Below are 284963 nucleotides of genomic sequence, written 5' to 3'. Positions count from 1 at the left end.
GAAAACATCCACTCAAGGTGCAGTGGCAGTCAAAAAGTGACCAATGTTAGGAATCATTAAGAAATGGAGAGAAAAATATATTTGACAGGTTTGGTCACAGACCCCCTTGGGATTGTCACCTGATGTACTGGAACTACCTCTGAGCCTGTTTTCCCTGATGGCAGGGTTCCTGAGTCCCAAGCCTTCTTGAGCCACACATGCCAGCTTGCTGCAACACAGACCCAGATCTGGTCTGTGCCCCCAAAGCTGCAGGCTTTAACTGAAAACCACACAGCAGCTATTCTTGTCTCTAGCACCCAGACACCCATCTCCCACTGGGATCTGAACGGCCAGTCAATCCATTTTACTCTGTATAAAGCTTATACCAGGTAGACTCAAATTATCTGCCTTCTATAACTCAGATATGCACAGCTGTTTAGTATCTGGGTGAGCACTCACTTACTCTAGGTTTATTAATAAACAAGTATAAAAAGTAATAGAACAAAGTTACCAAGCAAAATAAAATACACAAGTCTAAGCCTAATACATTTAGGCAACTGAATGTGTAAATCTCACCCTGAAATGTTCCACTAAGCTTCTTTCACAGACTAGATGCCTTAGTCTACATCTTGTTGGTTCCAGCTCAGGTGGTAACTAGGGGATTTCTCATGTCTGCAGCCACCCCCTTTTTATAGCTTTGGCACAATGTGGGAATCCTGTGCCTCTCTGGGTTCCCACCCTTCCTTCTAAATGGTAAAGGGCCAGGTTTAAGATGGATTCCAGAACCAGGTGACATCACATGTCACTATAAGACCTCATTCTCCATTCTTTCAGTGTTGGCCTGCACATACCCAGGAAGGTTTGCAGGTAAACAGCACCATTTACAACCACTTGTCCTGGTTCATAGACTATCGGGGTTGGAAGGGACCTCAGGAGGTCATCTAGTCCAACCCCCTGCTCAAAGCAGGGCCTTAAAAATATCTAAGGAAGGAGATTCCACCACCTCCCTAGGTGTAACGCATTCCAGTCCTTCACCACCCTCCTAGTGAAAAAGTTTCCTAATATCCAACCTAAGCCTCCTACACTGCAACTTAAGACCATTACTCCTTGTTGTGTCATCAGCTACCACTGAGACCAGTCTAGATCCATCCTCTTTGGAACCCCCTTTCAGGTAGTTGAAAGCAGCTATCAAATCCTCCCTCATTCTTCTCTTCTGCAGAATGAACAATCCCAGTTCTCTCAGCCTCTCCTCATAAGTCATGTGTTCCAGTCCCCTAATCATTTTTGTTGCCCTCTGCTGGATGTTTTCCAATTTTTCCACATCCTTCTTGTAGTGTGGGGCCCAGAACTGGACACAGTACTCCAGATGAGGCCTCACCAATGTCACAGAGAGGGGAACGATCATGTCCCTCAATCTGCTAGCAATGCCCCTACGTATACATCCCAAAATGCCATTGCCTTCTTGGACTGAATGCACCTGATGAAGTGAGCTGTAGCTCGCAAAAGCTTATGCTCAAATAAATTTATTAGTCTCTAAGGTGCCACATGTACTCCTTTTCTTTTTGCGGATACAGACTAACATAGCTGCTACTCTGAACTCTGTAGATTATTAGCTTTGTAATGATACCTTAGACGACTTGCATAAAGCATATTCTAGTTACATTATATTTACACTGTCATATTTCCATAAAACATATGGAGTTCAACACCACACTATTGCTGCTACATAAATCCATGGTACACCCACATCTTGAATACTGGGTGCAAGTATGGTTGCCTCCATCTCAAAAAGAGATTTGGAAAAAAGGTAAGGAAAAGGGCAACAAATGATTAAGGATATGGAATGACTGCCATGTGAGGAGAGAGAGAGATTAATAAGACTGGTTTCAGAGTAACAGCCGTGTTAGTCTGTATTCGCAAAAAGAAAAGGAGTACTTGTGGCACCTTAGAGACTAACCAATTTATTTGAGCATGAGCTTTCATGAGCTACAGCTCACTTCATCGGATGCATGCTGTGGAAACTGCAGCAGACTTTATTTATACACAGAGAATATGAAAAAATACCTCCTCCCACCCCACTATCCTGCTGGTAATAGCTTATCTAAAGTGATCATCAGGTGGGCCATTTCCAGCACAAATCCAGGTTTTCTCACCCTCCACCCCCCCACACACAAATTCACTCTCCTGCTGGTGATAGCCCATCCAAAGTGACAACTCTTTACACAATGTGCATGATAATAAAGTTGGGCCATTTCCTGCACAAATCCAGGTTCTCTCACCCCCTCACCCCCCTCCCAAAAACCACACACACAAACTCACTATCCTGCTGGTAATAGCTCATCCAAAGTGACCATTCTCCCTACAATGTGCATAATTAAGGTGGGCCATTTCCAGCACAAATCCAGGTTTTCTCACATCCCCCCCACCCCCATACACACACAAACTCACTCTCCTGCTGGTAATAGCTCATCCAAACTGACCACTCTCCAAGTTTAAATCCAAGTTAAACCAGAACATCTGGGGGGGGGGGGGTAGGAAAAAACAAGAGGAAATAGGCTACCTTGCATAATGACTTAGCCACTCCCAGTCTCTATTTAAGCCTAAATTAATAGTATCCAATTTGCAAATGAATTCCAATTCAGCAGTTTCTCGCTGGAGTCTGGATTTGAAGTTTTTTTGTTTTAAGATAGCAACCTTCATGTCTGTGATTGCGTGACCAGAGAGATTGAAGTGTTCTCCGACTGGTTTATGAATATTATAATTCTTGACATCTGATTTGTGTCCATTTATTCTTTTACATAGAGACTGTCCAGTTTGACCAATGTACATGGCAGAGGGGCATTGCTGGCACATGATGGCATATATCACATTGGTGGATGTGCAGGTATATGAGCCTCTGATAGTGTGGCTGATGTTATTAGGCCCTGTGATGGTGTCCCCTGAATAGATATGTGGGCACAATTGGCAACGGGCTTTGTTGCAAGGATAAGACTGGGGCTTTTCAGCTTGGAAAAGAGATGACTAAAGGGGGATATGATCTAGGTCTATAAAAATGATTGGTGTGGAGAAAGTGCTATTTATGCCTTCTCATAACACATGAGCTGGGGTCACCAAATGCAATAGGCAGCAGGTTTAAAAACCCACACAAAAGGAAGTATTTCCCCCCCCCCACAAAATGCAGTCAACCTGTAGAATTCCTTGCCAGAGGCTGTTGGGAAGGTCAAAACTAACAGGGTCTTAAAAAACCCAGCAAACTAGATAAGTTCATGGAGGATAGGTCCATCAATGGCTATTAGCCAGGATGGGCAGGGATGGTGGCCTTAGCCTCAGTTTGCCAGAAGTTGGGAATGGATCACTTGATTACCTGTTCTGTTCATTCCCTCTGGGGCACCTGACATTCGCACTTCTCGAAAGACAGGATACCTAGCTAATCTGGTTTTCAGCAGTCCTTGTTCCATGGAAAAGTTCATTTCTTGGAGATAAGTGAGTGGATGGCTTCTGCCACACCCCTTATTCTGAGCTACTCCCTCAGCAAAATACAAGTAGAGCTGAGGAGTAAGTGTCTTTCAAAGGAATGAGTTGGTCCCAAGTCAGCTATCTAGCCAATTCTCCATGGCTTGACAGTTCTGTGGAGTCTTTCCCCCTTTAAGTTGCATACATTTTACATTGTCATTAACATTATAGTATTGTCCCCCCATATAGAAGGGAGCCATCTTGTGTTTAGCAGGGAAGAGTGTTTTCTCATCCCCTTTCTGTCAGCACATAGGCCCAGAGAACAACTGTCAAACTGCATGTTGGCATTTCTACAATAGCAGGATGTAGGTGATCTTTTTTAAAGAGATCTTTTTTAAATACTCCTGCAGAGTTTTCCTATCAAAGGAAGCTTCAGTTTCCCTTGCTCTAGATTCCTGTTCTGCCCTCACTGCTTTGAGATCTTTTGTATCCTACTAACTCCTGTGAAGTGGTAGCACCAGACTCCTCTGATGTCCTTACAACTCCAGGGGAGCTTTGTGGCTTACACCCACTGAGATTCTGGACTACTGAAACCGCAACCTAAGTAATCCAATTTTAAGCTAAGATCACTGAAGATAATCAGGCTATTTTACAGTTCTTAAGAGCAAGCCACAAAGAGAGGGTGGCACCTTTGGCCCTAGGTGCAGCTGAGCTCTTACAGCTCAGCAGCATTAAGACAGCCAGTACTCTTGTTGAAAGTCTAACTGGTCATTAACTGCTCAGGAAGTGTTTGCAAGTAGTATGCCACTCCTTTGAGGCAGGGAGGAGGACTCATTTGGCTGATAGCTTGCTGTGACCTTCAGCCCCAGGCCGTCTCCACAGAGAAGTATTCCTCATTCTGCAGCAATGGTTGCTCATTCTAGGGTACAGGTTGACCTTAGTTCAAATGTGAGTGTAGCACTCCACCTCTTGAGCTTCAGGCTCATGTGTAGTGATTGTACAACCACCACTGCCTGCCTTTCACCCTGCCAGGAGAAAGCTGACAGTTAACACTGATCTCTGTGCTGAGAGAAGGACTGGGAAAGGTTACTGCTACTTAATGACTGACTCTTCACAATTCCCCAGGGCTCCCACATGGCCTTTCAGGCTGCCCTGAAAGGCTCTGCTTCAGGGAGCTGTGCAATAGCAACCTGAGGGCACTATAACTGAAGCAGTGTCCCTTGTAGCAGGAGGGGAGAATTGGCGGTTTCATTCTTTAGTGGAGATGGATCCTGTGAATTAAAGAGTTTCTGGGGCAGAAAGTTTTGTTTTTAAAGCCCAAAGCAAATGGAGCCCTTGCCCACACAAGCAGGGGCATCTGTACCCCCTTGTGTATGCTAAGTATATTAGCAATCAAGGCAGGCATTATTCCAGAGGCAGAAGGCTACAGCCAGGTGAATCTTGTCAGCATTCTGAACAGATCACCTTGTCAAGGCAGCAGGTGTTCCACCACTTTATGTAGTTGGATGCTACTAGTAGCCTTCGTCATGCACTTGAATGGAGACCATTCTAATGTGCATTGAGAGGGAAATTTCCAGGCACCAGGAAGGAGAGAAACTTACCAAGTCAAAGGCTATGCATTGGGATCTCAATTCAATTGAGTACTAAACCTTGCCTGTCCCACCCCAGGAGCAGTAGCCTCCCAACTGATCAGAAAGACCCAGAAATGGCAAATAAGTCTGAAGTGTTTATTGCAATGTAATTTCAGGCTGCATTGCTTTGTACTCACTACATTGCAGAGACAAGTATCATGAACAGGGCTCCCACAAGTGCCACACCAGCAACAGCTAGCACCCTGGGTGCTCCAGCAGTCATGGGCAGTCCTGTTAGAGAGAGATGAAGAGTATAACTACACAGGCAAACAGGGGCATGGGAGCCCCTTTGTTGCTTCAAATTAGGCCCCACCTATATTGAGGTAAGGAGCTCTATATAGATCATGATTTTAGGTGTAGGAGAGTTTCACACCAAAATATTAATCTAGTGGACATTAAGTCATTTCACACCTCCCTCTTGCAGATTCCCTTGGTTGGAAGTCCAGAGCCTTCAGCCTGTGCTTACATCTGAAAGGGTTCTCCCCAATGGTTTGTTAGCTGGAACATCTCTGGAAAATTTGGCCTCCCTCCCCACTGGTGACGGGTCTTTCATTTTCCCAAGTCTAATGTATTGAGGCAAACATCAGTATGTGGAAGCCTGTTGACTTCTGCTTTAGAACCACTAAGTCAGGAGAGTACACTAGATCAGATCTTTGTGTCCAATTTAAGAAGGGACAGGGGATAAACTAGTTTGGCATTAAAAAGGAAATGTTTAGAGATTGGAGCTGGTGTTATTCCTAACTAAGTGTCTTTAAGTAATAGGCAAAAAGTTGCTATTTAAAGTGGTTTGGTACTAGAACTATAGTTTAAAAAAAGACAGACCATAGACAAAATTAAATAACCTACATCTAAACAGAGGGAGCATGAGAGCTAGATACTTGATTAGTAGGAACCCCTCTCACTGCCATAAGAACTGGAATACTTGTGGCACCTTAGAGACTAACAAATTTGCGCAAAAGCTTTTGTGAGCTACAGAAGTGAGCTGTATAAGGGGTGAATGGGGTAAGATCAATCCCCCACCTTGGTATTGGTCCAAGTTCACCAGACACCTAGGGATAGAGGTTCTAGACTCAGATGCTTACAACTGGCAGGTTGGACAGTGCAAGGACATCAGTGCCAGGCAGGGAGTAGTGCATCTTTGTGCTCATCTGAGCCCAAGGGGACATCACATCCCTACAACTGATGGAGCTCTGGCAGTGTCATTTATGGCTGCATCCAAGCTCCCTTGTAGGGAGAATACTAAGTGCCAGGAGTGGTCAGGTCAGTGGTACTCACGAAAGCTCTGCACAGCATCATTTCTTTCTGCACCACCCTGGAGAAGAAACACAGGCCCCCTGCTGGTGATGGAGGAAAGGCCAGTCTCTGGGTGATGCTCAGAGCTCCTTCTACCCCCTGAGAGACACATGAGGAACATGTTTTAGATTCAAAGCAGCATTGCCCCAGAGTGACCTGGTAGCCTGTTCCCATCATCCCAGAGGAGACTGCCAGACAGTACGAGTAAGTTAGCATCCCCTGCAGCAAAGGTTGCAATGTACAGCCTAATCCCCAATTTTTCTCCAATAAAGATCAAAGCTTGGACACAAGTTGAAGAGGCAGCTGCATTGATCCGATCTTAAGAATGCAGCACCTAGCAAGAGAAGTGACACGTTTGCACTGCATGGAAGTCTCATCTGCTGCACCCTCAGAGGGTACTAGCCACAATCACTGCCATTTGAAAGGCTTGGTGACACTTCAGCTTAACAGTCGTAGAGTCATGCTGGGTCCAAATCACAACTGATCTAAAAATATAATTTTGGCGGGTCTGTGCAACTCCTCCTCCCTAGTGGCAATGCCTTGTGTACAGGCCAACGGCCACTTGCCTCCTGAAAGGGCAGCCTTGTTTTTCAGCTAGGCATCATCAGGCCCCAGTGGTTGTTACAGATCCACCATTGATTACAGGAGTCCTGGCAGCGGCCCTTATCCCCACCCCCTAGAGATCAGAACTTGGGCACTTACTGGCTCCAGCAGGGCAGGAGATGGTGCAGGACTCCAGCCTGGAGGGCCAGCACATGGAGGCACTGCAGTGCAGGTACACCTAGAGGAAGAACAGGTGTTAGGAATCAGGCTCTTGCAGTTAGCTATAGGAGCAGTGCTGCAGGGGATTCTCTAAACAGACTAGGGGCTGCTGTTGTACCCCAGCACTTTACTTCCCAAGGCTTCTGGGAGCCCAGCCAGTAGGTGAGGACCCCCTGAGAGGGAGCCCAGCAGTGTGGCCCCCTGCTATCCCACACTAAGGGAAGGAGATTCAGTGTCAAGTCACAGACAAGCCTGGATTGTGTTTAGATGGTCAGCCACCCACTCTGGACAGGAAAAAGAACCAAGGGTTTAGAAATATAGATAGTGTACATCCCAATGAGAATGTGAGCAGCTAATGCACTTGGAAGAGCTCCCTGAAAGGCAGCTATTGACAGATCAGGTGGTTAGAGAGATTACAGGAGAGTTTCTCCCTGACATGTCACATCTACAGATCAAAGCAGTAGTCAGAGGTCTCAGTGGGAGCTAAGAGGTGGGGACAGCACCACATACTTCAAGTAGTGAGACAACAGCACCCAAGTCCAATTTACAAGTCAGTCCTTAAGCTCGTTCAGTCCATTTGATACTGAAGAGTCAAGGCAGTTTGGTCAAGACTCCTGCTACTATAAAGCATCTGCTAGTATATCAAGTGCTGGTGACATTTTCCCTCCATATACTAGTTTAAAGCTCTAGAAAGATGGTTCTCAACCTGTGACCCATGGCCCAGTCAGCACAGAGCTGTGGCCCATGTGACAGCCGCGGGGCCAAACAGGTATCAGATGCAGCTCAGTGGTAAATAGGTTGAAAGCCACTGCTCTAGAATGAGCAGCATCTGACATTGCTTCCCCACTCACTGTGGGAAGCCTGCTCTAGCACTGCTTTCTTCCTCAGTCAGTAAATACTTCACATTTGTGATGCCTCGAGACCAGAGGCAGGTCAGTCTTTAGCATGGGGATAAGTGACTGCCCCAGGTCCCAGTGAGGAACTTAAAGTGGGTTTAGAAACTATGTGACCAGTCCCATAACTCCAAGTCCTGTGATCTCACTAGGCAGCTGGCCTCAAGACAAGGCTATAGGGCAAGTGTATTTGTACACCCAATCTGGGATAAAGGTTAGTTTTAAAGGCTTTTCCACGTGGCCTGCCATTTACAAAGAGTGGCCAAGGCTCTGTTTTTGAGCTGCTTCTTCCCAGACTCTAGGAAGAGTGTCCCAGGCTAGCTGCAACATCACTTCTCCCTAGTTGCCAGCTACAGAACCACAGTTGGCCATTAGCTGGTTATGATTCAGCTGAGGTGTTGGTTTGCTTCAGCATGAACAGTCAAAGCCCCTTCTGCTTGTTTGAGGTCCCTGTAGGCCAGGTCTCATGTCCACTCTGAGCAGCTCACGAGAGGCTAGGCTGCTGTTCCAATGGAGTGGAGCTACAGCAGCTGACAAGAGCATCAAAGAGAAGCCATACCGGCCCTGTGAGCGCCTGCTGGGAGGCAGACTCCACGAACGTGAAGGTGCTGACGATGAAGCGCTGGTGGTGAGATGGGAACTGCAGCCCCGAGGTGGCTCCCACAGGCACCAGCTGGGTGCGGTAGTTGTCTCCTGCATATGGGCACCTGGGAATCAGGGGGGAGGGGGAGGAGAAGCAGCTGTGAGAAGGTACCCTGCACTCCCCAGGCCCAAATAGAGACGCCTCACCCTGGACCCTGTCACTCACCCATCCACCAGGATCGGCCACTGTGGTTGCTGCTGGGGGTTGGCACTGGGAGTGGCCCAGCAGTGGTGCAGGACCAGAACCAGATCTGGGTCAGTTCTCTGCAGGATCCGGACCTCCACGTAGATGGGGTCCTGCAGAACCTTCACCACAGGGTAATCTCTGTCTGTGTAGTAGGAGCCGTAATTCTGCTCTGGAACAGAGAGGTCACTGCAGATCAGCATTAGATGCGTGTAGAGAATCTTAGTGCATTATACAGGGTCAACACCCACAGTTCAGGCAGCGCCTGGACTCCCAGCTTGGGGTAAGCATTCCCACTGTGCTAGATCTAGCCCACAATGCAGGAGCAGGGCTGCCTTTCTATACACTGAGGACAGAACCTCTCTCTCAGCCAGAAGTGAGCTGTAATTGAATCCTAAAATCAAAGTGCAAAGGACAGTCAAGTCACAGCCTTATCTCCCCCATCCTCCCTAGATCCATTCCACAGGGTCTTAAGGCCTCATCTGGCCTGGAGGGGCAGCTAAGCCAGAGACCAGATTCCTGCACCAAGAGGTAAGAATGAGCCCTTGCTCCACCACGTCACTCTCCAAGGAGCTCTCCTACCTGTGGCAATGCGCAGCTCCAGCATCAGGGGGCCAGGCTGGGACACAGCAGGGGGCGGGGGCAGGGTGAAGACCTGGACACTCAAGGGGAGGAAGTTCCCACTGATGGAGTAGCTGCAGCGGACGTGTAACCTGGTGGTGAGAGTGCCAAGAAGATGAGATATGATCAAGGCCAGGCATGCATTGCAGAGACGGCATTGAGGGGAAGGGCACTAGAGGGTGGTTATGAACCCCCACAGTGGGAGGGACAGCGTTCAGGGGAGCTGAGTTGCCCCATATGGGGTACCTGGAGGCGAGGCAATTAAGAATTAGTCCCATCTAGGGAGAACCCAGTGGGTGGTTCCTATAGATGAGGGACTGCAGGGCAATAGGGAAGGACTGAGGAGAGCTGCCATAGGGAGTTCTACTTTAGGATTGGCCCCAAAGGGACAGAGCAGCCAGGGTTCCAGGCAGGTGCCAGGGGGATGGCCAGAAACTGCCAAAAGGAGGCTTCCAGCAGGAAGCCTCACAAGGAATCAGACTTCCAAAGAGGAGTGGACGATGAAGTCCTGGGAAAGGCACCTGTGGTCAGGCAGAGGTAGGAAGTGGAAGATCTTGTAAGGAGAGACAGTGATAACTGCTTGATCCCAGAGTTCCTGGCTGGAAGCCAGAGCAGAGGGTGGACCTGGTTCCCCTCCCATCCCCAGGAGGGGGAATAGGAAAACCTCCCACAGAGAGCAGTCAATGACTACAGAACCTAGGCTGGGGCAAGTGACCCAACACAGGGTCAGATACTTTAGCATATTGGATTCCTACACGAGAATGAGTGAATAGGATGGACCCGACCAGAGGGCGGGAGTCCTGAGCAGAGGCTGAATGTGGAGTTGCTATAGTGCCAGGCCTGGCTGCAGAGGGACATGCTGGCTGGTGAGTTCACTTCATTTCCTCCCCACACTCCAGCCCAGGAAAGGGTTACAAACCAATATCCCCTTTATTGACTTGCTTCATGCTCAGCCCCATTCACCTCACTCCTCATGGCCAGTCTTCCCAATGAGCTGAGAGAGCCCAGGGTTCTGGGGAAGAGAGTCACTGCAGTGTCTGGCACCTGCCATGGCACAGCTGACTGGAGGAACAGCTGGCCCTGAACCACTCCCATGCTATTGCCTGACATGACAGAGGCAGCTCTAGAGATTCAAGGTAGAGATACCAGCCCCAGGAGTTACCTGAAGGTGCTATCCCTGGTGATGGAGCCCAGAGTCCAGGTGTTCACATCCCTGTCTGCCACCAGCTCAGTCTCATATACACCCTGGTCTCCAACCATCTGGAAGGAGAGAGCAATCACTTATTTTATTTGGCATGTGCATGGTCATCTAGCCAAAAATTGGCATCTTCAGTGGCATGATGCAGTTCTTCTAGGCCACCACTGAACCTAGTCAGGTGGCATTCACCGACAACATGCAGCTGTTATGGTGCCCCCAAAAGGCTTTATAGAAATATGCTTCTATATATATAACTGGAATATGTTTTATGCTACATATGCCATGTAATGAGTTATAAATTTAACTCAAAGCAGCTTAAAAGTGTTTTTAACACTCAAATCTCCAGCTTTCAATGGGGTTTAAACCCCAAATAAATTCATTTTTTACCTGTATAAAGCTTATACAGAGTACTTATAAATTGTTTGCCCTCTAACACTAATAAAAAATATGCACAGCTGCTATTAACACATATTCTGGGTTAAGTAAAAAGTGAACCCCCTTCTATTGCTGAGTGACCCCATCCTGGCCTCCCCCAGCTCAACTCTTACCTGGAAAGTGGTGCCACAGGCGGAGAGTGGGAACCGGAACAGGACAAAGGCGTTGTTCTGCCCCACAGGGACACAGCCAGCACCGTGCCCATTGGCCAGATGCACCGAGTCCAGGATCAGGGGGGGCAGAGTCACAGCCCGAGAGACCACGAGGAAGAAGTGGCCATCTGGAGTGCACTGCGCTGTCACTGGAAGGGAGCCGGGGACAAGTCAGGGCCACCTTCCTACCTGGGTTAGCCAGTCTCAGGACACTAGAGCCGAAGCCAGCAGCTTGTCCCGGAGCTGGATAAGAACCCACCATGTTCTACTGCACCCCTCCAGGGCACAGGCTGGCACTGCAAGGGACCCTGGCACATATAGCTCATGGTGGAGCTGTAATGGCCACGAGGCATGTGCTGTGGATTCCAGAGCAAGGGGCTGGGACTGTTATTGGTCACAGCTGAAGCACTCAGCCTGAGGCTGGATGGAAAGCGTTGCACGTGGCCTTGATATCACACTAACTAGCCCAGCACCCAGCTGTCTCCAGGACTGGGTACGTGGAAACCCCACTCAGCTTTGATGCCAGGTATCTCAGCCACTGCCCCCCCCCCCCACGTGGGACCATTACAGTCAGCTCTGGACAATTCATGTGCACAGAAACTCACCTGTGTTGCCATAGTAACAAGGCTTCACCCTATCACTGGGGTTGTAACAACAGCCTTGTTCTTCACAGACTCCCCGGTCGATGGGTGAGGAGCCACAGGGCAGCCTATCCTGGCTCTGGATGGCAGCACAGACATCGGGGCTTGGAGCATCCAGGGCTGGGGTGAGACAGGTGGGAAGCAGTAAGGAACAGAGACTAGGTGGGGCAAGAGACTTGGCTACAGAGCATGCTCCCTCCTGGCCTGGCTAGGAGCTTTGAGGCTCCCTCAGGACCCCAGGCATTCTGCAGGACAGACATCCTGCCTCCAGCTCACTCTGCTATGGGGCTTCAATCTGAAGCATCCCGGGGGTACCTGGTCTGTGCACTCTCAGCCCAGAGACTCACCATTTAATCCAGGAACAGTTTGGGTAATGGGGTAGTGGAGACATGGCCTCTAGGGAAGCCTCCAGCACCTGTCACCATCCACAGGCTCTGCCTGGAGCTCTTAGGGGCTAATGCAATACAAAGACCATGAACACCAGGCTCTCCTATGTGAGAAGAGCAGCCAAGCAGCAGGCAGTGCTCTCTGCCCAGGGCATTGTTTTGCTCAGCCTGCAAAGAAGGGCTGTCACTGGCTCCACAGTCACCACCTGACCCCAGGGAGGAGAAGAGGGAGACCAAGGCCTCCCTTTGTGTAACTGGAGGAGAGCAGCCATCTCCACAAGATCGTTCACAGCCACAGGCTGGGGCATTCAACATAAGACACTAGGCCCTCACCTGGCAGGCTCCTGGGGCACCTGAGCACCTTCTCCTCATGCAGGGCCCTGCGCCCACCAGCAGCCATCCCGTCAACACCAACCACCATCAGATAACCGCCATCCTGGGGAGAGAGACCCACAGACATCAGGGCTGGCAGAGCAGCAAGCACAGAACCCAAGGCAGGTGCCAGAAGGTCACTCACCCATTCAGAGACATAACAGCCGGCATAGGAGGCACCAACTGTCCTGGAGCCATCTGCAGCCTGGGAGACCCAGATCCCACAGCTGGAGTCATTCTGCAGAGCATGCAGCTTCCCAGCCACATCTAGGGAGGAACGAAGAGATCAGCAGCCAGTGCAGGGGAAGAGGGCACAAGAGTATTCTAAGGAGCTACTGCCCCCCTGCACAGAGGGGACAGGCTCCTGGCTGTGGGGGGGCAGGAGGGCTGCCCAGCTCAGGCGCCCTGCCCAGCTCAGTTCAGCCATTGCTCAGGCTCCCTAGGACTCAGCCAGCTGCTGGGCAGGGCTTGGACAAGCAGAAGGATCCCTGGGACAGAATCAGTCCCTTCCCCTCTCCCTGAAACCACACACTGGGCTCCCTCCAGACACCCAGGGAGGGGCACACAGGTCTAGCCTCACTTACCCCAAGCAGTCAGTGCCAGGGAGTCCACCCCAGCCTGGCCAGGATGCAGCATGAACTGCAAGCTTCTCTGGCCACAGACCAGCTCCCTAGGATCCCCCAGGGCTCCCAGAGCAAAGGAGCAGTACAGCAACCAGAAGCACACCACTCCCCCATAGAGCCCACACCACACCCCAGCCATGTTGCTCTCCTGCCAGTGACCCATAAGGCATCTGCCCCCAGTCTGCCTCCTTTGTACTCTGCAGGCAGCTGGGATTGGCCAGAGCCCAGGTGGCCATTCCTGCAGGGCCAAGGGAGAAGAGCCCAGCCCCTCCCCTGAGGTCTGGCCATACCCTGCCCCTGGAAGGAGAAACCTTGGGGGTGGGATGGAGCTTCCTGGCCCTTCTCAGAAGGAAGCAGAAGATGGGTCTGTGTTCATGGCATGTTACTGAGGGGAGGTCAGTTTATTCCTTCCCATTGGAACCCTGGGAGGGTTCAGACCTTCCTTCCTCTCCAAACGCTGGTGCTGGGCCTCGCTCTGCTGAGGGATCAGCCTGGCCCCTTGCCAAGGTCCCCCTGCTGCATGATGGGGGCATCCCCCGCTTCTAGGCCATCTGCCACCAAGCCAGCTCTGGACTCATTCTCTAAAGCTGCTGTGGCACCAGACTCCCCCTGGAGCAGGAAGGCTCCTCGGGGACAGCCCCAGCCAGCCCTCGCTCAGTTCACACACTGGGCTGGCTTTGCCTGGAGGACGGCCAGGTTCCCTGCATCAGGCCCTTGCAGAGGGACCGGTGAGAGGGGGAGGGCCTGAATCTCCATTGCCATAGTTACCAAAGGAGAAGGGAAGTGTTTTACCCCCTCTGCTGTTAATGAGGCACAGGCCAGTGGAGAGTCAGGCCCAGAGAATCCAGTTCTTGTGGGAAGCTAGGTTTGGTTTCTCTTTGCACCGTTGCTTCCCAGCCCAGCAGGGACCCAGGGCTATCCAAGTCTATTGAGTCTTGGGGACCCCAAACTCATCTCTGTTTCCTTTGAACAAATGCAGGAACTGGACCTGCCATAGCAGCTTGGGTCGAGGGATGGGTGCATGGGATGTGCCTAAAGCTTGTGCTTTCCTGACAGTTTCAAAATACAAATGGAAAACAATTTTCATCCCATGGAGCTGTATGGATCCCAACTTCATTCATCAGGAGCGGGGGACCTTTAGAGTTACAGCACAGCCCTCTACCATTGAACTAGAGGAATAACTGGTAGGAGTACTAGGCTGTTAGCCTCTATGGCAGGGGCGGGCAAACTTTTTGGCCCGAGAGCCACATCTGGGTATGGAAATTGTATGGCAGGCCATGAATGCTCACGAAATTGGGGTTGGGGTACAGGAGAGGGTGAAGGCTCCGGCTGGGGGTGCAGGCTCTGGGGTGGGGCTGAGGATGAAGGGTTTGGGGTACAGGAGGGTGCTCCAGGCTGGGACCAAAGGGTTCAGAGTGTGGGAGGGGGCTCTGGGCTTGGGCAGGGGATTGGAGCACAGGGGGGTGAGGGCTCCGGCTGGGGGTGCAGGCTCTGGGGTGGGGCTGGGGATGAGGGGTTTGGATTGCGGGAGGGGAATCAGGGCTGGGGCAGGGGGTTGGGGCGTGGGAGAGACTCAGGGTGCAGGCTCCAGGTGGCATGTCTCCCCTCCAGCTCCTATGCGGAGCCGCAGCCAGGCACTGCCCCATCCACAGGCGCCGCCCCTGCAGCTCCCATTGGCCGCAGTTCCCAGCCAAAGGAAGCTGCGGGGGCAGTGCTTGGGGCAGGGGCAGTGTGCAGAGTCCCCTGGCTGCCCCTACACGTAGAAGCCAGAAGGGTGACATGCTGCTGCTTCCAGGAGCTGCGCGGAGCTGCAGCTAGTGCTCATGGAGTGGCCTCCCCCCAACCCCGATCCCCAGATGGCGCTCAGGAGTGGGGCAAGCCCCAGACCCCGCTCCCCAGTGGGAGCTCAAGGGCCAGATTAAATTGGCTGGTGGGCCGTAGTTTGCCCACCTCTGCTCTATGGGTATGTCTGCACAGCCCGCAGCAGCAAGCCTGTGAGCCCATATCAACAGACTTGGGCTACTGCACTAAACATAGCTGGGTAGACATTGCCAGAGCTCTGAGCTCTAAACAGAGCTGGCTCGAGCTCTGAAGCCTAGGGAGTGGGGTATGTTTCAGGGCATGAGCTCCAGCCAAGCCCCCACTTAAAAGTGCTCTTGACACAACTGTTTTTGCTGTGGTAGCATGAGCCCAAATCTTTCAGCCTGGGCTTGGAGACTCAGTGCCATGGGTTGCCGCTGTCTGCATGGATGTACTCTACATGGCTGAAACGGAGGAGAGATGCATGCTTTGCCAGCAGGTTTCAGAGCTATTTGCTGACAGCCAAGGACTGGTGTGGCGCAGGACTCCTGGGTTCTCTTCCAGGATCTGTTAGGGAGTGATTCTAGTAGTCATTTTTCTTTCTGCCATTGGGCTCCCTCCTAGTCTCTACCCCCTCAACTGCTCTTATTTATATTACCATAGCATTTGGGGCCCTGTAGTCACCCACACTAGCTCCTGCCCCTCCTCCTATCCCACCCCGACCATGGATTCTGCCCTCCCAGCTCTGTGTCTATCTTGTCCCTTTCCATTTTCCCCCCATCCTCTGTGTGTGGGTCAGGCCCTTTACTCCTCCTCGGTGCAGCCTGGCCCAAGCAGGGGGCATTGAGATCACAGGAGAGACAGGTGCCTTGCTCTCAGTTTTGGTGCTCAACACCACAATGTCCCCTCCTGACCAGCAGAAAAAATTTAAGGGAAAGTGCTGCTCAGTGGAGATGAAAACTGGAGAATTTAGCTCCAAACAAACCTCCACTGAGCCTGAGCAAACTGATTTTTTCAAAGGCTCGTGACTTGGCTCCATGTGGGAGAAGCTTCTCAGGACCAGCAAGAGGTACAGCCCAAACATCAAAACAGCCACTCTGGGATGTTTCAGCTCCCAGCTCCCCACCAGGAGGGTTCTAGAACTTCTCAATGAAGCAGCTATTTTCTCTCTAATGGGGCAAAACCTATTCTCTTCTCCCCCCCCGCACCATTAATTCTTGCAAACAGCTGCTCTGTTTTAGGTGAAACTTTCCTTTAAAAAAAATTCAGCCTGAGGCAGACACCTGAGCTGGAAAACTTCAGCCCAAATGGCTCAGAGCAACTGAAAACAGAGCCCTAGAATGGAAAACATCAGGCCAGCATTCACTAAAGGCTGAGCTGGTCACAACTGACTTGTCTGTTTTAAACTGTCTCAGCTATGCACACATGCCGCTATTCCAGCGGACCTAGGTTGCATTAAGGCAAAACAGATCTTCCTAAAGTTTTCAGTAAAGACAAAGCACTACAGATTGCACCAGCCCAGAGGTTGGGGCACTCAGGAGGGATGGGGGAGACCCAGGGTCAAGGCTCTGACTCCAGCAGAACAGGGACTTGAACATAGTTCTCCCTCATCCCAAAATACCCTAACACCAGCTATGGGTTATACTGGGACTGGTCTCTGTGTGAACAGGCATTCCACCCTGGACTCCAGAAAGTGGGTAGTGGAGATCACAGCAGGGCTGCTGGAGTTCTGCTGACTAATTCTGCACATCTCTCCTGCTTTGCTGGGGAAGCTGTAGCTCAGCCAGGATCTCCCCCAAGACCGGTACAGAAGATGTTATTGACCTTTGTACAAACACAAGATTCCCTTGCTCTTTGGGCTCTCTGTCCCCCTTGCCAATTCTATAGCCTTCCCCTCACTCTGGAGTATGTCACTTCCCCAGGGCAGCTATTAATTCTCTCACCAGCCACTGCCTTCCTGCTGGTCAGCCAGGATCCAGTAGCAAACATGAGAGAGGAGCGCTGGGATTAGTTAACAGTTTCCTCAACCAGCAGTTGGTTTTATACAGTTCCTGCCTGTATTTTGCTTTAGTATCCTCCACTGGTTGAGTTGGCCAAGCACAGGAGAAGCATGGAGGGAGTCCTGAGCTTTGCAGGGTGGTGGCATTTGGATCATACAGAGGTACTAGTTGACCAAGCTAACTAGCCCCATTCAAGCCTGCCTAGCAAGAAGACTAGTGATCACACTGAGATGAGGTACAGCACTGGTGCTCCATATGCTGTAAGACTCAAAATAAGCTAAGTTCCTTGGTGCTGCTGCCAGATGAGCAAAGCATCTGGTTTCTGGCTGGGAGGTCACAATTGTCCATTCCTGCACAGCTGGTCGGACAAGGAGTAGGCAGGGTTGGGCCCACCTCCATTAAGGCAACAGGCAGGAGTGGCAAGCCCTTTCCCTGGTGCTATCACTGAGGCAGGAGCAGACACATGGTGCTTCACTAGGCGTCCCTCCACAGGCTGAGCAGGCTTGAGTTCAAACCCATAACCGCTCTGTGACATTGCACCCCATAATGCTTTATAGAAATATGCTTCTGAGTGTAAATATGACATAACTGGAATGTTTTATGCTAGATATGCCATGTAGCATATCTCTGCAAAGGTTATGATCTACTGGATATATTCATCCTATTTGTATGCATGTATCATGTTTGTATTCGAACTTATGAATATTGGCTGTGTACTTGTTTGATTTTAAGTAGCCTCAGTGAAGCATTTGGTCAGCTTCTTGAGAAAGGACTATTCTCAGGAAATGCCCAATCAAGTTGACAATGGACTTTGAGATCCACATCTGAGCTTTCCTGGGAACAGTCAAACTAACATGTAAGCAATGGCATTGGCCTGTAAACAACTGAGTCATGCATGGACATGTGACTTGCCCATGTGACTCCAAAACTCCATCTTGTAGCTGTGATTCTGCATAGGAAAACACAAGGGGTTTCCACCCATAAGAGAGACTAAGTCCCTGGGGAAACCCCTCCATTTTGTCTTCAGGTGGCTCAAGAGATAGCCTTTCCACCCCAAAGAGATGCCTGAAAGAAACTGGAACAAAGGACAGTAACTACAAGGGTGTGAGTGATTGCTGGACCCAGACTAGGAGGAAGCCTAGTCTGTAAAAGAAGCTCATTGGAACATCTCTGAAGGTGAGATTTACCTGCATTTAGTTTCTTACCGTTAGGCTTAGATGTGTGAGTTTTATTTTGCTTGGTAATTCACTTTGTTCTCTCTATTACTTAGAACCACTTAAATCCTACCTTTTATATTTAATAAAATCACTTTTTTACTTATTAACCCAGAGCAAGTAATTAATTCCTGGGGGAGCAAACCGCTGTGCATATCTCAGTCAGTGTTACAGAAAGCGAACAATTTATGAGGTTACCCTGTATAAGCTTTATACAGGGTAAAACAGATGTATTTGGGGTTTAGATCCCATTGGGAACTGGGTAGCAGGGGCAGGAGCACTTCTTAAGCTGTTTTCAGTTAAGCCTGCAACTTTTGGGGGACCTGGTTCAGACCTGGGTCTGTGTTTGTAGCAGGCTAGCATGTCTGGCACAACCAGGCAAGTCCCAAGTCCCAAGCTGCCAGGAAAAACTGGCTTGGAGGTAGTCCCAGCACATCAGGTGGCAGTCCTAAAGGGGTTTCTGTGACCCAACCTGTCACATGCTCACCATGACAAACAGCTTCCACTTAGCCATAGCCAGTAATCGAGGTGAAGAGACAGGGTAGACTATGCCAAGGGAACCAGGAGTTGTGGCAGAGGCCAGGGGAGTAGAGGGAAAGCTTCCATAAACGTGTCTAGCAGGGATTTTGCCCGTTGCTCCACCCACACTCATCTCAGGTTCGTTCTCCCCTTCTCACGGGGAGACTGCAGAGCTGAGCCAGAGAAACAGTATGTCTGGAATGGTTTTAATTCAAGATTCTGGTTTCACAAGCTGCATTTCTCCTCCATCTCCACCATGCAGTTACCAGGAGTGACATGGACATGGACCCCCACCCCCGCGACTGCTGTGCTGGCCCAAGCTGCAGTCCAGGGTGCTCCGAGACAAGCGTGCAGGATGGAGACAAAGCAGTTATTAGCCATACACCCAGTCTGCACGGCCCAGGGAGGGGTAGAAGGAACAGGAATCCTCTCTCCCGCACTGCCAGCCCTTTCCTGCTCATGGCAGATTCCCACCCTGCCCAGGGGCTGGAGAATGTGGCAGCTGTAGATGAGGCAGCAGATGCTATTTCAGATGTGACCACAACACCCAGAACACAGCCTGAAATGCAAAGTCACCCAGTACACAAGTTGTTGCCCTGGCTTAGTGCCCTTGTTCAATTGCCCAGCAGCATGTACGGTTCCCTTGAAGGGAATTTCTACCACTGGGCAGCTCACGCAAGGCTCAGGGACAAGGTCAGCTTCAGACTACAGTTACACCAGGGCTCAGATAACCACCCTCTCCATCCACAGCAGCTTCTCCTCATCCAGTCCTGGAGGAATATATCAGCCCCCTGGCTGGTGATGAGGGAGAGCCCATCCTGAGGGTGCTGCTTGGAGTTCCTCCTACCCCCCATGAGGTCAGCAAGAGATTAATTGCAAGGCACAGACAAGAAACCTGTACTCCCACACCACCAGGTCTCTGCTTCAGGAGACCCACATTGCCTAGCACTCCCCACCTTCCATAGCCAGGACACTCCACATTGTTCAGGGATTGAGGAGTACATGTCCTTTTCCCTTGGGATGAGGCTGAATTTGGACTTCTCGAAGAGGCTCTGGGAGATGGAGCTGCTCACTGCAAGAACGATGTTACCCCCAGTATTAGAGGAAGTCTGTGCCCAGAAGCCTCAGTTTCATGGCAGGAGGGAGAAGAGGAGGACCCCACTCCCAGGTTTCTCAGACCCAGTTCCAGAGAGACAACTGATTCCTGCCAGGCCCTCTTATCCCATCCCATCCCACCCCACAGAGAGAAGGGGAGGCAGAGGGGCCAGGACACTCACAGGCTCCAGACTGGAGGGCCAGCACATGGAAGTGGTGCAGTGCAGGTACACCTAGAGGAGAGGGCATGGGTTAGGGCCTGAGGCTCTTGAAGTTCAGAAGCAACCACCTTGGGGCAAGTGTAGCAGGGTTGGAGGTTGCCTTTGTATCCATGCACCAGGAGCCCCAAAAGGTGTAGGCACTCATGTGTGCATTCAGGAGTTGGAGGAAGCCCTATTACGGCTATGCTGAGTGCCTTGCGGGGGTCAGAGCAGCAAGGTCAATGCATTGCAGGGTCCCCATCCCCTCCCCCCCTTGTAGGCAAGGAAGCAGCACAGAGTTGGGGTCTCACCCAAGCAGGACTTGGCCTCATGGCAGAACTGGAGGATTCTCACCCTGCAGAAAAATGAGACCTAAACCCATTCAAAGGGATGGAGACACTGGACACAAGCAATACCAGGGGCTGGGCTGAAACAGCAGGTTAGGCTGGAAGTATCAGAGCTGGCCCGGAGCAGCACTGGGGACAAGAAGGGCAATTCCTGCAAAATTGGAGATTTGTGCTGGAAAAGTGAATCAGGAGATTGCTTCGATTCAAACAGAAGCTGTGTTTTCCTGTGGTGCTGCATTGCCTCATGGGAGTCGTAGCTCAAACACCTTCCTCCTGTGGGCTGAGCTCTCCTGACTCTCCCATGATGCACTGCAGTCTCCCCTCTGTCCAAGTGGGATGGTGCATCATGGGACTCCCACGGCATGCCGTGTGCCTGAGGTCTTAGAACAGAGACAGGCACAATGCTCGATGTGCAGGGCTATCTCCAAAGTAGGGCCCATCCTACGGATTTCTGGGAGTTACCCAGGTATCCACTGCGGCAAGCAAGAGAATGGTTCTTCCTCTAGTTGCTGGCAGTCAAGCTTGGCTTTTTAGAGCCAGTTTCCCTCCCTAGCTCAGGGGCTGGAGGGGATAGGTGGAAGGACCCTGTATTGCTCAGAAGCCATACTGGCCCTGTGAGCACCCGCTGGAAGGCAGACTCCATGAAGGTGAAGTTGCTGACAACGAAGCGCTGGTGGTGAGAGGAGAACTGCAGCCCTGAGGTGGATCCCACAGGCACCAGCTGGGTGCAGTAGTTGTCTCCTGTGTACAGGCGCCTGGGAATGGGGAGGAGCAGCTGTAAGAAGGTGCCCTGCATGCCCCAGGCCCAAATTGAGACCCTCACCTGGACCACTAGTCACTTACCTATCCACCAGGATCGGCCACTGCAGCTGCTGCTGGGGGTTGGCACTGGGAGTGGCCCATCAGTGGTGCAGAACCAGATCTGGGTCAGTTCTCTGCAGGATCCAGACCTCCACCAGGTTACCTGAAGGTGCTGTCCAAAGTGACAGAGCCCTGACTCCAGGTTCTCGCATCCCTGTCTATGAGAATGAGCTGGTGGCACACACCCTGGTCTCCAGCCATCTGCAAGAAGTCAGATACCGGCAGATTGACCAAACCAATCAGGGTCAGTTTTGACTCAGGTCCGAAAGCCTGTTAAGCATTCATCCCACAAAGCAGCTGGGCACTGACAAGCAGGTGCCTTGGCTCCCATCCTGGAACCCAGACTGCTAAGTAGCACGTGCAACTTCCCTGGAAAGTGGTGCCACAGGCGGAGAGTGGGAACCGGAACAGGACAAAGGCGTTGTTCTGCCCCACAGGGACACAGCCAGCACCGTGTCCACTGGCCAGATGCACCAAGTCCAGGATCGGGGGGGCAGAGTCACAGCTCAAGAGACTGCAATGACGAACCGGCCATCTGGAGTGCACTGCGCTGTCATTGCAAGGGAGTAAAGGGGAAGGTGATCCTGACCTGTCATCTGAGCTAGCCAGTCTCAGGACACTGGAGAAGAGACTCAAGTTCTAGTCCCCATTTGAATGGGATAGTACTCCCTCTCCACTGCCCAAGGATGAGACCTCCTCACTGGAGAGGGACACCTTCCAGTCTCTGCACCTCATCTGGAGTCCCCTCATTTCCAGCCAGGTCACTGGGAGAGCCAGGCTGAGCCCCTAGCTGGATCAGGCTCCCCAGATAGGAACCCCATTGCATTAGGAACCCAGACCAGAGGCTAAGGAGCCAGGATCTCTCATTCTTCCAACCCTGAGGATTCAGGAGAGGGACAGAGTCCCAGGTAGGCCAACACGGTAGTTGTCCATGTAGCTGGGAAAGGGTCATGGCCTCTGCATTGAGTGGCAGTCAGCCCTTGCCATTTCGGGCCGAGTGGAGTGTGAAGTTGGTTTTGCAGTCACCCAGCCCTTACGAGTGAAGTGGTAAGCCCCATGCACCCCTCTGAGCACCCAAGTGCCAGCAAGCTCTTCAAAGCCACCGTCTGTATAAGGGCTTGCACACCAGCTCACCTGTGTTGCCATAGTAATAGGGATTCATCCTGTCACTGGGGTTGTAGCAGCAGCCTAGCCCTTAGCCGTCTCTTTGGTTGATGGGTGGAGAAGCACAGGCTAGCCTGTCTGGGCTCTGGACAGCACTGCGGAGATTGGGGCTTGGAGCAGCCAGAGCTGGATGGAGACAAGCTGGCGTTAGTGAAGAGTCACAGAGAGAATGAGGCCGAGACCCGCGTCTGATTCTGCTGACCCCTCTGAGAAAGCGTAAAGTGCCTGCAGCACCAACTTCTGCTCCAGACCTCCCTGCTCAATTCCAGCCCTGATCTATGTATTTAAAGAAAGAGACTGCAGACTTTAACCCAGGGACATTAAGTGCTATAGAAACACACAAGTGGCTTCCCTCTCTAGCTATAGATTTGCACATCTCCTCCCAGTTGGCCTGGTGGTTTTCTGGGCACTCCTCAGGCCCAGCCCGAGTTGAAGAGGAAGGTGTTTCTCCAGTCAGGGTCTCAGCTGGTGTGTGCAGAAGCCACAAATCAATCAACTTGGCCAAGTCTATTTGATGTGTCCAGTCACCCTATGGAAAGGCAGAGACCCAGACCAGAGAGTAGATGGAGAAAGGAGGAGAACATCAGATCCCGGTTCAGTGCACTAAGGGTCTGTCTGGAGCCACTGCTAGCATTTGACTCTTACCATCATGGCACCTGAGCACCTTCCCTTCCCACAGAGTCTTCTGCCCTGCGGCATTCACTCCCGACCTCCATCATGTAATTGCTGTTCTGAGGAAGAGTCAGCACATTCAGGCCTGTTAGAACAGCATCAGGAGAGGTTACAGGCTCTCAGCATTACCCACGGCTACCAAGGACATCCCAGCAGCTGTCCCCATTATGCTATTTGTAGAGTTGCAGGAGAAGTGACTGAAAAAGAACCAATTTCTTCCCTGCAGTTGAAACAGAGTCCAGCTCTGCTCTTGCACACCTGAGACAGCTTTTTGGGCTCTTAGTAGCTGAACTCTGGGGAGGCTGCATGGAGTCCCTAGTACTACCAGACTTAGACATCCCAGAGGTGGGCATGTTTGATGGACTAGGACTTGTGAACTCTCACCTTCTTCGAAATTGGGAAGAGAACTCCACTCCCCGTTCTGGGCTGGGGGAACCCTGGAAGAGAGAGCAAGTCACTCAAGCCATGCTCTGCATTGCAGCTCTGCAGGTGGTACCACTAGGACCAGCACCGTCGCCACCCTCTCACTGAAGCCTGTGAGAGGATCTCACTGCTCAGAGCAGGGACACCATTGGCCACCTGCACTGTCTACACTAGAGCGCCCCCTGTTGGGGCTGCACCAGTTGGCAGTGGGGTTTCATTAGCAGGGAATATGCCTCGCATAGCTCAGCCCTCGAAAACAAACAGCCTTAGTGAAGATCTCTGTACATTGTAGAGCATCCTGTCTATTACAGGAGTGGCAGTGGGAACTGGTGTATTTCAATGAGAGCACACTGAAGACAGTTTTCTACCTTCTCCCCTCCCCCATAAGAAAAAGTGAGTTTCCCTTGCTATTGGAAAGCCACTCACCTGATGGGGAAGCGCCAAAAGAGGTACCAGCATCACATGAGGTGATGAGCCACTCAGAGATCAGGAGGATCAATGCAGAGCACTGCATCACACAGGACCCACTGTTGGGTGAAAAGAAAAGGCGTACTTGTGGCACCTTAGAGACTGTTGGGTGAGTGGCAATTAGGACAAAGGTCTAGCTGGTTTTGATACCAAGCATTAGTGCCCCAATCTAGTGACGACCCTTTGGTTCAGACACTGCTACCCCAGGCCTTTCGAACAAGGGAGGGAAGCAGCAGCCAGTGCCATCCTGGTGACCAGCTGGGATTCACTGACAGTTCCAGGAGACCAACAGGACAAAAGCCATGCCAGTCCCAGCACACTCACCCACTCTACGACATACCAGCCAGCAGAGGAGACATTAACTCTCACAGAGCCACCAGGGGCACAGGAGACCCAGGTCTTACAGGCAGAGTCATTCTGTAGAGGATGCAGCTTCCCCTGGGTATCTGGTGAGAAAGCAAAGGAAAGACTGGAGGAGGCAAATGTCCAGTGCTAGAGAAGTTAGGGTCTGGAGCCTTTCCTGGGACTCCTCCAGCCACCCACTGCCAGACCTCCCACAGGAGACAGAGGCAGCACCAGCATTTAGCTCAGGAAGTCTCAGACTGGGAGTTGAGACCCCTCAGGGCGTTAAAAGGTTATTAAATGTGGGGGGATCATGAGCTGTCAGCCTCCACCCCAAACCCCACTTTGCATCCAGCATTTCTAATGGTGTTAAATATATAAAAAAGTGTTTGTAATTTATAAGGGGAGGTCACACTCAGAGGCTTGCTGTGTGACGGGGTCACCAGTACAAAAGTTTGAGAACCACTGGTTTAGGTGGACCCCTCCCTGCTCAGTGCAGGCCTTTAACCCTCCTGTAAACATCCCAGCCCTTAAAGTCACATCGCTGATCAGACTGGCTCTCCTGCTATCACTGGGACACAGACAGACAAGGGCTCAAGAGCAGCATAACTGAGTCAGTCCATCTCATTCAGCCCTTCCTGCTATGAACAGCCAGGCCAGACAGTCAGTGCAAGGAGACTCCTCCCCTCAGCTCAGCAGCAGGGCAACCTGCAGGCTTCTCTAGCCACACACCAGCCAATAGCTCCCTTCTCTCCCAGCCCCCTGAACCCCTACAATCAGCCAGCCACACAACTCCAAGGTCAACACCAATAACAGCCCCCATTCTGCTTCTCTCCTGGGGAGCCCTAAAGCCCCTGCCCAGCAGAGAGAAGGGACTGGCCCAAACCCAGCTGGAAGCTCTGGTGAGAGGCAGGTGCCAATCACTCAGTCCCTCCCCTGATCTCCAAGGGCCCCACCATCAGCTGACGCTCTTCAGGCTCATTACCAGTCCCTCTGCTGCCCTGTGTTTTTGGAGCACTGGGACATTCGAGAGGGCTCTTCCTCCGCACCTCAAGTCGTGGGTCACAGGAGGTTTCCCTGTATTGGTTTCCCTGAGCCCAAATGGATTTTTCTGCATATTCCCAGGGGGCTCTCTCTGTCCCCTCCCCACCCCCTGGGCTGTCGGGCTGGGGCTCCTGAACCCCCACTTTGTAAACAGACACCTAGAGAAGCTTCTGCTGCCTGTGCTGTCCTTGTGCTAGGGACTGAGAAAGAGCAGCAGCTGCTGGGGCTGTGTCAATCCAGGACCTCTCCCCAGATAAAAACTTCCCATGGCTGGAGCCAGCAGGTCACCTCCTAGCACACACACCAGGGTGGGATCCAGCAGACAGGACTGACAGATGGAGTCCAGTTCCACTGAGGATGTGGGGTATATTCCAGTTCTGCTCTGTGCTGCCAGTCCCCACAGCCCCATGAGCTCAGAGAAAGTACAGAGCAAGGGGAGAGCTGGGTATTGGAATCGGCACTCCTCCTTGAGCCCTTGTTTGCATTTCCTTCCAGTGCAATTGCTGCTGTGGGAAAGTGCTAAGTTGGCACAGCCTGGGGCTGAAATTCTCTGTCCATGCAGCAAGGATGCTATGGGTTGGCAGCAGCATCCCCATCACCAATGGCCTCCCTCTGGAGCTGGAGGGCCTCTGAGTGAGTGGGTACCGGCAGTTCCAGTTCATGCCCAGTCTGCCCTTCCCCCTTCTGCCACGTCCACCAATAAGGCACACCTGGGGTGGGGGCAGGTTTTGTGCTATGGTCATGGACCATCATATGACCTGGCTGAGACCCCGCAGCTCATGTCAGATCACACTTGTTGGCATCTGTCCTTCGGGAGGCTATTGAGCAGTGATATCGGAACGACACCGAATCTGGCTCTCCCTAGTGCCCAAAACCAGCAGGTGACCAACAGGAGTGATACTGGCTGAAGCACCAGGGACTGGCCACTGCCTTGGTGAACGTGACCAACATTCTGCCCCCATTCGTCTATCCTTAGAGCATATGCTGGCCTGGGGCTGAGCACTGCCACCATTCCACTCATGCCAGCCGGGAGGAGAAACAAAGCCAAGGAAGAGCTCAGGGGCAGAGAACGGAGACAATCTCCTTCAGCAAAAGAGATTCCCTGAAACGGAGTTGGCAGCAATGGCATTAGTGACCTGCCTTAACTGCAGAGCTCTTCAGAGGAACCATTGCTACACACTGGCACCTTTATCTAAAGGGCCCCACTGCCCAGTGGAAACAATGACAGGGTCACGTCCTCTCCTCACTGACGTGAGGGCATTGCATTCACACAGGGTCTGTCTGATCCTCCCAGCTGCTCTGTGATTCCCAGCGTGGGGAGACTTTCCCGTGCTTGCTCTGCTCCAGCTAGTGGCCTCAGCAGCATAGGCGGCTCAGCGTAGCAGCCTGATGACATCCCCGGAAGGTGGGTGGGACTGCACTCTTTAATCAAAACTAATCCAGCTCTGTGTTTAAACTGAACTGTTTGGTAACCCAATTAACATTTGCACATTAGCCCCGCACAGGGGCAACAGACAGCTACTATCTGAACTCCCCAGGAGAGGGCTGGACAGCACAAAACACATGTTTTGGGGAAAATCCAGGACTGGGAATGTGTGGGGGGGGTCACCCTGCAGGTAGTAGCCAAGGCTGGTGGAAGCCAGAGTGTGACTGGAGTGTTGCTGACAGGTTGCTGGGGGTCAGAGCTAGCTATACACAGACATGCAGGGTGTGACCTGCCTCCTGGCAGGCTGACTGTGAGTGACCCAAGTTGGGAGCTACAACAGCAAAGCATGGTGAGGCACCCCCAGTTGCAGGACAGGGGTGACACAGCCCTTCACTAGTCTGGATTGCACCCTGAAAGGTGATAGGAGCAAAATGCAGAGTGTGTTCATCAAAGAGTTCAGCTCTCATTTCAGGTGTGCACCTAATGATCATGGTTATACTGAGCAGGTGTGGACAGAGGAGCCATGAGGGTTTGTATCCAGCACTGTTTCACTACAGCTGGACTGGCCAGGGGGATAAGCAGTAGCTTTTGAAGAAAGGCAGACTGGGTGGACTTGGGGCATGGCTGGGAAAACCTGGCTGAAGCAGGGGGAGGGAGTCCAGCTGGGGTAGGTAGTGGGGGTGAGGGCTCAGCTCAGTGTGCAGCTTGCGTACCATTATATGGGCCTTCAGTAAGCCACTGCCTGTGATATGTGCAGACAGGAGCAGAGGGCGTGAGCCAGCAAGGAGCAACTTCCTTGTGTGTTAATGGCTTCTGTAGTGCTAACTAAGCTTAATGGGAGGGGAACTGGAAATGTTGGCAAGGGGGTGTTGGTGCAGGGAATGGTGGGAAAGGGCTGGAGAAGGAGGGAGGCACACCAGTCTATTCTTACACACTTCAAGTTACTGTAACCACCGGGTAATAAAATTGCTGAGATTTTGGGATATAGACCATGGATGAGGTTTCTCTCACTAGCCCAGTTAGGCACCACAATTGCAGACATTGCAAAACATGACCATTATCCCACATCCACTACAGCAAAATGTACAGGAGTGGGGATGCACACTGAGGTATCACATAGCAACCGTGTGACCTAATGGAAAGACCACTGGCCTGGGACTATTCCTAGCTCTGCCACTGGCTGGCTGGGTGACCTTGGGAGAGTCACATCACCTCTCTGTGCATCAGTTTCTCATCTGTAAAATGAGGATAATGTTGCAAAGGATCTACTGATGCAAACACTACATAAACACTAGGTCTTATCTGGTATTACTTAATCATAGTGTATCTGCTGCAACCCTAAGAGAGAACTACAACTGCCTAAACAACTACTAACTCCTTCAACAAACTATTCTCTTTCTTTTTTAAAAATAAGGAAACTCACTGACTAAAAATCTTTATTAACATAGACTTAAGGTTGCCTGGAGGTATCTCATGCCCTTCCAGAACAATGAGTTCAGTAAAACTCAAAAATCTGAAAACCAGGAAAAACATAGTTAAGGTACATACCAGTGCAACCAGATCCACCTAGAGGTCTGAGGATAACAGCCAACTGCTTCTTCCAGTTACTCTGTTAGCTTAAGAATGTAGTGCACCAAGCTGTGGCTCTAAAGGTTCCCACCCTGCTGATGATCCAAGTTCAATGCAATATGGTCTCATGTGATTATTTTTTTAAACATTTGGACTATGTGAATTCGAGGCACATCCCATATCCCAAGCACCCCTCCCTCAGCCCAAGCTGTCATAGCAGGTCCAGGCCCTGCATTTGTTAAGGAAATAGAGATGAGCTTGGGATCCCCAAGACGCAATAGACTCAGGTAGTCCTGGGTCCCTGCTGGGCTGGGAAGCAACGGTCCAAACAGGAACCAAACCTAGCTTCCCACTAGAACTGGATTCTCTGGGCCTGACTCTCCACTGGCCTGTGCCTCATTAACAGCAGAGGGGGTAAAACACTTCCCTTCTGCTTTGGTAACTATGGCAATGGAGACTCAGGCCCTCCCCCTCTCACCGATCCCTCTGTAGGGGCATGATGTAGGGAACCTGGCCGTCCTCCAGCCCAAGCCAGCCCAGTGTGTGAACTGAGCGGAGGCCAGCTGGGGCTGTGCCTGAGGAACCTCCCTGTTCCAGCGGGAGTCTGGTGCTATGGCAGCCCCAAAGAGTGAGTCCAGAGCTGGCCTGGTGGCAGATGCCCTGGCAGCTGCAGATGCCCCCATTATGCAGCAGAGAGCCCTTGGCAAGGGCCCAAGCTGATCCCTCAGCAGAGCGAGGCCCAGCACCAGCATTTGGAGAGGAAGGAAGGTCTGAACCCTCCCGGGGTTCCAACAGGAAGGAATAAACTGACCTCCCCTCAGTAACATGCCATGAACACAGACCCATCTTCTGCTTCCTCCTGAGAAGGGCTAGGAAGCTCCGTCCCACCCACAAGGTTTCTCCTTCCTAGGGCAGGGTATGACCAGACCTCAGGGGAGGGGCTGGGCTCTTCTCCCTTGGCCCTGCAGGAATGGCCACCTGGGCTCTGGCCAATCCCAGCTGCCTGCAGAGTACAAAGGAGGCAGACTGGGTGCAGATGCCTTATGGGTCACTGGTAGGAGAGCAGCATGGCTGGGGTGTGGTGTGAGTGCTATGGGGGAGTGGTGTGCTTCTGGTTGCTGTACTGCTCCTTTGCTCTGGGGGATCCTAGGGAGCTGGTCTGTGGCCAGAGAAGCCTGCAGTTCATGCTGCATCCTGGCCAGGCTGGGGTGGACTCCCTGGCACTGACTGCTTGGGGTAAGTGAGGCCAGCCCTGTGTGCCCCTCCCTGGGTGTCTGTAGGGAGCCCAGTGTGTCTCTCCAGAGAGAGGGGAAGGGACTGACTCTGTCCCAGGGATCCCTCTATTTGTTCCTGCCCAGCAGCTGGCTGAGTCCTGGAGAGCCTGAGCAATGGCTAACCTGAGCTGGAGTTTGTGCTGCTGGGGCTTAAGAGCCTGGCCAGGGCTCTTAGGCAGTCCCCACCAGCCAAGAGCCTGTCTCCTCTGCAAGGAGGCAGTAACTCCTTGGAATACTCTTGTGCCCTCTTCCCCTGCACTGGCTGCTGATCTCCTTGTTCCTCTGTAGATGTGGCTGGGAAGCTGCATGCTCTGCAGAATGACTCCAGCTGTGGGGTCTGGGTCTCCCAGGCTGCAGATGGCTCCAGGACAGTTGGTGCCTCCTATGCTGGCTGTTATGTCTCTGAATGGGTGAGTGACCTTCTGGCACCTGCCTTGGGTTCTGGACTGGCTCCTCTGCCAGCCCTGATGTCTGTGGGTCTCTCTCCCCAGGATGGCGGTTACCTGATGGTGGTTAGTGTTGAGGGGATGGCTGCTGGTGAGCGCAGGGCCCTGCATGAGGAGAAGGTGCTCAGGTGCCCCAGGAGCCTGCCAGGTGAGGGCCTAGTGTCTTAGGCTGAATGCCCCAGCCTGTGGCTGTGAACCATCTTGTGGAGATGGCTGCTCTCCTCCAGTTACACAAAGGGAGGCCTTGGTCTCCCTCTTCTCCTCCCTGGGGTCAGGTGGTGACTGTGGGGCCAGTGACAGCCCTTCTTTGCAGGCTGAGCAAGACAATACCCCTGGCAGAGAGCACTCCATGCTGCTTGGCTGCTCTCCTCACATAGGAGAGCCTGGCGTTCATGGTCTTTGTATTGCATTAGCCCCTAAGGGCTCCAGGCAGAGCCTGGGGATGGTGACAGGTGCTGGAGGCTTCCCTAGAGGCCATGTCTCCACTACCCCATTACCCAAACTGGTTATGGATTAAATGGTGAGTCTCTGGGCTGAAACTGCACAGACCAGGGTCCCCCTGGTGCTGGATGGCTTCAGATTGAAGCCCCGCAGCAGAGTGTGAGCTGGAGGCAAGATGTCTGCCCTGCAGAACTCCTGGGGTCCTGAGGGAGCCTCATAGCTCCTAGCCAGGCCAGGAGGGAGCATGCTCTGTAGCCCAGTCTCTTGCCCCACCTAGTCTCTGTTCCTTACTGCTTCCCACCTGTCTCACCCCAGCCCTGGATGCTCCAAGCCCCGATGTCTGTGCTGCCATCCAGAGCCAGGATAGGCTGCCCTGTGGCTCCTCACCCATCGACCGGGGAGTCTGTGAAGAACAAGGCTGTTGTTACAACCCCAGTGATAGGGTGAAGCCTTGTTACTATGGCAACACAGGTGAGTTTCTGTGCACATGAATTGTCCAGAGCTGACTGTAATGGTCCCACATGTGGGGGGGGGGAGTGGCTGAGATACCTGGCATCAAAGCTGAGTGGGGTTTCCACGTACCCAGTCCTGGAGACAGCTGGGTGCTGGGCTAGTTAGTGTGATATCAAGGCCACGTGCAACGCTTTCCATCCAGCCTCAGGCTGAGTGCTTCAGCTGTGACCAATAACAGTCCCAGCCCCTTGCTCTGGAATCCACAGCACATGCCTCGTGGCCATTACAGCTCCACCATGAGCTATATGTGCCAGGGTCCCTTGCAGTGCCAGCCTGTGCCCTGGAGGGGTGCAGTAGAACATGGTGGGTTCTTATCCAGCTCCGGGACAAGCTGCTGGCTTCGGCTCTAGTGTCCTGAGACTGGCTAACCCAGGTAGGAAGGTGGCCCTGACTTGTCCCCGGCTCCCTTCCAGTGACAGCGCAGTGCACTCCAGATGGCCACTTCTTCCTCGTGGTCTCTCGGGCTGTGACTCTGCCCCCCCGATCCTGGACTCGGTGCATCTGGCCAATGGGCACGGTGCTGGCTGTGTCCCTGTGGGGCAGAACAACGCCTTTGTCCTGTTCCGGTTCCCACTCTCCGCCTGTGGCACCACTTTCCAGGTAAGAGTTGAGCTGGGGGAGGCCAGGATGGGGTCACTCAGCTGGAATAGAAGGGGGGTTAGGTCAGAACAAGGTGCACTGGCAAGTCCCTTTCTGAGGTTGATGCAGCGACAAACAGTGGCTCCTCTGGGGCAAATCTCTGGCTTCCCCTCATCTGAAGCCTGGCCCTGCAAGAGTCAAAGCTGGGGGTCAGTGACTGATCTCTCCTTCCAGATGGCTGGAGACCAGGGTGTGTATGAGAATGAGCTGGTGGCATCCAGGGATGTGAGAACCTGGAGTCTGGGCTCCATCACCCGGGACAGCACTTTCAGGTAACTCCTGGGGCTGGTACCTATGCCATCTTCTGCTGTACATCTGCAGAGCTGCCTCTGTCATGTGAGCTCTGCTCAGCTCATGGCAATAGCATGGGAGTGGTTCAGGGCCAGCTGTTCCTCCAACCAGCTGTTACATGGCAGGTGCCAGGTGCTGCACAGTGACTCTCCCCAGAACCCTGGGTTCTGTCTCATCATGAAGTCTAACAGATGATTAAAACACAGCAAGTCAATAGAAGGGCAATACTGGGGTGTCCCTCTTTACTTATGGTCTCGGGCTTCTGGGCAGCTGGAATTCACAGGCTCTGTCTGATTCCCACTTCTGCCCCTCAACTGAATCTCTGCAGTGCATGTCTGGCCAAGCCCCACTCAGGCTTGTTGACTTTCTACTAGGTTACATGTCCGCTGCAGCTACTCCATCAGTGGAAACTTCCTCCCCCTGAGTGTCCAGGTCTTCACCCTGCCCCCGCCCCCTGGTGTGTCCCAGCCTGGCCCCCTGGTGCTGGAGCTGCGCATTGCCACAGGTAGGAGAGCTCTGAAGGCTCATGCAGATCTCTTGGAAGGATTTGGGCCTCAGTTGGAGGGGAGCTAAATACTGTGTGGGATGGGAGGGTTCGGGACATGAGATTCTAGCCTGGCAGTGGAGACATGGGACAAGGCTCTGGCCTGTTCAGGCTGATCAGTGATGTGTTTAGATTTACACTAACCTCTCTCTCAGCCAGAAGTGAGCTGTATCTGTCCTCCATGTTCAGAAAGGCAGCCCTGCTCCCGCATTGTGGGCTAGATCTAGCACAGTGGGAACACTGCCCCCTGAACTGGGAGTCCAGGACCCCCTGAACAGCTTGTGGGTATTGGCCCCATATGATGCGCTAAGCTTCTCTACCTGCATCTCATGCTGACCTGCAGGGACCCCTCTGTGCTTATCTGTTCCAGAGCAGAGTTATGGCTCCTTCTATGCAGACCGAGATTACCCTGTGGTGAAGGTTCTGCAGGATCCCATCTACGTGGAGGTCCAGATCTTGCAGAGAACTGACCCAGATCTGGTTCTGGTCCTGCACCAGTGCTGGGCCACCCCCAGCACCAACCCCCAGCAGCAGCCGCAGTGGCCTATCCTGGTGGATGGGTGAGTGACTGGGGGTCCAGGGTAAGGGGTCTCTATTTTTGCCTGGGGAGTACAGGGCACCTTCTGACAACTGCTCCCCTCATTCCCAGGTGCCCATACACAGGAGACAACTACCACACCCAGCTGGTGCCTGTGGGAGCCACCTCAGGGCTGCAGTTCCCATCTCACCACCAGCGCTTCATCATCAGAACCTTCACCTTCATGGAATCTGCCTCCCAGCGGGTGCTCACAGGGCCAGTATGACCTCCCTTCTATTCCAGTAGGGCCAATCAGTCTTTGTGATCAATACTCTCTAGCATTTGGCATGTTTGCACCATGTCTGTCATGTGGTCTTGCTCCACAAGTCTTTCCCCCTTCCATGTTGCTCATCTCATTCCCTAATGAGACAAGAACATCATGAGACAAAGTGTAGGGCAAACCTTAGGCTGGTTAAGATTCTTCATCTCCATGATGGTCCTAACTGCCCAGCCTCTCCAGTGCTCCTACACTAACAGGCCACCCACCCCACAGGTTCAGGACCCTATAAGATGGAGTGTAGCTTCACTCCCCTGTAAGCAAAGGCAGGGACATGTCAAGAAGGGCCTGTCCAACCTGAGCCATCTCTCTCCCCGCTCCTAGGTGTACCTGCATTGCAGCGCCTCAGTGTGTCGCTCCTCCAGGCTAGAGCCCTGCACCCACTCCTGCCCTGCTGGAGCCCGTGAGTTTCTTCCCATCCTTGCTTGGGCTGTGTGAAGAGGGAGCAGGTGGGGTGGCTGCCAGGAGTCATGGATGTATCTGATCAGCCATGAGCACAAACCCATCAGGCCTGGTGACAGCTGGGCTTCCTGCTCATCAAAAGGGAGTAGTTTCCAACTCGCCCTACTGCTGCTTGCACAGCAAGGTCACCTCTCTGAACAAACCAATGAGGAGTTCTCCACTCCATTTGGAAAGGGAGCTCACTTCCCCTCCTGCTCCAGTGGGTGTGGCTGACAATGCAGCTATCTTTCTCTAGTGCCATGTCAGGGCAGCGCCAGATGCTGCAGGGAGCTGGGCTGATGCTTTGCTGCAGCAGATGCCCCACTGACTGGCTTTCCTCAGACATGGGGTGATGGAAGCATAGATGCTTGTTGGTTAACAGGACTTCCAGACTTGTCTGCTCTGCAGCTAAACAGCTGTTGTCTGTCATAGGGGGCAGGAGGAGCTCTGAGCAGCACCTTCAAGATGGGCTCTCCCACATCACCAGCCAGGGGCCTGTGTTCCTCCTCCAGGCCAAGCTGAAGAGGGAAGTGTCTCCTGAACTTGGTGAGTCTGGCCTAGTATCCTTCTTTGTAGAAGCCTTAAAGCCTAACCTGTTGCCTGAAACTAACTTCTCCACTGTGGGGGAGCTCACTATGGCAGGGACCTCTTGTTCAAAGACCATTCAGTCAAGGCCACCCTGGGGTGACCCTACAGTGGTAGGGCACCAAGCCAGTGAGGCTAATTCAGTCATTGACCTGCCCATGGCCAGTTGTAAGGATGACCAGAGAATTCACTCCTGTCTCCTTGACTAAATCTCCAACCTGACTGGCTTACCTGGGTTTACAGCCCAATGGCATGGGGTAGTCCTATTTAACTGCTGATCCTCATCCCACTGTGTCCAAATGGACTTGGAGGGAGGGCAGCCTCAACTCATCGCTGGGCATGCATCCCTCTGACTGCCCTAACCTGAATAACTTCTAGAGGCATCCTGCTTAAAGCCTGCAGGGAACTCCCAACCCTGTGTTCTGAGCACACTGGCATCACATTGTCACCAGAGAAGGCTGGGGCCCATGACAGCATGGCCTAGAGAGACAGGACTGCAGAGGCATACAGAGCTGCTACTGACTCTCCTACTGAAGGAACCACTGGCTGCACTAACCCATCCAATCTGCAGCAAACATGGCCTGTTGGCAAGGGGCTAAGACAATAGCCCATTCTGCCCTCAAGATGGGAAGGACTCTGGATTTATGAGAGAACTGGTCTAGGTACAGCATAGTGCTGGTAACTACTGTATAATAGGCTGAGCCTATGACTAGGAAAGCTGGAGGAGGAAATAGTGGTTGGACCAAATAGTGGAGCAGGATGGGGGTCTGATCAGGACTCTAAAGGCATGCTTGCTCCAGACTGAACTGCCTTTCTTTGAATAGGATCTTCAAGGAACACTGGAGCAGCCTGGATCTTGGCCTTAGCTGGGGTGATGCTGATGGGGGCACTGTGTGTGATGCTCATGGCCATCATGCAGGGCAGATGGAGAAACACAGCCTGTGAGATCCATGTGATACAATAAACACTATTGCAAGCATGCTTTCTCTGTGCTTCTTGGGCTGGGGCAGTGTGGCCTGGCCCTGGGGGAGGCAGGGGAAACCACTTGCAGGTTTGGTACAAGTGGAGTGATGGTAGTAGAATGCAGAGTCCATCTACATCCCCTAGGCAGAGCTACCATCCTGTCCTTCTACCACCTGTGTCTGTAGTGGGTGCTAACTGGGAGCAGGACACTGATTAGCAAGACAGCTGTTGGGGGGGGGGGGGTGTGGAAGCTAGCTAGTGTTATGGGCTTCTCTTCAGCTGCCCCCTCTGAGCACACAGTAGGTGTGACCTGGAAGTCTCAAAGCCAAACAGCAGCTGAGCACCAATAGACTCAAGATAGCTGAGGGGGGAAAAGCCTTCTAACTTTGCTCAGCTAACTGATTTTAATGATGGGTAGCAGTACTCATCCAATGTCTTTTTGCTTCATGGGGGTAGTGCATAAGAACACCTGTACTAGGTCAGACCAAAGTTCATCTAGCCCAATATCCTGTCTTCCAACCAGGGCCAATGCCAGGTGCCCCAGAGGGAATGAACAGAGCAGGCAATCAAGCGATCCATCCCCTGTTGCCCATTCCTAGCTTCTGGCAAACAGGTTAGGGACACAATCTTGGCTATTGTCCATTTGATGGACATAGCAGTGTGTGATCTTCCTTTTTGTTTTTAAATCTGCTGCCTAGTCATTTAGTGACCACTAGCTCTTGTGTTATGAGAAGGAGTAAATAACATTTCCTTATGTACTTTCTCCACACTGGTCATGATTTTATAGACCTCTATCATATTCTTCCCAGCTTGGAAAAAGACAAGAGGGGGGGAAAGGGAAGTCCCAGTCTTATTTTTCTCCTCACCTGAAAGCTGTTCCATACCCCAATCATTTTTGTTGCCCTTCTCTGAATCTCTTCCAATTCTAAGCTTTTTTTTTGTGGGGGGGGGGGGCGGAGAGGGTAGGGCAACCACATCTGTGCACTCTAATCATAGAAGATTAGGGTTGGAAGGGATCTCAGGAGGTCATCCAGTCCAACCCCCTGCTCAAAGCAGGACCAACCCCAACTAAATCATCCCAGACAGAGCTTTGTCAAGCAGGGCCTGCCATAAATATAAGGGAAGGGTAAACACCTTTAAAATCCCTCCTGGCCAAAGGAAAGCCCTTTTACCTGTTAAGGAGCTAGGATAACCTTGCTGGCACCTGACCAAAATGACCAATGAGGAGACAAGATACTTTCAAAGCTGGGGGGGGAGAAACAAAGGGTCTGGGTCTGTCTGTATGATGCTTTGGCTGGGCACAGAACAGGAATGGAGTCTTAGAACTTAGTAACATAGAATATGAGGGTTGGAAGGGACCACAGAAGGTCATCTAATCCAACGCCCTGCTCAAAGCAGGGCAAATCCCTAAATGGCCCCCTCAAGGATTGAACTCACAGGCCAATGCTCAAACCACTGAGCTATTATTTCTTTAAATAGCTGAGAAAATAAGCTGTGCTGAATGGAATGGATATTCCTGGTTTCAGAGTAACAGCCGTGTTAGTCTGTATTCGCAAAAAGAAAAGGAGTACTTGTGGCACCTTAGAGACTAACCAATTTATTTAAGCTGTAGCTCACAAAAGCTTATGCTCAAATAAATTGGTTGGTCTCTAAGGTGCCACAAGTACTGCTTTTCTTTTTATGGATATTCCTGTTTGTCTTTTTGTAACTTAAGGTTTTGCCTAGAGGGATTCTCTGTTTTGAATCTATTTACCATCCTGATTTTACAGAGGTGATTCTTTTTACTTTTTCTTCTATTAAAATTTTTCTTTTTAAGAAACTGAATGCTTTTTCATGAAGATCCAAGGGTGTGGGTCTGTGGTCACCTATGCAAATTGAGGATTTTGATCAAACCTTCCCCAGAAAGGGGGGTGCAAGGTTTTGGTGAGGATTTTGGGGGGGAAAGACATTTCCAAACAACTTTCCCAATAACCAGTTAAACATTTGGGGATGGTAGCAAAAGTCCAAGGGCAAAGGGTAAAATAGTTTATACCTTGGGGAAGTTTTAACCTAAGCTGCTAAAAGTAAGCTTAGGAGGTTTTCATGCAGGTCCCCACATCTGTACCCTAGAGTTCAGAGTGGGGAAGGAACCTTGACAGGGCTGTAAAAACCTCTACAGATAAAGATTCCACCACATCCCTAGGTAACCCATTCTAGTGCTTCACCATTCTCCTGGTGAAATAGTTTTTCCTGATATCCAACCTAGACCTCCCCCGCTGCAACTTGAGACCACTGCTCCTTGTTCTGTCATCTGCTACCACTAGCCTGAGTTTCCAGATGTGGGGATTTTTTGTTTTTTAAATAAAATCTATCTTTAAGAACAGGATGGGATTTTTGTGTCTTAAGAGGCTTGTGCACATATTTAATTAGCTAGTGGCAACAGTTGATCTCCTTTTGTGTGTGTGGTTTTTTTTTCCTTCGCTCTTCCCTGGAGAGGGGGTGAAAGGGCGTGAGGGTACCACACAGAAGGAATTCCCAAGTGTGCCTTCCTGGATCCTCAAGAGATTTTGTATTTGAGTGGTGGCAACATCTACCCATCCAAGGTCAGAGAAAAGCTGTAACCTTGGGAGTTAATACAAGCCTGGAGTGGCCAGGTGTTTTTTTGGTTTTTTGTTTTTTGTTTTTTAGAATCCTTAAGGGCCCCTACGTTCTTCACTCAAAGTGCCAGAGTAGGGAATCTACCTTAACAGCATGGGATTCTTCCATCCTAAGCGCAGGACTCTGCACTTGTCCTTTATTGAACCACCTCTGATTTCTTTTGGCCTAATCCGCCAATTTTGTCTCTTACTCTGGACCCTATCCCTACCCTCCAGCATATCTCTCTCTCCCCCAGCTTAGTGTCATCTGTGAACTTGCTCAGGGTGCAATCCATCTCCTCATCCAGATCATTAATCAGTGACTGTACCAAGATGTGTGTACCATAGATTTATATAGAGGCAAAGATATTTTCCTTATGGACCCTTTCTTGAGGATTCCTAACATTGTGTGTTTTTGGGTTTTTTTTTTTTGGACTACTGCTGCACATTGAGTGGAAGTTTTCAGAGACCTATCCACAATGACTCCGTTTTGAAAATAGACCAGTTAGTCCTACATCAGAAGCAGGAAGCCTGCTACACAATCAGTGGGGCCACTAAACAATCAAGATCCTAAAGGAGCACTCAAGGACAATAAGGCCCTTGCAGAGAAACTGAATTCTTTGCATCAATCTTCATGGCTGAGGATGTGAGGGAGATTCCCAAACCTGAGCCAGTCTTTTTAGGTGACAAATCCAAGGTCCCAGGTTGAGGTTATTAACTCTAGTTCGTTGGTCAATTTGTTCCTCAAACCTCCTCTAATCAGCCATAGTAGAAGGAGTAACGAAACATAGGCTTCTTCCTGCTTATCTCAGAATGTGAGCTACTTACTTAGCCTGCAAACAGGGCCTGGATAGCAGTGCCAACAGAGAACAGGCACAGGGATCCAGTTACAGGGAGAACAGGCAATCTTGCGGGAGGGAGCCACAGAGCTGCTTGGCAGTAGCTGATATTTTCTAAGAAGAATGCTTTTGTTAGGTTTTTAAAAAAACAAAACAAATGTTCTGTCCAAGTACTCTAAAAGAGAGTGAGGGCTTAACAGGGGAAGCTTCCTGCACCTCATGCCTCCAGACCTGGGGAATTGCATGGAAAAGCAGGAGTGGGGGCACTAGGCTGGGTATCAGCTGGTATTAGTTGGCACAGTGCCACTGCAGTCAATGTAGCTAGGTGGGCTAATACCAGCTTGGTTGTGAGCCACTGTGTCTAATGGGCCCCACCTCATCTGCCTGCTGCATCATGAACTTGCATTTTCAAAATGATTTAAGCACTTGTGCTCCTATGTCATGACACTCTTGAGAAGCCTACTCCAGCTTACAATGCCAGGCAGCCATCCCTCAACTGCAGGAGCGGAGATCTCATCAACACTTTGCAGAGTGGGCAAGGATGGATGCTGGGCCACTCACCGGTGGGTAAGATGAGTTAGTTCATCCCTTAAAGTATTGGCAAACTAGCCAAATGGTTTGTCTAATTAGCAATGTGAGTGACTGGATGAATGAGATGCCCACCCTCCCCACCTACTGTGTTGCAAAACCGCAGCCAAGGGAACAGGCTTGGCAGAATCAGTGGGGAAAGGAAACTCAGTTGAGCTTGGCTCTAGTGTGGCACAGTGAAGAGCCATGAGGGGTGGAGGGAAAGAACCTCTCCTGATTTTTCTTTTCCATTTTCCCAACAAGGGGATGTTGGGGGGGGGGAAGGGTCAGATGGGGGCGGTACACCTGTCAAACCATAACGCAGGTGCCCTGAGGGAAGCTCAGGGAGGACAGAAACCTCCCGTGGAGCAGAAGGGCAAAATTCAGACCATGAGGGTGGGCCCTTCTGACTTTTAGAGGGTTTAAGCCAGAGGTGTTAGAAAAGTTACCACAGGGATATCCGGCTTGCAACAGCTAAGCATTCAGCGTGACATCGCTTTCTGATCCTTTGTCAGCTCTTCCTATCGGCGTGAAGTGGAATTTACCAAATGGTGGATTGTTCACCCCCACGTGAACATGAGCTGGGTTTAGACAGACACAGGTTAGTATGACCCTACTGATGTGGTGTTGCAATAGTAATCCTGCTCTGTGTGAAGGACATTGCGAACTCAGGCACTTGGTGTACGTGCTTGGCAGGAGAGTCAAGGGGGCGATGCTACCATCTGGGGGATTATAGAATCATAGAATCATAGAATATCAGGGTTGGAAGGGACCCCAGAAGGTCATCTAGTCCAACCCCCTGCTCAAAGCAGGACCAATTCCCAGTTAAATCATCCCAGCCAGGGCTTTGTCAAGCCTGACCTTAAAAACCTCTAAGGAAGGAGATTCTACCACCTCCCTAGGTAACGCATTCCAGTGTTTCACCACCCTCTTAGTGAAAAAGTTTTTCCTAATATCCAATCTAAACCTCCCCCACTAAGGGACTAATGACTAAGGGCCTCTGTCAGAATCCTCCTTAAATGTAACAATACAGCAGCAGGGTCTCGATTGGCCCTGGTTAGCCAGCTGCCTCCTCTGGGGAGTAGAGCCCAGTGCAAAGAGTGGTGTCAGGATTGGGGCATAGATAGAAGGAAGCTGCCTCTCTCCTGTAGCACACCATGTGTTCATGGGGAACCTGGTGCTAAATCACTCACAGGCATTGTGGTTCTGGGCCAGGGCTTCCTATGTAGCAGCAGCTACCTCACTGACCTCTCTTGAAATTCAGCCCTTGACCCAAGCTTTGGTCTTCTTTCCCAGCACCTTGAGCAGAGGAGCGGGGGCTGCAGGGAGGTGGGGAAAGGTCCACTCACAGCAGTTCTCACCATGGGCTCCTAGAGCAGGTGGACAGGGCAACCCCACAGGTAGGGTGACCAGACAGAAGGTGGGGTGTAATAGGAGCCTATATAAGAGAGCCCTAAATATCGGGACTGTCCCTATAAAATCAGGACATTTGGTCACCCTACTCACAGGGCACATGTATTCTTTCTCCCCCCACATCTACAGAACACCTGTTGAAAATGAAGTCTCTAAGGCAGGAGGAAATCAAGGCATGCAAGCCCTTCCCTGTTGCCTTGTGGGGGAGGGGGGAAGGGAGGGTGGTGCTGGTGGAGATTACATCCAGTGATTATTTTGAGGGATTTGCTTTGTTTCTTCCTCCTCTTTATCCCTTTCCATTTATCTTCCAGGAAGCTTGGGTGTTCCATTGATCAGCTCAATCTCTCTGGCACTAGTCCTGACTGGTTGAAGGATTTAGGGAAATCTTTAATCTCTTTTTAGGCAATCCTGTGGCTTCATTCACCGCCCACTGTGGGAATTGCAGCTTCTTATCCACTGGGAGCAAAATAACTCCCCTCCCTAATTCTGTCATTGTTTTGATAGCCTAGTGACAGTTCTTTTAAAATCCCCTTTGTATGGATCCCGCTACCAGTGCTGTCTGCATATACACAGTTAAAGAGCCAGCAGGTGACTCTCAAGACGAGGTAGCATAGCTTCTCCTTTAGCAGGACCCATGAAACTTGTTGCACGCTTCAAGGCAGAGCTGTGCAAATTAGGTTTGGGGTATTTTGGTTCAGTGGCTGAACGGAAGAATCAGGGCAGGGCGTCATTGTGGGCTGACCCAAAATGAGAATTTTTTCAGCAAAACAAAAACGTAAAATTCTGTTCCAGGTTCAACAGTGTTTTGTTTGACTGGAAATGGAACCCCTTTATTTAGCTGTTGAGGCTTCTTATCTTTTGGGGAGGAGGGGCAGTCAATTGAAAGTGAAAGGTGTCATTTAAAAATATGTAACCCAAACCTTGTACTTCTAGGAATTGCTTTTTTTCTGGCCAACCCCACTCGAGGAATTTGCGAGATATTTCAGCCAACCTACATATGCCATTTTGGAGGGGAGGGGGGGAACTTTGTCCAGCTCTACAGCCGAGAGCTGCTAGAGGAAGCTATTCACAGTGGCTCTGTGGGTGCGGGTGAAAGTAGGATCAACCCTGCAGTGAAGGGCAGAGGCCCATACATAAAGCATAGGGCCAAGGCAGAAGTACAGGGACAGCTCTGTGCTGCAACAGTCCTTCAGCAGCCAAGGACCAACTGTCCTTAAGGGATGCCCACATGAGTTCTAGCAGGGGCATTCCTCTATCTGCATGCTCTACTTATCTTGTGTGCCCCCAGCTATGGGGATTGCTAAACATAGACTGGGTTACACAGAAAGAGGGGAATAATGGAATATCTAGCTGTGTTCCTGCTCCCCTGTAAGCATCCCTGCTAGTGCCCTCCCCATCCGTCCCTCTGCTACCCTACCCTTGCTCATTTCAGAAAGGGCTGAGCTCCTACAGCTCCTGCTGGCACCAACATGATCACTGCTGAAAATCCACCCTGGGCGGGCATCCAGAATCAGCAGCACTGCTGCAAAGTTGCGGGTGTAGCTTCCCTGTGCCCATCTGTGCTGTGGAGTATGGTGTGTGAAGTGCTGGGGGGCACATTGGCTGAAAGGTGCTACCCCTGTGCAAGTTTACTCTAATCTGTCCTTCCATTGCCAATCTCTGGGACACTGGCTCTTTCGCAATCACTTCAAGTATCCCTTTAAAGGCCTGTGCCTGAGGTATGGTGCAAGTACCTAAGCACAGGCCAGGAACCCCTACGGTGTAATGGTGGCTCTGATAGCGATTTTCCCTACAGTCCTGGGCAAGTCACTTTGCTGCTTTCCACCTCATTCACGCCCTGTACAAAATGGAGAAGATAATCCTGAGCTCACTCCCAGGTACTGGGGATGATTCATGAGGGAATGCGTGGAGAGCTATAAAACACCATGCAGAACACTGCTGAGAGCATGGGATTGTGTTGGGTTACAGGGAAATCCCATAGCCAACAGCTCTCTAGCTAAGTAATGATCTGCACAGAGACCCTCAGGGGCTGAAAAATCTTAGTAGTGTCTGCAGAACGGCTTCCCTGAAGAACTACAACGAACCCAGCATATCTCCAAGATCTAACTGCCTACGCACTCAGCCCAGCAGAATTTGTAAACTCCTCTGGAACAGCTCTAAGCAGCGACTCTGGATAAATTATACTTTGTAAGTGGTCATTCCCTCTGAGCTCACGTCTTCCCTTCCCACTTGCCACCTATGCCGTGCTGGGACTTGTTCTCCCAGGAGCTCTTCTCAAGGGCGCTGGAGGGAGGTGTGGATGCCTGACACTGAACACGTCTAGTCAGACTGGAGTTAGAAACACCTCAATTCCCCCACGGTGGCTCTGTAGCCCTGGGACGGCATGGCAGGTTGTGTGGTTTGGTGTCAGCCAGGGCTGCTGCTTCAGCAAGCCCTAGATGCAGCATCTCTAGGGCCAGGGAAGGCCCCTCTCTCTTCTTCTCTACCAGCCTCTTTCTCTCTTCCCCCACCGGGGCAGATCCCTCACTTCCGCCTCTCCCCATGACTCCAGCTGGGATGGGTGTACGGCATTGCTTTACCAGAACGGAAGAGAGAATCCGAGTACAATTGCAGAAGAGCATAACCTGTGAAATAGACCCGTCAGATTAATTTCATGCTCCCCTCTCCTGCACCCAACTGGTGCAGGAGGCAGCTTCATGGGCACCGCCCTGGCAGTTTGCAGGCGATCCGGACAGCCTGGGGACTGTGACTCACTGCGGGGAGGATGTGCTGATGCTGCAAGTGCAAATGCAATGGTGGCCAAAAGCGCCTTTGCAAGTTGACCCCCTGTGAGACCCAACCCGTCCCAAGGGGCTTCAACCAATGCTCCCCCACAGCCCTGCGCACCGTCACTGGGCTGTCAGGGGAAAGGCCGCTCCGATCTCAGAGTGGAGAGAGAACCAGGGGCTGGTGGAAATGTGCTTAGGCGCCATCGCTGGGAGCAGATTGCCCCTTCCTTTAGAGCAGCTGGCACCGGCCTTTAAAGGGATACTTGAAGTGATTGCGTGGTGGCAGGACACTGGACGGACTGGACCCAGGCTCTGATCCACCTGGGCAGTTCATGTGCTCCTAGTCGCATGGAGCCCCCTTCTGACTACCCCCTCCTGGAGTTCTGTTTAGACCCCTTGAAATCTATGGGCTCACATGGAGGGAGGTGCTGCTCAGCCAGACTGCAGGGGCAGCCCCCGCCCTAAGAGATAGTCTGGGCGTGTGTTTGGCTGCTCCCTTCCCTTCCTGCCCAGCCCCTGGCTTGGGGGGGCGGCTCTCCGCCCTGTGAGCATCTTCCCGGAGCTGCAGGCCCCTGCCCGGGAGCAGTCCATGCAATGCTGGTTTCCAGTGAAAGCTGGAGGCAGCTGCTGGTGGTTGCCCAGGCAGAGCTGGGCCCTTGGCAGCATCCTGATGTGTGTGCTGGGGGTAGAAAGTCACCGGACAGATGGACAGAGCCAGGCTCTACAATGAGCGCACTGTTCCCCCTCGGATTCATGTGCCCAAGTCAAAAGACAGCCTCACTGCTCTGCAGAGCCGGGCGAAGCGGCCAAGGGTGGGCTGTGAGGTCATCCTTAACGAGAGCAGAACTGCAGTGTCAACAATGCCACCCATTGTACAGCTCTGTTTGTCCACCATGGCTGGGTTATTTCTGCTCCCAGAACGGGGCTGGGAGCGGGGCCAGTGGGGGCAGGGGGGCTTGGAAGTGAGTCAGGCAGCAGGGACTGGAGTGAGCCAGGGGAAAGCAGAGTTAGCTCTGCACTTTATAGACGCTGAAAAGATAACAGGGTAGATTGTGGGGACTTTAGCCACATCGAGCATGTTGGCTAGGTACAGCCTGGCACCTGGGTCAGAGCTACTCCCCCAGGGCCCTGCAATGTGGGACTGATGATTTCGTCCGCTCAGAGTCATCCCTTATCTAGCTGCAAACCTGGCAGCTCTCCGCCAGAGAACTGTAGAGCCTTGGCTGCATCCCAAGCCAGTCTGCGGCCTTGGGATCCTGCAGAGGAGTGGGGAGGCTGGGGAAGACGGGAACCAGCTCCTGCCCCCCGCACCGGCCCTGCAAAGCCCCTCACAGGCAGCCTCTCCTCGGGGAGCTTCCATTAAGGGGGGGTCCCTGGAGACGGTGTCCGCTGGGGAAGCCCTGGTAACACAACTCCAGTGCTGCCACGCTGCCAGAGAGAAGCTAGCTCGTGGGAGCCCAGTGGATCTATGGGACTCAGGGCATTAATAGGGCAGCTGTTTGTTCTGTCTAGTGGGGAAGTATGGGAGAGAGGGGCAAAAGCCGTGTTGCCAACTCCTGCGATTTGATAGGATATCTCATGATATTTGGTGTTTCTCCTAAAGGCCCAGCCCCTGGAGTCAGGAGATCCCGGAGAATCTCGGCTCTCATTAAAAAGTCAGTTTCTAGCTCTCACGGTGGCAGAGAAAATCTGGAAAATGGGACCCGAGTCCACCCCAAAGACTCAAAACCCAGAAAGCCCATGAAAAGCCCCCAGCATTGTATTGTGTTTAATAAGCTCATGATATTGTGGGATCTGGCTCATGATGTGTGAATGGGTGGGTTGGCCATACTAGTGGATGTGCATCTATGTCCCTGGAGATACATTCATGGTGTGTGCATAGGTATCTATTGCTCGTGGAATGGACATTTTATTGAGTGACAGTACTGAGCAGTGCATGAAACATCCGACAGGGAGCCAGGAACTTCTGGGTTCTGAGGCCAGTTCTGTCACTGACTGACTGTGCAGCCTTGGGCAAATCACTTCACCGCTCAGTTTCCCCACCTATGTAACAAGGCACTAGGAATAGGCTGTATACAGTGAATAACTGTGCAAAGAAATCAACCCCTAAAAACCAGATAGCCAATAAACTCTAAACTGCCTGTAAGTGGCAATGGTGAGAGACCCAAAGCGCATTCAAATGCTGTGGAAATGGCTGGGCATAGCATGGATAGATAGGATACAACAGAAGGTGTTTCCTTCTTATTTTTACCTTAAAAATACCAGAAAGGTCAAGTCAGATCTCCTTGCTTTTCCAGGAGGACTTCTGAGAGTTTTTAGATGTTGTGAGCATTGACACCTCACGAGGGGTGAGGCTGTTGAATCTTTAACCAGGACTTTTCTTCCCAGTGTTCATTAGCCATCAAAGTTATTAACAAAGAGCTTTAAACACCCTGATTAAAAGTCTCTTCCCATACCTCTCCCCTCCCCACCCCCCAGCTCAGCTTTCACTCTCTTGCCTCCTGGGATGTCACAACTTCACTAGTTCTCCCTGCACCACAGAGTGTTCCAGGCTAGATGAGATCAGAAATTCTCATTAAAAAAACAATACACTCTTCTCTCTGGTCTTGTCCCCCATCACAATGAAAGGAAAAAGGACACAGGCCCAATTCTTTCCCCCTTTGCTGGTCACTTTTCAATGTAAAACCAGAGGAACAAATAAGTGTCTGCTTTCTGAGGACAAGTATGAGATTTCTTTGAAAAAAAATGAAAAGTTTTCAGCCAAAAAATTTCAAAAGTTTGGTTTTTTTTGGGGTGGGGTGGGGGGGAGGGCCAGGGGTTGACAAAAAGTTGACATTTTTCAGTAGAAGCCCCCTCCTCCCAAGTTTTCCGACTCTTTCTATTCTGCACCCAACATCTCCCCCCTCCCCTCCCCAAGTAGGGAGAGCCCCCTGAGAAGTGAGGTAGCTGCTGGATGCTGAGCACATTTGAAAATCTGGTACTGTGAGCCCCAGCACCCTGGAGAGTTAGCAGGAATGCCATCACATTACAGTGACCACTGTTTCCTCCTCATAACACTAGGAGATCACACGGGGCAGGGAGAGGCCCGTCCCCCCCCGTTTCCCCCCCAGCCGGTGTTGGCAACATGGCTGAGATGGAAGCTGCAGCCGCAGGCAGATCTGCACTACTGAATCTAGGACAAGCCAAGAATCAATGGCACAGAGGGGATTAAGTGGCACTACATGTCCTCCAGTCAGAAGGATGCCTCTGCGCTTTTTATAATTTCATGTGACTAAGAGAAAGAATTTCAACTTTTGTCCATGTTAAGCAAATAATCCAGGTTTAATATCTTATTGCTCAACCATTTATCATGAACTCATATGGAACTCCTGACCCCAAATTCACCTCAGCTATGACGGAATTAATAGGGCTGTGGTACTGATTTACACTTTGCTCAATCACCTGCAGCCTTACAATAATTATCTTGGTCCTGCTCTTACATACTGTTCTGAAAACCCCTCCTATATACAGTAGACCAGTGGTTCTCAAACTTCTTTTTTCCACAGACCACTTGAAAATTGCTGAGAGTCTCGGCAGACCACTTAACGATCTTTCCAAATGTTGTTTGTACCATTAGCTAACTATTGTAAAGTGCTTTGGATAAAAGTGCTATATAAAAAAAACGTAATAATAATGAACTTTTTTTGTTCTACAAATAAAAGCACACAACTCATATTTTCATATCAGTAGTTTTACCTTTCTAATGCGATGGATGTGTCCTCTCTCCCACACCACAGCAGTCTCCAAGCTGGGGCTGGGAAGGAAGGGGGGTCTCTCCCCTGCCCCAGCAGCCAGAGAGCTGAGTCTGGGAAGAAGGGCCGTCCCTGGAGCTGGGAAAAGTCACCTTTCTCTGGCCGCCGCAGCCCTGTACATCCTAAATTCCCCCCACCCCGTCTTCTCACCCACCTATCCCCTAGTCCCCCCCAAGGCCACCACCTCACTTTACATGTGCATCTTCTCCAGGGTCCCAGCACCTAATTAGTGGAGCCACGTCTGCGCAGTTCCACTAATTAGGTGGGTGGCCCTTCATTGTTTTGTGGACGGCTGCCCAGGTGCACACCTTAGAGCAGGGGTGGGCAAACTTTTTGGCCTGAGGGCCACATCTGGGTAGGGAAATTCAATACAGGGCCATGCATGTAGGGCTGGGGGTTGGGGTGTGGGAGGGAGTGTGGGGTGTGGGAGAGGTTGCGGTGGGCAGGAAGGGGCTCAGGGCAAGGGGTTGGGGTGGAGGAGGGGTGTGGGGTGTATGAGGGGGCTCAGGGCAGGGGGTTGGGGGGTGGCAGGCTTCTCAGGGCAGAGGGTTGGGGGCTCAGGGCAGGGGGTTGGGGGGTGGGGTGCAGGAGGTTTTGGGACACAGGCTCCGGCCCAGCACCACTTACCTGGAGTGGCTCCAGGGTGGCAGCGGTACGCACCGGGGTCAGGGCAGGCTCCCTGCCTGCCCTGGCCCCACGCTGCTCCCGGAAGCAGCCGGCACCACGTCCCTGTGGCCCCTGTGGGGGATGGGGGCAGAGGGCTCTGTGCACTGCCCTCACCTGTGGGTACCTCCTTCAAAGCTCCCATTGGCTGCGGTTTCCCCTTCCCGGCCAATGGGAGCTACGCAGGGCTGCAGGGACTGGTGCTGGCCGCTTCCCAGAGCGGTGCGGGGCCCACGGCGCCATAGGGGTGGCAATCCCGCAGGCCGGATCCAAAGCCATAGTTTGCCCACCCCTGCCTTAGAGGGAACTAATCGCGGACCACCTGAATGGAGCTTGTGGACTACTGGTGGTCCACAGACCACAGTTTGAGAACCTCTGCAGTAGACTAATCCGGTTTGTTTAAAATAAAGATAGTTATGGGGCCAGATTCTGAACTGGTGTAATCAACATAGTTCAGCTGAAGTCAATGGAGCCACATCAGTTTATATCAGCTGAAGAGTTGGCCTATGATCTGCAGTGTTGTTTCTCGGCTCGGGAAACCAAACCAGACTCAAAATTTCATTGACTTCATTGTAAATCTCTTCAATGCCCACAGAAGTCAATTAAAATATTTGTACTGACAGCTTTCTTTTGGAGAGGTCATATACTTTTACTAATGTAACCTTGATACCTCATCATAAGCTATCAGTGCTGAAACAACATTTCTAAAACATATCGCCTTCTGAATGATTCAGAGACCAGAAAACCTAGACAATCCAATGACAGAGTTCTTTCTTTTCAGATAATGTACAGAAAGAGGAGGAGTGCTGCATTATGGACCTGATCCAATGACCATTCAAGTCAACGGAAAGAAACCCATTAACTTCAGTGAGCATCAAGTTGGGTCCCAAATGGGTAGACAACATAGCATTAGCCATAGTACTGACACAGGGGTGACCCTTTGCAATTCCCTACACCAGGGGTTCTCAAACTGGGGGTTGGGACCCCTTGTGGGCTTGCGAGGTTATTACAGGGAGGGGTCGCGAGCTGTCAGCCTCCACTCCAAACCCCACTTTGCCTCCAGCATTTCTAATGGTGTTAAAAATATAAAAAAGTTTTTTTAATTTGTAAGGGGGGGTTGCACTCAGAGGCTTGCTGTGTGAAAGGGGTCACCAGTCCAAAAGTTTGAAAGCACCACTGGTCTACACAATTACCCGGTGAGCACCCTTTACTTAGACATTAATTACATCATCTTTTTAGACAAGACCATGGTAATTGTCAGGAGTGAGCTCTTCCACCTATTGAGATCCGGGAGGTGGGCGGGCAGCTGAAGACCCCTCCCCCAGCCTAAGGCGAGGAGCGACTCTGCAGGTGCGAAGGCATCACGAGCAATTCTCCAGCCGCCTCCTTAGGAGCCAGCTGCAGGGCTGGACACTGATCTGTTAACGTCATAGGGAAACAACAGCCCTAAGACACGCTGCGGGCGTGGCTGCAAGCCCAGGGCACAGAGAGCTGAAATATCTCAGGCTGGGGAGCTGCAGCCTGCCGAGCCAAGGCGGGGAGACCCCGCCCGGATCCCGTGTCAGCCGCGGGGGCGGCGCGGCTCCTGCAGGGGCGGTCCCAGCGCGCTGCGGGCAAACCCAGACAGGGCTGCGGATGGCTGCGCGTTTGGCTCGAGAGGAGGGAAGCTCGGCTCTGGCGTCTCCCCGCAGCCCCGGGCAGGTCCGCTCAGTAAGCGAGGCGTGCGCAACCGCGGGTGTGCGGGGGGCCTGATGGGCTGGGGGCGCCGCCCGGCAAAGCGGGTGCTGCTCAGACCCTGTTTTCAATGGCTTTGGACGTTGCCGGGCGGTGGCCGCTTGGGCTGGAATCTCCCGTGCCAGGGGCTGGCTCGGGCTGAACTCTTTGGGAAAACGTCCCAGCTGTTTGTGAGAACGAGCCTCGGGCAAGGCGGGCTGTTTCGCCCGGGGAACAGCTCACAGGCTGAGCCCCTCTCTTTGAGCCAGGTGCCCGAGCACCCCCGGGCCGGGAGCAGCGATTGGCATGGGGGCGCCGCTGTGTCGGGGACAGGCCTCTTCTCCGGCGCCCTGAAAATCCCCCCCCCCCCCGATCTGACCCCGTGAGGAGGAAGCGCTGGAAAAACCTGCAGTTACAATATACCGGGGAGCGACTACGCAGCTCTGTTTCCGGGAGATGCCTGCACTGGGCGTCCTCCGACCGGGGCAGAGTCAGGCTTCTGCTATTGCCGTTTCCGGCTCGGGGCCAGGAGCCGGGGGTCTGGCTCTCCCGTGCTCTCGGGGACCCTTCTGCTGGGCCCAGCCCCGGGCAGCGCGGCGGAGGCAGCTGCCTGATTCCGAAGCAGAGAGCACACGAGCTGGGGCTGGGACTGGCTGGGCAAGGAGCCGGGAGCTGGAAGCAGAGGAGATTGGGACTGTTTCAGCAAAAGGACTGAGACTGGGGGGCCGGCTGGCCGGGGAGGGGGAGGTGGGAGACTGAGATCCGATGAGGAACCGGGGGAGACCGGGGCTGGCTGGGCAAGGAGGCTGGAACTGGGAGCCACTGGGGTGCGGAGAATGAGGGAGAGGCCTGATAAGGAGCCAGGGTGCGCAAGGAGAACTGGGCCTGACCAAGGAGCTGATGTGGGGAGGGGAAGTGGTGCACTGAGATTAGACATGGAGCCCAGGGAAGGAGACTGTAAAACCGAGGGGACAGGAGCGTGGGCATGAGGTGACTGGAGCCCTAGGTGGGGGCGGGAGAGACAGATCAGACAAGGATCTGGGAAGGGGGAATTGGAACTGGCTGGCTAAAGAGATGGGGACAGGGAGTCTAGGACTGCATGGACAAGTATACTGGGATGAGAAGCCTGTGGAGTGGAGATTAGGACTGGTGAGTGTTGAGGGGCGGGGCACAAAACTGGGACAGGGATAAATTGGAGGGTATGCAGAGGTGAAAGTAAGCTGGTATGCCCCAGTATGGCGTACCAGTAAGAGCCAGTGCGCCGTACCAGAACCAGCTTTCCGAGAGGGCAATTTAAAGCCCTGGGGTAGTGGCGGCGGGGCTGCGGCGGGGATTTAAAGGGCCCCGGAGCTCCAGCTGCTGCTACACCCCCCCCCCCCCGGGGCCCTTTAAATCCCAGCCTGAGCCCTGCTGCCACTACCCCGGGGCTCGGGCAGCAGGGCTCAGGTGGGATTTAAAGGGCCCTGGAGCTCCAGCTGCCGCTACCGCTCCGGGGTCCTTTAAATCCCCGCCAGAGCCACACCGCTACCCCAGGGCTCAGGCAGCAGGGCTCAGGTTGGCATTTAAAGGGCCCTGGAGCTCCAGCTGCCGCTACCCTCCCTGGGCCCTTTAAATCCCCACCTGAACCCTGCTGCCCGAGCCCTGGGGTAGGGGTGGGGGGGCTCTGGCGGAGATTTAAAGAGCCCTGGAGCCCCAGCCACCGCTACTGTCCTGGCCCTTTAAATCCCCGCCGGAGCCCTGCTGCCAAAGCCCTGGGGTAGGGGGGCTCTGGTGGGCATTTTAAAGGGCTGGGACGGTAGCAGCGGCTGGAGCCCTGGGGCCCTTTAAATCCCCGATGGAGCCTGGCCACCGATACCCAGGGCTTGGGCAGCAGGGCTCAGGCGGGGATTTAAAGGGCTTGGGGCTCTGGCAGCTGCTACCACAGCGGAGCCCCAGGCCCTTTAAAGCTCTGCCAGAGTCCAAAGCCCCGGGGTAGTGGTGGCAGCCAGGAGCCCCCAGGGCTCCACAGTCATTTAAAGGGCCCAGGGCTCTGCTGCGGTAGCGGCAGCTGGAGCCCTGGGCCCTTTAAATCGCCCCCGAGCCTCCCAGCTGTCTCTGCAGCTGGTAGCTTGGGGGTAATTTAAAGGGCCCCGGGCTCCCAGCCGCCACTACCGCAGCTGGAGCTCTGGCCCTTTAAATCTTGATTTCAAGGGCCTGGGGATTTGAGGCCACGCCCCTTGCTCAGGACTCCAGCATACCGGTAAGTCCTCTAACTTACTTTCACCCCTGAAGGTATGGGACAGAAGGGGTTAAGTATGGAGGAAAGAGGCAGTGGGGTCTGCTCATTAGAGCACACACCTCTCCAGAGCCTGGAATGGAACCTAGGGTCCCTGAGTCTCACGATTCTTCTGCGGTCAGCAAATATCTCTGGAAGCCACTGGCAATGGGTGTGTCCCATTCTGTCCTCTAGTGCTGGTCCTCGTAGAGCATGACAACCTACTACTGCTATCGGCTCATTAGCTCAGGTGACAGAGGGCTGTGTGGTGGATCTAAAGATTCCAATGTTGCTGATGTGAGTGTCAATAGGATGCCACATGATGGAAATTCTGATTTTTTTTTTCCAGTTTGCTTTTTAAAAAACCTATGAAATTGCAACCTTAATGCTGTTCTTTTAATGTAGTCATTGTGTGTAAAATCAAGCATGCAAAAGTTAGGAAATACCAGGACGAAGGTTGCCTGTGCTTAATTCCAAATGGCCGTGGGAGTCGGCAGGGTTTGTAGGATATGTCCAAGTGAGGTTCTCAGCCGCTAGTCATTGCGGGAAGGTATTCCTGAGCCTCTGGATTCTGCCCCGGGAAAGGAGGAGTTGGTGGTCATGTAAGTTGCATGGTCTGATTTTAATGCTTCCCTCAAGAAATTGCATCACAGTGGCCCCAGCGGGCCAGCTTCTATTGCCCTGCCACCAAAGATACAAAATAGCCTTCTCAGCTGCAGCACTCAGGCGTCCTTGGTATCTCCAAAGATATTGGGCTGGAACCTGCCATTGTGATTGGGTAGTGGCCTTAAACCTAGTTTGTACGGGTAGAAATAATTGCACTTGGTGGAGGGCAACGGAGGCCCATTGGGGCTGATTCTCAGGAGCGTTGAGCACCCACAACTCAAGTTGGCAGTGGTCACACCTGGCTGAGAGGAGGATCGGTTACTACAGATTTAATGAAAGGATCCTGCCTAGTGAGGTCACTCATGCATGATCCTTTCATCATGCATGTGTGATCTGGCACTTTTGCTAGTACAGAGGGGTAGAGCATGTGAAGAATGAATGTTGTGTCATGGTTGCATCAGGGGAACTGGGAGCCAGGACTCCGAAGATCTATTATTAACTGTGCCACTGACTCAGTGTGTGACCTCAGGCAAGTCGCTTTGTCTCTCTGTGCCTTGATTTCCCTTCTCTGAATGTGGAGGATAATGATTCTGACCAGCAGCCATGAAGTGTGAACTCCAAAGTTCTAACTGGGAGCACCCAACACTGTCCTTATCCTCCGCACTCCTCACCCAGCGATCTCCAAGCACTTATTCAAAGATTCTAGGTCCAGAAGGTTTAGGTTGGACATTAGGAAAAACTTCCTAACTGTCAGAGTGGTTAGGCACTGGAATGAATTGCCTAGGGAGGTTGTGGAATCTCCATCACTAGTGATTTTTAAGAGCAGGTTAGACAAACACCTATCAGGGATGGTCTAGATAATACTTAATTCTGTCATGAGTGCAGGGGCCTGGACTAGATGGCCTCTCGAGGTCCCTTCCAGTCCTGTGATTCTATGAGTTTGTGATTGTAATCCTCTAGTCTAACCACCTGTTTAACGCAGGCCAGAGAACTTTCCCAAAACAGTTCCTAGAGCAAAGCTTTTAGAAAAACAGCCAGTCTTGATTTAAAAATTGTCGGTGATGTAGAATCCACCACAAACCTAGGTAAATTGTTCTAATGGTTGATTATCCTCACTGTTAAATAGTTACACCTTATTTCTAATCTGAATTTGTCTAGTTTCAATTTCCAGTCACTGGATCATGTTCTTCCTTTCTTTGCTAGACTGAAGAGCCCATTATCAAATACCTATTCCCCATATAGGTAAGCTAAATAGATTGGGCTTCTTGAGGAATGTTTTCTAATCCTTTACTCATTTTCGTGGCTCTTTAATTTATCAACATCCTTTTTGAATTGTTGGCACCAGAACTGGACACGGTATTCCAGCAGTGGTCCCACCAAGGCCAAATACAAAGGTAAAATAACCTTTCTGCTCCCACTCAAAATTCCCCTGTTTACGTGTCCCAGGATTACATTGGCTCTCTTGGCCACAGCGTCCCACTGGAAGCTCATGTTCAGCTGACTCTCCACCATGCCCCCAAATCTTTTTCAGAGTCGCTGCTTCCCAGGCTAGTGTCTCCCATCCTGTAATTATGGCCTCTATTCTTTATTCCCAGATGTATACATTTACATTTAGCCATATTAAAATGCATATTATTTGCTTACGCCCAGTTTACCAAGTGACCCAGATTGCTCTGAGTCAGTGACCTTTTCTCTTCATTATTTACCACTCCCCCAATTTTTATCATCTGCAGACTTTCAGTTATGATTTTGTTTTCTTCTAGGTGACTGATAAAAATGTTAAATAGCATAGGGTCAAGAACCGATCCGTGCAGGACCCCACTGAAAACAGGCAGGCAGAATGATAGATCTCAAAATGTAGCGGTAAATGGGGAATAATCAGATGGCACGTATTAAATGGATTAAAAACTGGCTATGTTAATTTTGTATGGTTTTTAATCAAAATGGTGTGCCGTACCAAATCAAACACCTTACAGAAGTCTAAGTGTATTACATCAACACTATTAACTTTATAAATCAAACTTGTAGTCTCATCAAAAAAAGATATCAAGTTAGTTTGACTGGCTCTGTTTTCCATAAACCTATGGTGTTTTGCATTAATAACATTACCCTCCTTTAATTCTTTATTAATCAAGTTCCATGTCAGCTGCTCCATTATCTTACCCAGTATTGATGTCAGGCTGACAGACCTCTAATCACCTGGGTCATCCCGTTTACCGTTTTTAAAAATTGGCATATTAGCTTTCTTCCAGTCTTTTGGAACTTCACCAGTGTTCCAAGACTTATTAAAAATCAATAATAATGGTTCAGCAAGTTCGTAAAATTCTTGGATGAAAGTATCTGGACTTGCTGATTTAATGGAGGGTACTAAAGTTACACATTTTTTAACATCTTCCAGGGGTACTAGAGGAATGGAAAGAATGTTATCACCATATGATGAGACTCTATCATCTGTGTTTTTCTCAAATACAGAAGAGAAATATTTATTGAAGACTTCTGCCTTTTCGGCGTTATTATTGATAATTCTACCATTTCCATCTAGTAATCGACCAATACTATTCTCAGGATTCTTTTTGTTCCTACTGTATTTTAAAAACTCCTTTTTATTGTCCCCACTCTGTTAGCCATAGATGTCTCCTTGTGTCCTTTTGCTTCCCTTATGAATTTTCTACAATTCCTAATTTCTGATTTATACTCTTTAGTACCAACTTTCACTCTATATATAAATACACACTCACACACTAACTCCTCTCTTAACGTCATCCTGGTTAACGTTGTTTGTTCCGTTGCTGATCAGTTAGAGACTGCCTGCTTTGTCCACTGCTTGCAGGAAGAGCAGTTCATTGGAGCTAGCTGGTGGGGGCTTGAAACCAGGGTGGACCGGCAGCCCCCCACCCCCATCAGGTCCCCTAAGTTTCCCTGTGCAGCAGCCGCCCAGCAATTGCCAGGCAGTTCAGCTGTCCCTCCCCTCAGTGATGTATGCTGCTCCTGCCCTCTGCCTTGGAGCTGCTCCTGGGAGCCTCCCGCTTGCTGTGCAGTGTGGGGGATACTAATGTCAGACTGTCCTCCTCCCCCCGCTCCTGTACCCCACCTCCACAGAGCGTGGAGGGACAGGACAGGGTTCAGGATGGAGGGAGCTTGCTGGCAGCAGCTGCTGTCTCAACTTGCTGATCTACTTAGAGGCAGTGTACTTAGAGTGGGGTCAGCGTACTTAAAGGGGCAATGCGCATCTCTCTCGCGCGCGCGCACACACGGTGTGTGTCTGTCTCTCTCCGCCATGCTGTGTCTCTTCCCTCCATTCGTACTGCCTTGTAGAGTACGAGGCTACACTAACAACAATGTGTTAACCCTTGAGGGCTCAACTGAGTGCTAGTTCATCATTTAGCAGTAAGGCATCCCCTGGGAAATATCCCACCCTCTGATTTCACCACCTCAATCAAGCTTCACAATCACCATTGCTGTGTACAGTATTAAATTGCTTGTTTATAACCTAACCCCCCCCTCCCCCATTTATATTAATTCTTATGGGGAAATTGGATTTTCTTAACATCTTTTTGCTTAAAGTAGTATTTTTCAGGAACATAACTACAACGTTAAGCAAGGAGTTAGTGTGTATGTGTATACATAGTTGCCTTTACGTTCTCTCTAAACCAAGTTGGTTTAGTAATGTCAGCCAGCATCAGTCTCCCCACTCAACAGACAAGGAAAGTAAGGCCGAGAGAGGTGAAAAGGCATCACAAATGGGTTGTGAGGCTTAACCCAGTAATGTCTGAACTGCCCTGAGATCCTCCATTGGAAGGGGCTGTAGAAAGGCAACAGATTGGTATTAGGAGCAGCCCCAGGAACAAAGTGCAAATCTCATTCCTTCTGTTGCTGGTTTGCACGATGTAACTTATCAGTGGCTGAAAGAAACAAGCCCAGCCCAAGCTCTTCGGGACCCTTGAGTGATGAATATAAAACACCCATTGACAAAGCCAAATGAGAGCGATGATTCCCTGCACCCCGCAAATGACCCTGCAGCTGCTCGAACACCAGCCTCAAGGGGATCTCTACTGATGGTGGTGGGGGGTGTCTTTAAACACCTTCACTCCCACTCTCCATGCCCCCCAAAGCTCCAGGGCTGAGATCCCCCCTGTGCAGGGTGCCAGAGATCCTGAGCAGGGCTTAGGGGTGAAATGGTTTCTGTGCCTCGCCCTGACCCGGTGAGTGGGGTGGGTTTGCACCACAGGAGAACAACATGCAATTGGCTGGGTGCTGCTGGCCCTGTCCAGAGAACCCCAGACTAAGTCCTGCTACCACTCAGAGGCAGCTTTCTTTAGTGACCTTCTCTTCTCCCCCTACACCCTGCTCACAATATGATGCAGGGAGGGTGGCGGGGGGGCTGTGATGGAGAGGCAGTGTCTGAGAGAGACTGCCAGCCCTGGCTGGGGGAGCCTGCTCCTAATGCCCCTCCCCCTTAGGCGATGGGTGTGATGGTGGATCAGCAGAGCCAGCCCCTTCTGATCCTTGTGGTGGGGACCAGATTGTAACCATCACAATGTTGTTTGTTTTTAATGTCCCCTCCCAACTCCAGCTCTCCAAGGATCTCCCCTCCTTCACCACTACTGCTACCGCCAGGGTGACGAGGAATGGGGGAGCAGGCATGGAGAAAGCCCTGTCCAACCAAGAGGACTTGGGAGGAGACCGGGGCATGATGGACGATATCTTTGATGAGAGCTACTGTGAGAAGGAGGGCCCCAAGCCTGCCAGGAGATACGTCTGGAGGAACATCATCCTCATGAGCCTGCTGCATTTAGGGGCCTTGTACGGGTTGTGGCTGATACCTGCAGCAAAGCCTGTCACCTTGGTGTGGGGTAAGCAGAGGCTGTGACAGATTAGGGAATAAGTGTGTGTTAATTATTGATTCCATTCGTGTGTAATTGTAACTATCACTGTGGATTTGATTATAGAATCATAAAATGTAGGGCTGGAAGGAATCCCCAGATGTCATCTAGTCCAGTCCTGTCCCCAATCCCCCTGCTGAGGCAGAAGCAAGTAACCCTAGACCAGCTCTGACAAGTGTTTGTCAAGCCTGCTCTTAAAAACCTGCAATGACTGGGATTCCACAATCTCCACTTATGATTTTATTGCAGTATTTAACTATCCTTACAGTTTTTTCTAACCTAAATCTCCCTTGCTGCAGATTCAGCCCATTACTTCTTGCCCTGCCTTCAGTGGACAGGGAGAACATTGATCACGCTCCTCTTTTATACAAGTCCTTAACATATTGGAAGACTTATCAGGTCCTCTCAAGTCTCTCTCTTTTTTTAAGACTGAACATTCCCAGTTTTTTTAACCTTTCCTTATAGGTCATTTTTTCTAAAACTTATTATTTTTGTTGCTCTTCTCTGGTCTCTCTGAAATTTGTCTACATCTTTTCTAAAGTGTGGTGCCAAAAACTGGCCACAATACTCCAGCTGAGGCCTCACCAGAGCCAAGTAGAGTGAGACAGTTCCCTCCTGTGTCCTACATACCACACTCCTGTTAATACGCCCCAGAAAGACATTTACTTTTTTTGTGTTGTTGGCTTATTCAGCTTGTGATGCACAAGAAGCCCCAGTTTGAGCAGTATGACCACCACGCCAGTTATTCTCCATGTTGTAGCTGATTTTTTCCATCCTAGGTGTAGTACTTTGCACTTGTCTATTGAATTTCATCTTGTTGATTTCAGACCAATTTATCAAGGCCATTTTGAATTCTAATTCTGTCCTCCAAAGTGCTGCAACTTGACCCAAAGCTGGGAGATCTGCAGATTTTATAAGCAGACTCTCCACTCCATTATCCAAGTCATTAATGAAAATATTGAATGGTATCAGACCCAAGACTGACCCCTGTGGGACCCCATTAGATGTGAATTCTAGTTTGACAGTAAATCATTGATAACTGCTCTTGGAGTATGTGTGGTTGGTTTTTTTTTGTCTTTTTTGTTTTTTTAACCAGTTATGGACCCACCATGTAGTACATTCATCTAGACCACGTTTCCCTAGTTGGGACTGTGTCTGAAGCCTTACTAAAATAAAGATATCATATCTATTGCTTTCCCCCATCCATTAGGCCAACCACCCTGTCAAAGAAGGAAATTAGGTTGGTTTGGCATGATCTGTTCTTGAAAAATCCACGTTGGTTATTACTTATCACCCTGTTATCTTGTAGGTGCTTGCATGTTGAATAATTTATTCCATTATCTTTCCAGATATCCAAGTTAGGCTGACTGGTCTATAATTCCCTGGGTTCTCTTTGTTCTCCATTTTATAGATAGGTACTCTGGGTGCCCGTCTCCATTCCTCTGGGACCTCACCCATCCTCCGGGAGTTCTTAAGGAACTAGTTGAACCAATCTCAGAGCCATTAAGTGCCCTAGTTCAACATGTTAAGTGCCCTGCCAACATGACTACATCTAGTTTATCCAAATATTCTTTAACCCGTTCTTTCCCTAGTCTGGCTTGTGTTCCTTTTTCTTCATTATTAATATTAATTGTGTTAAGCATCTGGTCCCAATTAACCTTTTTACTGAACACTGAGGCAGAACAGGTATTAAACACCTTGGCCGCCTTGGTGCTGTCCATTTTAACTGTCCTTCCGCACTAACAGTGGACATACACTTGCCACCTTCTCTCTTGTTACTCATGTATTTGTAGAACCTCTTCTTGCTGCCTTTTATGTCCCTTGCTAGCTGTAGCAGTGATTTTTGTTCCGACATGCTGGTGCTGTCCTTTTGTGCCCCTGCTGAGCAATTTGTCAGTGTTTCTCCTTTTTGTAGGATTCTATCTTGATTTTTCAGGTCATTGAAGAGCTCCCGATGCAGCCATCTTGGCCTCTTAGTATTCTTCCTCTCTTTTCCACTGGTAACAAGCTCCTGAAGGGAAGAACTACTGGTGCAGAACCAAGTCGGATCTGTTGCATGGCCGATGGACAGGGTGCTGTAACCCCAGGCCCAGTCTAAGAGTGGGGGAATTGTATGATTCCACCCCAGGAAAGGTGAAGGCCTGAGGTGGTGCTCTCAGGCCAGGAAGAGGTCAGAGCATGCCGCCAGTCCGGTAAATGTAACTTATTGGGGGAAGCCTGCTGGGATGATTGTGACAGTGGTGAATTTCCAATAAGTGACAACAGCGGTAAAAACAAGTATTGTAGAAGGAAAAAGCAAGAGAAAAAGGGGCTTGTGTTTGGGTTGGGAAGAGATTAGGGAAGGTCAGAAGGGAAAAATGAGTTCTGAATGGCTTGGGGCAGATCAGTTAATCAAGTTGAGCAGAGAGGACCCTAAACTCAAGAGCTAGGAAGGTCAGAGCTGGTGTCTTCGCTGTATGATGATGACTGGAGGCAGAATGGGGCACCAGCACCGGCCCAGGACCTAGACGAGGGTTCCTGTTCTCTTGCAGCCCAGAATGGCCCAACTCTCAGACCAACAGCGGCGGGGGTGGAGGAGGTGCAGCTGGAGGAGGAGAAGCTGCAGCTTGAAAGAGACAAGCTGCCCTTGGAGGCCAAGCAACTTGCTGACTGATATCAGGCCAGAGCAGAGCAGGAGAAGCAGCACCAGCATGAGGAGGCGGAACAAGAACCACAGAGAGAGCACGAATTGGACCTTGCACAAGTGAGGAGCCAGGGACCAAGGGATCCAGTAAGTGGGGCTAGAACCAGGAATGCCAGCTCTGCAGGGGGCATAGCTGCTGAACTGTTTCCCCAGTTTAAGGGGGTGGGGATATCCATGCCTGTCTCTTGTGATTTGAATCTAGGCCCCCCTGAAGACTGGCGTAGAGGCCTCCAGCAAAAGGGATGCTGCAGTCTCTGGGGATCATGACCAAATTATAGGGGCCTTGCTCCTTACACTTCAGCTGGCTCCCAGGCTTATGGGTGGGGCCCTACCAAATTCATAGCCATGGAAAAACGCATCATAGACTGTGAAATCTGGTCTCTTTGTGTGCTTTTACCCTATACTATACAGATGTCATGGCGGGACGCTAGCGTTTCTCAAACTGGGAGTCCTGACCCAAGAGAGGGTTGGCAGGGGGGTGAGATTTGCAAGGTTAATTTAGGGGGGTCATGGTATTGCCACTCTTATTTCTGCACTGCCTTCAGAGCTGGGTGGCTGAAGAGCAGCAGCTGCTGGCCAGGTGCCAAGTTCTGGAGGCAGTGCCCTGCCAGCAGCAGCGTAGAAGTGGGGGTGGAAATACCACACCTTTCTACCCTTACTTCTGCGCTGCTGCTGGCGGCGGCTTTGCCTTCAGAACTGGGCTCCCGGCCAGCAGCTGCCACTCTGCAGGCAGCGCCACCGCCAGCAGCAGCGCAGAAGCGAGGGTGGCAGTACCACCCCTCCCCCAATAACCTTGTGACAAACACCCCCACAACTCCTTTTTGGGTCAGGACCCCGACAATTACAACACCCTGACATTTCAGATTTACATTTCTGAAATCATGAAATGTACTATTTTTAAAATCCTAGGACTATGAAATTGACCAAAATGGGCTGTGAATTTGGTAGGGCCCTACTTATGGGAGAATATTGTGGAAGGAAAAAGGGGATAATTTATATGGAGGTGGCAGCTAGCCAGGGGAACCTCTGCAAGTGGGCAAAGGCTGGGACCTTGCTGCCTTAGAAGAGCTGTATGAGAGACGTAGGTTGGAACGGTTTTATGATCTGTGTCCTCGTGACCTTAGAATGTGCTTATGGATCAGAAGCCATGAAGACGTGCTTCGACTTCTTGTTGCTTTTAAAGTCCTTTTTCTCTCATGTTGTGCTTTGTTCCTGCTGCTAAGATTAAACCACACACAGGTTAAACAACACTTCGGTTTAAGAAGGCTGTCTGGTCACTGTGTTCACCACTGGACACAGCTCCCGAAGGAAAGAACCGCAGGTCTGCCCGGTCAGACCTGCTGGGTAGGCATGGTTAATCCACAGAGTGCTGTAGTCCAGAGTCTGGTCTGAGGGTGGGGGAATCACAGGATTCCATCCCAGAAAAGGTAAGGACACAAGGCCTAGTGTCCGAGGGGGTGAACTCTGACTTCTGTCTGAGGTGCAGTTGTGACACCCCCTCTTCTTGTGTCCAGGGTCCCTGTGTTTCCTGCTGAGTGCTCTGGGGATAACAGCGGGAGCGCATCGCATCTGGAGCCATCGGTCCTACAAAGCCAGTTTGCCCCTCAGGATCTTTCTGGCCATAGCCAACTCCATGGCTTTTCAGGTAGGAACCCCTTTTGCCTCTTCCCAGGTTCCTCAGTCTTGGAGGGAAGCAGCGAGACCCCAGCTGCAGCCACACATGCAACAGAGAAGCAGGGGAAAGTCACGTTCCCTTATTCTACCATGTCTCCTACAGAAACATTTCCCTCTGAGAACTGCATCTCCTAAGCTATGTTTGAGTCTACATCTTCCATCGGAGGGGGAGACTCGCTGCTGCTGGGATAGGGGAGGGTTATTGGGAGTGCACCCATGCAACTCTGCATACGGCCCCTGTGTATGCTGACTGCAGGAGGCACTGAGGATGCTTGGCACCTCCCAGTGGTGGGCTGTAAAGGAGTCAGGGTACCCCAGTGGTTGGAACTGAGGCCTGGCACCCATATCCTTCTCTACCACTAACCTGTTGTGTGTCCTGCAGGTAAATCACTTCCTCTCACTGCAAGAAGGATGGTCTAGTGGTTAAGGCACTAGACAGGGATGCAGGAGACTTGGGTTCAATTTTTGTCTCTGCCACAGATTCCCCGTGTGACCTTGGCAAGTCTCTATGGGCCTCACTCTTCCCATCTGTAAAACAGGAATGATAACATTACTTGCCTGCCGCAGAGTGGTGGTCAGGAGAAATCCCCCATATTATTGAGATTAAGTTGGTACTCAGACTCTGCAGTGACAGGTGCAATAAGTGTGCCTGGATAATGCCTCTGTTTCCTGGCTACAGGATGGGATGAAATCAAACCAGCTTTTCAAAAGTGCATTGGGATCTCTGTATGAGAGAGGCAATGTACATGGGAACCGTTTTCACTAGTGGTGTTGGTCAAAACAAACATTTTGAATGAAATCATGAACATTTCACCATTTTCAAAGCTGGTTTAGAAATGGACCAATCTTTTGGCTTAAACATAATCTCCTGAGAGAGGTTTATAAATAAAGGGTTTTTTTCTGTTTTTGAACATTTTCAAAACTGAAATTTTTCCATTTCGAAAGGAAAAACTGCTGTTTTGATTTTAAAAAACAAATCCCACCCTGATGTTAAGCTGACCAATCGGAGTGATTTGCAGTGGTGGTATAGCTGTGTTAGTCCCAGGATATTGGCGAGACAAGGTTGGTGAGGTAATATCTTTTACTGTACCAACTTCTGCTGGTGAGAGAGAGAGAAGCTTTTGAGCTACACAAAGCAGAAGGTCTGAAGAAGAGCTCTGGGTAGCGTGAAAGCTTGTCTCTTTCACCAGCAAAAGTTGGTCCAATAAAGATTGCGTATTGGATATTACTTCACCCACCTTGTCTCTCCAGTCTGTTAGCAGTGCAGCTGAGGAGGGGCAAACCAAATTCTGAAAACTATCAGTTCAAAAAAAAAAAAATTTCAATAAAGGTGGAAGGTTCTGAGGAAAATCAAAATGTTCTGGTGAAAAATGCCAAATACTGTTAAAACAAAACCAAATTTAAATTGAAAAATGTGGTCTAGCTCTAATCTTTGCTGACCCAGTGAGTCATCCAGCCATGTTCATTCCAGAATGACATCTACGAGTGGGCCCGAGATCACCGCGTCCACCACAAGTTCTCTGAGACCGACGCGGACCCTCATAACGCCACACGGGGCTTCTTCTTTTCCCACGTTGGCTGGCTGCTGGTGCGCAAACACCCCGACGTCATCGAGAAGGGCCGGAAGCTGGACCTGTCTGACCTGAAAGCCGACAAGGTGGTGATGTTCCAAAGGAGGTGAGCCGGGTGTGGCCAAGCTGGGGAAGAAAATAGGATGATTGTGGCACAAGGTGAGGGGCAGGTGTTGTGACCAGTGTATCACTGGGGAACCAAAGGGGCTCTGAGGCATGGCGTCCGGATACAGGAATCTCTCGCAGGGGTAGTCAATAGGTGGCCAAATCCGGACTGCCAGACATGTTTGAATCCGCCTCAAAATCTTTTATTTACTTATCATTATTTTTGTATTTTCTCTGGAATCTGGACCTTGACTAGACCTTGACCAAGACATTTGGACCTTGACAAAAAATAATTGACTACCCCTGCTCCAGAGCAAAACTAACCCTCTTGTGAGTCACCCTGGATCCTTTCTGCAGGTGACCAGCCCCAAATGAAGTCAATGGGATGGTTCAGGTGTGTTTGGAGCATTGGGGCCGTTGTTCCTCATGGATTTCTTCCCAGGTTCGCAAACAAGTTCCATCCAGCACAGCAGTGGGATATATTACGCATTTTCCTTTTTTTCTTCTATTTCTATGGGAGAGGAGGAATGAGGTCAGAAAAGGCAGGGCTGCTGCCTCGCTGGGAACATCGCTGGCACAGGGGGCCCAGTGCCAACCTCTTGTATAAAACGTGTCCCACTGCTGCGACCTTAGCAGGGGTAAAGAGGATCTCTCTCTCTCTCACCCCCCCCCCATGTGCAATCTCTCACTTGCTGGGATTGGGTTTCCCTCCTTCTATCCCTTCTCCTCCCGTGCACACACAGCCTGGTTCCCTAGGGCAGCCGAGCACCAGGCCTCCCCCAGTGTGAGTGACAGGTCCCCTGACGGAGAGAGGAGAGGAGTCTGCGGCCCCCAGGGAGAGAGCCAAAGCTCCAGCTGCAGCAGCATATGCCCTGAGAGCTGGAGGTCCCTGGTTTAATCCCAGGTGTGTCAGCCAAGATGGCAGCTGTCGCGCTCCCCCCAGTACAAATGTGACCTGGCAGCAATAATGATAAATGGAGCCCCAGGAAGCCTGGCAGCTCTGCTTCATAGCACCTGTACTCCATTTCCAGCTCATCTGGTGAGTCCTTCTTACCCCCTGCCAGCAGGTGTGTGGCTCTTACTGTGTGCCCAGCCGATCCCCTTTATTCTTCTGTGCCCACTTTGTCACTACCCTTGTTTTCCTTTTTCTCCAGGGGGAAAACCAGCAGAGGTGGGCTGGTTCTGCGCTATTTTCTTTGGATAGTTAAAACTAGCACCTCTCCCCCGCCCCGGAGACTCAGCCCTGGTAGATGACCTGAACTGCCCTCGTCCCTCAACGCCCCTCCATGGGATGCACCCACCCACTAACTCTCTCTCCCCATTTATCTTTCCTGGCAGGTTTTACAAGCTTTCTGTGGTGGTCATGTGCTTCCTGTTCCCCACCCTAGTGCCCTGGTGCTTCTGGGGGGAATCTCTTCGCAACAGCTTCTTCCTCCCCGCCATCCTGCGCTACGTGCTGGTGCTCAACGCCACCTGGCTCGTGAACAGCGCTGCACATATGTTTGGCAACCGGCCCTACGATCGAAACATCAACCCCCGGGAGAACCGCTTGGTCACGTTTGGAGCCTTAGGTACGTTGGTGGCGCCCTTTAATTCCAAACCGCTCCACAAACTGACTGTGAGTGAGACAGGCAGAGATCACTGCACCCGCCACTAAAACACAGCTGTGTCTGGGGAGGAACACAGCAGCTGTTCAGTAGTGCATAGCAACAGGGCACGAGAGTCTGGGAGAGAAGGGAAGAGGAATAACGTCCATTTATAAAACTGGGATGGGGGAGATTTTAGGTACATAATATAAAATGGACCAGATCCTCAGCTGGTGTAAATCTGCATTGCTTTGAAGTCCATACAGTTATCCTGATTTACATCAGGATCTGACCCTATGAATTTAGGCAGGCCACTGAGGTTAACACCCGAATGTTTCTGCACTCACATACGGGAAAGCCAGAAGCATGTAGACTCCAGCTGGGTGATCTCGCCCATGCACCTGCAGACCTGCACGTTTACTGGAGTGTCTCATGCTCTAGTCAATAGGTACATAGGGCAGTGGGGTTATCTTCTCCAGTTTGTTGCATGTAGCACCTTCTTATCTCAGCAATGAGATTTATTTGCCCTTCCTGAAGCTCTCACTGCCTGTTTGTTATGACAGTTGCCCCCCGCTCTCTCTCTCCACCTCTGGGAAATGATGCTTCTGAAATAGCTGGACACAGGGGAGGCCCAGGCACAAGCAGAAGTGCCGGAAATACCCTGCGTTTTCTCACCCAATTTGGGAGCCTCAAATGGCCAACTGAGCCCTGGCTGGACCCGTGCTGAGGTTCACCACTGGTCACGTGTTCTCCCCTCCAGCCTGCCATGGCCTCTGCACATGCCCTGTACTAACCTTAGCACCATCCTGGTCCTCCTCTGGTGTTGGACTCAGTGCAGAGGAGACGGGGCTGGTGGGCGATGTTACACATGGGCAAGTGGAGCAGAGGGAGTCCAAGCTGGTGTAACTTGTACACCAAATGTTGGAAGAGGGGAGAGCAGCAGGACAGCCAGCCACCAGGGGCTGCTCAGCCTCTACTCCCCCCCACCTTTCTCTGCTCTCTCAGGGTGCTGTGTGCCTGGTTCCTAGTGTTGTCCCTTTGTGACTGGCCATTTGTAGACGGGTCCCATTGACAGGGCTGGTATTTTCTGACATTCTCCCCGCCTTGGCCTCTCACCGGTGCATCGTCACCAGCCTGTCGATGGGGGAGTGCGCACGTGGCCAGAGCTTCCACCACTGCCTTGTTGCACCCTGCTCAGAGCAGGGTCGATGGCCCAGTGGTGGCAGGGCTCAGGCTCACCCCACGCTGGCACTTCCACTGGTGGAGCTGGGCCAGGGATAGACCAACGCTGGGAGACTTTCTAGAAACCCTCCATGTAGACACGGCCTCTGCATGCAGAGCCTGAGCAGCTCCCAGCAAAGTCAATGGGCTGCAAGTGGAGGAGGACGGGGGCTGTCCCTGCCCCAAGGGGAGCACAGTCTGCATTCGGCACAGGTGGCCCATTCTGGGGACATGGTGCCCGAGCCTGGGGACGGGGGTTCTAGAGCGTGACCGTTTCAAACCCAGGTTCAGGTGTATTTACAGTGTCTTGTCCCTGCTCTTCCGTTCCAGGCGAAGGCTTCCACAATTACCACCACACCTTCCCCTACGATTACTCCACCAGCGAGTTCGGCTGGCACTACAACTTCACCACGGCCTTCATCGATCTCATGTGCCTCCTGGGGCTGGCCAGCGATCGCAAGAAGGTCTCCAAGGAGACCATCCTGGCTCGGAAAACTCGGACTGGCGATGGGAGCCACAATGGCTGAGGGTGCATTTTATTCCCCCCCCCCCCCGAGTGAGCTGGTCACAGGGTTTTATGTTCTATTTACTAACCATTGAATAATGCTACCAGGTTGCTGCTGCTGCTGATGATGATGATTTTAACCTGTTCCTGCACAGTGTATTTTAAATGTATTTAAAACCTATAACTTGTCTTTCTAGTGCTCAGCAGCTCCCTCCCTCTCTTCTCTCTCTCCCTTCTTTTTGTTCTTCGTTTGTTTCTCTCTGGCAGGATCTCTCCCTTTCCCTCTAACTCTTCCATCCTGCAATCTCTCCTTGTCTCTGACTCTCTCCTTGGCAGGGAGCTGGTCAAAAGCCCGTCCGGGGCAGATTGTGCTGCTGGCTGGACTGAGGGAGTGGAGGGGGGTCTGTACCAGCTGGCTGAAGAGTTGAGCCAAAGTCAGGGACTCTTTCCCTTGAAATGCCCCTTTCTTGCCTCTGGTTCTCCTGCCCTCCCAGAGCTACTGATTCAGGGCAGATGAACAGACTGCTGATGTGGCCACATCCAAGCAAATTGATCCTGTGCATGACCAGCTAGAAAGCAGGGATGATGCTATGTCAAAGACCCAGGGGAGCCTTGTTTCTGTCAGATGGGTTTCCTGCAGCCAATTAACAAATACCTGGTAGAAACAGACACCAAAGCAGGGGACACTGAGAGGGTTAAAGCCTGAGAAAGTTGCAGGATCCCAGCCCAGTGTCTGTGAGACCCCTTCTCAGAAGAGCCCCCCTGCAGCCGGGGGTGGAGCCACATCTACTGGGCAGATCCAGGCTGGAGATGAGACTGAATTGCCCCACTGTGCTGGGGCCAGGAAAGCCTGTTAGGGGGCTCATGACCAGCTCCCCAGCCTCTCCCAAAGCAAATCAGAGTTGCCCTGGGGACAATGGCTGCCTGATGCACACGCTGCCGTGGGAAGCGCTGATGCAGCCGCTGCTGCTGGCGGCCGTTCCCATAACTCCCCCAGACACACAGTGCTAGAGCAGGGTGCTGGCTGCTGGGCTGTACGTAATTCATCCCCTGCAGACAGGGCCTTCCCTCTGGCGAGGGGGGGATCCACTGCACAGTGCCTGGGCACAGAAGGTGCCTGTTTCACTCCTTGGCAGCACTGGCAGCAGAGGCTAATGGGGGGGAGGGTTAAAACCCTTCTGTGTTTCACCCCATAGCACTTGCAGATGCTGCAGACAGGCTTGGCAGGGTGAGGCCCCATTCCCATCATCCACTCACCAGATAGTGCTGAGGTGCTGGGTGAAAGCTCATGAGGTGCCCAGGCTGGTGGATCCTGGGGCAGAGCTGGGAAAGACTGAGCCAGGGTGGAGGAATGATGCTGAGATGCTCCTTCCCCGGCCCCAGCTGTGCTGCATATCCTCAAGGGCAGGCTCCAGCCTTCCCACACAGGCCAAGGTGAGCACAGCACTGCTGATGTCGCAAAACTCTTGCTGTCGGCCAAGAATCATAGAATATCAGAGTTGGCAGGGACCTCGGGAGGTCATCTAGGTCTAACCCCCTGCTCAAAGCAGGACCACTCCCCAACTAAAGAAGTCGTTCCTGGCCTTGTTCCTGTGCATTGCCGTGGCCAGAACTGTCCAGCTTTGCAACCCAATGGAGCAGCCTGCCCTCTGACTGGGCTAGTGATCTGCTTGTTCCACCAGCAGATAAGCCCATCGGGAAGCTTTTAATTCCTGGGCTCTAAACCCGGGAGGTGGATGGGTGGGTGGGGATTCCCCACGGCTGAGATTTATAACTGCCCAGGGGGTGGCTGTGGATAGTTTTATCCAACTGGATGCAAAGATACCTGCATATCATAATCCTGGGCCAGATCCATTCCTGGTCCAAACCCCACTGACTGGAGTCTACACCCTGGGTGAATTTGGCCTCCCCTAATAGTTCTTCCCTTACCTCATGATCTGGACGTGTTGTGTGATGCAACCTACCATTCAGATACATGACACAACATGGTATTGCATCCACCATCCTCTCGGGAGAAAATCAAGAGGTTGATTCGGGCGTTGCCTCTAGATCCCAAGAGTACTGATCAGAGCCAAAAATCCTGACACCCTGGGGAAGTGGAGTGGAAGTAACCAAACAGCACTGGTGTTTGCCCAGTCACTTTGTCAGTAGATTGGCGTACGTCTCTGGGTGCCTTAAGTTTTTTTTCTTTAATACGCATAAAAGTATTGACAGCTATTTGCAGGATGTTTTCCGTTCTATGATTTATAGAAATTTGATTTAATTATTTAATTGCTGTCATTAAATTGTGGGTACAGGTGATTTTGAATGTATTGAGTTAGAATTTGTTAGATTAAGGAACAGATGCATCATTTTAAAGGTAACCTTGTTTGCTTTGTATTTCTTTCTTTGGTGGCATGTTTGTATCCAAGTGTGTTCTCTGTGAGTTTAGTTAGTGAGTCAGAGTGAGAGGTGGATGTAGACAAAGCACCAGCATGTCTAGTGGCTAGAGCAGCAGGCCTCCTGAGCTCGATTCCCAGCTTTGCCAGTGACTCACTGTGAGATCTAGGGCCAGTCAGTTAACTTCTCCATGCCTCAGTTTCCCTCTCTGTAAAATAGGGATAGCACCCTACCTCACAGGGGTGTTGAGGTGTAATTAATACTTCTAAAGCACTGAGAGATCAGGGTGTGGAAGGCCCAATATACCCACTAGTGGTGGCGGTGGTAGTAAATGACTGGATTGCAAACAGTGTTCCCAGCCCCTCTGGTATCCTGGAGACGGGACGTGCGAGTGTTGGATAAGTAGTGAAAGATTGGAAGGTTGAATCTGTACATTGTCTAAGCTCTGTTGCTATTGAAATGTGAGAGAGAACTTTCCAGGTCAGTTTCTGCATTCTAAGATCTCCATGTTTTGTCTACTGAAAAACTTTTTGAAATTTCTACTAATTTGGAATCAGACTGCTGGTTGTACTGATCTGAACTGGTATTTATTCATAATAAAAGTTTACTTTAAAACTCGACTGCCTGACTACAAAGGGCTGGGCGGGCTGGAGCCTTCAGAAGCTGCTGTTCCTCCAGATATTTATTTCCTCCTATGCGGGGTACAGGGAAAGGGAACCTCTTTTTAAATGTGGTGATTTGAGCTGGTTTTAGTGGTGCTCACTCTGGCTTTGCCAGAATTAAATTCCCTTCCTTTATCAGAGGCACACCCTTCCATTTTGAGGGACACTTTTCCAACCATTTCTGTATTAGCTCACTCTTTGCTTGCATGTTCTGTAATACTTGCAATCCTTTCTGGTTATTTTTATCAATTGTTTTTTTTCTAGTTTTACTTGTGCCGGGCTGGTTACTACCACAGGCATAAATTCCCATAATGTTCCAGTAAGTGCTGCTGCTTTGGCAAATTTGTCGGTCTGTTCATTTCCCCTTTGTAATGGGTCTTTTATTTTGACCATCCTGACCTTGCTAAATTCTACTACCAATTTTTCTATCTGCTGCCAAAGGATTCTGTGTTTAATTTCAAATCCATCAGATCCTTCTGATGCCCATGGATACTAAATCCTTAGTCTTTTTGGGGGCTCACTAACTTTTGCCAAGAATTTATGGTGGGATATGAAGAGAAGGCAGGTATCTCGTATGAGGTGCTTAAAAGACCACAATGAACCTGAACAGAAGAAGTAGCTACTATGGGGGTAGGCAACCTATGGCACGCCAGCTGATTTTCAGCGGCACTCACGCTGCCCAGGTCCTGGCTGCTGGCCTGGGGTACCGGCTGCCGGCAAGGGTTCCATTCTCTGGCCCTGCTCAGCCCGCTGCCAGCCCTGGGTCCCGGCCACCAGACCAGGGGGCTCTGCTGCCGGCCTGGGGTCCTGGCCGTCGGCACGGGGCTCTGCAACCACCCCCCACCTATGGCCCGCTGGCCCCAGCCTGGGGTAGTGCAGGGTGCAGACAGGGGCAAGAGGGGGCAGAGCTCAGCACCCCCACCTTAAAAATTGTTCCAGCACCACTGTACTGGGATATTTAAGTCCTGATTTGCTGCTTACATCACTATCACGCCATGTGGAACAGCACGCTGCGTTTGACGTTGAGATTAGAATATACATGCAAGAAGTGGAATCAGGATTTTCTGACAGATTTCCAGCAATTTGGGCCAATGATTTCTTTTCTAATTAAACCTGAAAAGTTCAACGAAAGCGACTTGGATCGGTCTGTATTTCAGTGGATGTGTGCCGAAGATTTCGAAATGCAGCTTATTCAGTTAAAAAGCTCAGAATTGTGGGCATCAAAGTTTGGAGATCTGCAGAGTGCACTTGAAGCTACCGAGAGAGCTCATGGGCCCTCTATTCTGACCTGCTGGATGTCCCTGCCAGTGAAATTTAACTGTTTGAAGAAAATTGTATTTGCAATGCTTTCAGCATTTGGATCCACATACCTGTGTGAACCAGTATTTTCACACATGAAATCTGTCCTCTCTCCCTCTCAGAGCCAGTTAACTGATCGATCAGAAGCCTGTGTGCAGCTCAAAGTATCCAAATACATGCCAGACATTGGAAAATTCAGCAAGGAAAAGCAAGGGCAAGGATCATACTAAACTGATGAGCTCCATTTAAAATTAAATTAAAATGCAGATCTTATTAAACATTTTAAAAACCTTTATTTACTTTACATACGACAATAGTTATATCATAGACTTACAGAAAGATCTTCTAAAAACTTTAAAATGTATTACTGGCATGCAAAACCTTAAATTAGAGTGAATAAATGAAGACTTGGCACACCACTTTTGAAAGGTTGCCGACCCCTCAGCTAGTACATGAGGAAAGGCCTTCTTTGACTGCCCCCAACAATGAGTTCCCCTTTATGTTGTATTCTAGTGTTAAATTTCTGTATTGTTAGTGTGATCACTCAAGATACTGATGCTGAGGAAAGACCTGTCACATACCTGTGTGTGTAATGCCCATACTGAGGCATAATATTTTCCCTTTTTTCAGGATCACGATGGAGCCCTGGCCCTTTCAAGTTGTTTTCTAATTTGAGTTTTGTGGGGGGTTTTTAATAGTTCCAATCCACTTTTGAGTTATTTGTGGAGTGACATTCAGGGTGAATCGAGGAATTGGTGAGGTGCTATGCTCCATTTCCAATTCTGGGCTCCCCCTCTTTACTCAGTGTTCCTTTTTTAACAGGAATTGATTTAGGTTTTGGTGAAGGGTTTGTTGGTTTGGTTTTAAACCTGGTTCTTATTATAAGGTGCTGGTTGCAGAATAGTAGCCCCTGCCCATGAGCTATTGGATGGTGGCAAATATGGATCATTCCACATGGCCCTAGTGCAGAATCCATTCCAATTATTCCATGTGCCATCTTTTAATTGGGCTAGGTCCACCTGTTTCCATTTTTGTCCCCATCCTTCAGGCACTATAAAAGCATTTGAAGTCTGGTGGTAGGTAATGGGGGATGGCACCTCTTTCTTTTGCAGGTTTTCCACAGCTGATTCCAATTTTTTATTCTCCTGCTTTATCTGTTCGAGCATATCATGTATCTGGACTGCCTGCTGCCCTGCTCAAAGAGCTTGGGCTTTCTAGTTCTCAACAGCCTGGGATGCTTCTTCCAAAGCCTGGGTTACCACTTCTACTTCCCTGGGTTTTTTTATTATTTGCCTGGCCAGTATTGGGGCATGTTTAAGACATCTTACTGCTATGGCCATTAATTGCAAGATTCTACACTATTTACTTTTTGTTACTGTTTTTCAAAGTTTCAGTTTCTGCCATTGCTTTACATATTCCAGTCCATATTCCCACACTGGATTCAGTGCTGGCAATGGGTCTGGAGCTGGTTGTTCTGCCAGTTCCGGTTCTGGAACTGACTCTGTCTGGGTCTCTGGGACTGGATCCACTACTGCTGTTGCAAACATGGACCCGGACCCCAGGCCAATCACCTCTGACCGGGTCCTGGTAGAAGTTTCCAGAGCAGAGCTAGGCATGACGGCTTGCTTAGTCCGGCTGCGGGTGACCATTCTCACTCTCTTGGCTAGCTTCACATGATTGGCCAAGTCTTCCCCCCAACAGCATGGGGATAGGATAATCATCATAATCGTAGACTGAAAAAGTCCACATTCCTGACCAGCCCTTGTACGGGACAGGCAACTTGGCTGTAGGCAAATTGAAAGAGTTGGACCTGAAGGGTTGAAGTGTCACTCGGAGCTCTGGGCCGATTAAATTGGGGTCCACTAAGAAAGCATGGATAGCCAACACTTGTGCTCTGGTGTCCCTCCATGTGGTGACCATCTTCCCGCTCACACTGTTTCCCTCTGCTCCGAGGATATCTGGGAGGTATCTGGGCCTGAGGACCTCTGGTGTGATTTTTGGTGCAATGAACTGTAATCTGTTGGAGTTCTTGAGGCAGTGGGCCTTCACATGCCCCGGCTCGTTTCATTTAAAACATCGTCCAGCTGACTGATCACTGAGGCGAGGTGGGTTGCTGGAGAACGGTGTGGCGGGACGATAAAGTGTCTGGACTATTCCTTGGTGTGTAGTTGGGGCCTTGGGCTGCCCCCGTAGTAGGGTGTGGTCTGAGGGTGTCCCTTCTGGTATCCACTCCAACTGCAACCAGGGTTGTTCCTCCCTCCACCCATTTTGTTCTGGCTTGCCCCGCCTCTCTGGCAGTCTGGGACTGCTCATTTTGATCAGCATAAGAAGGAAGACTTTCTGCTGAGTCAATTTCCTTAAACACTGTTTTATTTCCTTCTTGGATGCATTCAGGAATTGCTCCTGAGCTATCAAATCACACATTCCGTTAAAGCTAGTGACACCCCTTCCTTGGACCCATTTATCTAACAGATCCTTCATCTGGTTTAGATAAGCCACATTACTGAGGCCAGGCCCTCTCTTAACTTTACTCTGTATGTTTCAGATGTAATTTGAAATTGCTTTAAAACCAAATCCTTGAAATTATTATAGTCAGAAGCCTCATCAATAGGCATCTTATTGACTATGTCCAGAGCTCTTCCAGTCAATTTTGTGACCAATGTGGTCATCTTTTGAGCTTCAGGAATTTTATGGAGAGTGCACAGTCTCTCAAAGGTGAGAAAATATTCAGCAATATCACTGGATTCATCATACTATGGACATAATTGCTTCCATTTGTGGATTGTTGGGGAAGGATTGTTAGGATTATCCAGTAGATTCCACTCAGCCCTTACCTTCATCTCCAGTTCATGCTTCCTCTCATTTTCCTTTTCCTCCATGTCTTTTTCCTTTGCCTTCATAGCTCTCCTGTAAGCAGCCTCTTGGTTCTTTTCTGCTGCTATAGCTCTCTTGTGGGCAGCCTCTTGGTTTTTTTCTGCCTCCATTTCTTTGTCTTTTGCCTCCATAGCTCTTCTGTGGGCAGCCTCTAGGGCTTTTTCTGCCTCTTTCATTGCCTCCAGTCTGGTTAACTCCAATTTGTGTTGTGCCTTGGTTTCTATTATGTTTGCCTCTCTGTTTTTAACTAACTTTACACCCAAGGCTTAGAAATAAAATAAACAAACTTGGCTTGTCAAACAAAATAGATTGTGCTGTAACCGGATACCTATGTTCTCTGATAGTGGTTGTCAGCCTACAGAAAAATCCTTAAACAAAAAAAAAAACCTAATGCCTTTGTCTCCAGGCAAATAGAAAACCCCTCTAGTTGCTCTTAAGTAAAAAAAAAAAAAATAGTAGTCTTCAGGTCTGTGAAGACTTGAGAATTTCCCTGCAGGAGGTTAACTACCCTGCCTTTAGGTAGAGAAAACTCCAGCTCACAAAAGACAATTCCCTTTTGTCTCTGCTCTGGCCCCCAAGCCAAGACAAAAAAAACCAACTAACTGCTTTCAGCTGAAAACCTGCTTTCCAGCAGCCCAAAGGGGGGGTGGGGGAAGGAATTCCTTTTTAAAATCTGTGCTTCTTGTTCAAAAATCTCAAAATGATTTCAAGTTAATCCCACCACTCTGCCACCATGTCAAGGTTCCTTCCCCACTCTGAACTCTAGGATACAGATGTGGGGACCTGCATGAAAACCCCCAAGCTTATTTTTACCAGCTTAGGTTAAAACTTCCCCAAGGTACAAACTATTTTACCTTTTGCTCTTGGACTTTATTACTACCACCACCAAGCATCTAACACATATATAACAGGGAAAGAGCCCGCTTGGAAACATCTTTCCCCAAAAAATCCTCCCCAAACTCTACACCCCCTTTCCTGGGGAAGTCTTGATAAAAATCCTCATCAATTTGCATAGGTGAACACAGACCCAAACCCTTGGATCTTAAAAACAATGAAAAAGCAATCAGGTTCTTAAAAGAAGAATTTTAATTGAAGAAAAAGTAAAAGAATCACCTCTGTAAAATCAGGATGGTAAATACCTTACAGGGTAATCAGATTCAAAACATAGAGAATCCCTCTAGGCAAAACCTTAAGTTACAAAAACAGGAATATACATTCCATTCAGCACAACTTATTTTATCAGCCATTTAAACAAAACAGAATCTAACGCATATCTAACTAGATTACTTCCTAAGGCTCCCTTCCTTCTCTGTTCCTGGCAAAAACAAACAAACAAACAAAAAAAAAACAGCCAGAGAGAACCCTTTGTCCCCGCCCCTGAATGTATCTTGTCTCCTCATTGGTCATTTTGGTCAGGTGCCAGCAAGGTTGTCTTAGCTTCTTAACCCTTTACAGGTGAAAGGGTTTTTCCTCTGGCCAGGAGGGATTTAAAGGTGTTTACCCTTCCCTTCATATTTATGACAAGCCTGTATCATCCAACCCATTAACTCAGGCTGATTATTAACACCAGGGCTATCCTACTTAGCTAACTTGTTGTTTGTTGCTCATATCTAAGTGCTTTGCTCCATAATTAGGACAATTGAGTTCAAAAAAATCTAAATGCCAGCATGAAATGCTGAAACTCTGTAACCATGATAGGTTTGGGAGGGTGGGAACTCTAGTAGTTAGAGCAGGTGGCTGGGAGTCAAAACTCCTGGGTTCTTTTCTCATCGCAGCTACTCACTCTCTGAGTATATCACTTAAGCCAAAATTTTCAAAAATGGCCTGGGATTTTAGGTCCCTCCCTTTTGGCTTTCCCAGCCTGAGCCCCCCAAATGCCCAATGCTGGACATTTTCTAAACAATCAGGCCCAATGTGTCTCAAATTGGGAACTCAGAAATCAGAGACTGCTCTTGAAAAGTTTGGCTTTAACTCCTGGTGCCTTGGTTTCCCCATCTGAATCCTGGGGAGGTAGCTTTGAAATGGTTCATGTTTGAGCTCCCCAGAGAGAAAGTGGTAAATTTGGCCTAAGTGTTATTTGAAAACATCACCCACTTCTTGAGTAGCTGCAGCAGCCTGATGAACCATTGCCCAATGTCACAGAATAGACAATAGAACCCTAGTCCCATCGCATTGCAGTAATGGGGCCTCTCTAGTCTTAGTTGTAATCACAGGCCAAGGAATATATGTTGGACTAGCCCAAAATCCTGTTGGTTTGAAGATACCACTTTCCTCTGACCACATCACCCACTCTAGGCTCACCACTCCATCTGTGAGAGGGTCTACAGAGCCCACACCAGTAGGAAAGGGTTCCTCGGGAGGGGCCAATCAGGCCCACCCTGCAACACCTGAAGCAGGTATTAGGCTTAGAGGAAGGGGTTAAAAAGGGACAGCCCAGCTCACCTGGGGCATGGCTAGGCTAGGAAGTGGCAGAGGCTGCTGTCTAGCAGAGCCGCCTTGCATAAAGGTAGGCCTGGTAGCTACTTGCTTGTGTGGCTGCCAGTGACTGACCCAGGCTTGTAGGAACCCAACCTAGGCAGAAGCATTTGTTTTCTTGGTGCTCTGCTCAGCCTAGGGTTATGTGGGGGGAGAGTCTCTGGAGGATTGAGGCCAGGAGGGGTGGAATTGTTATGACTGAGCAGAAGGCTATGTCCCCTCAATGTAGAATGCATTGGAGACTGGGCAAATCAGCTGAAGGGAAACTGAGGCAGAGCCACTGCCAATTTGCACCATGCCATGCGGAGGGCATGACCATCTCTCCTTGTTCATTCTAAAACTCCAAGCTACTAAGCAGCTCCAGACACCAAGTAATCAAGCTGTCTGGTGTGGTGTGGAATAAAGATTTGATCAGCCATCCTGTGGAGTGCTTCATGTAAGTCATCCCTGGCCACTTATGCCTAATGAGGCCACCTCATTTTATATATTTATGAGATCCTTCTAGCCTCCCCTATTCCAATCTAGCAGATCCATGTGCAGGAGGGGGGATTCCTGTGAAGAAAAGAGATGGGTTTGTGGCTGAGGTGCCAGCCTGCATCTCAGATCTGCTCAATTCGTGGCTCCGCCACAGACTGACTGCATGACTTCAGGCAAGTCACTGAATCTCGCTGTGCCTCAGTCCCCCCGCTGTAACGTGAGGATAATGCTTCCCTTCTCCCACACTATTGCCTAGTTGGCTTATCAGCTTGTTTGGGCAGGGACTGCCTCTCTCTACGTGTATGTTCAGCACGTACTGTCACACTGCCAGGAGCTGCTCATGCTGGAGTGTGCCAACCTCTGGGTAGAATAGACTGTCAAAAAACAGGGCAGACTCTACGAGCTGGTGGTGTGTTCTATAATTAGATTTCACCAACCCTGTAACAAATGTGAACTCCTGAAGCACTGTAACAGTCTTACCATGAGTCAATCTGTCCACTTGGGCACTCCAGTCTATCTTGCCACCCACACAAGATGGACTGATTGATACAGTAGTTGGTTGCCATGCACCAAAGATCACAAAAGATGTAGGTTTGTTCTTAGTCCCAAGAGTCCAGTCACTCACCTCAGGTCAACTTGTACCTCAGATCTCTCACCAAAGACAACCGCTTGTAACCAGTCCTGTAATAAACTAACTACACGTTTATTAATTAGGAAAAAGAAATGTTATGTTACCTGCTGTAACCTGTAAATATATACACAAATGAGTTACAGTCTGTGGTTCCCAAATGTGACAGAGTTATAGTAATCTGTCAGTAATGGATGTCTTCTAGGGCTAATCCAGGTTAACCCTGGGATCTCTGCTTCTGTTCCCTAGTTCCAGCACTGAGAGAGTCCAAACAGCGAAGACATGATAGATCTTCATGTCAGCTACCTTTATTTCCTTCTTCCAGAATTCAAACTGATGGGACAAGACCTTCTGCACATAGCCTGTGCAGGGGCAATTAGCAAAGCCTTTGTATCATGATGTTCCACAATGGCCCACTTAATTTTGATAGTCCTTCTTTGTGGGAGGGGGAACCATGCCTCCTGCCTGGGTTCACAGGTTCAGAGCAGGCATTTTTACAGTTATAAAACAAAACGTTCATATCTCCTTATAGCATGTGACACAGACATTACAAGTAAGAGTAATGCATGCAGCAACTTACAAGCATTTTATTGAGACTAACGCATCCCCCAGCCCCAAGTCAAACACCCATCTTGAACAATAGGAGCATACAGGTGAGCTGGTCTGGTTTCCAGCTATGAATTTGTCAGTGCTCAGCTGATGCCTACAGCCTTGGCAAGAGCTGGCATCTGGTCTGCCAGCATCACACCTAGCACAGTGAGGACTTGGTTGAGGTCTCCATGCGCTGCTGTAATACAAATAACTGTAGTGGGAACGTTTTGCATTATCTGCTCTGCCCTGAGGCCCAATTGTGCCTGCTCCCTGAGTGATGAAGAATGAGGGCATGTCCATCCATCCCTTCAGCACTTGCTTAGGAGCAGAGCATGCTGGGAGCGCTTGTGCTCATGGGTCCCTACACCATCCACCCATAGCCCTGGAGCAATCCTGGTGGAACCAGGCAGAGAGACAGGAATGGTGAAACCAAATCGCCCTTTCCCTTGAGACACCCCCCTCACAGCGGGGCTTTGCCCGTTCTCCCTTGAGGGATTCAAACCAGTTCCAATTACTAGTATAAATATTTAATGCATTTGAATCATTGATAGGCTGAGTTATAGGAGATTTTTGTGCCTACTTTATTCTGCTAGCAGGCGTATTGCTGCTCCCTCCTCTGCCTCCCATAGCAGGGATTGCCCATTGCTTCCTGTGTCTGGAACAGGCGTTTTGACTCTCCTGACTTTCCTCTGCCCCTTTGGATCAGCATTTCCAACTCTCAGGGTTTTATCATGAATCTGATGGTGAACAGGACTATAGGAGAGAATCTTGACTTGGCAGTTTTTTTAACAAAGTCTCTTTTCCCTTGTGATTGCAAAGAAAAGCTTGAAAACATGACCTGTAAACACCCAAACTCCCCAAGGCAAAGACAATGAACCCAGCAGTTATTTGTTACACTCTCAAGTTTTAAGTCAACCTCATGATTCCTTGGGGCCAGATTCAAGAGTTTTAATCGCTTGGCCTTGGCCACACTGTTAGCTACATCCCTGTACAGTAACTCTTCACTTAAAGTTGCCCTGGTTAACGTTGTTACATCGCTGATCAGTTAGGGAACATGCTCATTTAAAGTTGTGTGATGCTCCCTTAGAATGTCGTTTGGCAGCTGCCTGCTTTGTCCACTGCTTGCAGGAAGAGCACCCTGTTGCAGCTAGCTGGTGGGGGCTTGGAACCAGGGTGGACCGGCAGCCCCCCATCAGCTCCCCGCTTCCCTAAGTTCCCTGTGCAGCAGCCGCTCAGCAGGCTATCAATTGCCGGCAGTTCAGCTGTCCCTCCCCACACTGCCATGTGTTGCTCCTGCCCTCTGCCTCTTGCTTGCTGTGCAGGAGGGGCTAATGTCAGGGTGTCCCCCTTCCTCCCTGCACCCCGCTTACCCCATATCTCCATAGAGCGGCGGGGGGGCAAGACAGGGCTCAGGGTGGAGGGAGCTTGCTGGCAGCAGCTGCTGTCTCAACTTGCTGATCTACTTAAAAAGGCAATGTACTTACAGTGGTGTCAGCATACTTAAAGGGGCAATAACCATCGCTCTCTCTCTCACACACACAGTGTGTGTCTCTGTCTCTCTCTGCCATGCTGTCCCCCCTCCCTCCATCCATGCTGCCTTGTAGAGTGTGAGGCTACATTAACAATGTGTTAACCCTTGAGGGCTCAGCCGAGTGCTACTTCATCATTTAGCACTAAGGCATCCCCCTGGGAAATATCCTACTTTCTGCCACCCTCTGACTTCACCACCTCAACCAAGCTTCACAATCATCATTGCTGTGTACAGTATTAAATTGTTTGTTTAAAACTTATACTGTGTGTGTGTATGTATGTATATATATATATACATATATATATATATATATAATAGTCTTTTGGCTGGTGAAAAAATTTTCCCTGGAACCTAACCCCCCCTATTTAATTCTTATTGGGAAATTGGATTTGCTTAATGTTGTTTTGCTTAAAGTCGCATTTTTCAGGAACATAACTACAACGTTAAGCGAGGAGTTACTGTAGGTGGTTTCCTTCCCAAATTAATACAGACAGACAATATATGAAACAATACAAAGTGAGGGCCTGATCCTGAAGATACTAACAAGCTGTGTGAGGACTGCTCGTAGTATATCCTAGTAGTGCATATTTGCAGTCAGGCACAGCATTTCCCGAGCAGCCCCTATGTTGCCATGCTTTACAGAATTAAATACTAGCATTGCAGAGATGAAATGCAAATACCTCAAGAAGGCAAGAGAAATTCAGAGGCATGGCAAAGGGATGCTTTCAGACTAATCAGAGGAGGTGGGGAGATGCAGGATGGTTGTTCCAGATGGCAGGCGCTGCAGGGGAGAAGGCTCCTGCACCAGCATTGGGCATGTCGCATGAAGGGGCTCAGGCTCTGCTACAGAGCAAAGTGCATGCAGTGCAAAGTACCGAACAGGTACATGCATAGCTTGTCTCATGCCCTGTAGCTGCACTGGGATTCCTTTCCATGCATTATGTAGCTGCAATGTACTGTATCTGGTGCTTTAATGTATAATGCTGTGCTACTTATATCAAGACATCCAGGCCTGATCCTGCAGCCCATAGTCAGATGACTAGTTCCCTTGACTTTAATGGGCCCTCTCATCCCAGGAGGGACTGAAGGACTGGGCCCTCCAATGACAATATAATCCCGGTGTAACTACGGAGTGGATTGGGTAGTGGCCGAGAGTGAGGGGACAAGTGCCAGGGTAGAAGGACAGGCTAGTGGTTCACTAGATGGAGACTCTGGAGACTTGAGTTCAGTTCCTGGCTCAGCCACGGACTCCCTATGTGATCTTGGGCATGTCACTTAATCTATCCTATGCCTCAGTTTCCCCATTGTAAATCAGGGCCAATATGTCATTGCCCTCCAGGGGAGCTGTGCAGATAAATCCAGTGGATGGCTGTGAAGGGGCCTACTTACTGCTGTCATGAGGGCTTGATAAATGGAGGCAGGGTTAGGTTAACTTAGAACCTGAGTGGGTTTGAAATTAGGCTCCAAAAGGGCAGCCCGTCTTCCAGGCTCCTGACACCTAATTTCCAGCTCAGCTCCCACGTCCCACCTGCTGTTAGGTGTTGATTGTTAGGTTGGGGCATCTCTTTGTCTTGCTGTTGATTTGAGTCGGTTTGAGTCAGTTCTTTAATGATTCTTACATACGTCTGGTTTTGGCCAGGACAGTCCCTTTTTTAAGCCCTGTCCCGGGCATCCTGACTTTTTTGGCAAAACTGGGGATTTGTTGGCAAGAGCAAACAGGACAAATACACAGTTTTGCAAAAAAATTGGGGTGCAACCCCTAGCAGGGTGTGGAGGAATCTGTGGGGGGGAGGGAGGGGGCATGTCAACACCTGCCCTGCATGGGAGTGGGAGCTTGGGAGAGCAGCTCGGGCTGAGCCAGTCCTGCACAGGCAGGGAGACCTCAGGCCAGCTCATTTGCGTGGGAGGCAGGGAGGGCTCAGGCTGGTCCCATGAGGTGTCCTGTTTTCCCTTTGGGAAAATATGGTTACCCGATTCTATTCATTCCACCCCAGCAAGAGCTCTCTCTCACATGCGTACACACACACACACCCGTCTCCTGTGCTGTTCCAGAAGAAAGGGTTAACCGTTTTTCACCCGCTAGGTAGCAATGCAACATAGAGAGGGAAACAGAGCGAAGCCTAGGATTCATAAAAAGATCACAGAAAATTCCCCCTTTGTCACAACAACAACCCAGAAGAGTCAATGAAAAACCATAAAAGACAAACACTAAACATTGAAACCACTTGGAAGTGAAAAGGAACAAAAGACAGCAAGGGGATTGCCCTGTCTGTGAATAATAACAAAAGATTGATTCACCATATTACAGGGTGCAAAGACGCTCTGCATCCATTCAGTGAGGCAGTGCCTTAAAACAGTAGGGGGTGCTTCATGACAGACTGGCTCCTGGAGGCTAGCTAGTGCTGCAAAAGACTGAACTTTGCAGGTGAGGATGTATTTTATTAGCGAGGAAAGGTAGCTATTGACAAGTGCAGGCCTTAGTTCACATTCTCTGATTTTGGTCTGTGTCTCACCATTTGTTTCCATCACTCACACTTGTTTCTACTTGAAATGCTTCTTTTGTAAAATACATTTCCTTTTATTTTACTGTAACCAAACTCACAGGCTGTGTGTGACACAGGAGCAGTGGGCTATGGTGAGACTTGGGAACTGGGCACACTTCCTTTGGCACAGAGGATCTGAAATTTCTATGGGCATCCAATGATCAGGGAGCACACTTTAAAGGGACTTGGGGGCTGGGGTGCATCTGTCGTCTGACAGAGGAGAGTACTTGTGTGGCTGACAGGCTGGCTGTGCTGGGGAGCAAACAACCAGCTAGCACAGGCCAGACTCCCGCATGGTGGAGGAAGGCGGCAACAAGGTGATTCAGCTCTGGGTGTCCTGAGAAGCGTCACAGCCTTTATAATCTTCTAGAGTGTAGGGCCAAAACTGTTATCCAGCCCCTGTGCTTCAGGGAAAAAGCTGATCACTTCCTGGATCAGGAAGTAATTACTTTCCCCTCCACCCCAGCACTGCATAATTGAGCAGGAGCTTTCAGAGGCTGCTTTATAGTCCTGTGAAGCATCTGGTGTTGGTCACTACAAGAGAAGGGATTGTGATGCTTGTGGACCAGGTGCCAGCTCATGCCAAGCCCCCTCGAATGAACACTGACAAACACCTGTGTGTTAGTATTGTTCAAATAGGTAGCAGGGTTAGATAAATGTATTTAGACTTTATAGGATGCTTGTAAGTTGCTGCCTGTATTAGGCTATGTCTACACTGCCAAGTTTTTTTGCCAAAAGCTATGCCACTTTAATTAAAACACTATTGCACATCCACATTAGCTCCTTGTGTCGGCAGAGTGCATCCACACTAGCAGCTCTTGTATCGACTCAGAGAGCAGTGCACTGTGCGTAGCTATTCCATTGTGCAACTGGCTGCAGGGTGCTTTGGGAAGGGTTTGCAATGCCTCATTGGGCAGGTACAGTGTCATATGATGCAGGTTTCCTACTCCCATTGTTCCATGGGCACCCTACTAGATTGCCAGCTGCTTTTCAACTGAAGTGTGCGGGGGGAGAGTGTGAGACAGGGAGTGTGTGTATGGAGGGAGAGAGACAGACCGTGTGCTTTGGGGCACAGTGAGTGTGTCAGCATGCTGTCTTCTAAGTTCAGATAGCCGCAGAAAGCAACCTGGCCTGAGGCAGGGGCCAGTGAGAGGGGGAAACACCGACATCAGCCCACACCTCCCTCCCTGGCTCTGCACAGAATCTCTCTCTCTCACACACACGCATCCACCCCTGCCTTTTGGCAAAAAAAATCTTGGGAGTGTAGACCAGGCCTTATTCTCACTTTTAAAATCTATATCCCATGTTATAAGGTAATACATAAGTGTTTGCGCTGTACCTGTACATCCCCAAGCATGGGAGAAGCATTACCAACTGTGAAATACTAGTTTGCCACAGTAGGTGTTATCTCCTGCCCAACAAAAGAAGGCCCATAGATACCAGACAAATCATTGTGGAACATCAGAGAACAAAAGACTTTGTTGATTGCCTCCTGCCCACCCCCAAGAAGAGGAGATGTGGGACTGAATTCATCCCAACAGCTGAACTTGCAACTCAAAGAATAAGGGAGGGAAAGAATAAAAGGCCCTAACAAGGAGAAACAATATTTTTATGCTGGTTGGACTCTAAGGGGCAAGGATGACTAAGCATAAACAAAAGATCCCCAGTGCTTGGCGTGGGTTAGCCTTAAAGGACACAGAGAGTTTGCTTATCATAGAAGCTTCTACTACCTATCAAAACTTCAAATGAACTCATTTTACATACTTATGTTTACTTGGTTTAACCTTGTAAATAACTCTAATTCCTTTTCTTAGTTTATTATAGGATTGGCTACAAGCGTTGTCTTTGGTGTGAGATCTAAGGTGTGATTGTGGTAAGTGGCTGGTCCTTTGGGACTGGGAGTAACCTGAATATTGATGGTCCCTTACACCAAAGATCACAGCTATCACAAAGACAGACTCACCTGGGTGGCGAGCAGATTGGAGTACCCAAGGAGACTGTCTGTGACTCCATGTTAAGGCTGTTATAATGCCTGAGGGGTTCACATTTGATAACTGGTCTGGTTGGTGAAATCTATGTATAGAACTCACAACCAATTTAGGCCTTGTGTCCTGCTACATAACAGCCTGCCCTGAGGTTGGTACACGTGTGACTCATGGCCAGAAAGGGTTAAACTTCCTGCAAAATAAATTACTCAAATTCAACCCTTAAAGACATGTGGGGAGATAATGTTTGTGTTTTTGTGTATTTACAACTATATGGGTAGTGGTCGACAATGTAATCAACAGTCCCTATCTATGCTGTATTCTGATAATTCAGAGATCAAAACAACATCCTATCATTTAAATGAATTGTAAACATGGGATATCTTTGTATTCATCTCTCTTTGAAATGCATAGCAAATCACCTGTGAACTGCGAAGGAACAAGCAAATTGCCTTATGTTAATTTATATAGCTAAGTACCGGTGATGGACCTCCTTCAAAGTCATCCTAATTATCTTTTGTTCTCCAAGGGACTCCAAATTGTCAAAGAAGACATGCAACTGTATAAAAGATCCTTGAGTCCTGATCTTGTTCATCCCAGATCTGCTTAATGCTTCATCAGGGGAAGCTTAAGCCACCAGACTGGGATCCCAGTGCTGACTGGTCCGCCCTGAATATGATATTGGACATTGGACTGTAACCTATGAACTATTTCTGAAAGAACTCTTTGCAACTACAAAGCTCACCATATCCGTTATGTATCTGAACCTCAATAATTAAGCTCATGTCTGTATGTATATTAATCTTTTAACCATACTCTGTCATAAATATAAAGGGAAGGGTAAACACCTTTAAAATCCCTCCTGGCCAGAGGAAAAAACCTTTCACTTGTAAAGGATTAAGAAGCTAAGATAACCTCGCTGGCACCTGACCAAAATGACCAATGAGGAGACAAGATATTTTCAAAGCTGGAGCGGGGGGAGAAACAAAGGCTCTCTCTGTCTGTGTGATGCTTTTGCCGGGAACAGAAAAGGAATGGAGTCTTAGAACTTAGTAAGTAATCTAGCTAGATATGCGTTAGATTCTGTTTTGTTTAAATGGCTGATAAAATAGCTGTGCTGAATGGAATGTATATTCCTGTTTTTGTGTCTTTTTGTAACTTAAGGTTTTGCCTAGAGGGATTCTCTATGTTTTGAAACTGATTACCCTGTAAGGTATTTACCATCCTGATTTTACAGAAGTGATTCTTTTACTTTTTTTCTTCAATTAAAATTCTTCTTTTAAGAACCTGATTGCTTTTTCATTGTTCTTAAGATCCAAGGGTTTGGGTCTGTGTTCACCTATGCAAATTGATGAGGATTTTTATCAAGCCTTCCCCAGGAAAGGGGGTGTAGGGTTTGGGGAGGATTTTTGGGGGAAAGACGTTTCCAAGCGGGCTCTTTCCCTGTTATATATGTGTTAGATGCTTGGTGGTGGCAGTAATAAAGTCCAAGGGCAAAAGGTAAAGTAGTTTGTACCTTGGGGAAGTTTTAACCTAAGCTGGTAAAAATAAGCTTGGGGGTTTTCATGCAGGTCCCCACATCTGTACCCTAGAGTTCAGAGTCGGGAAGGAACCTTGACACTCTCTCTCTCTTTTTAATAAATTTTAGTTTAGTTCATAAGAATTAGCTGTAGCGTGTGTTTGGGTAAGATCTGGAATATTCATTAACCTGGGAGGTAATTGGTAGAACCTTTTCTTTTATATGATGAAAAAAGATTTACAGGAATCTTCATCAGATTTAACTTGGGTACCTGGATGGAGGCCTGAGGCTGCGTACTTTAAGGGTCCTGTATTATTGACTCCTGAATAACCAGTGAGGTAATTAAGAAGCTGTTTTATGCTGGATTGGTAAATCTAAGTATTAAATTATCCACCAGCTTTGGGATTTGTCTGACCCGTTCTTTGCAGTTCACCCTAATTGAGTGACCTCAGCTGGCCCCCACTGGGACCCTGGTCACACTATGCTTTGAGCCACTGCAGGACAGCTTGCCATGGATAATGCAGGGGATGGACTGGCCTGGTGACGTCTAAGAAGTCACAAGGGGTTTAGGTAGAAAGTTCTCTGTGGCCATATCACTGCACTTGCCCCACAGTAGCCAGCAGGAATTGGAATGGTAAAGCCTATTGCTTTGGTAGTTAAATTAAATGCAGTGTAAAGGAATTGAAGAGGGTAAGAAGGAGCTTGAATAAGGTGACAAAAAAACACACTCACACTCCACAAACAAGACAGGGCTTGGGTATGCCAGGGTTTTCCTTCCCTTGCTTTACAGAACCTTCTCCACCTTGTACCTACCTCTTACTGAAAGTAGATGCCCCAGCTCCGCAGCAATCACGCTCCTGCCCCACCCCCACCAGAACCAAAGCATTCCATGCATTGACAGTCACTCAGAATGGGCCATGTGGCTGGTAGATAGGGCACCGGGTTGTGAGTCCAAGATCTAGGTTCTTATCCTGCTTCTGCCCTGAGCTGCTCTGGGACCCCAGATAAGTCACTTGACCCCTCTGTTTCTCCTGACGTTCTCGATTGAGCTGCTTGGGCCAAGGCCTGTCTCTTAACCTCTTTGTGTGTACAGCACCTTGCACAACGGGGCCCTGAGCTTGGTTTGGGGCCCAAGGTGCTCCTGCCATACAAATCATAATATACTGGGGGGGTACCCGCCTGAGGTGAGGGGGTCCGTTGTGCCCAGAAACACTGGAGGGTCGATGTAGAATGGCCCGACTGCTGAGATCGCAGGGCAGAGCAGGGGAAGATGAGATGAGGGATCCTTTGACTGAGGCAGCAAGTTCGTTTTCACTCAGGCTGGGTGGCTGACTTGTTTCAGGGAGAGGCAAGAGTGAGGGAAGTGAGAGGAGGGTCCCCACCGTCTAACTTGCAGCAGCTACCATGACGTAGGGTTACTGAGCTCCCTTCCCCTAGGATACCTGCAGCCCTTGGGCTGGTGAAGAAAGTGTCTGGTGTTGGCAGAGACAAGAGGCCCACACAGTTAGAAACCCTGGATTCGCTGTTGTGGCTCCGATCACTGTTTGCTGATCAAACCCCACACCACCAACATGCTTGGGATCCATCTGGTGCTGACAACGGAGCAGAGGCTCTGGGCATGCGGGTGCCAATGGCCTCTAGCATCAGACCTGCCGCTGCCTCCGTTTCCCGCCTTCCTCCACCAAGGACACTGCTACAAACTGCTTTCAAATTACTCTCCCCTTCTGCGGGCTGAGTTATTAACCTCAACCAGCGGTTCAGCTTTGAGCTAGAACCTCTCAAGCTCCCTCTCCCAGCTCAGCACTCCATTATGCCCCACCCCCACCCCCCGCAGGCTGAGCAGCCCCTCTATAGGCCTTTTTCCTGCTCCTCACTGCAGGTAGCTCCAGCCAGGCCTTTCCCTGTTGCTGGCAGGGAGAGCTTCTTCCCCAGGCCGCCAGGACCCTGGGGCCCCTTGGGATCTCCTGCAAGTGCCCTACTGGATGTCTTTTCTCAGCCGCCCCGAGCCCTCCGCCAGATGCTGGGCCCCTCCAGAGATTTCACCCATTGGCCTTTCCCAGCCCCTAGGCTCCCTCTCTCCCACATAACTGGCTGCCTCTTATTGGAAGCCCCGCTCCCAGGCTACCATGATTCTTCAAGGTGCTGCTGAGGCAGTGTTCGGGCTGCTCAGCAGGTCACAGGACTGGGCTTTAGATAGGAGCCGCTCACGGTGGCAGATCACTGAGCTATTAATCCAATTCCCTATTACTGCACAACAGATACACAAAGGTTAGAGGGACCTCTCTGGTTCCTTTTACCTGAGTCATGGGGGCTCTAGGAACACCTTCAGGGACCACCTTTGGTCTGGTTTTGTACAGCACCTAGCCCAATAATAATACCTGGCTCTCAGTAGATCTCAAAGTGCTTTACAAAGGAGGTCAATATCAGCACCCTCATTTGGAGAAACTGAGGCACAGAGTGGGAAAGTGATTTACCTGAGTCACCCAGCAGATCAGTGGCAGAGCTGAGAATAGTCCTGTGGTCTCCTGAGTCCCAGTCCTGGGTCATGCTACAGCAATACAAATAGTAAATAATAATAATAACACAATGAAAACAAAAGCAACTATAATGCCACTGTTCTGGAGGCTAGAGTATGAGAATCGGAGCAGAAGGGATAGTACCCAAAGCAGAGATGTTCAGAAGGGACAGGGAAATGGACTAGCCAGAACAGATTGCACAGAAAGTAAAAGAACTCAGAAAAACCTCAAAAACAAATTCATTCCCTTTTCACTCTTCTGACAATAGCCGAATTACACCCCATAGAAAACCCCAACACAAGCTAGGTCATGGCTCTTTGCTCAAACACCAGGTTGGCTCTGAGGTGAAAATGAGTTCATTTCTACCCAGAATTGAGCCCTACTGCATTTTTTGGGCAACATATGTGAAATTGTCAACACTTCTTAGGCCTGTGGAGAAAAAAACTCAGCTTGTATGGAAAAGACACGCATAGTTCAACATTCCAAATGTTTTCACCATGAAAATAGCCACAAGTTTCACCACACAGGACAATTTCTGGTCTGTAAAATGGCCTGGAATTAAATGAGGACTCTTTCCAGGAGACACTGCTTTCACATAGCTGTAAGAAATGCCATCAGAGCGTCACTGTACAGGAACAGAATTTAGCAGCCTAGGTGAATTTCCCTCTGTGCAGGGAGCACGCAAGGCTTATGTTCTATCCTGAGGGCGTCAGTGGCCTTTAGCGCTTGTGCTGACCTTCTGCATGGCGGCAGAGTAACCCTTGCAAAGACAACTTGGGCTTAAGCAACAAGACTCAGTTGATTATATTGAAGTTTGGAGCAGACCCTCTCCCACCTGCCTGCACACCTCTCTGACTGACAGTGAGGGCAGTTCTTGCTGGGCTGGAAAACACCCTGTCTGAGAGCGTTGGACCTCAGTAAGGCCTTTCCTGGAATGATCAAACCCGGAGCTGTGGTGAACGTGCATCAGGCTGGCATCAGGCAGTGCTAGGCCAGTACCCAACACCAGGTCTCGGCCAATCTTGCTTATTATTCATGGAACAACGGCTTCCCTAGGCTCTCTGTACAGCTCAACAGGAGATCAAGGATTCGAAAACAGAATGTTCCACAGCAGACGTCATTTGTGGCTCTTGTTTAAGATTTCAGAGGGGCACTGGCTCTGACTTTGCCAGCAGTGCTATTTGTAGAGTGTATTTCATAATGAACGTTCACTTTGGTGTCTTCTTCTCACCCTGTGACCCAAACACCAGTCAAAGTCCTCACCAGCTGGGTTTGTTGGAGATTACTGGACTGAATATTTGGTAGAAAAGACCGACTGACTAATCAATCCCGGCTGGTGTGAAAGACAGTGGTGAGCCCTTAAACTTTCGTTCATGGTATCACGAGACTCCCATATTAACAAAAGCTCTATCACATGCAGTTAAAAGCACAATATTAACTCTGTATATATGCTAGTGTGTTCTGCTGAACAGACTATTGTGCATGTGTCACTGCTGCCTTTTGCTGGCAGAATACAGGCTACTCAACCATGTGTCAGATGTCCTATACTGCTTGCAATTACTAGAGATTCTCCTTTAGCTCAAGTATTTGAGGCCAGTGCTCTTGGAATAGGAGGATCTGAGCTATTTTCCCATTGCTGTCATGAAGTTGGAGAGGCCAAGTGGTGACACTCAGTGGTTGTCTGGGTGACTATGGATTTTATTAGGGTACTTATATAGCATGCATTCCAGTGGATTCCAAAGCCCTTCCCAGGCTACAGTCTGCTGCACACCACTGAACGCAGCCACTCCCTCAATGAAGAGCAGCAGTCAAAGAGCACATTCAGGCAGAAGGGCAGATCTTGACCACTGACAGCAGGGCAAAGGCCTTGTCTTTCAGGAAGTGTCGTGGGATCTTTCATGTCGATGCCGAGCAGCCAGGATCCCTGCGCAGTGAGCTCCTTGGAGCTCAATGGGCTCCAATTCTCTTCCCATTGTTGCCAACTCTTGCAATGTTATCGCAAATCTTGTGACATTTGGTGTTTCTCTTAAAGTTCCAGCTTCTCGAATCCTGCAATTAGGTGGGAATCTCAGTTGTCATATAAAAAATAAGATTCTAGCCTTGCTGGTTGCAGAGAAAAGGAACCAAATGCATCTGAGAGGCTCAGAAACCAAAGGACATAAGACAAATCCAACATTTATTACTTTTAAAATCTTATGATTTGGAGGGGCTTAAATCCTGATGTTTGATGAAGGGGCTGGCCCTACTGCTCGGCCCTGGGAGGGGTGATGCAGGAAGAACTGTACTGATGTTGCACCAGTGCAAGTGGCAAATGAGATCCGAGTGTATTGACTGTGCGGGGATGAAGGACTGTGTCAAACCTGCTGGGATTTGAATCTGGGGCTGGACCTTGTGCTGCATGTCTGGGAAGCCGGAATCCATGCAGAAAATGTGATCTTGAAAGGCCAGTAAGTGATTGTGTTCCCAGTCCTCCCACCCACTAAAGCCTGTGGGTTTAGGACCATCTCTTCTGCCCTCAGGGGTCCCCCAGCTTGGAGAGACATGTTTTCAAGAGTACCTGTGTTACAGTTTTCAAGAGTACCTGTGTTACAGTGTGCCCTAGGGTTGGTCACCATCAGCAGAATCAAAGCTGGGACCTCTGGTTCTAACAGCACGGGCCTCTACTGCCTGAGCTAAAGGGCCCACTTCTGTTAGCCAAGGCTGTTCCAGGCTCATCAGCCCCACTGTGGCCCTGCCACCCCAAAATGGGACTAAGTGCCATCCTGTGTGAGTGCAGGTTACACTTGCTAATTCCGAGGGCCTCTGGTGGGCTCCCACTTGGATACAAGCCAGGATGTCAGGAGCCCTGAGCATCTGCAACACCCAGGGCCTTCAGCGAGCTCCTCAGAAAGTTTTGGTCAGAGAGCATGGTGGCAGCTAGGAGCAGGACAGGCCTGGCGCGCCCTCTGGTGGCTGCAATAGCAATCAGCGTGATGGTAAACATAACACTCCTGTAGAGGCCAGTTCCTATAGAACAGTGGTTCTCAACCAAGGGAGTGTGTATCCCTGGGAGTCTTCAGAGGTCTTCCAGGAAGTACATCAGCTCAAATAGGTATTTGCCTAGTTTTACAACAGGCTACAGGAAAAGCACTAGCCAAGTCAGCACAAACTGAAATTCCATACAGACAATGACTTGTTGATACTGCTCTATATACTATACCAGGGGTAGGCAACCTATGGCACGTGTGCTGAAGGCAGAATGCGAGTTGATTTTCAGTGGCACTCACACTGCCCGGGTCCTGGCCACCGGTCCCGGGGGCTCTGCATTTTAATTTAATTTTAGATGAAGCTTCTAAAACATTTTAAAAACCTTGTTTACTTTACATACAACAATAGTTTAGTTCTATATTATAGACTTATAGAAAGAGACCTCACCCCCTCCCACACCCAAACTCCCTCCGAGAGCCCACACCCCCTCACCCACCCCCACCCCAACCCCCTTGCCCCAGCCCACAGCCTGACCCCTCACCTTCTCCCGCACCCAAACTCCCTCCCAGAGCCCACACCTCCTCCTGCACCCCAACCCCCTGCCCCATCCCTGAGCCCCCTCCTGCTCTCTGAACCCCTCGGCCCAAGAGCCTGCACCCCCTCCCGCACGCCAACCACCTGCCCCAGCCCATCGAAAGTGAGTGAGGGTGGTGGAGAGCGAGCAACAGAGGGAGAGGGGTCTGGAGTGAGTGGGGGGTGGGGGCTTGGAGAAGGGCAGGGTAGGGGCATTGGCTTGGGGAAGGGGCAGGGCAGGGGGCGGGGCAATGGTGTCTGGGTTTGTGCGATTAGACAGTTGGCAACCCTACTCCAGACCCTTCCCGCTTCCCTCCCTGGGCCCCAGGTCCACCAGCAAGCACAGCAGGAAGGGTTTAGAGACGGACTCTTCTCAGGTGGCCCCAAGCCCAGTGTCCAGAGTCCTCTTGGGACCCAAATTGGGAGCAAGTCCCATGGCAGGCCTATGCAGTCACAGCAGGTTCAGTGCCCATCATACTGTATCTTACCTGTAATGGATTTTTCTCTAGATTGGAAACAGGTTAGACCTGGCATCAGTATCATGATGCTCACCAACCACATGGGTCTCAGTGGGAACTGCAGGTGCTGGGCACCTCTTAGGACCAAGGCCTTTAGTGTACATGCAAATAAATGCTCTATTTGGGGTTGATTTGCTGGTATGTGATTAATCTACAAGGTTTATCTCCGTAGGCCTCACTTGTCTGAACCCTACTGTGCAGCCATCAGAGCCAGGACAGGCTGCCCTGTGTTTCCTGGGAGGAGTGTAAAGGGCCAACCTGTTGCTACATCCCCAGTGACAGGGTGAATCCTGGTTACTACGACAACACTGGTGAGTCTGAGCATGCTAAAGCCAGTGACTCTAATAACCACATCCCTTGCAGCCTCTGGCCAGCTGGACTTCAGCTAGGTCTTTGCCTGTTGTGGGAGCAGCTAGGGACCCCAAATTCAGTCCCCAGACAGCCCTATCCAAGGGCTCGTTGCCTGTGGACAGCATCGGTTTCTATCTAAAACCATGCACGTCTACTACTGGAGCTAAAGAGGCAGTGAGCCCAGAGGCAGTGGTGGACTTACAGACCTGCCTATAGGTTCCAGAGGGGGCAGAGCCACACAATTAGTTCTGTTACGCACATGTCCTGTCCCTGCTGTTAACGTTACTCTGCCCCACCATGTCAACATCTCCTCCTCTTCCCATCCTCTCACACCTTGTGGAAACTCAAACTCCTACATGCTCCCCGCTGCATACCTGAGGCCTGCATGCCTCGCGTCCTCCCCTGACCGGCCCCTGCCTGGCTGCTATACTTCTTTCTGTGTGGTTCCCCAGGCATCTACTCGCTTCCCAGTTTTGAAAACACTACATCACACACACACACACACACCCCGTGTGAAGTTCAGGTGCTAATACAATTCACGTGACCTGTCGCTTTGTCCCTACCTCATCAGGCATTAACTGTCTCTTCGCGCTTTGGCCTCATCTAGACTGTTAACTGTTCTGGGCAAAAGCTTCATTGCTGTAAAACACCCTACCTAATCCTGCCACTGCACCCACCAAATGGTGACTCGTGGTTCCCTTGGAAATATTCCAGTCCACATGTAGCCTAGGGTCTTGCTCCCTTTCTGCATTGAGTATGGTATGACCCTGGATGGCGAGACTGGCAAAGGCTCTGTACACCATATAAACCTCACTCCAGCTGAGGACCTCACCTCCAGACTTAAGTGCTGTCACCTGCCTTTCAGTGACAGCACAGTGCACTCCAGACAGCCAGTGCTCCCTCATGGTCTCCCAGGCTGTGACTCTGCCCCCCCTATCCCCCCCCCGATCCTGGACTCGGTGCATCTGGCCAATGGGCACGGTGCTGGCTGTGTCCCTGTGGGGCAGAACAACGCCTTTGTGCTGTTCCGGTTCCCACTCTCTGCCTGTGACACCACTTTCCAGGTAAGAGGCGGAATTGATCCTAGATTCCAGAACCTGGAGGCACCAAGGTGATCATCTAGTCTGAGCTGTCTAACGCAGGCCAGAGTCATTGGATCATGTTAGATTATATTAAAAGCCTGGGGGTATTTATACTTTATCTTCCTCTTTTGCTCTCTGCAGGGTCTTTGTATGTGTCTGTGACATTAGGAATGTCTTCACTGGGCTCACAGAAATTAGAATTGGAAAAGGCATTATCTATTATCCTGTTCAGTGAAGGATTTTCCTCAGTGTATTCAGGGAGATTTTTCCAGTTCACTCTTAAATGATTCAGGAGCCAGGGGTTTCACCATTGTTCTTTGAGATAAGTCCACATTCTGATAAATGTCCTTGAGACTCAGACAGTTTAGATATTCAGTCTAAAGTTTGCTTTGTGGCTACCTTCAACTCACGGAAATGAAGAAGAATATGGAGAACCCAGCTTTTACTCTGTCCTTTCTTGTACAGATCTCCATTGGCTTGGGAGTCTTCCCTGTGTTGGGACCTGAAGATTAGTAACACTACTACTATTTCATTGCTATGAAATGTGTATTAGCACGCACAGTCTCAATCTCTTCCCCAAGGAGCTCGGCCTGCACAAGACAGGACCCAGGGACAGTTTCACAGAGGGGATGGTTCTGGGAGACTCTGTGAAGGAGGTGGGCTAGAGGGAGGGATCTGAAGAGGGAGGGCATTTGCCAGATTATCACAGGGAGAGTGTTGCAGGCATAGAGGATAGTGTGACAAGAAGCACAATGCCCAGAGCTGGAGGATACATGACCTGGGAGAAGTGTATCTTATTTAATATACCTCTCAAACACCTTGACTGAAAGCAAAGCTGTATCCAGGAGGTGAGGGTAATTTAGATTGGTTGCTCCTTAAGAGGAAAGCACATTGACTCCATTAGCTCTGTAATTAAGCCCTTTAGGATTAGAGACTGTAAATAACTGGATGTGGCCTTAATTCCACTGCAGACTGAAGGGGAAGATTTGCTTAATGTCCTCTTACATATAGCAGGGGTGTCCATTTAACATGCCAGCATATCATGGCTGAGATCTCTGAGCCTCCCCATTGGTGGCCGGACACTAGAGCAAAAAGAGCCAGTTAAATCCCTGATTGGATGGCTTGTGTCCTACAGACTGCCCTTGAGCTTCTCAGGACATGCAGGAACCAGGTGAGCTAGAAGGGGGCTTCTCCTGGGCTCAAGCTGATTTCCTGTGCTAGAACTGTCTCAGCTGGAGGTCATTCCCTGGGTGTCTTCAGACAGAGCAGTCATCAGTTGGCCCGTTATTAATTTGCCCATACTCTATAACTGTGCCTGTAGAGTTCCAGTACAGTGTCAGGTTAAAAAACGGCATTGTACCCATTACATTAACAAATGTATCAGTTTCCTGTGCTCTGTCCATCCCTGCAGGACAAAGTTGTCTCTACAGAGGTGTCCCGACAGTTTGTCATCTAAATTTGTACTATCTAGATTGAATAAAAGCTCATATTGCCTTAAAATGTTTCTGGGGGAGACTGCCGAGCCAAATGGCTCAACCTTAATATTGCGCATTGCATGACAGTTAACTTTTGCTGTTAATATTCACTGATAGTTTTCACCCGCTTTCAGTTCTGTACTGGCTCTTCCATGTAATGATCACTTCTCTCCACTAGATGGCTCTGTTTCTAGGTATCTTAGGTAGCCTGGCTAGTGACCAATTTTAGTCATCCACCACCAGCTTAGCCATTGCAACCCTGCTTTATGATGAACCTATGTTGTTAAGGACACAGAATATCAGCTGATTGGATTTGGGACCAGATCTCACATGGTGCTGAGCTGTTCCTGTGATGGGGCTGCAGGTCTTCTGGTCCCGCTGCAGGACTTGTGGGACTTGGGGGCAGGAGATGCTCTGTAGCTGTCAGGGCCAGCCCTCGGTTTGTAAACCCTGACTTGCTTTGGTACAACAGGCAGTTCTACCCCTCTCCCCTCATTGGCCTCTCCTTAAAGCCTCAGGGTCCACACCTGCTCCTACTGCCATCTGTGGGAGCAGGATTGAGCCCATGTTCAGGGACTTTCTCTCCTTCCTCCATTCCCACTTCCCAATTGCCTTAACTGTAAACTTAGCATCTCCTCCAGTGTTTTCTATGCCTGCAAACTCCCTGTCAACGCTGCTGCAGCATTTCTCGTGCACACCCCTGGCATGTCTCCACCGCTGCTGCCGTCCTCCACCCTGGCATTCTCTCCTCTCACTCGGACTACTGCAGTTCACCACTGCTCTCCGAATGGGGCAGGCACCTGGAGGGCCTCAGCCTGTGCCAGGGATTAGGGGTCACAGAAGAATAATGGGGATGGAGACAGTTGCTTGACCCTTCCCCCCAGCCGACCCTCCCAATGCAGCTCTGCAGCTGAGGCTGTGTCTAAAGCAGTCAGTGGTCCTTGAAAAATCACCAGCCCTCTCTCCTCAATCTCCCAATAGCCCCTATGCTAGCTGATCACAGAAGCAGCCCATGTTTACAGTGTTGCAGGGTAAGATGCCAGCTTCTTTTCTCAATTCCCATGCTATAGAGCTAATCTGCAGGAGCAGGTGTAAGTAACCTGGCTCCACAGAGCCACCAAAGGATGCAGCCACCCCAAGCAGCATGTAGCCTTCTAGCCTGTGGGGAACAGAGAAGGGCAGCCACAAAACCTGACAGGGACAAAAAGAAGAAGGGGAAAAAAAGACAGAATGAGAGAAAGCAGATGTAGGGGGGGAGGTAGCATCTGTCCGCCACATGGTGGGAAAGGACATAATGTGGGGGGGAGGTTGCCAATCTGTTAATCTATTGCAAGAGAAAGAGGATGCACTAGAAAGAAGTTGAGTGCCAACACCTTCCTTCAAGACCCATCCCAGCCTTCGGGGTTCCCACAGATGTGGGATGCTGCTGATTGCCTTCTGACACAAATACAGAAAAGCTACTGTGGGAATGTTAACTGGGAATGTTCTGATTTTTGTACAGTTAAAGTCTCAGCATGGCACTACGTAGCCTTGAGTGTGTCATTATACAAACGTAGTAAGATGCAGGGGTTTGAATAACCAGCTCCTCGGCCTTTAGCTTTCAGCCACGGTGAAATCAGAAACTATTTCAGGTCAGCAGAAAAATCCAGCTGCAGTTTATCTGCTACTGGATTCTGTGAAAACTTATAATTAACAAAATGTTCGCCACAGGGAGGTGCATCAACAAACACAAGGAAGTGCCAAACCCACTGCTGACAAAACTTCCATTGACTTCTCTGGGAATTCTGCCTGCCTAGAGTTTGACCCAGCAGCAGCAGCTAGACCAAATGCAAACAAATATGGTTAAGTTTTATGTACAGAATGTACATGACACTTAAGAGGAGGCACAGAATACATGAGCCCCATGCCAGTGCCTGTGCAAAACAGCCCTTTTTACCATGTAAAATGAGAATACGGAAAGATGCACATCTCATGGAGTAGTGTAGCTGACCTAGTAAAATTGGATGAATGCTTAGAGTGTGCATGCCCCACAAATTGTGTTCAGTAGCCTGTCTGGTTTGGATCTTGACAAATAGATATGAAAGAGAAAAAGCTAAACAAGTCCTATCAGATGCTAGGAGGTGCCATTGGAACCAGGGAAAGCACCTTCTGAGTAACAGATTTAAGAGACAGCCTGGAGAAACTATCACCTCTATGCCTTGGGGAACTCCAGGATTGTTTGACAAAAATATGGGGATGCATCTATAGATACAATCTAAGCACCACTTGCCCATCTTGTGGTGAGAGAAATGGAGCAGCCATCAGGAGCAGCATGCAAGCCCGCAGTATATTCTGTCCAAGTTCTGACTCATGAGCTGTAATACCCTTTTCAGTGCCATATTTTATTAGTTAAGTAAAAATCAATACAAATGCATTTTTAAAAGCCCACCTAAACTAACATGTCAGCTAGAAAGAGGACTCCTGCTATGCGATCACTTGCTTGGCAAAGGACCAAGACTGGGTTTCTGTGCCCAGCATGAATGGACTCTAGGTGCAAGCCCCTGGCAGGAAAAGAACCAGAAGTTGAATGGAAGAAGAACAAAAACCAGCCGAAACTGACTGGCTTCAGGCACTGAATTTAATTTCAATTTTCCTGAGGTTCTAGTACAGCCAGTGCCACGTCTCTCCCAGAAGAGGGAGCCTGTGTCTTTTCACACCGCTAGAACCAACCAAAACGGACTATTTGCTTTGGGGATTTAGCCAGGTGCACACAGACACTTGGGGCTTTATCCCCCTGGGAGGTGCTGAGCTGAGTAGTGTCAACTCCTGGCTGCTGAGGGCACTTAGCTCCTTGCAGGATTGAGCTTTTAGTAACTGCCAAAAGCAAGTGAAATCTCCAAAGAAGAAAATTTGTTCTGCTGGTTTTATTTACACCAGTCAGGTGCAGTTTGTGTGAGAAAGTAGCTGTTCTCATGGGAACGATTGCTAACTGAGTGCTGAAGCCATCAAAAACCTCAGAGTACAGGTTCCATTCCACCATGCTGCAGAGCCAAAACACGGACAAAGGCTGGCCCATGCCAATACAAAAGCCCTTCATCTGGAGCCGTAATCCTTGCACAAGTGTAAACTTCTTTCCTCTTGATGAGCACAGTTCAGGGCTCCACTGCACCTGTGTATATAGATTGTCCTACTCCCAGCAATACACGCACACACATCTGTGAACATATCAAAAGCTCCTTCACATCTGTGTGAGCAGAACTAGGGTCCCACTTCACCCATATGCACTTCTGTGATTTGCAAATACTCCAGAAACAATTTCCCGGTCTGGTGAGACCTTATTCCGTGGCTATGAAACAATTTCCCGGTCTGGTGAGACCTTATTCCGTGGCTATGAGACAGCTTTTGTGAGAGCCAGTGTTCCATACCAAAGGGACACTTAACATTGAAATAATACCCTCTTCTCTGGCATAGAAGTGCCTTTAAATATTTTGAGGCATTTTGTTTGAGCAAATATTTGTGTTCCAGCAGAGTCAGGTGCCTGTTCCTTCTGGCCTTCACTGGGAGGAAGTCCTTGTCACTGCAGAGGTCACAGTGGCGGCTTTTTAATGGAGATCCCAACCCAGACTGACAGATCCTGGATGTAATGTTTTTAACCTGTCAAGAACTATCTTTTTTTTCCTTCTGCAGTTTATTTTTATTAACAAGATGCAAAATATGTCCAGAAGGAGACTTAGGAAGAAATAAAATGTGCAGGCCACTCCACAAAAAAGTGCACCAGGAGCCTGGCTAGGAGCACAAGGCCAGTTGATGGAAATCTGGTGAGAGTCGGAAGCCTCAATGCCTTAGAGTTAGGACAGCTAGTCACTATTTGTGCCTGAGCAGGGACACTGAGTTCTAAGCCTTGCTCTGCCACTGCCTTGCTCTGTGGCCTTGGGCCAGTTCCTGCACTTCGCTCTGCCTCACAAACTACCCTTCTCCCATGGGTGTGGTGGGATTAACAGTGGATGTTTGTGAAGCACTATATTATCATTACTTAGGAACATTAAAGTCAACAAAATGTACCTTTCCCTGTCTGCTTGACTCGTACTTGTCACATAGGTGAATAACTGAACCCCTGATAAACTGGAGAGTCTAGTTCATGGAAAACTGTAATCCCAGCTACCCTTTTGCTGCATTTGTTGTCTTAGCCTCTGTTTGTAAACAGTCGCAGGGCCCGTCTCTCAGATTGTTCTCTGGAGCCAAATATTCATTTGATGTTTAACAGGATGTGTGTGTTAATTAATTAATTTATTTTACTCAGGGTAGGAAATTGCTGCCAATGTTCTTTGAAGAGTCATGCACACTGTGTCTCTCCTCGCATAAACACTCAGGCAGCTTTGGTTAACGTGTTTATTTTTTTTAACAATGCATAAATGTTAATCTGGCTATCTCACAGAGGAAGGGCTATGCCAGCTCCTTTAGACATGACCTTGACATTTTAAAACCAACTCAGTGTTTATACAGAGGAGATGCAGTTCTGGACCACAGGGATTGGAAACAAAAACCAAGATCTTCCATTAATGGAATTTTAGAGTTTAGGGCTGGTGAAAGGTGCTGGCTGGATAGCCTTGGAGAGTGATGGACTATTGGCCTCTACATTTATTTATCTGCAGATAGTGCATGGGCAGTGGTAGTGTCAATATTTCCGCATGTGCCCCACTGCCTGTTGTATCTTGGCCCTGATCTGAAGGGACCACTTTTGCCCAGTCCTTGGCTCTCTGCTGAAGCTGCCAGCAGGGGCCCACCAGCTGTGGCAGTGGTGTTTGATGTGGAAGTGGACTGATACAATGAAATGCATTTCATGTAGCACAATGAACAATAGGTTGTCATGGCCTTTCAGCCACTGCTGAAGTGGGTCAGGTTTGAATCACAGTCCCAGATGAAAAAGACTCCATATTTATAGCTGTCAAAGGATTATTCCATTTCATGTGTTATATTGGCCTCCTCTGAACACTCCAATTAAGGTTTAGAAAGGGGTTTCTGTTCAAAACCTATGTTTCAGTTAACAACTTTGGCAAAAATAATCCTTTTTTCTCTGAAACTTCTCAAGCGTGATGAAATTCCATTAAGCTAGTTTAGAGTTGGAAGACAGTAAAAACCTATGACTTTTTTCATGTAAGTTATTTTTAAAAAAAAAACCTTAAATAACTCAATTGCAGTTTAAAATCCCATCATGGGTATGAGGAACTGGAAATGAATGCAATTAATATTTATTCATGTCTGTTATATATCTGCAAAGCTGTTCACAGCATTTTATAAAACAGACTAAGATGGAGTCTCTGCCCTGAAGAGATAGTAAGATAAGGCCCTGATCCTGCAGTGAGCTCTAGGTGGGCAGATCCTGAGCCCCCAGGGATCTCTACTGACTACGCTGAGGCTCGGCACAAACTCAGGAGTCTTCTTGAACAAAACTCACTGCAGGATTGGGGCTCCAGGGCCCTATCCTGCAAGACGCAGAGGCTCAGATCCTCAAATGATACGTGGGTGCCTAATTCCCATTGAAATAGGCACCCACATACCTTGAAGGATCTGAGCCAGAATGCCTTCAACAGCTGCCTAAGCCAGCAGGAGCTAAGGTCACTGAGCACCTCCCAGAAAGCATTGATCTTGGCACTGGTTTGTATCATAAGTGAAGATGACAATAGGAGGAAGGGGTCAGAGATGGGTTGAGTGAGAGATCTATGGAGCAATATATCTTTAAATATGGGGTTGAATCCAGCCGATAGTGACCCAAACCATATGTTGGTTGTTCAGTGGCCTAAGTGAAATTAGCCTGTTTCTCCATGGTTAGGTGTCCACATTACAAAACTTACCACATCTGGCACTAAGTGGAACCCTTTTTATCAATATCTGTTCTTCAGATGATAGAGTGAGCACACACTGTTAATCATTGACATAACAGCCAATGCATTGGCTTAATCTTGGTACAACAAACAACACGAATCTCAAAATAGGCACTGAACGTTCCATCATGATGGCCGTTTTAAGATGAGTGTTCAGAACGTTTCATGCCAGTATTTCATCACCACTGTACCCTCATCTAGCTGCCATCCAATGGCAAGAGACTTCAGTGTCAGGGCCAAGGCCAGATTTTGGGGCCTTCCACTCCAGAAACACGGACCCTTTCCACTTGACCTAACATAGTAGGAGTATCTGCCTCACACTTGCCCAGCCACGGGATGAGACGGCACCAATCTGGGACTGTGTCCAGTTGAGGGTAATTTTAACAGCCACCCCCACAAACTGCAGTGTTATCAGATGAGTTATGATTGGTGTTTGCAGTGTGATATTGTCTTCATTTTATATTCATGTAAATGGTGGCAATGTTTCCTGCTGCTGACTTGATTAACAATTGATACTTACGGTGTTTGTGGATGAGAGGACAGAGGAAGAAGGACTGGAAGCTTGATATTTTTCTAAGAATGAGGAACTTCCACTAGGAATGAGCACTGCTGTAGTCCAGCTGTGCTACGCCTCCTCAGTGTTTTATATAGCTCCTTTTTAAAGTTACCATATAATAAATCAATCAGCTAGGGGAGTGGGATCAATCAGCTAGGGGAGTAGCCAGTGGCTACTGCAGCTTAGGATGCAGGGAGAGAGTAGCGGACAGTCCCTTCCTTAGCAAGGCTGAAAGCTTAAGACAGGGTGCCACGAAGGCTACTCCTGCTGACAGTTAAAGTAGCGACTCCTGTAGCTCTGTCATGTACCAGTGTGGGAGCCAGATATGGCTGGCTCATACTGTGGAAGGGCTAGATTCCTCCCAAGACAAGAAACATGTCATGAGATTGTCAGGGAGACTCTCACAGCTTTGCTGGTGCCAGCCATGCTTGTATCAGGAATCGAGACCAGACTTTCTGCCTGCCCCAAATGCCCATAAATGACTGTGCCTAGGGTAGGAGTGCCACTTCAGATGGGGGGTGCAGGGGCAACTTTAACCATGATTCCAAAGCTACTTAGGCACTTGTAAACTCTAGTTTTCTGGCAGATAACTTAGCAATTAGCTGACAGGAGCCCTGGATCTAATTCCTATCTAAAAGAAAGAAAATTAAATACATTTTAGACCCACTGAGCTCTAATACTAACATGTTCTGACATCTTGTGGCAAGTCATTTAAGGGACACTGGTTGGGTTTAAAATTGTAATGTATATTCTTACTTTTTTATTGACTCTGTGGAGAGAGAGAGAGAGCCCCATCAGGACTCCTGGGTTCTATCTCAGCTCTGGGAGGGGAGTGGGGCTCTAGTGGGTTTCAGCAGGGTTCTATTAAAAACATCAGAATGGCCATACTGCGTAAAACCAATGGTCCATCTACTCCAGTATCCTGTCTTCCAACAGTGGCCAATGCCAAGTGCTTCAGAGGGAATGAACAGAACAGGTGATCATCAAGTGATTCATCCCCTGTCGTTCACTCCTAGCTTCTGGCAAACAGACACTAGGTACACCATCTCTGCCCATCCTGGCTAATGGCCATTGATGGACCTACCCTCCATGAAGTTATCTAGTTCTTACTGGAACCCTGTTATAGTTTTGGCCTTCACAACTTCCCCTGGCAAAGAGTTCCACAGGTTGACTGTGAAGAAATACTTGCTTTTGTTTGTTTTAAATCTGATGCCTATTAATTTCATTGCGTGACCCCTAGTTCTTGTGTTATGCGAAGGAGTAAATAACACTTCCTTTCAATTTTTCCCCACCATTCATGATTTTATACTCCTCTATTATATCCCCCTTAGTCATCTCTTTTCCAAGCTGAAAAGTCCCAGTCTTTTTAATCTCTCCTCATATGGAAGCTCTTCCATACCCCTAAGCATTTCTGTTGCCCTTTTCTGAACCTTTTCCAAATCCAATATATCTTTTTTGAGATGGAGTGACCATATCTGTATCCAGTCAATGTTCCCTCTAATTTTTGACAGGCGGTATACACAAAAAATTTCTTCTGTGCAAATTTTTGACAGGCCATGTGTGCAAAAAATTTCTTCTGTGCAAATTGTTGTGCTTCTGTGCAAATTTTTGTGCGCATGGTGTTTTGCTGTGTGCACAGGGTTTAGGATCTGTGTGCACGTGCACACGCGTACAGCTTAGAGGAAACAGTGCATCCAGTATTCAAGATGTGGACGTACCAGGGATTTATATAGAAGCAATATGATATTTTCTGTCTTATTATCTATCCCTTGCTTAATGATTCCCAACATTCTGTTCACTTTTTTGACTGCTGCTACACATTGAGTGGATGTTTTCAGAGAACTATCCACAATGACTCCAAGATCTTTCTTGATGGGTAGTAGCCCCATCATTTTGTATGTATAGTTGGGATTATGTTTTCCAATGTGCATTACTTTGCATTTATCAACATTGAATTTCATCTGTCATTGTGTTGCCCAGTCACGCAGTTTTGTGAGATCCCTTTGTAACTTTTCACAGTCTGCTGTGGACTTAACTATCATCAGTAATTTTGTATCATTTGCAAATTTTGCCACCTCACTGTTTACCCCTTTTTCCAGATCATTTATCAATATGTTGAATAGAACTAGTCCCAGAACAGATCTCTGGGGGACACCACTATTTACCCCTCTCCATTCTCACCATTTATTCCTACCCTTTGTTACCTGTCTTTTAACTGGAGTTCCTGACAATGCTTTCAGGATCATCTAAGGAACCTTAATTTACTTTATATGAACTCCCTGCTCCAAAGGCTGTACTGCTCCCAGCTTCCAAACTCACTGCATATCACACTCAAGCTGTGTTGCCGTTAAAAGCTCCATCTGGGGCTAGGATGTGCACTGTGAGTAGACCTCAGGTATGAAACTTGGGGGGGGGCTGCCCCCCCAAATGGTGCCCCTGGCCTCAGGTCCCTGGATTTGTGCTGCCTGCGGTCCCACATAGGAGCACTGCTCAGAGGGTGAATTCAGCAGGCTTGTGGCAGCGCCAGGGAGCCAAAACTCATTGTGAAGATGGCCATCTCATATGCCAGAATCCAAGCTTCACTTAAGAAATCCAAAGTCTCAAGCCCTTAGGGGTGAGAAGAAAACCAAATTTCTCTTCTACTAAGAGCCCTGTATTCCAGTCCTTGTAAAATGAGTTCTGCAAGTCAGCAGGGCAAGGGGGAGATCCAGCACCCAGTGGGCAACTCAGTAGCTAAACGGAGACCCACAGCAGCCAGAGGTGGAAAGACTCCTGAGAGTAGCTGTTAGTCCCCTCCCCATTTCTTTGAGCCCCTTCCAGTGCTTTGTAACACCATGGTATAGGCATATAAAACAGGGGATGCTGATCAGACATGCCTGTTTTCCTTCTCCCATAACATGAGAACTAATGAGGATTCAGTAACATTAAAACAGAACACATTTATAGTGTTAACAGATCGTAGTTTGTATGAACCATATAATTAACGTGCTATGGGATATTATTGACTTATTATTATGAGGAGAGGCTGAGGGAGCTGGGATTGTTTAGTCTGCAGAAGAGAAGAATGAGGGGGGATTTGATAGCTGCTTTCAACTACCTGAAAGGGGGTTCCAAAGAGGATGGCTCTAGACTGTTCTCAATGGTAGCAGATGACAGAACGAGGAGTAATGGTCTCAAGTTGCAGTGGGGGAGGTTTAGATTGGATATTAGGAAAAACTTTTTCACTATGAGGGTGGTGAAACACTGGAATGCGTTACCTAGGGAGGTGGTAGAATCTCCTTCCTTAGAGGTTTTTAAGGTCAGGCTTGACAAAGCCCTGGCTGGGATGATTTAACTGGGAATTGGTCCTGCTTCGAGCAGGGGGTTGGACTAGATGACCTTCTGGGGTTCCTTCCAACCCTGATATTCTATGATTCTATGACTTAAATATCTTTAGTAAGAATCAAGAAAGGATTAGGCATTGACATGAAACAGAATGGCATCTGCACTGGTACAAGACAGGATTAAAATTACAAGTGCTACCAATCCTCATGCTTCAGGGCATATTCTGATTAACAGCTGGGGAGGGGACAGGAGGAAATACCCCTCCAAGATACAATATTGCACAAATGTGTAGGTGTGTCATGTGGGTCTCTTGTTTGTTTGATTTTTCCCCCCTTCACATTTATCATCTGGAATAAGTCTCTGATGGAGACTAGGTACTGAATTAGATGGATTGTTGATTGGTATGTTCTAATATGGTTATTTCTATGATTGCCTCTTTCCAGCTCTCCAGAATCTAGTGAGTTTTTCATGTAAAAATTTTAAACTCATCTGTTTAAAGGTTCCTCTGTTTCCTTTCTCACTTCCTTTTGTGCTTGGGGATGTGTGTTACCCACACCTGTGAGTCACTTAGATTTACCCAGGTGAAGATTGTCAGAAGTGAGTCGTGATTTTGGCTGCCTCACGTTTTGGGTATCCAGCCTCACACACCTTAAAGGAACCTGATTTTTCTGGTGGGTTCTCAGCATTTTCTGAAAGTCAAGTTTGGCACCAGAAATGATTAGTTAAGTCTCAAAATCTGCACTCTATATATTTAGAATCAGTTTTGTTCTGTACATGCTACCTTCTGCCTCATCTGTCATTCCTGGGGAGCTGTGCCTGATTAAGACAGCCCTCCACACTCTTCCTCTGCAAAGACAGATGCAAACTCACTACTTTTCATGCCTCAGTAGATGCTCTTAGCACTCATTTGTAAGATGGCTCAGTATTTTGTATCTCCTCTCTCTGGTTTTATTACAGCGGTACCAAGAGAGCCTACCAAGAGCAGAGCCCCACTGTGTTTGGTGTTGTACAACAGGCCCTGCCTGAAAGAATTTGCTTTCTAAATAGACAGACAACAGGAGGGAGGAGAAACAGAGGCACAGAGAAATTCACCATGGTCAGACCAGGAGTCTGTAGCAGAGCATGAATAGAACCCTGAGTACCTCTCCAGTACTCAGACCGATACACTAAAACACGTGTATTTTAAAAACTTTCACTGGTTTTTAGATTTTTTTAAATTGGTTGCTTATCTCTTTTTTTTCTTGGCTCCCCCTAATTTCCCCCCATTTGTTTCTCTCTCTCCGTCTTCAGCCTTCCCAGTTTCTTTATCATTCTTAGTGTCATCTGTTCATCTCTTACACAGCTTGGCACCACCCTGCTTGGCACGTTAGTACCTATTGCCCTTTTTGCTTGTTTAATATTACTGGAAAGATTGCTGTGTGCAGCTTCCCTGACAGCTAAATATTATACTTTCCCATTTTCCACTGTGAGTTGAATTCCAGCCAATTTCCTTTCACTTGTTTTGTAGCCCTGCACTTTGCTTTCCTAAGGTCCAGTGCTTTTATGTTCCTGCCATTCCCACAGATACTCATCAACATTCCAAACCTAACATTAGGGTCTGGGGGTACCTGGGGCCTGAGCCAAAACACATTAAAATCAATGGAAAGGCTCCCATTGGTTCCAGTGGGCTTTACATAAGGACCTAGATTATTTACATTTTTTTTTGTTTGATCGTATCTAACTCAGTGCCAGTTATTAAACCCAGATTAATCCCTGACCTGGCTGACGGTGTAGTATAAGGAAGCAAACCTGTACTACCTCCATGAATGTGTCCTCCTTAGAGTTCCCACTATTGTTTTCCTAGTTGGTGGGCCAAACTCTGCCCTCCAAGCCAGTGTAAATCTGGAGTACTCCACTACAGGCAATGCACTGTCTCCAGATTTTATATGGGGGTAACTGAGAACAGGATATGGCCCAGTATCTGGTAGCTGAAATCCCCCATGACCACTGAACAGCCTTTTCAAAAGCCTCCTTTATCTCTACAAATATTTTCTAGTCTCTACAACATAATTCTGTCCAGGCACCATCCAAGCTTCCCCTTTACTGCAGTGTTATCCTTTAGCCCAATGCAAGTAGACTCTGCTATGTCAGCCAGAACACTAATATTTCTTTCTGTTGACACAATACTCTCTTATCCATATTGCTTCCCCTCCTCCTGCTTCATTTTGCCTAGATTCTTTCTGAAAACTCTATACCCATAATTTAGTCTGCCACTCGGTACTTGGTTTAATTAAGTCTGTCACCCAATTTATACAGCACTTCTTTCTTAATGCAAGCTTCAAAATCAGGAATCTGGTATCTGCTCGGGCAGTGTAGAACACACGTTCAGCTTTTCATTCCACATTTGCTGCCTCCTTTTGTTGTCTCTACTCCCCACTTTTTCTTGTAGCATTTGTGGATACCAAACATCCTCCTTTGTACCTCTCCCCTTGCTATTGTTCATCACCTAGTTTTGTGGGATCAGCACAGCACTCGGTCACTGATTCCCTATTAACTAGATGAGCTTGATCCAAAGCCCATTGAAGTCTATGGAAAAGTTCCCATTGACTTCACTGCAGGCCTTGGATCAGGCCCAGCAACGCTCATATAATTAAAAGAAAATGACATTTCCCCTCCCTTGTTTAAAGACATGATCAGTTGTGTGTGATCCCTGGAGTCTGGTATCTTTTTTCTGTCCCCTTCAAACTACCCTTGGTCATTACAGAAGGTTTGTTGGTTTCTAGTATGTCCTTTGCTGTCAGTGTTGTCCCTTTCTTTATTGAACGGTTGCTATGTATGGGGTTTTTCATCTCTGGATATTGCCTAGGAAGTGAAGTTCAGCCTGGTTGCTGGTGCATGTGTCCCAATGTTGGTCTTAGCGAACCTGGCAGGCACTTAGCTGACCAGGAGGTGAAAGAGGCAGGTTAGCAGTCTCTTTGCACTCTCATCCTTTCCTTCCAAACTCCTCCTTTCAATAGGTAGGGTCAGAGACAGGGTTTAAAATGGACTCTAACATAGTGGTAGGTCATGAGCTGATAATGGATTTTCAACAAAATCTAGACTGGCAGTTCTCTGGGGCAAGGACTGTCTCTGTGTTTGTTGGTACAGTGCCTAATACAAAGGGATGCTAATACCTCTCTGGGGTCCTCACATGCTACTGCAATAGAAATAATGACATTCTTTAGAACAACACCATTTTCTAACTTGAAGGGAGAGCTTTCTGGCTTTTTAAAAAACTTTTTCATTCTTTATATTTATTTCCATCTCTCCGCCCCCACCCACCCCCTTTTTTTTGTTGCTCTATATCTCTTGTTCTTTTTCCCTTTTTGGTTATCCTTTCCTCTCTCCCTCTTCTGTCTGTATCCTCCTTCCCCTGGATCCCCATCTCACTTGATCTCTCTTCCCTGCTTGTTCTATCTCTGAACCCAGGCCGGACCCCACCTCTGTTTAGTATTTATTTTGGCTGCATCTGTGACTTAGCACAACCTGGCCCACTTTAAGTTCATAAGGTGCTAAGAATTAGGAGTCTTTCTCCATCTCTGTCTCTTTTCCCATCTCTCTACCTTTCCTTCACAGTAAGGAAAAAAGAAGCAAGCAGCCTTACTTTGATGTTGGACCCCTCCATCCCTGCACGCTGCTAACCGTCGTGCTGCCCCTCTCCCCAGATCCCACCTGCATTGTTTGGATCTCCTTTGTACATTGTTGGGCTCCCATGCTCAGATTTGTTGGCTTAATACATGTTTTGGGGTGTTTTTTCTGCTGCTGTATCCATTTGTGGTGGTTTGTGCCCCTTTTTCCTAAATCCTCTTTCTTCTTCCTGCAGGACCCCAGGACCAACACACAAGCCCAAATTCTCTCCTCCTGGCCATTCTTGCAGTACAAAGTGGTATGACCAGGCCATAAGTGTCTATCCTAAAATTTGCTTGATGTACAGGAGCTACAAAGTGGCATAACCGTCTCCTCTGCCAACTGCCTCCAAATGCTCTGATGCGGGGACAGGGTCAAGTGTGCCTGTACTACAGCAATTCACAACTGGCATTAGGTCCCATCTAAATTCATACAAGAGACCCGAGCTAGCTGACATAAGTTAAAGCAGCCCCTGAGTTGCTCCAACTTATGTCAAGTGCTGGGTTCAGCATAATTGCCCTACGGGAATCAAGTGCTTCTTGCTGGCCCACCTCTTCTGTTCTGAGTGTATATGATGAAATTTAGGCCACAGAAACCCATTACCGGGTGTGCATCTGCTTGATCCATAGGTGCTGGAACTAGGGGTGTTGCTGCACCCCCTGGCTTGAAGTGGTTTCCATCAAATACAGGGTCTACCAGTGGTGGATGAATGAGGCCATAACAGCAACTTCCATTCAACACTAACGGACCTGCTAGTAGGCAGTCTCAGTTAGGGGCACTGGCTGGTAAGATAATTTGTGGGTCTCTAAATGATTGTTTTGTCAGCAGGTTTCCAGCACGGTCAGCATGGGCACAATAGGAGGTGTGGCATGCTGTGGTTTCTGACTCACCTTTCCGCTGTGTTGTTTTTTTGTAACATTGTTCTATTGTCCTATTTTTGCTGCCTGTTTTCCACATTTGCCCTTGCTCTATTTCAATCATTTATGTGGCCTATGCTTCGAAGGCTCAGACAGACTGTATAAGCCCCATACAGACAGACAACTGTTCACTGATGTTTTCCGTTCTTGTTACTTTGCTGAATGATAGAAGAGGGCTTCCTTGCTGGTCCTTTCACATACAGTAATAATACCTAGCACTTCTATAGTGCTTTCAATCTTCAAATCAGTTTAATACTAATGCTTGATACTGCTTGGGTGAGTTGGTCTCCCTGTGTCTGTAACATGCTCCTTTTCCTGGCTCTTTGGAAAGGCTAAAGAACATTTGCCCTCTTCAGCTAGCCCTGCCACTGCCCCAAAACACAATTTCCAAACTAGACTCCGTTTGTCATAAATCAAAGAATAATTTACTGGCAATCACTCAGAGAATCCTTAAACAGGAGAGTTGAAAATAAACTTGCCTATAAAGTTGCTATGGAAAGCATCTCCTGAATGGCACAAACTGCAGAGACAGAATGGAGTCTGGTTTACTTTCCTGGAGAGCGCAAGGCTGGTGCTTTGGTGGGTACCAAGTGGGACCAAGGCATGTGTGTGTGTGTGTGTGTGTGTGAGAGAGAGAGAACATGCAGGGTAAGGCTCCATCAGTTTTAAGGCATTGCATGTGTTACTATTCTGCCATTTCACCAGCTGGTTATTTTCCTCAGTTTAGATTTCTGCACGTAACCAACAAGACAAAGCACCCTCTGGCGAACGTTTTTTTCCCTCTCTCCAGCATGTGTCTATGAATGCTGGGGTAGCTGCTCAGGATGTACCTATTTTCCAGTTCACATCAGCACTGCCAGTTTCTCTTATCAGAGTGTAGTTCCTTCTCCTTGGTGGCAATGTAAAGGTGCAGCCCCCCTTTTTAGGTGCATGTTCTCCACCTCGCAGGGCATGCAAGGTGTTAGCCCCAATTCACAGGAGATCGGTCAGCCTGCAGTTACCACCTTCTATGTGCACGCAAGGGTTAAGGGTTAGTTTGCTCCCTCTTAACTCCCCCCTCCTCCCCCGCGATTGGCCCATGGAGAGGGGAAGGGAGAGACTGCAGTTTTCCTCCTCCCCTCTTCGTATGGTGGGGTCAGACTGCACTAGTTCCTTCTCTTGGTGCACGTAAGGGTTAATCTCCTGTAGCCTTATTTATCCGCGCGGGGCTCTCACCTCGCCCTAGGGCACGCTCCCCGCGCAGCGATCTCAGGCTGCAGCCCTCCCCTTTTCGGTGCATGCAGGAAGTTTATCCGGCCGCACTTCTACCCGCCCCTGTGCCTAGGAGCAACAAGGGGTCAGACCCGGCCCCGGCCAGGCTGCGGGGAGCTCTCGAGCTGGTTTCCTCCTCGCTACCACTCCCTCCCTTATGTCTCCCCGCCCCCCAGTAGCCGCCCCACCCACGCTCGTGGGACTCTTGCTGAGTTGGGGGTGCTCTGACTGTGAGTCTGGGGCGCACGCGAGGGGCTCCCGCGCCCCGGTTACTCCGCTGCGTCTCCTGCTCCGTGCTGGGGCGCGGTCTGGCTGTAGCCCCGCGCAGACCAGCAAGGGGGGGCTCTCCAGCTGCAGCCTGCACGGGGCTCGGCGGCTCGCGTGCGCCCCCGGGCCCAGCACCGCCCCGCTTGCCCCGAGCGCCAGGGCGCGGCCCCACCCTGGGGCCGGGCGGAGGCAGGGGGCGGGCGGGGGGTGTCTCCCAGTAAGATCTCGCGGTGCTGGCGGGGCTCAGCCTCCTTCTCCTCCCTGGCGAGCGGTGACTGTGCAGGGCGGCGCGGGGAGCCAGGCAGCAGCCGGAGGAGGCTGCCCCGAGGACAGCGCGATCCGCCCGCGCCGGCCGGCCGGCAGCAGCCCGCGCCTCGCCCAGCCCCATGCCCGAGTGGCGCTGAGCCGAGCCCAGCCCAGCCCAGCATGGCCACCACCGCCCCGTGCACCCGCTTCACCGACGACTACCAGCTCTACGAGGAGCTCGGCAAGTACGGAGCCCGCCCGGCCCTGCGCCCCGGGGACCTCCGGCTGCGTCCCACCCCCAGCCCAGGAGCCCCCGCCCGCTTGCCTCTTCCCCCACCCCCCTGCCCTGCCCCGGAGCCGCTGCGGCACCCTGGCTGTCCCGCTCCACCTTCCTGTGCCGGACTGGGTGCTGCGAGCTCCCGGGCTCCTCCCGTTGCCCTGGCCCTGGGACCGGCAACTGGCGTCCGCTACACCCGAGGATCCTGCCACCGCCGCCCCTACAGTGGGACCGGGAGGGGTCTGCTGCACTCTAGGGCCTCCCGCGTTCCCTTCGTCCCTGTTCTGCATGGGGAATGGGTGCTACTGCCCCCCGGGTTACTCCCATCCCAACCCCAGCTGTAGTTACAAGCCAGGGTGCCCCCCATCCCTGCACCATGTGAGGCTGTGTACCCCAGGACTTACTTCCCATCTCCTAGCTCTGCTCTTGAACTGCTTGGGGCTGCTGCACCCTGCTCCCCCAAACCATCCTGGTGATAGCCATAATCCGGGACACTCACCCAAGCTGTCCCTGCTATCGCTCCAGCTTCCTCCTGAGATACTCCCCCAGCCCTGCAAGAAGGACCAGGTTCTGCGGCTGTATAGGGGATCTCCCCTCCCCAGTATTGGGATCAGGCACTGCTGCACGCAACTCTCCCCCCCCTCCCCCCACACACTTAGACCTGCAGTGGGATCCTGTGGGGATGTGGAGGAGATGCAGCAGTATACAGGATGGGATCATTGGGTGTTGATGCATCCCTGAGTACTGCTGCATCTTTCCCCCTCCTTCCCTGCACCAATCTCTGGGCACTGCTGCATCTCTTTACCCCATCCCCACATGGATTCCTAGGCTGCTGCTGCAGCCTGTGTCTCAGCACCCAACCCTGGGCCAAGGAATGGTGCTTGCAGTGTTTCTGGTTGGTTTATGTGGAGAGGTTGGGGGTGGGAGCAGAAGTTGAGGAGGGGTCAGGACTCTGGAGTGTAAGGAGGGGCCCAGCTGCCTAGAGCCAGATCCTCTCTGATGGATTAAGTTTTCCATGGGGCTGCTGTGGGTTGTCTGTTCTGTTTTGTTTCCAGTTCCACTGTACAGACTTCTCTGGGGACTGGTGGGACCTAGTTCCCCACTCAGTTTTTTCTCTCCCCACAACCTCTTAGGGCTTGGGCTGTCTTTCCTTACACCTTTTTTTCTTACGCTATCTCCCTTTTCTTCTAAGAATCCTTCCCCTTTCTGTTCTGCCACTTAGTGCACTTCTCCCTACAGCCCGACGCAGCAATAATAATTCATATTTATAAAATGTTAACTTACAAACAACAGTTAGCCTGCCAGTCCCCCTGCACCTCTGGGAAGAGGAATTTATCTCTAGTTCACAGATAAGGAAATGGGTGTAGCAGAGCTAGTGGCTCATCCAAAGTGCTGCGGTGATTCAGTGGCCCAGCTGGGACAAGTACCCAGGAGAACTGATTCCTAGTTGTCTTCTCCAGCCACTAGACCATTATGGGATGGACTTCTTGGCGATGTTTCCAACCTTCTGGGCTACTCTTTCACTCTTCAGCTCCTGTATGTTATGTCTCTGCACTCTTCTCCCCTCCCCACCATGGTGTACTGTTTGTGCTTTCCTGCTTAAGGCCCCTAGGAGGCCTCAGCCAGGCATTTGGGTATACACTTTTCCTCTGGCGTTATTTGCTGACTTGACATGTCTAGGTTGGGGGTGGAAGTCGTTCCAGTTGCATTATTATTTTCAATTTCACAGCCCCCGCTATCTTTCTTCTAGGGGAGCCTTTTCTGTGGTCCGCCGATGTGTGAAGAAAAGTTCATCCCAGGAATATGCTGCAAAAATCATCAACACCAAAAAGCTGTCAGCCAGAGGTTAGTATCCAGATCTGTCCTTCATCCCATTGCCTTTCTCTATGAACAGGAGAAACATGATTGGAACTTTAGTTGCAGCAAGTTTATGGGCTTTGTAGGTGCTTGTCTTGTAGTTTTAAGTAATAAGTAGTGATGCAAATGGTAGACTGAAGAAGTGTTGCAAGGATCTCAACTTCTGGGAGTACTTCCTGTTATCTTTTCTCTTTTTGAGGACCTACTATGTCCTCAGTGTGCCAGCATTGCTGGAGGTCTTCTGTGCTTTGGGGTATAGTCTTGTTGGATAAAGGATCTTTCTAGTTTCAGGATGTCGTCATAGATGGTGTATTCCTCTTGTAGCTAATCCTATGTCTAATATGCTCATATTTGAACTGGATGGAAGGGTTCTCTAAAGCTTCTAAAAGAACCAAATTAAATTTCTGTTGTTCTCCGCTGCCACCTAACTCCAAAAGCCTCTCTTCAAAACCTGTACGTGTCAACTGAGCTCAGAATAGTGGTACAGAAAGGAACAGAGATCTGTCATCCCAAATTTATTTGCTGAACTTTTCTTGTGATTTGTCCTGGTTCATTTCACAAGGAAGGCTCTGTATGTATGAAGAGTGAGGTGGCTTCCACTGTGGAGGGACATGGGCAGGAGCTGAAATCGATTGGAAAAAATACTGAATTGGATTGCAGAAGGAGGAACTATAAAGAGAGATGTAACTGGCTGAGATCTCCAAGGGAATGAATGTGGAAGAGGAGGCTAAGAGAAGACTTAATGCACTTAGGCCATTCAGTTTTGACAAAAGTGACAAATACTATGTCCCTGATGAGCTAGATGATCAGCCGGAGGCTGAGAACCAGGTAGTATATTGACCAGCAACTGAAAGGGTGACACCAAAGAGGCAGAAGTAGCACCAAAGAGGCGGTGAACATAGCTCAGGCTGTCTGATTCCTAAAAAAGAGAAAAGGACGATACACTATCTCCCCAGTGCCAGGGCATGAAATGTGATGACAAGAGCAAAGTATAGCCTGCAGAGAGGCAGTGAATGTTCACCTAGTGTAGTTCATGTGAAAGCTAATGACAGGCACAAAGGGAGAATCTGTGGATCAAGAATGATTTTAGAACCCTGGGAAGAGTGCTGCAGACCGAAGTCAACATTGGTGATGTTTTGTCTTTCTAGTAACTAGTGCAAGTAAAGTCAAGAGTGATACTGGAGACCAGCTGATGGATCTGTGGATGGCCTAGAAGGGGAAGGCTGTCGATGTACAGAACGGATGCCAATGCTCTGTGAAATCTCCACTGAAGCACATGGGATCCCAGTTCTGTGGGTTCAAAACTGGCAGGGCTAGTTACGCAGACTTTAAACTGACTAAGAAATGGGTAATTGGGAGCGTTTGCTTAATGAAAGGAGAATATGATGTAGTGGACATAACTGAAACCAAATAGTGCAGAAAACCATCTCGTCAGCATTAGTGGGTATAATCCTCTTTGTATGTGGGACAGGGTAATACTCTAAATTAACAAAACCAGCAAGAAACAATTTTCCCATTAACAGAATGGTAGCGAAATAATCTGGTAAGGTTGCAAGAAGTGACGAAGCTGTAGGGCTAGAGGAAAATGAGAACAAAAAATTCCTAAAACAGTTACCGTGGAGTCCAAAATCTCCAGATAATGTGGTCATGTAGGATTTCAAGTACTCAGACAGCTGTTGAGTTACAAATACAAAAAGTGTGGAACATCATCACTTCTCAGATTAACTAAAGGTTAAATAAATGAGCCAGGAAGTAGGGAATCCAGCTAGAGGAGAAATCCTCCTTGATCTACTTCTTACCACTAGGAAGTCCTTGATTGAAAACATAAGTGGTGTTGGACACTTCTGTGCTAGTGATTTGTGAGCTCTGTTAATTCAAGGTATTGATGAATAGGTTCATAGAACACAGCTGTCCAAAGGTATCTGATTTGGAGAGAGCAAATGTGGGGGGAATTATGAAACTGGCTGAAAGAGAGAAATATTGGGAGGAAGAAGTTGTGGCTGATCAGGCTTCTTGAGGTCCCACTGAAATATCTGATGGCCACAAGGAACTTGTATTGGAAACGAAGTGGGGAAAGACAAGGCAACAAAGAATTAATGATAGTCAAAAGGGTTGGTGGGAATAGAGGCTCAGATACGGTGGGACTAGGCGCCATGTAAGAACCTAGATGGATAAACACTGTAAAGGCTCTTCAAACTAGAAATGTTAGAGAGATGTTAGGGCTGTTAGCCAATGATAAGGGAGATGAAATCAACAACTGTAAAACGGCGGAGCTGATGAGCAGTTCTTTTTAAAAAGCTGTCTGTTATGGCAGCAGGACCGTGAGTGAATTCTGCAATAGCCTGGGTGTACCTTGCCTGCTGCTTCCCATTCCCATGTTAGTTCTTGCCTCATTGGGAGCACACACCCATATAGCTTCTGCACATATTGGGGTATCCCCCCCCCATTGCCCCACTCCCAGTACCCTCCTCAGACTTCTGTAAGGCGTTTGACTTGGTCCCACTCAACACTTTAATTAAAAAAAACTCTAATGATATGAAATTAACACGGTACATGTTAAATAAAATAAAAACTGGATAATTGATAGGTTTCTAAACGTAATTGTAAATGGGGAATCCTTATTGAGTGGGTGTGTTTTTCAAGTGGGGTCTTGCAGGGATCTGTTCTTGGCTATATGCTGTTTAACATTTTTTATCAGTCATGCGGAAGAAAACCTAACATCCCTGATGAAGTTTGCAGACAACACAAAGATTAGAAGAGTGGTAAATAATGAAGAGGATGGGGTCACCGATACAGAGTGATCTGGATTGCTTGGAAAGCTGGGTGCAAGCAAACAATGTTCGTTTTAATATGGTTAAAAGCAAATGTATAAATCTAGGACCAAAGAATGCAGGCCATGCTTATAGAATGGTGGAAGCAGTGACTCTGAAAAAGATTTGGGGGTCATGGTGGATAATCCCAGTGTGATGCTGTGCCCAAAAAAGGGGGTTCTCAAAGTGGGTTGCAAGATGTCAGCCCAGCCAGGACTGGGGCTGACAGCCCGAGTCCCTGTTAAATTAAATTAACACCTTCCCCCCCGCCCCCAGTTTTTAATTGAAAAGGGTGGTCGCACACAGAGGCTTGCTGTTTGAAAAGAGTCACCAATACAAAAAGTTTGAGAACAACTGAGAGCTAATGTAATCCTCTGATGCGGAAATGGGGATCTTGAGCAGGAGCAGAGAGGTTATTGTAGCTCTGTATTCGGCACTGGTGGGATCGCTGCTGGAATAGTGTGTCAAGTTCTGGTGCCCACAATTCCAGGGCATTGATAAATTGGAGAGTATTCAGAAAAGAGCCACAAGCATGATTTAAGGATTGGAAAACTTGCTTTATAGTAATAGAGACGGACCCAAGGCGCTCAAGCTATTTAGCTTAACAAAGAGAAAGTTAAAAGGTGATTTGATTACAATCTAAAAGTACCTACATGGGGAACAAATATTTGACAGTGGGCTTTTCCGTCTAGCAGAGAAAGTATAACATGATCCAGTGGCTGGAAATGTAAGCTAGGCAAATTCAGCCTGGAAATAAGGTACACATTTTTAACAATGAGGATAATTAACTATTGGCACAATTTACCAAGGGGCGTGGTGGATTCTCCATCACTGACCATTTTAAAATCCAGCTTGGATGTTTTTCTAAAAGATCTGCTCCAGGAATGGTCCCTTGCTGGCCTTGGAATCTAGACATTAGCTTAGCTCCTGCCTTCCACACAGGTCAGTCCAAACCTCCTGACCTGTCTCTTGCACTGGAGGAGGGTCCCCCTTGCCTTGGCTTCTACATTTCAGAGCTCTCATATGCAGGGGAACCACACACCCCTGACCCCGAATAGCATTGCTAAATTGAACATTTAAAATCTGCTCCTAGCAGGATTTGAACCTGTGTTTACCCAGGGTACTTACTACTGCTTCAATGAGAGGTGCCACACCACTGGCTAGGAATATAACTCATGCTCTCTTCACAGGGGTTGACCTGCTAGTATGCTTCCCATGAGTACAATCATAGACTATTAGGGTTGGAAGAGACCTCAGGAGGTCATCTAGTCCAATCCCCTACTCAAAGCAGGACCAACACCAACTAAATCATCCCAGCCAGGGCTTTGTAAAGCTGGACCTTAAAAACCTCTAAGGATGGAGATTCCACCACATTCCAGTCCTCACCTTCTAGTGAAATAGTGTTTCCTAATATCGAACCTAGACCTCCCTCACTGCAACTTGAGACCATTGCTTCTTGTTCTGTCATCTGCCACCACTGAGAACAGCCGAGCTCCATCCCAGGGCTTACTAAGGGCAAGGAGCTCTGACCTGCTTCCATGCTGGCTTTATGGGAAGAGGTACTTCCAAAGGAGTCTTCCTCAAGAAAAGCAAAGCAGTGGGGTGTGACTGACTTGGAAGTGATGGAGATCGTGATGTGTAGCTGAAAAGCAGGGAAGGGAATGCTTAGGGAAAATTAAATATAATATGAGAGAAATCAGCGAATCCTAAAGCCTCTGTTAATGAGCTTAATGAACTGCAAACCGTTGTTTTTATCTTGAAAGTCACGAACTGAAGGGGAACCGGCGGGTTAGAAATAACCCTACGTGGCACCCATACAGTGTTTACCATCCTAAAAGCGTAAAAAGCAAATACTGTCCTGATTTTTTTTTTTTTTTTTTAAAGGGAAGTCCTGGCAATCACGGTCAAATAAACTCATCCCTTTATAAAATAATGGGACAAATATGAAGGGACAGATCTGTAAGCACCTCAACACAACCCTAAACCAACTTCCTGGCATTATAAAGAATAAACTTTGTCAGACAAATCTGATCTAAATGCAGAGTCAGTGGACGCATTAGACATCATAGTTGGAATTCATTAAGCTACTTGGTATTTGTGTTATGGTGGAGTGTAGGAGGCAGGGCCCACTGTGCTAAGCACTGTATAGCAGAATGACAGTCCCTCCCCCACACAGCTTGCAATCAAAGTCAGGGGTTCTCAGACTGGGGGTCATGACCCCTCAGGGGGTTGCGAGGTTATTATGTAGGGTGTTGCGAGCCGTCATCTCCACCTCCAAATCCCGCTTCACCTCCAGTTTAGTGTTAAATGTGTTTTTACTTTATAAGGGGGGGTTGTACTCATAGGCTTGCTGTGTGAAAAGGATCACCAGTGCAAAAGTTTGAGAACCACTGGTCTAAGTACAAGACAATAGCCAATGCTGGGAGCGGGATACAGTGCTTCAGCCACCTGAAATTCAGGTTGGCTTGGATTCAGTCTGTCACATGGCCTGAGAACTGGCTGGAAGGACTAAAGGGTAATGATAAACAGCCATGTCTTGACTCGTGGGGATGTGTGGTGTTGGAGCTGCCGGGATAGTTGTTAGGCCTTATTTTGACTTTAGATCTGTAGAGTGGCTTGGAAGATACCCATGAAGTAGGAGTGAGTGAATTGCTTAAGGTGAGCCAATGGGTCTGACTAGCAGTAATCGCTTCAGAGGAAAGAATCAAGGAAAATTTAGTCTTACTATTGGAGGGAGGCAGGGACTAGAGATTATTCTGTAGGGAATTCATCTCCTTAGGGGAACGATGGAAGCCCCATCAATAGCTTCTTTTCAGATTAGGCTGCACAAATTCCTCCAGAATAAATGGTATGAAACAGTCCTACACTGGAAAGGGGTGGATAGGACTCTGCTGTGGTTCTTTCATCCCACCAGGCCCATCTATACTCTTGACTCCCAGGGAGGTTTCTGGGGCAGTTCACAAACAGTAATGGGAGCAGGAGAGGATTTTCTGCTGTTGGCTTTTGCCGCTGTTGTATTTGCTGCTGAATCTTTGGAAGGTGACATCCCCAAGGACACAACAAAAAGGGCAGCTTTCTGCCCTCTGCATGAAGGAGGACGTTCTTTTAGGCCTGATCTTTGTTTCTGAATCAGCACCTGTAATAGGGTAAATGTCCTTTTTGAGATGTGAGGTGGCACCTAATTTGGAACACAGGTACTGCTCACCCCTCACTGGATGCTGGAGCTGAAGCGTAGCCTGGAGTTTATTGCCAGGATGTGGCCCTTGTGGGGTTCAAAGCAGCAGAAGTTCTGCAACTCTTGAAAGGCTCCCTGGAGGGTCCTGGCAATCACGCCTGCTCTCTCTCTCCTGCCCTCCTGCCACTGGAAATAGGAGATGATGCTCACCCTGTCTTGGGGAGATTCTGTGCTGCACCCAGGCTTGTAGTCTGCCTCATTTATTGCTCCTGGGTGCGCCAAGGAGGCAATCTGACAGTTGTCCCTCTCGGGGGTCTGGATGGTACGAAGGCTGGGGATTGCTCTCCCAGCCCGCCTTTGGCTCCGAGAAGCTCATCACCTTGGACTGAGTCCTGTCCCCTGTAGCTCAGTCACAGAGGGGCTCAGTTCCATGAGGGCTGTGGGTGGGGTTTCACAGTAGCAGTTTCCTGGCCTTGCGAGGCTCGAGGCTCGGGTACCAGGTGAGTGCAGTGTGTGCAAGTGCTGACCTCCAGTTGAGCATGGACTGCTTTCAAGGTATTCAACCTCAGTCTGGCAATCCTCAGAGCAGCCCAGGCTCCTCTGTAGCTACAGCATGCCCAGCTGAATTGGATGCAGGCATCAGTAGTGCACTGCAGCCCAGTGCGTAGGCTCCTCATTAAAGCAAGGAGAGCCCACAGCACCACTCGCAGGAGCTTGAAGCACAGATTCTGGGGTGTGTACAAGTGCCTGTGTGTGTGTTTCCTTGCGGAGACAATGCATCAGACCCTGCCTGTCAGGCTGCACTTGGAACATCAGGATGTGTTAGATGGAATCTGGTGGTCTGGGCAGGGAGTGGGCCTTGCTGCTAACTTCTCCCATCCCAGCTCCTTCCTCCTCCTCTGTTAGCTGTCTGAATGGCAGCATGCATAGGAGCGTGTGAGAAATAGACTGCGGTGAGAATTTGGGATTTTTGCTGGCCGTGTGTGTGTGAGACATGGGAAGTGACACTGTATAGGTTTCTGGGCCACTCACTTATTGTCTGATGTGGATAATGTTCAAATGTAAGGAGTGGGAGAGTGGGGTGGAGTTAATAAGGGAGGGCCCCTGAAAAATATTTCAAGGGCCCATCTTCTCCATTAAATGTATCGATTGCCACTGGCTGGACTTCTCCATTCTGAATTTTAATACACATGCATGGAGCAGGAAAGTAAGAAGCCGGGGGAACGGGGGGGGGGGGGTATTAATACGCTTACGTCATAAACTGCAGCCTTGCACCTCGTGCTAGCTGTCTTTCTCTCTACCTCTCCCTCCTCCCCCCTGGTCTGTGCTCACCTCTTCATCTTGCAGTGTCACTTTTTAGAACACTGTTTTGAATCATGATTATTTATCACTGCAGGAAACTTACTTGGAGAAGGGGGGTGTGCATGTGGGGGGAGAGAGAGAGAGACCCTGACCTTGAAGAGATGGGGGAAGGGACTGATGGCCGCATTTCACTTTCACCAACAGCATTAATTGCTCTCAGTGTGGCAGGAGGGCCAGCCGTGGGGGGTGCTGCTTGTGCTGTGGTTTGCAATGGCCGGAAGCTGGTTGCCTGACATGGGTTTCAGTGCAATGGCCAGCGTTACCCCAGGTTGCCTCTCGGTTTACGCTGTATATTTTATAAAGGAGCTGGAGCGGGGCAGGCAGGATTTCAGCTTGCTGTCTGTCTGTCCTCTTTGGTCCCACGGGGTGTTAAATTACCGGCATCAACAATGGGGAGGGGGAAGGGAGGAGAGGCAGGCACACAGATTGAGCAGGCGTTCCTAGTGTGGAATTGTGGCCCCTGCAGAGGCCTGGGAAGGGGGACTAGGGTTTTTTCCTTTCCTGTTCTTAAGACTGGGTTTGTGCACGGCCCAGATGTGATGAGACTAATTCTTGCCAGTGTCCCAGAGGTCCTGGGCTCTGCAGTACTAACCCTACTGGAGAGCCTGGTCTGACACATGTCCTGGTGTTCCTTAGGCTGAGCAGGTAGGGGTGGGGGTTTTGGAGCACACTGTGGATTCTTGGGACAGGGAGCATTAACTGTGCTTCTTGTGTGAAAGATGCTGTGCAAAATCAAGTTGCACGTAGCACTTGTGTTGAATTTGGGTGAGTGTGGAAATTTCCCTGCTGCGGATAGATTTAATCTCCCTCTCTGGATATAGCTAAAACTATCCCTGCCAGAGAGAACGCTTATCCCTGGATCATAAAAACACTTCTGAAGAGGGAATTTTTTCCCCTCTTCTACCAAATGGCAGGTTATTATCACAGATGTTCTCAAGGAAGGATTGTACTAGCTTCCTCCCCTCCCCCCATAGGATTTTATTTCCCCAACCCCTGCAAATTAAAGCACTGGCTGTGGGTATTATTGCATATGCAATAACTTGTCAGAGACGCCCTATAAAAGGGGAAACATACAAATATAAAACCTAGGTTAATTTTGTCCATTTTCCCCCCTCCAGCCCCTTCACCTGCCCACAGTCTGCTTAGGCATCTTCCCCCTTTCTCAGGTTCTCATGGTTGGCACACATAGTGTGTTTTTCCTTGTGTAAGAGTTAACTTACCAAACATCTTAATGACCATTTGTAAGCTGTAAAAGGAAGGGAGGACACAGGAGTGAAGTAAAACAGCTGGTTTTCAGAGCAGCCTGTGGCTGGGGAGCTGCTGGCCAGAGAGGTGCTTGGGTGCAGGATCACTGGCATGGGAAGGTAATGTGGGATGTTGTAGGAAGCAGTTCGCTGCTCCTTGCCTCGTTCTGCCCACTTGCAAAGCAGCTGGCTGTGGAAGGTAGGAGGGAAAAGAAGCAGCCAGAATGAACTGGTTTGTGATGGGCGGACACACTTGCTCACTGGAGTTTCTGCCCATGGAAGAAGAGAGGAAGTGTAAACTCTGCAAGTCATACAACTCTTGTTCCTGCCAGCCATTACCACAACACTAAGCTTAATGTTTCAGGCCATGGGGTTCTGTGAGACAGGTTGACCTCAGATTCTCTTCCATCCCTTCTTAAATTAAATATCTGTTGAAATACCGCCACATACTGCAGTAATGGCTCCTCAAACTCTCTAATGAGAGGTTTCAGAGTAACAGCTGTGTTAGTCTGTATTTGCAAAAAGAAAAGGAGTACTTGTGGCACCCTAGAGACGAACCAATTTATTTGAGCATAAGATTTCGTGAGCTACAGCTCACTTCATCGGATGCATCCGATGAAGTAAGCTGTAGCTCACGAAAGCTTATGCTCAAATAAATTGGTTCGTCTCTAGGGTGCCACAAGTACTCCTTTTCTTTTTTCCAAACTCTCTAGTGTCATTGCTTATATGCTCATTGAATATTGCAGTAGAGTATTTCCTAGGAAAAGGAGTTGGTAGAGTGGAAAATCTTCAGCAATAAGCATCTTGATTATTGAAAGACTAGTAGGGCATGAGCCTCAAGTCCCTCTTGAGGGAATTGCTGGTCCCTAATTCTGAGGTTTTGTGCTCTGGTGGCTTTTTGCACCCGCTGCCTCAGGTTTCAGTCCTAGCTCCTACTTGGACACCAAGGTCCTTGTTGGGTGAGTGTTCAGTGTGTCCATCAGTGGCAGATAATTTAATAGTAAAGTAATTGATCGTAACAGTTTGTTCTAATGTATGCCTTTTAAAAATTGATGCCGCTCCCGCCCCCCGCCCCCCCGCCACACACACACATCTGATTGCATTGCAGAGTTGCTGTTATGTGTAATTCTGAAGTAGGGGGAAGCTGGTGGTTGGTGCACATGGCTGGCTCCAGAGAACTGCAAGCCTAATTTAGAGCTGTCTGGAGAGCTGATTAATGTTGGATATAGTCTGCCAGATCTAGCCTGTTTTGTTACCAGGGGGCAGGAAGTTAAGAGATGCCTGTGGCTCGCTGTGTATGCTTGAAACTCTGTTCTAGCTCATACTGGCAGGGTAGAGTCTGGAGGAGAATTCTCTCTCTCTCTGAGACAGGAGTTGAGTAAATACACTGACCTTTTGAGGAACGTGTGTTCATGTGCCCAGGTGTGATACTGGAGTCTCAGTATTTGTGTGTTAAGCTCTTAAGAGCCGGAGCTACCAATGTCCTAAGTAATGAGCCTGTTGTTTTGGTGGCTCAGTACCAGGTTCCTGCTCTGGGGGTAAGTCCTGTTCCAGACACGCACCGTTCTTTAAGGCCTAGTCTGCACTGTGGCAGGAATCATACTATCAAGGACCATGCACCGATCTGGTGGTTATGCTCCATTTCCCTGATCAGCAGAGCTACTGGTCTCTTTCTGAGAATCCTGTTAAACAAACTGTGCTGTAGGCCAGCCCCTCTTCGCCACCCAACATGCTTTCAAGGAGAGTTGCAACACAGCTCTTCAAGTACACAACACTTTCTGCACTGATAAGCCCTGGGAGCAACAACTACAGTTAAAATAAAAGGAGTTCTTGTGGCACCTTAGAGACTAACCAGTTTATTTGAGCATAAGCTTTTGTGAGCTACAGCTCACTTCATCGGATGCATAAAGTGGAAAATACAGTGAGAATGTTTTTATACACACAGACCATGAAAAAATGGGTATTTATCACTACAAAAGGTTTTCTCTCTCCCCACCCCACTCTCCTGCTGGTAATAGCTTATCTAAAGTGATCACTCTCCTTACAATGTGTATGATAATCAAGATGGGCCATTTCCAGCACAAATCCAGGGTTTAACAAGAACGTCTGTTAGGTTTCAGAGTAGCAGCCGTGTTAGTCTGTATTCGCAAAAAGAAAAGGAGTACTTGTGGCACCTTAGAGACTAACCAATTTATTTGAGCATAAGCTTTCGTGAGCTACAGCTCACTTCATCACGAAAGCTTATGCTCAAATAAATTGGTTAGTCTCTAAGGTGCCACTAGTACTCCTTTTCTTTTTAGTTAAAATGTTGTTATTGCTAGCATGGTTCAATGCTTGGGGCCTAAGGCCTTGTCTACATTGCAGTTTTGTCAACAAAAGTCAGCTTTTGTTAACAAGACAGCGGAGTGCACACACTGAAATGGTCCTCCCACCGGTGCAACTCCCCTGCTATGCCAACAGTAAAACCGCCTCAACAAGGTGACGCAGTGTCTGTGCCGTAATTAACGTGGTGGGTAACCTAACATAGGCCAATTTATCTTTGTAGTATACAAATGGGAGTTCTGGCCTGCTGGGGAAGGAGTGGGTGAGGAGTTGGAATAAGGACCTGGTTGCCTGAACAAAAGTGGGGGAATGGTGGCTGGACAGACTGGCTCAGTGGTGGGCACAGGGATTCAGACAATAAGTGCCAGAAGAGGTCTAGGGATGGCATTGAACCTGCAGTTGTGGAGCTGCTGGATTAGCTTTTGGGGGTATTGCTGTGATGGGGGGTGGGGACAGGGATTGACAGATTAACCAGATGCCTGCCAACCATACGATTCAAGCTACTCACTGGAGGGAGGGGGATCTGCCAGCAAAGCCAAGAGAGAGCACTGCTTTGAGAAGCCCAGCTGCCCCACTCTTCAGCTGCTGGGATTCCTAGCCAGGTGCTGTCTCTGGACTCCACATGTGAGCTCCATTTGCCAGATCTGGCCCTGGAGAGTAGGGGTCTGACAGACTTCAAGTTCTACTTGCTCCTTAGCTCCAGAAGAGTCTCTCCTTTCCCAGAGCCTTTTGGGTGCGGCAAGTTTGCAGTGAGAAGGGGCGGGGGGGGGGGGGGAGAGGTCTCTGCTACTCTTCTCCTTTCAGCCTCTTTCTTTGGTGTGTGTGGGGGGTCGTCTCTCTTCCTCACCAGGAATAGCTCCAGTTGTCTACCTTGTACTCAGCTTTCCTCGGAAATTGGTGTGATTCTTGAGTTTCACTGGTGCCCACGGGGTTCAGAAGAGCAGGCACAAAACTAGCCAGCCTGGAAAAGTTCTGAGCATCAGCTGAGGCAGCAGCTTGAGCTGTCTGCCTGCAGATGCTGCATCAGCTTAATCCCGGTTTGTCCCCAAAAGGCTTCCTTCACAATACAAGCTAGAAATTTACTTCACTTTTTAAATGAGAGCATGAGCAGTTTCTATAGAAACTGTGGTACAGGTCTCCCCACTCATGAGGGGGTTTTCAGTCCCTTTAGGATCCCCTGACTTGAGGATGAGAATCATAAAGTTCAGAGACCTTCTGGTGAGAGCTAGGGACATGGGGAGAGGGGTCAGGGAAACATGCTCCCCCCCCTTCATCTCCATTTCTCTTTCTGCAAGATGCAGGGGAGCTGATGCTTGCAGTCCTTAGCAATGGACTGTCCTGTGGAGGCTGCCCTGCAGCAGCAGAGCAGGAAGTGTTGCTTTCCCCTCTTACTCCAACCCCTTTCTAGCTGTGGTTTGCAGTATGGGGGTTCTTGACAGGTGATGCTTGTGGAGGGGGAGGAATCATTGCTTGGAGATGGTGGCTGTTATGGAGGGCAGGGTTCTCCCAATCCCAGGGGATCTCTGAGAAAAAGGGGAGCAGCTGTTCAACACCCCTGGGTAGAGTCAGAGGTCCTGGATGGAGTGGGGAGTGAACAGAGAGGTTCTTAAAGATAATCTGAGAAAGCACTTGTTCCCCCTCTCCTCCCAGGTGGGACTGAACACACTTTAGCCCAAGGAGAGGAGTTTCCCCCGACTGGTCTCATGCAGCAGAGCCTGGATTATTTCCTGTCACTGCAGTTCTGTTTTTAATGTGCCTTACATTCCAGAGGGGTTTGCAATGGGCGGCTGAGCTTCTAATTGAGGGATCTCCTTATCTGTGCAGCAGAATGTGGTATGGGTGTAAAGTTCTCCCTCATCACGGAGATGATGCATGTGTTCAACCTTCTGGCTCACTTGCTGCCTGGGACTTGATGTCATGCACCTGATCTGAAGTATGAAGCATGACTGCAGAAGGGATGGTTGTTCAGAGCCAGCTTTGCTGGGATATGCCTGTTAGAGGCATGTCGCAAATAGCATGCATCCAGTGGAAGCTCTCCTGGGGGAAAGCAGTTTGTTAAACCTTCTCTTGTATTGGTCTCCTGTGCTTGCCAAACATGTTTTAGCATTTCTGCTACAGCACTGAAAATTCAAGTACAATTTTCAGTGCTGGAGAGCACTGGCCATCCTTGCCCCCAACATATGTTTGATCTAGGTTTTCAGCTACTGTGGGCAGTGTCAGCTAAGTCCAGTGCTAATTCTAACGCATGGCTTACCTTGTGTGTGGGGGTCCGCTGTGCGTTGTTAGTCTGGGATAACTCAGCTGACCCTCTCCTCCGCCCGCCCAGAACAACAGCGTTCATGGCGGGCGGAGGAGCGTGGCAGCCATGTTTGACGCCCATTGTCGAATACTGCTGAGAGGTGTAGGTGACTCTGGTGGCTGGTCACATCTTGAGCTGCTGCAGAGCAGGTGACCCAGCTTTCTGGACACGTGTTGCCTCCTTAGCTCTTTGTGGCTGTGTGGTACACTTAACTTAGGCTCGTGCCTTTACCATGAAATGGGCTGCTTATCTACGGCACCAGATAAACGTGGAGAGATTTCTAGGCTTGCAGATGACTTGTTTCATAACTTCCTCTGTCTCCTTTGAGCATGTGGCTGAATACCTCTGCTTTGGAAGTTCACTTTTCCTGTACAGAAATACTCTTGCTCTGTGTTGGCACTAAATTCAAGTGTCCTCCACACCTTTAGCTTCTCTGGAGAGAGGGAGGGTTCTGGCTTAGAGAGGGACTGAAAGGAGAGCGCAATTGAATGATTAGAACATGGGAGTTTGCCTTCCTCCTGCATCTCTGACTTCCTGGTTGCTGCTTGGCAGTGACTTGGAGCTTTCTGCTGACTTGTCTCTCTGCTGGCACCTAAGTAAATGGATTTGGGTACTAGTAAAGCGCTCCTTGTGGCCTTTGATCTGACCCAGATGGGTTTCTTCCAGCTGAGGGATGAAATGAAGCAGCGTGGCGGAAACTCAAGAGACACTGGATGCTGTGGGCCTGGTTCCCCTTCTTGTTTAAGAAAACAGGGGGCCTGCGCAGAATTCAGTGGCATTAAACCAGTTCAAAGATAGTGGGAGGAGGATCAGGCCCTAAATGTCTGTATAGGAAAGCGTGACTCTCTCCAGAGTGGGGTAGGAGCTCCCTTGATAGAGGGGCACGTTCTGGACTGAACAAATGTGGAGCATGAATTTTCTGAGTGAGAGTCTGGGTCCCTCTAGGTCAGTGATTCCCAAACTTTAACAGCTCGCGAACCCCTTTCGCTAAATTGTGAAATCTCCTAAAAATGAATATTTCCAGGGATTTAAGTTAAAATTTCCTCCACGCTCCTTGGGGCTCCTGCTGCTGGATCCCATTGACCACCCTGGTCAACTGAGCTCGGGCTGCAGGTCCCGCTAACCACCGGGGCTCAGGCTGCCAGCCCCAACTGCCCGGCCCCGCTCTCCCTGGGTCTCAGGTTGTCAGCCCCGTGCGGAGTGTTGGGGTTTGGGTGGCCAGCTCCCCCACTGATGGGGGCAGGGCTCGGGCTGCCAGCCCCAACTGCCCGGCCCCACTCTCCCTGGGGCTTGGGCTGTCTGCCCTGCAACTGGGTCCCACCTGCTGTCTCCAATGCCCGGGGTCCTCTGGCCGCCACTCGTGAAATTTTTCTGGCGAACCCCCTGTAACGTTCTGTGAACCCCAGTTTGGGAACCACTGCTCTGGGTGATTGTGGGTCCCTGCTTAGCCAGTAGCTTTTACCATCTCCTCTGTCAAGCTAGTAGTTGATACGTAATTCCCTCAGCCAAGCCTAGCTCTAATTCATTCAATGGGAGCATGCTCCTGGGGCCTGAAATGAGCTCACTTGGTTGAAGGTGTCTGTATCTAGTTAAGTGCTTCAGGACCCTCTGCTGTGAAGTGGCAGTGGGCTTGAGGCAGAGGTTGAAGTCCTGGAACAAACAGGTCACTGTGCTTATTCAAGAGAGGCAGCCCACATATCTGCATCTGTTTCTGAATAGCTCTGTGCCCTGCTGTCTCAGTTGCAGTGTGTCCACTTTAAGAGGGTTCATCTGCAATGCAGCTGTTAGCAGGGAAGTTCTGTAAATCAAGAGGGAGCGAGCACAAGCGAGTCCAGCACCCGCAGTTTCTGTTGGGTCCTTGTTGTGGCAGAGGGAAACTCCTTCAGAGAGAGAGAGAGGAGAACGATGCAGATAATAGAAGCCTCCTTCAGTGCTTCTATGTCCACCAGCCGCTCAGGGGCTGCATGAAAAGCACAATGGGTAACAGCCATGGAACTAGAAAATCCTGTCATGTTCTTCTCTTCTTGCCCCTCCCACCCCCAATAGTCTAACCCGGTGTTTGCTTTGAACTGACATGTCTTGCTGTCTTTATTGCCTGCCCACACCCCCTTCTCACACAGGATGTCCTGTTACAGCAAAGGGCCTGGGAGCTTCCGTTTGGAACTCTGATCCCAAACTTGGAAATTCAAGCCAGGCTGCGAGTCTCTAATCTTTCCATCTGCTCCACCACGCGCTGCACAGTCTGGCCACAGAGTGGGGTGCTGCTGAAGTGGGGACTGTGCTGGCGACCTGGCAGGCAGGATTGAGGTGCTGCTGCTATGCAGGAGCTCTGGGGTGGGAATTGTGTGTCCAGCAAGCAGGGTGCTGCTCAGGGCTCCTGGGGAATGAAGTGTGTAGGGCGTGACTGTAGCATTGTAGCTGTGGGGGCTGCACATCCAGTGGGCAGGATGCAGTGGCTGCAGGGAGCTCTTGGGACCTCAGCCCAACAGGCGGGGCACTGGTCTGGGGCACATGCCCAGGAGGTGCACTCAGTATTCAGTTTCCTGCTTAATTCCTTTCCCCATTTGGCGCACACAAGCAACTGAGTTACTGAAAGACTTGCCCAGCGGATCAGCGTAGACTGGTATCACATTCGGAGTGAACTCTCTGGTCTTCCAACCGGAGGCTGGCTGCCTTGCATGTTTGAGGAGGAAAGTGCTCCATGGTTTCTGGACTCAAGGGTGTGTCAGTTCAGAGCAAATGCACCTTTATTCCCCCTCGGTGTCCACCAAGGGGACCCACCCTCAGGCTTCTGGCTCTCCAGCTGTTCTCTCCAGGGTGGAGATAGGCATCTCTCTCTCTCCTGATCAGGGTATTTCCAGGCTGCACAGTTCCCTGCCTACCCAATGACGTCTCCAATAAGCCAGACTGCCTAAGCAGGCCAACATCTGCGCTTTGCTTTCTCTCCAAAGGCTGTGAACAGTGTACTGCTACAGTTACCACCCAGCTCTTTCTAGGCAAGCACTTATTCTTAAGGTGAAAGCATCACAGAGAAACCAAATTAAAAGAACCTACGCACGTGCTAACAAGCTTACCAGAGGTCACCCCAACTCCAGCCTCAGGCTCTGGTGGGTGTCAGTCCTTCAAAACCCACAGCTAGGCTTTCCCCAGGTTACCAGTTCATCACTATGTAGGTTCAGAACCGCTGTGAATAGCTCAGTCTTTCCTTATTCAGCTTTGGCCTTAGATCTTGGCCTCACGGAACAGGTAACCAGCAGACAAAGGCCCCTCCTCAGGGTGTAGCTTCAAAAGGCTGGGTTTTTGCATGACTGGAGGTGGGGAATTTACATTCACCTCCCCCTACATATTTCCCAGGAAATACACTTCACACATATTGTCCCCAGGGTCCATTCTAGTCTGGCATGTTGTTCAATATAGTCCTGTGATCACCTTACAGGCCTTACATCATCTATCCTCCCAGATAGGTTACATCCAATCCCAGCCCACAGCAATACATATATTTTGCCTTAAATACAATGGACTCCAAATAAACTTAATTCCTAAGGATATTGCTGTATCTGCCAGAGGGGTTGGGGCTGTTGCTACTTTTAGACTGGACCTGCCTGGAGAGGGAAGAGTTGGGGAACAAGTATGTGCATCCTTTGACTCTGTCCACTTGACGTGCAGCCAGGGTTGGTTGATTTAAATCACCGATTTTAATTACGATTGAAATCAGCAAGGAGGAAATCTGGATTTAAATTATAGATTTTAATCAAATTTTACCTTTTAATTTTCAGTTATTTTCGTAAGGTTACGTGGTAAACATTAAAGCATGTTATTTACAACAAAATATAGCCTTTCCGCTAAACTTGATGCTGCTTTTTGCTGACCAAGAGGATGCACTATATCTATATATGTTTATTTAAGCAGTTATATAGCTTAACTTGTATTTATTCAGATTCTTAATTTTTACATTAGTATTTTAGAAAATGGTGTCTGCATTTCTTATTTACTAGATTAATTTTTTACTTGTGATTTGTGTCACATACTCTTTGAATGGAAATTCAAATAGTGCACAGTATTTTAATTTTTTTATTAAATAAAACTTCCTTAAAAGTGTTGCACATATAAGAAAAGAAACTGTTTATCAAAACATGTTTTGCATTGGAACGTAACTGATTTATTACACAAAAGAAGCATTATCTGTAGATAACTAATTGAACTGATTTGTTCTTGGTCACAATGTCCTTCAGGAATTTATAACTAATAGATCTTATTCTCACACCTAGTTTTTATTCATAGATTGGAAGAGAGAAACAAGCTTTCCTGTTTTGCAACTCCCAGTTGGTTATTTAACTTTGAATGAACTAGTCATTGAACTGAACTAGCTGAATAAACTGACATGAAGAAAGTATTCTCTCTGCACCTGCAGGAGAGGCTGCTGCTGTCAAAAGCTGGTTCAGCACTTCAGTAAACTCTGGCTCCAGGTGCTTGTCTGGTGACTTCCACCAGTTCAGTATTTGACTTTCTTTAAAACTTGGCAGCAAACATGTACTACTTAATATTATGGTTTTTAATTTAATTTAAATAATTTTAATACGTTTAGGCCTGAATGCAGGTTATAGATTTCAAATTGGATTTTAAACAGTTTTATTTTTAATAATAAATGTGGATTGAATTAATAAAAATAATCCGTTTCTTGTTTCTTAAAAAAAGTCGATATTTTTCCCCTACTAATGCAACACTCCCTTGCCTGTGCCCTTCCCACCCCCGTCCTATGGTTAGAAGTGTTTCTGGGAAGGTTTGTTCTGGGTTTTCTTCCTCTGCTTTCTCACCTCCCTCATGCACTTTTTCTCTGATTAAGTACGAGCATTGGCAATGCAGGAGGGTGTATTTTGTAAAAGGCCACCCGATCTCCATCCTTTTCCCCCATTAGGCAAACTCTTACTCCTCCCTTTGCCTTCATCATGGGCTTTCATCCTCTCTCTGTTCTTGTCCTGACTGAATTGCTCTGACCATGTATGAACCATGCCCCTCCTCCTTTGCTGGCAGGCTAACTTGCTGCAAGAAGCTATTTTTAGGGTCTGCTTCCTGGGATATTCTACCCACGTCTGGTTATGGTGATAAAAATGTCACTGAGGCACAAGATGAAAGGGCTTCAAGCCCATCACGAACATCCCTGCTTCTCTGTTGTAATGGTGAATGGCGGGAACTACTCAACCGCCGCCTCCCCCCTCCCATGAATAGGGAGACAACCACTAGGACCCCATAATGCATGCCCCTGTGCACAGACTTTCAGTAGCATCCTGAATTTCTAAGGAAATGCATTACAGTGTGCTGTATTGCCTCTGAACTTGTAGAGCAGGGGTGGGCAAACTTTTTGGCCTGAGGGCCACATTGGGGTGCGAAACTGTATGGAGGGCCAGGTAGGGAAGGCTGTGCCTCCCCAAACAGCGTGGCCCCTGCCCCCTGACTGCCCCCCTCAGAATCCCCGACCCATCCAACCCCCCCTGCTCCTTGTCCCCTGACACCCCTCCCAGGACCCACCGCCCCAACTGCCCCGCCTGGGATCCTACCCCCTATCCAGCCCCCCCAACAGGCCCCCCTGGACTCCTACGCCCTATCCAACCCCCCCCGTTCTCTGACTGCCCCAGAACCTCTGCCCCATCCAACCGTTCCCTGTCCCCTGACTGCCCCCCGGGACCCCCTGCTGAACTGCTCCACCGCCGCGCCACTGCTGCCCCCTTACCATGCTGTTCAGAGCGGCAGGAGCTCACAGCCCTGCTGCCCGCGTGGCTGCAGGCGAGGGGGGACAGTGGGGGAGGGGCTGGAGCTAGCCTCCCCGGCCCGGAGCTCAAGGGCCCGGCAGGATCTGGCCTGTGGGCCATAGTTTGCCCACCTCCGTTGTAGAGGGAAATGAAAGGCTTGCCATGGTTCTTTTGGAGTTTCTTCCCATCATTCTTCAGGGTTGGTGGAGGGCAACCAGTTTCCGTGCGCTGGGAAGTCTGCGCTTCAGAGTGGTATTCAAGGTTGTCCCAGACTGGCAATTGGCTTCCTTTGCCGGGTGATTTTGGCAGCAATACAGTGAAATTTAAGGTGGAGGCTAGACTACAAAAGAAGGTGCTTTGAAAAATGTGTTGGCATGTGGCATAGGGCTTGACATTTGTAAGAATCCCTTGGGAGGTTGTGGTCAACTTGGGCTTCTGCGCAAGGTTGACCATGACCAGATGACATTGTCTTAAAGGCATCAACACCTAGTATAGGCACGCTATACCTAGTTTTAAGTTATCCTTAATGAAAACTTGTTAGTTAACCCTTTTTTCTCTGTGTTTTCCCCTGGTGTAGATGAGGCAGAAATGTTTCCAGTGCATGTAAGTGCAGTTGGTAAGGGCTGTGTTGCTTTCTGTGTCCATGGCTTGTCTGTTGGGATGAGACTACTACTCTGTAATCCTTGGAAGTGAGAGGCAGCCATTTTTCTTTTCCTTCACTTGTTCTTGACCATTGGCTGGACTGCCCATCTTTCTAATCTCTGCCTTATGGTGTCCTTTGTTGTTTAATATAACATGCATTTTTGGGGGGTTGGTGTGGGTGACATCTAAATTACAGTTGATTTGAGGCTTGAGCCTTCTCTCATGCACTTGAATTCCTAGGGAATTTGATCTGTACTTACAGGGGGGTCTTCTTAATTTAAAACCATCCCATTTCTGCTCAGGGAAATTAGGCCACATTGTCAACTTTTAAGACTTCCTTTAATTGCTCTGATCCCCTGAGACTTCTTTCTGTGCATTTCTTCTCCTCCTCCAGATCATGCTCCTGCAGGGTTTTCCTTCCCTTTCAGTGAGTGGATGTTTAACAGTTGGCTATAGAAGTGCTTCATCTATGCACTGGTCCCAAGGAGGGTACATGTCTAACTTACCCTTCAAGTTTCTTTTTAGTTCCCACCCCTTGAAATATTGAAGAGAGGGAGCTTTTCTGTTGGCTCTGTCTCCTTGTAGAAGTTTTTATAGGGGATGTGGTGAGCACTGGCTGTATGTTATGTTGACCACATCTCTGCTCACCCCATCAAGCAAAGCATGTTCTGCTGCATCTTGAGTGTGTTTAGAACATGCAAGGGTTCTCTGCTTTTGTTTCCTTTGAATCCCACTCCCACCCCTTGTCCAGAGCTGCATCTCCTTCGGATAAACAGTAACGCTGAGACTAAAATGTCAGGGTCTTTTGGAAAAGAACTCTTATAGCCCCTCCTCTGTGAGATAGCCAGGTTAACACTTACGCATTGTTAAAGATACTTTGATGGAGCTGGGAGTATCTACCCAAGGTTTTGTGATGGATTCGGGCTGGCTCTGGAGAGATGCTGTCACAGGGTGGCTGGCTCCTTAAAGGGAGATGGGTCACAGTTCACCTGTGACAAGGTTCACTCACATCCCCAGGTGGGGGAAATAAAGGTCATGTAATGAAGGACAGGTGTCCTTCGTGGGAAAGCACAGGAAAGTGCAAAATTAGACAGGCTCCTGCAGGGAAGGAAGACCCTGTCACCAGGTAGCCAGAGCCAAAAGGCTGAGCTCCAATCCAGTAAAGCCTTGGGGATAGTGGTTGAATCAGAGGAGGGAAGATAGGTCTCTCAGGAAGGAAGGGTTCGGCCCAGTCTAAAACTGGTGTAAAGGCTTTGATAGTTTTTTATTATTGGGAGAGACCATTGAGTTCTGTTCATGATGGACTTTGTTGCCAGCCTGAGTGGAACTGGTGAAGGGTGAATCAAAGGGACCAGGGAGGAGATCAGCCCAAGATCTGCGGCCTAGAGAAGTAGTTTTCAACCTTTCCAGACTGCTGTCCCCCTCTCAGGAGACTGATTTGTCTTGTTTCTCCTCACTTAAAAGCTACTTGCTTACAAAATCAGACATAAAAATACAAAAGTGTCACAGCACTCCATTACTGACAGTGTGCTGACTTTCTCATTTCTACCATATAATTATAAAATAAATTGACTGGACTATAAATAGTGTACTTACATTTCAGTGTGATACTTGAGCCTGTCTTTCACATATGAGCCTTGTCTGAAGCCAAAGCCCCACCTCCCAGGGCTGAAGCATGTAAATTAGCAATTGCCCTGCTTGCCACCCCCTAATGTTGGCCCTGCACTGGCAACTCCCCCAAATCCATCCCATGATCCGCCTGGGGGCTGCAATCTCCAGGTTGATAACACTCATCTAGATAAGTTGAGTACCCCTTGAAGACCTCTTGAGTACCCCCAGGGGTACATGTGCCACTGGTTGAGAACCACTGGTTTACAGGACCACTGGAGACTCTGTGCAAGATTAAATAAATGGGACCACCCCCAGAAGGGGTAATCTTGTTTGAAATACTGTGGATTGTGCATTTCTTAGAGGATCCTGATGGTGGGGACGAAACAGAGGCAGGGCATTGCAGAGCAACCTTTTCCCATAAGGAGATGCTCGGGAGGCAGCTGCCTTGTTCCGGATATCAGTATTTAGTTTCTGGATCATTTGTTCTCTCTCAATCGTGATTTCCTTCAGCATTTCCGCGCCCTCCCCCCGAAATGTCTGCTTCTGGCACTGGCCTCTCCCCTTTAGAACACCGAGACATGAGTCCATATCACTTCTTAGCAGTATCTGTTCTGTCAATATCTCACTTTCACTGACTACTTAATGCTTGTGCCTTTCATCCAAAGAGCTCAGAACTGCTTAAGAACGCTTTATCCTCCCAGTACTGCTGTTGGGTAGGCTAGTGTTAGCCGCCTTATTTTATAGATGGGAAAACTGAGACGTGAAGCAGTTCTCAGTGACATGCCTGAGCACTCACAGCAACTCATGGACGTTAGAGAATCCAGGACCAGTTTCTCAATATGAAACTGATAAGAAAAATTAAGATTGTAAGGAAAATGGCATCTGGTTAAGAACATATGTAAGTGTGTACCGGGGGTGGAGGAGGGGAGGGCAGTGTAATCTAGTAGCCAGAGCAGGGGAATATTGCTCCATCCTCTTCCTATGCCCTTGCTGGGTTATTTCTCATCACATAAGCATTTGGAATTCCTTTTGTTACCCTATTACTGGGATGGCTTACACCTCACACATGTAGCTTTAGACACTCTCTTCCACACTCCTCTCTCCCACATGACAAGAGGCAACACACGAACAGATTGTTTCTCTCAATATCTTTGAATGTGTGAGGAGTAAAAAGCATGTGGATACGCTGGACCCGTGGGATATGAAGGGTTACTGAAGGGGGTAAAAGAGACAACATAGACGCATCAGTCATCACTACAGAGGCTGAGAAGGAAATACCTACCCAGAGCTTACTTTACAGAGGTAGTCGAAGGGGACGCCCTGTCTGATGCAAATCATTTTTAAAAAATGGTGGGACAACTAGCTGAAGGAACTGAAATGCAGTAAATCACCCAGACAGGGAAACATTCATCTGTGAGATCTGAAGGAACTGAACTGCTAGCTATAAGCTTATTTGTCACTAATACAAGCTACTGTACTTGAGTGCGACAGCCATATTCCCCATCCGTATACTAAAAAGAGCTCAGAGGCATTATAAGCATAGCTTTACCACAGAACCAGGAAAAGTAGCTGAATCGGTCACAGAAACTTCAGACAGCATAGTCAGGGAAACTGGGTTTTATTCCTTCCTTGCTGTGTCTTTGGGCATATCACTTTGGCCACATCTACACTACAGGGACTATAGTGGTCTAGTTATGGAACTGTAGCTATGCCAGCGTAACCCTGTAGTGTAGACACAACCTACAGTGACAAGGGGTTTTTCTGTTGCTGTAGGAATTCCACCTCTCTGAGTAGTGGTAGCTAGGTCAACAAGTATTCTTCCTTCGACGTAGCTGTGCTTACACCGGGTGTAGGTCGGCATAGCTGCAGCACTCATGGGGTGGATTTTTCACACCACTGAGCACTGTAGTTGTGTCAGCCTAAATGGAGGGGTAGATCATGCCTTGGTCTCAGGCCTTGTCTACGCTACGAAATTAGGTCGAATTTATAGAAGTTGATTTTGTAGAAAGCGTTTTTATACAGTCGATTGTGTGTGTCCCCACACAAATGTTCTAAGTGCATGTAATTGGCGGAGTGCGTCCACAGTACCGAGGCAACCGTTGACTTCCAGAGCATTGCACTGTGGGTAGCTATCCCACAGTTCCCGCAGTCTCTGCCGCCCATTTGAATTCTGGGTAGAAATCCCAATGCCTGATGGGGCTAAAACATCGTCGCGGGTGGTTCTGGGTACATATCGTCAGGCCCCTCTTTCCTCCCTCCCTCGGTGAAAGCAATGGCAGACAATTGTTTCTCGCTTTTTTTCCTGAGTTACCTGTGCAGACGCCATACCACGGCAAGCATGGAGCCCGCTCAGCTAACCGTCATCGTATGTCTCCTGCGTGCTGGCAGATGCTGTAATGCATTGCTACACAGCAGCAGCTTATTGCCTTTTGGCAGCAGACAGTGCAGTATGACTGGTAGCTGTCGTCGACGTATTCCAGGGTGCTCTTTTAACAGACCTCGATGAGGTCAGGGGCGCCTGGGCAAACATGGGAGTGACTCAGCCAGGTCATTACCCTTTTAAGTTTCGTCTCATGGCGATTCAGTCCTACTGGCAGTCCTACTGCGCCGTCTTTTAATGAGCAGCCAGGAGAGGACGATGGCCAGCAGTCATACTGCACCATCTTCTGCTGAGCACTCAGGAGATGACGATGGCTAGCGGTCATACTGCACAGTCTGCTGCCAGCAAGATGTATAAAGATAGATGAAGTGGATCAAAACAAGAAATAGACCAGATTTTTGTATTCATTTTCTCCTCCCTCCGTGAAATCAATGGCCTACTAAACCCAGTTTTGAGTTCTATCCTTAAGGGGGCCATTCTGTTTCTCGCAAAGCCACCCCTTTTGTTGATTTTAATTCCCTGTAAGCCATGTTGTCGGTCGCCCCTCCCTCCGTCAGAGCATCGGCAAACCATCGTTGTGCACCCTTTTCCTTGGATTGCCCGAGCAGATGCCATAGCACAGCAAGCATGGAGTCTGTTCAGCTCACCGCAGCAGTTATGACCATTGTAAACACCTCGCGCATTATTGTGCAGTTTATGCAGAACCAGCACCTGAAAAACCAGGTGAGGAGGCGACGGAAGCGCAGTGATGAGGATATGAACACATCTTTCTCTAAAACCGCCTTTCCCTGTAATTTGGAGATCATGGTGTTAATGGGGCAGGCTCATGCCGTGGAATGCCGATTCTGAGCCTGGGAAACAAGCACAGAGTGGTGGGACCGCACAGTGTTGCAGGTCTGGGATGATTCCCAGTGGCTCCAAAACTTTCACATGCGTAAGGGCATTTTCATGGAACTTTGTGACTTGCTTTCCCCTGCCCTGAAGTGCAAGAATACCAAGATGAAAGCAGCCCTCACAGCTCATAAGTGAGTGGCAATAGCCCTGTGGAAACTTGCAACGCCAGACAGCTACCGGGACAGTCGGGAATCAGTTTGGAATGGGCAGATCTACTGTGCGGGTTGCTGCGATGCAAATAGCCAACACAATCATTGAGCTGCTTCTATCAAAGGTGGTGACTCTGGGAAATGTGCAGGTTATAGTAGATGGCTTTGCTGCAATGGGATTCCCTAACTGTGGTGGAGCTATAAACAGAACCCATATCCCTGTCTTGGGACCGGACCACCAGGGCAGCCAGTACATAAATCGCAAGGGGTACTTTTCAATGATGCTGCAAGCACTGGTGGATCACAAGGGATGTTTCACCAACATCAATGTGGGATGGCCGGAAAAGGTTCATGACGCTCACGTCTTCAGGAACTCTGGTCTGTTTAAACGGCTGCAGGAAGGGATTTACTTCCCAGACCAGAAAATAACTGTTGGGGATGTTGAAATGCATATAGTTATCCTTGGGGACCCAGCCTACCCCTTAATGTCCTGGCTCATGAAGCCGTACACAGGTACCCTGGACAGTAGTAAGGAGCTGTTCAACTATAGGCTGAGCAAGTGCAGAATGATGGTAGAGTGTGCATTTGGAAGTTTAAAGGGTCGCTGTCGCAGTTTACTGATTCACTCAGACCTCAGCAAAACCAGTATTCCCATTGTTATTGCTGCTTACTGTGTGCTCCACAATCTCTGAGAGTAAGGGGGAGACGTTTATGGCAGGGTGGGAGGTTGATGCAAATTGCCTGGCCACTGAATATGAGCAGCCAGACACCAGGGCAGTTAGAAGAGCACAGCAGGAAGCACTGCACATCAGAGAAGCTTTGAAAACCAGTTTCATGACTGGCCAGGGTACTGTGTGACTCTTCTGTTTGTTTCTCCTTGATTAAAACCCACCCCCTTGGTTGCCTCTAAATTCCCTGTAAGCCACCCGCCCTTCCCCCTTTGATCACAGCTTGCTTGCAAAGGAAATAGTCACTATCATTTAAAAAACATGTATTCTTTATTAATTGATTATAAAAATAGGGAGATAACTCACAAGGTAGCCCGGGTGGGGTGTGGGAGGAGGGTAGGAGGGAAGGAAAAGGCCACTTCAAAACTTGTTGAATGACAGCCTTCTGTTGCTTGGGCTGTCCACTGGGGTGGAGTGGTTGGGTGCCCGGAGGGAGGGGGCCCCCCCCTGGCATTTTTGGGCATCTGAGTGAGGAGGCTATGGAACTCGGGGAGGAGGGAGGGCGGTTAAGCAGGGGCTGCAGCGGCAGTCTGTGATCCTGCTGCCGTTCCTGAACCTCCACCTGATGCCAGAGCATGTCCATTTGATCCTGCAGTAGCCCCAGCGTTGCCTCATGCCTCCTCTGATCTTCCTACCGCCACCTCTCCTCACATTCATCGGCCACTGTCCTGTACTCTGCTATTGTGTCCCTCCACACAGCTCTGTCAGTGCCGGACGACTGCATGAGCTCAGAGAACATTTCATCATGTGTTTTTTTTTTTTCGTTTTTTTTTCTTCTCTGCCTTATCTGAGAGAGCCTTTGGGACAGAGGAGGGATGCTTGAAACATTTGCAGCTGCTGGAGGGGAAAAAAGGGAGTGAAGTATTTAAAAAGATACATTTTACAGAACAATGGCTATACTCTTTCATGGTGAACAACACTATTCATATTACATAGCACATGTGATTTTGGTACAAGGTTGCATTTTGCATCTTATATTGAGTGCCTGTGGCTTTGGTGTTAGAGATCACACACGCAGTGCCGGGCAACAGAATTTGGCTTGCTGGTGGCCATGGTAAGCCATAGTCTTTCGGCTTCTGCAACCTTCATAATGGCAGCGCCCTCCTTTCCCATACCAAGCAAAGCCCGTTGAGTTGGCCAGTTAGTGCTGCAGTTTTCTTGTTAACATGCAGCAGCAGAAACCAAACTAACCTCCTCCCCCAATCCAATTCTCTGGGATGATCACTTTTCCCCTCCCCCCACCGCCTGGCTGGTATCGGGGAAGATCCCCGCTAGCCAAACGCAAACAGCTCAGCGCCAATGCCACCCCCACCCACCCCCACTGCGTGGCTAACTGCAGGGAGGATTTCTTTTCAGCCACAGGCAAACAGCCCAGTAGGAACGGGCACCTCTGAATGTCCCCTTAATTAAATTCCCCTATTTCAACTAGGTTACCATGAACGATATCACTCTCCTGAGGATAACACAGAGAGATAAAGAACGGATGTTGCTTGAATGCCAGCAGACACTGGGACCATACGCTGCCAGGCTTTGTCATGCAATGATACCAGATTACTTGCTGCTAGTATGGCGTGGTAAAGTGTCCTACCCTGGAGGACGGAATAAGGCTGCTCTCCCCGGAAACCTTCTGCAAGGGCTTTTAGAGTACCTCCAGGGGAGCTTCATGGAGATGTCTCTGGAGGATTTCCGCTCCATCCCCAGACAAGTTAACAGACTTTTCCAGTAGCAGTACTGGCCACAAATGCATCCCAAGTCCTCAGGGCTACTTAATCATTAAAAAATGCTTGCTTTTATAACATGTATTGTATTTAAAAAGGTACAGTCACCAGAGGTCCCTTCTCCTGCTTCGTTGGGTTGGGAGGGTATTTCAGTCAGGGTGATAAAAAGATCCTGGCTGTTGGGGAGAACGGTGTGCTGTGTGCTCTCCCCAAGCTCGTCGTTGTCCTCGTCGTCGTCCTCCTCCTCTTCCCCATCTGCAAAATCCTCAAGCATGGCGGAGAGTACCTCATCATCGGAGTCCACGGACGGGGTGGGGTAGTGGTGGCGGCCCCCCCTAGAATTGCATGCAACTCAGCGTAGAAGCGGCATGTCTGGGGCTCTGTCCCAGAGCGTCCGTTTGATTCTTTGATTTTCTGGTAAGCTTGTCTGAGCTCAAGTTTCACGCGGCACTGTGTTACGTTCCTGATATAGCCTCTGTCCCTCATGGCCTCTGAGATTTTTTGAAATGTTTTGGCATTTCGTCTTTTGGAAAGTAGTTCTGATAGGACGGATTCCTCTTCCCACACAGCGATCAGATCCAGTACCTCCCGTTCAGTCCATCCTGGAGCTCTTTTTCGATTCTGGGACTGCATGGTTACGTGTGCTGATGAGCTCGCCTGGCCAAACAGGAAATGAGATTCAAAAGTTCCTGGGGCTTTTCCTGTACACCTGGCCAGTGCATCAGAGTTCAGAGTGCTGTCCAGAGCGGTCACAATGGTTCACTGTGGAATAGCTCCCAGAGGCCAATACCTTCGAATTGCGTCCACATTAACCCTAATTCGAAAAGGCAATGTCAATTTCAGCGCTAATCCCCTCATTGGGGAGGAGTACAGAAATCGGTTTTAAGAGCCCTTTATGTTGGAAAAAATGGCTTAGTTGTGTGGACGGGTGCAGGGTTAATTCGGATTTAACGCTGCTAAATCGACATAAACTTGTAGTGTAGACCAGGCCTTAGTGTGCCTCTGTTGCCTATCTGTAAAATGGAGATAATACTTCCCTATCTCCCAGGGGTGGCTGAAAAGATTTACTTTATGGAAAACTCATTTTGAGATCCCAGCAAGTAGCTGTATACTACTAGAAATCACCTTGATCTTATGATACTAACAAACTAGCATGGCTTAAAGGTAAGTCATTCCTTTCCAACTTTGTAATCGTTAACAGAATTGTGGCTCTACTTTATGTGGATTTCTAATAAAATTCTTTCCAAGTAGCTGTTATGAGAGTCTAGTAACCACATGTGAGAAGTCCTGTTGTAAGTTAAAAACTAGTCCGGTGGGAAATGAAAAGTGGGAGGAAATGGCCAGTACTTGGATGGAAAGTAGTAAAGGGCCTCAGGGATTAGTATTTGGGAGCTTTGTTCAGCATGTTAATGATCTGGAAGATAAGATGAGTAAAGGTAGGTGAAATTTGTTGGTTCCACAGTTACTTAGGATAGCTGGAAATTTTGAGGAACTGCAGAGGGACCTAGCAAAACTGGACAACAAGATATGAGGTAACAATCAACAATTTAACTACCAATGGGTTCTGAATTAGTTCTGATTTCTCAAGGAAAAGATCTAGGCCTTGTTGGAGCTCAGTGAATCTGCTCATTATGTGTGGGCTGTCAAAACCCCAAGAATAAGATGCTAAGTGTTACTGGGATGGGCATAGAAAACGATGAAGAAAATATTCTAAAGCCATCGTGCACTTTGTTATGTGTGCCTTGGATGCTGCATTCAGTTGGGATTATCTGTTCTAAAACTCCCCATAGAGGGCAGTGGAAAGGCAATAGAAAAAGTAATGCAGAGGTGTTGAGGGCACTTCCATAAGAGGGAGAGGGAGTTGAATGGAAGGGAGAACAGTAAGAGAAGATGTGACTGAAATTAAGCATGCTGTGAAAGCCAATTAGTGTTCCATTTTGGCTTGTCCCATAAAGAGTGTGACACCTAATAAAATTTAACTCTTCTATACAGCCAACTTGTAGAACTTGCTGTCAGTTTCTTTTTGAGGCAGATTCCTTGGATCAGGAAGAAGGATGAGATGCGTCTGTATAACTAAAGTTAGTGTGTGCAGCAAAGCAAGTAGAAATGGCAAGGGCTCTCAGTCCTCTCCCTTCGGGTCATAGTGTCGAGGCCAGGAAGAAATCCCCTTTTTACCCTATGCCATGGTATGTTACCCATTGTGGCTTGTCTGGTTTTTCTTTTCTTTAAACATCAGGCTCTAGCCCAGAGGTGGGCAAACTACAGCCTGTGGGCCACATCCGGTCCACGGGACCCTCCTGCCCGGCCCCTGAGCTCCTGTCCTGGGAGACTAGCCCCTGGCCCCTGCGCTGCTGTTCCCCCTCCCTCGCAGCCTCACCTCACTGCGCTGCTGGTGCCATGGGGCTGCGAGCTCCTGGGGCGGGGCAGCGCAGCTGCAGAGCCCGGCCTGACCGGGCACTCTGCTGCGCAGTGTGTGGCTGGCTCCAGCTGGGCAGCGCAGCTGCCTGTCCTGGTGCAGCCGTGCCGCCAGCCACCGGCGCTCCAGGCAGCGCGGTAAGGGGGCAGGGAGCACGGGGGGGTTGGATAGAGGGCAGGGGAGTTCGGGGTGGTGGTCAGGGGGTGGGAGTGTGGATGGGGTCGGGGCGGTCAGAGGGTGGAGAACAGGGGGGTTGAATGGGGGCAGTCAGAGGCAGGGGTTCCGTGGATGGTCCGGGGACAGGGAGAAGGGGTGGTTAGATGGGGCAGGGGTCCTGGGGGGGCAGTCAGGAATGAGAGAAGGGGTTGGATGGGGCTGCAGGGGACAGGAAGCGGGGTGGGGGAATGGGGCAGGGGTCCCGGGGGCCGTCAGGGAACTGGGGAGTTGGATGGAGCAGGAGTCCAGTGGGGGGCCATCAGAGGGTGAGAAGCGGGGGATAGGGGGCAGGGGCCAGGCCACGCCTGGCTGTTCGGGGAGGCACAGCCTCCCCTAACCGGCCCTCCATACAATTTCCAAAACCTGATGCAGCCCTCAGGCCAAAAAGTTTGCCTGCCCCTTCTGTAGCCTCTGTCAGAGGCAGAATCCTAGGCTTAGTAGGCCCTCAGGTCGGGCACTGAGCTCATGTTTACTTCCAAAGCTTTGCCAGCTTTTTCACCTTGGAAATGGGAATGGGAAGTTGCATTTGTCTTCACCTGGCTTTGAGCTTCATTTATTTAATCTCCAGCAGTCTGTAAAGTGCACATGACCCTATTAGGCTAATGCACACGTGTGGGGTTACAGTACACTTACTGACCATTGCTTTTTGGGCTCCAGGCGGAGAGGAATATCTTTCCACCTGGAGACTCCTTTTTTGTAGTCACAGGAGCACTCACTCATAGATTCATAGATATTAAGGTCAGAAGGGACCATTATGATCATCTAGTCTGACCCCCTGCACAATACAGGCCACAGAATCTCACCCACCCACTCCTGCGATAAACCTCTCACCTGTGTCTGAGCTATTGAAGTCCTCAAATCATGGTTTAAAGACTTCAAGGTGCAGAGAATCCTCCAGCAAGTGACCTGTGCCCCATGCTACAGAGGAAGGCGGAAAAACCCCCAGGGCCTCTTCCAATCTGCCCTGGAGGAAAATTCCTTCCGACCCCAAATATGGCAATCAGCTGAACCCTGAGCATATGGGCAAGATTCACCAGCCAGATACCCAGGAAAGAATTCTCTGTAGTAACTCAGATCCCACCCCATCTAACATCCCATCACAGGCCATTGGGCCTATTTACCATGAATATTTAAAGATTGGTTAATTGCCAAAATTACGTTATCCCGTCATACCATCTCCTCCATAAATTTACCGAGTTTAATCTTGAATCCAGATAGGTCTTTTACCCCCACTGCTTCCCTTGGAAGGCTATTCCAGAACTTCACTCCTCTGATGGTTAGAAATCTTCATCTAATTTCAAGTCTAAACTTCCTGATGGCCAGTTTATATCCATTTGTTCTTGTGTCCACATTGGTCCTGAGCTTAAATAATTCCTCATGCACTAGAAGCTTGAAACTTCAGATTGCCACATTAGAAAAGGATTAATATTGTTATGGTAATTAAAGTAACTATCCCTTAATTACTCACCAGTCTGCTCTGTTTTCAGAGTTGTCTGTTGACTTTAGTAACAAGGGGTTTTTTTTTTGTTTTAGTTTTGCTGGTGGTTTACTGCATGACGAGACTTCTAGGACAGTGTGAGCAGGCATCTGTAGCGGAATGCCAGTCGTCAACAACTATTAGCCAAGTTCCAAACTCAGAATCTGAATTTGGTGGTTATGTATAAGCCAAAAAGAACCCAGCTTGTTTGTCTGCTCGTTCCCAGGGGGATTTTGCAGAGCTGACAGTTAGGAAAACTCTCTCTAGCTAGATACTGAGCAGATTTGACTTGGGGCATACATAGGAACCCACGGTGCCATTTTTGTAGTCACTTCAGGGTATGCCTACATGTCGAGAAACTGTGGTTCTTATTGTCATAGAAGTCTCTTCCCAGCATGGGAAGGTGCTCTCTCCCTATGAAGGAAGAAGCGATATTCCCAGGATAAATGTTTGTACAATAGCTGGACATGATAAATGGATCCAAGTAATTATTACACTGTGAATATGAACAATGTTCTAGTTAATGTGAGCTGTGCTGAAATCAGCAACCTAACCTGTTTTCAGCCATAGGACTAGGAATCCAGTTAGTTTTAATTAATTTCAGTCTGAAGCATTAAAAGTGCACTGCACAGCTTTTTTGTAAATAAAATAAGACCCCGAATCACTAGCCAGTTCAATACAAGCTAAAATTACAAATACAACTAACTATTTAAAAAAATACACCACAGCCCCCGTTACTCTGCAGTCTCTGTGGGACACCTGAAACCTCTGGATAATTTGGGGAGCCAGCCCAGCTCCTGGATTTAACTGGGAATTGGTCCTGCTTTGAGCAGGGGGTTGGACTAGATGACCTTCTGGGGTCCCTTCCAACCCTGATATTCTATGATTCTATGATTCTTAAGTGCTGACTTTAAGCATTAGCTGGGGTGACTCCTGTGACTATAGAGAGCTTGCCAGATTCCCAGGGCCCAGACACTCTGCAGGACTGAAGTGCTTGCACAGCTTACCACTACAGCGCTCCGCTCAGACCTTCAGCTGAGAGTGTGTTATCCAGGCTCTGTCTGTTTGAAAATGGGCTCCTCCACTTATTTGCCTGCCAACCCTTGAATTCAAAGGTCTGTGTGCAATTATCAGAAGTGAGTCCCTTGGAAGTTTTTGAACATGTGTCATAGAAGAAAGGTAAAGAAGAAAGTGGTGATTCTGAAATAACTTCAATGCGTGAAATATTTAGGCCCACACAGGTATTACTTAATTGCTGATTGGAGACCTTAAACTGACCCTTTTTAAAAGCCTTTCGGTTACATTGAGTAACTGTGCTGTGGACATGCACAAAATGCAAATAGCACTTGTTCTTCAATTATCAGCCTCTGTCCTCCCATAAAGTTGGTTCTCTCCTTTCTCCTGACCTTGCTTTGGTAAGGGCATTGCATTTGTGCAGTGTCAACTGCATTCAGTAATGGTCATGTGCTTAAGCACCTCTTGTTAATGAACAGTAATGAAAAATGGGAGTCCTTAAACTGTAGATTTAGTCAGAAAAGTGACTCCCTAAGAATTACATTGTAGAGCTTCGTATTTATTGTCCGACCCCTACTGATCTAACTTGTCAGGGAAAAAGCCACCTTTTGACGTGTGTACGAATTGCTCTGCAGCAAATGCTATTTGTGATCTGCAAATCCAGCTCTGCTCTCCTGGGCTCCCACTTCACCGGTAGTGAAAAGTTTTGCCTTTAGAACCCGGCTGACAGTCTTGCTGTGTGAAGCAAAATATACTCGAGCTCCCTTTCCTGTAGCTGTGTTGGTTCTGCAGGACTCCCTGTAGTAAAAGCTAGCTTTCATCAGTAGCGTGAACAGATCTGACTCAGCAACACAGAGCAGTGGTAAGAAGGTGCTGTTTTTACATAATTACTCATCTGACTACACTCGCGTTTTAATGTGTTGCCACCTCCACATGGTGTGCCGCGTTCGTTGGGAGGGATGTGTGTTACTCGTCAATGAATGAATAGTTCTGCCTGAGGAAAGAGGAGGATTGGCAACCTGTGCTGTACTATACTTCTTAAAAATAGAACATTCCTACTGAGGTATCGCAGAGACAGCTGCACAGATTAGTCTAGTCATGCAGATAATAGTACCGTGTGAGGGCTTCGATACGCCACAGGGAGAGTCTTGAGAGGTGGGAGCATTCCTTTCTACTTTCTCACCCTCCTTCTCTTTGCACTGTGCCCAGATATCCTCTCCAATCTTCCGTAGCCCTTTCTAGACATTGTAGCCTTTTGTGTCACGCTGCAGGCCTGGAATAGCTTCTCCTTTAATAACAAAGCTTTTGAGGGGATAGATGGAGCTTGTTCTTTCTCTTGTTCCTCTGTCTGGTAGTGTGCTGTATACCACTCACTGTACCTCTAGATCATAAGCTCCTTAGAACCTGGGGTCAATCTCTATTTGCCCCACCTAGCCTGGTGTGGGGTCCTGTGTATGTTGGAGCTTTTCTAACAAGTGTGGTAATGAGGGTGGCCAAGGGAACAATCCGCAAGTTCTAGAGGGAGTCTGGGGGATGCTGGGAGGCTCTAGGATGGAGAGTGAGTGTTTAGAGTGAAAGGTGTATTTGGTTCTCCCATTTGGGGGCATAAGCTGGCTCTGCTAGTGAAGGTTCAGAAGGAATGTCCCTTCCTCCTACCCCAAACGCAACCACATCTGTTGGACTAGTTGTGTTACGTGCACTTCACTTTTCATTAAAGCAAAAGCTATTAGCCACTGCCTGTGGCAAGATACTGCAGTAGGCAGAGCAGTGGGAAGCTTTATGGCAGCTCCTGCCTCTCTCCTCATTTGGTGTGAGGAGCAGGTAGCCGTTTGCTCCTAATGAAAGACAGACGGTGTCAGACCCCTGCATGGGGATGGAAGAAACCTGAGACACATGAATCCTGACAAACTGTGCCTGTGGGTTAATAAGACTTTGAAACCAGTTCCTGAGGCAATTCCAGAGCCTGCTGCAGTGTTATCCCAGCCCTGCTGGCTTCCCAACTTGCTGCAGCCTTGATAGTGATATTGGGGGGGTGAGGGGGGGGCTTTTCTCCCTGAGTTTGCTTTATAAAATCCCACCTGAATTGCGCTCTCCACTTCCCCTCCACAACACAGCCGAAGTCCTCTCATCCTGGCATCCATCTCTTCGGAGCTTGGGTGGGTTACTTGGGAAACAGCTGGTGGGGTTGCTGCCTGGTGCTTCCACCATCCCCTGGACCTCTCTGCTGTCTCCTGCAGTGCAGTGTTTCTGTTAGCCTGGAAATGAAAGGAAGGATTTTAAGTTTCCAGGGCCCAACCTGTACGTGTGGGCAGAGCGGACTTTCTATGACTTGCTCATCAGTCTAGCTCAGGGGCTGGCAAACTAAGGCCCGCGGGCCAGATCCGGCCCCTCAGGGCTTTGGATCCAGCCCACGGGATTGCCACCACCTTGGTGCCATGGCCCCTGCACCGCTCCTGGAAGCAGCCAGCACCACATCCCTGCGGGGGAGGGCAGGGCAGAGGGCTCTGCACGCTGCCCTCACCTGTGGGTTCCACACCCGAACCTCCTGTTGGCCGTGGTTTCCCTGTTCCCGGCCAATGGGAGCTTCGGGTGTGGAACCCATAGGTGAGGGCTGCGTATGGAGCCCTCTGCCCCCCCAGCGCCTGCAGGGATGTGGTGCCGGCCACTTCCAAGAGCGGCCTGCCTTAGTGGCATGGCGCCGCTGCCACCCCGGAGCCACTCCAGGTAAGCAGTGCTGGGCCAGAGCCTGCACCCCAAACCCCTCCTGCACCCCAACCCCCTGCCCTGCCCTAGCCCTACATTCATGGCCATGCATGCAATTTCCCCACCCAGATGTGGCCCTCGGGCCAAAAAGTTTGCCCACCCCAGTCTAGGTCCAGGGGGATTGGAAAAGATTGATTGGCTCTGCCAAAGTGTTTCAAGCACGATGAAGTTCCAAGGTACTGGAACATTAAAATATCACTCTGATTGCCATTTTACTTTTTCTGCCCCTTCAGTTCCGACATGATTTGAGCATTTAATGAATCACTAATTAAAGAGCAATACATCATAGCATGTGAAAAACAGTTCTGCAAGTTTCAGGCTGCATGGAGCATTGGCCTTGTCCTGTTCTTCGGACAGCAACTGCTAAACTTAAATGGAAAATTGTGGGAGAGCAAATATGACCGCTATCAGCCTGACACAGTTTTAAAGTCTGATCTCTTGGACTTGATATGTATAGGTGCTAATTCTGTGTGTCATTGCTCCAGGCTTTCCTGAGAAGATTAAAGGCCAGGTCTAGGAGTTCTGTTACATGCCTGACTCTGTGATTGAGTCCCTGGATGGCCTTGGGCGGGAGTACTGTCATGTTTGTAAAGCACTCTGAGATCTTCAGGTGGAACGCACTGCAGAAATGTATATTTATCAAATGTTTCTTTCTAGCCCTTCTGTTTCTGAAGTTCTGATCTGCTTCTCAGATCTTGGTCTGTCAGTTTTGGCACTGGTTCAGGGACTGAATAAAGCCAAGTCTTGGACTAGTGTAACTTTAGATTCCTCACAATGGATTGTGCTGTATCACTACACCACCTGGCTAGCTTTTTAAATGTGAAAGCTGAAAATAATAACCTCTCTATTGCCCCTTCTAACACTGACACTCTTGGCCAAAATGTGAAATAAAGAAGTGAAATGTTGTAAGTACATTGACTAGCATCGAATGGTGATTTACCATTAATAAACAGCTGTGCTATGTTCTAGACCATGCTCGAGGAAATTTTCTGTATATATAGACAGTCTTTGAAACAAGACTCTCCTCTTCTTGGACCCGTTGCGTCTTCCATATGGGGCCCAAGGGCTTTGGAACGTATAACTTCTCAGTGTTGTGTGCATGTACAATTGCCTTTTATGGAAGGAGGGAGAAGTATTTGCACATAGGACACCGCAATCCTACTCTAGGGACTGTGGATCCATCTGAGAGAGGCACAGCTGCCTGAGCAGAAAACACGTCTGTGGTTTGAAGTCTCTCCTTTATGTACGGAAATTAGAAACTGATGGATGCCTGAAGTGTGCAGCCAGATTGGCTGGTGGTTTCAGCTATACCGAAACCAGAGCAAAGCTCTCTGGTGAATTATAGTATGTTTCCCCCGTGGAGCTGAAGGGCAGCAAGAGTGTAGAGCCGGAAGTGGCCTGTTGTGTGGAGAAGGAAGTGGCTGGCTGTCAAAGAGGAAATGAACCCCTGTATTAATGTTGTCCAGGACACTGGTGTCGAGATCAGAAGAAACTAGCCCTTAGAGCAAAATATTCTGTGGCCTGTTAGTTAGGTGGCACAGTAAGCGTGGCTAATCACAGAATCATAGAATATCAGGGTTGGAAGGGACCTCAGGAGGTCATCTAGTCCAACCCCCTGCTCAAAGCAGGACCAATCCCCAATTTTTGCCCCAGATCCCTAAATGGCCCCCTCAAGGATTGAACTCACAACCCTGGGTTTAGCAGGCCAATGCTCAAACCGCTGAAATGTTTCCTCCACTGCTTTTGTGCACATGGTTTGACTGGATCTTACTTAAGTGGTGCCACTATCCTGAGTGCACAGAACCAGGTTTTTATGAGTTGGGCCCATGAGAATCTTCCAAATCAGAGGATGGTTTTATTCTGTTTCCTCAATTTGTCTTGTGTGAAAATTTGTTTATACTGCAACTAGAAACTTGCTGCAGAATCTTCCTGGGATTTGACTTAAGCATTTTAATATTTACAATAAACACAAAACAAAAATGTCTTGCAAAGTCAAACGCTTTAAAGTCAGGAAATGCCAGAAGTTGGGAAATCCCAAATTCTGTCACTAGCATAGGCAATTCCGAACACCCAACCCTGTGGTCCGCTCTCTAGACTACACTGTCTTATGACCAGATGCACTGAGCAGTCACAGCTTTAGTTGCAGTTATGAGTGCCCAGCACTTCTGACCATCAGGCCTCAGGCATCCAGTGTGTGACTATGGATGAAACTGTCATAATGCATCTACACAAGGGATAGAATTAAGAGTGCACAGGCAGCATTATACTTAGCATATCCTAGATTTCAAGTGTTTAACCAACCTAAACGTACTTAACATTGTTTTTTGTATGTAATTTAAAATCGCAGGAAAAAGGTTAAAAACAAACTCCAGTGTGCAAATACATGGTCCCAAGGAAGCCTTTTTTTCTCCAACTGTTCATTAAGTGTCAGTAGAATTTGAACCCTGCCTCTTCAGCCAGACATCTACCACTTGAGCTACAGGAATAACTAGCTTGGCTGGCAGCAGCAGGCCTTCACCCCCTTTCGCGAACGAGCCACTAAAGGAGGGTGCATAACACACTGAGAAAATGGGTTACCCTGTGCACAAGTAGCTCTCTGTAACAGATAGCATAGGAAAGGACAAAGCTATGGTAAGTTCTTTGAGACGCGGTGGGGCTAAATGGATGGGATTGGGTCTGCTGTAGAGAGCTGGATTCTAATCCCAGTTTGTGTAACCTCTCTCTGGGGGGGTCTGAGGCCTGATTTAAGAGCTATAAAGAGTAAAAAAATCAACACCAGTCATTAGAAGCGAATCTAGAATTCAAGCTTTCTTGGTTCCCACTGCCATTATTTTGTCTCTCCTCCCACGCTTCTCATCCCGTACCCCTGGGGCATTTGGGCTGAGAACCCTCTTGCCCTGTGCTGTAGTCTGATGGCCCATCTTCCCCCTTAACCCAAAAAACAGATATATGCCGAGTCCTGGATGAGTCTGGCCCAATTCATCCTCTGCATGCCTGGCCTGGTACACCTGCTCCAGCAGCAGGGGCCCAACTCTAGCAAGGCAAAAACCCTGAACAGTCTCTCAATATAGAGCGGTAACACCACAACCTACAGAAAAGAAATGGTAAAGTTTCAGGAGTTAAATCTGGTTAAATTGGTTAAATCTGAATGGGATTGTACCACACCAGCAAAAGGCACTTTCCTGATCCCAGGGCTCTTCCCCTGGTGAAGTTCAAAGCCCTGCTACATGCAATAGAGGTTTCTGTGTTGCAGCACGTAGTTTCACGATCCTTTATACTGGAAAGAGTTGGAGGACTTAAATATAGGGGTCGGGGTCAGTGCAGGCTCCCACATTAGTATTCAAATGAAAAGGGTAAATGTGTTGAAACAGCAAAGAATTCCCTGTTTTGAGTCTAGTCTTTTATTGGGATGTGGTAGGGAGGGAGGAAAAACTGCAGAGTGGTAAATCAGAGCCATTATGCTTACCTGCCACCCTAGTGTCTGCAGCAGACAGATGCCCCAGACTCTGATGCTTAAAACAGGAAACTAGATTGTTGGAAATTGTGGGGGGAGTTGAGCCTGTTTCTGGCTCTGCCACAGGTTTTCTGTGTGGCCTTGGGCAACTCACTGTTCCATTAATTTTGGGTGCTCTACTTGCATCTAAGGCCTGATTCTTTTTCTAGAGGTGTTGAGCCCCTGTACCTCCAGTTAGTCCATTGGAACTGTTTGGGCGCTCAGCACTTAACAGAAATCTGGGCCCAGGAGCATCAGATTGTGCTTTCCAAGTAAATGGATGCTTTTGGGCATCACTTTCCCCTGCTGTAAACTGACCTCTTTGTTACTGGGGTATTGAGATTAAATTAAGTAATTTATGGAGCACTTGTGAGATCCTCAGATGGAAGGTGTCATAGGACGGGCTGGATGTTTACATATGCAATAAGATGCACTTACACACTCTTCCCCCTCCAGGTGGCAGAAAGTCCAGGGATTTTTCAGAATCCTGTACTGGGTGTCATAACAAACCTGACTGTATTACCTTTCCTCCCCTCCCCCCCCTTCTGTAAATACTTCTCAAAGGCCAGCAATTAAGGGAAACTAAATGAATTTGTTCAGATTACAGGGAAGACGCTGCTATTTTCCATGTGACTTCTTAGGATATGTCTATATTGCACTCACAGAGCAGCTCATACAGAGATACCCGAGTTAGCTTTACTCCAGCTAGCTTGGATACCGAACAGCGAAGCTGTGGTAGCACAGGTGAGTAATTAGCAAGCATTCCAGACGGGCTTTGTATAACGCGCAATGCCACGGTCTCACTGCTCCAGTCCTTGAGCTAGTTAAAGTTAGCTTGCGTCTGTCTGCCCTTGTGCCCCGGGATTGCACTGTAGCCATACCTATAGTGTATTAGCCTTGCTAATAGTGATACCGTCTACTGCAGGGCAACTCCAGTCTCAGTTGAGGTAGCTATGCAGGGGCAACATAGTGTGCCTACAGAGCTGTAGTCAAGCAGAATGACAGTCGTTGAGTGGTGGGAGCAAATTGCTGGAGTTGGGAATTTCTCTAACATCTTACCTTTACTAGCATGTTTCCTCTTGTAAGATCCCAAAGCACTTCACAAACTAAATAGACCATGCATGTAGCACCAGTGATAGGAGCTGTCTTTGGGAAGGAGCACAGAGCAATGCTGGGTGACAGGTACGGGCTGGAAGTGGCGAGGTTTGGAGAAAAGGCAATTGGCATGTTGGAATCAGAAATGGGATGCTGGAACATAAAACCAAAAGACTCAATAAGGCCCCGTTACTTCCTCTTTTTCAGAAATTGGAGGAGTGACAGCAAATAGTTGGGTTAATCTGCTACAATAAATTTAAATTACAAAATTAAAGTTGCTGGTCTAGGATGGGCTGTTTATTCCTGCCCAGGTCTGGGTCAAACTGTACCCACCATCTTAGCCTGCCTTAATCATCATGGGAGCATGTGGCATCACTAGAGCGGAGTGGTGTTCAAGCAAGCCTTATCCAGTGCAAAGGCACAAATATAGTGCATTTGCATCATGAGGACAGCCAGCAGGCCTAAAATAAATGCAGCCTCCTGGGTCAGGAGCTGGCTCAGACATGGCAAATAGACATCATGGTGATAGGAAGTAGAGGACACTAGAAAAAGTCATAGGAGCTCCAGCCTTGCTTATCTGCAAAGGGCATCCATCCCCATTCCCTGACTTCAAAGGTGGCGTGCAGCCTCAGGGTTCTTCGTAGCTACTCCTGGACATCCAAACTGGTCCAAAATGCTACCTTGCGTCTGTGACGGGCTAGGAGACTGCATCCCTCCCATCAAATGCAGCCCTAGCAACAGTGATCCATGCACTTATCCTCTCCAGCTAAACTCCTGCAGCATTCCCTACCTGGTACTGGCCAGGAAGGCCACACAAGCTATAGCTAGCCTGTCATGCTGCAGCTTGCTTGCTACTTAAGACTGATGGTGCATGTCACCGCAAGGCTCTGTTCTCTGTGCTGGCTCCTGGTCCTTACCTGTGGAACCCTCAGTGACCATTTCTTGCTCTAAGACCCACTGTGAAATAGCCCTTTTAAACAGACCAGCTGGAGGGAGAGACTTCTGTGGGACCTGTTTCCACTTTCACTGCTCCTTCAGTAAATCCTGCATGACTAATGTCAGCTTTCCTGCATTTGCATTTCCCCTCATACTAAGGAGGGCTGTGCGCTGGGCTGGTTAATTTGTCTCTACTGCCAGTACCTAATCTTGTGTTTTCTAAATCAGTCACTCCTTCAGTTATTGCTCCCCCACCAAAGCTTCCATCTTTGTTAGTCATGGAGTCCAGTCGAGTGTCATTCTAATTGGTGCGGGATTCCACCTGCCCTTGTAGCGTGAAGGACTGGGAGCTCTAACAGGTCCTTTTCATTTCCAAATTCTGATCTGATAAATTCCTTAAGATCCTGGCCTGTTAATTCTCCTAACCAGCTAGAAGTAGTTAGAAAATCAGTGTGAGTTATAAGTAAGATGAGAGACTAGCAATGTAGGATATGTAAAAGGGGATCATTGTTTAGACTCAGGAGTGAGGATACTGTATTCTTGGCTGTACTTGTCATGTGGCAGCAGACAACCTGATAAGGGGTGTGTGAACCCTGTCTGACTGTTCATAGGTACTATCTCTGGTACACTCGGACTATCAGCTGCTATGCTTATACTGGAGTAACTTTTGTATTGGAATCACTTATCTTGTGGCTGGCTGACTAGCCCATGTCTAAAGCAGTGAATCCATGCTACATCTCCCTCACATTACTCCAGCTCTCATGCTACATCCCTGGTGTAGGGGACTGAATTTGGGCACAGGAACGAGGGGTTCTTGAGTTTTAATCCTAGCTTTGCCATTTGCTCATTGTGGTTTTAGACCATATAGTATAGAGAGCCAAACAGTCAGAATTTCCCCGAACACATCCGAAGAATAATTATCCGAAACATTCCCAGACCCAGTCTAGTGTGGTTTGGAGGCCCCTGCATGGGACGTATTCTGTTTAATTAGGAAGTCGACTGTGTTTTATTGTGCATACAAACTCCATGGCTCTGTTGTTTCCATTTCTATTGATAGAGCCCTATAGCCTCAACGCTGATTGATAGCTGGTGCCCAGCTGTTACATTAAGACCCACACTTTGCCTCTGGTACATGGGATTTGAGATTTGGGGAACCATAACATGAACTGTGAGGAACCGTTCCTCCTCGCCAACATGCCCCCCCCCCCCCCCCCCCGATCCATACCTCTCAAGTTCCTGCTGTTTGGGAAATCGCTATAGTGAATAATAGTGAAGTGTCTCGTAATTACCAGGGATCCTCCTGTGACCGCCAGGTGTCGGGCCCTATGGTCTGGATTCACCATGGTACAGGCATGTCAAAAGGAGAATGTCTCTTACACAGACACGTCACCTCTAGAAAGTGGAGACTGAGCTGAGCATGGTTGGGGCCTTGTTCTTCTTTCTTAATAGATGATCAAATGTGGAATCAGCATCCATATCTCTACTGGGGAATCTGTACCTTGTATGGGAGGAGTGTTGATTTGATATGGTAGGTCCTATTTGTGTGAGCTTCACTTCTGTTGCTGGACTGCTGCTGCAGATACCATCTGCAAAATTTGGGTCTGGTGCGAAGGGTCTGTTTCCCTAAGGGAGTGGCAGTGGTGGAGCAGGAGACTACAGAGGCTCTGGGCTGTTGTAGTGGTGAGAGCTGTCAGGTATCTCTTGCCCCCTTGGAGAGAGGTTTTGCCACGGGCCTACAGCTGAGCCTCAGGAGCTGGGAGCAGGTTTCTTTGTGACCCCTCAGTGTAATTGCGCACACAGGAAGTCACTGGTTGTGCCTGAGCTCTTATTTTTAGTCCTGATGCTGCCATCAGTCTGTGGCCATTAGCCAGTAAGAGACTTAACCGAAGAGATAAACACGTTAATCTCTCTACGCCTTCCCCCTCATCTGCTGCAACTGCTTCTCTGTGCATCTCGACATGCAGCTCTCCCAGGCCCCGGGGCTGGCCTGGGCCCCCTGGCATAATATCATTCAAGTCTCTTCTCAGCAAAGTTGCTGGAGCCCTCAAGTGTGTGATTTGTAGTGTTCAAGGGGGAATATTTGCCCCCTTATTCTGTCCTCCACGCTAGCGGCAGGAAGATCAGCCTGCTTCCCCCCCATTTGGCAGGGAGCAGCCCTAGCTCTCCCCTTGCTTTATCTCCCTTTTCCATCCCTTTTCCGTGGAGAAATCCCGTACAACTTAATGGGGCTGGAACAGAAACCTATGGAATGTAATGGAAGATGCTTACCCCTTTCTATTGGATTTAAAGCATCCTGTAGAATTCTACAGCAGGGAAATCACTCTCTTTGAAATTCTGTAGGACTTTCTGATAAAAAATGTTTCATTCCCCTCCCACTTCACCAGCTGCTTTCCTGGGAGGTTGGGGGGCAAGACTGATTAGAGCATCCGTCCCCTAAGTGGCCATTGAGCACGAGTGGAGGATCATTTTCCAGACCCTGGGATTCTGGCTGTCTTTCCTCCCCCACACCTTTCTGATTGCATGCCCAGGTGTGACTTCATGGAGCCTTTTGCACAGGGTTATACCACATGGATTTTGGAGAGGAAGTGCATTCCACCTGGCTTTCCTCTGGTTGTGGGGGCAGATGAGTTTTAAAGGCTGTGTGTGTTTGGAGTTTGGTTTTGTTTTATTGGCGGGGGATGAGGGAAGGTCTGAAAGACAGGATATAGTGCTAACCAGCAGTGGTGTCCTTACGCCTGTGTGGCAGCGTAGGACCCTGTTCTCCCAGGAGCCCCTGGCCACAATGCTCACCTCGTGCTGTGATCCACAGGCTGAGGAGATACTGGGCAGTGATGTGAGCATGTTGAGGATGGGACCAGTCATGTGGGAAGGAATCTGGGTAGGGTCCTGCTTCATATTTCTGGATTCTAATGGCACCTCCCTGTAGAATCAGCCCTATTCAACGGTACGATGTTTTTGCGGCTGTCCCATTTGTGTGCCCACGCATGGTGCTTTGAGATCCCAGTGGAGTGGGAAAGGCAGTACGACTTGTGCGTAGGATGCAGTTAGTTTTCATGCCCAGGTACCATAGTGATGGGTGCTCGATAAATGTGCTGCTGTGAGCTCCATACTGCACTGCGCTTGCTCATGGCACTGACACTTGAGGTGGCTGCAGATGAGGGCGCTTGTGCTCTCTTGCCCACAGGGGATTTAGAATGAGCTGGTTCGGTGTTGAAGGGGTAGATTTCTAGGGTGACTTCCCCTCCGCAGCTGCTCAGGATTGAGGGTACGACTCTGAAGTTGAGCCTCGTGTTGTATTGAATCCAGAGCCAGACTCAGTGGAGGTGCTGCAGGGGATGGAACTGAGAGCTGGGTCCCTGCCAGGCTTAGAGCGAGGTTGCAAGCCTCCCGTTCAGGACTGATAGTGTCCAGCAGGAATGATGTCAGACATCAGGTGTCTGTGTTTCCTGCCCGAGAGAGAGAGCGCCGTCTCCAAAGAAGGTTATTTTGTAGCTTGTTTGGCCCTCCCCTCTTTTCCTAGTGTTCAGTTTGCTTCTGCAGTTTAAAGTGACAGTCTTGGCTTCATGAAGAAGAGCTGTCTTTGGTGTCCCCTTGCAGAGGGTCTCGTTCGCTGAAGCTTGGCCCCCGGGAAGTTGTCCACCCACCGAATCTACCAGGAAAGCCCCAGCTGACTGCTTGAGCCATCGTGGGCAAAGCATCCTTGCTAATGCTGGAAACTTTGCTGGCCAAGTGCAACAGAGGGCATTCCCCTGTCTTCTCTATGTTGATGCAGGTGGGAAAGCAGGTGTCTGAAGGTGCTATAGGGACAGCACTGCTGTCAGCTCAGAAGGAAGGAGTGAAGGGTGCAGTGGTGTGTCCTTGGAGGTGATAATGTTTAGCAGTTGGGTAACTCTTCCTGTTCTCAGACTCCCCGTTTGTTGAGAGGTGGTATTCTCCCCACTGTGTGGGTGGGGACACTGCGGCAAAGAGCTGTGTGCCTTGCCCAGAATCACAGACCACGTTGATGGTGGGGATGGGATTAGAATGTGGGGGGTCTGCCTCATTCTGGTTACGTTTTGCATCTTTTCCGTTGAAAGAAATTGTCGTATTTCACACTCCACTTCCTTACAGAACCACTGCATTCAATTAGCAAATCCCTCAATCTTCTCGTAGCCTTGCTAGGAAATAGGGCAGACTTGACTGAGCTGACTCATGGGTTTGGCATGGGCCACCACGCAGTTGGCCAGGTGACCTAGAACCAGCCTTGCCCCTCTTTCTGCTCTGCTGTGGAGCCCAATTTCTGAATTGGTCCTTTTGCTGCTTATTTGACACCCACACGGTCCTCCTCACTGATCGGTGGCTTAGTGGGGGAAGAGAGAGACGATAGCCTTAGCATAACTGTGGGGAGTGTCCTATGGTGCTGAGAAAGACGCAACATGAACTGGAGAGTATGAACTCTGGTCTTTTGGCTGAGCAGTGTCTGGAGTTGCTTTGAAATTGATGTGATGGGGAAGGGTGGGGTTCCGAGATACCGAAGACCCTGAATGCATTTCAGTGTGCCACGTCTTCCCCTCCTTGCCTAAACCAAAGGAATTTGAGTTCAGCTGTGGCAGGTTTGTGCTGAACCACCTTTCTACACAGGAGAAACAGCTCAGAGCCATTAGAAACGGTAGCCCTCCTAAATCCCAGCAGCTGCATTGTTTTTTGGCTTGAAGTAGGTATGCGGAGGCTCCACTTTGCTGAAGGCTCCGAGACGCACTCTCTCCATGGTTTGTACGTGTGCACTCACGTACCCCACAGCTTCTTGGGGCAGGTGCTTAGGGGCTGTGTACCTAGCTTTCTCATACCAGGAGCAGGGCTGGGGGCATGCACTGGGGTGTGGCAGGAGAGGAATTCCAGGTGCTGGTGGGGATTTCTTCAGCTGCTTCTTGGGACCAGGGTAACAAACTGAGGCTGTAGTGAAAAGTGGTGGTCGTGCCACTTCCTAGCACACGGGTGATGGGAAGAGGAAAGTGGAACCAACCCCTCGGGAGCTGTGATTGACAGCTAACCATCTCCCATCACTGGCACCAGTGGCTTAAACACTGAACTGGAAAACGCCATCAGACACAGGGTATCCTTGGCAGATGGCTCCCTGCCCCAGTTCCCCCACTTGCTGCATCCCACTACGATACCGTCCCTGCTTCAAGCTTCTCTGGACCCTCTTGGACTCCCTGAAGCAGGCCATTGGGCAGGATGTGACCTACCCTAAGTCTGCAGTGTGGTTAAGAGATTGGTGCAAGAACCTGGCTGATGTGTTTCGCTGGACTTGTGTAGCCTCTCCCCAGCTTAGAGAGGGACTTGCATACAGGAGCAGAGAACAGCTTCTACGCAAATTGTTTAGCCAGCCCCCTTCCATGGCTCTCTTGCACCAGACTAGCTTCCCCTTTTGCTGGGTCCTGCGGTGCTCGGTTTGTGACATCTCCTTTGCTTCCACAGCCACAGACTGCAGCATCCCCCGCCCAGGATTGACCTCACTGCAGGCACCGACTGAGCCTTTCATTTTCCATAACATTCCTGCTGTCTTTGTCTGCCACAGTTCCCAGGTCCCCTGTGTCTGTCCTCCTGCTCCCATCCAACAAAGATGAGGGCTTAAAGCCATAGAGCTCACTCCTGCACTGTGTTCTGGTCCTGGTCTCCATATTGTTTGGGCAGGGGCAGCAGGAGCTCAGAGCAGTCTCTGCCCACTGGACAGGTGCAACAAGAGACAGGAACTGCTATCTCTGCCTTCAAGTGAGGGAGACTGGCCTCTGCTGTAGAGGTGACATGATTGTGGGGCATTGTGTTACTGGTGACAAACAGAAGCAGGAAGCAGGGTTAAGAAGTTCAGGGCATCATCTGCATAATCCCTTTGCTGTTTTGCCTGAAGCCAGTTTCTCTGCCATGAGTCGGGGAGACAGAAAAATAAACGCTGTTATCAGGGCATACCGGAGTGTGCTTCCAGGTTTGGTTTGCATGAGGGAGGAATAACTTTTAATTCATTATTGTAAATGAATGTTAAGTGGGGGGGTTCCCCCCCCCCCGGGAGATTTCAGGAGCCCTCTGGAGTTCTCGAGAGAAATCAGATTTGAATGTAAGGAACATTTGCAGTCCCAAAGCCCTTGAACGGTGCATAATGAGGCTCACGATTCCAAGGGGCCAACTCTCACTTCCCCCTGGTGTCTTGAACTCCCCCCCCCCCCCCAATTGGCATGTGTGTGTACTGTTCTGCAAGTGCAGATAGAAACAAAGCCCCTCTGTCACCTCTGCACCTTCTCTGTATTGCACAGCATGGCCTGCTTGCCCATCTCATCCAGCAGGCTGCAGCCAGCTCTCATGTGTGACACGAGGTTTGCAGCAAAAGGAAAGCACAGACTTGTGTGCAGCAGGGAGCTAGAATTTCTGCCTCCTGCCAGAGAGTCATCTTTTGAGGGGCTGGGGAATCTAAAGGAGTACCCATTTTAGAAGGTGTGCGACAGTACAAACCTCGTCCCAAGCATTCCGGCTTACAGTAGGGTCACTGCAGTGGTTGGGTCTATTGCTGCAGCATGCTGTTGTTTATTAGGGACAGTCTTAGGAGTGGCCTGGCTTGGAGTGCTTCAGAGCTGCCTGCCCCCCCGCCCTCCCCCAGCCTTGCCTTCCTCTGTGGATGGATTTTCATGTGAGCTCCAGCAGCTGCTAGAGAGGCTGCAGCCGCAGTAGTTTCCCTGCTTTCCTCAGTAAGGAACTTGCTGTATGTTTTGATGTTTAATAGTCTGAGCTGCCAGTGTAGGACGATGGTGATGTAGGGGGGTCGTTTTCCACCTGCAGCTTCTGAGTCCGTGTCTGTCTGAGAGCAGGAAGCAGTCCCTGGCAGAGGAAGTATGGATGTTACTCTGATACTAAGCACGCTCGGGAATGAGCGTACCATGGGTAGAAATTGTGCTTTTGAGTACAGAGGCCTCTGGTTCCTCTGGAATGAAATAAGCTGTGTGCTGACTACCATACTTCTTGTATTTATAACTTACCCTATCGGTGACAAATGTGTTTGTTTTTGTGATTTGCTAAAATAAAAAATGTTAGTGTGAGCGCGGGTATTGATGGGAAGTCTTCCCCTCTGCCTCCCTTACCAGCAGTGTGGTCAGGGGCTTCGCGAGGGGCTGCTTGGATGGACTTTATTCTGAGTTCAAATTGTAAACTGTGCCCGCATAAGCGGGCTTTCGTTTAGTGCCTGCTTGCCGACGTGATCTCCTGTCTCACGTTCTGATCTCTGCTCCTTCCTATGTTGATTTCTGTATCGTTTCCACAGATGTATGTACTCTCAGGAGGATAAAATCTTATTTCAACTTTCCTGCTAAGTGCATTGACCATTAAGTAGAAACCTAACAACATGGCTGTAGTACGAAGTGTTTGGATCATGATCAAATCACTCCTTCCTGGTGGCTTTGTCTGCATGGTGGTAGTGTCGATAGGGAAGCCAGCTGTAGTCAGTCCCTGGGTGCTCTTGCTCCCTCCTGGCTCCTCCACCTGTGAGTTGGTAGTAGTATTAGGGAAGGGAAATAGGTTGCAGACTGGTTCCCAGGGCTTTTCCTATTCTTTGTGGGTGATTTGCAAGTGAATCGATGGGCTGATTGGGAGGCCAGGGTGGAGAATGGTTTGCTGATTTTAAAGTGCCCTACTGTCCTCCTTCTGACCAGCTTACCGCTAGTGCTGGCAAGCTATCCTGAAGTAACGCAGCCTAGCTGCTCAGGGGATTGTCACCCCCCCATTGCCCGGTAAACATATTGCCACCTCCTGGAAGGTTCCAGGGAGCCCCCGGCTATGGGTGAATCCCACCCCTCTCACCCCAGCACTAGTGATCTGCCTGGAAGGAGCAAGCATCCGTTCAATCAAGTGTTACTGAATGTTTTCATGTGCCATATTCAAAGCCTGTCTGATAGCTCCACCTCCTACACCATTCTGATTGAACAGACCCACCTTCGCCCCAGTCTCCTTGTTTCCCTGTGGTCACTACGGCAGTAGCTTGCGTGCAATGATAACGATGGGGAAGAAGTGTTTGTTTTTTAACTTTATTTTATTTGATGCCAGAAATATTGTTCTCTTTTTTGGAAAAACTGAATCTCACCATCTGCTTCAGCTCTCAGCTTCTTTGCCGCTCCCTTGCAGATAAGTCCCTGCTTCCCTGGATGTGTTGCACTGTTGCTTTTTTTCCAGGACACTTCCCTTCTGCTGGTTGCCAACGTCTCCTGTCCCCGCAGTGACTCCAGTTCCTAATGGTTGTGGCTTTGCTTTCCTCCTTCTGTGTAGCACTGGCTCATAGCTGAGACAGCTGTAGTAGGATGGCTGCCCCTCCTTGCATACAGCTGCTTTATAGGCCTCCAGGATTATCTTTGCAGTAAAGAACTGGGACCCCTTACAAACAGCTGGGAACAAGAACCAGTCAACTTTCACAGATCGTCAGCTGTCCTCCTTGATCCACAGCTCAGAACCTCTGCGTTAGAGAGCTGGATTACAGCCTGTAACGTTTGAGCTAAATTATGTCTCCACCTTGTGGTCAAAAGCCAAAGTAGCACTTGTAGTGCCTGGAGTGCTCCTCATGACTCTTCTGCAGAGTGGCTGAGTACTCGGTGATGCATCATTCAACGGAGGGGAAAAGCTTTGGTTTTGTTTTTTAAGTTTAGTAGGAAAGTTAGGTGAGATTTGATTCTCCTGCAAGTGTGTAGGTGTGTGGGGAGAAGCAGAGAACATTTCAGTCTCGTGCTGCTTTGCGAGCAGACATTTAAACCAGACTACCAGAACAAAAGCAAAGAGCCATTAAAACCCAGCATCAGTTCCGTGTAGCAGAAGGGCATGGAGCTGCTCCCTGTGCTCAGAGGCAGAGCCTGTTGCATGCAGGCACAGCAGTCTATTTCAGATGGCTTTTCTCTTTGTATGTTTGAATACTAGTGCTCAGGGATGGCTCACGGAGGATTCCTGCGCCCCAGCTCCTGGGGAGCTTGGCTATAGAGGCGCCACTTGCAGATACGACAAATGGTGGTTACAGACAGGACCTCAGCTAGTTGATAAGAATCTGCCTCTAGCCACACAGGTATAACTGTTAAAATGTGGGCAGGGCCGTCCTTAGGCATACACAGCTGCATAGGGCACCATGAAATTTGGGTCACCAAATTGCCGCAAATTTCATGGTGCCCTAGGCAGTTGCGTGCTGCATACGCGGCAGCACAAACCCCGTGACCAGCCCTATCCCCTGGCCGGCCCCTCCACAAGCTGCGCCCACTGCAAGGGGCAGGGCCGTCCCTAGGGGGGTGTGGGGCAACTCCCTCTGCCCCACCTCTTACCCTCCCCCCCCGGCTCTGCACCCGGCCTGCCCCCATTCCACCTCTTCCCCCAGCGACCCCGCACTCGCCGGCAGCGCGGGAAGCGGAGCAGCCCGGCCCCAACCAGCTCTACTCCACCAGCTCCCAGCCGCGGTGCTCCGCTTCCCGCCGCCAGTGAGTGCGGGGAGGTTGGGAAAAGCATCACCTCCCGCACTCGCCGGCGGTGGCAAGCGGAGCGACGCGGCCCCAGCCCGCTCCGCTTCCCTTGCCCCGGCCCCAGCCGTGTCACTTGGGGGCGTGTGTGTTAGGGAAAGGTCATCCCGTTTTCCTCTCTCTTCTCCCCCCCCCCCCCCCCGACTCACTGGCGGCGGGAAGCAGAGCCCCGCAGCTGGGAGCTGGTGGAGTAGAGTGGGCTGGGGCCGGGCTGCTCCGCTTCCCGCCGCTGCCGGTGAGTGCGGAGGGGATCCCTTGCCCGAGTAACACGGCTGGGGAAGCGGAGCGGGCCGTTCCCGGCTCCCCGCAAATCCCCCGGGCCACTCTGGGCCTATGGGACCCCCAAAAGTGTGCCCCCCCGCTCCTGCCTCCCAGACCCGGGGGTGGGGCTGGGGCCCCACACAGCCAAATGTAGGGCACCCAAATGGCTTGGCACGGCCCTGGATGTGAGTTCTGCGCTCCTGAGCCACATGCTGCAGGCAAGTTAAGCGGAGGTTAAATTGGGCTGGGATTGGAGGAGCCAAGTCATCTGACAGAGACCTGTGAAACCTCCTTTATTTCCATGCCCCTTCAGACGTGCTCAGCAGGGCTGTCCCTCCCTGTTCGAGGGCACCGGGACCATCGCTTTTTAAACGTGGTGGTAGTGGAGACCAGGGAGCAAAGGGGAAGCTCCCTTGATTCTGGCTCTTCCTTGGATGGAACTGGTGTTCTGAGATGTCAGCCAGGGCTTAGAAGTGGGAACTGCCCCATTTATCTCAAATAGGGAAGGACTCTGAAGCCCACAATCTAAACAGCTGCCTGGCTAACTTCTGCTGCTGATTTTAGCAGCTTATTCTAGGATCGCAGGTTCCTTTCTTACCTCCCTAGGGGCCAACCCCCTAACCTATCTCTAGACCCTTCAGCTTCCCCGCGCCCTCCCCCCGCCATCTGCTTCTATAATGCACTTGTATGATTGATTTTTTTTTTTTTTTAATCTGTGGCACAGTGAAAGCTGAAGTGTGGAGACAGTGTAAAAACTGAAGTGAACACCACAACAAATAGCACAAAGGCCCCTGAATGGAGTATGGTATTTGGGGGGTTAATTCATTAAAACCCTCCAGTCTTAATTTAAATGAAGCTGCTGCCAGATTGGCAGTTTGTGGCACCAGGATCCAAGGATTTGTTCCTACTTTCTGCAGGATAAGCAGGGCCTTGGCTATAAACTGTGTCCCTGATATGGCTGTGTTTGCAGGGCAGACAGATTGTGTGTGTGGTTTAGAGTTGGAGATTAAATTTTATGCCTCTTCTGCTTTTGAGGCATTTGATGGCCTCACTGTCACCTCCTTCCTGAACTTCTGACCTGAAATAAGGAATCTGAAAGATCACACCGCTGCCTGGACAACATGGCGGAAGTGGAGAGCCGGGGCTGTGAATAAGCTAGTGTCACTCTGAAGGAGAAAGAATGCCCTTCTAATCAGTGTTGATGGCAAATCTTTCAGGATTTCTTCTCCTGCCTTTTTCACCTGTCCCCTCCCCTCTTTAACAGCTTCCCTGCATCACTTCTGCCCCTGGCATGTCCTGCCCTGAAATCCCAGCCCTTGAGAAGAACTTTGAGAAGCTGCAGCAGGGACTTGGGTAAAAGCCCATGGTTGCCTCTAGGTTGTGACTCACTTGTTAGTGCGGAGGCTGCTGTGTGTGATGTGAGCATCGAGCTGGCTGGGAGAAGAGCTGCAGGAATGCTGTAGGCTTGAGAGTTGGTTGGAGGCACCCACTGCTGAATGGCAGCAGCACTTATCTGGGCCAGCAGGGATTCAGAGAATGAGTGAGTCACCCTAGGATGGTACCTATCTGTCACAGCTGTGGCTCTGCCACCAGCCATTTGGGAACTGGCAGCTTTGTTTGGTTGTTGCTAGCAGTGGAGAGTTCCTATTGATGGAACTGATGGACGTGACAGGTTACCTTATCCTGCCCACAAGCTGGAATTTCTTTCCCTTCACCAGGGGCGGCCAGTCACAGCTGTATTCTGTCCTTACTCCTCATTCCCATCTTCCTCAAACCAAGGATTTTCTTTACTGTCTTTTTCACAACCCAGTGTTTCTTTGCACTGCTCTTCCTTCCATATTCCTTCTCTTTCCTGTCTCTTTTCCACTTCTTTCTCCTCTGCTCTGGCTCCCCTTCTGGGACACTCTCCGGTCTCCTTCTCCTGTCACTTTCAAGTGCCTGCAGGTGTTTAAATCTTAGAAGCACACACATTATGTTAATATTTCCAGGGTCTCTGGGGGACAAATTCTGGGTCGCCCTCTTGCTGAGTCTTAAGATTCTAAATGTGCTTGGAGGTATGTTCACAGCTGCAGGATTGCTGTCATAGAATCATAGAATATCAGGGTTGGAAGGGACCCCTGAAGGTCATCTAGTCCAACCCCCTGCTCGAAGCAGGACCAATTCCCAGTTAAATCATCCCAGCCAGGGCTTGGAACGTGAAAACACAGGCTCCACCTCCACTGCCCCTGCCCTCTTGTCTCCTGATTCCTAGTCCCTGTTGGTCTGCTTGTGCTGTAGAGCAACACACCCTTGCATGGGGTACAGAGCAGGGATCTATCTACACTCTCCACTCCGCACTTCCTGGACTTCTGTGGCCCACAGCAAAATGGGACCAACAGGTCTTTAATGGAGAGAAGGGAAAGCAGGCTGGAATGGCTATGGGTTTGCCAGTATTTGTCTTGGAAGGAGACAGCCTTCTCATTTAGCCACCAAGAATGCTAGCGGGGAGCCAGCTGGCTACCAGGCCAGGCATCCAGATTTGAGACTGCAAAAACAAAGGACAAAGACACTTCTCTGGTGCTTTCTGTTTTTTTGGGTGTTAGATATTCTGGGAACGGCTCTGGTGGTGTGGCCTGGATGAGATCGGTATGTGTTGGGGTATGGAAGGGACGGGATGGCTTGGGGTTGCTCATGGGATACGATCTTCCCCTCTGTTGCTAACTTGAATACGGGTCAGGTGGATAGGAATTGAAGGTTGTGACCAATGATCCTGGAAGTACTTGTTCTAGGGCCGACCTGAGGCATACTAGTGGGGCATAGTGGGGAAAGCTTGCACTGTCGCTGTCCATGTTCTGCTTTTCCTGTAGATAAATAAGACTAATCTCTGGGCCTGTCAGTTGGACACTTCTCTGGAACTAAAGCTCAGAATTCCAACCATTGGTCTCAATAGCTGGCAAATGATTATCTCCTTCCTGATCTAGTCCTGTGGAATTTAATGCTTAAATGCACTATTTATTGGAGCCAAACAATAAAAAGCACCCATGCCAAAAGCTCTAGGCACCCTAACAGGTCATTAGACTTACAATAATACAGTAATTACCATCCGGCAGCCTTAAATACTCCTAGACAGGTGAGATGCTTAGCCAGCCAGCAGTGTCAACTAATCGTAAACGGGTCACAAATGAACTTAGCTAGCCAGTAAATCAAAGCAACAGAAGAACCCCTTACCCTCCTCCCTATGGGGAAACTCTCAACTTCCCCCAAAATGCCTGCTAAGAGAACTGCAAAAGCCAGTTACCAAGTTCTCACCAGGGGAGGGCAAAAGTTCGAGTCTCGAGTGCCTTGTGGTGAATGACCTGCCAGCAGCTTCCCCTCTGCTATAAGGACACAGACTTCCCGGGGAGATCACCCCACCCAGCCACGGTTTAGTACAGGTTTTTTACATGCTTCCTGAATGGTGAGCACTAGGATACAGACCAGTTAGGTCCCAGAGTAGGATTGTTCCCTACAGCACATTCCCCAGTGTCCTGTCTGACCTGGTCCTTGTGTTCCAGGCTTTGGAGATGCTGCTGTCCCCTTTCGCTTTGGGAAACTGTTCCACAGAGTAATGGATCTCATGGTTGGGAGGTGTGGCTTTCGTGGTAACCTGCCTGAACACCTCATTTTCTTAGTTCCCCCTCCTTTAGGGGATAATCAATTTACGGGGGATCGTCAGAGTGAATTAATTAATGTTAGTAACTTGCTTTGAGATCCTCTGATGGAAGGTGCTTTACAAGTACAATTTATTATTACTCCTAATTATGATTCCTTGTGCACCCCAAAACCATTCTTCTACATCTGTGGGGTTTGCACCCTTCAGCTATTTGTAAAAGGTCTCCAGAATTTCCCTAAATCACCACTTTGTCAGGCTGTAGGTAGCTCTTCCTTGGCTGATGGAGAACCCCTCTGCATTGCCCTGGAAGTTGGCATGCATGGCTTGTTTTGCATAATTTACTTCCCAAATCATCATTTCCCCTCCCACTCTATCTGCAGGGACAGGCTGGGATTGCTGTTTGTTGAAATGCATACATGGCTGTTCCACAACTGTTCTGCCCCCTGCTTCAGGAACACTTTAGGCCTTTGGCCAAGACACGCAGTTGGGCACATGGGGGTGGAGGGGGTGGGGTGTTTGGAGGGGAGGTTGGAATCTTTAGTCCAAACCTCATGCCCCACGTTTCCATAACCTATCCCCTTGTCTTCCTCTTAGTCTGGAGAGGGGGGGAGGCCAGATCAAACCTTCTGCAATATGCATTCCAAACCAGCTTCCATTTTACTGGGTGGAGGAAGAGGTGGAGCCCATTGCAGACTCTCACTAAACCTAGAGAGTCTGCTGTCCTGGGATAGGGGCTCATCTGCGCTGCAGTACTGCTGGAGGCTGTGCGTGCTACTGTCTCAGGTGCCTTCCCTTATTGCCAGCCGCTTGTGAGCAGAGTCTCCCGCTAAGCAGAGGGAGGGACTATGTTCAAACACAATGGGAGCCCAGCATCACTCTTTCCCGACTGCCCTGTTTCTGTGCCATGGTTTTTCACTATAGTCCTTGTCTCCCCAGGGCCAGGTATCTCTAGTATCATCTTCTCCGTTTTGTTGAATAAACGGAAGGTGCAGTGCAGTGAAAGAAAGGGGATGAAGATTTTGTCCTGTCTGGCCTGAAGCCTTTCTCCCCATGGCTGGCTGGCTGGCTGGCTGGTGTCAGAGGAGGGATGTGAAGGCTGTCAGGAGGGGCCTGGGAAAGGAGGTTAGCTGAGACAGGAGGGGGAAGTCCCACTCTTGTTCTTAAAGTGGCTGGTAAGCTGGTCACACAAAACAAACCATAAAAGAACCTCTGCTCCCCTCCCCCTACTCATTGGAATGTTTCTTGGCTCTGTACCCAAACTAGCAGCTGAACATAGTGGTCTTATAAAATGCAGTGTAAAAAGGGGTGGCATTAAAGAGTGGGCCAGAGAAGAGGGTTCAGCACTGACACTGCTGAATGCACAAGGGGGCTCTCGACTGGGGAGGGGGCCCGTACTGCTGGATTGCAGCATGCAGGAGGAGCAGCCCAGCACTGCAGGGGAGAGAAGTGTGCTGTAGGAGTGCAGAACGTTGATGGGGGAACTGTTCTGTGTGCAGGATGTGGTGAGGAGGGGTGATGCTGCAGAGTGCAGTAGCTGGATGGAGGCTCGACCAGTGCATGGCACTGCAGGATGCGAGGTCTGGCTGAAGGGAGTACTGGCTCTGCTCTGCAGTGCACTGAGAGGCCTGCGTGACCCATCCGGTGCTTGAGGGGGTGGAGGTGCTTTTAGCAGTAGAGGTTGGGATCTCCTACTCAGGAAAGCGTACACCTTTTGTCTGTCATCCCCCTATCCCGTAGCCCTCTGGACTGCAAAGCCCCTTCAGCTCCTGACTGTTACTGACCAGATGTGCCCAGTTGGTGCTAAGTAACCCTTCCCTCCAACCCGAGAGACGTGGCTGAAACCTCTCAGCCTGCCAGCCAAAGGGGGCAGTTGCACCGTCTCTGACCACCACCGGCACAGTGACACAGACTTTCCTGCTGAGTCGGCCCCAGAGCAGGCCCGCTGGATACAGGGCCCCTGTCTTTCATGTGCCTTTGTGCTAATTGGACCTTTGTTCGGCCATGTTGGGGGAGGGGTGAGTGCATGTCTTCCGTGTCTGTATGCTTGTGGATGATGGCCCTAGGCACTGAGGGCCCTTGCCTGTCCCCAGAGGAGCCACACTATGTGCTGCGGCCTTGCGAGCTCCCTGCGCTGCCTAGCCTGGGTCCTGTACTTGAGGGGCTCCCTCTGGAGGGCAGAAGGTCGCTAATTCCCTGCCCGGACTGTCCAGGGGGTAGCCAGCCATTGTGAGCCATGGTGGCGGCTTTGGTGGTTGGTTGTTGGGGCTCTTGCTTTAGGCCACCAAACAACAAAGATGGACACAGATCTTGGGTGCTGCCAACCGGGGCCGTGATTAGCGTGCCAGCCTGAAGGGGAAGTGTTCAGAGTCCCATGACTGCCCCACCCAAACGGGGAGGTTGCTTGCCTGGCATTTCTTGGGCATTTCTGGAAGCAGAGCATTCACAGCCTAGCTTAGCAGCTCCGAGCTGTGCATGCAGCAGTTGCTTCAGCTATCGAAATAGGAATCCAAGTCAGACAGGCAGAGGGACTTGTTATGTTGTTATGGCAACTACAGTAATTAGCTCACGGGAAGAGCAAGGCACGGAATAGGGGCGTGAGCGTGCGTGAAGGCCACACACTTGGAAGAGACGGCCAGGGTGCAGGGCTGGTGTCACTTGGTGGGGAAAATGCGGAAGGATATCCCCTGTCCCACAAGGGGCACTGGCTTTCTTCTGCGAGGCTGGTGGAGACCAAGCCTCTTTGCGGCTTTTACAGATGATTAACACCCAGTTTTGTTAGCACCCTCTGGTTCCTGTGCCACCCCACGCTGGGCATGTGGCGTGGATCCCAAGGTAATGGTGAAGTAGTCCCAAGTGCTCTCTGCCCTATGGGGGCCAGCCCCCTGAGGTAATTTGACTCCCTCCCGAGTGTGTTTTGGCCTCCAGAGGCATTTCCCTTCCCGTGAGTGCTAGGGATGCTCGGACTCTGATGTGAGAGCTTTCCCCTCAGACTTAGTATAAGAAATAACCTCTTCAGGTGGGCTCTGGGATCCATCCTCTGTGCTTCTTGTCCAGGGGGCACAGTCACAGGTGACCCTCCTCTTCCCTTTCAGCACCGGGCACGTGCTCACCTTGTGACACACAGGGCTCACTAACTTTGTGCCATGACCTCCCTCCAATGAATGTGGAAACGCATTGAGCAGTGAAGACAAATGATCCAGTCTCTGGGGATCTCTCTCCTTCCGTGTCCTGTTCCCCGCAGCATTGGGAGAGCGGCTTTTGTGTTCCCAGAAGTGCCCTGCGGGAGCTGTGAACAAACAGTATGCCGGGCATTTAACTCTTGAAACGTGTGGGTTGCAGCTCCTCTTGGCTGCCCTGCCCTGTTGGCGGTGGCTGCTTTGGTGGCTTGGTGCCACTCGAATGGGCTGTGTCTGTGTGCTGCAGCATTTCTCCCACCTGTCTGCCTGGGAAGGTGTTACATGCACCTTTTGATCTGTGGAGACCCTATGCTGGGGTGTGCACTGGTGGGTGCTTTCTCCTCCCTATGTCTCCTCACTGGTGCCCCTGGATCTCATCATCCAGCCTGTGTGTGTTGCTACAGGCCAGCTCTTCCCTTCCACCCTCAAGAAGGGAGCTTGTCCTACGCCACAGCAGTGGGGTCAGGGGGTCTTGCAAATGGGATCCAGGTGTCTGGCACATGGAGAATCTGGCATTTTCCTGGGAGGTGGGGGCAGGTTGGCACTGTGCCCATCAGGAGATGTTGGGGAGTGGGGTACCTAAGTGTTGCAGGGATCCCCTGGCCCTGGGGTGTGTGTACTAGTTCGCAGAAGTGTCATGTGAGGTCTCTAATGAAAACCTGCGTCAAGAGGCATGTGGGCATGGTATGTAAGAAGGGGTGTGTGTGTCTCTGTCTGTTGGCCTTAAGAACATAATTTCCTTGTAGTTAAAGGCAGGTCAGTCAAAGGCAGCATGCCTTGAGGCATACTTCTCCAACACAAAAAGAAAAGAGTAAGGTGCCACAAGTACTCCTTTTCTTTTTGCGAATACAGACTAACACGGCTGTTACTCTGAAACTTCTCCAACACACTTATCTCCCTGGGGGACCACTGTGTATTGTGTGTCTCACAATAGAAGTCTATTAGCATACTGAGTCAAATGCTAATGAAGAGCTTGTGGGGACTTCAGAAGAAAATTGACAGGAAGAGGTAAATAGCGTGTGGTTTTCAGGTGAAGCTCAAACGTCTGGTCTGGTTTGTCCTGTCTGGGGGTGAACAACACTCCATAGACTCCTTCACCAGGACGTGAGCAGTGGGTTGGCTTCTTGAGAAAGAGCTCTCAGCCAGGCTTGGCTGAAAATGCTCGGAAGAACTTTGGGCGAGAGACTTCTTTAGACAGGGGGATAACTTGTCCCCTGAGCTTAGGCCACAGAAAGCTTGTTATGATTTTGTTTTATATGTGACCCTTTGTCTCCAATAGTTCTGTTTGCTATCATGACCCCGTGGTCTCTGTTAAATAAACTTGTACTTGCTTTCTCTATAAACAAGTCTGAGTGATGTGTGTTGAGCGAAGCTGTGTTCGAAGGGGAGCAAATAGGCAGCAATGTCCTATTCATTGGGGAACAGCAGGCCTGGTAATTCTGTGAGCGTCCAGTGGAGCAGGGGCTGGACAGCACAGGGGACGCTTGGAGAGATCGGGGCGTGCCTGATGCTAGCCTGGAGAGAGAGCGAGGCCTGGAGGGGAATGCTTGTGTGGCCGGTAGCTGCTAGTGGTGTCAGGGAACTGACCCTGGGCAGCACAGGCAAGGTTCTCTCATGCTAAGAACAGGTAGTAGCAAGATGCCTCCCCACCTTGGGTACCTGCGGGGAGTGTCACACCTACTATCTCCTCAGCTCCCATCTATGCATTTCTGGCCTAAAGAAAGAACAGGAGGACTTGTGGCACCTTAGAGATTAACACATTTATTTGAGCATAAACTTTCGTGAGCTACAGCCCACTTCATCAGATGCATGCAGTGGAAAATACAGTGCGGAGATTTTATATACACAGAGAAAGTGAAACAGTGAGAGTGATCAGGTAAGGGGAGCTATTACCAGCAGGAGAGGGGAAAAAAAACCTTTTGTAGTGATAATCAAGGTAGGCCATTTCCAGCAGTTGACAAGAACGTGTGAGGAACGGTGGGGGAGGAGGGGAAATAAACATGGGGAAATAGTTTTACTTTGTGTAATGACACATCCACTCGCAGTCTTTATTCAAAACTAAGTTAATTGTATCCAGTTTGCAAATTAATTCCAATTCAGCAGTCTCTCGTTGGAGTCTGTTTTTGAAGTTTTTTTTGTTGAAGAATTACCACTTTTAGGTCTGTAATCGAGTGACCAAAGAGATTGAAGTGTTCTCTAACTGGTTTTTGAATGTTATAATTCTTGACGTCTGATTTGTGTCCATTTATTCTTTTACGTAGAGACTGTCCAGTTTGGCCAATGTACATGGCAGAGGGGCATTGCTGACACATGATGGCATATATCACACTGGTAGATGTGCCGGTGAATGAGCCTCTGATAGTGTGGCCGATGTGATTAGGCCCTATGATGATGTTCCCTGAATAGATATGTGGACACAGTTGGCAACGGGCTTTGTTGCAAGGATAGGTTCCTGGGTTAGTGTTTTTGTTGTGTGGTGTGTGGTTGCTAGTGAGTATTTGCTTCAGGTTGGGGGGCTGTCTGTAAGCAAGGACTGGCCTGTCTCCCAAGATCTGAGAGAGTGATGGGTCGTCCTTCAGGATAGGCTGTAGATCCTTGATGATGCGTTGGAGAGGTTTTAGTTGGGGGCTGAAGGTGATGGCTAGTACCGTTCTGTTATTTTCTTTGTTGGGCCTGTCCTGTAGTAGGTGACTTCTGGGTACTCTTCTGGCTCTGTCAATCTGTTTCTTCACTTCAGCAGGTGGGTATTGTAGTTGTAAACACTCGATAGAGATCTTGTAGGTGTTTGTCTCTGAGGGTTTGGAGCAAATGCGGTTATATCGCAGAGCTTGGCTGTAGACAATGGATCGTGTGGTGTGGTCTGGATGAAAGCTGGAGGCATGTAGGTAGGCATAGCGGTCAGTAGGTTTCCGGTATAGGGTGGTGTTTATGTGACCATCGCTTATTAGCACCGTAGTGTCCAGGAAGTGGATCTCTTGTGTGGACTGGTCCAGGCTGAGATTGATGGTGGGATTCCTCAAGGGCTTCTTTTCCATGGGTCCAGATGATGAAGATGTCATCAGTGTAACACAAGTAAAGTAGGGGCATTAGGGGACGAGAACTGAAGAAGCATTGTTCTAAGTCAGCCATAAAAATGTTGGCATACTGTGGGGCCATGCGGATATCCATAGCAGTGCCACTGATTTGAAGGTATACATAGTCCCCAAATGTGCAATAGTTATGGGTGAGGACAATGTCACAAAGGTCAGCCACCAGGTTTGCCGTGATTTTATTGGGGATACTGTTCCTGACGGCTTGTAGTCCATCTTTGTGTGGAATGTTGGTGTAGAGGGCTTCTACATCCATAGTGGCTAGGGTGGTGTTTTCAGGAAGATCACCGATGGATTGTAGTTTCCTCAGGAAGTCAGTGGTGTCTCAAAGATAGCTGGGAGTGCTGGTAGTGTAGGGCCTGAGGAGGGAGTCTACATAGCCAGACAATCCTGCTGTCAGGGTGCCAATGCCTGAGATGATGGGGCGCCCAGGATTTCCAGGTTTATGGATCTTGGGTAGCAGATAGAATACCCCTTGTCTGGGTTCTAGGGGTGTGTCTGTGAGGATTTGTTCTTGTGCTTTTTCAGGGAGTTTCTTGAGCAGATGGTATAGTTTCTTTTGGTAACCCTCAGTGGGATCAGAGGGTAATGGCTTGTAGAAAGTGGTGTTGGAGAGCTGCCTAGCAGCCTCTTGTTCATATTCCGACCTATTCATGATGACGACAGCACCTCCTTTGTCAGCCTTTGGGAAAGATCAGCGATGACTGGGGGTGACATGAAGCAAATCTGTCTCCTCCCTGGAGCCTCCTTCCAGTGTTGTTTTTTAATATTAATTTATTCATACAATTAACCCTGACTGCGCTGTCGGTCTTGGTGCTGCAATTCTGCACTGATTGAGGAATTTGACCTCCTTTGTCCCTAGAGGCTCCTGGCAAGTTGTTAGTGTAGCATTCAGTGTCTGTCTGAGAGCCCCAGACGTTAGTTTCTTCCTCCACCTCCAACACAATCACATTGCTTTCCCCCTACTCCCAGCTGCAGAGGATGTTCAGTGTTAAGGTTCCTTCTGGAAGTGGAGAGAAGGAGGGTGCCATGTGCAGAATTCTCCTTCCTGTTTCCAATCCACCTCCCTACCCCATCCTAAAGGAAGAAACCTCCAGTGCATCACCTAGCAAGTTTGCTAAGAGAGGAAACAAAAATATACACATGCGTAAGGATGCGGCTTGTGGCATTGAGGTAGCCGTGTCAGTAGGAAGGCTCAGGGAACACCTTTTTGGATCAATCGCTTGATCAGTCTATCTTTAGGTGCTTTATATCCCCCTCCCCCATTTCCCCTCGCCTTCATTCCTAAAATGCCCACAGTTTTTAATGTATCTATCCTTGCTTACCCTTCTGTGGGTCTGGGAAGTGCTGTGATTGCCACCTTCCATGTGGGAGCCATGGCACAAAAAGAATAGATGACTTGTCCCAGGCTAGTGCCCGAGCCAGTGGACTATCTTTGCTCCCAGCAGCCATCTTGTAAATGGGGCCAAGGAGGTATTGCTCCTTTCTCTGCATGGTGCAATGTGGCATTCCTATTCGTACAGCTCTCACACCCAACTATGGAAACTGCCTGCTAGCTCTTCTGTTCTGTGGCTTTGTCTTTCCTCAAGCTTTATACTGCTGCGCAGCCCTGTAGTATCTGAGCACTTTTCTTGCATAATTGATAAGCAAAAGTGCAGTCCCTAATGGACTTCATAGAGCCTTTTTGGCTCTTTTCCCTTCTTAAGGTATAAAACAGTGCGAGGGAGGGGTATGCTTAGTTTGTTTTTTTGGGAAGGGGTGGATAGAAGAGAGGAGTTGTTGTCATACATGTTATGGCAGAAAGGCTTTGTCAGAGAGGAGGGTTTTGCAGCATTTCCTCATGAAACTGCTGTTTGAGAGTGGCAAAAGCAACTTCTTTAGTGCCATATTGGTTTTGTTGTTGCAGATTGTAGCCAGTAGCAGAGGGTACAGTGAAATGAAATCTCACCTTCCTGCCCTCAAATCCCTCTTTGGGTGGAGGGGAGTATGACCACTCGTTGCTCTTGACCAGGCCAGCAGCCGCTTCCCTTCAAAAAAACAAAAACAAAAAAACACTGTGTGCAGGATTGACATGCTGGTAGTGGTCTGATAAGAGGTGGAGGGAAATCCTATGGTTTCCAGAGTCCATTTAAACATGCTGCTCAGTGCCATCAGAGTACTGCATGAGAGACCCCGAAGCTGAGTTTGGTCAGGAGAAGTGTCATCTGCAGTGAGCAGAATTTGCTACAGCTGATTGATTAATAATAACTAAGAGCATATTTTTGATCCCCAACATTATGTAAGAAATTAGGGAACTTGGGGAAGTCTCTGGTTTCAAGTCCAGAGTGATGGAGCTAGGTCTCAGCGAGTTCGTTAAGGGTTCCTGAGAGTGGGAGTTTAAAGTTAAATGGATGAAGAAAAGCATAGAAGACCTAGAGGTGCAGATTAGTCCCTTGCTGCAAAAACTATTTGATGCTAATTTGATTCCCATCTTAAAGTAACGTAGAAGTTATCTTAGCAGCTGGCACAAATTGACTGTCTCCTGGATTGGCACAATGGCAGCAACTGAAATGAAATTGCCCTGAGTTTGCTTCCTCTTCTGGACTACTCCCATTCTTTTTCTCAGAAAGGTAATCTAGAATGAAGATGCCGTTCTCCAACAACAACCACAAAACTACATGTATTTGTCTCGTGCAGGAGGACTGGCAATACCCAGACGGCATTGCTGGGCAGCTCAATTATGTACTCTAGTTGGTACCAGGAAGAGTGAAACACTGGTACAGAACAGAGCTGGAAGATTTCCTTGATTCTTTAATCTTTTGGCTGACTTTGGCTGCCTCCACAGATAGGTAGACAGCATGTGTTTTTTAATTATAACACTTAGGCCATGTCTACACTAGTGTTACGAATTACACCTTGTAGGACACGCATACAACTGCTGCGAATTATACCTTGTAGGACACGCACACAAATGCTACGAATTACACCTGGTAGGACACGCACACAAATGCTGGATCACTCCTCCTGGTGTATAATGTGCTGGCATTTAAACAATGGTGGGCCCCAAACCAAAATGGAGTCACATGTGCTAACTTTTCCTTAACACTAGCATTTATGTCAGCAGAACGTACGTCACTCGGGGTGGTTTTTTTCATACCCCGAGCAACATAAGTTTTGCCAACATAAGTGCTCGTGTGCACAGCACTATGATGGTGGGAGATGCTCTCCCACCAACATAGCTACCGCCGCTTGTTGAGCTGGTTTTATTATGTCAACGGGAGAGCTCTCCCATCGGCATAACGCAGCTACGCAAGCAATCTTACGGCTGCACAGCTGTATCAGTACAACTGTGCTGCTGTTCGCTTGTAAGTGTAGACATGGCCTTAGTGTGTGTGACAGAGTAAGTGTCAGTCTGATCCTGCCCCTTTCTAGCTTTCCTCCAGAGTATTTGGACTTTGAGAGAAGGGGATGGAGTTAGAGCAGTGGATGACGCTTCATATGCAGAAGCTTTACAAAATATATCTAAACTAACTTGGACCATTTTTCATTTGGTTTTTGGCTAAGATGCTGTTCTGGTGTGCCTGCCCGTCTACTGCTGCCCGTAAGGGTGTGAGCACCTGCACCTCTGTTAAAGCGGATAACATTTCCAGCACCTATAGCCCTTATTGTAATTATTGGTATTATCGTAGTGCCTGAAACGGAGGCTGTGGTAGGTGCCTACATATACTCTTACATGCTTAGCTTTTAGTCACCCCAGTTTTTGACTATTGGCCTTCCTGGAACTTCCACATAGAGCTCACCGTCCATGGCCATCTTTGTAAGTGCGGGTCCCTGACACAATGGGAACTATCTATGGAGAACAAACTTCTCTTGAGCTTGAGGTTCCTAGTTTGAAGAAAAAAGAGCAGTCACTTTCTTTACGAGAGGTGCCATTTGTTTACTGGATTTACTAGAGGCAGTCGCTACAAGGTGTTTTTTCAGTGGTCGCTCACTGTCGTTGCTATGAAGTTGTTTTAGAATGGTGTTTGCTACTTTCTGGAGAAGGTGTGGGAGCAGACACATCTTCCCCCACACACTTCTGATTGGTATAAATCCTGGTTCCATTTCTTGAGGTTACTGGACCCCAGATTCACTCTGGACTCTTTGGGACTTTTAACTGTCATCTCCTCCCCCTCTCTCTAACATGAAAGGAACCAACTTGCTGACAAACTGGCAACTACCAAGAGCTGGGAAATAAGTTTCAAGATGGTCCTGAGCTGAACACTTAAAACCCTTGGCTCTTAGATGTTGTTGCTTTAATTTTGAAAGGTTTGGGTTACCTGCCTGGTAGAAAGTTCACACATCATGAGAGAATGGATCTTTATGGTTGTGTTTCTCAGACTAGGAACCAAAAGTCCCTCAATCAGTGAACAATGTTTTTTCTTTATGGTGATATTGCATGTGTGTTATGACAGTAGTAGGCTTCCTGTTTGTCCCCAGAATCTCCTGCCTTGGTTCCTGTTTGGCATCTTCTTGTAGTTGTATGTTGTATTTCTTTATGATTGCTCTGCAAAATCTCTCCTATTCTTTCTGTCCTCTTAATTTTTATTCTGTTGGCCTGAAAGAATCATCTAATGCCTTAGCTTTAAATGTCGCCTTTCGCTTGTGTTTGTCAAGGGTGGGAATCCTCGTAAGCTGGCATGGTTTTTGTTTGTGCTTTTCCTAGGACTTTCAGTCGAGAGAGCTCTTGGACAAGTGGGTGGGAATGAGAAGTGTGCACATACTCTTAAAATCTCCTGGGTCAGAGTATATCCCTTGGAGGCTGTTGGAAAGTGGTGTTTGCGGTTACAGCTGCCTAAAGCTGTAATGAAGACCCTCCTTGCATCTCCTGGGAGTGAGAGGCGGTCAGAGCATCCACAGTTACGGATGAGCCTATTGGGAAGGGAAGTTGATATTGTGCAGCATATGCATAGCAGGAATGTCATGCTGCCGTAATGCACCTGACAACTAAGAATCTCTTCCAATGTTCCCTACGCCCTCCTCTCAAGTTCTCAAACCTCGGCCCCAGCTCAGTTAGGACTCAGCTCCTTTTTAGGTTTATTGCAGGTTTCCAAATCATTCAGGTCTGCCTTTTGGAGTCAGAATGAAACACAACAGAGTTGCATCTTTTTGTTTGTGTTATATAAACATTCCTGGTTGACAGCTCTAGACTGCTGTGGCTTGCAGATGTCCTGTGCACTGTGTGTCTGTCTGAAAGTATTCTCCTCCAGGCTCTGATGTCCCTGCAAGAAAAAGCTTCCTAATTATAATTCTGATGGGAGGCATTGTGAGCTAGTGGCTGGAGGTGGGACTCCTGGTGTCTATTCCTAGCTATGACCTTGGGCAATCTTGGGTAAACTTCAGTTTCCTCATCTGTAATATTTACATATTACTTATGTAATACAAGCCAGCTGTGAAGCTAGATTGAAATGTTCAGAAGACTGAGAACTTCTAATGACTGGGACTGGGGAAATGCGCATTATAGTGGTGCAGGAGTGTCACTGTAGTTAAGGTTGCATCATGACACCTGTTTAAAGACTGGTTTCAGAGTAACAGCCGTGTTAGTCTGTATTCGCAAAAAGAAAAGGAGTACTTGTGGCACCTTAGAGACTAACCAATTTATTTGAGCATGAGCTTTCGTGAGCTACAGCTCATCCGATGAAGTGAGCTGTAGCTCACGAAAGCTCATGCTCAAATAAATTGGTTAGTCTCTAAGGTGCCACAAGTACTCCTTTTCTTTTTGTTTAAAGACTGACCTTTCTAATTTTTCAAATATTGACATGCTTCGTATGCTTAGTTGGATTTCCTTTAAAGTTGGTGTGCTTCAAGAGGGTGAAGGGTAGGTAGTGACCCAAATTTGGAGTCATTTGAGGCAGGGGTTCCAGAGAATAAGCCCCCAAAAGAATAACCATTTTAAAATAAGTCCCTAGGTGGGACTTTTTGCGAAGTCAGAGACCAAACTGTTGAAGAGCTATGAGTGAAAATGGTCTCAATCTGTTGAGTTTTACGCCCGGGACTGCATGGCACTCACTAAATCTTTGGGGGATCCGAGTTCAGAACAGTACTTAGGAAAATATACACTTTTACAGTGTACATGCACCAGTACAGAAAAGCAGCTAGAGGGTTTCCATTTCTACCATCTTATATGTTTTAAAGCTTGACTCTTGTAAGTGCTCTAAAATCTGAGCGGTTAGTCTAGCTACTTTGAAATTAGGTGTGCCTCATGGGGTTGCTGGCATAGCATTAGTGATCCAAATTTGGGGTCATTTGACCAAATGGTTCCAGAGTTACAGGCCCACCCCATACTCCCCCTTTCTCCCAAAAAACCCTTTTCAGGGCTGTGAACTCACTCTTCAAGTAACATAACTATGGATAAGTCCATCACAAGCCCCTACCTAGGCCAAAAGGAGTTTTGGATGGTGTGGCTGGAAGACACTACAAGTGTGTTGTGGGTGGCAGTTGTATTTTGACAGAATGTAATCAAAGCCTTTAGGCAGGGGGGAATTAGACATAGTGCTTCCTGGGAGATGAGGTGCATTAGGGGGCAGAGGAATGGGGCACTGGGAGAATAGAGTGAGGGGGTGTGGGGCTGCAGTGAGATGAGGGAGGGTAAATGGGGGTGGGTGGATGGTATGGGGGGGGAGAGGCTGGGAGATCAGGTGAGAGAGGCATGACCCTTCCCCCCAGCTCTGCCAGTAAATGCCAGTCCCTGTGTGCTGTGCAACTCTGCCAGTGGCTTCCAACCACCTGCGCCCCAAGGCTATGCCACTGCATTATGTAGCTGTCCTTTACTCCAGGCCCTGGAGGTTAGTTGCATTATAGGAAGGGGGAACTAATGGCAATAGAAACGTTTGTGTATCTGGGAGTGAAGACTTCATGGAGACCTTTCCTGCTTGGGATGTGGGGGCTGGGCACAGGAGAGCAGGCTGGTTGGAGTGGGGAGTGTAACGAATGTGTCACAGATGTGGCTGGGGCTGTGTGCTCAAGTTGTGCTGGTGGGACTCTGCTGATGTTAGGGTGTGAGGGGGAGCGAGCGGTCTGTTAATGGGGCATTGCTGGAAGATGGTGGGGGTCAGGTTACATGCGCAACCTCAACTCAGCTTTTCCTGCTTTACAGAAGTTTGAGTTTTGCTCAGCTCCATGTTCTGCAAGCATGTGATATGCCACCATGCAACCTTAACTGCACATTAATGTTTGTTTTTGCCACTGAATTATTATTCCTATCAAACGTGACTCTTCCAAGGAATTAGGCTCCTATACACAGCTGATGTCCTATGTGCTGCTACACAGAGAGAAACAAGAAGTCTTTAAAAATCCAGGTTTTCTAGGCTTGATATAACAAACCCAGATGTCTCTTTTCTCCGAGTTATTTCCTTCAAGTGGGCGAAGGAATCTGATCTTACCTCTAGAAGTTAATGTCTACTAAATGAAAATATTTATTTAGCTTAATTTTACTCCATTCCTGGAAATTTCAAATAATTTACTTAAAATTACTGGATGTTTCTCCTGGATGGTCTGCATCAGGATCTCACTAATGAGACTTCCCCATTGTGGTCCTTAATTTCCTCACAGAGATGCTGTTCAAACTCTACTAGAAATCACAAATTAGGAATTTGATACAGCATAAAATATGAGATTAGTATTTCCTTGTATTTTATTTATTTAGCAGCTTAGTTCAAAGCTATTCATGTTCCCAACACCACTGGTTGGAGATTATGAAAAATTGATAGAACAATGTACAGCTGATGTGTTTTTGCTATCAGTTCCCAAATCTAATATAATTTTGTTTAACCTATTCCCTTTGGTTTTTAATTGAATGTAATATATTTGGAACATACGGGCCAATATTGCCAAGATCTTAAATTCTCTCGGCTCACTCTCTCCTTTTGTCTTCCATACACAGTGCTTCCTGCGTGTGTGTGTGTGTTTTTCCCCATATGTCTAGCAGATGGTCCATATGTTGTAGCGTACAACCACTTTCCTTACGCCCTGGTCTTGTAACAAGTGTCTGTTTTAACTTGACACTTGCGATTAGTCCCATTCATTTGAGTGAGACTACATGTATGTGTAAAGTCTATGAAACAGAGGGTACGACTTTCTACAATCACTCATGGAAAAAGAAAAGGAGTACTTGTGGCACCTTTGAGACTAAGCAATTTATTTGAGCATAAGCTTTCGTGAGCTACAGCTCACTTCATCGGATGCTGTAGCTCACGAAAGCTTATGCTCAAATAAATTGCTTAGTCTCAAAGGTGCCACAAGTACTCCTTTTCTTTTTGCAAATACAGACTAACATGGCTGTTACTCTGAAACCACTCATGGAAAAGCCCATTCTAGATAGCACATGAAAACTGAAGGGCAAATACAGGTTTTGTATTTGCATTAATAATTTTAACATTTAAATATGTTGTCTTTTTTTAAAACAATTTTTTAAAACAACCAGTTAGTTAACTATCTGGTTATTAAGCAATGTTTTGCAGAGTAACAGTATTAATAAGGCTTTTTGTTAGCTTGGAGTTGCTCTTTCAGAATAATAATGCTAAGAGAGGTAGTATGATCTAAAATGTACATCTTCCTAATTGCTGAACAAAAATCCAATAACTGAACTTGTTTAAAATCCCACAGTATTCTTGCCAGCAAGTTAAAGAAGTATGGACTGGATGAATGGACTATAAGGTGCATAGAAAGCTGGCTAGATAGTCAGGCTCAACGGGTAGTGATCAATGGCTCCATGTTTAGTTGGCAGCGGGTATCAAGCAGAGTGCCCCAAGGGTTGGTTCTGGGTCCGGTTTTGTTCAATATCTTCATTAATGATCTGGAGGATGGCGTGGACTGCACCCTCAGCAAGTTTGCAGATGACACTAAACTGGGAGGAGTGGTAGATACGCTGGAGGGTAGGGATAGGATACAGAGGGACCTAGACAAATTAGAGGACTGGGCCAAAAGAAATCTGATGAGGTTCAACAAGGACAAGTGCAGAGTCCTGCACTTAGGACGGAAGAATCCCATACACCACTGCAGACTAGGGACCGAATGGCTAGGCAGCAGTTCTGCAGAGAAGGACCTACGGGTTACAGTGGATGAGAAGCTGGATATGAGTCAACTGTGTGCCCTTGTTGCCAAGAAGGCCAATGGCATTTTGGGATGTGTAAGTAGGGGCATTGCCAGCAGATCGAGGGACGTGATCGTTCCCCTCTATTCGACATTGGTGAGGCCTCATCTGGAGTACTGTGTCCAGTTTTGGGCCCCACACTACAAGAAGGATGAGGAAAAATTGGAAAGCATCCAGCGGAGGGCAACAAAAATGATTAGGGGTCTGGAACACATGAATTATGAGGAGAGGCTGAGGGAACTGGGATTGTTTAGTCTGCAGAAGAGAAGAATGAGGGGGGGATTATACAGCTGTTTTCAACTACCTGAAAGGGGGTTCCAAAGAGGATGGATCTAGATTGTTCTCAGTGGTAGTAGATGACAGAACGAGGAGTAATGGTCTCAAGTTGCAGTGGGGGAGGTTTAGGTTGGATATTAGGAAAAACTTTTTCACTAGGAGGGTGATGAAGCACTGGAATGCGTTACCTAGAGAGGTGGTGGAATCTCCTTCCTTTGACATTTTTAAGGTCAGGCTTGACAAAGCCCTGGCTGGGATGATTTAGTTGGGGATTGGCCCTGCTTCGAGCAGGGGGTTGGACTAGATGACCTCCTGAGGTCCAATCCAACCCTGATATTCTATGATTCTATGAAAGGCAGCCTGGCAGAGGGATCTCAGTATTCACCGTCCTAATGTGCACATTAAGTATAAATAAGTTTTGCCCTTCAGTTTTCAGGTACATGCAAAAAAATTTTTGTGTTAATCATAATATTACTCAACACCAAATTTTGTATAATTTCTGCTTCACCACAAGTAGTCTATCTAGAATGGGCTTTTCCATCAGTGATTGTATAAAGTTGTGCTCTCTGCTTCACGGATTGTGGAGTAGTCCAAAAATCATAAGATTTTGGTTTATGGCTGGAAAACATTTCAGCTGACTTAAAAAGATATTGTAGAGAATACTCTACTTTAGCTTTGTGAGGTATTAGCAATCATTTGGGAGGAGACTCTTTAATTTAGCAAAAAAGACATAATGAGATCCAATGGTTGGAAAGCTAGACAAATTCAGACTAGATATTAAGGGCAAATTTTTAGCAGTGAGGGTAATTAATATTTGGAACAACCTAGCTAGGGCTGTGATGGATTCTCCATCACTTGAAGTCTTTACATTGTGACTGGATCTCTTCTTAGATCAGAAGTTATGGAGGTTAGACCAGATGATTGCAGTGGTCCTTACTGGCTGTAGAATATGAATTCCTCCAATCCAAGTCAGGATGTGTTGCTTCATTTGTTATTAGCTGCAGAATTTACAAATTCCTGGAGATTTGGGTATGGGGGAAGGAATGTTTCCTCGCTCAACAGATGGTGTGTGAAAATCTGTGAAGTTTGATCCATGGGAAAAGTGACTGGCCTTCTGAACTGTTGGTAAGACAGATATTTGAACACATGGCTGCCTTTCGTCACTCCTGCTGAAGCTACATGTCTTACAAACATCTCTCCTTGGCTTCTTAGGATTCTATGAATGCACTATTAGTTTAGTTTTTTTCTTACTTCCTTGGTTTTATGTAATCTTGCTTTATTTGTGACCACAATAAACAAGCCAGTAAAAATTGGAAAGAGCATTAGGAAAAGATGCAATAGGAAGCCACGCTGTATTACAGGGCATAAGGTTAGACTAGATGGGACCAAGCAGGCCTCTTCACCTCTGATCTCTGGTCAGAGATTGAGTGTACTGTGTGTGGCAAGGAAGAGGGGTTTAAAAGGATCGTCTCATCTGGTGGGGCCCTTCTCGAGTCAAGAGTTGAAGGGCGCTCTGCTGTCACCTGGAATCAGATCCGTGATCCTCCAAAGCTCATGTGAGTCAACCTTTCTGTGTTTGCTTGCTGCCCTGCAGGCTGAACAAGGCTCTTGCTGTTGGGGGCTGGAGCAGCTGCACGTGGTCAGGAGGTGCCTTCCCTCTTGGAGCTGTGCTGGAGTTGGCCTGTTTGGTTACCCTGGAGACAGAGCATTGTGGAACGCTTTCCTCGGACCAGAAATAGTTTGCTGTACCTTGTGACTGGAGCGCTCTCCTCCTTCCCTGGTCTGGGGCCAGCCCTTGTGTGTGCTGGGAGATGAGGGTGTCGGGCCATGGCCCCATGTCACAAGCTCTGGTGTGGGTGGGGTCACGGTCACCAGCCTGGTCCCCTGCTCCTGCCCCCTGCAGTAACAGTGTTAGGTTTCAGGGGAGTAATTGCACTTGATTTCTGTCCCCCCTGGTGTTTCAGTGGTTATGTCATATCTGTTGAGGCTGTGACGCTGTAAGCTGGCTGTCAGGGCCCAGCAGCTGAGTAGCACGTAGTGCACTCCTACCTCTCTCTCCCTTCTCCTTTGCTCAGCTGTTTGGCCTTTGGCTTCCCCGTGTCCCTACACTTCACAATAGGTTCTCTACAGGCGTCACTTGTTCACAAGGGCAGCGCGATCCATGTGGGCAGCAGGGCCTCCTGATCTGTAAGTGCTGCCATGTGGAGTTGGGAGGCCCTGGGTGGAAGGGGGAAGAGTTTATCTTAATCTCTGGCCACTGAGATGAGGCTGATAGGAAAGGGTGCCTGGTGCTCTACTCACTTATGATTTGAATGGCATCAGGCACTCAACAGGTGCAATGGGAGTGTGGGGCCTTCTCTGGAGAGAGCCTGCAGCTCTGGAGTGCTCCGCCTTTAGTGTGTCACAGCCTCTCCATCTCATCCCCTGGGGGAGGCAGTAATCTGTCTCAGATCCCTTTGCTGCTTGTGGCCATGATTTTAGGCCAGTACAGTCTCTGGCCATTTGGGCCCTGTTGCTCTCTGGAAATATTCTGCTTTCAGTTCCTTCTTTTTCAGGTGCAGTCAGGCTGTGATACTATGCACTGCTGCAAGGCATTCTTGGTAGAGTTACACAGAACTTGGGAGTCTCTTTTCGGGAGGGCCTTGCATCAATATTTTTATTTCGTGTTTTCTCCTGAGGTCCCACGCATTGTTGGGTGGGTGGACTGTAGACACACTTGTACCCCCACCCATCACAATTTCACATACCTTTGATGCAAAGCTATATTGTGGCTTAAATTTGTTCTAACCCCAGCCTTCCAAGGGCAGAGTTTACAGGGCAATCTGGAAGCAGCAGGTTACTTTCCGGCTGCTTTGCACAACGTTTGCTCTGAGGGATACCGCTACAGGCAGAAGCCAAGCCACTCCTTTTTCAGCAATGCAGCAAAAGGCAAGGGCACTGCACCATCTCCCCACCAAGGCTTTGAGAGTACGGGGCTCCTCCAGGCATTCCTTCTTCCTGCTCCTTATTTTGGGACGATTCTGGAACGGAACAGTGAAAACATAACTGCTAGGACTAGAAAGGAGGGAAGGGTAAGAAAAAGATCCTCCCCCCTCCCCAGTGGCAGCAGATGAGGAAGTGAGCATCTCTCAACCCGTAAAGTCAGGATATTTGCTACACTGGAGCAATGAGAAAGTGAAGACAAAAACCCTGCTGGTCCTGGGCTGCTGCTCCCATCCCAAGAGTGAGCTATTGTGTGCAGCGCCTTGCTGTGCTCTCCCTGTGGTGCAGCTGTGTTGTTACTTGAGGCTTTCAGGTGCAAGAGGCAGGGTGGTGAAGCCTCGTGAGGAGCCTGTCAATTAAAGCATGGTTTCATTCCTGCCACTGACCACACCATGTAGTCCAGCCAGCCAGCCAGGCCCCTGCCGCTCATGCGGCAGTGTTATTCCCAGAGAGAGGGCCAGGGTGGACACACATTTTCAACTCAGCCTGATGGAGGCCCAGAAAGGAGGAAGTGTAGGAGGTGGAGAGGAGGTCAGTGCCAGTTTCCTCCACCTTCCCCTTGTGTTGGTGGGTGGGGAAGAAGGACATCGCTGACTTCTCTGTTTCTGGGGGTCTGCACCCCTGGGAGAGCTGGGGTTTAGCAGCTGTTAAAGTTCCGGCTCTTTCGTGCCCTCTCTGTGAAGCTTTGCTCTCCCCTCACACCCTCAGGTGTGCAGGGCAGGGGTGGGCGAGGGGAAGATGAGGATGGGGAGAGCCAAGGCTCAATCAGGGAATTACACCTCCTTTCTCTTGGCTCCTCAGTGACTGAAAAAACCCTCTGTTCCTTGGCTAAGATGGGCAGAGCCCCTGCAGCTCCCTTCCCTGCTTCCATATGTGTTAAACGTTAGGGGCAGAGAAGCCTTTTCCCCTCACCTTGATATTTTTTCTTTTAATCCAGATGACAGCCCTGCTTGAACTGACATTGCCTGTCTGTTGCAATAAATATGCTTAGCACTTAGCAAGCACTTCTTGAGTGCTTGATCAGCATTCCACCACAGAGCCCATGCACCGGCCCTGAATGCAACTGGCAGTGCTCCCCGCTCTGGTCCTCCGGCCCACGTGATGGCTGTGCATTACTGTAACTCAATTTATCTTCTTGTCTCTTCTGATCGTTCCTTTTGCACTGAGATCTGGCAGAACTCATTTCACATGAGTGTTCCCAGATATCTACTCACACGCCCCTCCTTGAAAAGAGGGCCAGTCTCAGCCATTGAACTCAAGTTGGTATTTCACATCTGTGGCAGAGACGAGCCCAAAGCATTCCACCCCTGCACTACTTGCTTTAAAGGCAAGTTGGGAAAACCAACCCAGCAATGACCGTGGCGGGCGGGATGTCATCCACAGCCTTCGCTATGTGCAGATGCGTTGCCCCATGCAGCCTTGCCCCGTGACAGTTGTGAGTTCCTGGGAGACTGCTGCATTCCAGCCATTTCTAGTCTGTCTCAGCCTTCTGCTGAACAGCCGATTCACTGTGTCCCTATGCCATCGGATCTAAACAAAAGTCTAGTTTTCAGTTTGCCAGCTTACACCCTCTTTCTTGCTTTCTTTCCAGATCACCAGAAACTGGAACGTGAGGCCCGAATCTGCCGACTTTTAAAACATCCAAATATTGGTAAGTACCCCTGTGGGGGGGTGGCTAGTGCTTGCTAGACTGTTCCTGGGAATAGATGGTGAATGCTCACTGCTAACCTGCCCAATTCTGGCCTTATTTGCCAGTGAAGCCTCATCAGTTATTCCTTCTTTCTGCAGTCCCTGCATGCAGAGCCATTCCAGTCCCTGCTGTGATGCTGGAGATAGAACCCTGAACCTCCTGGCTTAGGTTCACGCGTATGGTGCTCCATGCCGTGCACCAAACTGTCCCAGATCCGGCTCTGTAGCCTTTTTGGTTGGCATTCTGCACCTGGAGCGGGCTGCTGTATTCACCCCACTTCCACGTCTTGGCACTTCTTCTGTACACTACTGTAAAGGCTGCATTCAGTGAGATCCCCAAGTCTGATGCACAGTGGGCTAAGCTGTCAGCTCTCTCACCACAGCAGTCACTAGCTCTAGGAACAAAAGAGCTGATGCTTTGTTTCTGTTCTTGAAAGTGTTTTGTCTTCTGCTGAGTATGGCTCACACACGGTTGGTTTCCATGGTTATCCTGCATGCAGGTTTATTTTCTTTCTCTCAGTGAAATGGGGAGATGGAGAGAGAATTGCCTGCTTTGAAGGCTTTAGTGACAGGCTAAAAATAAGTGGTGGAGTCACGGGGACAGCTTTGACTTGAATTACAAGGAGGGGGAAAAAATAACTCAACTTCTAACAAAAAAACCACGTTATTTACTAAACTGCGGAAACAGGAACGGGATTGTTTTGCCTTCTAAAGCTCCATGGAAGTTTGCCCGTCAGTCCCTCTCCAGTGAAATTTGCCATTGGTTGCTAGAAACTGTCGTGAGCAAAAACTTTGAACCCTATTCATTGCTTTTATTAATGTATTTTATTGTGATCTAAAGAAGCGTTGGAGCCTACCTCGGAACTAATCTGAGGTGGTTGTGCTTCTCTGGGGCAGAATGTGGAATAACACCTTCAAGCAGATCTCTAATATTGTTCCTGTAGAGCCATAGGGAAGGCTTACCTTTGTCACAACTGCCCTAGGGGATGACATGGATTTTCTTTCACACAAGTATCCACGGTGGTGGTATCATGCCCCCCATCCCGCCCAAATATTTATAAAAAGTGAATTGGAGCCATGGTACCAGGTTTGACAGCGCCAAAGACTAACCACTATAGCCTCAGAACAGGGACTGCCTGGGAAGCATCTGCACAAGCCTCCCCCAGGCTGCTGCACCAGGGTGCTTCCATCCTGACCTGGGTAGAGCAGCTCTGGCCATAGTTCAGTCTGCATGACCCAGCCAGTCCATGGCCTCTTCGCTGATACTGCTAACAGAGACAACAGGATGGCCCTTGTTGGGACATGAACATTTATGTCTTAATTTAGATTTATATGATCACTAAAAAAGTTCTTGTCCAAAGCTTTGGGTGCCCATGGCATTTTCTGAGAATACAGAAATAAAAGGCAGCAAGTTTCCCAAAAAGGAAGAGGAGGGGGAAGGTCCCCATCACTAGGTGCAGCTTCTTTCCTTCATGACACAAGTCCCCACTCCCTTCCTAAAGGCCAAGGAAAGGAGGTGGCCCTTGCAGCGTGTTCTGAAGGCCAACAGGTATAGGCTGTTTCAGACCGAGGGAGGTGGTGAGTGAATTCCATTATTCAGGGCCCCTCATCCAAAATGGGCTGCCAGCAGCCTTCAAAGAGAGGCTGCTCCAACTCTGCTGACTGTGGCAGTATGTCATAGGCAACAGGTAGGGGGGCAGGGGGTGAGGAGAGAGAAAGAGGGTCCCTCAGATAGACTGATCCCAAGTTACGTGGGGCCTAATCAGCCTAAACAATTTATCCACTCTGAACTGGTGTCACAAACCACTTCAGAGCAAGGCAGCGATTAGTTAAGGATATTCTAAATCTAACACAACTTTTTTCAAAGTCTGTTGTTCCATAGATTAACTGATGCATTTCCCATTTATCAATTGACAGTTGTTTGATACAGTAATCGTAATTCTGGTTTCTTGTGTATAAATGTGTGTGGATGAATAGGGAAGTGTGTAACATTGATTTATGGTGAAAGTATGTACGTATGTGGAGTGGCCTTCGTGGCTGATCAATGTACATCTATTCCTGTTTTTTGTTATTACTGAGTGTAGTATTTATTTTGGGTCAGAGTTCAGGTGGTTGTGCTGCACTAGTCATTTCTTCTCTCTCCTTGATCAGTGGGACGTATTTCAGCACCTCTTCAAAATCAGTAGCTCACTCTGGATATCCAAAATTCAAGGCAACTTTCAAAAACAGGCATCCAAAATGCGATACATGTCACTAGTGACAAGTTTGAACAAGCTTTGTTTAGAGCTTTATCACAGGTAAACCCTGAGCTTCCATACTGTCAGGGAAAACCCATCAGGAAACGAATGGAGCAGAAGCTCAGCAGCAAAGAGCCAGATTAGTGATAACAAACTCAGCAGGGCCATCTTAGTACAAAAGCAGCCAAATCAGGGCACCCACTCACAGTTAATACTTGCAGCAGGCTTTGGGACTGTACATGCCTGCGCCCGTCTGTGCATGTCTCTAGAATGCCACCAGCCTGAGGAAATATCTTGGGGAGTTCGGGAGGACTTTTACCCAGAGGGTTTAAAACATGATCCTTGATCCTGTCTTCCCATCCCACTTTTTTAAGTGATTAGTCTCTGTGAATAAGTTGATCCATGGATCTCTTGCATAGTAATGCAGTAAGCTTCAGTGACTCATTTTGGTAGCTAATGTCCAAACTTTTGGTGACCCACAGTATTTTTGTACTGAGAATCATGTAGGAGAAATGGCCATCAAGGTTGTCTCAATATCTTTCTCCTAGTGTGAATTTTTCTTCTTTTTCCTCTCTCCTTCTTTAAATTAATCCATACATCTCTTCTCTTGTCAAGCTTTTAGCAGATTGTAAGGCTGCACTCAAGGACAGAAACACTCTACAAGCAGAGCTGGCTGCATATGGAAACTGACCAGGATCACAGAAACCTAGTCAGTTTCTCTCCAGTTTGATCCATGTGTGAGGTACTTCAGCTGGTATTGGGTGTGTCCCAGTCTTGTGATCAATTACCTGGTATAGTGACCTTCACCACACCTAGTGGGAAGATACTAATGGCCAGTGGCCAGCAGTCTTTCGGCAGAGGATTTCTTGTCCTAGAAAGAACTTTTTATTTTTAAAGGCAACTAGCAGTTATAGAATTAATTTGAAGACCCCAAATAACTAGGGACAGGGTACATTCAGTATACCCCCAGCTTTAAATCCAAGACAGTTGGACCTTCCTGGGCTTAAAGGTTTCTGCTTGTTACACTGCCCCAATATGCACTGTGCTGGTGACATTGCACCACCACCAAACAGTTCTGCAGATTGGAGCCTGCATATAAAGAAGTGGGTTAAGTCGTCAACTTTTTGTTTGGAAACGCCATTCTGACAAGTACTGTGATACTGTGGTGAGCTGAAGCAGGCTATTACAAAGTGAAAGTTTTAAAGTTGGATGTATGTTTGCTGTCCCTCTTCTGGTTATTTGGAGCATACAACACACCTTTGTTGGCTTTGCAAGTGATCTGTTGGGTCTGAAAAGGCCAGCTCTGGTGTGGTAACTCCAGAGTGTAAATCCATGCCCACAGCATATGTCAATCGTGTACCAAAAATGGCTAAAATAAAGGTTATTTTGGGTATAAAACAATTGTGGGGAGTGCAGATGGTGTGTCTATTTCTATTATATTTCTCTTGCTCTTACTTTTTGTGCTGTGGCTACCTGTCATTTCTCTGAAAACGCTACCACCAAATCTCAGCACTCGTTATGGACTACTGCTGTATAATTGGTAGTTCTCTTGCTGTGTCTGTGGCTACACACTGGGGCCGAGGTAACCTCAGCAGTATACGGCTTCAGGGGGGCTGAGTTTTTGGTCCAGTTATTCTGCAGTCCAGAGACATTGTCAGCCTCTGGAGGGAAGAGACTGATGTTGAGGCAACTTCCAGAAAGTCTTGCTTTCCAAAGGCAAATTGCTCTAATGCAGTGTATCGAGCGCTGTCAACTGGCTGCCATCCAAATGTGTCTGGCTTTTTGTTACCATCCATTTGTTACCATCCATTGTTGTTTTCAGTGGGGAAGGAGCGATGTCCTCTGGGATTTCCTTCCCCAGCCCTTCAGTTTCTAATGGGTGTAGCCTTGCTGGGGCAGGAAGACTCTCTGAAGTCTATCCACACTGCTTTATGCATCAGAGGGGCTGAATGCTTTGTCTGTAGTATTCTGGAGTTCCTTCGCAAACTCAGATTCCCACTTCACCTGCATAGCCCATTGCTCTATGCTGGCCAGGAGTGGCAGTTAAGTGCAGTCAAATGGGAGGGGGATTAATTGGTGACCAATCTATCTTCATCCTTTGTTTCAAAGGGAAAGCAAATCTGACTGACTCATAATGAGGGCAAGGAAATACACAAGAGAGGGCCTGGTCCAGTGAAAACTCCCATGGAGATCAATGAGAGCCTTGCCTCTGCAGGGGATGTTGGATTTCTTCTTTTGCTGTCTGATCTGCCATTCAGACAGATCTCAAAAGCTTTGCAGAGCTGTGTCTGCATCAAAGGCTCGCAAAGCCCTTTCACTTCTTTGAAAACCAGAGACAAGTTTTTTAACTTAATGGGAGGGGCAACCAAATGCTATCTCCTGCTGTGAGTTGCAGAACCAAGTCTCCCTCGCTGGAGTTCTAGCCAGTCTCTTCAGGAGGGATATTTAGGCTCTGCTCCCTTCTCATCACTGAACATCGTGTGACTGCCTAGATACTTTTTTAAAAACAAAACAAAAAAAAAAACCCACCCTTTTTGTTTAACACACAGCTCAGCTGTCAAACCAGATGTGGAGTTAATCCAGGTGTGAAGTTCATTCTGAGGCTACGACTACACTAGCACTTTGGTCGGCAAAACTTTGTCGGGTGTGAAAAAACTCCCACCTCCCCTGACCAATATAAGTTTCATCGACCAAAGCGCCGGTGTGGACAACGCTGTGTTGGGAGGAGACCCTCTCCCGCCGACATAGCTGCCGCCGCTCATTGGGATGCTGTAATTTTGCTGACGAGAGAGCTCTCTCCCATCAGCATAGAGCAGCTACCCAGGAGACTATACAGTCGCGCAGCCGCAGTAAGGTCCGTAGTGTAGACATAGCCTAAGAGAGCCCACTAATTCAGGCACTGTCTATACTCTGTTCTGGGGGGGAGGGATTTCAGCCATTTTCTACCCTTGCTAACAGCAGTGCAGCTCTCTGAGGTCAGGATGCCCTAGTGTATGAGATGCAGTATTGGGGTCCTGGGTGCAGACAAGGCTTCAGGGGGTCACCAGAAGCTTTGTGCTGCTCAGGGCAGGTTTCAGCTTCCTGATGCTAAATGTGGCCTTGCCACTAGCACTCCTTAAAGCTACAATGGTGGGAAATTTTTTGAAAGTGCTACCCCAGAAATCAAGGGCTCCTAGAATCTGATGTATCCACCCCTGGACTATTTATAGACTGCTATCATGTCCTCCCCTCCTTAGACGGTGCTTAGTCAAACCACACAAATTTAGCAGGCTCCCCAGGACTCCCATGCTTATCCAACCCCCCTCCCCTTCTTCCCCGTCCTCTGACTGCCCCCCGGGACCCTCCATCCCTTATCCAACGCCCCGGCCCCCTTACCATGCCACTCAGAGCAGCATGTCTAGCAGCCGCACCGCCCAGCCGGAGCCAGACGCGCTGCTCGGCAGGAGCACGCAACCCCGCCACCCAGAGCCCCACTCAGCAGGAGCAGCGGGCTAGAGCGCTGCTCGCGCGGTGGCGTAACTGTGGGGGAGGGGTAATAGCGGGGGAGGTGGCGGGGACTAGCCTCCCCAGCCAAGAGCTTAGGGGCTGAGCAGGATGGTCCCGCGGGCCGGATGTGGCCTGCGGGCTGTAGTTTGCCCACCTCTGCTCCATATGCTTCAGTACTGTCCCAGGCTTACTTTACTCTGCCCTTCCAAACTCCTTTAAACTGCTAGGTCCCTTTCAGAACTAGTGCTGTCTAGGTTTCTCCCTCCCTTCAAATATCTGTACTCCTGATTATTTTTCCAAGTGTAACTTTTGCATCTTGTTGCTGTGTCCCCAAGTTCTTCTCCCTCTTGGGCACTTCTATTTTTAAGATTTGGGGAAAGATCTAGAGAAATCAGTTGTGGAAACTTAATTTCCTCTGATCCTGCTCAGTTTGATATTCCTTTATCACCTGGTGTAACACTTTAGAAGTCCATTCCTCAGGGAATCTGATGTTGGTGGCTGTGTAAATAATACTTGTAGTTTCTGCGTGCTGAGATTATGGTGATCAAATGCAAGGATTGCTGAAGGGACCAGGAAAGAAATTTTTCTTGTGTATACAGCCCTGCACGGTTAGCTGGGAATGTTGTATGGTAGTTTCACCTGCCTATGAAAGGTTAGGCACTGACCACCTCTGGAGGCAGGAGACCAGACTTGAAGGCCTAATGATTTGACCCAAAACTTCAGGCCTTCTTATCTTGAGAAGCACATTCCTTGTTAACCAGATCCTCATTGATTATGTGCTCTGGAATGTTTTCCCACAACCGTTTTTAACAAAATAACTCCAACTGCCCCCGTTCTAGCAAGAAGAAACTCTGGACAGTGTTTGCCATAAGCAGCAAGTTCAGTTGTTGTGGACTGCAGAGGTCTAGGCTGCCTTAGAAAGTGGGTTAGAGAAAATATGTGCGTAGAGAATAGTTAAAATGCTGGCCGTGGGTACTTTCCAGAAGCCCAGCCAAATTCACCCCTAGCAGAGCTCAGTTGACTTCCTTGGTGCAACACCATGGAGGAATTTGGCCCTCTATGTTTAAATGTGTCTCTGCCATGTGACTGCTGCTGCCTGGGGGAGGTGGGGGTGCTGGATGTGTTCCTTGTTCCCCTGTGAACCTGTTGGTGGGGGGGGGGAGGGACGGCCTGTGTTAAGTCCTTATAGCAGGAGACGCAGTTCACTGCTTTCCCAGCTCCCAGTTCGAATGGCTCTGCCTTGGAACGGGCTCAGGCTGTTTAGTGGGTTGCTATGGTTCCTGGGAGTTCTTGTAGGGTGACAACAGCGATGCCTCCCCTTCTTCATTCTTCCCTCCTTCTCCCATCTCCCCACCCCCAAAATGCAAAACACCACCTCAGCAGTAGAGCTTTTCCCTCCCTTAAGTTTGTGCCAGCTGAGCTGCAGGTTTCCCTTTCTCCAGTTGCACAGGGATGGTGATGCGTATCTGTGTGCACTGCAGAGGGGTGGGGGTGGGGTGTGTGCTGAGAATTGGCCAGTCATCCATCCCTTCATGTTCCTGACTCAGATTCTCTCCCTCTCACTTTTTTTCTCTCTGATTTTTCTCCTCTTCCCTTCGTCCCTTGCCCCACCAGTCTTGTTCTTTCATCTTGGGAACTATATTTCCCCATTACCGCCTCATCTTGGGGGCTGCACAGTGACTCTCTTGGTCCCTGCTGGTTGATGTGTGTCCACTGCACAACTCCAGCTTTGTGCTAGTTCATAGAATCATAGAAGATTAGGGATAGAAGAGACCTCAGGAGGTCATCTAGTCCAATCCCCTGCTCAAAAGCAGCACTAACTCCAACTAAATCATCCCGTCCAGGGCTTTGTCAAGCCAGGCCTTAAAAACCTCTAAGGATGGAGATTCCACCACCTCCCTCGGTAACAACCCATTCCAATTCGCGGCACTTGCAGCATCATTGGGAGCAGTGCATTATGGGCAGCTATCCCACAGAGCACCTCTTCCCATTCTGGTGCTGTGGCTTGTGGGAAGGAGGTGTGGGGTGCGGGGAATTCTGGATTCTGTCCCAACGCCCCGTGATGCATGGCTTCACATCCCAGCAATCCCTGTGTTTCTGTCCACATTTGGCCCCATCTTTCAACGGTTTCTGTGTGGCGCACTCTGTCTTCCCTTTCGGTCTGCAGGAACGGAGCCCGAACTGCTGAGGAGGATGCTGACGAGTCTCGCCAGCACGTCACGTTTATCATTCGAGCTACTCCTTAAGATCCAACGTGACAGTAAGGAGTCCGAGGATATTGAGTCGTGTAACGCATAGGACACAAAATTGCTTGTCTCATTCACAGACATGCTCTCCACCATGGAACGCCGCTTTTGGGCTCGGGAAACAAGCACTGAGTGGTGAGATCAGATGGTTCTGCAAGTCTGGGGTGATGAGCAGTGGCTGCAGAACTTTCGGATGAGAAAAGTCACTTCCATGGGACTGTGAGCTGAACTCGCTCCCACCCTACGGCGCAAGACACGAGATTGAGAACTTCCCTGCCGGTGGAGAAGCAGGTGGCTATTGCAGTCTGGAAGCTGGCAACTCCAGACAGCTACTGGTCAGTCGCTAACCAGTTTGGAGTGGGAAAGTCGACCTTTGGAATTGTGTTGATGCAAGTTTGCAGGGCCATCCTGCTCAGAAGAACCGTGACTCTGCTTAACGTGCATGACATTGTGGATGGCTTTGAACAAATGGGTTTCCCTAACTGCGGAGGGGCTATAAATGGGACGCATATTCCTATTCTGGCACCAGACCACCTAGCCTCAGAGTATGTTAACCGAAAGGGGTCTTTCTCCATGGTTCTCCAGGCGCTTGTGGATCACCACGGGCGTTTCATTGACGCTAACGCAGGCTGGCTCGTACAGGTGCATGACCCACGCATCTTTCGGAACACTGGCCTGTTCAGGAAGCTGCAAGCCGGGACTTTTTCCCCAGACCAGAGGATCACCATAGGGGAAGTCGAAATGCCCATTGTGATCCTTGGAGATCCTGCTTACCCTTTAATGCCATGGCTCATGAAACCCTACACAGGGAGCCTGGACAGCAGCCAGGAACGGTTCAACTACAGGCTGAGCCGGTGCCTACTGACTGTGGAGTTTGCTTTTGCCCATTTGAAGGGCCGCTGGCACTCTCTTTATGGGAAGCTGGACTTGGCCGAAGCCAGCATCCCCACGGTTATATTTGCGTGCCATACCATCCATAATATTTGTGAAGGGAAGGGTGAAAGCTTCACTCAAGCATGGGCCTCGGAGGTTCAACACCTGGAGGCTGAATTTGCACAGCCAGAGAGCCGGGCTATTAGAGGGGCCCAGCATGGGGCTGCAAGGATTAGGGATGCCTTGAGGGAGCAATTTGAGGCTTAAAGCCACCAGTAATGTGTGTTGCTCTGCACAGGAGTTAAGTGCAGTGGCTGTGTTTGGTACACTGAATTGTTGTGCTTGTTGCTTTCCTGGGCTAAGGTATATTTTGCTTTATGCACTAATAAAGTATGTTTTCAAAGTGGAAAAACTCCATTTATTGAAAAGAAAATTAATTTATTGAAATAAAAACAAAGTAACACAGCAATACCACAATGGCAAGGGGGTGGGGTGGGAACTGGTTCACTCACAGACTTGAGTATGTCCTGATTTCATACTCTGGAATCCTGTCTGGAGTGCTGTGCACTGAGTGCTGCACTTCAGGATGGCTGTAAGGCATGTTGAGGGGGGTTGAGTGCAGTGGGTAAGGGTTGTAGTTTTTGTGGGTGGATGGTGAAGCTAGGGGTGTAGGAGGCAGCTGGGGGCAGTAAGAACCCGGATGTTGGGGAAAGTGGGTTAGAGGGGACATGGGGGCACAAGGGAAAGAGTTTTGGGACAAAGGCTGCGGGGGGTGGGGGGAGTGAGCGTGGTAGTGCTCCGCCTGCATGGTGACGAGCACCTGGATAGAGTCTGCTTGGCGCTACATTATGCTAATCAGCTGATCCGTGCTTTGCTGCCGGAGCACCGCGTTTCTCTTCCACAGACTGCCGCATCACTTCCTGCAGCATGTCTCCTTTGCTTTTACGGGGCCTCTTTCTGAGTGCTCTCAGTCTGTTGGCCGGTGATAACGCCAGCGGCTGAGATCTCAAGGTGGCACCTATACAGGCAAAATGCAACACTTAACAGAGGAAGCACTGTACACACCAGACAGAGCACTTAAGGAGGGCAATCACAATCCATACAAAACCGTACTTTGCCTGTCCCAAAGCGAGCGCACGTAACCCACATGAGACCCAGAAATGGTGAGTAAGCACAGGGTCCAGGGGGACTGATTGTTTCGTGGATGTACTCTCCTCTGGGTTTCTGTGCCTTGGGGAGAGCCAACAGCTGCAGGGGAAACCTGCACTGTCACAAGATTCTCCACAGGAGTTCGTCCTGGAAGATATCTCGCTGCTGAGGGTGACCGGGGAAGCAAGGGAGGGTCTTCTACTACAATGCAATTTCCGGCCTGGCCCATAGGCAGCTTGCCTGTGTGCAGCAATGGTTCCCCCGCCCCTCACAGCACAGTGGCGCAGACATGTTAGCCTGACTGGGACAAGGACCATGTTGGCTCTCCCAGTAAACCTGCACAGGCGCTTTGCCCATGTTCTGTCTGAGACTTTTGAAGAGATCACCGATGCTGATTACCATGATGTGATAGAGCACATCAATGTGCTGTTCCGCATCTAGGCGTGCATGCATCCCAAACCCTCCTCGCTCAAAGAGCCCGCACCAAAGAACTTCCTTCCTGAAAAAAAAAGCCACTTATTGGGAACCTCCTCTGGTGTTTGTCCTTCCCCAAGCACTGGACGCCGTGACTGGCTGCCTTCCTTCTGGCTTGAGAAGAGCTCCTGGCTGCATGCATCGCGGGATTCCGGGGTGTCTCCCCCCACCTCAGCACCCTCGCTCGCGTTTTCATCCTCCTCCTCCCCGCTTGCTGTGCTGGGCTCAGAAGTGTCCATGGTGGTCGTTGGACTGGAGGTGGGGTCGCCCCCAAGTATCGCATCCAGCTCTTTGGAGAAACGGCAGGTCGCAGGAGCAGCACTGGAGTGGCTGTTTGCCTCGCGGGCTTTGCGGTAGGCTCCTTCACTTTAACCCTGCACTGCACAGCGTCCCAGTCATGGTCCCTTTCCGTCATGGTCCTTGATATGTGCCTGAAGGTATTGTAATTCCTACGGCTGGAGCGCAGCTGGGACTGCGCAGCTTCCTCTCCGCAAACACTGATGAGGTCCAGCACCTCACCATTGCCCCATACTGGGGATCGCCTGGCGTGTGGAGGCATGGTCAACTGGAAAAATTCGCTGATAGCACTCCACGCCTGGCATAGCAAACAGGAAGGGGATTTTCAAAATTCCCAGGGAATTTAAAGGGCGGATCTGATGGTTGGTCACCTGAGGACAGGGCATCAGAGTTCAAAAGTGATGACCAGAGTGGCTAGAACAGGCACTGTGGGACACTTCCGGAGGCCAATCAGAGCACATTAGGTGTCCACACCGGCACAAACGTTATTCCTCTCGGGGAGGTGGAGTACCAGGAGCGCTCCAGCCACGGAGTCAGAGCAGTCTAGGTGCCTTGCCAGTGTGGATGGGTAGTAAGGTAGAGCGCTCTTGGCGACTTTATTGCGCTCACGCACAAGTGTAGCCAAGACCTAACTTTCTGGCAAGAATACTGTAGGAGACCATATCAAAAGCTTTGCTAAAGTCAAGGTATATCATGTCCACTGCTTTCCCCATGTCCACAGAGCCAGTTATCTCATCATAGAAGGCAATCGCGTTGGTCAGACATGACTTGCCCTTGGTGAATTCATGCTGACTGTTCCTGATCACCTTCCTTTCCTCCAAGTGCTTCAAAATGGATTCCTTGAGGAACTGCTCCATGATTTTTCTGGGGACTGAGGTGAGGCTGTAGTTCCCCAGATTCTCCTTCTTCCCTTTTTTCAAAGATGGGCACTATATTTGCCTTTTTCCAATAGTCTGGGACCTCACCCGATCGCCACGAGTTTTCAAAGATAATGGCCAATTACTCTGCAATCACATCAGCCTCAGCATCCTTGGATGCATTGCATCTGGCCCCATGGACTTGTGCATGTCCAGCTTTTCTAAATACATACACTTGCGCACTCTCTCACACTGAAAATTGCAAGGTACTGTGCTTAGCTGGTACATGGATAATTGGGAACTGTTGCTAATTGTCATGAAAAGGAATGAGTGCACTTTAACCAGAATGTTTGCTACTGTCCCAGCTAATGTAGACTCGCTTGGCTGGTTCCCTCAGGTTTAGGTGGGAGATGTTGGGCTCTAGTCTGTCAAGACAGAAGTTGCAGAATAAAGACTAAAAGAGGAAACAAAGGCTAACTAAAACTGAAATGTCACGAATGTAACTTCTATTCAATGAAATACGTTTCTCTTGTTACTTTTAAATGTGTCTGTGAAAGGGAACAGATGCTTAAGAGGATATTGTGATGCAGTGGAGTGTCCAGAGAACAGAACCCTGTTTTCCAGTAGAACGTTCTCTTTCTGGAGTCCCTTCGTGGCAGGGATAGCATTCTCTTGCCCTCACTGTCCAAGGCTGGAGTTGTTACGGGTTTCTCTGGCCATAAGAATTACAAGAAGCACATGGTGAAATCTTCCTTGTAGTTTTTCATACTAACTTAGCCCAGCTCATTTTGCTCTTTCAGTGGCGATCCTTTGGCTGCATCTGCAGAGGCTTGGTCCTGTCTGAGGGGAACTGTGGGTTGAGATGGGAATGCATTGCTGTTCTCTGGGGCTTTAAAAATTCAGTCAGTGTGAAATGTTTGGGGCTTGGGGAGTGTGCAGCCAGCTGTCACGTATACAGCATCCTGTAACCTCTCTCTGTCAGAGCCAGGAGGGGCGGAGGGGAGATGCCATCATCCTAGGGGACTGCTTAGCAGCAGCAGGAGCTAACCATCCTGCTCCTGTTAGTTACCGCTCTAACGAAGCCGGTCATTAGCTGCTGGAACAGATGACTTCCAGAGGATTATTTGTATTACACACTTTAATGCTTTTTAATAGCAAAATTTTAATTAAAAGGAAAGTCTTTTTGGAAGCAGCCTGAGCAGCTGCAGCCAAATTCTGCGTGTTTAATATAATTAGGGAAACAGCTGGAGTGGGAGCTAAGCTGCCTCAGCAGCCCCAGGTTCACCATGAGCTCCTGGCTGGACAGGTGTGTTGTATGTTGGGAGCTGTGCTGGGAGAGTCGATACACCATCCGTTATTGAGGTGGTGGAACAGTTTCTCTCTCAGGCTGTTAGGATGGTGAGCAGGTGGGGAGATGGGGCGTGGGTGGTAGCCATCTGTGTCAGTTCATTGTTAGTTGCGATGTTGCAGATAGTGCTCAATTTGCCGTCTGTTAAGCCATGTGTATTTGTATTTGTAGCTTCAGCATCCTCTGGCTAACGTGAGAGCATTACTTTGGGCGAGGGAGTGGGGCAGGTTTTCACAACTCATTTTATTTCACCTCTTCTCCTGGTTTGCTGACTGCTTGCCTGCAGTGTCTTTCTTTTGCCACCGAGCTCAGTAAAGTTACCACTCCAGTACATCTCGGCTGCTAGTCGTGGGGGAGGGAGAAATCCAAGACATCGCTTACTCCTTGAGGGAGGCAAACGCTGCCTAATGCTTGGCTGGAACCTGCCCAGAGGTGAGGCTGCTGCCGATTCGAATGAGCAGCTGATATTTATACAGCACTTTTCATTCCAAAAGATCTCGGAGTACTTCTGAGATCGTACCACTACGGCTGCTTGAACGAGTTGCTGTGCTGCAATTACCATGACATGGGCTGGGAATCTCCATTACAGTGTATTGGCTCTGCTGTGGGTACTGCGGCAAAGGCATCTCTGGTTCAGCAGCTTGAGTGGTATGTAATCACTGCCCAAAGTCTTGGTTAATGCAGCTAGGGATGACTGGTGGTGCCTCATAACCTCGTAAGCATTGAATGCACTTAAAAGCCAGGAAATAGAGAGCCAAGGTGTAGCCCTACCTTGCCCTACAACCCTCACTCTGCCCCCTGGAGCTTGTAACAGCCCCTGGGGGATAGCCTGTGTAGTCCTATAATAAACAGACATGAGGAATTGCTACGGATGTGTTTCGGTCCAGGAAGCGTGTGGTGTCCTACGGAATTGTTCTCTCTCATCTGCATGCGCTCCGGTCGCTCTGCGCTGTGTTAGGGTTGGCTGTGGCACGGATTGGTTGCAGCAGGCTGGCAGCGCTCATGCTGCGCTCTGAGAAGTGCATCAGGACTGTTCATCGCAGTGCTGAGTCACGTGGGTTGTGCTAACAGGAGCCCAACGGCGTATTGCTGTGGGGCTTTGTAGCTGTTGGGTCATGTGCATGACAGTGAACTATAAGGCAGGGGCAAGTGCAGGGTCCAGAGGGAATCTTTAGGGACAGGGTCACATGTGGCAGTGGCTTGTGCAGGCTGAGTGAAGTGATTGAGTGTAAGCCAGGCGTAGCCAGCTGGTGCCTGCTCAGCCCACCCTAAACGCAGCTGGTGCCTTAGTGAGGACACAGTCTGGCAGATGCACCTACCGTACCTGTGTGCTGCATCCCAGCACTGAGTCAGTTTGTGTTTAAAAGGACCGCGTAGCTAGAATTCACCAAAAAAAGGACGACTTGTGGCACCTTAGAGACTAACAAATTTATTTGAGCATAAGCTTTCATGAGCTACAACTCACTTCGTCGGATGTCAGCCTCCCGTTCCACAGAAGCTACAGGCTGGGGAGGTGTGAAATGATTAGGCGTGAGAATCTTTGGTTTGTGCCGATCGGATGAATTATTGTAGAAAGGAGAAATTTGGTTTTGTTTTTTTGTGATTGATGTGAATTGTGGTCTCGAGTGAGCAGTGTCCTGACCCTGTCTTAGTCAGTGTCAACCTTACACCAGCCCTTAAAATAGGACTCCCAACAGTAGGTGTGTGTCTGTATGCTTGGCCACCCCTCTGATCGTGCAAACATTTGAGATGGCAGCTACTTGCTTTCCTTTGATCGTACTTGCTCCCAGTGTTCAGGAAAGGGGTGAGGAGCCTGTGGCATGATCACATTACCCTAATAATGCTGTGTACTCGTCGTTCACCTTTTCTCTCTAAGAATCTTTTCCCTGAACAACTTTTTAAAAATATTGCTTCCCTGAAGGAGCAATGGGCACCAGATGCTATCTGAGCTCAATTCTGAGCAGATGATATCAGTTTGGGGGGAACAAAGCCATAGTTTGAGCTCCAGGAATGTGTTAAAAATGGGAGAAACATCAGGTTGTCCTGGGTGTGTGTGGTTTTTTTTGTTTTTTTTTTAGGGGAGGTTGTATTGCAGGAACTGTTTGCTGAAATGACCCCAAATTGCCATGAGACAGAGCAATTGAAGGCAGAGTAAGCATGTAGATGATTTTAGAGCACTTTGAAAAACCGGTAAGCTAGTCTCAGCCTTAACTATAGTGGTGCCTAGCAGCAGTTTAACAGCATAGCACAAGGTTACACTGTAAGACAGGACCAGAAGTGAAGAATAGTGTATACTGCAGAGGTACTTTCAGGTGGCAGGATGTAATTATCTGAGCATCTAGATGTCCCTTGGAGGGCTCTCCTCCATGTAGTGACCTGTCCAGGCCCTGCCTAGGTTGCTGGGTCTGACTGATTGCAGCACCGGGTGGTATGGCTGCAGACAACAGAGTAGCCAGGCATTTGTTACCTGCCCATTTGATTGTGGGTTATATGTGCATCACTAACCTATGGTATTTAGATTGCTGAAGGTACCCTTGGACTTGTGCACTCTACAAACTCGGTCCAGGGACCTGGTTACAATGCTGGTACAATTTATATTGTAGATAAAACTTCTAACTGTATTTAGGAACCAGTGAGTGAGATCCTTTACTGTGTTATGTAGCCAGGTTAATGCTCCAGTGCCTCGTTCCTGTTTTCTTTTCGACCCCACTCCAGTTGGTTCAGTTGTAGGCTCATTCACTTGCTTCACCTCCGCTTGTCACTGCCGCTCAGGTGTCTCTGGAGCAGTACCTCTGACTTTCTTGCTGCAGCGTGTCTAGCCTGGAGCTGGAGGTGTGATTTCCAGCTCAAGTAGACAGGCACGCGCTAACTCTGATTGAGTGAGCATATGGAAAATCGAAGTGTAGCCGTGATGGTGCAAGCAGTGGGATGGACCAGCTGCCCTGAGTACTATCCCATCTGAAAGCCTAGGTATGTACTTGGGCGTGTGGCTACCCTGCCTCACTGCTGACACTGCCACGTCTGCGTTTGTTTTTAGCATGCTGGCTTGATCCAAGCTACACAGGTATGTCTGCCTGAGCTAGAAATTACAGCTCCAGTGTAGACATACCCTGAGATGCAATCATGGGGCAGTCTGTGAGCATGCAGCCTTGGCAGGGTGGTGTTTCTCTACAGCTGCAAGATGCAGGCAATCATGCTTCCCCCATCCGCCTCCCCTCCCTTGTTTTGAAAAGAGCCTTTGGCTAAAACAGCCCTGTTGGGAAGAGAACCTGGTTTGAATTATCTCTTTGTGGCTACTGTATCTGCCAATAAAAGTAATTGTCCCTCTCTGTTAGCATGATGTGAGGAGCGAGAATGGACTCCTCAGGGAAGTGCTAGGCATTCATTAGTCTGCAGGAGTCCGGTATTTCCTGGGTGCCCTGGTTCCTTATTAATGCGACTCAAAGCTCTGTTTGTAGAGCATGCACTTGGATAGCTTGCTGCGCTCGATGTAGGAGGCCAAGAGCTGCAGGTTTGCGGTTGTCTCAAAGGGAGCGATGGAAGCTTCATTGCTTGAATAATTAAAGCACCATTGAATGCTGTGTAGGGAACAATCCTGCATTGCAGGGGGATGGCCTGGATGCACCAATCCATCTTTTCCATCTCTCGTCTATGATATCATGTCTGGAATTTTTTCTTGGCTCTGCCTGCCCCCAGCAGCTATACGTGAATTTCCCCCTCCATCTGCTCTGAGATGCTGTCACACCCCACGTCAGGAATTAGGGAAAGGTCCTGGGGTTTCTGCGCAGCTGTCCCAAGATGGTATGTCAGGCCTCCCCAGTGTGTGGGGGAGGAGAGCACTAGGCAAGGGTGATGGGGCTGGCAGCCTCTGCAGGACACCCCAGGGACCTTGTTAGGAACAAGAAAAACCTCCACTCTTGCTGCAACTTTTTTGTATCTGCCCCTTGCCCAGGGAAGTCTGAAGCTGAGAAACTGCTCTGCTTTGGTCTCTCTTGGACACGTTTGGAACTGGTCAGAGCCAGGACCCCATCTCCTGGTATGCAACATCTGCTCTCTAGCAGGCCATGGATATGGAGGAGAGTGCTATATGCTGGCTGGAAGGAGGGGGAGTTGGTCAACTGGAGATTGCAAGATGCATGGAAAGTCATGGTGAACTAAGCAGAGGGGATTCAGAGACCCATTTAACCAACTAACTAACCAACACCCCCCATGCTCTATCTGGAGGGCAGGGGAGACATTTGCCTGTTACGTGCTGAGTGGTGGCGGGAAGGGGAGATAATGTCGTTAAGCTGATAGGCTCTGGTAATTGGAGTTGCGTTGAAACTAAATCATTTAATCTCTACGTCAAAGCAGTAATCAGGCAGGGTGGAGGTTAATAGCAATATCAAAACAGGAGCCTGGCTCTGATGGCGAGACTGCAGAGTACGAGTCAGTTTGGTGGGCAATGCCCAGGATAGAGTGAGACAGGCTGTGTCTGGCTGGCTGGTTCTCTTCCTTCGGATTAGCTCACTGCATTGGCTAACTCCAGCTAAAGCAACAGCAAAGGCTCTGCTTTTAACTCCGGTTAGCAGCTCACGTTCACCCCGGGTCTTCTGCAGGTGTCCACTCGAACTGTGAACCTGAGCTAAAAGTAGAGTTTCTTTGTCTTCACTCGTGTCCTAACTGGAGTTAGCTAACCTGAGCTAAGAACACGCTTTGTTTTTTTGCAGTGGAGACGGACCTTGAAAGAGCGCTTCTGCTGTTGCATTGCTAGGGAGAAGCAAACTCATTACACACCGGTGGCACTCATGGGCCGGTGGGCGGTACTGGGCTGGGATTGAAGGGGTGGAGAGTTTTCAGTATATTCCCCACTCCTCCTCATGGTCTCTTTCCTTTCCTGCTCTTTCCGGAGCCTTCCCTCTTCTGTCTCCTGACCGTTGCTTGTTACGTTACTGCCATTGTTGGTCAGCCTGCCAGCGTCCAGTCTCCTCTTTACAGACCTTCCTTGGCCCTGAGGCTCCAGCTGCCACCCTCTCCCAGAGCTTGCAGCCTCAGCAAACTGCTTAGGAAAGGGGTTCTCCTCTCCTAAGTAATCTTTTAGTGACCAGACTCCAGGCTGATTTCCATCTGAGATCCCCAGGGGCCGTAGCAGGGAAACGGCTCTTCTCTATGTGGCTAACAACCTGGATTGGTGGGAAGGCTCATTCTTCTTTTCTTCTGTGCAGCCTTTAATGCTGGGGACCATTCCATCTTCCTAGCTGTGCAGGCATCTCTGGTTCCCTCCTGTGATGACTTTACTCTTACTTATCACACTGCTCTTTGGCTGTCTTTGAAGGTGGCTTTTCCACAGCCCATGCTGCCTTGTGCTTCCAAAGCTCCATTCTCGGCCCTCCCTTCTTTCCTACTGTCTGCCTTTGTCACCTGCCATCTTTGCCTTCCCTTTAACCGTAGGCATGTACACCGCACTGTCCGTGTCTTTGAGATGTCCTGGTCCATGTTCTCTGCCTGTCTTGGCCAACTGATGCTCCACTTCCTTCATCCAAACATATCAAAGGCAGAAGTGCTGCCCTTGGCCAGGAAATGCATTGTGAACCACAAACCTAGCTCCTTTATGTGTGTCCATGACTCACTTCCCAGATCTCTTCACTGTCTACATCCTTAGCATCATCCTTGATCCTGAATTTCCTTGTCCTTCCCACTCTCCTGGGTCTGAACACCCGTTCGTTGCCACTTCTGCAGCACTGCCCTTGTGTGCCACTGGCTCCACTCCAGCTCTGCTGGAATTTTCACCCCTCCACCTCTCTCCTTGCTTGGACTACTGCAGCACCTGTCGGTGACCGCTCCTGACCCCAGTGCATGGAGACTGCTGGTGCCTGCCCTACCACACATGCAGCATCTCTGGGGCCCCACCTTTGTCTCACAGCGTCACAAACGGAGCTTTCTTTCTCGTGCCATAATCCTGGCTGTGCTTTGCTGTTTGTAAGATCCTGCCCTTGACTTGCTCCCATTGATCTCACTGCTTGTGGAGTGAGAGCCTTCTCCTCTGCTGCTCTTGCCAGCTGTCCTGTTCTCGTCAACTTGCCTTCTCATGTCCAATTACACGTGGAAATCTCCCCCTGGAAATTGTTCTCCCCCACTGTAATTCTTTTGTTAACTCTTTTTGACTCAGCAAAGCACTCTTGAGGCTAGTTGATAGGACAGATACTTTTAAAAGCAGACTTGTGTTGTGGTTACTGCATATTTCAGCTTTAGCAGACAGTTTGAACAGATTTTTCAGGGAGAGCAACTGGCTGAACTGGATTCCTGAAACATAAGGTTTGAAAACCGAGATCCCGCATCTTGAGGACCATGGTGTGTCCCCTGAACTCTTTGCTTTATGCGCTCCTCAATAGCACCAGTGTATTGGTTCCGGTGCTAGAGGGGCAGGAAGTGAAGGATGCTCATAAATTATTTGGGATAAGGGATGGTGGGAGGGAGGGTTCTAGATTCCAGAGTGAGGGTGAAGGGGATGAAGGGAGCAATAGGTTGCTGGATGGGACTGGGGAAATGTGGTCATGGATTTCCAAGGGGGGTGGATCAGATCTGGAAAATGTTAAATGTCCCTTGTTTCTTGCTTGTGTTTTTACAGTGCGGCTCCATGACAGTATTTCAGAAGAAGCTTTCCACTACCTCGTCTTTGATCTGTAAGTGCCTCCCTTTAGCTCTGGTGCTTCGTGGCTGAGACAAAGCTGTGGGCTGCTGATTTAAGAGCAGAATGAAAGATCCTTGAACCTCTATTTCCTGCCGCCTCCTTTCCCCACCAGGACCTGTATCCCAGTTCCCGACAACAAGGCTATAATCCACTGACAAAGAACCTCCTCCTAAAATAAGGTTTTGGTCTCCTCTCCAGGGATAATAGTCACTGTGCAACAAAATCACAGGTGGTTTCATGCTGGGTCAAGGAGCTGAAGATCAGTGTGTCCTAGAGCCAAAGACTCATTGGACCTGACACCTTTGGAAATGTTGGCTGGTGTACAGTGCAAGCTTGCATGATTCTGTGTGTAGTGTTGAGCCTTCCCAGCTTCTTCTGCAGCGTGAACTCTGCATGTAAGGGAGGTGGACAGGGGTATAAGATGTGGGTGTGGAAAGGTGAGAGGGGAATAGATGATGCAGGTGCCTTGTATGAGAGAGGTCAGAAAGTAGGACAGAGAGGTCTGGGGGAATGGGGGGGGGGCGTGTCCGGGGTGTGTGGGGGAATGGATGTAGGAACTGCCTGGCAGCAAATTTAGGGGTGAGAGGTATGTAGTAGGTCAGTTTCTGACCTATGTCTGCTATCTAATTTTAGGGAATGATGCAATGGTTCCAAGGGCGACAGGTGTCCTTTCCATGCCACAGATACGAGAGGCGGAGGGGAGGGAGGGCACCCGGTGTGTTTATGGCATCTGTACTGGCTACAATTATGTAGTTCAAGATGCTGGTGCCCACCATGCTTGTTTGCCAGGGAAGTGGAACCCAGAGCACTGTGGATGTGAGTGCAAAGATGCCCCACTGTTTGGGTAATGATGCCCTCCCTGAACTGAGTGAGGACCTGGTGCTCTGAGGTTTCTGGCCCTGGCTTGCCCTCCCTCGGGATAATCCCGGGCAAAGATTCAGGCAGGCTGGCAGAGGACAGCCTGGTACCCCAGGAGCGAGTGTGTACCCCTTGTGCCTCCTCGCTGTGCATGAGTCTCCTAACTTCCCTCTGTCTGTCTCCTCCAGGGTCACTGGTGGAGAGCTCTTTGAAGATATTGTCGCCAGAGAGTACTACAGTGAAGCTGATGCTAGGTAAGAATCTGTGCTCAGACTCTCCCTGTTATGTGCCAATCATGTCAGACAGTATGGCATGTCTGCACATGGCTGTGTTGTAAAATAAATGCTCCCCATGTGGGAAACCCCTCCTCCGCATCCCATACTAATGCAGCCTTTCAACTGTAGCTGTGACAGACTCAGTGTAGCTGACTCAGTGTGGCGTTAGGCCCTCCTCCCTTGGAGACGTTGCTTGTCTCTGGAGGGCCTGCTGCTGGCGTCTGTCTGACCTGGCTGCTGGAGTGGGAGCAGCAGTGTGTGTTTGGAAGGGTAAAGCACAAGAGGAAGAATTGTTTTCAGTCGCATTAGAGGACTGGAAACCTGGACTATTGGCTTCTTATCCCAGCTCTACCAGGAACTCATGCTCGCCTTAGGCAGTTCTGTGCAACTGACCTGTGCCTCAATTTCCCCATGTGTAAAATGGGTGTGCTTCTTGTCCCAGTGTGTGTAAAGCATTCACAGCCTCTGCTGACAGGAGCTTAGAAGCACAAGGCACAGTATGAGAAGGGAAGCTTTTGGTTCTCTACTTTAAACGGACTTAAGTCCTGTCCCTCCTCTGTGTGTCCCCCACCTTCACCCCTAAAGAGTTGGGCTTCCCTAAACGAGTCTGAACTGGGCTCACTCCTGACATCTCTGGCCACCCCTTAATTGTTGGCTGACAGAATCCCATTTCTCATCAGTCCAGATGTGGGCTCTGGATACCTAGTCTGCCTCCAGAAATGGGGGCATTTGAAATGGGATCTTTTCAGCTCTGGTTTGGGGGAGGCAGGAACGGGGGAGCAGAGGCCTATGGTGAAGTTTCATGGAACCCTGTCCTGCCCCTACAAGCTATCCCTGCCTGCCCTTGGCTGGAGGGGGAGCTGAGTAGAGCCTGGCAGGAGACCGGAATAGCAGGTGTGCAGCAGAGAAGGAGCGAGCTCCGTTGGGGTGCCTAGATTGGGGTGATGGGGTGTGGCAGTTCTGGTGTGATGTGCACTCCTGGAGCTGCTCTGTGGCATATGTAAAAGAACAGAGTGTTTGGGTGCTCATTTGCCCCTGCTGTGGCTCAGTTAGAGCCTCCACCTGCTCCCTGGCTCTGGAAGTGCAGCATTACACATGACTCTCCCCTGCAGGATGTGCTGCAAGAGGCAGCTGTGTGCTGAAGGTGAAGGAAGTCCAGGAGGGCAGGCGCTCTCTAAGGGAGCGGGTGATGTTAGGATCCAGGAGCCCTTGGGATGTGTTTAACAGCTCTGGGGCTGTTGCATGTGTGTTTGTCCCAGACCAAGTGATGTTCCCTGGCTCATCCATTTAGTCCAGTGGGGGCGGGAGGTGATTGGGTTGTCCCCTCCTGCCCTGGAGGGGGATGGGAATGAGGAGCAGTAGTGAGGGACACTAGTGGCAGAGGAGGGGGACCCTGGTTAGGTTAAGGGAAGAGGAGAGAATGTGGCGCTGCTTCTTGTCTGTGCCTATGCAACGCCCTCTTGTCCTCTCCAATTCAAGCTGGGCTGATTGAACCATGCCCACAGAGCCCAGCGTTTGCTGAACAAGTACAAAGCCCTCCCTTTCTAGCCGCACGCCAAGCTGAGCTGAATTCCAGAGCAGGCTGGGAGAGCAAGGTTCGTGCCAATCCGCCTCGCTTGGCTCGCCTGGGACACCTCGCACTTTTGCCATTTTTGGCCAGAAAGTCTCTCACTCAGGCTTGGCTCTGTTCTAATTATACATTTTTTTTTTTTTTGTTTTGGGAGCAGGGAGATATTCACAGAATCTGACCCAGTGGTTTGTGCTGCCAATTCCAGTGGGAGGGGCTGGTGGGGTAACGATATACAGTGCAGCAACTACCTTCCTCCCCCCCCACTCCCCCACCATTTCACCCATTTCCAATCTGTAAGATCCATAAAGAAAGCCTGGGCCTCTGAGACTTGGAAAAACATCTGCTTATTCCCAATGGGGCGGCCTGCTCTGGCTTCTCCGGAGTGAATTGCCAAGGGAGGCCGACCACCCCGACTTCCCACAGACAGGCTCTGACTGCCTGGCCGCAGGAGCTGTTTAAATCTGTGCTCCTTTCCACATCAAAGAGGCTTCCTCTCTCAGTATGACACCTATGTAAATGCTGCTGCATCTGCTCCAGCCGGAGAGCTTGGGAACCGCTATCTGGCTGAGTAGCCTCCTCCAGCAATCTCAGCTGTGTGCGCGTGTCTGGTGCACACACTCTGTGGGTGTAACATTGACTCTGACAAGCCAAGTGTAAATAACGTCTTGCTCTTCTCCCTGTGGTGTCAGTGTCGAGAATGGCACTGGTATTCTGCAGGCTGGGGGAGTGCGGCAGGGTGCACTCAGCAGGGAGCGAGTGTTTTTCAGCTTCTAACTCCCTAAGTGGGATCTGTACTTAAAAGGCGCCCGGCTAGCGGGTGCGTGCATGGGGCGGGGGGGAGTGGGCGTGCACATTGTGTATGTAAAGTGCTTGAAATGCTGCTCTGAAAGCCGTGTCAATTGGCAGACACCCAGATTCTTCGTCTGGAGCTCGATGGAGTAGGCTGCTGTTTCATGAAAGCTTAGGCCAGGCCTAGCTGAGTGTTTCTGTGGCTTGGCCTTCTTAGCCCAACCCTGAGCTACTGCTTACACACGTGCGGGTGTATGTCCTCAGCTGATGAAACAAACACAGTGCCTAACGCCAGGAGCGGGGAAGGAGGTGGACAGGGAAGGGGGGGGTCAGTGGGATGGTAGGAGGGGGCAGTGAGATCCTGCTATCTAAACCCACTGTTGAGCTGTCTTTGAAACCCTGTTGCTAAGCAACAAAATTCCAGCTGTGGTAGTTTGGCGGTGGCAGCAACAGCTGGTGGGCATGATGGGGCTGGAGGAGCCCTTTGGTCGCAGGTAACTGCTGGGCCTGGCCCAGAGTCCCTGAACTCTCCACTTCCCCACCCTTCCCAGCCATGGCAGGGAGGTTAGAGGCTGAGACTGTGTGTAACCCTGTGTCTCTCTCTTTTTCTCCCTCTGCTCATCTTGAAGCCACTGTATTCACCAGATACTGGAGAGCGTGAATCACATTCACCAGCATGATATCGTGCACAGGGATTTGAAGGTACTCCACTACTCAGGAGTGGGACAGCAGTCAGTGTCATGGGCAGGAAACTCAGTGGCTGATGTCTGCATCTTGTGTTGCTGGCTAGTCGGAATTCTTGCTTGTGCTGGGCATGAAGGTTCCTGAAGCCACCCGTGTTCTCCTTGGGGTTTCCTCAGAGGGCGGTTGAGCTCCCATAGGTTGCTCAGAGGCAGCCTCTCTGCGAGGCAGCCCCAGGTGGGGGGAGGAGCCAGGATCAGTCTTTGGGGAGGGCGCAAAGAGGCTCTCTAGTCTAGGCCTGGTGTTTAGTCTGCTAGGATGAGTCTGTTTGTATAGCGCATGGATTTATTGATTCCACATTTGGATTGCCAAAGACCTGCCATTGGGCTAGGCCGGGGTCATGCAACATGAGTCTCTTGTGCTGGTCTCTCTTGTCGCTGGTCAGTAGAGCCTTATAAGTAAGGCTGCGTGTCTGTCACGGAAGTCACGGATTCCATGACTTTCTGTGACCTCCACGACTTCTGCAGCGGCCGGTGTTGGCTCAGGGGCTGCCCGAGCCTCGCAACCCCTGGGCCAGGTAGCAGCAGTTTGGGTGTGTGGGAGGGGGCTCAGGGCTGAGGGTGTTGGGGTGTGTGGCGATGCTTACCTGGGTGGGGGGAGGGCTCCCTGGCTTCCCCCCAGCATGTCCCTGCAGCTCCTAGTCGGAGTGGCCGGGGGGCTCCGTCTGCTGCTCGCACCCACAGGCACCGCCCCAGCAGCTCCCACTGGCTGTGGTTCCCGGCCAGTGGGAGCTGCAGAGCCCAGCGCTTGTGGCAGGAGCAGCTTACAGAGCCCCCCGGCTGCCCCTCCCCCTACAGAGGGAGCTACAGGCACATGCCGGTTGGAGCAGGGTAGGGAGCCTGCCAGCCCCGTTAATCCTCCCCTGCTCCCCCCACCAGCACCAGTGGGAGTCCCTGGCCACGTGCCTCTCCCCGCTTTCCCCGCAGCACCAGCAGGAGTCCTGGGCCAGCACCCACGGTGCCCCCGGCCCGCCCTCCTCGAGCACCCGTGGTGCCCCAGCCCAAGTTTTAGTTAGGGGTATATAGTAAAGTCATGGACAGTTCACAGGACGTGAATTTTTGTTTACTGCACGTGACCTGTCCATGACTAAAACGTAGCCTTACCTATAAGTTTAATCAAATAGCTAATCCAGTAAGCACTGGCTGAATCAGGCTTCTACCATGCTACAGCACACTTATGCCCCCAGAGGCCCCTCACAGGAGAGATTTCAGCTCCTTTCCCATGGAGTGCCTGCTGCTGTACTGGGAGTTGATTTGACTCCAAAAAGTAAAAGCTTTGCACCAGGAGGCCTATCTGTCCAGCAGCATACTCTGTTTTACATGGGAATGTGACAGCCAGAAGCTGCTCTGCTAGATTACTACAGGTGGCGCCCCCTTCTGGCGCTGCTTTGCTGTAGGGTGAGAAGGTTACATGACCCTGGGAGTCTGAAGATAGTAGCCTCAGCAGAAGCATGATATTAAAAATAACCTTCCAGAGGGCATAATAAACACATGTCTGGGAGCTATACGGTGTCAATGAAGCTAGCATCCTCAAGGATGGAAAAGGTGACCACTGGGCATGCTAGTGCCCAAGGCCAGGGAGTCTACGGAAGTCCGGGTAGTTCTTTGTGCCACAGGATAGCAGAGTCGTTTTCCGCTGTAGGTCTGTACTCCAATCCCTATGTTGCAGTATGAACACAGTGCTTTCCAAAGGCCACCAACGGGATGGGTGTGAAAGCCAGGGAGTTCTGGTAGAATTGGCCAGCAGCTGGGCTCCCAAGATGGCTAGTTTGTTCCTCCTCACGCCCAGTCCAGTTCCCTGCAGCTGCTCCTCAATCTCTGTCATTCTGCTCTTTAAAAATAAATTACTCCATGCTCTTTGCTTAACACATGGCCCCTAGGGGCTCGGCCCTCATCAGCTGCCCACCATAACAGACCACAGATAGTCTAGAGCTGCAGAGCTCAGGCGTATTTGTTTTTGATATTCTGCTTTTTGCCCTCCTCTGTTACAAACCAGTCCTAAGGAGCAACCCTGCAATGGCAAATCAGCAAACCCAGCCCATGGCTTGTGAGCGTCCCTGTAGCTACAGTGTGTTCCAGAGGACCACAATTGTGCATGTGGAGGAGGAGACATTTGGCAATAGGTTTCAGATTCTGCAGGGCTGTAGTGAAGAGCTAGGGTGAGATAAGTGAAGTTGATCATGGCCCTTTTTAAAGTAGAACCCTGGGTGTTGCAATGGCATGAATTAACTAATGAGAGGAGAAGCAGGGTGGTTTCAGGAGGTGCTGTCACAGCAGGTTTGTCTTGCCTAGGAAAAATGGACATGCTTAGGTCTGGCTCCGCTCACTCACGTTAGCTAAGCCCCACCTAAACTCAACCCGTTTCTAGGGTGAGGGAAGGGTAACAGCTTGAGCTTGACTTCAGCCAGTGGGATTCTAGCCTACAGAACATGCAGGTAGATACACCTGCACACAGAGCTGGAGTCCCGCTGAAGGGGTTTCCCTCTAGGTAGATGTCTGCAGGGAATAGGTGGAGTTTTGGAGGGATTTAACTAGCATGAGTTGCTGAGCCCAGCCTAAGCACAACCACCGTCCCTAGTTGAGACATATGCAGTGTGAGTTGTGGGTGGGAGGGAGGTCCTAGATTTCCCACCAGGCTTGTCTACACTGGTGAGTTTTCCTCTGCGATAGCTGCAGTGGCACTGTTCCTGCTGGCGCAGAGAAACGTGCTGGCACCAGTGTGAAGTGGGGCCTGACTCTCAGGCAGGGATGAGGGGACATGTATTTCTAGCTCCCCACCATCTCCTTGCAGCACAGGCAAGGCAGAGGGCGACGCATGTCTGATCTTCCTCTCTGCCTCCTCAGACCACCACATGTACCTAAACCACCTTCTGCGCAGTGCAGGCCGGGGTGGGCTTTGTGTGCATGCCTCACCTACCCCATCCCTGCTGTGCAGGTGACTGAGCCACACCACCTTCCTCATCCAGCAGGACTGCAGTTCTAGGTCACCATGGGAGACAGATGCCCTGCTGTGCAAATGACCTCCAAGGAATGTGAGAGTCCAGTTTGTGGATTTCCAGCCTTCTGTCCTGGTGGAGGCCACCTTTCCCACCCTCCCATTGGTGCCTGCTGTAGACTCCAGTCTGTGTAGTTTGTTATATCCTGCCCAAGATAGGAGAGGTTCTGGGCTCCTCCCCCTTCTGCCCTTTCCAGCACACCCCTGTCCCTATCTGCAAGTGCAGTGGGAACTCCATTTCCTGCTGAACTGCTGCAGCCAGTGTCTTCAGGGCATGTGTGTTAGAGGCAGGGTCCCCTTTGCTAGCTGCTCTGGCAGACAACACCTCAGCCTGGAGGAATGTTTTGCAGCCACTTTAACCCCTTCACCGCTTTCTCCTGCTGAAGCCTCCAGAACACAACTGAGTTCCTCGAACGCCTGAGGTTCTATTTGGGTGACATCCTTTTTCCTAATACTTCAGAGGTAGCGGTGTGGGGTCCCATCTCTGGTATAAGGTGTTTTCAAGAGCAGGGGGAGAGCAGCAGCATCCCATCCTTGGCATAGGAAAGGTCTTGTCCCTCATCAGAGGAGAGGGTGATGTAGGAGCATTTAATAAATTCCTGTAGGTGGGGGTTCACCACTCAAAGAAAGGGAGCTTTCATTAGCAGCATCAGCAGCACTGCAGTGAGCTATGTGGAAAGGCACTCTCCATAAAGCTACTGCCGGACTTGACTGGGCCTTCCCACATTAGATTTCTCTTTGGCAGCCCTTATTATTGTGTTTGCTTGTCCACTGCCTTAGGGACTGTGAGATGTTTGTGGGGAGCCACATCACTGCAGATTGTTGTATCTGCGGCATCATTTTCTCTCTCTGCATGGATGGGTCGGAATCACATCCTGGAGGGACTGTGCTGTCAGCGCCACCTGGTGTCAGCGCTGGGTGTGTGGGTTGGGCTGGGAGCAGCGCTTGCATTGCGTGTGAGAGCAAAGGGAGATGAGATGAGTGTGAAACGGAGGAGGCTCTCCCCTTCCATCAACAAGGCCATTGGCAATTGCTGGGCCTTAGGTGAATGGCTGCTTTCACACAGGGCCCTTGACTGAATTTAAACAGATCGAAACATCGAGGAAAGGAGATTAATGTAGATTTCTCTTTCTCCCACCCCTCCCTCCTTTCTCTTCTCTCTCCTTTCCCCAGCCTGAGAACTTGCTACTGGCAAGTAAGTGTAAGAGTGCTGCTGTCAAACTGGCCGACTTTGGACTGGCTATAGAAGTGCAGGGGGAGCAGCAGGCCTGGTTTGGTAAGAAGATCTGAGCCTTCCCTTTTCTAGCTGCCCCTTCCAGCTTCCTTTGGACATGCCAGGCCTTAGGAAGGGTCTAGTTTATTTGGGCTTGACATCTTCCAGCTAACTATTAGACAAGTTCAGTGCCACACCTTCCTTGCCCAGCACTCCTGCTTCTGGGGCCTTTGGACTGGGTAAAATGGGAGCAAGAGAGAAAATGTGACCATATTTGAGCCTTAAGGCTGAATCTCCCCTCTTGTTTTCCTTCCCAAATGTACAGTAGGAGTTAGTCACAGAGCTGCCCCAGCTGCAAAGTCCACACCCTGATACAAACTTTTCCCGTTCCTCAGGAGTGTTGGGATCTGCGGATTTTGTTTCCCCTTTTTGTATAAATGGGGACAGCTGCAAAGTCCAGGCCTTGACCTGGACTCCTCAGGTGTGTTTGGGTCTGGGCTTGTCTCTCTCGAGGTATAGCAGAGTTAGGAACCAGATCTTTTCTGTCTGAACATTCCTGAGAGATAGCAATTGCTGTGGGTCTGTTCACATCCTTTGGCTAAACCATGAGCCAGGGTTTGTTTTCTAACTCCAAACCACACGGGTAGCCATGGTCTAGATGTGGCACAAGGACTTGTGCTCTAGAGGGTGACATGATCCCATTCACTGCTCGCTCTTTGCTTGCTTATAGCATTTTGAGCTGGTGGACTGTCAACCCATTCCTTTGCCTTCCCTTTCCTGTGTCCATTGGCTTCCACAGAGGTAACTCAGGGAAGTCTAGGCAAGAGGGGAAGCATGGGCTTGTGAAAGTTAAATGTTACAGTTTTCAGATCATGTGGTAGGAGTCAGCAGATCTTTCTAGCTGGGTACTATGTATGCCCCATGTCGTTCCTCTCCTGACAGGGTTTGCCGGTACTCCAGGCTACCTCTCCCCTGAGGTGTTAAGAAAAGATCCTTATGGAAAACCAGTGGACATATGGGCATGCGGTAAGATCTCATAACAGTGATAACGCTTTGCACTGACACTGCATTGTTTACAAACATCAGCCATTCTTCGCAGCCCCTTGTTAGAAAGGTCCTCATCCCCCTTTCACAGACAGGGAAAGGAAGGCACAGAGGGGTTAAGTGACGTGCCCAAGGTTGCAGATGGGGCTGATGGAGCACGGATTGCAATTCAGTTGCTCCTAACTCCTAGTCCTGTGCTCAGACAAGCCATCAGAGCCTTCTGCTAGGGCTAAATAGTCAGAACCCATCCTTGCCTCATCGAGCCAGCGCTCCATTGTTTAGCTCTATAATGCTCGTTCTGTAGGTGCTCCTTTCTAAAAAGGAAGCATAAGTGTAAATATAACTGAAGACTGATCAGTTTAAAGCCCCAGGACCTGGGGGATGCTGAACTGATATGTGGCAGAGACCTATTCCTGTAGGCCCCCTGGGTGTTAGGCTTTCCTGCCCTGCGAGCGTGTGAGGCCAGCATGGAAGAGTCTTGGAAGCGCCTGTAGAACCTTGCTCTCCAGTGTCCTCACTGGGCGTGGTTTCTGGAAGCAGCTGGGAGCTGTGGCTCACTAGCCGTGATGTATGGGGAGGTAGAAGGACAGCATGCGCCTGCTCTGTCCTAGGAGCTGGGGATCAGAGCTGATCTTGGTGTGCCAGGACCAAGTCCAGCAGCTGAGGGGAGATGGCTCCTGGGGCTGCTCCTGCTCCTTGTTCACCATCACTTTCAGACCTCCAAGGTACTGAAGTCTCAGCCCAGACACTACTGGAGAAGGAATGTTGAGAGGGCAGGAAGGGGGGTCTCCTCAGCTCTGAAGTGGGTGTACAGATGGAGGACAGGAGTAATCAGAGCCAATGAACCTAACCACAGCATATCTGTCTCTCTCTCCCAGGAGTGATCCTGTACATACTGCTAGTGGGTTACCCTCCCTTTTGGGATGAAGATCAGCACAAGCTCTATCAGCAGATCAAAGCTGGAGCCTATGACGTAAGGACACTTCCTCGCTGAGTACCTGCATGGTGTAGAAAGCCTGTGCCATCTAGCCAGCCAAAATCTGGCATCATTTCTTGTGGTGACCGGTGGCAGCCGCACAGCTGCTGTGCCAGGTGGTGCTTGGAGTGTCTGCCTTGTGTTCATTGGGCTTTCTTTTTGCTGCATGCTTAGCATGATACTGTGTGGGGCTACCATTGGGGTCCGGGGTGGCAGAGGCGTGGTTGTGGGTACAGGGAGCTAATTGGGTCAGGAAAAAACTACCAAACTCAACTGCTCTACGCTCGTGGGCTTAGTGCAGTGAAGTGCTGGAGGAGATACAGATACTGACTCTCCAAGGGGAACATAAGGAGCGTGAACTGGAAGGATCTCGTCCCACCAATGCCTTATAGAACAATGTGGGGAAACTCTCTCTAGAGACCGCTTGACCTGTGGCTCATGGCCTACTGCACCCCACAGTGGAATTTGCCTGCAGCTGTGGAAAAAGTCCTGATCTGCCCAGCAGTGAGTGTTCTGGTGGACGGGGTGGCACTGGGGAAACTGGGACTGGCATGAGGGATCAGAGGCTGTAGTGGGGGTGAAGGCGTCAGCATGGAGCTGCTCTTGGGACTGTGGCTAGACAGGTGGTCATAGGGTGCAGCGTGATGTCTGACCAGACTGAGTAGCGACTTGGTGGGGAGGTTAGAGCCAGAGAGGTTAAGCATTAGTGACTGTTCTCTGACTACAGAAGTTTGAACACTTGGAATAAATCTTCCTGAGTGAAGGGAGCCTGTTGGAGCCTGTTGGAGTGGGAAATAAACCTGGAGCTATTGATCCAAGAGTGGCTGGCATACGCATTGCAGGGAAGCTGCGGGGTTTGCTCTGTGGGCAGTCACAGTGCCCGTACTTAACTCAGAGCAGCCGGAGATGGAATGGTGGGAGTAGGATGTTTCTGCTGGAATCCAGTAACCTCCCCTGCTGCCAGGTGCTACTCTGTCTTATTGCTCCTTTTGTTCATAGGCTCCTTCTCTTCTGTGTTCCTGGTTCTTATGCTAAATGTTACATTTAGAATGTGTTGCTGCAGGAATGCAGAGTGGGATTCTCAAAGCACCTAAGAGGTTAGACACCCAACTCCTCTGGCAGGTGACTGGGAGTTAGGTGCCCAACCCCCCTAACTCCCGTTGACTTTCAGCCCCCTTCAGATTTTCAAAAGTGTCTAACTGTCATGAACTAGTTCCTGCAGCCCCCTTCTGTGCCGTGTATGGCAGGGAGCAACTTCCACTTTAATAGGAATAGAGAATATCTCCTGTAGTCCACCCCGCCCGGGGCAGGGTGTGTGTGTGTTGAAGTACTCCATTTTACCTCTTGACTGAACGGGAAGTGTCCATTGTGAATTTCAGTCTCCAGAAAATAGGACGTTTGTACTTCAGAGGAAGCCCCTGGGGTGCGTTTAGACTCAGCACTTGGGTTTTTTGAATGTGACCAGGAATCTTTTTTGGTTTGGAAATAACCTCCAGATGAAAGCTCAGGGTTTTCTGAAGGTTTTTAAGCACTCCTCTGCAATGTTTGCAGCGCAGACATGGCAGCACTGTGCCTGAGACCAGGGATGTGAAACTGACACTCAGCAAGTGTGACCCTGACTAGTGCATTTTTGTGGTCTGTGTTGAGAGGAGCACAAAGCGTAAGCTAATGGTGTGAATGGGAAAAGTCAAGGAGCTCTTTACGCTTTTTTCAGCTCTAATACTTGGAGGAAATATTCACAGCACAGGGAAGGACATCTTATTTTAAACACAGGTGACTTAAAGTGACCATGACCCTTTAACTGCCCTCTGGATCGTCTCTGTGTTCAGAGGCTGTATGTTCCGCTCAGGTGGCCGAGCTGTCATCCACTTAGGGTGTGTCCGGGACCCCAGCTCAGGCGGACATGCATGCTCTGGCTCCGCTCCGGCTAGCACTTTTCAATTAGCACTATAGCTGCAGCTACCCGGGTGGCAACTTGCCTGAGTACAGTCCCACCTGACCCTTGAATGCAAACACAGCCAGCTGGCCTGAGCTGCTGCCCATACCCCATGGCCACACTGCTATTTTTAGGTGCTAGTGTGAGCAGAGGTACATGATCTGGGGGTTACACCTCCCAGCTGCTGTACAGATGTGCCTGCAGTTTCACTGTGCTTTCATTTGCAACACCCCAGAAGACCTGGGGCACTGTCCTCATCTGTACTGATGTGCTGAACTGCACATAGAGTGGTGTGTGTTCAAGGACTTCAGATCTCTGCCCTTCATCTCCATACCCACATGTTGCCAGCCTCTGACATGTCTCCCATTCCCCAGGCCACAATTTCTGATATTACAAACAGGATTGCAGCTTTTTAGTGTGTGGGGACAGGGAGTGGGAGGAGGAGGAGGGTGGGTTAAAGGAGACCGGGCATCTGTTTTTCTCATGTCTGCACCAAATGCTCAAGAAGGGAAGCTACAGATCTTTGAATGGACTTACAGATTTGAGTAAAAGCCCAAGGCCTGACTGAATCCTGAAAGGCTCCTTGAACTGTTTGGCTGCCCCGTGGACATCCATTGTACAGCCATCAAAATGGTGCATGTATGGTCTTCAGCTATTTGTCAAGTCCCTTAGTATTTTCACACTGTGGGTGTCACCAGAAGGTTTGTGTCCCCTGGGTGCAAACTAGCTGTGGTGGTGCCAAAGGGGTTAAAGCCTAAGCAGGGCTCGGTGTGGTGGAATGGATTTCCTCCAGCGGGCAAGGAGGGTTGTGTTCAGCATCTCATCTCTTCTCCTCTCTCCCTCCTAGTTCCCGTCACCTGAGTGGGACACAGTGACTCCTGAAGCAAAGAACTTGATCAATCAGATGCTGACGATAAACCCGGCTAAACGCATCACAGCTGATCAAGCACTCAAACACCCATGGGTCTGTGTAAGTGTCTCCTTCCTCACCTGTTAGGAGGTCATGCCATGGTGCATGCTGAAGCCATGTGCTGGGAGGACAGGCTACTAGAGCAGGAGGACAGAGCTAGGGGGAGAAATCAGGTGCTGTCTAATCAAGCATGTTTGTATGCTTTGAACTGTGAGCTTGTAGGTGCTGCCATGGGAAAAGCCCACCTGGTTTATATCCTTATCTAACCACTGCTATAGTGAAGAGATGCAGAACAAATGGCTTTTAATTTCAAGGCTATTTTATCCAATAGTCATTGATTACCAATGCAGATCATCGTCATGTGCCGTATCCAGGGAGATGTCCGCTTGAATAGCCTGGCACCTGGGCATCCTGAATGTTGCATACCAGCCCCCGTTTGTCGTATTGCCTCTTCATTTTTCACAGGCACACAGGCTCCTACAAACATGCCATATTGCCACTAGCCATATGTGTAATGCTAGTGGCCATGAAGCAGCTTTGACTAGTTCTCTCCCTTGAGAGCTGTCTTCTTTCCAGACCAGGAGCATGGTTGTTCTCCCATTTTCTGCAGAGCTGGTAAGAGGATCCTGAAGTATAATTGGGAGAGTTTCTCTCAATCACATAAGGAAGGAGTGTGCACTAGAGACAGGCATGCCTCCGCTTTCCAGTGTGTTCATTGTGCATACCCACCTTCACAATTTGTTCTTGACAGGTGGCGATTTCCCCCATTCCCCAAGAGAGATCTCATTGGCGATTCCAATTGATATGTGGTGTACACACTGTATGCATTATAAATTGGCATAGTTCCAGAGACATCATCAGAGATATAATTGGGGATTGGTCCTGCTTTGAGCAGGGGGTTGGACTAGATGACCTCCTGAGGTCCCTTCCAACCCTGATATTCTATGATTCTATGATATGCTCATTCACATCAGCTCAGGCTCTGGCCCTTCCCTGTTTGTGTGTCTGTACTCTAATACCTGTGTTTCATTTTGTGAGCCTTGCAGCCCCAGTGCCTGTGACTGGCACTGTCTGAGAAGCAATAACTGCCCACATCGCAGGATTAATGTGAAATGTCCCGAGACAGTTTCCCTCTTCGCCCGTGTTGGCTTGGCTGGCCATTCTACAAAGTGTAATGGTTTCATTCCATAAATCACTTCAGTCCCCACCCACTTTCCCCTATGTTAAAGTTGTCGCCGCGTGCCCGACATGCTCCGTGTATGTACCCTACACGGATTCCCTTTCTAGACACTTGCTGTGCTCACCAGTAGGCAGCGACTGGTCTTGGCTGTGCGTTTCCAATGGCAGTGCAGGGCACTCCTGTTCTCCTAGTGCCAGTGACAGCTGTGCTTTGTGGTCAGTGAAGCTGTCTACAGAGCCCATAGTGTATTTTCTGGCCCATTTAAGGCCAAACTAGCAAGAGACCTGGAATGACTTCAGGCTTCTCTGGCTTCACAGGAGACGGTGTGAACTTTAACAGCAAGAAGCTCTTTCAAAGAGGATGGTCCAGCCTTCCCACCCCCCACAACAGCCTGTGCAGATTGTAGCCAGCTTTGAGAGCAGGGGTGGCTAGGTTTGAGGTCACAGTAGAGGTTTCCTACGTAACTTTGCAGAATCTGAGCACAGTGTATGCTGTTCTCCCAGGTCTTAATGAATTTGTCTGAACCAAGAGAGAGCTGCTCATGGCAGATCTGTAATGCCTACGGGTCAGCGTGATAGTCCTTCGCCCACTGTCCTTGTAAAGCGAATGCAGACTGGTAGGTCTGTGTTAGAACAAGAGCCAGTCTGGCATCAGCCTCCAGTTTCCAAATGTTCCCTGACTCTCTGGCAGCACTTCTGGGAAGTGCTCCTCTTGCAGCTGATGTGACCCCAGCTGAGTGCTGGTGACAAGTGCACCCCACTGGCTGGACACTGCACTCAGGCTGTCGGCTGATGTGGTAGAACTATCTGACTGAGCCATATGACTCCCCAGCAGTATGCTGAACATCATATTCTGCATCTGATGCCAGGGTGCTGAGGGCAGGCGTCATGCTCACAGGTTCGAAGAGCAGCCTTGTCCAAGAGTCATCAGGATAGGCAGACAATGGTCTTCACTTGCCAGCTCAAATTTTCCTTTTGAGATTTAGTAACAAGATCCGCCTCTTCCCTTCCCCTCCCCTCCTCCCACCCAGCGCAATTGCTGGTTGTGCACTTTTGCCTCAAATCTGTTTTTGTTCTTTGGTGTCTGAATGATGGAGAACATTGCTCTTTCATGACTCAACTTTTTCAGGCATGGGTCTGTGATAACAACCCACCTTGTTTAGAACTTCTCGCCACAGGGGGTGGTTAATGTCACCTTGCAGTTGGTTTCTGCCGCCAGGTCTCTGCGGTTTGGAGCCAGGGTCCATTAGGAGTAGGGCACCCAGAGCTGAGCTGCTCGGTCATATTGGCTGTAGGGTGTGAACGGAGAGCTGGAGGGAGAACTCGACTTGATGATTTGTTTACAATTATTTCACAATCCTTCCTTGTTCCTGTCTTCCAGCAACGATCCACCGTGGCCTCCATGATGCACAGACAAGAGACTGTGGAGTGCTTGAGGAAGTTCAATGCCAGAAGAAAGCTGAAGGTGAGTAGGTGTTTGCCTTTTTTGGGAGCTGGGATTGGGGAGGGTGGTGGTCTTCTGGCTGAAGCACAAGGCTGGGAGAGCTGGGATTTCTTCCAAGCTCTGCCTCTGACTTGAAGTGTGCCCCACATCACTTCCCCTATCTGTGCCTCAGTTTCTCCCTCTGTGCTGTGGAGCAAATACCTGCCTTGCCAAAGGTGTGCTTGAAGATTAGCTCACTGTTTGTCAAGTGCTTTTTGAAATCCTCTAATATAAGGTGCTCTAGAAGTTTCTTTGCAGGTTGGGAGATTTCTGTAGGTACAAAAATTAGTTTCCCATAGGGTCTGTTCTCTCCATGCCCACCTGGCCCCCACTTAAAGAGAGCTGAAATACCCAAATGAGCACTCCATGCTTAAGAGCTGTTGTCTACCATGCTGATCAGGCTCCTGGCTCCCAGCACCAGTAACTGTTGAATAGCAGCTGCTGGGAGGTGGAGAGGACCCCAGTAGCCTGTCTAACCCTGAACCACTTGGGTTTCTGCATCCCTTGTCTGAGATAGGCAGCGCTATTTATCCCTGCTCTCTCCTTCTCCCCCACAGGGTGCAATCCTCACAACAATGCTGGTCTCACGGAACTTTTCTGGTAAGTTCTCCCTACCCTCATCCCTTCCCCCTTATTTCTTCATAGATCTGGATGCATTTTAACCCTTTAGGGGTGAGTCAGAGAAGAGAGGGGTCTTGTTCTGTTTAGCATTCCAAAATCCATTAGCTTTGCCCTGGCCAGTGACCAACAGGGAGAAACATTAGACTGGTTGGGAGAGGAGCCTGCATATGGAACAAGAGGGGAATCCAGTCTGCTACCAAAATACACTCATGTTTTATTGCAGGCTTATGTTTGGGATGTTCTAGTTGGCATCTGTCAGTTTTCCCTTTGGAAACCCTAGTTATCAGGGACTATAACTGCTGCAGTGGTTCCCTCAGACCTGAGGACCTGGCTCCACCACTGGATAAGTAATGATATTTGCAGGGGGGAGTAGCCATTAGGGTGCTGGGTATCCCTGGCTCAACCAGAAAGGATCTCAAACATGCAAGCTATTAGGTGTTTCCATCTCTGTCTCTGAACTGGCTGTGGTCATCTGAGACTCGGTGACCATTAGTTTGGCTGCCTGCTGAGCATTCTGTGCTGTGCCCTTACTGAAAACACAGATCCAAATGTTTCAGTCAAATGAGTGTTTTGAAAGGTACATTTAATTTGTTAAAATTGCCAAGCTGCTGGTTTGTGCTATCATTAGTGTTTATCCCCAACTGATACGCCTCTTCAAGCGGGTGGCCTTTCTGTGCCCATGTGTCTGTCATAGCTTAGACCACTCGCTCACCCTGAGTGATGTTTTCCTCTTTAAAAGGTAGTGTCTGGGCAGTAATTCAATCCAAATTTTACTGAGCCTGGCTGTATTACAGTCCATACACCAATTCTCCATTTGGAGCGTAATTTAGGGATGGTTAATGAAAAGCAGCCATAATGGAATCTCCTCCATCCCTTTTCCCTTTGCTAAATGCTTTAATGGTGGGCACCAGTACATACTATCTATGGTATAATGCAGGAATCTCCTAATTACGCCAACAATAAAGGGCGCATGTGCACTCACTCGTGAAATCCAGGTGGCATCTCCCTTCCAGCTGGAATTCGTGTCATTCTGGTGGTGGTGTTCAAATAGAAGACCTGTGCACCAAACCCCAAAAATGTAGCAGGGCAGCCCACTGGAGCTTGAGAATTGATCCTTGGTCCCGCTACACATTAAGTCTGTGCAGGCATGTCAGGACGTGGAGAAGGATCAGGCTGGCTGTAGCAGCAGTTTTTACGCACGCTCCCTGGTCATTGTGCAAAGGGTCCATCTACACTGCAGCTGGGAGGTGAGATTCCCAGCGCATGGAGACGGACACATACTAAAAGTCGCAGTGTGGATGTTGCAGCATGGGCAGTGGCTCAGACTAGCTTTCAAAAATCCAAGGCCTCTTGATCCCCTGAGTCGGCGCTCCGGTGGCCAGCCCGCGTCCCCGCCCGTGCAGTAATGTCCACGCTGCAATTTTTAGCATGCTAGCGCCAATCCGTCTGCTTGTGCTGGGAATTGCACCTCCCAGCTGTGGTGTGCACATAGCCCCGGGAAATGTGTCTGCAGGAGCTGAAAGCCAGACCTTGTGGGCCTAGAGTGATTCTAAAGCAGTTTAATTGTTAGGAGGGCCTGTGTGCTCTCATGCAGCCATTGCATCAGCTCAGGGGTGAAAACCCTTTCCCCTATAACCGTCCTCAGTTCCCCTCTTCCCACTGGTACAAGCGGTCGTGGGTCTGTTTTCCTTCGCTCAGTGACACAGCTGGGTTTAGTTTAAATGTTAATGTAGTTGTTAATTCTTAGGCTAGTGTTTACAATAAATAATAGTACTGAATTAATATTTTGTAAGACTAATTCTGCACTCTACTTATGATGCGACTGGGAAAGGGTTTGGGTTTGGAACACATCTCTTTGGGTCAGAAAATGTCCCTTGTAGACCAGCATGTTGGGTACTTGAAATGCCTGGGAGAAGTCAGTGGTGCTTGGATGTGCATCCTTTATTCCCGGACCTAGAAGCATGCTGGAGGAGTCTTGGTCTGCTCACTCGTCTGTATCTCAAGAGCCAGTAGTTGGATCCAGGAGTTTTTTTCATCACTAAAAAGAGGAGGAAATGTTTGGGTCTGGTGGCCTATTCTGAACCCCTGTACTACTCGATTCAGAGACTTGGAGACACTCTGAGAAAGAAGCCTGAAAGAAGTGCTATGAACCTACAGAGCTGGTCTCCTAGTTCCAAACCTCCCATGCTCATTGATGGGGGAGACTCCACAAAAACAAACTTTCAGAGGCTGCTGTAATGTGAGATTTCTCTAAAGAGCTTTCAGAGCCATCCTGGGCCACTTTAATACTTCTGATACAGAGGTCTCCCCTTCATGTGCAGCCTTACAAATCTACAACCCAGTCCAGTATGTGGTTACCTTTTGCTCCTATTTCCCCTGCTGATGGCTTACCTATTATATTTGCCTGGTCAGAGGTCAGACCTCTAACATGTCAGTGAAAGTGGGGATGCCAAGTCTTGGATTGTATGACCAATTGGGCCTTATGGCTCTTGGGGCATGAGACCATCTCTTGGCAGTGGCAGGCTCATTTGAGAGGTGACCTCTCTGCATTGGAGGAGGAGGAAGAGTAGATAAAATTTAGTTTAAGTTGGTCTCCTTGCTGTGATGACAACAATAAGGCATTACAGGAAATGATGCTAAGCTGAGCTTAGCCCTTGGACTTTCCAGTTGCTGCAGTCCTGGAGAAGGTGCACAAACTTGCTGGCTTGCTGGAGATAAAGGAGAAGGCACCCTGCTTATAAACAAAGGGTTGATAGATCCAGCCAGGGAGATCTGGCTGGCAATGCTCAGCTTAGTCCTCGCCAGCCAGGAAACCTGACTGTATGTTTCACACAACAAGGTCTTGTTTTTCTTCCGAACCTCCAGTCTTTGGTCTAGAGAAGGCAGGGTCACCTGATAGTACACTTCTAAAAGCAAAGCTTCAGGTGCCTTGCACATGTCAGACCAGTCAGGGGTCCTGGATTTGCTAGGAAAGGGTTCCAACTGGAGTCACCCTGTTCCCCATTCCCATTGGAGGGATTGAAATGGGACAGGGCTAGGTTCCATGCTGTGATCTGCCTGTGATGTCTCAAGCCTTGGCTAGTCCTACTACTCTCAAAGGTCAAACTCTCCTCCAGTTCAGTCACGATGCTTGGAGGCCTGGGTCTTGAGCTCTTAATGTCTGGTAGGGTGGTGTATTCAGAAGGGGTGAAGCAGCAGGCTTGTCGCAGTTGCATGTTCCTGCCACCAGAAAATCATGTGTTTGTAAATGGATACATTTCTTTTCTTAGGTGTGTAGTAGTAGTAATGTGTTACCCCTCACACTGCTTGGCTCCTCTAATCCTCAATCAGTTACTAGAGATATCTTGGTTTGATCCCTTTCCACAGTTAAGGTACAGTTAACCTGAACTCAGCATTTCACTATTCTGCTTAAAGGACCTTGTCTTCATTCAGCCATACACTGTTATCCATCAGTTCAAGGTGCCAGGCCTATGACTACATCCCTTGAACCACTTGGGAGCCACTGTTAGCTCCCTGGTAGCTATCTCCTCTGCCAAAGGGGTGAGTGAAATCCAAACTCTGACACTGAACCTTCTTTACGAAGCAGTGCTCACCTAAAACTTCTGCCCAAATTGACTTCAGACGTTCATCTGAAACAAACCATCTCTCTCTTCTGGTCTCGTCCCCTGCAGCCTCATAACACACTCATGGGGGTTTGGGGGAGTGGCTAGACTGCATATATTAGATGTCAAAAATGGAGTTACTACTTTTGAGAGTTATCCTGTTTGTTTATAGCCTTTGAGGGAAGTGAGATATATCCAAAAATTATCCAGATGGATGAAACTCAGTAGCCAAGCCGAGTACAACCAAATGAGCTCTAGACTGGAGGAACTTGGAACTCATTCTGTCAGTTGAGTGGCCATCTACACAGCTTGTCTCCATAATGTATCTATCACCAAGATTTGTAAGGCTGCCACTTGAAGTTCAAAATCAACATCATTTGCCAGCTCTGGATCTAAACTGGATGATCATTTGTAGAGCAGTTGTCATTCAGGGTGAAATTCACTGCCATGCAGTGGGCCATCGCCAGTCTTGTGCACCCCTTAAACTCTCAAAATAGACCATAAGTGGGATTTAAGTATGCTTAGACCTTGTGCTTGATCCTCCATCTTTAACCACTCACTCCTCAGCCCTGTTGTTGGGAATTGCTATTGCTTGCTCATCTATGGGGAGGAGCAGCAGAGGCAGCTTTGTGAGGGAGAAAAGAAGCTAACCTGGCAATAACTGGAGTTCTCCACATGTTGCCTCTACAGATTCAAGTTGACCCGCCTTCATCCTCTCATCTGAAGGTTTTTATAGCTAGTTTGGTTGAGGCGAGCAGGGGACAGCTCTAAGAATAGAGTCCTTTATACCTCTGACAGGGAGACTGGATCTGCAGACAGTGTGCGCGCCCGTAAATGTTAAACTGTAGACCTGAGCGAATAGTAATAAATAAATATTCAAATTCCAAAACCAAATATGATTATATACTCCCCAAGCCTATTATGTTTGCCTTCCATGAAAGTTTGAGTGGCTGAGCTTTCCTAATAGGAATACTTGGAGGGTGAATTTTAAACTGTTATTTAGCAAAGGCAAAGTTTGAATTGTGTACGTGATTAATATTTGAAATTCATACTGCCCTGTGTTATGTAAGCGTCCATTCATGGAACCGAAATGAGACCACATGTCTGAAGTAACTCACCAGCTCAGGTGACTTTTGAAGGTGGATTATGAAGTGGGAAATTGGCCAAGAAATTCTTAAGCAATTTTGAACAACAAACAAATTTTGAGAGTTATGTGATCTATTTGAAGATACTTCCCAAACAGGAAATGAGGTCAAATTTAATGAAAATTTAGACAGTGCTATGAACTGTTCGTCCATCATTATTAAAATGCTTTAGAAAGATTCAGGAATGGCTCGGGACTCCTAGAATGTGGATCTGCTATGGTAACGTACTCTGAAAACTCCACTTGCTGGTGAGTAAACTTCCTTTTTACTCCCATCTCTGGATCCTGTCGATTTTAATTATTTTCTCAACTGTGCATTTTTTCTGGTGTAAGAGTGAAATTATTACGCTTCGGCAGAGCAAATGAAATTATGTGAAAATGAGGACCACCACTGGCCTTTGTCCTCCTATCACACCAACCCCCAAACTTCTCTGAGGTTCACAAAAAGTCTGTTAAAACTTTTTTTGTTGGCATCTTTGCATTCATGCCTCTTCCCAGCCTGCTTATGGCAGGAAGTGGGGGGTGCTGAAATGCTGCAAAAGGGTATTCTTGCAGCATCCTCGACCTACTGAATGAGGAACGTGCTGGAACACTCAATGGGTCTGGCAAGAACTCCAGCCTAAGAGGCAGTCAGACCATCTGAACCTTATAAGTCTCAACACTCACGTTGCGTGCCACACAAATGCACTGGAGTAGGTGTTTTAGGAGGTGGATTTCTGCAGAAGTAGTGAGATGTTTGAAAACATCTACTGAAACAGACTTAGGTCCAGATTTTTAAAGGTGTTTTGGTGTTGCTGTACTCAGCGTTGTAATGCCTAACCGATTTAGAAGCCTAAATGTAATTTTCAGAGGGGATTTAGGCATTTAGTCAATGGAACTTAGGCTCCTACATGCCTGTATCACTTTTGAAAATGACACTTAGGCTCCTAAAATCAGTTAGGCATTGCGATACTGAGCATACCAACACCTATATTCCTTTACAAACCTGGCCCTTAAAAACTAACTTTCTATCTTCTCTGTCTGGTTTCCTGTGTTAACCTGGCTTAAGGATGTTTGATTCTGTGCGGGGTCGACAGAGGCTAATGGAAAAACCACAGGACTATCTGTCTGCTCCATACACCTTCTCCAGTAACAGCCACACGAGAGAGAACCAGGGTTTCTCTGGTTGATGATGATAGAAGCCAAAGAGGATGCCTCTGGGTTGAGTACTTGAGGATTGAGCCTCAATGAATTCTGCCTCCCCTCCTTTGCCCCAAAGTGGGGGAAGCCAGGTACATCTGGGAAACGGAAAGGCAGTCTCAGATCCTGCCCCTGAGACTTTTCTGTGGAGCTGAAGCGGGTTAATTCCTCTGAAAGTGCCATTTGATCTTATTGCATTGCAGACCTGTGCGTGCCTGGGACTAGGTGTTCGGAAATTTGATGATACGAAGCGTATGGGCAAAATGCAGGTGCACATTTTTCCCCTGCTAAGTGTAGTGGCCTGTGCGGGTGGGGGAGAAATCCAAATAAAAGGGTTAACTTATCGTATATACTCGTTCATAAGCCGAATATTTTTGGTAAAAAAGTGACGCATCAAAGAGCAGGGGTCGGCTTATAAATGGGTCTACACCAAAATTTGATGATTTTAAACTCTATGAAATCATTTAATTGAATATCTAATACATTATTGTTTTGTTTACCTGGAGCGTCTGCAGGCAGGGAGCCCCTCAGCTCCCTGTGGCCGCGGTTCGCCGTTCCCCGCCAATGGGAGCTGCAGGAAGGGCGTGCCAGTTCCCACAGCTCCCGTTGGTGGGGAACGGCGAACCGCAGCCACAGGGAGCTGAGCGGCTCCGTGCCTGTGAACGCTCCAGGTAAACAAAACGTCCCGACCCGCCAGCAGCTTACCCTGACGGGCCGAGAGCCAAAGTTTGCCAACCCCTAAAGTATAGAGTTGGCTTATGAAAGGGTCATACAGGTTTTACTATTTTTACCTATCCATCTTGGGGGATCGGCTTATAGTCGTTCATTAGCCTGTTCGTTTATATACGGTATATATTAACAGAGACGTTTGCTCCTTTTTAAAGCTGCTTTTCCTCCTTTCCCCCTCCCCTTTTCTCTCCCTCACTCTCTGCTTGTTTATCCTGTCCATTCAAAGTGACTGGCTGCTTTTCATGTTCTCTCTCACCCACATTAGTTCATTCTACAGAATGAATGTAGTAGTACTGAGGAATAAATGCCCCCCTCATCTCTGCCCTCACAGGGAGGAGGGAGCTGTTGAGTGCAGCTCTTTCCATCTAGCTGACTTTTCCTGGCGAGCTTGATGCTTTCCTAAGCGCTTCAGCGTTCTGGTCTAATGCGTGAGTATGTGACTGTTACAGCAAGGCTGGAGTTCGAAAACACCTCTTCATAACTGGGAAGAGTCCCACACAGATAACTCAGTCCCATCCAGCAACTTGTCGGCACCTTGGGAACATGAAACGCTAAGCTATCAGTCATATAAATTGCTGGGAGCCATTACTCCTGAGTTGTGTTTCAATAGCAAGTCAGTGGCCGTTTCCAGATGAAATGTCCGAGACTTTCAGATAGAATGATTCGAGTGCAGTGGAGAATACTTCTTTGAAATAACTGCAACTTTACATGGCAATTACTAGAGTAATTGTGCCTCAGTTGCCATTTCAGTTCAGTCGTGGGATGCCCCGGTCACTGTGTTCCGGTGTCTGACGCATGGAGGCCTTGGGTTACTGATCCAGTGGCAGAAGGGATATTCTCCCTGTGAATCCAGGAGAAGTGTTAAGAGTCTCTGCGATAGGCTTGGGTGGCACACCCTGGTTTATGCTGAGCAGTGGCAGTTGAGGTGAGATTGGTATTAGTGGGCATCTTTTGAAGTTGCTGTCATCCTATGAGATCACAGAAGGTGGTCCGCTGACCATCTCTTCCATAGTCACACTTCCTCAAATGCATTCCATCATCTGTAGTCACTGAGGCTCTGTATTCCTTGGTGGAAGTCCTTCCAGAGTTAAACAGGTGTACAGTAGGCAACACTCCCCTCCACTTCTCCCTCACTAATTTTCCTCTCAAGGAGGATGCTGTCAAGTAGTTTAGGCCTCAGATATTTGTATATATTAAGATCTAGTGAGAAATGGCCTCTGGATTCTAAATACAGTATCTCTATTTTAAAGACCCCTTTGCCCCACTCCATCACAAAGGAGTTTATTTTAAAATAAACTTTTATAGGATGGACAAATAACAGATGTCTCCTCCCTGTCAGTGTTGCAGCAGCAGTTAACTAATACATATAGCTTCCACAACTGTGTTCCCTGCAGCTGCTAACATTGATGATCCTAGCACACAGATAAAGAACTGAACCAGAGAATCTCTAGAGCCATTCCACTCTGTTTGAAATACAGGGAGATAAAATACCAGTGTTCACCAAAGGGAGAAATTATTATTTATTTGTATTATTGGAAGTACGTAGGGAGCCTCAGGCATGAACCAGGATCAATTGTCTTCTCCATCACAAATGTATCTTCATATATAAATATTATTGGAGAGTGCACAACCTCTTGGAGCTTTGCAGTGGAGTCAGTGGTGTTTATGCGCCTTGACATGTGTTACACAAGTGCACTACAGGGCAAGGTCAGAAGGGATCTATAAAGAGGTGCTGAAATCCCCCTCGTGCTTTTGGTTCCTGTTTTAGTGCTGGTCTGTCAAATTTGGAATTGCTTCATCTCTGACAGTCTTTGGGTAAGTTTTTATGGGGGTTTTGGTGGTTTTGATTTATAAAAAGCTGCTAAATTAACTGTCCATTTGACATCTTGTTTTCAAAAGAGAAGAGATTCCCTGTTTGTAGAATTTCTGGGTCTAGAAGTTTCTTACCAAGGTTCCTTCCTGGCTCCTTTAGAAAACCAGTGCTAAAACTGAGAGGTGAAAAAAGTATTTCTACCACCAACATTCACTGTGTCTCCTTTCTTTGAGATGGGCCTGTTCCCTATGAGCTTATGGACAAATTTCTGAATATTCCGGGTGGCAGGACAGAGGGAAACAAATGTGTGTCTCCTCTGTGAAAGTGTATTTGTTCCCAGCCTGTCTTTGTCCCTCTCCCTTGACATCAGAGGAATTTGTCCCAGCTCCAAGTGATAGGCAATTTGAGATATGAGGCAACCTCCATATGGGGGGGAGAGAATCTTTGAAGCTCCTTCATTTAGACAAGTTGTGGTGCTGGTGCTGCTCAAAACCATATTTAAATACCAGCATGTAGCCCCCATCTTCACCATCACCTCCTCTTTCACAGACAGAGTCTGTGCCAGTATTTTTATGGTTTGAGGCCAACACCTTGATTCTCATGGTCTTCCTTTGCATCTGGTTCTTGTGTACAGGTGTAGGGCCCCTCTCGATAGCATTCATAATGTCACTGGAAGATCTTACTTTGGAAGTACAGGTCCTTCCTTACTTGGAAGTTCAAATTCCAGTTCTTCACCAAAATCCTTTGGCATTTGAGCACCCTGCTTTTCAGTGCTTACGTTTATCCTAAAATTGGGGTGGGGGAGTTTCTAAGGAGCCTTTCTAGTGATCCCAGGAGCCTGCATATTTCTTTTGGGTCCTCAGTAAGGTACAACTTCTCATACTTTATAGTTGTGTGTCGTCTTTGGTAAAACAATGTGGAACCTCTTCTAAAATGCCAGGCTGAAAAAGTTCTTCTAATTCTCCTCAGGCCTGTGTTCCTGCTTCTCTAAGTGTGTAACTGGATGATTCTTTGTTCTAAGGGGGACTGGTTGATCCTGTGTTCATTTCTCTGGAGAAGACTTCTGTTTCTGCCCCTTCTCCTGTGGCCAACAGAATGATTCCTCAGGTAGCTAATGGTTTGGATGGGCATTTTTCTTCTGTTAAGCCCCTTCAGATTATCTAGTGACAGCAGCTGCTAACAACATGGCCAGAGCACCCAGGATCCTTCTGCTGTCCCTCTTGATAAAGTATCCAGGGAGCTAGTGTGTCGGGGAAGGGAAGTTGCCCTCTGAAGCTTGGCCACGAGTAGATAATTACCGGACCCTGAAGACGTCATCGTTACTCTGTTTGGTCTAAAATGCAGTCAAGATGTGAAGGTTTATTGGAGTCTTACAGGTGATGCTTGTTTTGAAAGGTGGTCAGAATATACAGTTGCTGGCTTCTTTCATGTTCGTTTGAGGGAGAGGAGCTAGTTGCCATGTGGCAAAAGAGGAGTGTGGATGGAGTGAGCCCAGAAGGAATCAGGGGAGCCCTTTTAGCAGCATTCGGGGCTGCAGAGACGTAGGGAGGGTTTCATCGGCTGGAGCTCGGAGCCATCAGATTGGCCTTGCTGGCTGGAGCTGAGTTCTTGACAAACGCGTCTTCATCTAAACTGTCAGAGGGTAGGAATTATTTTTTCTTTGAAATCTTCTTTGTCAGTAGCTGAGCTTTTTCTTGCTTTTTCTTCTGCTGCTTCTCTCATGTGGCTGTTCTCGGACTACTTTGTGTTAGTGTGAGAGCCCTCTGTTCTCTGTCTGCAACCGAAAGGAGCTCTGCCCCCTCTTCCATAGGGAAAGGGGAACAGTTTCTCCTACCGGGAAACGGCTTTGCTTTAGGGGTGCTGTTAGCTCTTTCAGAGGAGGTAAATTCACTCTTCCTTAGAATTCTATCACCCTTTGGCCAGGAAAAATTGCCATCTGTCTGGGGTAAGAATAAAGACCTGGTTCCTTTTTAGTTCCTGAGTGACTGTGGTTCTGAAAGTCTGACCCACCTTTTTGTCTCTGGTTTAGCGACTCTTGTCCATTAGAGTTCATTTGGTCCTATTGCTGCTCACTATGATTTGACAAATAGCTGTCTGCTCAGCCACAGAAAGCGTCTTCTCAGGATCTGTCCTCATCTTTATCAGTTGCTTAGACTATGTTAATATATTTTGGTAAGATGTTTTCCCCTCCTTGGTTTTGGGAAGCCCATCTCTGTGTAGTGTGTCCCCAGATGGCTCGAGGATCGTTTGGAGATTAGGTATAAGGTATCAAGTTGCTTGTTCCAGAAGTTTTCATGGGCTAGTTTAATCAAATCTTCCATGGCATTATAGTTCAGACTTGGGCTAGGCAAGATGCTCAGTTTTCTAAGGCAGACTTTTAGGCTCTAGGAGCTCACTGCCAGGGAGACTACTCTTTGCTGACCTCCAAGGACAGGGGAACGTAACACAAGAATGGCTGTAGAAAAACCTGTGAAGCTGCAAATGGGGCTGGATGCCAGTACCTGGAGTCCCCTCTGGATGTTCTTCCCATAAAGACACGCTCTCTCTTTTGCTCTCTCCTCTCCCACTCCTGCTAACTACAGGAGAAGGATTTGGGGCAGCAGATTGGGAAGGCTGGGTCTACATATCCCATTCTATAAATGCAGCCTTGTAACCTCCCAACTGTGCATGCGTTAGGACATGTGGTCACTAGCTCAGCTGATTCCATCTATGTGCTGGAGCACGTGATTCCCAGAAGGGTGGATGTGTGTGAGCACTGTAGTCAGACAGACCAGTCACGAGTGACCTCATTTTTATTCCAGCATCTCATGTGGTGTTATAGGGCAGTGCTGTGTGTACATAAAATAATTTAGATGGCGTTAAGTGTGTCCTAAGCGGTACTTCCCTCTTATGTGATGGGTTTGATCATTTTGTCGATGAGTGTCAGCATTAGAAAAAACTTGCAGAACCAGAACTCTGCTGAATTCATGGTCCTGTGAATAATGGATAGGTGACTGGAAGATCCTAGGTTCTCTACATCTCTTGAACAGTCTGCATTGCTGCATAGTGACCGTTGATTCACTGGTACTTGGACAGATCCAGGAAAAGCATTGGGCAGGTTAAGAATGCAGTAAATCGGGTTTCCTCCCAACCTACAGTACAGAGGGCCAGATTACAGTCCCAGATCTGTGTCGCTGGATATGCTGTGTCTGAAGAGTCTGATTTCACCTTTAAGCACCCCTGACTCTGGGTGAGGCCAGAGCTTTTCACTCCCAGACTCTACACATTTGGGGATGAGAATTCCAGGCTGCCAGAGGGTTGGTTGTGTTAGCCATTCTTATGGAATTTAGTTCTTCTACCACAGAAAGCTTTGTTATGGATGCCCTCCAGCTTGAGAGGTTTCTTTCTTCCTCTATTTGATGTTTATCTATTCTTATTCCTGTTGGGTTTTGTTGTATGTTAATGCATGACTTCATGATAAGATTTAGTTGGGGTCTGCAGCCTCCTCCAAAGCCTTTCCCAAAACACTTCACTACAGGCTCATTGACTTTAAAATAAACAAATCAGACCAGAACCCCGCTGTTTGTTCCTTCTGGCTTTGCTTACATCGAAATCCATAGCTTGCAAATTGATTCTCAAAACTTTGTTATAACTAAATCCATGGCTTTCCAAACGTCATTCCTGGGTCCTTGGAATCCACCCAAACTGTCTCTGTAGCCCAGTTTGGTTTTGTCTTTGTGTTTGAAGGACATAAATAAATTTTAATTCAGAACTTTACATTCTTTTCTCCTCACCTTTCTTTAACACTAATTTACTTGCATCTTGCTCTCTTGTTGCTGATTGGTCTTTATTGCTTTACTACGGCTCCTCTTACTGAATGATTCTGACCAATCAGTTGGCAGGCAGAGCTCCGCCCCTGCTTCGGCCGCCATGAGTGCTGCCGGCCTGGCTGAGCAAGGTACGTGGCATGAGTCCTGTTATCTCCTGAGTGCCTGAACCTAGCCCACACCCACTCACTGCCAGTAAAAAAACCAGCATGCAAGTGCCTGCGCACCCAGTGAAACGTCATCCATGCTTGCTGGCTGAGAAATTGGCATGCAGAACAGATTTCATCTAATCTGGAACCATCACCACGTTGATTTTACTGAATTACTAACCAGATTTGAAGGCCAGACATGTATAGGGCCCTGCAGCGAGACCAGCACATGAGTCGGGAGGGGGAATTGATGTGTGTGTGGCTAGCGCCTGCTATTTCAGCAGGTGGGGCTGAGCAGATTAGCTCAAGAATCTGAGTTTAAAACTTTGGGAAGCCCAGACTAAAGGGCTTTATTTGCATGTGCTCTTTAGAACCCTGTTGTACTGAGATGGATCAGGTTGATTGTTACCCTGCAATGGCAGGTTTCTCTGAAATAAACAGCTACTGTGTCCTAGGAGAACATGGAACTGGGTTCCCCTCTGCTTCCAATTCTTCTGTAAAATGGGGTGAATTAGGACAGTAGAGAGCCCTAGGGTTTCTGTTCCCAGTACAATATTGTCTTAAAGCAAGAAGAAAAGCTCTCTGTCAGGCTACTGTGGAGCAGTCAGATTTCACAAAGCTAAATTCAGTGATCTTCCTTCCCACCACCCCCCAAAAATGCCTGCCAGCTTGAGACCATAACAGTGTCTCAGCCCTGTACTGCTGCAGGGCTGAGAGAGCCAGTGTTGGTTAGTGAACTAAGTGTAGGGATGGAAGTCATGAATTTCTGGGTGGCCAAATTGGGACTGGCAATCACTGACGTGTGGCATGACCTAAGGCCTGCCACCTGGAGGTAAGGCAACTGCAGAGCACACAGACCAAAGGACTGTTGTTTGAGAAAGAAGAGTGAGAGGAATGGGGCTCGGAGAAGCATTCCATGGCATTGTTTGGAGTTGGTATTTTGGTCCCATGTGAAACGCTGCCCCTCAGCACATCCAGTGTGTCCAGTGTTCATTGCTGATGAGTTCAGCATGATGGGTTTGTGACTCTTAATGCCAAGACTGTGAGCCTAAGGGGCTGCCTTTCATTTTTGTCAGAGACTAAAACAAGATGTGCCTGGCCGGCAGAGGGGGTGGGGGACAGAGGTTGTGCTCTGTGCTTCTCATCAGAGATTAATGAAGAGATGCTAAACCAGTAATAGAAATACATGTTAAATTATAGGACTTTCAGTAGGGGCTCTTAACAGCACTGTGGAGGGAAGGGGGTTTTGAATCTCCTTACATAGAGGAGGTGGGGAGGGATGCGGTCAGTGACCCATGCTTGGAAACCAGCAAAGTATGGGTGCACAAGACCTTTGCTAAACTTAAAGGGGTCCCCCACACATTTCCCTGATATCTCCTGTGTTGAATGCTGGGGATTGCTTGTCTGCTCCTCTCATTAAAGAAGTAAGTCCTGTCTGTCTGTCGCTTGCTGCAGGAATCCCACCCACATCCTCTGATTTCTGTCAGATAATGTGTACAGATTAACCAGTGGGTAAATTACGTAGTGTCTGCTTTGCTTGGGATGTCTGCCGCCTCTTTGTCACTGTGAGAGTGTGCATCTCCTGTATCCTCGGAGTATCCTTACAAATCATGATGATGCATGAGCTAAATGAGCAACCAACTGAATTTCTTTCTTCACTGCTGAACTAGTAACTGGACTGTGAGAGAACTGTATGTATGTGAAATGCTGAGATCACAGTGGGTACCAGCAGAGGGATGGGAGGGGAAGCTGTGTCTTCCAGGGCCCATGCCTGCTTTGCAGGGTGCTGGGCTGGGTGGGAGGTGTTCTCTGCTAGAGGCTAGGCTGGCATCCACAATGCCTGGGGCAGGTGGGAAGACTATCTCCACCAGAGGCCCAGCTAGTGTAAGCAGGTGGGGAAGCTGTCTGCGGAAGCCGTGGTCTCTGGTGTAACTTCATAATGTTTTACCTGTCTACAGAGGTAAATGGGAGTGTTGGGAAGTGTGGAGAGTGAAGAATCAGCAGACTCCCAGCTTGTTCCTGGGCCCCCCGGACATGGGCAGTAGTGCAGGCCTGCTCTGTGCTGTTTTTGGGAGCTGGAGCTTTAAGGCAAATTCCAGACATGAGATGCTTGCATTATGGAGTAGAGTTAGGACCAGCTCAGCCATGGCAGTTGCCAAGTTTATGGTGTTATTTTCTTGGTATTGGAGAGAAGCAGCTGTTGTCTGCACCATTTCAGCCTGAGCTGAGCAAAAAGTTTTGTCTCAGGTGTTGTCTAACCAGTATAAGTAAAGTCTGTCGGCCATGTGGGATAGCTGAGGTGTATGGGTGTGGAGTTGAAGAGTTACACAGGTATTTCAGTCTCAAGGCCTTGCAGCTGCTGGTTTGTTGCAATGCCTTCTTGTCTAATTGTGGACAAATCCAGAGAAAAGCGTGAGTGCCAGTTTACCAGCACATCTTCTGGGAGTGGTAGGACAATGGAGTGTTTCATCAGAGGTTCTAAGCAAGGCAGGTTTGGTGTTGCACATTCTGTCACTTCCTCTTCCTCTCTCTTTCTGTCTCTTTGTCCATGTCCTCACTGTGGTTAGCATCCCAATCTGGTGCCTGCTCATGCTGATGAGCCCACACACTTTTAAATAGCTGCTTAGGAAAGTCATGTCAACTCCTTGTCACAGCAGCTTCTTGCCAAGGGAGTAGAAACTGCTGGGCACCATCCACGAGAGTTAACCAAACCGTTCTGTATCCACTGAGAATGGAGGCAGGGAGGCCCATTGCTGACAACCATTGTTAATGTGTCACTTTCCTGTTGCACGTGCAAGCCCCGCCTACCCTGATCATATGTGCACATGGCCAGACGCGCGCACTTTGGGTGTGTGACTCTCTCTCTCTCGTGCACTGCCAGACACTCCTCCTCCTATGTGTGTGTCTGTCTGTTGGTTTCTCAGTTCTAGTTGTTCAGACCAAGCATGGCAGAGCTTCCATCACCGTCAATGAAGAAATTCAGCCTTCCCTTCTCTTCTTTTTTCACTCTCTCTCTTTACAAGCTGGCAGTGCTGCCTTTGCTCCTTCCCCACCAAAGTCCTCGATCCCATTTTATTACTTGCCATTATCCCAGACATTCCTCTGGGTAATTTTGCATCTTGGCAGTGATTAGGATTTCTTTGCATTATCGACACCTCCCCCCGCAACTTCATAAATAAAGTCTCCCTTATGTAAATAGCTGTACTTGAGGGAAAATCTCTGTCCGGATACTAGAATCTGACGGATGTCTTCAGCTTTTTCTCTGTAATGGCTGTCACCTTTGGAGGAAGGGGAGGCTGTGAGAGAGTAGAGGACTTGAAATAAAATCACCTTGGGAGCTCTGCACTGTTGGACACTGGATCTCAGTGAGGTTAGGGAGGGTGGGAGAGTTGCTGGCTTAACACTAACTGTTGAATAGAAAGGGCAGGCTACCTTCCTTCTCTCGATCTGATTGTGATGGGTAGCGACACAACAGTTTGACCTCTGCTGCTTTCATCATTACCAAGAGAAATTAGCAGGGGGTTGTCCCTTTAATTCTTGTGCAATCTGGAAGGGAAGGGAAGAGAGATTTAAAACCAAACCCTCACCACCTTGTCCTGTTTTTCTCTGCAGCTACCAAAAGCCTATTGAACAAGAAGTCGGATGGAGTGAAGGTAGGTCCAAGCTTTTCTACCTCCCCGCTCCTTTTCAGTCCATTTACCAGCAGGCAGCTGCCTCAGTACTGGGGCTGTCCTCTGAAGAATGGGTTGTTAGGGAGCTGCTGGGTCAGATCCCCACACCTCTTACCTGCACAGCATACAACTAGCAAGGTGTGTTATAGGATTTCCTTCCCCCTAAGGTTTGGGTACTGGCTGTTGCCTGAGGCAGGATACTGGGCTGGAGGGACCAAAGATCTGATCCCGTCTGGCACAAGCCCTGGCCTGTGCAGTTCGGCTCCTGAGCATGGGAAGATTTTGCTTTTTTGCAAAGCTATTGTCAGAGGATGACAAAGGCCAGCAGCACTCATGGAAATCTCCCCATCTCACCCCTTCGCTCCATTGACAGGGCCTGGGGGTTGTGGGGAGGGGGAGTTCCACCCATTGGGGATCTGTTGGGTCAGAATGTAACCATTTCACTGTGTCGGTTACATCTGAGTTGCGAAAAGGCAAGCAGTACTGCTTTCTCCACCCTCACAGGCCAGGGACTCTGTGCTCCCTGTTCAAGGAAATCACCGTTTCCTTAGTTCACTCTCCTTATGTGTGTTGTAGCCTGATCTATGAATCTGATATTCATTGTGTTGGTTACTTAAGAATTTCCAGTGATCACTCTGAGGTTTGACAAGTTCTTGTCCCGAGATCAGGCCCAGTATTGTTAGAATTACTGTTCAGTTGGGAACCCCGAAGGGCACAGCTGCAGCGCTCACTCTTTAGGAACCTGTGTGTATTTGTAATAGTTTATTAGTACATTTAGCAAAGTCACAAACACTCTAACCCAGCAAGGTAGATAGAGATAATACAGAACATGCATCAGAACATCCATTTACTCATGCCATCCCTTGCAGAACAAACTGAAATGTTAGCCATCATCTTCCTCATCACCATCACCTTCCTCATCATCACCAGTGGCCATCATCCTGGCACCTCCCAAGGGCTGTATCTCGCTCTCCTCTTGCCCCCACGCTGGGATACAACTTTTATAACATGTTATGCTGACACCACTCTGTCTAATGCATATTCAGCAAGGTTTCTCCCCTCTTCCTTATTTGTATTCCTCACATTACTAATGTTGGGAGGCCCTTCTCCTATAGGTTAGGATGTTAATGATCTCAACTTATTATCATATACGTCAGTTTGTTGCCATGGCACTCTTGTAGTAACACATCTGCAGACGTTCCCGTCCTAAAATATCCAAAAGCCAATGTTAGCTCATGTTCCTGTGGCTGGCTGGTGGTGTTATGGACAATCCCCCCTCTTATACACTCTGTTCCCAGTTCCCCCAAACTCAGGGGTGATCGTCAGGCCATTCATGTGTGCCAAAGTGTATAGACCTCAAGCCTATATTTGTGTGTGTCTGTTTTAGCACACGAGACAGGTCTGTAGTTTTCCTTGCATTACTGCTGAATAAAATAAACGCTAACGCTAGCTCTATGGGCTACAGTGTGCAGCCTTCGGTTCTGGAGTTCAGAAAGGAGCCATTCCCCAGGACACAGGCCATGACTCCAGATGGTGACTTACACCTGGTAACCAGCTGTTTAGAGCAAGGATGAGTAGAAAAGTCCAGTAAATGAGGAATTCCATGCCTGTTGCTAAGTGCAACTCTTCTCCTCTCGAAGGAAGGGAGCACTTTATTCATCCAGGTTTGTGATTTCAGTTGAAGCCCCAGACTTTCCCTGCTGGTTAAATGACAGGAAATAAAAGGTAGGAATAAATGGTCATTTTTCAGAATGGAGAGAGGTAAACAGCAGTGTCATAGAATATCAGTGTTGGAAGGGACCTCAGGAGGTCATCTAGTCCAACCCCCTGCTCAAAGCAGGGCCAATCCCCAATTTTTGCCCCAGATCCCTAAATGGCCCCCTCAAGGATTGAACTCATAACCCTGGGTTTAGCAGGCCAATGCTCAAACCACTGAGCTATCCCTCCCCTCCGGTGGACATCCCCCAGATGCCCACCAGGGATCCGTACTGAGACCTGTCCTATTCAACATATTCATAAATGACCTGGAAAAGGGGGTGACACTGTGGTGACAAAGTTTGCAGACTATAGAAAACTACTCAAAATAGTTAAGTCCAAAGCAGGCTGCGAAGAGTTACAAAGGGACCTCACAAAACTGGGTGACTGGGCTACAAAATGGCAGATGAAATTTAATGTTGATAAATGCAAAGTAATACACATTGGAAAACATAATCCCAACCATACATACAAAATGATGGGGTCTAAATTAGTTGTTGCCACTCAAGAAAAAGATCTTGGAGTCATTGTGGATAGTTCTCTGAAAACATTCACTCAATGTGCAGCGGCAGTCAAAAAAGGGAACCGAATGTTGGGAATCATTAGAAAAGGGATAGATAATAAACTAGAAAATAATCACTTTCTTCTTCAAGATGTGTTGCTCATGTCCATTCCATTCTAGGAGCGCGTGTGCCCACATGCACGGCCATCTGAGATTTTTGCCTTAGCAGTATTTGTAGGGTCACGCTCTTGAGTGCCGCTCTCACGCATCAGTATATTAGGCGCTGCCGGCCCTACACCCTCCCAGTTCCTTCCTACTGCCCGTGGTGGTTAGTCAGAGTGCCTTTCCCTTGCCTCTCAAGGGCTCGAGTCTTAGGCCTTGTAAATAGTTTACAAGTAGTTAGTTAGTAAGTAGTTTTTAAGCCCTGCTCTGACTGCAACAGCCCTATGACCCCCATAGCAGCTGCCTCAAATGCTTGGGGGAATCACATGTGAAGGAGAAGTGTCGCATCTGTAAGAACTTTCGTCCCAGAACTCAGAAAGAGTGAGACCATCTTTCTCATGGAAGCTGCTGTCCGCCCGGCGTCTGAGCCTTCTGGCTAGACTCTGCCCCAAGCACCTTGGCACACAGCACACCCCTGGCACCAGAGCCTAAGAGGAAGTCGAAGAAGGGTGACTCCCTGGCACTGAGCAAGAAGGGCAAAGGGCCCAGTTCAGGCCAACAGCCCACATCAGAGCCACATGGGGACGCCCCACACCGATGTGTCCCCTTAGTCCCCCAAGGAATCTTCCACTGACTCCAGGGAACAGTAGGGGACGCAGACTGGTGACAGGGTCGATGCCTTTCCAGGCTCTCCCGGCTCCCAGAGAGCAGAGGCCTCTATCAGGACCGCATGTGTCGCAGGTCACAGGCAAAAGCTCCTGGTGAGGGCAAACCAGCCGTAAAGACCGCCCAGAGGGTGGGCGAATGATGCCAGTCTCCAGAGATGAGACAGTGCTCTGCATGCTCCAGGTCTCTGTCTTCTGCGGGATGACCTAGATCTCTGGCACCGCACTCACCGTCTCCACCTTCTCGATGCGGGTCGTCTAGAGGAAGGCACCGGTCACCATATCGCCAGCACCAATCATCCTTCCACCAGCTGTCTCTCGGTGCAGATCCCAGTCTCCTAGACCGCGGGAGCAGTCTGCGTCACGGTACTGATCCCCCTGTCCCCAATCCACCTACTTGAGACACCGGTCTCCTGTGGCGACAGACGCAAGCTTCAGTGTCCCCTCCGTGGTCACCAGAAGGTGAATTCCTCTAGTTCAGAAAGGAAATTCAGCACTTTAACGCGACAGCATCAGCATGATTGGGCACCTGAGGCTGCATCGACCTCCGTGATGCCGTCAGGGCAGCGAGGCCAGTGGTTGGTGCAACAGACCTACTGGGGCGTGTGGGGCATGCCTGTGGTGCTCATGCCTCAGTCAGTCCATTACTTGGCCACCGCCTCAGAGCAGCAACCAGTGGCACTGAGCTCGGTGCGCGAGGCGCATTCGGAGGCTAGGGGAGAGGAGCAAGCGCCCACCCCAAAACCCTCTTCCCCTTCCCCGGTGACCCATTTGTCGTCGTTGTCCCCAGATGAGGGTGTGGCAGGCCCCTTCCACGCCAGCCCGCCGGACAATTTTAAAGAACATCAGGCCCTGCTTCATAGGGTGGCTACGAACTTGGACTTGGAAGTGGAGGAGATGGCCAAACAGGGGGATGCCCTGTTCTATGTGCTCTCGACCTCTACCCCCACCTGTGTTGCATTATTAGTACATGGTGGGGTCCTAAAAATAGCAAAAGCCCTTTGGCAAACTCCTCCTTCCATCCCTCCCACTTCCAAGAGGGCAGAAAAAAGGTATTTTGTCCCTGCCAAGGGGTTCAAATATTTGGCCTTGCTGGTCATCTTGGCAGCCAATGAGAAGGACGGATGGGGGCAAACCACTTCAGCCCCCAAGAATAAAGAGGCCAAGAGGCTGGACATCTTTGGGAGACAGATTTATTCAACTGCCAGCCTTCAGTTCCAGGTGGCCAACCCCCAGGCTCTCTTGGAGAAGTACAGTTTCAACTTATGGGACTCCCTCTGTAAGTTCAAGGACTCAGTGCCCCAGGACTCGGTCCAGGAATTCAGGGCCCTGGAGGAGGAGGGTATGACGGCTGCAAGGTGCACCATCCAAATGGTATGGGACGTGGCCAATTTGGCAGTTAGGGTGGTCACATTGGCGGTGGTCATGAGGCGCAGATCCTGGCTTCAGACCACTGGCCTGTCCCAGGAAATGCAGACCTCGATCCAGGATCTTCCCTTTGATGGGAATGGTCTCTTTGCAGAGCACTGACAAAAGGCTGCACAGACTGAAGGACACTCAGGCCACCCTTTGCTCGCTGGGTCTGCATACGCCGCAGTCAGCAAGGAAGCAGTTCCGGTCGCCCCTGCCACCAAGGCCTTGGCAGCCTCAACAGGGGCCTACAAGGAGAAGGGATAGGGTCATGAGTTTTAATTGTTGCCGCCCTTCCTCCTCCCACTCCCCTGCACAGCCCATCCCATCGAAGCCTCACGAGAGCCAGAAGTGCTCGTTTTGAGGGCGCACTCAAGGGCGACGCCCCAGTCATTTCTCCGGATCCGCCACATCCTTTCCTTAACCGTCTTCATCCCTACCGTTCGGCCTGGTCGCAAGTCACCTTGGACCGTTGGGTGCTAGAAATTGTATCTTGGGGCTACACCCTGCAATTCTTGGCTGCTCCCCACCCCTTCCCTGTCGCTCTGCCGGGACCCTTCTCACGAACAACTCCTCGTTCAAGAGGTTGAGAACCTCGTGTAGCTGGGGGCAGTGGAGGAGGTCCCCTGTGACAGGAGGGGAAAAGGGTTCTAAGACCCATTCTGGACCTGCAGTGCCTCAACAAGTCTCTCAAAAAGTTGAAGTTCTGCATGGTCTCTCTGGCCTCCATCATCCCCTCCCTGGATCTGGGAGACCGGTACACCACCCTTGGTCTGAAGGATGCTTTATTTCCATATCTCCATCTTTCAAGGTCGCAGATGATTCCTCTGTTCTGTGGTGGACAGGTGCCATTTCCAGTTCACAGGGCTGCCCTTTGGTCTCTTGTCTGCTCCGAGGGCCTTTACAAAAGGTATGGCACAGTGGCTACTTACCTCAGGCATTGAGGGGTTCAGGTCTATCCATATCTCAACGATTGGCTCATCAAGGGCAGATCTTGGGGACAGGTGCAGAGGAGCCTCGAACTGGTTAGTTCCACCTGCTGCGATCTGGGCCTGTTGACCATAAACTAGGGGTATGTCTACACTACGGAATAAGGTCGAATTTATAGAAGTCGGTTTTTTAGAAATCGGTTTTATATATTCGAGTGTGTGTGTCCCCACAGAAAATGCTCTAAGTGCATTAAGTGCATTAACTCGGCGGAGCGCTTCCACAGTACCGAGGCTAGAGTCGACTTCCGGAGCGTGGCACTGTGGGTAGCTATCCCACAGTTCCCGCAGTCTCCGCTGCCCATTGGAATTCTGGGTTGAGATCCCAATGCCTGATGGGGCTAAAACATTGTCGCGGGTGGTTCTGGGTACGTATCGTCAGGCCCCCGTTCCCTCCCTCCCTCCCTCCCTCCCTCCGTGAAAGCAAGGGCAGACAATCGTTCTGCGCCTTTTTTCCTGAGTTACCTGTGCAGACGCCATACCACGGCAAGCATGGAGCCCGCTCAGGTAACTGTCACCGTATGTCTCCTGGTGCTGGCAGACGCGGTACTGCATTGCTACACAGCAGCATCAACCCATTGCCTTGTGGCAGCAGACAGTACAGTACGACTGGTAGCCGTCATCGTCATGTCCGAGGTGCTCCTGGCCACGTCGGCCAGGAGCGCCTGGGCAGACATGGGTGCAGGGACTAAATTTGGAGTGACTTGACCAGGTCATTCTCTTTAGTCCTGCAGTCAGTCCTATTGAACCGTCTTATGGCGAGCAGGCAGGCAATATGGATTGCTAGCAGTCGTACTGTACCATCTTCTGCCAGGCAGGCAAGAGATGAGGATGGCTAGCAGTCCTACTGCACCGTCTTCTGCCGAGCAGCCGTGAGATGTGGATGGCATGCAGTACCTCTGCACCGTCTGCTGCCAGCCAAAGATGTAAAAGATAGATGGAGTGGATCAAAACAAGAAATAGACCAGATTTGTTTTGTACTCATTTGCTTCCCCCCCTCCCCTGTCTAGGGGACTCATTCCTCTAGGTCACACTGCAGTCACTCACAGAGAAGGTGCAGCGAGGTAAATCTAGCCATGTATCAATCAGAGGCCAGGCTAACCTCCTTGTTCCAATAAGAACAATAACTTAGGTGCACCATTTCTTACTGGAATCCTCCGTGAAGTCCTGACTGAAATATTCCTTGATGTAAAGCCACTCCCTTTGTTGATTTTTAGCTCCCTGAAGCCAACCCTGTAAGCCGTGTCCTCAGTCGCCGCTCCCTGCGTCAGAGCAACAGCAAACAATCGTGCATCTGAGTTGAGAGTGCTGTCCAGAGCAGCCACAATGGAGCACTCTGATGGGGCTAAAACATTGTCGCGGGTGGTTCTGGGTACATATTGTCAGTCCCCCGTTCCCTCCCTCCGTGAAAGCAAGGGCAGACAATCGTTTCGCGCCTTTTTTCCTGAGTTACCTGTGCAGACGCCATACCACAGCAAGCATGGAGCCCGCTCAGGTAACCGTCACCATATGTCTCCTGGGTACTGGCAGACGCGGTACGGCATTGCTACACAGTAGCAGCAACCCATTGCCTTGTGGCAGCAGACGGTACAGTACGACTGGTAGCCATCCTTGTCATGTCCGAGGTGCTCCTGGCCACGTCGGCTGGGAGCGCCTGGGCAGACATGGGCGCAGGGACTAAATTTGGAGTGACTTGACCAGGTCATTCTCTTTAGTCTTGCAGTCAGTCCTATTGAACCATCTTATGGTGAGCAGGCAGGTGATACGGATTGCTAGCAGTCCTATTGCATCATCTTCTGCCGGGCAGGCAAGAGATGAGGATGGCTAGCAGTCCTAATGCACCATCTTCTGCTGAGCAGCCATGAGATGTGGATGGCATGCAGTCCTTCTGCACTGTCTGCTGCCAGCCAAAGATGTAAAAGATAGATGGAGTGGATCAAAACAAGAAATAGACCAGATTTGTTTTGTACTCATTTGCTTCCCCCCCTCCCCCGGCTAGGGGACTCATTCCTCTAGGTCACACTGCAGTCACTCACAGAGAAGGTGCAGCGAGGTAAATCTAGCCATGTATCAATCAGAGGCCAGGCTAACCTCCTTGTTCCAATAAGAACAATAACTTAGGTGCACCATTTCTTATTGGAACCCTCCGTGAAGTCCTGCCTGAAATACTCCTTGATGTAAAGCCACCCCCTTTGTTGATTTAAGCTCCCTGAAGCCACCCCTGTAAGCCGTGTCGTCAGTCGCCCCTCCCTCCGTCAGAGCAACAGCAGACAATCGTTCCGCGCCTTTTTTTCTGTGCGGACGCCATACCAAGGCAAGCATGGAGGCCGCTCAGCTCACTTTGGCAATTAGGAGCACATTAAACACCACACGCATTATCCAGCAGTATATGCAGCACCAGAACCTGGCAAAGCGATACCGGGCGATATTCATGACTTGCTTTCCCCTGCCCTGAGGCACATGAATACCAAGATGAGAGCAGCCCTCACAGTTGAGAAGCGAGTGGCGATAGCCCTGTGGAAGCTTGCAACGCCAGACAGCTACCGGTCAGTTGGGAATCAATTTGGAGTGGGCAAATCTACTGCTGGGGCTGCTGTGATGCAAGTAGCCCACGCAATCAAAGATCTGCTGATATCAAGGGTAGTGACCCTGGGAAATGTGCAGGTCATAGTGGATGGCTTTTCTGCAATTGGATTCCCTAACTGTGGTGGGGCCATAGACGGAACCCATATCCCTATCTTGGCACCGGAGCATCAAGCCGGTGAGTACATAAACCGCAAGGGGTACTTTTCAATAGTGCTGCAAGCTCTGGTGGATCACAAGGGACGTTTCACCAACATCAACGTGGGATGGCCGGGAAAGGTACATGATGCTCGCATCTTCAGGAACTCTGGTCTGTTTCAAAAGCTGCAGGAAGGGACTTTCTTCCCAGACCAGAAAATAACTGTTGGGGATGTTGAAATGCCTATATGTATCCTTGGGGACCCAGCCTACCCCTTAATGCCATGGCTCATGAAGCCGTACACAGGCAGCCTGGACAGTAGTCAGGAGCTGTTCAACTACAGGCTGAGCAAGTGCAGAATGGTGGTAGAATGTGCATTTGGACGTTTAAAGGCGCGCTGGCGCAGTTTACTGACTCGCTTAGACCTCAGCGAAACCAATATTCCCACTGTTATTACTGCTTGCTGTGTGCTCCACAATATCTGTGAGAGTAAGGGGGAGACGTTTATGGCGGGGTGGGAGGTTGAGGCAAATCGCCTGGCTGCTGGTTACGCGCAGCCAGACACCAGGGCGGTTAGAAGAGCACAGGAGGGCGCGGTACGCATCAGAGAAGCTTTGAAAACCAGTTTCATGACTGGCCAGGCTACGGTGTGAAAGTTCTGTTTGTTTCTCCTTGATGAAACCCCCACCCCTTGGTTCACTCTACTTCCCTGTAAGTTAACCATCCTCCCCTCGATCATCGCTTGCAGAGGCAATAAAGTCATTGTTGCTTCACATTCATGCATTCTTTATTCATTCATCACACAAATAGGGGGATGACTACCAAGGTAGCCCAGGAGGGGTGGTGGAAGAGGGAAGGAAAATGCCACACAGCACTTTAAAAGTTTACAACTTTAAAATTTATTGATTGCCAGCCTTCTTTTTTTGGGCAATCCTCTGTGGTGGAGTGGCTGGTTGGCCGGAGGCCCCCCCACCGCGTTCTTGGGCGTCTGGGTGTGGAGACTATGGAACTTGGGGAGGAGGGCGGTTGGTTACACTGGGGCTGCAGTGGCAGTCTGTGCTCCAGCTGCCTTTGCTGCAGCTCAACCATACAGGTTTGGTCCTCCAGCAGCCTCAGCATTGAATCCTGCCTCCTCTCATCACGCTGCCGCCACATTTGAGCTTCAGCCCTGTCTTCAGCCCGCCACTTACTGTCTTCAGCCCGCCACCTCTCCTCCCGGTCATTTTGTGCTTTCTTCCACTCTGACTTATTTGCCTCCACGCATTCGTCTGTGCTCGGTCAGTGTGGGAGGACAGCATGAGCTCGGAGAACATTTCATCTCGAGTGCGTTTTTTTTTCTTTCTAAGCTTCACTAGCCTCTGGGAAGGAGAAGATCCTGTGATCATTGAAACACATGCAGCTGGTGGAGAAAAAAAAAGGGACAGCGGTATTTAAAAAGGCACACTTTATAAAACAGTGGCTACACTCTTTCAGGGTAAACCTTGCTGTTAACATTACATACATAGCACATGTGCTTTCGTTACAAGGTTGCATTTTGCCTCCCCCCACCGCATGGCTACCCCCTCAACCCTCCCCCCTCCCCGTGGCTAACAGCAGGGGACATTTCTGTTTAGCCACAGGCAAACAGCCCAGCAGGAACGGGCTCCTCTGAGTGTCCCCTTAAGAAAAGCACTCTGTTTCAACCAGGTGACCATGAATTATATCTCACTCTCCTGAGGATAACACAGAGAGATAAAGAGCGGATGTTGTTTGAACGCCAGCAAACATGCACTGCAATGCTTTGTTGCACAATGATTCCCGAGTACGTGTTACTGGCCTGGAGTGGTAAAGTGTCCTACCATGAAGGACGCAATAAGGCTGCCCTCCCCAGAAACCTTTTGCAAAGGCTTTGGGAATACATCCAGGAGAGCCGCGAATGCCAGGGCAAAGTAATCCTTTCACATGCTTGCTTTTAAACCATGTATAGTATTTTAAAAGGTACACTCACCAGAGGTCCCTTCTCCACCTGCCGGGTCCAAGAGGCAGCCTTGGGTGGGTTCGGGGGGTACTGGCTCCAGGTCCAGGGTGAGAAACAGTTCCTGGCTGTCGGGAAAACTGGTTTCTCCGCTTGCTTGCTGTGAGCTATCTACAACCTCATCATCATCTTCTTCGTCCCCAAAACCTGCTTCCGTATTGCCTCCATCTCCATTGAAGGAGTCAAACCACACGGCTGGGGTGGTGGTGGCTGAACCCCCTAAAATGGCATGCAGCTCATCATAGAAGCGGCATGTTTGGGGCTCTGACCCAGAGCGGCCGTTCGCCTCTCTGGTTTTCTGGTAGGCTTGCCACAGCTCCTTCAGTTTCACGCGGCACTGCTTCGGGTCCCTGTTATGGCCTCTGTCCTTCATGCCCTGGGAGATTTTGACAAAGGTTTTGGCATTTCGAAAACTGGAACAGAGTTCTGATAGCACAGATTCCTCTCCCCATACAGCGATCAGATCCCGTACCTCCCGTTCGGTCCATGCTGGAGCTCTTCTGCGATTCTGGGACTCCATCATGGTCACCTCTGCTGATGAGCTCTGCATGGTCACCTGCAGCTTGCCACGCTGGCCAAACAGAAAATGAGATTCAAAAGTTTGCGGTTCTTTTCCTGTCTACCTGGCCAGTGCATCTGAGGTTGAGAGTGCTGTCCAGAGCGTCACAATGGAGCACTCTGGGATAGCTCCCGGAGGCCAATACCGTCGAATTGTGTCCACAGTACCCCAAATTCGAGCCAGCAAGGCCGATTTAAGCGCTAATCCACTTGTCAGGGGTGGAGTAAGGAAATCGATTTTAAGAGCCCTTTAAGTCGAAATAAAGGGCTTCATCGTGTGGACGGGTGCAGGTTTACATCGATTTAATGCTGCTAAATTCGACCTAAAGCCCTAGTGTAGACCAGGGCTTAGTGTAGACCAGGGCTAAAAGAAATCAACCTTAAGGCTGGAGCAAAGAATAGAGTTCGTTGGGGTGGTTCTCAACTCCACGCAAGCCAGAGCCTTCCTTCCAGAGGCATGTTTCCAGGCCATGTCAGACCTGATCTCCCATATGGAAAAACTACCTGCTCACCACGGCTCACACCTGCCTGTGGTTGTTAGGCCACATGGCCACGTGTACGTACCTGGTCCAGGAAGCCCACCGCCATCTCTGGCCACTGCAAGCGTGGTTGGTGTCGGTCTTCATCTCCAACAGACACGATCTAGATTGGGTGGTATGCGTGCCGGTTTACATCTGATAGTCTGTAGATTGGTGATTGAGCCCCAAATTGGTGTGGGAGGGAGTTCCCTTCGCGACCCCGGCCCTGTTGCTGACCCTGATTTCTGATGCCTCGGACCTGGGCTGGGGAGCCCAATGGGAGCTGAGCACGCAAGGCCGCCTTGTCGTGGGACAATCAGGGAGCTCAAAGCGGTTTGCCGGGCCTGCTAGGCTTTCCTGCCCTATGTGAAGGGCAAGGTAGTGCAGGTTCTGACAGACAATACTGCGGCGATGTGTTACCCTTTGCCAAGAAGCTCTCCACCTTTGGGGCTTGTGTGTGTGGCATGCCATCCATCTGTTGGCCATGCATCTGCCTGGAGCCAAGAACGTGGTAGCAGATTGCCTCAGCAGGACCTTCTCGTCTCATCATAAGTGGTTGCTCCACCCGGAGGCGGTCAGCATTATCTTCCGGAGGTGGGGGACTCCACAGGTGGACCTGTTCACATCCCATCAGAACAGGAAATGCCATGCGTTCTCATTCCGGGGATTGGACAGGGGCTCCCTGTCAGACGTCTTTCTGCTCCCATGTTCGGAGGCTCTGATGTATGCCTTCCTGCCGGTATCACTAATCCACAGAGTCCTCATGAAGAGTAAACAGCAGAGGGCAAAGGCTATTCTGGCCGCTCCTGCATAGCCTTGGCAGCAAGGGTTCAGCCCGCTGATAAACCTTTCAGTGGTCCCCCCACAGCAGCTGTCTCTCTGGCTAAATGCAGACGAACAGAATGCTCAGCCCAGGCCCAGCAGGTTTTGCTGGGTAGCAGAGAGCCCTCCACCAGAGCAACCGACTTGGCCAAGTGGAAGAGGTTCCCATGCTGGGCCTCAGACCGGGGTATCCGGACTGAGTAGGCCTCACTGCAGGTGATCCTGGACTATCTTCTGCAGCTCAAGCTGCAGGGGTTGTCCTTATCTTCAATCAAAGTCCACTTGGCTGCTATTTCTGCCTTCCACCCTCTGCTCCAGGGCAAGTCAGTTTTCACTCACGACATAACGGTCTGGTTTTTGAAAGGTCTGGAGCCTCTCTACCCAGGGATCTGGTCCCTCCCTGGGACCTGAATTCTCATGCTGTCATGGCTCATGGGTCCTCCCTTCGAGCCTTTAGCTCCCTTCTCCTCCTCCTCCTCCTCCTCCTGGAAAGTTTCTTTCCTGGTTGCAATAATGTGTGCCCATAGGGTCTCTGAGATCAGGGTGCTTACTTCAGAGCCACCCTATACAGTGGTCTACAAGGACAAGGTCCAGCTGTAACTGCATCCAGTGTTCCTGCCCAAGGTGGTTTCACAGTTTCATACCAGCTAAGACATATACTTACCTGTCTTCTTTCCGAAGCCTCACAAATCAGAAGAGGAGCACAAATTGCACACCCTGGACATCAGGAGGGCGCTTGCCTTCTACATCGACAGCATCAAGCCATTTTGTAAGTCAACGCAATTGTTGGTTGAAGTGGCAGACAGGATGAGAGGTCACCCAGGGTCTTCACAGAGGATTTAGTCCTGGATCACAGCCTACATCTGTTACTGCTATGACCTGGCAAAAGTGCCTCCATTGGTGACCGTGACTGAACACTCGACTAGGGCTCAGACTTTGTCGGCAGCCTTCCTGGCCCAGGTGCCATTTCAGGATATCTGCAGGGCTGCTACTTGGTTGTCTATACAGACGTTTACATTTCATTGTGCACTCACCAAGCAAGCCCAAGACAATGCTGGCTTTAGCAGAGCAGTGTTGCAAGCCCCATGACTGTGAACTCTGAGCCTGCCACAGGGATACTGCTTGAGAATCACCTAGAATGGAATCGACATGAGCAAGTACTCGAATAAGGCAAAACCGTTACCTACCTTGCATAATTGTTGTTCTTCGAGATGTGTTGCTCCTGTCGATTCCATTACCCATCCTCCTGCCCCTCTGTCGGAGTTACTGGCAAGAAGGAACTGGGAGGGCGTAGGACCGGCAGCGCCTGATATACCAATGCATGAGCGTGGCACTCCAGAGGGCGCCATTGCCAACCCTACGGATACTACTAAGGCAAAAATCTTCTGCTGCACATCTGGGCACGTACACACCTAGAATGGAATCGACATGAGCAACACATCTCGAAGATCAACAGTTATGAAAGGTAGGTAACCGTTTTATATGAATCCATGGTATGCCCACACCTTGAATACTGCATTCAGTACTACTTCACACAATGCACAGACAACTTGTAGAACTCATTGTCAGGGGATGATGTGAAGGCCAAAACTAAAATGCGGTTCAAAAAAGAACTACATACGTTCCTGGAGGCTAGGTCCATCAATGCCTGTTAGCCAGGATGGGCGGGGATGGAACCCCATGCTCTGGGTGTCCTCAGCCTCTGATTACCAGAAGCTGGGAGTGGACGACGGGATGGATCACTCGATAATTGTCTGTTCTGTTCATTCCCTCTGGTGTACAAGGCACCTGCTGCTGTCAGCAGACAGGACACTGGGCTAGATGGACCATTGGTCCAACCCAGTATGGCTGCTGCTATGTTCTGATGCTGCCCTGTAACTGGAACAATTTCCCTCCTTGTTTTACCCTGTGACTGTTTTTTGTTCTCCTCCTGCTGGGGGTTTTATGTCATGCATGCTGAGGCAATAATTATCCTGTTCTCTCCTACTGACTGAGTCTTACTGAGGTAGTGGTGGGGCTTGGCCCCTGGAAGGCTCCATGGCATAAAGGTGCAATTACCCAGAGCAGGCTGGTGAGGAGTGGAGATACATTTATTTTTTCTGTTGCTGTAGTAGGTGCTCTGGTGTAATGCAGCATTTCTGTGGCTGGGGGTGTCCTCCCTGATGAGATTTGAGTGAAATACTAGGCTTCTTTCCCCCCAGCCAAAAAGACATGAAATGTGTAAGTCTTTCCTCTAGAGCGCATGCTTATGAAACCAAGTATCAGGGGTTAGCTGTGTTAGTCTGTAACCACAAAAACAACTAGGAGTCTGGTGGCACCTTAAAGACTAACAGATTTATTTGGCCATGAGCTTTCATGGGTAAAACGCCACTTCTTCAGTTGCATGCATGCATCTGAAGAAGTGGTGTTTTACCCACGAAAGCTTATGCCCAAATGCATCTGAAGAAGTGGGTGTTTCACCCAGGAAAGTTTATGGCCAAATAAATCTGTTAGTCTTTAAGGTGCCACCAGACTCCTTGTTGCTTATGAAACGTCTCCACGTGGGAGTCTCCTTGTCTGAACACAGGCTCTTGCTTCTGTTACCAGACACATGTCTATGCACCAGCTCTTCTTGTTCAGTGATGCAAGGAGGCTGGTTACTAGCCTGAGGAGTCTCTCACTGGCTGCTTCGTAAAACATCATAGCAAAACGGAGGAGGCAGGGCTGGTCCTGGAAGGCTGTGGACTTAAGAACAGCAGGTCTCTGCTTCAGCGTCTCCCAGCAGCTCAAAGAAAAAGCTGAAAAAGAAGCAGATCATGCAACTGCATGTCTTATTGGAATCTTCCAGGCTTGTGAAATGGTGCTGTCCTCAGAGACCTTTTACTATTCCCCAGGCTCCCTGGGGAGGGTGGGTGAATATTATTACTCTAGATCAAACCCTTGCAGAAGCGGAACCTGTACAGTCTTTGACATGCAGCCTTTTGCTTGGAGGCATTGTGGTAGGGAGGAGACCTATATTTGGAAGAGATTTTACTCCTCCATGAAGTGTACATGCTGAGCAGGTCCCCGAAGGTGTTGGGTACCCTTTTCCCTGAAAAGAATAAAGCTGGATTCACCTTTGACAACTATAGAGCGTTCATCAGCCCTGCAGAATAACTGTAACCCCTAAAGTTCAAATGAGCTTGTGTGGGAAGGCAGAGAATGAAGCCCCTGGAATGTGCAGGAGGAGCATTTGTTCTCTTGAACAGAATGCTCTGTATGCACAGAAAACAGGTACCTCCTTTCTGCCGCTGTATCATATCTGGGGACTGTAAGCAAATGGTCACATGTGAACTCTCTCCTCCCAAACACCAGCACGCTCTGCTCTCTTCAACGGAAACAAAGCTAAGACGCATTCTCCTAGCCCTGAAGGAAGCTTAGCAGTCCAGTAGTGGGGAGGAGGTCAGAACTGAGGGGAACAGTGGAGCAGTGCACTGCACAGGATGGGCAGGACTGAGATGACAGTGGGTGCTCTAAAGCAAGATTGAAGGGCATCTAGAGAGCTGTTGGAGTCTTCACAGCCCTTTCACAAAGGCTGTCTGGCTTTAGCTGGTGCTTTCCGTTCCTTGCTTCCCTGAATTCTGAAACTTGCTAAAGAGATAGAGAAACAAATATTTTTGCTTGGTAATGTATTTTACTTGTGTGGGTCTAATGCTAAATATCATGGAAGCTTTTCCATTGACCAACCCATATCACTTCTTACTCGACACTGTGGTTGGAAGCACTCGGGTTCGGGGCAGACCTCTCTCTCTCTCTCTCTCTCTCCCATGTTACCTGGGTGTGAACATTCTTCTCCATCCTAGGGGTTTTGTTGCTTCTCTCTCTGTCTTCCAGTGGTGTCCATGACTGCAATGGCTCTTCCCTTCAGCTAACAGGCTGGCTGAGTGAGGCTACATTGCCATCTGTGTCCTGCACTCAGAGCTGGGTTGGCACATCTGATTGCCACGCAGTTGCACCGTTTCAGAGACCTCTGACATGAAAGATTTAACCTATCTTCCCTTCGCATGCCATCCTCGTCTTGGTCTTAGTGGAGGCTGCTTCTTGGGTCACCTCAGTGCTGCTATATTGATTGACCAGCAGCTGGCACCTTCTCATTCCATACTCTTCTGTCTTCTAGATCAGTAGTTTTCAAACTTTTTTCTGGGGACCCAGTTGAAGAAAATTGTTGAAGCCTGCGAGCCAACAGAGCTGGGGATGAGGGGCTCGGGGTGCTGGAGGGTCTCAAGGCTGGAACAGAGGGTTGTAGTGTGGGGTGAAGGCTGCAGGTTGGGGCCAGGAATGAGGGGTTCAGGGTGTGGGAGGGGGCTCAGGGCTGGGGCAGGGGGTTGGGGCCCAGGAGGGGGTCTGGGCTAGGGGTGCAGGCTCTGGGGTGGGACCAGGGATGAGGGGTTTGGGCTGCAGGAAGGGGTTCCAGGTTTCGGGGGCCTCAGGGCTGGGGATTGGGGCACGGGGTAGGGGTATGGACTTACCTCTGGCGATTCCCGGTCAGTGGCACAGCCGGGGTGCAGAGACAGGCACCGTGTCCTGGCACAGTGGACTACACTGTGCCCCGGAAGCTGCCAGTACCAGGATGGATACACACACGGCAGCACACGGAGCCCCGTGGCCTCCCTGCCTAGAAGCTGGTCCTGCTGCTGGCCACTTCTAGGGCGCAGCACAGTGTCGGAGCAGGTAGGCACAAGCCTGCCTTAACTGGGCAGCACCGCTGACAGGACTTCTAACGTCTTTACATCCACCAGCCTAAAGATGGGTTCCATTGTCGCTCTGCTTGCTTCTCCTGCTGCTGCTGCTTAGTGTGTTTTGTAATTTTAGTCTCTGGGTTGGCCATCCTTGTCCATTTCTGATCTGAGCTGGAGACAGGAATGCATAGAGGGTCTGTTCCTGGATCCTGGTAGCTGACTGTTTATCATTCAGTCCCCTATTGTGATAGCTCAACTTCAGCTCTGTCCTCTTTACTATCTAAATATCCTGTCAGCTTTGGGGTGTCCCTCCCATGTCCCCCTCCCCTTAAATATCCTGTCTGCTTTGCGGTGTCCCTCCCATGTCCCCCTCCCCTTAAATATCCTGTCTGCTTTGCGGTGTCCCTCCCATGTCCCCCTCCCCTTAAATATCCTGTCTGCTTTGCAGTGTCCCTCCCATGCCTTCCCTTCCCCTTAAATATCCTGTCAGCTTTGGGGTGTCCCTCCCATGCCTCCCCTTCCCCTAAAAGAGACAAGTTTCAGATGAGCATTGCTGAGTCTGGCACATAAGATGCAGGTTTAGAACAGGTGTGAACAGGCAGAGTACTTTGTTTCACGTGGTTACTTGGCGAAGTTGGGGTGCCTAGTCTGGTGCCTGAATGTCCCACTTTTAGGCTGCTTCTCACACTTCCTCAGAATGATATTGCCCTCACGTTTCCACCCATTGGGAAGCCTTTGCCACTGGATTCCTTGGGAATGTATCATTTTCTCTTTTATTAAGTGAGAGAGAAAATCTCTGTTTTTCCCCTGGCTTCCAGTTTGCAGTGACCAGACTCCTCCAGATTAGCAACAAACCTCCACATGCATCTTTGTGAAATGTACAGTGAGGCCATTAGCACAGAACTAATGTACTCTGTTTTAGGTCACTGAGCAAAAGCAAGATCTGGCTGAGCAAAGCGATGTGATATTTCAGTCCACCCTCCATTATTAAACAACTTGAACAGGATTTGAACTCCTGTCAAGGCAGGTACTTTATCCCTGGGGCATTGATCAGCCAGCAGAATTTAGAGCTGTGACATTGGCCATCACCAGGCACCTTCAGGATTCCACAAGGGCAATAGAAACATATGACAAATGGTGCTCGCCACACTGAAATAAAGGTTGTAAAGTTTCAGGTGGGTTCCATAGCTCCTACCCACAACTTCAAGCATAGTAGTGTCGGTGGCCATAAGATGAGCCATGCCCCATGTTTTGCTGCTTTAGCAAAACTGAGGACAAGGGGAAAGAACTTTTTACATTTCAGCTATGTCGATGCACTCTTTGCCTCTTTTTGTGTGCTGTGGTTGTGATTGGGGGGATGAATTCGGGGCTTGAACGGCAGTAGAGGTTGCACAGCAAGTGGAACTTGCACTGATCGAACATTATGTGAAATGATGCTATGGGAGAACTCAGAGGGAAGCAGAGAACCATTAATGTGGAATCCTGCTCTCCTGGGCACACAGTGGCAGGCAGGAAGAATGGGCCTCTGTTGCTGGGGGAGGAGGGGAGGAAAACTGCTGTGCAAAGCCAGGAGCTGATGTGGGTGTCCCCCTCTCCCCTGTTTCAGGATTGGTTGCTCAGGTGGCTGTCTGAACTTAAATAGACAGCATGTCGACACACACACACTACCCAACGCACACTGTCTCTCTCACATATACACTCCCCCCCACGCTTCAGTTGAAAAGCAGCTGGCAATCTACTAGGATGCCCACGGAACGATTTGATTGAGAAACCTAAATCAAATGATACTGTACCTGTCCCATGAGGCATTGCAGACCCTTCCTAAAGCACCCTGCGGCCAGTTGCATAGTGGGATAGCTACCCATAGTGCACGGCTCTCTGTGTCAATGCAAGAGCTGTTAGTATGGATGTGCTCTGCCGACACAAGGAGCTAGTGTGGACATGCAACAGCGGTTTAATTAAACCGGCATAACTTTTGTCAATAAAACTCTAGTGCAGACAAGGCCTTCGATTGTAAAGCCCTCTGGTAGCTAAAGTCCTCCTCCAGCCGAAGGGGATTTGCAGAAGGCCACAGAGAGTGTACTTTCAGGCCTCTCCTGCCCCAGGCTCCCTCATGGAGCTGGGCCCTCGTTTATATTCTCCAGCTGGGACTCAGACCCAGTCACTGGCTGCTGCCCAGCTGGGTTAGCTGTTTCCCAGCGCCTCCCTGCTGGCCACCTCTCAAGAACAGGGCTGGCTGCTCCCAAACCCTTGAAAGGAGTGACCACCCGGTTACAGGGTAATATCAGTGTGATAAATTGCAGCACCATGTAATATAAATGGATCGTGTACTTTCGACTGTCTCACCTGCCCTCTGCCAACCATTGGATTGCACCTCCCCAGGGCTTGTTAGAACATCCCAAACAGCTGCTGTTTTTAAATGTACCTGCCACACTAATGCATCTTTCTTTTCCCTTCTCATACAGAATCCGTCCCCCCCACCCCCAAAAGAAAACCACTGGGCTCAGACCAAGGATAGTCCTGATTCTCTCCTGCATCAGCGATTATCTTTGTCTACATAAATACATCACAGTTTTAAAGTTGATCATGTCACTGCCCATGGTTACAAACAGTAGCACTCCCCATTTAGCAAGGGAAGTCCCATTGATTTGTCGTGGTCCAGCACTCATTCCTAGCCCTAGAGGGCCCTGGGAGACCTGATTACACATTCATTACATTTTTATGGGCAGAAGTGCTATTTTAGGTATTTTAGTAGTTTAAAATGTATTATTTATATTTTTTTTGCCTCTGAGCTCTTTGCATTTGGTTTCATGGTAACAAGCACTTTGCTTTCTGGGTGGGAGATACCAAAAAATGGTCCCAGTAACTTTTAATGAACACACTGAACCAGTCTGAAAACAGTTTCTCTGTTGCACACAGCATATATGGGATGGTGGGGGCGCTGGAGGTTTCAGCGATGCTCAGAATGAGCTACGTAATTTTTATTCATGGCTCTGCCACTCATGCATACTGCACCCATCCCAAACTCGCCACACCATCATTCAGATCTCTCACATGCACATCTTCCACTGTCATCAATGGCAGCTGTGTATACGTAGCTTAAGAGAGAACTGGGCTGGAAAGTATTAAAAGTTTCAGCATTTGGTGTGGTGAGGTTTATGCTGCAGATCCAAACTCTCCTCTGTTCCTTGGCTGGGGTAAATGGTAATGGCTCCAGTGGAGCTGTGGCAGAGTACAAACAGATCTGTCCCTGGGGGAAGGAGAAGAGGTGTCCCTGCTGGTTGCCAGTGTTCTTGGTTCTGGTTGCCCCAGGGTTCACTGTCATGTTGCACAAATTTATTTGAGCATTAGCTTTCGTGAGCTACAGCTCAGCTCACGAAAGCTTATGCTCAAATTGGTTAGTCTCTAAGGTGCCACAAGTCCTCCTTTTCTTTCCCAGTAAATAGTTATCTACGTCTGGGAATATGTGCTTCCAGCCATCAATGGGGGAAACTGTTACTCCACTTTCTGATTTATTTGTATTACAATAGTGCCTAGAGGCCTTAGCTGAAATCAAGGCTCCACATACGCATAGCAAGAGAATCTTGGCTGCATAGCTTCCAGTCTAAAGACACAGGCAGACAGAGGGTGAGGGAGGAAACAGGCATAGAGAGCTGAAGTGACTTGCTTGGTGAGCTTCTCTGTCCCCAATATCAGTGTCATGATATTCCTCTACCCTTTAAACCCCAGAATAACCACACTTTGTGCAGCGATGCGTTTTGTAGCAAGCGTGTTAATATCCACGAATGCTCTTTCCAGTCTCACATTGAGAGAAAATTCCCTGCAGATGATTGCATTTTCAGAAGCCGTGTAAAATACTTGTGCTAAGACCCCAGAACCCAGTTTGCTTCTCCAGAGCAGGAACTACTCTTGCTAACTTGATTTGAGTCACTGTTTACTTCCTGCAGCATCGTCTAGTCTGCTTTTTATTTTCTGTGGGGTTTAGAATGATTTCTGCCTGCCATTTCTAAGATTACTGCTGTTGTGCTCGGGGGCGGTGGGGGGGGGGGTGATGATTCATAGGGAAGTGTTGTGTTTTCTGCTCATTTGTTTGTGGTTACCGAAGGCAAAATTCTGCACTCCAGTCCCAATGTAGATATTCTGCTCTCCTTTCATGGGTGGCTGCTTGTTTTTCCTCCATAACTTCTCCTTCCCATCACAATACAAGTGTTCCTGTTCATCTCTCTCTCCTATTCCCAAAGGCCAGCCCTTGGTCCCACCACCGCATCATCCCCAACTCATCAAACACGCTGGGTAAACCATTTCCATAAGTCCCTCTGCTTGGTATAGAACCCAGGTCTCCTAAGTCCCGTGTCCTTCCACAAGACCAATTTTCTACTCCAGTCATAACCTGTATTGTGCTCCCGCTGCAAGTGTTGATACAAAGGATAAGGCAGTGGCCAACTGGGCCCCCTTACCTTTCATCCTCCCATTGAAAACTCTCAGCCCACCTAAAGCTAGGCAAACGTGTCAGACTTCCGATGGATAGTAATGTCTGTTAGGTGTGATTTTTTTATGACATTTTTATACCAGCCAAAGCCCTAATGTAAAAAGTGCTTTTGCAGGTATAGTTTTTGTTCAGGGAACCTGTATAAAAGCTGTGCTGGCAAAAGCAATCTTTTGTTGATATAAACTGTGTCTCTGCTAGGAGAGTTTCCTGGTATAGCTATGTACTAGTAAATCTTTTCTAGTGTAGACCATGCCAACACATCAGGTCAAAAGGCAGCTGCTAAGATCCTTCTCTCTCCAAGTCTGACCACATCGTCTCCCTCTGAATCCCCCCGTCATTTCTAGTTTTCACCATGTAAAGGTGGAGCTTCTTGTTCTGTTCTTCAAGGCCCTTCACGTTTCTTCCCCTCCCTACTTATTCAGTCTTCTCCCTTATCCCATTGCCTGCCCCGGCATCCTCTAGTCCACCAGTGATTCTCGACTTGGCTGGCCACTGTCTGCTTCCTCGCATATTCCTTTGTTCATGGAACAGCCTGCCTTTCAACAGGGCTGTAAGGCCAGAGCCCCCTCCTTCAGATGGCTCTCAGTACTCACTTCGCCTGGAAGTCCATAAGGAATTGACCAGCCCAAAACTTGGTAAAGGCATTGCTGTGTATGGCTGATAAATCCCTCTGTTTTGTAGAAAGGAGTTACCTAACAAGCTTAGCGCCTACCATCCCCATGGCCAGTTTGCTGTAGGTTGTATCCTGCTCCTCCTGCTGCTGGCTATTTGTCATCTTAGACGTTAAGGTCTTTGGGACAAGGACTATCTGGTGCACAGCACCTAGCACAAAGGGGCCCTGATCCTGACTGTGACCTCTGGAGTTAGGAAAAGAGATTTGGGGATACTTTATGGCAGTCTCTTAGGACGTGATGTTGCCTCATTAGAATACTCACATGGTCAGGAAAACAGTAAATACAGTGAGATCTGTTTCCATCATCACTGGCTCAGAGGCATATTTCCAGCATCTGGAAACACACTTTTTTTTTTTGCTGTCGTTAAATAAAAGAAAGCACCTTTAACTGTTTGAACAAGGAATCTCTCCCTGCTTTGTATTGTCTGTTAATATACAGGTGCTCTTCCTCTAGTAACTTCGCTAATTACCATTGGAAGGTTGTTCTAATCGATACCTTTAGATTAGATGGTCGGGATATTTAAATGTAGAATTTGCTGTGGGCTGCAAGCTTTCCTCTATTGGAGACTGCAAGTATTTTATCATTTCTGGAGGGGTTATTTGGCTGTTTTAAGAGCAATTTGATAAGTTAACTTCCATGGAGAGCGCCATCTACCATTATGGTTTGTGTGTGCTAATACTACTGCAAGGGGCCCTCTGGAAGTGCCTGTAAATGGAGAATGAGTGGTTTTGGGTTTGGATATCATTCTGGCCCTGCTTGAAGTGCTTTATTGCACTAGGGCAATTTGGTGTGGCTGTGGTGGGCTGCATTTCTCTCCATGGGTGCCAGACAGTATTATCAAGTGCCGTCACAATCTCAAGTATATTTTGACATGGATGCTTTTTTTTAAAAAATGTTTTTGAGCACTGATTAGTCGTGTAGTATCTAGTCGTAAGATATGCCTACATCTGTCTTGTGGAACAATCTTAGCCCTGGTCTACGCTGGGGGTGGGGTCGACCTAAGATACGCAACTTCAGCTATGCAGATAGCATAGCTGAAGTCAGCATATCTTAAGTCGACTTACCTGCCTGTGAGGACGCTGCCGCGCCCCTGTCGACTCCGCTTCCGCCTCTCGCGAACTGGAGTTACGGAGTTGACGGGGAACGTGTTCGGGGATCGATTTATTGTGTCGAGACGAGACATGATAAATTGATCCCCAATAGATCGATCACTACCCACAGGTTTCAATTAGTTTCCTTACCTTTTTTGTGTGAGTTAAAATCTGTTCATCCACTTCTTATTGTTTATCTGGTATTTTTTTCCTGTTATACGGGGTGGGGATTATGTGGTGTCCAAAACTTCCAGAGGCCTTCCTGTTCGGTTACTGGTGTTTGAATTTAAGCTGTACTTTGATTAGTGGGTTAACATTCAAATCTGCAGAGAGCTAGAGATTTCCTCTTCCCTGTGTAATTCCTGGGGAGAGAGGTAGAGGGTGGTTGTTTCTGTATTTTTTGTATTACTTGTTTGGACCCTGCGTTGATACTGAGATCTCACAGACAACTGTTTCTTAGCTTACCATTTTCACAAGCTAGTTATTTAAGTCTGTTGTGCCAGTGGTCTTGCTGATACTGTATAGATGGGAATCGAATATAAACTGCCCTGGAAGATCTGTATGTCTCATCTCTTGTGTCTCTCCTCCCCACCCCCCCTTTTTTTCTTCTTCTTGGAAATGTATCAAAGCTCAGAATGAGGTTGATTTCCCCCTCCTCCCCCCCGGGGAGAAGCTTCCCTGTAGCATATGGGTGCAGATCAGACTGTGTTCTGTCTGTCATATGCTTCCGTAGATTTGTAGAAGACGGTGAAGCCTAAAGTTTGAGGGGTGGTTCCTTGGCTGGGGTAAATGGTAATGGCTCCATTGGCTCCAGTGGAGCTGTGGCAGAGTACAAACAGATCTGTCCCTGGGGGAAGGAGAAGAGGTGTCCCTGCTGGTTGCCAGTGTTCTTGGTTCTGGTTGCCCCAGGATTCACTGTCATGTTCCACGATGATGCTTAGGTCATTGCTGTTGGCTTTCCAACCCAGCCCATCGCTTTGCTCTGACTTGGCCTAAAAGGAGACTGGATTTGGCTGGCTGACTTAGCTGATGGACAATCCCTGTTCTGAAGCCCATAAAGTGGTGTGTGGGTATTCAAAAATGGTCCTTTGAATGGTCTTCCCTAGGGGTTATATCTTCATCGAGATCATTAATTGCAGCCCTTTGGGTGGCCCTCCAAGTTTCAGAAAAGCTTGTGGAGATGCTAACATTCCCTGGGAGAAGGCTGGGGGAAGCCCTGGAACATAGGGCGGATGAGGGCCAGTTCCTGCTGCCTCTGTGAAGATTGGTGCGTGGTGGGCCACATGTGAGAAGGTCTGCAACTACTCAAGAGCCCCAAACTCTCACATACAGGCTCAGAATGAGGCAGGAAATAGATTTCTATTTGCAGTTGTTCATACCCTGCCTGCCTGGTCCCAAACCATGCTGAGTGTCTGAGAATGCATCTGGTGCTACGTGTGTGTGTTGAGGGGAGCATCTATTTCTCTGAATGACACTGTCTGTATGACTTCCTCTGTACATGTGTGAGAGCACTGGCAGAGCAATGGATTAAGGTTGGATTCATGCCCAGGCCAGGTGCGGACCCATAAGCTAACAAAACGGGGGGAGAGATGTCTTCGAGGACCAAGGCCCTTTGTGCCCCTTATCCCACTTCTGTGTGTGAGAGGCTCTCTGAACACCAGCCGGGGGTGGGGGGAGGGGGGCTTGTCACCCTGCAGAAGGGGTGGGTATTGAACAGTTTAACTGACCCCTGGGGGTTAGCTCCAGTGACGGTACAGGGAGGGTTTGCCCCCAGGCTCCCCCATAGCCTGAGTTCAAGCTGCTCAGGCAAGGTAAAAGCAGAGTTGCCATGCCTTCAGTGCTATTTTAACTTGGGTTAGCTGACCCAAGTTAAGGACACACCTTGTTTGTAGTGCAGACAGACCCTGAGTGTGGGGGCCCCTCCCCCATCTGTGCCTGGCAGTGTGTATCAACTCCCCTGCCCCTCCCCCTTTCTGTTTGGGAGTGCCTTTTGCTTCCCCTGTCTGTGTGCATGGGGAACCCTTCCCTGTTCTCTGCACCTGGAGGTGCCCCAAGCCCTCCCACGTGCATTCCTTTTCCTGCCCTGTGAGTGCTTGGCACCCCTCCCTGTCATCTGCATGCATGGGGGTGGTCTCTGCCTGCCCCTTCTCTGTGGGAAGCGGTGCTTCTCCCTCGTCCCCAATCTGGGTGCATCTGCAGGCACCCCTCTGCATGTGAACGTTCCCCTCCTCCAGCTCTGTGCATGTGGGTATCTCCTTCCTCGCCCCCATCTCTGCACATGTTGGGTGTCTTCTCCCTGGTCCTGTCCCTCCCCTCCCGTGTGTGTGGGGGTGTTCTTTGTTAACACTGCCTGTACTTTGCACCCTTTCCGTGAGTCTGCATTTCTTCTGCTTCTCCTTCCTGCCCCAGGGGAGTGTTGGTGGCACTAACGGGTGAATAGTTTCTGTGCTTTTCTTCTCATCGCCTCTCTTCCTTCTTTTTCCCCCTCTCTCAATGGTGTGTCCAGAAAAGGAAGTCGAGCTCCAGTGTGCATTTGATGGTGAGCACCTCCCGTAAGCTGCCTGTGATCCGTGCGTCCACCATTCTCATACCATGCACGCTCAGCTTATGCTCATCACCCTACATAGCATGTCTGTGTGGGGGTTGTGGGGGGAAAGTCATCTTGCACTTTAAAGGTCCATGTCCTCACAGAAAAGGCCACATGATTGGTCAGGAGCTGGCCAGTCACCAGCTTCTATTATGTACAGAAAACTGGCTACTTAAAATGCAGTTTAATATATCCTGCCATTGGCGGCTGATCCAAAGGAGAAACAAATGGAGAAGTCATCAGCTCCCCGGTGGGTCTCGGCAAAGCAGAGCTGTGTCTTGTCTGAACATGGGCTTGTCGTTTTGCTGTAGAAGTGCCAAAAGAAGAGCAAGTGGTGGTAGTTCTGCAGTGTGGAATGAATAGGAGTCACCCTTGATATGGCAGAGGCCTCTCATGGAGCTCCAAGGCTAACAAAATAAAAGGTGCAGGAACAGCACCACCTGGTGGCTCAAAGCAGCCCTTAATTTATTTTCTTTACAATTCTATACTGAAAAGCTTTGTCATCCCTGTAATCCAGAACTCCCTGTTATCCAGATCTCAGTTACATCTCCCAGCATGAATCAAGTACCCAGTGACACCTTCCCCACTGTATCCATTCCCCCTTCATGCATCCGAATATGTTTGCTTTCTCTAGAACATGTTGGATAAATGGCGATGCGCTGATATCTCGAGCGAGCAAAAAGAAAACCAGCCAGTGCCATATTCCAGGGGATCATCTGCAGCCTAGTAGCTACTGCCCACGTCTCTGTCTCAGAGATGTGGGTGGTAACTAACATGCAGGAATCTACTGTATCGTCTGCTGCGTTGCAGCCTTTGCCTCCTTTCAGACAGAACAGGGGCTCCCTAAGGCAGGAAAGCAAGCAATGTTGAGTGATGCCAGAGCAGAGGAGTCAGCTTCTCTGTTACTGCCTGGGAATTCTGCCCTCCCTCGGTCACATTAAAACTTTACAAGTAATAAATCCCAAAGTACCACTTGGAATACCCCAGGGCAAAATTTGACTCCGGGGCTGCAGCCCCTCCTTCTCTCAATCCCCAAAGTATTAAATGTAGGGGTAGGAGTTCTTGGTGTCTGTCTGTCCTCTTCTCTTCTGCTCAACATCAGCACCTACCCTTACGCTCCCTCTGCTCGTTGCATCAAGGCAGCTGGGAAATGAGAACCAAACAATGTCTCAGGGATCACTGGGGCAGTGAAGCTTGGAGAAACAACCAGTGAATACAGGGCAAGCCCAGGTGGCCAGTGTTTGCTTTCCTTTCTTCTAGCTGGCTGGCACCTGTGTCCTTAGTGCTATGGTCACTGGTCTGTTTTCTCTCTTGCACCCTCTGTGTTGTCTGTCTGTCTCTCATTGTCTAGCTCAGAGAGCACTTTCAGTGGTTCTGCCAAAACTGGTCATATCAAGTAGCTCTTCTCAATGGCCTGATGCTTTCCTATGTGGACCGCCTTCTTTTAAAAGAAGTCAAGATCTTCATCTGTACTGCACGAATCTGTAAGGATACTTGGTGCTCATGCAGGGGCAGGGGTGTGCATGCACTTGGCTCACTTGTTTGCTTACTGAGCCCATATGTGGGGTGCCTGCCTGTGAAAGTGAAGAGCAATTGGTTAAATGGCCACAGAGGCCCAAAGAGCAGAAGTCGCTAGGTCAGGCATCTCCCTACAAGGTACAGATATGTGGAGCACGCCAGTCACATTTTCTGTGTCCTTGGTTTCGTAATGGCTTCATAGGGGAATTAAGCACAATGCTGTGGATCTGGTCAGCTGGCGAACGTCCGGGACCTTGATACGCTGTGCAGAACTACCTCTTCCTTCAGTTCTGTTGGGACAGCAGTGGGGTCAGGTTGGGCAGCCAGGTGTTCCATGCAGGATGGAGAACAGGTCTGCTGCATGCGTTTCAAAAGCTCTTGTGGGGCTGAGTTGTGTGAGGTAGCTGGCCTTGAGACCTAAAGGGCGATTATCAGCTGTTCTGCAGTGAGGTTTGGGGTTGTAGTGGCTCCCTCGGAGGTTCTTTTCAGTGAAGCCGCCCCCTGTTCCAGAGCTGAGTCAGGTGTCCAGCCACATGGCAGCTCCCCCCACATGTCTGCACCAGCAGGCTAGAAGCACCCCTGCCGAAGCAGTGTACACGGAAGGCCGGAGAGCAGGATAATGTGTGGCCACACTGAGATGGAGTGTCTGGTGTGTGCATGGAAATGCTGCTCTTTTCCTAGCTTTGGGGGCTGGGCAAGCCCACCATGCTCTGTCCCCATGGGACCTGAATGGAGCTCCAGGAGGACATGCAGCTATGGAAGGAAAGCCAGAGGAGAGGAGAGTGGTGCGGGGCCGCACAGGCACCTCAGCCCCATGTTATCTGCTTGCAGTGGGTGTGTTTAAACTCGCGCCAGGCCTTTTCTGATTTAGCATTTGAATTCGAAATCCCCCAGCCTTGGTTTTGGTTCCTGGGTGGTGAGGTGGTGGATGTACTAGGATCCCCTGAGTCACCCTCTCTGTGCTGCTTTTGAAGGGTGGGGAAGAGGGTGCAAGGAGGCCAGCCAGCTCTGAAGTCTGAGTCCCTACGAGTCTGATTTGTAGCCAAGGGATTGCAGAGAGCCTGCGGTGCTGCTGGTTTTATCTTGTTGCTAACATCGGGTAGAAGGGAAGACATAGGGGAAGAGGGGTGAAACTGTCTCAGTCACGAGAGCCCTGCCTCCTGTGTGGGGGACAGGCCTGTTCCCCCAGCATTGCACCGCGGGCCCTTGGGAGACTCATGCAGGGTCATGGTTGGATTCCCAGGCGAGGCAATGCACCATGGGAAGAAGCCTTGGTGCATGCTGGCCTGGCCTGCACTTTCTTGATTCAGCAGGGCCACTCTCACCAAACAGAAGGTCTTCGTGCTGCAAGCAGGAGGGGGGTTGGTAGCTCTGCCTCGCCGTTGGGCTGTGTGAATGAGGAGGACAGAGGTGTTACTCACCAGCCCTGTCTACGAGAAACTCACTGGGGAAAAACACAAACCTGCTAGGCAGCCTGCAGGACTCACTCACCCCTGGCAGCTTCCTTCATGCTCTGGCCCTAATGTCACTCCACACATCCCCATCATCCCTTGTCCCACCTGAGCACCTTCTCTGGGGCCCTGCCAGCATCATCCCATGCCTGGGTTCCCAAAGGCACAATCCCAGACCAGCCATGTCTGAGATTGCCCCACTCATTTCCTGTATCTATCACACTTGTAGTCTATCTGTACGCAGCCCTGGGTCCTCATCTCCTGGGGTCACCACCAGCTCCCAGCCCTCCTGCCCCAGAGGTTCTTGTTTGCACCTCTCTCTACCTCCCTTCCCCCTTTGGACTGCTGCCTCTTTTGCTCTCCTTTCCCATCGCTCTAACCATCCATGTATATTTGGGTATGGGTACATCTGCTTACACCTGGTCACCCCCGGGGGAAGGATGGTCTCTAGCGACCAGGGATGGGTTCCCTTGTCCTTATCTCTTGCTGCAAGATGAGTGTGTGGGGATGGGGGCTGAGGAGATGGTGGGGAGTTACAAGGACAATACTTGAAAGATTTGCTGACTCTGCTACCCAGCAGAGGAACTAAAACAATCTGTTTTTCTGTCTCAGCCACAGAGCAACAACAAAACCAGTCTAGTAAGCCCAGCAAAAGAATCTCCCCCAGTGCAGACGTCCATGGTATCTTCCCTGACTACTACTACTTCCTTGTCTTTCCTGTTTGGGTTACTTTTGACTCTTGCCTCCCTGAGTGCTGCTTGTTCTGCTCTGTCTGAGCTTGTGTTTTGGCTTAGTTCTGTCTGTCCCTCTGCTGCTGTGGGGTCTAGTCACAGCCGTAGGGGGCTGCGGAAGCTGAGTGGAGTGGTGGTTGGATGTGGGGACTGCAGCCGGCCTGGATTACCCCCTCACCATCCCTGTGTAATTTTCATCTCTGACTTGGGGGAGGCTGGTTTTGAAGAAGATAACGATGGAGTCACTCTCCAACACCCAGAGCATGGACTTCAGGCCACCGTGAGTGGGTGGGGTGGGCACACATGTCTCAAAGGAACCCCTTTGTGGCCCCCTCGCACTATTGGCTGCAAAGTTAATCGCCTTCTGTGCTGTATCACCCATTCATGTTCTGCAACATGCAGTGGGGTTGTAGGGCATGCTGTGCCTGGTATGTTTAGCAGCCCAGCCCAAGTGCGTTCTACCTGGGTACCTCTGGAAGATCAGGCAGCAGTCAAGTAGGTAGTGGAGATGGATGGGTGAGTGTGCATTCTACCATCGCAGCCCCTGGTGCCCTTGCCGATCTATCCAGAGGAGTGATGTAGGTGGGTGACATGGGGCAGGATCCCACGTGTTGTCTCCAGAGCAAAAGGATAAGTGCAGAAACTAGCTTGTGCTCCTGGAGGCCTAGCAGCTGCTTTCTGTAACATTCCAGAGAGTTTTTTCCCTGGGACATTTCATAATTTTAAGCTTCCCCTGCATTGGCTTTACCTGCTCCTCTTTTGGTGCTGAAGGCACCTTTCTGATGCTTTTTTGTGTTACAGATGTCTCATTTGGGAGACGTTTGTTTTAGCAAATTATGCATTTTCCTTTGCAGCCCAGTTCCCTGAGCAGTTCCTCTCTGGGACACATTGTCTTATTTTATCCCCTTTTTTCTTATGGAAATTATGAATGTCCCTTTTCAGAGTAAAAAAATCTGGCAAACTCAATGGAAAGCTGGGAGACAAAGGCCCTTGCCCCACCCACCACCATCCCCCTTGCCCCCCTACCCCAAAAATCTGTTCTTTGAGAGAGAACCTGCTGAGGGCTCATTGCTTAGTCAATTGCCTTCTAGAGGGTGGAGATTTATACTCCCAGCTGCTAGCTGGGCACAGGTTTAAGGTGTGTGTGCCAACAACGTTCTCAAAAGGCAAATTGGAACCTAGTGGGTGTCTGGGGGCTTTGTCTCCTTGCGAATGTAGCTGTTTGTTGAGCATCTCTTTTCAAGAAGCCCTTGGAGCAGAAAGTGTGTGTTTGGACACACGTCAGCAGCTTGGAGTTTGTTTGTTTGTGATTTGTTTCCATGTTGGTCACTTGTTCTGTGCTTGTTGGAGAGTGAAAACAAGGGGAAAAGGTTTGAGAATCTGAGTTTAATTCTTTTCTCCCCTCCTTTCCTAGGAGCCTCAAACGACTGTTGTCCACAATGCCACAGATGGCATAAAGGTAAGGGCGTGTCGCTATTATTTTTCCTTAGGGAAACCTCCGTGACCCTAGTTCCTGCCCCTTTGACGATGCATCGCAGGATGGTTGTGAACAGTCGCTCTGGCACTGGGAGGGTTCTGTTAGGTGACTGTGGACCTCTAGAACACTTGGGCAGGGAGGGCTAGTAAATTCCAAGTCAGATTTCACTGTCCCTTTCCTGACCCAGTGGGCAAGATCCTCACCAAGTGCATACTAATGGTGGGCTCTGGAGTTGGAGACCGGTTCCTTTCAGTGCGCTCTAAGGTACAGTTGTAGGTGATCCATATTCCCTCTTCTCTCACCTCATAGGAGAACTCTCCTCAGGGTGAGTGCGGAATTGTCCCCTGTGATATATACTCCCAGGGCTTGGTGCTACCTTCTTGAATGGCCCCAGCTTTGAGGGCTTGTGCCACTTCTCATGAGATGCTACTCCAACGCCTAATTGATCTTGCTGCTAGGTATTGACTAATACTTTGCCCGGTTTCATCCCACTCCTCTTAGTAGTACTCCTTCTATCATCCCGTTCCTGTCTCTTCCTTTGTTTTGCCCTTCCCCCATCCTCTTCCACAGACAAACGGAAGTGTCTTCAATCTACTGACTTTGCCATCTAGTAACATTCTCTTGTGCCGTGCAGGGTTCCACAGAGAGCTGTAACACCACCACTGAAGATGAGGATCTGAAAGGTAGGTGATATTATGGGGCTGTGGGCAGGAGACTCTGGAGGTCCGACCTGCAGAGTTCAGTCGTCATGGTTTAACATCCCCAGAGCTGTGCCTCTGATTCGGTTCTTGAGTTTGCCATGGCTTTGTCTGCCAGGCCTATTGCAGTGGGGTCATGGGTATGCACCATTCAGTCTGCTTTGAGGAAGTGGCCAGCCTGGCTTTTGGGGCATGTGAACCCTCCGTGCCCCAAGTTGAGTGTCTTGTTAGTCTCAAGGTGGGAATTCTGTCCTCACGGGCATTGGAATCTCTCCATTCCCAACCATTTACAGGACTGGAATCTCTCTCTTTTTTCCCCTCTTCAGATCTGGAATCTAGCTGTTCCTTTCTGTGTTTCGACACAGCTTGCAGGGGATTGAGATCTCCTTGTTTCACCCCGTCCAAGAAGCTCTCTTGTTTCCACACCCATGTCTTTTGGATGGATGTACTGTCTCTGGTCCAGGGCAAAGGGACTCTGCTCTCTCTGTTCTGTTTTCCCTTTGCAGGTGGAAATGGCTGCCCTGGCATGTTAGAGGAGAGAGATGTTAATAAAGGGGGGTGAAATTGTATACCTCTACATGACCACATTGTACAATCCTTTCTCCTTCTTGTGATGGACTTACATGAGTCAGACCTGCCTGGCCTGGAGTGCAGTGTTTCAGCAGCTGCCCAGTACACTGGGAAGTGTAAGCAAGTCAGGGAAATTCCAGCCACACTGAAGAGGAATGTGGTGGAGGAGACAGTGCTCTCCCTGGGAGCAAATTCTGAAGTCTCTCTCTCTCGGGTGGGGGAGAGACAGTAGGAAGCAGTGAGGCACAGGTGTACTCTCCCCCGTTATAACCAAAGCCTGTTCTGTCAAACACCCAGGACAGCACTAGTTCTAGCCCTGCCAGGCTCAGGGGGCTGTTCTTACTGATACCACATGAGTCAGCTGGAATGATTCATGACTCGCTGCACAATGAGCTGCTGGCAGCCGTTCTGAGGAGTCATGGGGACCAGAGAGAGACACTGCTGGTTGGACAAACTCTCTAATACAGGTCCAATTTCAAGGGGAGGCCTGGCCTCATCACATGCTAATGCTGTAGCCCTCACTTCTGCCCAAAGTGAGGCTTGAATGAAGCCAACTTGAGGGTTGGGGACTGGATGACTCAGGAGATTAGTAATGGCTAGTGGAATATGTAGCCTCTGATCCCTGGAGACATGGGTCAGAAACCAGTTTGGACTCTTTAATCTCAAATAGATGACTGTCCACATTCTGAAGTCACTCTTCACTGAAGCCCAATACCATTGGCAATTTGTGCTTGGCAGAGGCCTAGAACTGGAGCAGTGGGTGCTGCAGGTCTGGAGTGAAGGGCATTAGCAGAGCTGTGAAGAAAGAGGAGAGGGTCGGCACTGGCAAAGCAAGGGGACCATGGGTTGGGATAAGGTGTATTGAAGGGCTATGTAGGGAACCTAAGGCTGGAATGGCAGGGATACTGCTGCTCAGAATTGGCGTTTACTGACTGAGCTGTGGGGGTATCTTCTTAGGACTTGGAAGAGCAGAAGATGCTGTGGTGTGGGGTGGTGGCAGGGAAGAAGCTTGCACAGTTACTGTCTGCACCATGTCCAGCTCTGGCTAGTACTGTTATCCCTTTACTTCTAGGAGTGCCAGCACTCACCAAATGCTTCCTGATTTAACTCCTCCCTCAAAGTAAAAAGAAAAGGAGTACTTGTGGCACCTTAGAGACTAACCAATTTATTTGAGCATGAGCTTTCGTGAGCTACAGCTCACTTCATCTGATGAAGTGAGCTGTAGCTCACGAAAGCTCATGCTCAAATAAATTGGTTAGTCTCTAAGGTGCCACAAGTACTCCTTTTCTTTTTGCGAATACAGACTAACACGGCTGTTCCTCTAAATCCCTCAAAGTAGTTAGCTAATCAGAAGTTGAAATCCAGTGAGAGGCTCAGAAGGAGGACCCCCTTTTCTCTATCACACACAGACACACTGCAGGTATCTTTCCCTGGTTACAATGTGTTCATCACTCGAGCCAAGAAATTCATCCTCCCTCCATTGCGAAGCTTGAAGTCCTCAGCTCCCTATACAGCCAGGCCCCTGGGGAACGAGGAGCTACTTTGCTGCGGCTGAGTTTGCGTGAGACAGACTAGGCAGGTGTACAAGGGCAGGCCGATGTCAATGGAGCAGTAGACAGCTTTAGGTATGTGGTCAGTGATGCCTCAGTGAGCCATTGGTTGGAGTGTAGCAGGGCTGAAAGGAGCATGCAGTTCTACATTGTACTGAGGGACCATGCTGTAATGCAGGCTGCTTGCCTTTGTGCTGGAGGGTGCTCTTGCAGGTTTCTGTGTCCATCAATGTGGTTTCTTGAATGTTCTCCTTCCTTTCTCTTTTTTTATTTACTGAACTGCGTGTTTTGTTTGTTTTTGTGTTTTTAATTCCCTGCCATGCTAGCTCCCCCTCTCTCCACCGGGGATGGCAGCTCAGTGCTTGAAGGACGGAGGCACAGTGAGAGCAAAACACAGACTGAGTCCATGCAGTCCCAGCTTTCTCTCTGTTTCTCAGCCAGTAAGTCCAGGGGTGCAGCGCTCCACAGCATCCTTCCTCCACCCTCCCCATGACCTTCCTTTCCCCAGTTCCCTTCCAGAGGGTGGATTTTCATTTCCAGTACTTCAGCGTATAAATAAATCCATCTCCCCTCCCCCACATGCTGAAATTCTCCAGAGCCCCCTGTAAGGTGGACCCTCATCCTCACTAATTCCATTCCCCTGCTTCCCTGTGGATAAGGCATGGCATTCTCTTCAGTGACACTCGCTGGGTGACGTTGCACAAGTCATGTTGCCTCTCGAGCCTCAGTTTACCCAGCTGTAAAATGGAATGAGACTGGCCTGACGCTCAGAGGTGGTGTGAGGCTGAATTGTTTCCTGTTTGTGTTGAGCTTTGAGCTCCTCAGATGGAAGGTGCCATGGAAGTGCTGAGTACCAGTAGTAGAGTGAGTCACCTCGCTGGGAGTAGGGCTGTGGCAGCTGGAAGACCCCTTCCCTGTGCCTTCTGCCGTGTCTGGAGCTCTTTGTGAAGCCTTGACTCTGGAGGCACTTTCCCTCTGCGTGTGCGTCTCTGTTGTGTGTCTTGCTCAGTGCTTCAGTGGGTTTGGACCTGAAAAATCCCGTCACTTATTGCGTGTTCTCCCAGGTCTTCCCTGAATCTGTCAGCTCTGTAGCATCCTGGCAACAGAGACACTGTAAGAGCAGGTGGTCCAGCTATCCATGCCCCTCCCTGTAGGCATGTCCTGGAACAATCTGTCTGGGTCTGTTCTCCTAGTGGCCTCACGGCCTACCCAGAGGGGACCATAGTGGAAAAGGCCACAAGTGTAGTGATGCCTGGAGGTATTGGGAGCCCTCCTATCAAGCTGTCTATAATGGGTGGGAGGGAACAGCTGCCCTCTCCTCTTGTCCCTCCTTTGCTGCCCCCCATCAGACCTCCTTGTTAGCTCATTTGGTGAAGTGGTTGCGCCTCCCATTTGGAAGCATCTTCAAGAATGTGTGGCTTTGATAGGCACAGTGACTGGGGAGAGGGTCCTCTGGGCCAGATGGGAAGGGAAATGATCTGTTAACTCCAAACCGCTGTGCCCCCTCCAGCACTGCTTCCTACCTTGTCCAGCCGCCCTGGCCATGGTGCAGTGCGATGTGCTGAGCCCTCTGAGCGAGGAAGCATTCTCCCCTCCTGCTCCTCCTGTCTTAGATTTGCAGTGATTTGGATCTCCTGCTGATTCTCCCCTGTGCTGCTCAGTCACTGACCTGAGAGGGTGGGCTGCTTCAGGACATGCTCAGGCCAAGCCCTTTGGCATCCGTGAGATTTCCGCTATGCTCCGAAGGATTTTCCCCTGCCCTTCTGAGCATTGTGCGGCCCACACGGCATGACAGGAGCCAGCCTGGAAGGTGGGGGTTGAAGGGGTGTGGGTCTGTGTGGAGATGGGGGCTGGGACTGTGTGGTGTGCTTCTTTGTTGGTTTTATTTTGCATTCTGTTGTTGTTGGGTTTTTTAATATTTTAATGCTTACGTTTGTTTTGCAGCCACGCAGTCTTGTGAGGAGAAGCTTCTTGCCTGGGACAGCCCAGGGCAGACACTGGAGTTAGAGCATGCTCAGTCGGAGCCTTTGCTAACTCCTGTAGTTCCGTTTGTATTTAACAGTGCAGCGTGTAAGTTAGTGGTTGGCTAGCAGTAGTGGAGTAGTGCAACTAATTCTAGACGTCTAGTTACCCTCCTCTTCACCCTTATGCACCCTGTCCTCCTGGTCCCTGCTCGGGGGGGGGGGGGGGCAGTTGCCCTTTCATGCTACAGCTACAGGGGTGACCGTTGGCGTCGGCTAGAGGCACAGTCACATTGAGTAACATAGCTCAATTCACGTCCACACACAATCGTTTCTCCCGTTGCAGCCGTGCTCCCAACTGCACTTGTGAGAGTGCATTCTGGGAGACTCCAGGCAGCTGCCCCGTACTTCCTCAGCAGTGGATGCAGTGCCCGAAGGACATGCACACAGAGCGGCACGAGCAGCGTGTGGGGCCACGTGCTCTGGAAAGAGGGTTGGCCCAAACCACTTACACAGGCATGATTATTGGGTCCCAGGTACACTGTAGACCAGTGTGGGGAACCGGTTGCGGGAGGACAGCCATGTGGTGGAACACCGTGGTCACTAGCCATGTGTGAACAATGCCGTCTGTGTGTACACAAGCCATGTTTAAAGCCAGTCGTGCCTTGAAGTCGCTACAGACTTGGTTAAAAGTTGTAGTGTGGGTAGGGCCTTAGTTACTGTATTGTGTTCCTCACTTGTGGAGATACTACCGGGCAACACTGGGGAAGATACAGCCGTGTGAGCCTCCCACTGGCAGCACCCAGACAGTATCATCCAAGGTGTGTGAGACAGTACATGGCGGGGAGGGTTTCAGGGACCGCTGTTGGTTGGTCCTCGATTACCCTTCCTAGAAGAGAAAGCAGGGGAGGCCGTATTGACTTCCATCTTGACTGGGAGGCAGGAGTGCCTTGCTGTGTGAAAGCCAGGGGTGCCCACCCTCGGAGGTAAGGGTACACACCACCTCTGTTGCTGTGGTAGCTTAGTGCGTACAGTAAACACCGGGGCAAGGCACAGTGTTGTGTGTTGGCTTTGTGTCTGACCTGTGGAGTGGATGCTGCCTTGCATGTTGAGCTGGAGACCCTCTGAGATGAGCTATCCCAAGGCTCTTGTGGCTTTAGGCCTCTTCACTCATCCCAAAGAAAATCTTTCTCTGCTCTTCCCCCAGCCCCTGGGGTTCCTTCTCGAGCTGCTGAATGTATCTGTACTCTCTCCACTGGGTGGGAGAACCCATTTGCCACTTATCCTCATAGGGAAGGCCACATTGCTCATGAATGACTTGCTCACGAAGCATCATTTCGTAGCTAACGTAATCCGGTGCACCCCCTTGATCCATTTCCCATGTCCATCGGTGCACAAATAACACACTACGCTACAGTACACCAGCCCCACTGCCAGGACCTGCTCAGTTAATGTGACGAGCTCATGCTACTGGCTGAAATGTATCTGTGGGGAGCTGCATAGCAAAACGTTCTTGGTGGATTACAGAAGTGGGTGTAGTCATGTCTCTCACCAGCTGAGATTACGCTTTTGCACCCTAACCGGGGCCAGTTGGTGTTAGAAATGTGGGGGGGCCGGGGGGGCTTCAGATAGCTGGTGACAATAGCAACACTTAGGTTATTTATTTCGTAGCTTTACAGATACCACCACAGATAGCATATCCTAGATAGTGCCAGCAGTTCATACAATACCTTCACTTATCGAGCGTGCGCGGGGGGGTGGGGGGGACAGACAGATGTAGGACGCCTTGGGTCTATACGTAGATGCTTGCGTGTGTACGGTGTATACGGATGTAGCACTTGGATCGGTGTGTACTCAGGTATGCGAACTGCAAAGGAAAGATTAGTTCTAGCGAGCCCCTAGGGACTGCTACTGAGAGTTGTAATAAAGCCCATTCATTGTGCACGCTTTGCTGCAGGGTTTGGTGCTTTGATATCAGAGGTAAGGATGGCAAGACGCGGGGAGCTGGGCTGCCTACAGCTGACCGGAGAAAATAGGTGTGCTGGCCAGAGAGGACTGGGACAGCGACAGGCAGTAGATCCATCCACGTGAATGTCTGCTGAGCAAAACTGGGTGAAGTGGCAGTGCTATTGGAGTGCTGAGTGCCCCGAAGCCAGTTACAGGGAGCTGTGTGCCAAGCATGGGCTACTGCGGGGGGGATGAGGCCCAGCCCCGTAGAGCTGGCAATTTTTTCTGCTTTAGTTGCCTCGCCAGCTTGTGGAATCTGTCCCTGCATGTGTCCCGATGGCGTGTTTGCAGCACTCGCTATCTGGGGAGTGATGGTGATAGGTAAATTGCTGAGGGATTCTTTGGCTGCCTTGATCTTGTTGTGGCCACTGCTATATCTGGATGTCGTGGGCGCGGGGGCTTCACTTCCGACAGCTGGTGCCAGGTTTTACTTTTTCCTTTGTGTTGGCCTGTTCAGTGACCGGGGCCCTTCCTTGCAGTCCCTGGAAGCAGCCCAGGCTGTCAGGGGACGATGAGGCTCAGGGGACGATGAGGCTCCTGGGACAGGCCTGCTTTTGGAGGAGAAAATGAGTATGAGACGGTGTCTTTATTCCCCTTCTCCCTGCATCCTGGGGTCACCATTTCCCGTTCATACCACCAACCCCGTGCCCTTGAATAGATGGCTGCCATTATAACATATCTCTGGAGTGCAGGGAGCTCCTCCTGTGAGATCAGGGTCAATGGCGTCCTGCAAATTGTCCAGTAGGAGGCGCTCGATTGTCTCACTTCCTCCCAGTCAAGGCAGAAGCATAGTTAAATTGCCTTTACTTCTCGTCCACAGTGCGCAAACAAGAGATCATTAAGATAACAGAGCAGCTGATTGAAGCCATCAACAATGGAGACTTTGAGGCCTACACGTAAGTACAGTGTCACTGGGCATTCCGTTTCTACATGTCAGCCTGTGGGCAAGAGGCAGAATGGCCCCTGCCCACGAGCGAGTCACGCAGGTTGTCCAGTGCAGTGGGGTGGGGAGGGTTACGCTTCACTCTCTGACAACTGTAGCTATGGGAGTTAGAGCCAAGGAGGCTCTTTAAATGAACACTTGGTACCAGGAGTAAGGCAGATACCAGCAGCAGAACAGGTGACCGTTAAAGGAGCACATCTGGAAGCCCTGCGATGCAGGAGCAGAGGGAGATGGGGATGATCAGTGCGGGATGGAAGGAGATAGGATTAAGGGACAGACTGTGTGTGATACATGCTTGGATGCTTGGCTGGACCTCAGAACTGAAAGAAACACACCAGCTCCAGGTAGTCAACATGGGTCTCAGTCCCAGGGGAGGGGTGTGTCTGAATAAGCACAAGGAGCTAGCAATATGGCACAAAATAGCTCGTGGACTTCGGGGCTGGTCCAGGAGAGGGTGATGGCTCTGAGAAGTTTATAAGGGGGTGGAAATCCCTGGGGCATGAATATTCCTTTTTCTTTGCAGGAAGATCTGTGACCCGGGCCTGACCTCATTTGAACCCGAAGCACTGGGGAACCTAGTCGAGGGGATGGACTTCCACAAGTTTTACTTCGAGAACTGTGAGTGGGCAGATTCCAGCAATGCCAACAGCCCCCTCATTCACACCTCTCTGCCCTATCTTGGGAAATGGCTGCAGTTCTCTCAGACTGTCCATGGACACCAGGGTTTAATGTGGGTGAACTGTGAAGGGTTATTAAGATCCAGAACTTTCTCTCCTCCCTCAGTGAGGTTTCTGTTTCCTTCATTTCTCTTCGCCCTAGGAATGGGGCTAGTCTGGCACAAAGTATGTTGTCGGAGTGGGAACCAGTGGTTCAAAGGGACCAAGACACTGGGTTTCCAGTCAGTGTAAAAGGGGAAAGAGACGCTAACCCAGCTCAGCTGGGGAGCCCTGCCCAGTCATAGGGGTGAGAGGGATACTCTCTGTCACACATGCCAGGACGTAGCTCTTTGCAGTGTATTGCTCTCAGAATTTCTCCAAGTTGAGGTCCCACGTCCCTGGTTCAGATCCCAAACCCCTGGTGAACCCTTTGGTAACTGGGTCAGAGGGGGGACACCTTGTCCGTGTGGCTGGGAAGGCAAACCCAGCAAATGCCCTTGTGTGGGGTTGTCCTTCCCTTAAATAACACCCCTGTGGTTTCCTGTCCCGCGTCCATCCCCAGGAGTCACCACAGTGTGGGGCGAAGGAAGTGCTGCTATCCTGAGCTGCCGCATGTGGCTGATCTTGGGGAAAGGGCCCCCTTAGCACACACTGATCCTTGGCTTGTGAGGTGAAGGGGGCCCGCTCACCTCTTTCTCATTGTCTGCATGACAGCCCTGGAGTGCCTGTCACTCACTGCGGCCTGCTGGCGCCCAGGGAGGTCCTGGCAAGCCTCAAAGGGCCCTTGCACACAGCTGTGCTGCAGGTAACATCTGAGAATGAGACCGGCCCTGTAATTGAGGCACTGGCCGCACTGATGCCTGGAGCGTGGAATGTGTTCTGAGCATAAAAGCAGAGCAAATGGGAGCTGAAGCGTGAGATAACCTGAGGGGTGAGGAGGTTGAATTCGGGGAGCAAGAGAGGTGGCTGGGTTGTGCCTCGGGAGTGTTGAGAGCAGAGATGCTGTGGCCTAGGATGCAGGTGGGAGGGGAAGGAAACGGGGACAGTAGATGTAGTGGTATGCGAGGCCTTGATCTTCTCAATGGGGACATGAAGCTGATGGTTTTGCATGTCCCCCCAGTATTGTCCAAGAACAGCAAGCCAATCCACACCACCATCCTGAACCCCCACGTCCATGTCATTGGCGAAGACGCAGCCTGCATTGCCTACATCCGCCTGACTCAATACATCGATGGCCAGGGCCGGCCACGCACCACGCAGTCTGAAGAGACCCGCGTCTGGCACCGCCGTGATGGCAAGTGGCTGAATGTCCACTATCACTGCTCTGGGGCCCCTGCCGCTCCGCTCCAGTGAAGATCGAACACAGGTACGCTCCAGCAGGGAGAGCAGATGACATACCATGCAGCCATGGCAGCTGTATGTGGCAATGAAGTATTGGAAGCCCAGAATGTTGAGAGGCCATTAACTGGGCTCTGAGGGATGGTCATTTACTATCTGGCTGCAGGCAGAGTGGAGCTAAGACAGTGAAACATTTCCCTCAGCCCTCTCTCCACCCCAGGTGTCCCTTTCCCTGAGTGTGCACCATAAGGAGGTGATGAGCTCGCTCTGTTGGCAGATGGGAGTCGCACCCTGCAGGTATAGCCCCTCACTGAGGGTTTCAGAGTGCTACAGCTGCCTCCAGGGGATACACTAGTGCTGGCTCAGCCTCCGCAGGGCCGCCAGGCACTAACCTGGGGCACTTGGGTCAGGTTATGCACTCTGGCCTTGGACTGCAGAGGGAAGCCATATGCCTAGCTCTGGGGTGGGGGTGGGATTGGGTCCCTGGCTGTAATGTGCTGGCCTCCACCTCTCTGGTCCTGGGGTGCAGGCGGGTCCCATTGCCTGGCAGAAAATGTAATGAGGTCTTGGGAGATTATTTAAAGTAGGAGCATGGGGAGAGTTGCCTGAAGAGCAACTAGGTCTGACATGGATCTTTTCTAACAATGTCAATCACACAAAGGCAAGGAACCAGGGAAAGAGCAGACAGAAATTACAGCTGAACAGGGGTGGGCAGACTGAGATTCCAGAGGTAAAATTGCAGGAAAGTAACAGCATGTTAGACTGAGGTGTTGAATACAAATAGGTATCCAGCCCCACATGCAAACTATAAATGTCTGCATAGTGGTGAGGAGCATAAAAGCAAACATATGTGAATGAGACTGCCTGGTAGTGCAAGAGAGCTTGACGTGACAGGTGCTCCAGGAGCATGATGCAATGCTAAGTCAGTGGGGTACTCTAATGCCTGCCTATAAACAATACAGGGAAGGACAGATGAAGTTGGAGAGGTAGGTGGGAAGTTGCTCCAGAGTTTAACAATTCCCTAGGATTTGAATGAGGCAGTGTCAAAGTAGAGAGAACCATAGACTACAATCTATAAGGATACAAATCCCAAGCCATAAGAATACAAATATATTAGAATGTTAATACTGGCCTTCTAATCAGCAAAAGGATTTTGAACATACCGAGAGAGAGATCAAAGGCAAATAAAGCTAATGGAAATGGTAATATTGGGCAACTTAAACTGGCCATATACAAAATGGCCAAACATCACAATGGAGCAAAGTTTGACTAAACAATTTGTTGACACCGTCAAACAATTGCTTCTTGGAACTGCTGGTTCTGAAGGATACCAGTTTGGCTCAGATAACCTCTTGAAGCTTATTATTTAGCCATGCTGGTTTACTTATCTCCTTGCTTTCTCTTGTGTTGAAATGTGTGCATGCCTTATGCATCCTTTCTTATGTGTGCCTACGTAGCTGTCATGCCGAGTCCAAGGATTTAAGTTTCCTAATGTTAGAAACTTTTTGCCTAGTTTCTTCCCTTTTTTAAAAATGCCTTTTTCTAAATTGAGTGTCACCGGATGAGGTTCTGTAAGATTTCTTCCCAGAGGATGTTGAACTTCATTATACTGTAGCCACTGTTACTAAGTGGCTCAACTGCAGCGATGTCTTGAATGTAGTCCTGTGTATTGCTTAGGACTACGGGCTTGTCTAAACTTACAATGCTACAGTGGTACAGCTGCACTGCTTCAGCCGCCTATGCTGATAGGAGGGGCTCTCCCCTTGGTGTAGGTACCCCACCTCCCTGAGAGGCGGTAGCTAGGTTGATGGGAAAATTCTCCTGTCGGCTTAGCACTGTCTACGCTGGGAGTTGGGTTGGTTTAACTGCATATTTGGAGAATTCCCTCAAGAGTAAATGAGGAGATTGGGCTATTTCTCACTAAAATCAGCTGCTGGGCTGGAGGGTAGCAAATGGTATAGCTATCTTTGGAAAGGATAGCCCTGGGACCCTCCCTTTGGTAACAGGTCACGCTGGCTGAAACAAATTATAAACCAGTGTAAACTGCTTGTGCCCATTGCTGGGCTTTACATTAACTATAACCCCCCCAGGATAAAGGCTGCAGAATTGTGGACAGCTGTCCGCAAACGTGCTCAGTATGGAGCAGTGGTCAAAAGGCACTGAGGTATTAAGATGGAGAAGGAACGGGATGGAGGATAATACTAAAATACCATAATATACATCAGTGGTTCACTCTCTCCTGGAATACTGAGTTCAGTTCTGCTCACTCCACTCTAGACAGGATATAACAGAATTACAGGGAGTCCAGTGATGAGCATAATTTAGACATATGAGAACCTCCACGTGAAGAGCGAGGCAGAGAAGAGTCAGACTGTTACCATAGAGAGGAGTCAGAGATGACATGATAAAGGTATCCAAGGTGGGGAGTAGTAGAGAGGAGGTAAATCAGATAGTCTTAGTTACCTTCTCATGATACAAGAATAAAAAACGGCAAATTTAGAACTGCTGAATAGAAATCCTTTTTTTAACACAACACACTGTTAGACTTTGGAATTCATTGCTACAAGACATCATTGAGGCCAGCAGCTTAGCAGGACCCAGAAAGAGAATGGTGGTATATACAGATAGGGGGAACATCCAGAGTTACATTAGACAAGATTAAATAGAAAACAAAACCGTATGCAGGGTTATGAACCCACCTCCACCAGAGCAGGAGCTGACCTGTAACTTACAGTGAGGAAGCAACTGTCCCTACAGGCAGGTCATTCCATAACAACGTGCTTTGGGGTGCCTTGCACTCTCCTCTGAAGCATCTGGGGCTGGACTTTGGACCTCAGGTTTGGTCTGGTCCAGTCAGACAATTCCTTCCACGCTGTCCCCTCTCTCTGGAGTGCTGGGATTCATCTTCCCCTCCTCTAAAGCATGATGTGAGGAGAGTTTCCCTCTGCTATAACTGAGCCCCATAGCAGAGCAGCGACTGCAATAATGGTGTCCCTTCTCACCGTACCAGCGGAGATTCATCCTCCCAGCCTGGAGAACGGGGCCGGGTGGGAAGAAGGGTCCCGTCCTGGTGTGTTGCAGGGGTGCACCTTCCCAGCCCAGGTCTGGGGTGCACTGTGTGTGGTGAGGTGTTCCTTCTTTTTGTATCACTTGTAGTGTTTTCTCCCTGCCTGGTATGCTGTGGGAGAGTTTCTGTATAAATTGTGCAGCTAACTTTTGGCTTTATTTCCCTTCCTTCTCCCACCCCATTCTTTTCTCTCCTTTCTGGGTGGACATTGCCGCCTCTTGGTTGCAGCAGCTTTTGGAGATACTCAGCTGGAGGGCAATATCTTCTTAGCAAGCAGCTCTGGAGTGCCTGAGTGACAGCGACGGTCATGTCCGTTTTGACGTTTAAAAAAAATTACAAATTACAAACCGGCAGCAGCCAAATGCACGAAACCCTGCATGCATCTGATGCTCCGGGCGCTGCCGCCTTTCTGTTGTTTTCCATGGATCCATCGTGTCTGTTTCTGCTGTACGAAGGTGTTTTTTAAATCTAAGAGAGACATGTTGTTTGTATTAAAAAATAAAATAAACCGGAATAATGATAAATAAATGACAGACTATCCAACACCCCCTCCCCCAGGGCTGACGAAATGGCATCAACTGGAGCATCTTTCAGAAACCGAGCGAGGGGGAAAGCAAAAAGGAAGGCGAGAGAGCGCGAGGAGGAGGAGAAGGCAGCTTGAGCAGCAGATTGCTGAACTCTGCTCCACAAAGGCAAGGTGGAAGCTAACATTGCATTCAGGCTGTGCTGTGACTTTAATCAGTGAGCGGTGGCGAGGAAACACTGGAGGGGCCTGAATGAAGAATGGGAGGGAAAGGTGGAGGAATGACACTTCTCCACTTCCCACTGCCCAGCGGACTGACTTCAGCCCGAGTTTCTTCTTAAGTCTTCAGCGTGGTGCGGATGCTGCGGAAAGCTGGCTGCTCAGCCGTCAGAGCCCACAGACTTCCTAAAAACAAAACGGGATGTCGAGTAAAACCAAGGCTGGAAAAGGGGACTATAAAAAATGGCTTAAATAAAAATATAAATAGGAGCTTGCTCTTGAGAGATCCTGGTTTTAGAAGTGGCCACTCCCTGGCCAAACACGAAGGTTTGCGGCCTGCTGACAAAAGAAGCGTTAAGAGCAAAGGTTTTAGAGGAAGAGGGTACATGTATGGGATTTCTTTTATGGCTTTTCTTTTTCTTGTAGCGTAGCTGAGATCCGCAGTGCTGAAGAACACATGTTCCTTAGGAAGCAGATGAGAAAACTAGTGTTATGTTCTTTCATGAGGACTCACGCATCCACCTCTATGTGATGCATCATTAGCTTGTGTTTGATACTGAACTATATGCA

At 49.4% G+C, this 284963-nt stretch overlaps 3 protein-coding genes, 1 long non-coding RNA gene and 2 pseudogenes across 26 annotated transcripts; 4 read left to right on the top strand and 2 right to left on the bottom strand.

Moving 5' to 3' along the window:
• Positions 1 to 5199: 5199 nt before the first annotated feature.
• On the bottom strand, positions 5200 to 13428 carry LOC140914614 (zona pellucida sperm-binding protein 4). The gene is made up of 12 exons (XM_073352905.2): positions 13227 to 13428; positions 12788 to 12909; positions 12604 to 12706; positions 11849 to 12004; positions 11205 to 11392; positions 10621 to 10718; positions 9420 to 9550; positions 8820 to 9009; positions 8571 to 8718; positions 7059 to 7137; positions 6339 to 6455; positions 5200 to 5294 (listed from the first exon to the last, which is right to left on the bottom strand). The coding sequence occupies exons 1-12, from the start codon at positions 13426 to 13428 to the stop codon at positions 5200 to 5202; spliced, it is 1629 nt and encodes a 542-aa protein (XP_073209006.1).
• Positions 13429 to 20421: 6993 nt separating this feature from the next.
• On the bottom strand, positions 20422 to 23303 carry LOC140915176 (zona pellucida sperm-binding protein 4-like; annotated as a pseudogene).
• Positions 23304 to 29452: 6149 nt separating this feature from the next.
• Positions 29453 to 35401, top strand: LOC140915297 (zona pellucida sperm-binding protein 4-like; annotated as a pseudogene).
• Positions 35402 to 49477: 14076 nt separating this feature from the next.
• LOC140914611 (acyl-CoA desaturase) lies at positions 49478 to 85523 on the top strand. Of its 6 annotated transcripts, none has more exons than XR_012159919.2 (8): positions 49479 to 49766; positions 57203 to 57482; positions 61710 to 61840; positions 63341 to 63546; positions 64884 to 65116; positions 66683 to 66881; positions 84131 to 84189; positions 84831 to 85522. XR_012159919.2 is itself a non-coding variant. In XM_073352902.2 (6 exons), exons 1-6 carry the CDS (start codon positions 49692 to 49694, stop codon positions 66877 to 66879), a joined length of 1122 nt encoding a protein of 373 aa, XP_073209003.1. In that variant the 5' UTR covers positions 49478 to 49691; the 3' UTR covers positions 66880 to 67130. The 6 variants fall into 6 exon arrangements, 1 of the variants encoding a protein (XP_073209003.1); XR_012159921.2 differs by having other exon boundaries at positions 49480 to 49757; XR_012159920.2 differs by lacking the exon at positions 49479 to 49766 and adding an exon at positions 49783 to 50918 and having other exon boundaries at positions 84831 to 85523.
• On the top strand, positions 57496 to 60209 carry LOC140914612 (uncharacterized). Its single transcript, XR_012159924.2, has 2 exons — positions 57496 to 59704; positions 60044 to 60209. It is a non-coding gene; the product is annotated as an uncharacterized LOC140914612 (long non-coding RNA).
• Positions 85524 to 111346: 25823 nt separating the features above from the next.
• Positions 111347 to 284725, top strand: CAMK2G (calcium/calmodulin dependent protein kinase II gamma). Of its 18 annotated transcripts, none has more exons than XM_073352890.2 (23): positions 111348 to 111614; positions 113397 to 113491; positions 187616 to 187675; positions 207288 to 207342; positions 208397 to 208462; positions 211472 to 211544; positions 215751 to 215772; positions 216733 to 216816; positions 217713 to 217807; positions 220594 to 220716; positions 223217 to 223300; positions 223876 to 223918; positions 239974 to 240014; positions 265604 to 265636; positions 269266 to 269334; positions 270799 to 270843; positions 271496 to 271544; positions 274006 to 274119; positions 275624 to 275749; positions 278468 to 278543; positions 279114 to 279208; positions 280367 to 280612; positions 283880 to 284725. In XM_073352890.2, exons 1-22 carry the CDS (start codon positions 111550 to 111552, stop codon positions 280597 to 280599), a joined length of 1746 nt encoding a protein of 581 aa, XP_073208991.1. In that variant the 5' UTR covers positions 111348 to 111549; the 3' UTR covers positions 280600 to 280612; positions 283880 to 284725. The 18 variants fall into 18 exon arrangements, with proteins under 18 accessions (XP_073209000.1, XP_073208991.1, XP_073208988.1 ...); XM_073352887.2 differs by having other exon boundaries at positions 111350 to 111614; positions 215751 to 215853; positions 283883 to 284725; XM_073352886.2 differs by having other exon boundaries at positions 111350 to 111614; positions 215751 to 215853.
• The last annotated feature ends 238 nt before the right edge of the window (positions 284726 to 284963 follow it).

Source organism: Lepidochelys kempii, chromosome 7 (assembly GCF_965140285.1).
Source record: "Lepidochelys kempii isolate rLepKem1 chromosome 7, rLepKem1.hap1, whole genome shotgun sequence".
NCBI lineage: Eukaryota > Metazoa > Chordata > Testudines > Cheloniidae > Lepidochelys > Lepidochelys kempii.
This window is presented reverse-complemented; position numbering and strand designations above follow the sequence as displayed.

Excerpts from the sequence above, each read along its gene's own strand:
- CAMK2G (XM_073352887.2), top strand. The coding sequence starts at position 111,550 with ATGGCCACCACCGCCCCGTGCACCCGCTTCACCGACGACTACCAGCTC. Across the intron at positions 111,615-113,396 it reads CTCTACGAGGAGCTCGGCAA|GGGAGCCTTTTCTGTGGTCC; the intron begins GTACGGAGCCCG and ends TCTTTCTTCTAG. Across the intron at positions 274,120-275,623 it reads TTCTCTCTGTTTCTCAGCCA|CCACGCAGTCTTGTGAGGAG; the intron begins GTAAGTCCAGGG and ends TTTGTTTTGCAG.
- LOC140914611 (XM_073352902.2), top strand. The coding sequence starts at position 49,692 with ATGGCTGCGCGTTTGGCTCGAGAGGAGGGAAGCTCGGCTCTGGCGTCT. Across the intron at positions 49,767-57,202 it reads GCCCCGGGCAGGTCCGCTCA|CTCTCCAAGGATCTCCCCTC; the intron begins GTAAGCGAGGCG and ends TCCCAACTCCAG. Across the intron at positions 57,483-61,709 it reads GCCTGTCACCTTGGTGTGGG|GGTCCCTGTGTTTCCTGCTG; the intron begins GTAAGCAGAGGC and ends TCTTGTGTCCAG.
- LOC140914614 (XM_073352905.2), bottom strand. The coding sequence starts at position 13,428 with ATGGGTCACTGGCAGGAGAGCAACATGGCTGGGGTGTGGTGTGGGCTC. Across the intron at positions 12,910-13,226 it reads CCTGGCACTGACTGCTTGGG|ATGTGGCTGGGAAGCTGCAT; the intron begins GTAAGTGAGGCT and ends GTTCCTCCCTAG. Across the intron at positions 9,010-9,419 it reads GGAGCTGCGCATTGCCACAG|AGCAGAATTACGGCTCCTAC; the intron begins GTAGGAGAGCTC and ends TCTCTGTTCCAG.